Below are 288,358 nucleotides of genomic sequence, written 5' to 3'. Positions count from 1 at the left end.
AAGCAGACTAAGGACATGGATTACTGGAACCATGTCCTGTGGTCTGATGAGACCAAGATAAACTTATTTGGTTCAGATGGTGTCAAGCGTGTGTGGCAGCAACCAGATCAGGAGTACAAAGACAAGTGTGTCTTGTCTACAGCACGAGTGCTGCCGGCACTGGGAAGCTACAGTTCATTGAGGGAACCACGAATGCCAACATGTACTGTGACATACTGAAGCAGAGCATGATTCCCTTCCTTCGGAAACTGGGCTGCAGGGCAGTATTGCAACATGATAACCTCCAAGACAACCACTGCCTTGTTAACGAAACTGAGGGTAAAGGTGCTGGACTGGCCAAGCATGTCTCCAGACCTAAACCTTATTGAGCATCTGTGGGGCATCCTCAAATGGAAGGAGGAGGAGCGCAAGGTCTCTAACATCCACCAGTTCCATGATGTCGTCATGGAGGAGTGGAAGAGGATTCCAGTGGCAACCTGTGAAGCTCTAGTGAACTCCATGCCCAAGAGAGTTAAGGCAGTGCTGGAAAATAATGGTGGCCACACAAAATATTGACACTTTGGGCACAATTTTTCACTTAGGGGTGTACTCACTGTTGTTGCCAGCGGTTTAGACATTAATGGCTGTGTGTTGAGTTATTTTGAGGGGACAGTAATACTAGGGTGTTGTACCGTGTTAGCCATTATGAATGTAGAGAAACGCCAAGCAAAATGACACCTTATATTGCATATTGTAATCTTTTTAGTTAGCCAAGTAAAGGTGTCATTTTGAGGGAACAGCAAATTTACACTGTTATACAAGCTGTACACTGACTACTTTACATTTTATTAAAGTGTCATATCTTCAGTGTTGTCCCATGAAAAGATATTGTAAAATATTTACAAAAATGTGAGGGGTGTACTCACTTTTGTGAGATACTGTAAAATAAAATGGAGGATGGTCTCAGATATTTAATGTTATGATGAGTTCACGTACTGTGGCATTAGTTTATTTCAGAGACCCAGCTTAAACATCTTCTTTCAGATAATATTTTAACGTTGGACAGTTTTCATTTGATTCAGTCAGATAGAAAGAAGGAGGTAGGAGGGGGACTGGACGTGAGTGAATGAGTAATGGTAAAAAGTGAGCACATTACAGTTTGAACTACAATGTTTTCTCCAGCTATTGAAACTGGATTTGTACAAAGTACTGCCTTGGGAGATAAGTTACATCACCCTCATTAATGTTTATTGACTCAAGAACAGAAGTGATTCACTGATTGTGCTAATATTCTAATTAGTGAGTCATTCTGACCCTAGAATACTGTTGACTTAACCAGTTTGGGGTGGAGAGTTGCAAGCACCAGAACAAACAAATTTGAATTAGCATTTTGGACTTCTGGACACAACAAGCTGGACTTGCTCTGTTTGAATTTCCATGCCTTTAAATGTAAACCTGCAGCAAAACTGAGCAGATCTGGCCGTGTCTTACTGCCACCTACAGGCCTGTGATACAAGCCAGAAGTTCTTGGGTTGTTCTTTGTTTGGTATAAATGTTACTTATTTATTTTATGTTATATAACATTTTCTTGAGCTTCTGTAAAGTTTTAATTTAATCTTGGAGGCAAATAAAGTCTATCTGTCTATCTATCTACATTATATCGAAGGCAACAATATAATGTACGAGTAACTGTACATTAATTCTGCGAAAGAGAACAAAGTACCACTGAAACAGAAAATTGCCAGTACTATTGAGAGAGAGCGAGATGTTAGAACTTTTATGACTAGTTGCAATGTGGCTACTTTTAGCAAGTCAAATCAAGTTGGGGAGCTTGATGTGTGTTGCCACACCCACCACACGACGAAACAACTCGGGATCCCTGTTGGCAACCCCCCAGGCAGACACACGGTCCAGTTCCACCTTCCGGAAATGACCCTCTATCTGCCGCAGCCAGGTGTTACATGGGCGACCCCTTGGCCTTGTCCAGCCACTCAGGTCTCCAACAATGAGGATCTTATGAGCCAGATCACCCTCAGGGAAAGGCGCCACATGGCCGTAGTGCCGTATCTGACGCTCCCTCACAATGCAGGTAATGCGCCTCATTCTGGACTCCATGAGCAACCTCTCATTCGAAACAAAGTCAAACCAACGGTACCCAAGGATTTTCTGGAGAGACACAGTACCAAAGGAGTCCAGACTTGTCTCAGGTCACTAGATAGCGTCCATGTCTCTCAACCATATAGTAAGACAGGAAGCACCAGGACTCTAAAGACTTGGACCTTCGTCCTTTTGCACAGATATCGGGGGCGCCACCCACCCCTTTCCGACAATCTCATGACTCCTCCCAAGCTCTCCCAATCTGTCTGCTGACTTCATAGGAAGAGTCACCAGAGACATGAACGTCACCGCCAAGGTAAGAAAAACAAGGTCAACATTCTCTCCGCAAACAGACACATTGCTGATGGCTGTGCCTAAGAGATCATTAAAGGCCTGGATGTTGGTTTTTATCAGGACACACGTAGGCCCAGACATTCAGACTCCTCCCTCAGTCTCTCGAGAGCCCCAGTCAGAGCCTCCATTGACTCTGTGAAGATTACAGCATTGTCAGCAAAGTCAAGATCTATGAATCTTTCTTCACCAACAGATGCCCCACAGTTGCCCAACACCCAGTCCATACAAGCATTGAACAGCGTAGGAGTAAGAACACACCCCTGACAAACCCCAGAATCAACTGGGGAAAAACGCAGAGGTCCTGCCTCCACTCTGCACAGCACTCACAGTACCAGTGTACAGGCCGGCCATGATATCCAGCAATCTTGAGGGGATCCCGTGAAGTGTCAGGATGTCTCACAAAGAAGCTCAAACAACTGAGTGGAATGCTATACAAAAATCGCCAAAGGCTGCAAAGAAACTTTGCTGATATTCGCATTTGGGCTCCATGAGAACCCTCAGTGCCAGGATGCGGACGATGGTAGACTTCTTAGGCGTAAAACCAGGCTGTTCCGGTCGCTGGTAGGTGAGCAAGAGATCACGTATCTTATTGGTCATTTACTTTTTAGGAAGGAGTGAAATTTCTAGGGTATAATGTGCATGTCAGTTGGTGACAGCAGATGAAATCTGAAGTGAATTTGACCTACAGTTTTGGAGTTTGGGGTGTGGGGTGGGGGGGTAGAGGTTAGTTTATTTCGGAATGGGTGATATCAACATCCTAATATCCTCTTGCAGCTACAGCTGAATACTATTTCCTAATGCTCAATGCAGTAACGCACAAAATATAAATAAATGTAATATTACAGTCACTTTAGGCTCTCCTAATGACAGAATTAATCAATAGCGCTTATATTTTTACCTTAAGAAAGATAAAATAATGTGTCTTGGCTTGGGTGACATGCATACGCACAAAGTGAGGAATGACTTCGCCACAACACCAGGGCCTCATGTATAAACGGTGCGTACGCACAGAAATGTTGCGTAAGAACTTTTCCACGTTCAAATCGCGATGTATAAAACCTACACTTGGCGTAAAGCCACGCACTTTTCCACGGTACCTCATGCCTTGTCGTACACAAGTTCTCCGCTCAGTTTTGCAGACTGGCGGCACCCAGCGTCAAAGCAATGGTACTGTTCTTGTGTGATTACTCATTATTTTCATGACGCGGCTTTATAAATACACCGAAACTAACCGCATATTGTTTATTAGTGTAATGCATCTGATTGTAATTAACTTGTAACAATATAATGGTCCAGGGAACAGCCATAGTATTCCAAATACCATAACTGCTTTTAGCGTTGTTACTCTCACTTCTCCTTCTTCTCCTTCTCCTTCTTCTTCTTCTTTCAGCTCCTCCCGTTAGGAGTTGCCACAGCGGATCATCTTTTTCCATATTCCTCTCACTGCACGACTCGGAGTATTTATATCACTGTATCTGAGTGTGAATCACAGCAGCAGCTGATCGGAAAGAGAATTATCGGTATACAGCATCAAGGACACGCTGTCTCAGCCACTGCAAAATGTTTTAAAGCCTTTCCTGTACGGACCTCGCGGTTCAGAAACAGTTTCATCCCAAGAACTTTAAATGCAGTCAATCAAGTGCTCCTTGTAGAACGGTTTGTACTTATAAGTACAATCACCCCACTGTAAACTTGCACTACAGTTATAATATCGCACAACCTGAGCCACTTTATAAAGCGCGTATTTACATATGATGACGATATAATTTTTAAGGTGAAATGCAGCAAAATATGTTTGTTAAATTATACAGATAAAACTTTAACTTCATTTAAATAATCTATATTCTTCACTGGGAGTGTCGTGAAGGATAGAATAATTAAACATGTACTACGAAGATATTTCAATGTTCTTTAAACGTTTTGAAGAATCGGCGCTAAGCTTACAGATGGCTTAACGTCTATGACAGAGCTGATTGTGTGGCGATCGGTTACATGGGAAAAGAAAAGCACTGACTGCAGTGACAGCTACGCCAATATATTTTGAATATAAAACCCCTGAGTACTGCTGCAATAAATTATTTCATCGAAGAGAAACCCATGTTTAATAATGTGCTTTAACTCCTATCACCATGAAAATGACATCACGTATACATCTCAGTATTTTAGTTATTCAGAGAGCTGTAATATCACAAATGTAATGGACTCTGTGTCCAGTTGGAGGAAGAGAGCCGGTTTAAAAAGCAAGTAGTGATTCACACACATAGTGCACATAGAAGATCAAATACAAAACAAAGCATTTAACGTGCTACTTTAATTATGATGTGATTTTAGAAACTGGTTAATTAAACAATTTTAAGATGAAGTTTATGATGTTCTACTTTAATGACAAAATAAACTACGTGATTAAAGTGGAAATGTCGAGATTGAAGTTGACATTTCATGCTTTTTCCCCACTGTGTGCCTTTTTTCTCTGTACCCTAATAAGCTTTCATATAACACTCAGACAGTGGGCTACGACTCGGCTTTTCATGGCGACTTTGATATGTGACTTCTTTTTTATTTCCGGCACTGTGCGATTTTGTGAACGTGAGCTTTCAAGGTTCTCCAACACGCTATGTCACTCGATCAACTTCATTTTGTTGGATTATACCACTGTTTATTTGAACAAATAGTATGTTTTTCCTTTGCCTCCACTTGGTATTCGCTGAAATTCTTATATTTTCCCCCGTGCTTTTCCCATTGTCTTTTCACAGAAGGCTGCGCTTAAGGGCGATTTATATTATTTTGCATATTCAAAGAGGCGTAATTCTGGGAGGAGTTGGGGCGTTACAAAATGCGCGTGCACGAGCGTTAGTTTTCACGCTGATCGGGATTTATGTAGCGGAAGAACGTGGAAGTTGGAGTACGCACAGATTCCTGCATCTGGATTTTTCTGTGCGTAAGCACATTTCGGCTTTTGTGTTTACGCCATGTTATAGTGCGAGTTCTACGCACGGCGTTATACATGAGGCCCCAGGTCACTGCGATGGTAGATCCACCAGTGAGCCATGGAGACAATTACACTTTGGATATGATTCTACTAAAGTTTAGCTTTCATCGTCAATCCTTTTTAATTACTTTCTATAGATGTCACGGCTTTTTCAGACACTTTACATGAATAACATTTAGAAAAATGACAGCAACACTCATTTTGATCAAATGTAGCTTAACGATTGCAATTATTTTTATTAAGTTTACACGAGGATGTACTTTCTTCCTGTACTTTTCTGATTTAAATCGAGAATCATTTGCAGCTACAAGTCGTTTACAGAGAGACAGCGGGATGTTAATTGCCGAAGTACAACTGTTAATGGGGAATCAGACCGTGAGCTGGGCAAACAAAAAGAGAAACGCGAGGTCAAACCGTGACTAGCTGCCGATTAGTTCACTGCTGTTCTCCTTGGACTTTAATTCCAAGCAGCATTTACACAGTTGGGGGCGGTCCTTTAACTATGATTGACAGCTGGCCATGTCTCATAGGAATCCACCCACAAAATTCAAGCAACATGACAGAACATATTCTCACACATAGAAACTACATAATAGCTAAACAGGAACCCAGGGAGCACATAACTTACACTTATTTAGACTTAGTTCCTCCTGTGCTGTTGAGTGCATTGGGCAATAAGCTTACTCCATTTTTCTCGATCACTTGCAACTGTATCCATATCTTCCCACTTGATGTTGATACATTTCAGGCCTTCTTGAAATGTTCTGCACCATGTCTTTACTGGTTTTCCCTGTTTTCTCTTTCCCTGTGGTAGTGTACATGTCATTGCTATCCTGTGATGTCGCCGGTTAGGTAAGTGAGGAATATGCCCTGGTAATCATAAGCAATGTTTCCATTATGACATCCTCCAGTCTTTTCATGCCACTACGTTGCAGGATTTCTTCATTTGTAATATAATCACAATAAGCGATGAACAGGATTCTTCTTAGGCAGCGCTATTGGAAAACATTTAATTTTTTGCTACCTTTACGGTGATTTTCCATGTCTCGTTGGTATAAAATACAATTGGAATGACAATGTTGTTGAAGAGCTTAATTTTCGTCTGTATGGTAATTGTTTGTGTTGACCAGATGGAGCTCATCTTTTGTAACACTGCTGATGCTTTGCCGATTCTGCAGTTGACATCTGCTTCAATGCCCCCATCTTTACAAGATTGTATGCTGCCAAGGAAAGAGAACTGTTGCACTCTTTTGACCACTGTATTGCCAATTTGGATGTTTATGTGGTTTTGAATAGTGCCTGCGCACATCACCTTTGTTTTACGAAGTGACCATAACATGAAAGTTAAAATTTGTATCTACAGTAAATGAAAATTGAAAAACACGGGGCAGAGCCACTGAATGCTGTTTCAATAACATGTCTACATGTGAAATCATTAGCAAGTGATATCTCAAATAACAGCAGCATTTTAAAATCCACAACAGGAAAATCTCAACATCTGGAAGGCTGTATTCACTCTTTAAAGAATTCTTATAAAAGGTAAGTACTCAGTCATTCTGTAATGATATTATAAAGGTCTCATGTGCTAAATAAGAGTAAACTTAATTAATATTTCAAATTAATTACTGTAAGAGATTCAATTAAAAGCACATCTTTATTGGAACACAAACCTTCATGATCCGCAGCCCTCCAAGGACAGAGTGAAGTAGATGGGCGTAATGGAAAAGGCAGAGTCAGAAGATGGGTAGGCGCCTTCTGACAATACACTGCCTCTTAAAAAGTATTCATTCTCTTAGAATCTTTCACATTTTATTGTTATACAACACTGAAGCACAGAGGATTGAATCAGAAAAATTAAAATCTTTAACTTCAAAGTGAAAACCGGTCTCTGCAAAGTGGTCTAAATGAAAGACAAATATAAAACTCACAATACTTAATCACGTTAAGTATTCACCCCCTTCATGTCAGCTTTTACTAGAAGGACCTTTGGCAGCCATGACAGCCCAGAGTCTGCATGCTCAGGTCAGGGCTGGATTAAGCAAAATAAGCACGTGCTTAGGGCATCAAGAGAAGGGGGGCACCACAAACATTTTCCATTGCTGGATTTACCAAGGCCATATGGTGCAAAACCTCAAATGATGCAGCTGAACCAGGTTCCACAAAAAGGGGCTCCCACGTTAAATGAAGAAGTTATATACAATAATTAAAAGAATAATAAAATAGTAATAACAGAGGTTAATGATATATATTATTCTATGGAATACAGCAAAATTAGAATCTGGTAACTGCCATACAGACCACCAAGGCTCACGTGATCATTCATGTCTTGCTCATGTCGGCTGGCCTATTCAATCGTCCACTGAGAGTGGTGAGTGCATATGCGGGCACCGAAATGTTTTAAATGCTTACGGCCTCTGAAGGTCTTAGTCCGGCTGTGGCGCAGGGGCTTTCTATCATCTTTGCACATCTGGACACAGCCATTTTTCCTCCCTTCTTCTTTGTAGAATCCCTCAAGCTCTGTCAGGTTGCATGTTGATCGTGACTGAATAGCTTAACTATTGCAAGTTTAACCACAGATTCTCACTTGGATTGAGATCAGGACCCTGACTTGGTGTAATTTAGATTAATATTTTGACATGTGATGGTAAATTGTCATTAAGGAATTAATTGGAGAATTAAAGTAAGAGGCAGCTTTCTAGAAGTAAGTAATTGTATGCCCCCCCAGCATTTTACAAATTTGATTATTAGTAAGAAAGGCAACTGGACTTGTGAGACGTTGGAGACATTCATCAGTGTACCTGTAACCAGTATTACAAGGCTGCTTTGTGCTAACTCGGTATGGACACTCTGTGTGGTCAGAGGTATTGTTTTCAGTACTCTATCCCTGTCAAGGAAGAAAGCTTCTAAGATGAAAGACAGGTTTTTAGAATTATGAGCCTTGCAAATGTGACTGTGATAGGTCACTAAGGAAGAAAGTTACATAAAGTTAGACGGTGAGCTGGCTAGGTAGAGAGCAGATCAGATGATGACCTAAAGAGAGCTAATATGAGTGGAGCTCACTAAAGCTGATATCACATTATATGACTTTTTTTTGGTGGTGGGATATGTCAGATTTGCCGATTGAAGTCACTGATCTGGTCAAATTACATTGAAAATCACAGCCCATGTCACATTTACCGACCGAGCATCATTCTTCCAGCGCAGATGTGCTCGCCCCGTTTCTGAGCATGCTTCCTTGATGCCATTCCTAGCAGTTTAGAAATGTGCAGGCCCTGGATTCGGGGGGGGGTCCAGGGGGGCCTTGGAGCTCAGGAAGTTGTTGTAATAAAACGTCCGGAAAAGGCCTTAGATGACCAGTAGGCCTACATGTACACTTGTGTGTATGCAGAGTGGTAAAATATTGATTTTGTTCTGGATCAGGTAAAGACCGGTAATATATTTCATGATTTTATGAGGATCTCTCTGAATGAATCCAAAACGAATCACTAAAATTAACGTTTGCTATAGTGCATTTGGCAAAGTTACGACAGCATGACAATATTATTAGGGATTTAGGAGAAGATTGCAATTTGCATAATAAATTACCATTGTTAATAAGACTAAGAGATGCACATTCCAGACTGAGAGATCGCTATTCATACATTCCCAGTCCCACTGCCACGCCCCCGATTCCATGCCTGCTGCCCCCGGCTCCTACCCTTCCCCTCCGAATTCGACTCAAAACGATAAAATTTAGGATGAGGAGGGTATCGTGACACACGACGTGAGGGACTGACACAGACGGCTGCATGTCAGAGGCCCACAGCCCGACAACAAAAAAAAAAAATTGTAAGTCAGGGATGGGCCAGGGGCCCCCTCACGGTTGGAGCCCTACACGGATGTGTAGTTCACGCATGCCTAAGAACGTCCCTGATGGCACTGTAGCAAGCATTAACAGCAGCAGCGAGTTCAGTAGCAATCTCTGTCCTTTTATTTATTTTTTCCATTCTGTTTTAGCACATAAAACACCACACACCAGACAGACACACTTCTCTTCTATCTGTGAGGTTCAAAACATGCATGATCCTTTATTCCTTGTCGCTACATTCTATGCATTGTACTCATTGGTCTTCAACTCTCTCATGCAGAGAGCCTCTCTTAATCCGGGGCCCATTAGTGTTCATTTTTTCCCCATTTGTTTCATTGAATTTAGGTTGATCTCATAGGAGCAGGATAGCCCTTCCATGGACTTGTGCACAGTCCAGGTTTGAACCTGGTGCTACCAGGATATGTGCCGACTTTCCATGACTTTGACAAATGGATTGATAAATGGAGAGGACTGAACTTGTCATTAAATTGGTCTTTTTGGATTTCAGACTGATGACTTTGAGTGAGTCCGTTTAAGAGTGTTTTTGTTTTTGACATAGTTGTATGTTGCCTCTTTGACAGGCCTGTATATTTTTAAAATGAGGAAGCTAAATTCTAACATTCAATGCTTCTGCATTTGATGAGCTCTGCAGATGAGAAGCATATTTATATTCATTTGCAATTGAGCTTTTCTGATGCAGATTGACAGTCATCCATTATTGAGCTGGGCTAATCCTAGTGAGGATGCTTTGGGACTTGAGTACAGAGGACAAGGCAGGAGCAAAACTTGAGGGGGTGTCACTGACCCCCCACTTACTGTATCTGATCTTAGCTGATGTAGCATCACCACTTACCCTAACATGCCTGTCTTTGGGATGTGGGAGAAAAAACAGAGTACCTAAAATAAGCACAAGCAGGCACCAGAAGAACATGCAAAGTCCATACAGGAAATACCCAAACTAGGGTTTTAAATATAGAAATTTGCAGTGTAAAGACCATTTTGCAGACTACTTCTAGTATACAAAAAGAATGAGAGTAAAATAAACCTACCAGTAACTGGACAAGCGCATCACAAGATGAGTACTCAACTTTTTTTAGCTTCTTATCTCAGGGTTATACTAAACTCGCAGATAAAGGGCAAACACAGGAAAACCAGACGTCAGACAAAAAGTGTGAAGCTCTAAATGAACTGCTGATTAAGAGATTGTAGGCGCTGTGCTATCGAAAGACTGAGCTGACCAGCCCTTCATCTTGGTAGATGTCGTACACACAAAATACTCTGTCCTTCCTTTACCTGGACTTGTGCAATCCACATTAACATAAAAGGAAAAATGAGAGAGAGATGCCATTATGTAGGAATTCACATCCTTTTCAAATGATGATATGCTTTCAACAGAGTTGCTTGTGTGGAAGTGTGATGTTAATTAATCAAGCAATTAATTAATTATTGTTTTGGCTTTTGCTAGTACCAATAATTAATTACACTGTTCAGCAAAGCTCACATTTTATTTTTGTTACCTTTTTCTATAGGCAAGGCAGAGTGGTGCCTCTGAGGCTAGGAATCTGTGTCTCCAATTGGTAGGTTGCCGGTTTGGATCATGTAAATGCTAGATGTGATTCCACTTCGTTGGGCCCTTGAGCAAAGCCCTTAACCTACAATTACTCTGTCCTGGGTATGGCATTAACCTGCAGCCGGCCCTGCAAGTAGGCCCTCCAACCTGCAAGGAAAATCCTGGGGGTTGGTGGCAGAATTGGCACTTCGGCCACCGTAAAAAAAAACTCACACTGTTCCATTCCACCTGAACTAGTGTGGCGCTGAGGTGTCACCCATTGCATGGCTGCTCTTGGGTCTTAATGTGGGATCCCGAGTTGATTTGTCATGTGGTGGGTGCGGCCATGCGCTCTATCAATGTGTGCTACTAATCTCTCTCTTTTGCACTGCAGCTTCTTCTTCTTCTTCTTCAGATAACAAGTGCCATGTCCTCACCTCTCCTCTCCACTCCTCTCTTGCCTTGTCCAATGTCCTCCAATTTGTAAGGAAAACTTGTGGGTCGGTGGCAGGATTGTCAATCCAGCCACTAAAAAACCTCACACTGTTCAATTCCATTTGAACTAGTGTGGTGCTGAGGTGTCACCCATTGCACGGCTGTGCTCAGGTCCTAATTTAGGATCCCGAAGTGGTTTGTTGTGTGGTGGGTTCAGCAACCGGCTGAATCAGTGCATGCTTCTAACCCCTGTCTCCCTCTTTCTGTAAGTGGGGTTCCAAGCTGTTAGACGTGCATGAAGGTAACTGAAGCAATTGTTTGAAGAAACAGAGTAATACAATTTGTTTCTAAACACAAGAATTATAGAAATAAGATAACTGCTTATATATGGAGATAAAAGACAGGACACAAGACAGATAAGCATACCACAGGAGAGGCTGGCTGGTCTTACTGTAGTTTGCTTAGAGGTTGCCTGGAGTTCCCTGATTTAACAAGCTTTTTCATTTAGCAGTTCACGTTTGGTTTTCTAATGTGATTTCATAGTCGGCATGCCATGGATGAGAGAAGGTTAAACCACAATCCAAGGATTCATGTCTCCAAAGTGGTTAAAGTTCTTGCATAAGTGAAACGTTTATCTGATACCATCAATCATCAGCTTCTTACACAGTAACAATCAAACATGAGAAAGCAGGTCTTTAGCTAGATGTTTACTGGCCACTTAAGGGTTGGCAGAGACAAACCATTCTACAATATGAAGTATGTTAAGGACGATATCCAATGCTGTATGAATTTGAGTGTCATGGCTCTGGGTTCAAGTAATGAACTATGCTTACAATGGAGTGCACATCTTGTCTTCACCACATGATCCTTTATGAACGTCCATGGTGTGATGTTGCTCTATGCAGCTCGTTGTTGTACATTTACTATGTCATTTGGTGGTTTGCAGTGCTGTCTGGGACTGAGATCTTCTTGTGAAGAAAAGCAGCTTTTCCTCATTACTTGCCCACAACACAAGCGTGGATGACTGAATCTTAGAGCTGGTGATTCTCTCAGGATAGTTGGGGAGATTCCAGAGTGTCCAGCTCCTGCGATTTAAAGAAGAGGAGCTTTTAGGCCTCCAAAGGGTCTGCCTTAAGGTCCCAGAAAGATACCTGAGTAAATTTCCTAGCTGCAACTATAGAAAAGTATATTCTTAAAGCTGATGATTTGCATATATTCAAAGAGAATCATGAGCATATATGAAAATAAGCATTATATCCCAGTGCACGTAAGGGTTAAATCACAAAAAGACCCATGCCTGTGTATTTTTTATTTCTCTTAGCAAGCTGGAAACCACCAAGATTTCATCAGTGAAGGTCAGGTATGTGGTGAGAGGCTGACAGACAGAACTTCTCATTGTTTCCAAGTGGCGATCGTGAGCTGAGGGTTAGAGATAATGGTGGCAGGAACTGGATAGGTTCAAGTTGGAGAGAGGGCCTGCCAAGTGGCCATGATGGATAAAAATAGAGTGCTACGCTCATTAGGCTGGGAAATATTGGTGGAACTAATTAGAGGTAGGACCAAGACAATGGGAAGTTGGAGTCAGATATGAGTGTCAAATGAGCTGAGTGAGGTAAACGGTTGATAAGGACTATAATAAAGGAGGGCAGCACAGTGGCGCAGTGGGTACAGCTGCTGCATCACAGTAAGGAGACCCGGGTTCGCTTCCCAGGTCCTCCCTGCATAGAGTTTGCATGTTCTCCCCGTGTTTGCGTGGGTTTCCTCCCACAGTCCAAAGACATGCAGGTTAGGTGCATTGGCGATCCTAAATTGTCCCTAGTGTGTGTTGTGTGTGTGTGTGTGTGCCCTGTGATGGGCTGGCACCCTGCCCGGGGTTTGTTTTCTGCCTTGCGCCCAGTTGGCTGGGATTGGCTCCAGCAGACCCCCGTGACCCTGTAGTTAGGATATAGCAGGTTGGATAATGGATGGATGGATGTAATAAAGGAAAGGTGGCTGAGTTGCAAATTGCTCATTTCATTTGACTGGAGACCATGTGTACATCACACAATAAAGCTTGATTCTACCTCCACATCCTGAGGTCTCTGAGTGCCTTCTTTAAGCAGCTTGCTTCTGCCACAACACAACAAGAGTGCTTTCGTAATGTATTCAGAAGACAATGAATACATTAAGAGACCTATTATTTTTGTATAACAATGCAGGTTGGATCAGAGTGCACTCCCAGCAAGTTCCGCTTTCAGTTAGAGATTTAACATTAATGTCCTTTAAAATTTAAGGCACCATTTCTGTCTTTGCAAACATGTCAGTTTATCTTTGATTTAACGCCTTTTGTTATCAGATGAAACAGAAAACAAGCTGGTGGTCAGAGCTGGGGAACATTACGTTTAACATTAACTCACACTAAGCACATTTGTTCTGTACCGCGCCCAAGCGCAATGGTCCCCCCCTCCCTATTCCCCCGCTGGCCTGCACTCATACTCTGCTTAACATTCTGGGCCCAGGCACGCTATCGTCATGACCATGTGACGTCATGTAAAGCCGAAACAAGATTCAAACACGGAGTGACAACATGCATGTCAAAATGATTTTACTTATTTTGTAGTTGTTATGCTGTCGTGTAGAGTGGGATTACGCTCTACCCTCTTACAGATTTAGTGAATGTGCAGTGCAGCATTTTGCTATTAATTGTGCTGCACGTACGAGAAGATTCTAATTGTGACAAATGATGTTAACGGAGGAATTTGCAGCTTTTCTAGCCAACTACAATTCACGTTCATGTGTAAGGTAAGAATAAAAGCCTGTTTTTTAACTCAAAAGATACTGAATGAAATGAGAGTTGCACTATCTGACTTGTCACGTCATTGATGTCATGTCTGTTTTCCGTGCTCGGGAATGTTTAGCGATCACACTGTTCCCAAATGCTACTGACCTGTAGCCAACCACTTCCAAACAGGAAATCACATGATATGGTTGGCTTGGCATGGAACAATCACACTACTGAAACGAACTAGACTTTGTGGGATTACATACGGACACCCTAAGTCTCACTACTCATTACTAACAAAATATAGTTACGGTACTTATAAAACGTAATGTGTTACAGACACTGTGTTACTTTTGTATTACTATTTCTTCTTTTATATGAAAATCTGAATATTTAATTCACTAGCATTAGTTATTAAATCCTAAGCCCATATATAAGCCTTCATGAAATTGATCAGAATCACCACAAACTTTGATCATTTTCTTGTGTTTTATAAATACTTTTAGTCTTTCATGTGCTGCAAAGTAAATACCATCCATCCCCTTTTTCCAAAGTGAGCTCTTGAAGATTTATGGTATGAACACGGGCCACTGTGCCACCAGATCACGCTGTTTCAGCACATCACAGGCAAATAACTAGATTAAATGTAAACGGATACTTTATTAATAGGCTTCTGTAACTGGATTGCACGTGGCACACTCTTTTCTACTTGGCTGTGTCGTCGAGCTCTGCAAAGGACTGTCGTACTGTCCACCACATCTATTTCTTTTGCTATAACCAGTGCTGCTGCAGTAAATCACTTCCTCCCTGTGACCCTAAACTAGATGGATTAAATTTGCCCCTCTACGCGGGGTTAGAACTTTTTCTCAGTTCTTTTCACTTGCTTGCACACTATGCATGTGCTTAACCCCTTCTTTACTGCCTGTCAGCAGACTGCTGGAGCACACTTGAGCAGGATGGTACCGAATAAATGCAATACTTATGCAAAATAACATGGCATTATTCACAAGAATGTCATGAATACGTTTCAGTACAAATGCATGTCTGTTTTTTTGAGTAACATGGTTTCATTGGTTGAGGGACACCAACCAGGCCATCCCATTTAATTCCTTGTAACAAATTCACAGCAATACAGATGGTCATTGTCATTAGAAGCAAAACCTTTAGTGAAACAACTAAACATAGCTTTTGTGTGGATGTCAATCAGCTCTCTTGAGCTAGACGCTTAAGTCAGATCTCCTCCTTCGCCAAAACAAACAATGTCAAAATCCATCCATCCATTATCCAACCCGCTGTATCCTAACTACAGGGTCACAGGGGTCTGCTGGTGCCAATCCCAGCCAACACAGGGCACAAGACAGGAAACAAACCCCAGGCAGGGCGCCAACCCACTGCAGGGCACACACACACACACACCAAGCACACACTAGGGACAATTTAGGATCACCAATGCACCTAACCTGCATGTCTTTGGACTGTGGGAGGAAACCGGAGCACCCGGAGGACACCCACGCAGACACGGGGAGAACATGCAAACTCCATGATGGGAGGACCCAGGAAGCGAACCCGGGTCTCCTAACTGTGAGGCAGCAGTGCTACCCACTACACCACCGTGCTGCCCACAATGTCAAAATACACTGCTTAAAAAAATTACAGGAACACTTAAAACACACATCGGATCTTGATGAATGAAAGTGGAAAATCGTTACTGAGTAATACTGTGTAACAACGGTCAATGAAAACCAAAATCACCAACCCATCAAAGGCTGAATTCAACATCATGCTGAAAATCAAAGTCAAAAATCAAAATCACAAGCTTAGTCAACTTGCATGAATTTCATCACAGCAACGCACAATGTGATGCAGTAATGTACAGTATATGGCCACCACGTGCCTGTATGTACTACAGACAACGTCTGGGTATACTCCTGATGAAACAGTGGATATTGTCCTGGGAGATCTCCTCCTAGGCCAGGATCAGGGCATCAGTGAGCTCCTGAACAGCCTGCCACACTGCTTAGCGGCATCAGATGCACTGATACATAACGTCCTAGAGGTTCTTGATTGGATTTGGGTCTAGAGAGCATTGCAGCCAGTCAATGGCATCAATGTCTTCGTCAACCAGGAACTGCCTACAAACTCTGGCCATATGAGTCCGGACATTGTCCTGCACCAGGATGAACCCAGTGGCCACTGCACCAGTGTTCTGACAATGGCGCTGAGGATTTCATCCTGTTACCTAACAGCAGTCGGGGTACCGTTGTCTAGCACACGAAGGTCTATGTGACCCTCCAAGGATAGGTCTCCACAGACCATCACAGACCCACCACCAAAACAGTCATGCTGGATGATGGTACAGGCAGCATAGCATTCACCACTGCGGCTCCAGACTCTTTCACATCTCAGTGTGAACCTGGTCTCATCTGTGAAGAGAGCAGGGCACCAATGGCAGTGGTGCCAATTGTGTATTCTCTAGTGAAGCCAATCGAGATGTACGGTGATGGGTTATGTGCACGGGTTCCATTAGAGCACATCTAGCTCTCATGGAGTCTGTTTCTGATAGTTTGGTCAGGAATATACACATGTCAATAGCCTGCTGGACGTAATTTTGAAGGCTTCTGGGAGTGTTCCTCCTGTTCCTCCTTGCACAATGTAGCTGATATCAGCACAGCTGCTGCGTTGATACCCTTCTGCGGTCCTGTCCAGCTCTTCTCATGTAACGGCCCATCGCCTGTTATCTCCTCTATGCTCCTGAAACTGTGCTGGGTGACACAGCAAACCTTGTAACAGCACGTATGGATGTGCCATCCTGGAGGAGCTGAACTACCTGTCCAACCTGAATCAGCTGCAGGTACTGCCTCAAGCTAGCAGTAGTGACAAGGACGTTAACAAAATGCAAAACTAGAGAAGAATCGGTCAGGAAGTATAAGGAGAGAACAATTGTCTGTGGCCATCGCCTGTAAAACCATTTCCTTTCTGGAAGTTGTGTTGCTGTTGCCTGTCTAGTGCACCTGTTGTCACTTTCATTAGCACAAAAGCAGGTGAAGTTGATTCACAATCACTTGTGCTTCCTAACTGAACAGATTGATATCCCTGAAACTTAACTGACTTGGTGTTAGACTGTGATGATTAACTATTTCCTTAATTTTTTAAGTAGTATATATTTAGAACAGCACTTTCAAAAGTCCAAAGTGTGTGTGAGTGAGAGTGGTGTTAGACCCTGTGATGGTCTGTAGTCCTGTTTTCAGACGTTTTCCCAGTCCTGGTGAGATGACTTTGGACACTACAAACCTGAAATGGATTGAGAAGGTTTTAGAAACCACCTATTAAACTCAGTCCACTGAGGGCCACAGTGGCTTCACAGTCCTCAAACTCACACGAATGTTGCAGCATGCATTAATTTTCTAACTAGTTTCTAAATTTTTTTTTGGTATTTTTTATTGCTATTTTGAGTTTCATTTAATGGCTGCATTTGTGCTTTTTGGGGCAAAAGTACTTGTTAATCTTAAAATGATCAACTATTTTGTGTTTTATATTTGTAATTCATTTAGAGAACTTTGCACAGATCTGTTTTTGCTTTGACATCAAAGGGATATTTTTCCCTGTTGATCAGCATCAAAAGAGCCAACTTAAATCCGCTGTAATTCAAAGTTGTATAACAAGGCAATTTGATAACTTCCATTTCCTTTTCATAGATTTTTCTTCTTCTTCCAAAGTTCTTCCCACTTTCATGGGAAATGGAGGTAGCCACATTTGAACAGCCTCCTCCAATCTCATCTCCTCTATACCTTCTCACCTGATGCCCCTTTCTCCATTAGATCCCCCTTTTGCTTTGGTCGTACTCTTCTCCTCCATATCCCCACATAGTTTGCGTCTCTTCTCATGATGTGCCTGTACCACTCTGACCTTCTTTCCTGTCTTTTCTTTGCAATACCCCCAACGTTAACTGCATCTCTGATTCGCTCATTCCTGATCTTACTGAGCTTTGTTACTCCACACATCCAACATCCTCATTTCTGTAGCACCGAGTTTCCATTCATGCGCCTTTGTAAATGCAGAGCTTTCTAATCCATATACCAATGCTGGACTGACCTTTTAAGCCTTTCTTTCCTGAGGTTAACTTCTCCATCTTGTTCTTGTCCCTTAAATGTTCTGTCTTTGTCCTACTATTCTCCATGGCCCTTCTGCACTGCTTGAGCTTTCTTTGCACAATATTCTTAGTGGTGCCACATTTCCCAATGTCACCTGCAAACAGCATGCACCATGGGGCCTGATCCACTATTCCTCTAGCAATAACCACTCATGATCATTCCAAGTCAATTTGGACATTCAACATTTCACAGAATTAGTCTTGGGCAAATATTACGATTCATTTTAAAGTTACATGCGCTTCAAAGCAGTCCTGAGTTTTTGTACCTTTTTCTTATCACAGACTTCTTCACTAACAAGCATCAGGAAATAATCAAAGGAGTCTCAGTTAATAATATATCACAGATAAAAGATATGAGTTTATGAGTGGGCTGAAAGCGAGAGGATTGACGTATACTGGTGACAAGCAAACACCAATCAGGTTTCTTGTCATACATGGCTTGTGAATTTAAATACAGCAGCTTTCAAACAGCCTGGTGAGGGGCCCTTATGACTCAGGTTTTGTTTCTCCTTTTTGCAGCTCTAAAAGCTCCAGTGTAGCTGGGATGGTATGTATCCTCCAACAACTACCATCCTATCCATGGTGGAATACCTGCTTTGGTATTTTGCCTTTTTTGCTGCTGGACAGGAAGAAAAAAAATAACACATTTCATAAACATATTCTCCCATATGCCTAAAACATTCATATTTGATCAGTTGGTAATAAGAAGTTGGTCTAGCATAGCAAGAGTCCCCTGCAATGCATATTACTATTAAGGTAAGTTGTGAAAAGAAGCCAACAGATTTGATCAATAGGCAGTATGGTGGTCAGCAGTTACTGCTGCTACCTCAGCTCCAGTTGTTCTCATGTCTGTATGGAGTTTGCACGTTTTCCCAGTATTCACATCAGTTTCCATCCCGACATGCAGGTTAGGTTAACTGCTGACACTAAACTGGTCCAATGATGACGAATGTGCCCTGGAAGAACCTGGCATCCTATCCAGGGTGAGTGGGGCCGTTACCCCTGCAGCCTCGAACAACTGGGTTCGGTTCCAGGCCTGAGTGGTGTTTTAATTTTCTCCCCATGTCTGCTAACACTCTGGTTTTTCTCCCACGTCCCAGAGACATGCAGGTTTAGTTAACTGTTAACTCCAAAGTGAGTGAGCATTTCCCATGATGGACTGGCCTTCCATCCAGGGTGGGCTCCTTCCTGGTTCTCCTTTCCTGTTTACAAAGGTCATGCAGATATATATAAAAAAAGTGGATTCCAAGAATGGATGAAATAATTTATTTTTCATGGACAATTACAGTGCTGTCTCTGCCGTATAACTTGTTTGGATGATAAGAGTGAAATGAAGTATTCCAGAGGAAACCCATGGACATATGGTACTTAAGGTGCCATCGTAGTCATCTGAGCTCAAGAGTTCTGTGGCAAAAACACTAATCTGACACTATCAGCGATGTCAATCTCTGTTGTATTACAGCATTTTTTTTTTGTCTGTGGAAAAATCCAATCAAATCACATTAAGAAAACAAAAATAAAGTCACCCTTGTGCAAAAGAACAGATAAGGACAGCAAAAACGGAATATCCAAGAGGTGCCAAAGCAGTCCTTTGATATGAATTTGGCAGCAAGCTTAAAGCATGTCTGCATGATTTCTGCAACAAAAACTGAATTGCTCCTTACAAGATATCTTTTCATCTTGAATCTCGGTCTCTGCAATCTGAGCCTGCCATCTTCTTACAAGTAAACATAAAGTCCATTTTTGAATGGTGGCATGAGCTCTAGATCATCTCTTTACCAGTCCATAAGACATGCTATAGTATCTTTGTGGCCTACAATGTAAAAAAAAAAAACTAGCCTCCAATATGCTGAGTCCTGTGTTTAAATTCTGCTGCCTGTGTGGAGTTTCTGCAACAGAATTCAAGTGTGTTGCATCTACTATGGAAGAAGACACCCCTGCTGTCAAAAGCCTGATTTCTCATTTGCTCCATTAGAGTTTTAAGACACCCACTTTCTGTTCTTGAAAGTCAAGATCAAGATTCAAGTTTGCTTCCATGTTGCTGAATGGGAGGAACTGATAGCTGGAGCGCTGCCCATGCAAGTAGATGCCTGTTTCATGGTGTGGGTTTTTATTTTCTGGATATTCCAGTTTTCCTCTCACATCCTTTTTTGACAGATTGGGAACTCTGACTTGGCCCTGTATGTGAGTTGTGAGTGTGCCCGCTGGTAAACTGTCACCTCATCCATGTTTGGGTTCTGCCCTTCTACCTGATTGTTGGCAGGCTCAGCTCACACACCCCTGAACTCAGTTTGATAACAGGTGGGTTGATATTCATAAACACACAAACAAAGCAGAAGGTGCGGAGTATAAAAACAGGAATCTGACTTAATCAACAAGCTAGTGTTGGCAAACAGAACTCCAACTCAAATCAGCAGTTGCTGTCGTGGCTTCTTTTATTTAAATACTGACAATTTATGAAACCACACAGAACCCAGCTGTTGCCTAGCAACTGAACGTGTGGGTCAGAGCATGGTAGACACCTCCATTCATTCATTCACTTTTTACCAGTTATCCAAAACTGGGTCATGGGGGCAACAGTCCTAGCAGTGAGGCCCCCACATCCTTTTCCCCAGCCACACATGCCAACTCATACTATGGGACTGCAAGCAGTTCCAGACCATTTGGGAGATAAAATCCTCTCAGCGAGCCCTGGATCTTCCCTGGGGGTCTGCTCCCAGCTTTTAATGCCCATAACACCTCCACAGGGAGGCACCCAGGAGGCATCTGTATCAAATGCCTAAATTACCTGTATTGGCTCCTCTCAATACAGAGGATCAGCGACTGTACTCCAAGCCTCTCCCAGACTTCGGTGCTTCTCATCTTATCTCTAACGGAGAGCTCAGCCACCCTGCAGAGAAAACTCATTTCATTCACTTGTACTTGCAAACTCATTCTTTCAGTCATTACTCGTGACAGTAAGGACGTAGATCGACTGGTAAATGGAGAGCTTCGCTTTCTGACTAGGCTCCTTCTTCACTACTATGGATTGGTTAAGTGACTGCATAACTGTACTCACAGCATCCACCTGTCTGTCTTTCTCTCCATCTTTTTCCCCCTCACTCGTGAACAAGACCCTGAGGTACTCCTCCACTTGAGGTAGCAACTCACCTCCAACCCAGAGAGGACAGTAGACCTTTTTCCTTTTTCCATATTTAGAAGTGCTGATCCTCATCCCTGTCGTTTTACACTCAATTGCAAATCATGCCACACACCCATACATCCCATATGGATCCAGGTGTCATTTGAACCACATGAGATTATGATGTGATGTGGTACTCATCTGGATCACTCCAATTTCATTCTGAATTATTTTCTGGAGTATGCCCTGGAAGTTCTAAAAACTACAGTTATCCAGATTTTCCTTCTCATGGAAAATATTTATATACTGTTAAAGAGGATAGTGCTGGCAAACCTAAACATTTCCAAATAGTACATATATTAGCAAAGGTAAGAAACCATGAAGTTTAATTGATATTCAAAATGTCACTGTAATCTGTGTATATAATAACCCTTGCATTCATATTATTAATACTGTAATGGACAGACTGGTGTCCCGAATGGGATGGAGTATGACACCTTCCTGGCTGGGAGGCTATAATGTATTGACTGGGTGGATGGAGGTGCAGTCAGGTTGTGATGGTTCCTAGTTTTTGTTCCAGTGGGGGATCATCCTCTAATTGCAATAGGTGGCAGTGCGCCTGTGGCATGATCTCAGTTTGGAAACCTGCATGGCTGCATGAGTCTTGTAGTTTAAAAGAGTATCCCTTCTTGGGGTCCCTGGGTGTCACTAGGGGGCGCTGCTGGGAGAGGACCCTCCTGTTCTGAGGAACTTCCATCATGCAATGCTATAGCACTGGAAGTACTCCTGGGTCCGGAATAAAAAGGAGCCTGTCTGCCTCACCAAGAGAGTTGAAGTTGGGAGGTGGTGCACAAGCCTTACCTGGAGGATCGTGCAGAAGGGTGAAGGGAATTGGAGTATGAATGACGATTTAGAAAAAGAAACTGATAAAGGTACTTTGTATAATAAAAATATACTTTACCAGTAATGGTACACTGCACGATAACATGCAGAGAATTCACTTGACTTGAGCATTCATAGTTTTCCGACTGTTTCTCTGTACGTTTAGCATTTGTTTGCTCAGAGGTTGATGTGCTTGCTACTTCCTGAGCAGCTCTTCTTTATTCCACCCCAGTGGCCCACTTCTCTTCTTTCGTTGGCATATTTTCACGTTAAAACTGATTAAGTCTGTGTTTATGTTGCAATTACTTAGTATGTTTTCCTTCATTTTTCACTTAAGCTGGCACTTAAGTCTTCAATTTGCCTCAAGAATGATTTACGATATGAAGAGGTAGAGGAAGTGATGGCGAAGGTGGTAGGGAGTGAGAACGGCACCTGTACACATGCACCACAAAGCCGCCCTGCTGGCAGCTGTCGAGAGTTGATTCTACAATAAAATAAAATAAAAATAAAAAGAGGAATATTCTTGGAGGTCAATCATCACCCCGAAAGTGGATAGTAGACGTCACATAGTATATGTGTACGAAATTTCAGGTCAATAGGTCAAACGGTTTGCGAGCTACAGGTAACTTAAAATCCTGGACAGACAAACGGACAACCTTGGTAGAATATTAAATATAAAGATTTGAACCAATTACTGCATCTGTACACTTGTGTCTGTAGCCTGGGCTCCCCCTATAGGTCACAAAGTAAATAATGCATTTGTGAAATATAAATCTTTCAGATATTACATGTATTTGATTTGTAGTTATTGTTATAATACATTGCTTATTTTTATATTTTAATTATGTTTTCCTTCTTGCTTTTCCTATTATACTGTTTCAATCTGTGAGAAAAGTATTTCTTGATCTCAGCCAGGAGAAACGTTTTGAAAGTTTTTTGTTTCCAGGGATTTCTAAATACATGTGGAGGGGTGAAGCTCCGTGTTAAACACTGATTGGTTTATTATAACAAAACTATATTATCTTAAAGTTTTAAGAACTGTTGCCGCACTCTGGCACTTGAGAGCCTAAGAACTGCTAGACCCTTGGACAAGCCAGACTACCACAAATGCTGACATGTTCAACTCTGGGACATTTGAACTGCAACCCTCATAAACTTTCCACCCTCTAAACTTCTGCACGCTCTGACAGCACCAGGGGAAGTTACTGGATGGAGTGCTAAGAGTACCTCTCGTAAGTGTTGCATTCATCTCTGCTGAGTTTCCAATTGGGGTTTTCCTGGCAAAGCCAGAACTAAATTGTACTCTGAATGATTCTTTAAGGCAGCACAGTGGCGCAGTGGGTAGTGCTGCTGCCTCGCAGTTAGGAGATCCGGTTTCGGTTCCTGGGTCCTCCCTGCGTGGAGTTTGCATGTTCTCCTCGTGTCTGCATGGGTTTCCTCCCACAGTCCAAAGACATGCAGGTTAGGTGATTGGTGAAACTGTCCCTAGTGTGTGCTTGGTGTGTGTGCGACGCGCCCTGCGGTGGGCTGGCGCCCGGCCTGGTGTTTGCTTCCTGCCTTACGCCCTGTGTTGGCTGGGATTGGCTCCAGGAGACCCCCGTGACCCTGTAGTTAGGATATAGCAGGTTGGATAATGGATGGATGGATGATTCTTTAGTATAAAGTTTGTATTTGTGTTACGAATGTCCTTTTTATAAACTTTACCCCAATGTGGCTTTGTGATAGTGATGTAGGCATAATTACCATTCTATGGTGCATTTCAATGCATTGGACCTGGTCTGTTAATGAAGCTAACGCTCATTGCTGGACATAGCAACTAAATATAAAGGGGAATGAACAAAAACAAACCCAAAAGTACCCCATTAAAGAATGAAATGCCACCTCTCTGGGCCCGCCTTCATGCTCCCTACCTGATGACTATTATGATTCATGTTCATTTATTAGTTTTTGCTGGTGGTTTTGTAATATTTAGCTTTGAATCTCTATACTTAATGCTGCTTCTGAGCATGACAAATTCAACTTTACCATCAGTGCTTGTGTTTGAAAAGTATGCAAACTGCTTAAAATTCTTCTGCACTGTTTCTGATGCCATTCTGTGAATAATGTAATTAGGACGCCACTTCCGGTTGTCAAGGGACGTGGTCACGGAGGCTGCAGCATGTAACATTAGAGGTCTGACTCAAGAGAGCAGACAGATTGATAGAGAGGTGTGAAAATGACAAGTGGGATGCAAGCAGTTCAGTCAGCAATAACACAAGGGTCAACATTTAAAAAACATAAAGATTTGCTTTCTTACCTTAACCTCATTATACATATATGCTGGGCACTTGGGCTGGAATACCACATGCCTGCCTCCTCACAGCATTGTCCTTTTAGGCCTTTGCCTATGTCTGCTCCTTTTTTGGTCATGTTTCCTCCAAGCCTGTGAAAATTTCCCTTGTAGCTTCACTTCATCAAATCTGGCTTTCCAAACACTGGCAAAAGTGCAAGTTCTGTTTATAAAACAAATCAAATAGAGTTTTATCTGTCAAATACAAATTATACATACAGTACAAGGTGAAGTGAAATGCTTAGTTGCTCAACTCCAATGCATCTATGAGTACCTTATTTTAATGCACGCTGACTTAATTCTTCACAAACTGTCCGGTTTACAAAGTATAAAGAAGAGGTTTGTGTTTTCCATTCAATAACCCCACTTAGCCACCTTGTTTATCTAAAACAGGGGTCCCCAACTCCAGTCCTGGAGAGCTGCAGTGGCTGCAGGTTTTCCTTCTAACCCTTTTTCTTAATCAGTGGCATGTTTTTACTGCTAAATAACTCCTTTTGAATCCATTTTAATTGACTTGTTTTTTAAGATTTGAATGCCTGCATTTCTTCATCATTCATATGAATTGCTTCATTTCTTTCCTTAAATGGCACTCAAACAGAAATAAACTGTGAAGCGAGTGAGACAAGAGAAGACCAACTAAGTCAGGGCCTCAAACTCCAACCAATTTCACTCCAACCAGTTGCTTAATTAGGTGCCGAGTCTTGTTGTTAATTAAACTCGTTCTTTAATTCCATGGCTTGTTGCTGCTCTCATTGTGCAATTTTTTCTTCTCTAAGAGTGGTGTTAAAATGTTTCGGGGACCTGAGCATATCAACAATCCTGAGACCTACATTTTTTTTTGTTTTGAGATATTATATGATGGACACAGTTTGCTGGTCATATTTTGGCTCATGTTGTATCTCATTATTGTTTGGCTGCTAATTATGGAAAAATAAACAATTAAGCGGTCTGAGATGTCAAGAACAAGTCAATTAAAATGATTTCAAAAGAAGTTAATTAGCAAGAAAAACTGGTCACTGATTAAAAAAAGGGTCAGAATGAAAATCTGCACCCACTGTGGTCCTCCAGGACCAGAGTTGGGGACCACTAATCTAGAATGCTTCATCTAATTTCTTAAGAGCTCCCATAGCCTTCCTCTCTAATTTATATGCCCATTGTCACATGCACATGCATAGGGGACAGCTGAAGGGATCTAGTGGCTGGTATTATACAGCCACACCAGGGGTTGGTGCTGTGTTTTAATGCCTTTCTCTCCACCTACCTCTGCAGCCCGAATGACTGACAAATAGGACATTACTGATGTCAGTTCCGGTGGCCATCCACCTTTACCTGCCTCTTCCTAATGGGAGTACTGAAAACTGGAAACTCTGCCATCTTTGCTAGTTCTATTCTGAACTCTTGTCTGAAAAGACCTTTTTCCTTTTTTATTTGATTTTTCCTTTGTGATCCAAGTGCTGGGATTGACCCCAAATCTTTTATTATTGTCTTGATAGCATCACCTCAAGACTCAGTTAATTGTGGTCTAAAGTGCTGAAGTGCACATGTCAGATTTTCTTGCTTGAAATTCCTGGATTCATCAGCTTTGCCCATTACAATTATGAATAGTGTAACTGAAATATGGTTCTGATTCACCTTTCTCTGAAAATTACATGATGATTACAGCTCCCAGAAAGAACTTCTTGTACAATATACCACAGCAGAACATTTTGAATGGACATTTCTTAGTCAAGGTCTTTTGTGCAAATAATTTCTAGGCTATTGATGGGTATACCGTATCCTCTATAAAGTTTGGTGCAAACAGCAGTTGACCAAAGTGCTGTACAATTTCCATAAATACACCAATAAATGTATCAATTAATACACCAAAATATATAAATAAATACATAAAACCAATTGTACCATGAATGTTTAAAAGGCTAAGGCAAAATGAAAGTTGGTGCTGACCAAACATGAAATGATAGGCTACTCCACAGCTAATGTGCAACTACTGCAAAGGGACGGCCCCTTCTGAGCTTAAGTCTCGGCATGACCAGTAATGTCTAGTCAAAGGACCAAAGTGATTGTGAGGGAGAGTAGGGGTATAAGAGGTCAGTAAGATAAGAGGTGGCTAACCCATTTAGAGGCTTAAAAACAAAAAAATAACATTTTAAACTCAATCCTATAGCGATTACGAAGCCAGTGTAGAGAAGCTAAAATTGGCCGCAGCGTTTTGGATTAGCAGAAGGGACGAAGGGTTCACTCTAGTGTATGGTGAGTTGCAATAGTCAAGCTGAGAAGAGACAAAAGCTTGAATTAGTCTTGAAAATCATGGGCAGAAATGCAGTGGTGCAGTGGTAGTGCTGCTACCGTGCAGTAAGGAGACCAGGGGTTGCACCCTTGTCCTTGCTACATGGAGTTTGCATATTCTCCCCGGGTCTATGTGTTTTTACTTCCACTGTCCAAAGACATGCAGCTTAGGTGAATTGAGGACATTAAATTGAGTGTGGGTGTAGACATGTGTTTGCCCTGTCAGTGGTTTGTTCTTGTCTTGTATCCTATGCTAGTTGGGATAGGCTACAGCAACCACCATGTGACCCTGGTCCGGAGTAAGTAAGACAGAAAATGATCTAATTGGCAGAAATAGTTTAGTTAATACCCTGGGGCTTTAAGTTGTTTGTCGAATCTGAGGTCATTCTCAAAAATCACACCAAATCTAATTGTGAAGCGTTTACGGACAGAATCACCTACTCAAAAGGTTAATTTAGCTTGGAGTCCCCAGTCACAAGTTATTAGTCCTTGCTTATATTTCATTATTCCGTTCTGATTATAACAGTGAAACACACTTCCTAATTAATGGTTTTAGTGTACAACCAAAACTCTAGCATTCACTAGTTGCTATGTCTGTATTCCTGCAAAGATAGCAAGACTACCTTTCTATGCCTTTAATTCAAAATCCTCTGCAATTTAACAACAACTGACCACCAACCAACCTTGAAATTCAGCACCAAAAAGTTTCAATTGTTCTTACTAAAGCTCCCATTGTGACCATTCCTAATCCACTTTACTTTCTTACCTCCATTACGTACTTCTCATTTTCAGGAGGTCAACGGCTGTTTTAGGCTTTCATTCCCACTAAGATTTTAATTGCAGTCCAAGGCTGTGCTTTTATTAAAATCCTTTTGTTTATATACATCTTGTTCTCCAGTTTCATGAGTCAGTTCTATCAATACGAGAATATCCTCTGAGTGCTTTGCTTAATTAAGATGGCTTGCAAAGATGTGTATCCTTGTTACTAATTTTAGCTGTGCTGAATTGTATTCGCTTTCATTAGTGTGCCTGAAGATGGCTGCTCCCTTATTTCTGTTTCAGTAGTTCTTACCATAACAACCAACTTCCTATAAAAAGACAAAGGTGCACATAATGGCGCACCTTCCACAGAAGGAGTTTGGACAGATCTCTGTTGTTCCTGAATTGTCTTTCTTGTCATATTTACAAAATCTAAATAAACTCACTGATTTCTAAATGGAGGACCCCCAAAACTCTTAATCCTTTGTGCTAACCAGTGTGGGTGCAGCTACTCCGGACGTTGTGCAAAATAAGCAATCATTTAACATATTATTAAAATCTTTATAACAACCATAATCTTTGTCTTCTTAAGCAATTTTTTGTTTATTTTCTATCATATTGCTTAACATAATCACTTATTATGAAAAATATTGCTGCTTGTAATATTAGAAATTGTGTTTACGGTTGGTGCTGCCAGCCTGTTTCCAGATGGACCAATTGGCCCTGCAGTGTCTGCTTTACCCGTGTGTGTGTCCAGTTTAGCTTTTCAAATTTAGTGACGAGGCTTGAAAGTCATTATCTTTATTAAAATGAGACTCACGTGCTTTTTTGCTTTAACTCAGTTATTTGAGCTTCAGGTTTGAGCTTTTTCCAGAAATGGTGCTGCAGCAAACATCAGCAAAGAGGTACAAAAAGTCGAAGTACCATTTGCTCCTTTAAAGGTAGACACAGAAATCTGAGAAAAAAGAAATCAATATCAGGAATACATCCTCCACAAGACATCACACTTCATTTTGATTTCCATCCCCTGCTGAAAAGGACACACTAAATTTAAAAATGCCACCAGGGAAGCCTTCCATGCTGCTTTCACATGGTGGAAAAGGAGCCAGCAGTATGAGGCTTCTGTTACAAAGAAGTGCAGAATCCAGGAGTGGAAAGCACAGTCTGTATGTAGTATTGTTTTTTTTATGTGCTTGCGTAGCAAATGCCTGGCCGCATGGAGGTAAGGGCTGCGTCTAGACATGCAGTGTGCAGTTTGAGTTATGTGAAGTCTGCATGCTTTTTGCATATTATTTTAGATTGTCCTTCATCGCCTGGCAGTTTTGGCAGTTTACAGCCAAACAATTTTCTTAGGCAGAAGTTGGTTGTGAGTCTCTCACTTTACAAGGCCCTCCATGACGTCTGGAACAAAGACATATTTTTTTTTTATTTACCCCACTCTACTCTACACTTTAAAATTGCAAAATAAACAATTCAGACGTGATTAAAGTGCACATTACAGACTTTCATTTATGGGTATTTGCATACATTTCGGTCTCAGCATGTAGAAAGTGCAACACTTTTTCTACATGGTCCCCCATTTCTGGGCACCATAATGTTTGGGATAATTGCCGTCACAGGTGTTTGTGAATCCTCAGGGGTATTGCATTGCTTCATAAGACCCCCCATCAATGGCATTGTTCAACATGACAAGAGCAGTAAAAATGAAAGGCAAAGAAACAATTATTAGGCTGAAACGCAAGAATAAAACAATTAGAGGCATCAGTAAAACATCAGAATGACCTAAATCAGCTGTCTAGAATACCATTAAGAAGAAATAACATACCAGTGAACTCAGGAATCGCAAAGGGACTGGTAGGCCAAGGAAGACCTCCACTGTGATGACAGAAGAATCCTCACCATGGTAAAGGAAAAGCCCCAAATGCCTGTCTGACTGACTGACCAGAAACAGTTTTTAGGAGGCAGATGTGGACGTGTCAGAGACAACTATTAGCAGAAGACTTCATGGGCAGAAATTACGGAGGCCACACTGCAAGATCAAACCACAAAAACAGAATGGCCAGATTACAGTTTGCAAAAATTACTTAAAAGAGTCTGCAGAATTCTGGAGAAAGGTCTTGTGGACAAACAAGAGAGAGGTGAACCTGCATCAGAGCGCTGGCAAGAGCAAAGTGTGGAGACAGAAAGGGACTGTCCAAGATCCAAAACAGACCACCTCATCTGTTAAACATGATGCTGGGGGTGCTTTGGCTTGGGCATGTATGGCTGTCACAGGTACTGGCACACTTCTCTTTATTGATGATGGAACAGTCTGCTCAAATTCCAGTAAATGCCTCCAAACTCATTGGACAGTGTCTCATCCTACAACAACTAAGGCAATATGGTTTTTCAGAGCTAAAAAATGGAAAATTCTTGAATGACCAAGCCAGCACTTTGATCATTCAGATTCAACTGGGCATTCCTTCAATATGCTGAAGAGCAAAACTTATGGGGACAAAACTCCGAAACAAGCAGAAGATGAAGATGAATGCATTAGGGGTTTGACAGAGTATCACCAGGGAAGATCCTCAGCACCTGGTGATGTCCATGAATTGCAGACTTCAAGCAGTCACTACATGCGAGGATATGTGACAAAGTCCTAAATATGACAGCATTAATAGACCTTCCATTGCTGTGTCCCAAACATTAAGGTTTCCTAAAATGGGGTAATCATGTAGAAAATGTTTTGTCATTTCTACACAGTGTGACTGAAATGAGGGTCTGCAATGTGCACTTAAATTGTTTGATTTGTCATTTTAAACTGCAGAGCAGTCTTTGTCCCAAACATTATGGAGGGCCCTGTTCTTAAATCCATATGGCTATATTTTGACAGATGATGACGATATCAGAGGGTATCACAACAGTCTGATGCCAATTGAGACAGACCAGACACCAGTATCCCATTGTTTGATGCAGTTTCGTGATGTCAGAAGTGTATCAACTTGCATGTCCACTAGTAAAGCCCCGATACAATCTTCCTGACAAAACCACCACCCTAATTATTCACAATATTTCTCAGAAATAAAAAACTGAAGAGAACACTTAACCACATTCTCAAACGCTTAATTCATTCTGAGGGTTACATGAGGTCAGAGACTATCCTGTTTCTGCTGTGCTGGGCATAAGATGGTACCAATGTTGAAAGGAGCACCAGTACATTAATTGTTCAAGATTGAATCAAAAAGCAGTCAACATTTGGGCAAATATAACTCCCCAGGCCCATGAACCATTTCAAGGTCATTATGTCTACTGTCTTACTAGGTAAACAGTAATGTCTGTCGCCTGTTGCCTATTCTAGTTTTGTATTTTATTGATTATAAGAGTTATCAGTCCAGTTCTTTAAGTTAATGCAGAGTGTGATGTAAACAGATTTTGCGTTCAGAGTTGGCCAAACCTCACCTTAAACAGAAAATTCTCAAAATAACTATAATTTGTTGAAAAGGCTTAGACATTGCATAAGAAGTGTTCTTATCTGACTTCTTCAGCAACAGTGCAACATTTGAATTGCAAGAATGATTTACTGAATGAGACTCAGAAAATTAGAAAACACTCTGGGCTCTCCACCCACATCCCCGAGATGTGTATTGGGTTAAATTTTAAATGGGCCCCATGTGAATGTCATTGTTTCTGTAAGCGGGGCTTATGAAAGACCCCTTTCATGCTGGTCTAATGTTGCCAGAACAGACAGCAGCCCTCCATGTCCTTTAATGGGATTGCACAGGTTTAAAAATGTAATGGCATCTTAGTTCTGTGACACACTAAAGGACTTGAAATGACCTCTAGGAAGAGAGCACGTGAAACGTAATGACTGCAGCTGCTGAATCTTGTGGCCTCTGAGCAGGGGTGGAGTGGGACTGTCTTTCAACCCTGGAACGACATGATGCACATCAGCCCACCTTCTTAAAAATAAAGGTGCCAGAGTGGTTCTTCAGAATGATGCCATAAGGGAACTGTGCCTTCTGTGATCCTGGGAAATGTGAACTCCCTACCAAATAAGATCAACAAACTGGCTGCACTGGTGAAAAATGTCAGGACCTACAGAGAATGCAGTTTGTTGTATTTTTGCGAAACATGGCTAACAACTACCATCCCAGATGCTAACATGGAACTACTTGGGTTTAGCACAGTTAGAGTGGACAGAGACGCAAATACCTGCGGGAAGCAGAAAGGAGGATGACTCGCTCTCTATGTGAATACAAGGTGGTGCAACTCTGGACATGTAAATGTCAAAATCTCCACTTGCTGCAGGGACATCGAACTGTTGGCCGTAAGTCTGCATCCCTATTACTTGCCCAGAGAATTTGGACAAGTCATTGTTGTTATCGTTTACATCCCTCCTCGGGCAGACGTGGAGATAGCAGGTGACATCATCCACTCCGCTGTTGCTAATCTACAAAAGCAGCACCCCGAGGCACTTGTGCTAATCTCTGGAGACTTTAACCATGTGACGCTGGAAAAAACATTACCTTCCTTTTCCAGTACGTGGATTGTAACACCCGGGGAAATAGGACTATTGACCTACTGTATGCAAACCGTTAAAGACGCATGCAGCGCCACCCCATTGCCTGCACTTGGGAAAGTAGATCATAACCTGGTTCTGCTTCAGCCTCACTACAACCTAGAGTAAGGGAGCTACCTATAACCACACGCTTATTCAGGAAGTGGTCCCCTTAGGCAAAGCAGGCTCTGAGAGACTGCTTTGGAACTACGGACTGGGATATCCTGCAGGGATCATATAGTGAGGACATTGAGGAGGTTGTTGACTGCACTACTGATTACATCAACTTCTGTATGGACATTGTAGTTCCAGTAAGAACAGTACTCTGTTATACTAACAACAAGCCATGGGTTACAAACCAGAAGAAAAGGGCTTTTAAAGGCGGCGATCAGCATGAGCTCAAGCGCGTGCAGAAGGAACTCTGAATACAGCTCAGGGTGGCGAAGGAGCAGTACAGGAGAAAGCTGGAGCAGAAATAGCAGATAAACAGCATGAAGGAAGTGTGGGATGGGATGAAGATCATCACTGGCTGCAGCTTGAAGTGGGGTGCCACCATCGAGAGAGACGTGGAGAGAGCAAACCAGATGAACAACTTCTTTAACAGGTTTGACCACCCCAACACACTTTCACCTCGGAGTACTACATCTTCCACCCATCCTTCTGCTGATACCAGCATAGGAGAGAGTTTCCCCCCACCCACAATTACAGCAGCCCAGGTAAGCAGAGAGCTGAGGAGACTCTGTGCCAGCAAAGCAGTGGGTCCAGATGGAGTATCGCCATGACTGCTGAAGGCCTGTGTGTTGAAGCTGGGGAGTCCTCTACAGCACATCTTCAACCTGAGCCTGGAACAGGGGAGAGTCCCGAAGCTTTGGAAAACATCTTGCATCACCCCAGACCCAAAGGTATCACGTCCTGGTGAGCTGAATGACTTCCGGCCTGTTGCTCTGACGCCATATGTGATGAAGACCATGGAGCGGCTGCTGCTTCACCACCTGAGGCCACAGGTCTGCCATGCCCTCGACCCTCTGCAGGTCGCATACTAGGAGAAGGAGGGAGTGGAGGATGCCATTATCTATATGCTACACCGATCCCTCTCCCACTTGGACAAAGGCAGTGGTGCAGTAAGAATTATGTTTCTGGACTTCTCTAGTGCCTTCAACACCATCCAACTTCGGCTCCTTAATGACAAGCTGACGGAGATGGGAGTAGATTCATACCTTGTGGCATGGATTGTGGACTATCTTACAGATAGACCTCAGTATGTGCGTCTCGGGAACTGCAGGTCTGACATCGTGATCAGCAGCACAGGAGCACTGCAAGGGACTGTGCTTTCTCCATTCCTGTTCAGCCTATATACATCGGACTTCCAATACAACTCGGAGTCCTGCCACGTGCAAAAGTTCGCTGACGACACTGCAGGAGGAGGAGTATAGGAACCTAATCAAAAACTTTGTTAAATGGTGTGACTCAAACCACTTTCACCTGAACACCAGCAAAACCAAGGAGCTGGTGGTGGATTTTAGGAGGCCCAGGCCCCTCATGGACCCCGTGATCATCAGAGGTGACTGTGTGCAGAGGGTACAGACCTATAAATACCTGGGAGTGCAGCTGGATGATAAATTGGACTGGACTGCCAATACTGATGCTCTGTGCAAGACAGGACAGAGCCGACTATACTTCCTTAGAAGGCTGGTGTCCTTCAACATCTGCAATAAGATGCTGCAGATGTTCTATCAGACGGTTGCTGCGAGCGCCCAGTTCTACGCAGTGGTGTGCTGGGGAGGCAGCATAAAGAAGAGAAGACACCTCACGCCTGGACAAACTGGTGAGGAAGGCAGGCTCTATTGTAGGCACGGAGCTGGACAGTTTGACATCTGTGGTGGAGCATCGGGTGCTGAGCAGGCTCCTGTCAATCATGGAGAATCCACTGCATCCACTAAACAGTATCATCTTCAGACAGAGGAGAAGCTTCAGCAACAGACTGCTGTCACTGTCCTGCTCCACTGACAGACTGAGGAGATCGTTCCTCCCCCACACTATGCGACTCTTCAATTCCACCCAGGGGGGTAAACGTTAACATTATACAAGATTATAGACTGTTACACCTGCCTTGCACTCTCCACCTTGCATTTATTAACTTTGCACTGCATTTTTATCACTCTTTAATCAATGTTGTTTTTATCAGTATGCTGCTGCTAGAGTATGTGAATTTCCCCTTGGGGAATAATAAAGTATCTATCTATCTATCTATCTATCTATCTATCTATCTATCTATCTATCTATCTATCTATCTATCTATCTATCTATCTATCTATCTATCTAGCTCTGTAATAACAACAACAACAACATTTATTTATATAGTACATTTTCATACAAATAATGTAGCTCAAAGTGCTTTACATAATAAAGAAAAGAGAAATAAAAGACAAAGTAAGAATTAAAATAAGACAACTCTAATTAATGTAGAATAAGAGTAAGGTCTGATGGCCAGGGAGGACAGAAAAAAACAAAAAAAAAATCTCCAGACGGCTAGAGAGAAAAAATAAAATCTGCAGGGTTTCCAGACTATGAGACCACCCAGCCCCCTCTGGGCATTCTACCTAACATAAAAGGGTCCATACAGTGAATAACCATGACTAGATAAGAAATAAATTGTGAAATAACAATGGTTCATGAGTTTGGAAGGACTCTTCCCTCATACATCCAGTAAGTCCAGGTTTTGCTAATCTGTTAGTGTTCTGCAGCCTACCATACTTCATATTCTAAGTAGTGAACCCTTTCCAGAATTAAATAGTTGTCTGTCAAGCAATGGTTCTATGAGGAAAAACACAACCTGTTAAAAAACTATGGAGTACCATTAACAAACCATTATTTTGTGCAAGCCCACTTGCTATCGGGTAGCTTCAGCTTTGAACCTGCTACAGTTACGGTCCATGCTATACAATCACTTTTTCTGTAACAGCAACAGACTGCAGATTACAGGTATATCATCTTAGTTTCCAAAGTGTTGATGACACCAGGTTAAATCTGGTTAGTGACAGTACTTTAATACGAGCTCACTGTTTTTGACCACATAGAATAACAGTCAACACACCAACAACATGCAGCTGAACACTGATATGAGAACCATCACAGGCACCATGCGCTCAACACCTACTGAGTGGCTTCCTGACCTCAGTAATGCCACCCCCACCCATAGCAAATTTGATGCAAAAAAACTTTACTCCATGACCACAAAAATATAATGAAAAAGGACAAAAATAAATACTATGTGCTCCACAAATTTGACTAAAGTCAAGAAAACCATCAGCTGGCCTTGCGGAACAACTTGCTACAACAGATATTAATCTGCAACAAATATGAGAGGAAGCCTAGGCTAACAGCAACCAAAATAGCTCCATCTTCAACACCACAGTGACAAGTGACCATTCAAGACAGTGTAAGTTGTCACTTAAAGCATTGTGCAGTCTTGGTTCAAACACAGCAGAGACATGGTAACGTTGCAAACATTAATTGAGGTCTTTCCACATCCAGAATAGATGACTGACCACATATTGTGTGACTGCCCCATGTTATATGAGGGCAACAAGAACGACATCGCCAGCCTGAAGGATGAAGCCACCATCTCTGTATACTCAATTATATTTATGAAGAGGCAGACCCTAATTCAAATTTTGTTGTTTTTTTATTATTTAATTTTTGTAAAATCCATACAAAAAATAGTTTAGATTTTTTTGTTTTTGGTCTTGCCTTTTTGATGGTGTAAAAGGAGACACAACAACATGAAAAAGTTACGCCACTCTGGTGACCCTGTGTAATTAGAAGCAAAAATAAACAAAGAAATGTGGAGTAGACTGGCATTCAGAATAGAACTAACTCTAAGATGGACGAACCGCTGGTCATATGGCTTCCAGTTAGGAAGGGGAGGCTCCAGGAGGGCGGACAACGGAGGTGACGTCAGATGTGAAATGGCTGTCAGCTTTCTGTTCTGCAAGGGGAGGAGGAGATAAGGCATTGGCAAATAGCGCCAACCCCTGGTTCAGCAGGTAATTACCATCACCAGAGCCCTTAACGCTGCCTCCCTAGCACACGTGCATGACAATATGCATTTTGCTTCCTGTTCTTTTTACTGTTGTAGATTTTTCTTGTGCAAATCTCCAATTATATTTACATGTATCTGACGTATTCGGTAAGTTTTAGGTTTTTGCTTTCCTGTGGTGCATCCTGCCCTGTTAATTACAATGTAAAGCACCAATATCACATGGCAAATGCACATATACCATGTTGGTGAAGAAATAACTTTGACTTGAAAAATACCAAACTTATCCTTTAATGACATGTCCTACTCTGACAGATTGACGGAGAATTAAACCTGTTTAGTCTCAAGCAGAAGACACTGCGTGGGGACCTAGTCCAGGTCTTCAAAATTCTCAAAGGCTTTAATAAAGTGAATGTAGCACAATTCTTTCAACTTAAGAGTGAATCACGTAAGTGAGGACATCAGTGGAAATTAAAAGAAAGAGCATTTAGGAATGAAGCCAGGAAGCACTTCTTTGTACAAAGATTTGTGAGAATCTTAAACAAACTACCAAGCCATGGAGTTAGAGCAGAAACTTTGACAACCTTTAAGACGTATCTGGATGAGATATTGAGGCAGTTTAGTTATTAGTTAAATAAATGAGCTATGAGATGTTCTCCTGTTGTTTGTCAAATCTCTTATGCTCATGACTCCTTTATTATGCCAATACTTGGTGGTATAGGCTCTGACCCCTAACACCGCTGAACTGACCAAGCAGGAACAGTCATATGAAAAAGTTTGGAAACCCCTCTTAATTCTTTGGATTTTTGTTTATCATTGGCTGAGCTTTCAAAGTAGAAACTTCCTTTTTAATATACAACATGCCTTATGTAAACAGTAGTATTTCAGCAGTGACATTAAGTTTATTGGATTAACAGAAAATATGCAATATTTAGCATAACAAAATTAGACAGGTGCATAAATGTGGGCACCCCAACAGAGATATTACATCAATACTTAGTTGAGCCTCCGTTTACAAATATAACAGCCTCTAGACGCCTCCTATAGCCTTTGATGAGTGTCTGGATTCTGGATGAAGGCATTTTTGACCATTCTTCCATACAAAATCTCTCTAGTTCAGCTCAATTTGCTGCCTGCCATGCATGGACAGCCTGCTTCAAATCATCCCAAAGATTTTCGATGATATTCAAGTCAGGGGACTGTGATAGCCATTCCAGAACATTATACTTCTCCCTCTGCATGGATGCCTTTGCAGATTTCGGTGTCATAATTGCAGTGTTTAGGGTCATTGTCTTGTTGGAATATCCAACCCCTGCGTAACTTCAACTTTGTGACTGATGCTTGAACATTATTCTGAAGAATTTGTTGATATTGGGTTGAATTCATCCAACCCTCGACTTTAACAAGGGCCCCATTCCTGAACTAGCCACACAGCCAGACAGCCCCACAGCATGATGGAACCTCCACCAAATTTGACAGTAGGTAGCAGGTGTTTTTCTTGGAATGTGGTGTTCTTCTTCCCCCATGCAAAGAGCTTTCTGTTATGACCAAATAATTCCATTTTGTTCCAAAATGAATCTGGCTTGTCTAAATGAGCATTTGCATACAACAAGGGACTCTGTTTGTGGCATGAGTGCAGAAAGAGTTTCTTTCTCATCACCCTGCCATACAGATGTTCTTTGTGCAAATTGCGCTGAATTGTAGAATGATGTACAGATACACCATCTGCAGCAAGATGTTCCTGCAGGTCTTTGGAGGTGATCTGAGGGTTGTCTGTAACCATTCTCACAATCCTGCGCATATGCCGCTCCTGTATATTTCTTGGTCTGCCAGACTTGCTGGGTTTAACAGCAACTGTACATGTGGTCTTCCATTTCCCGATTATATTCCTTACAGTTGAAACTGACAGTTTAAACCTCTGAGATAGATTTTTGTAGCCATCCCCTAAACCATGATACTGAACAATCTTTGTTTTCAGATCTTTTGAGAGTTGCTTTGAGGACCCCATGCTGTCTCTCTTCAGAGCAGAGTTTAAGGGAAGCACAACTTGCAATTGACCACCTTAAATACCTTGTCTTATGATTGGACACACCTGTTTATGAAGTTCAAGGCTTAACGAGCTCATCCAACCAGTTTGGTGTTGCAAATAATCAGTATTGAGCAGTTACATGCATTCAAATTAGCAAAATTACAAGGGTACCCAAATTTTTGCACAGCCAGTTTTTCACATTTGATTTAATTTCATACAACTAAATACTGCTTCTCTAAAAGTCTTTGTTCGGAAAACACCCCAGTACTCAGATGTTCCTAGGAAATGAAAGATATACCACTGTTATCTTTTTTGTTGTAAGTAGAGTAAATTATTATCGGGGTGGGGTAGTTTCGGACTAATAACAATGTGACCGATTGAAATAACAAGCTGGTGATGTGAGACAGATGAGGCTTTTATATAGGGAACCACAAAAACAAGGCACAATTGTTCTGTCAACAAACTTGCAGATCAAGTTTTGAGCAAAAATCATGAGATGCGCATAAAAAACAAAACATAACAAAAAAAAATATACATAAAGCAAAACTAAACCAAAGCCCAATATGAGAGACAATAATCATGGTCAAAAGAACAAGAGGGTCAGAACCGAAAGTACACCTGAGAAAAGAGTACAAAGATAAGAATTTGCACCCATAGAAGTCCTTTTATCCCATCTTGTCGATTACAGATGGGTCTCGACCCCAGAGACCACACCCCTAACAACACTATAAGTAGACCTAATGATGGAAATAAACACTGGTGGCCTGTGAGGACCCAAAATCATACCAAATCATGACACCAGTCCTTCAAGAGTAAGGTTGGGTCAAAGCTCGCCAGTTTATCAACAGATGCATCAGACATAACCCAGTACTTTGACAACAACAATCTCTAAAGAAAAACTGGTAGGATTTTAAACACTTCTTCCTCTACTGTACATGATATAATTAATAGATTTAAGGAATCTTTTTTGAATGCAAGTGATCTCCAATCCCTCAGATGTCACTGTTTTAAAAACCATCATGCATCTGTAAAGGACATCATGACGTGGACTCTGGAAGACTTTGTAAACTTTTGTCAGTCACTGCAGCATCCACAGATGTAAGTTAAGGCTTCACTGTCCAAAACAGAAGCCATACATCAGCATAGTCCGGTAGAACCGCTTTTTGGGCTCGGTGTCACCTCACATGGGAAGCAGCGCAGTGGAATTGTGATTTGTGGTCTGATGAGTCAACATTACAAATAGTTTTTAGAAAAACAGCCGTTGTGTTCTCCAGGCCAAAGAAGAAAAAGTCCGTCCAATTTATTATCGTCAGGTCCTAAAGTGAGCAATGGCATGGGTAACTCGCACATCTATGAGGGCACCATTAATGCAGGAAGATATGATGGAGCAACACATGCTGCCATCGAAATGCTGACTTTTCCCAGGCATGTCCCTGCACTTTCCAGCAGGACAACAGCAGACCAAATTCTTCCCGAGTTACAAGTGTGTGGCTGCGTAAGCAGAGAGTGCAGGTATGAGAGGGGCCAGTGTGCAGTCCTGACCAGTCTCTGATCGAGAATGTGATGTGCATTATGAAGTGCAATACACGGCAAAGGAGGTCCTTAGCCAACTTGTGTCTTCAGTGCCTAAATGCTGAATAAGCTTAATATTAAAACAAATGGTGATGTTTCACAGTGGTAAACACACGAATGTCACAACTTTTTTGGAGCACTGGGTTTGACATGTGCAGATTTTCAGAAAAAAAAGACAAATTCACAAGAAAAATCATCAAGTAATGTGTAGTTGGATTGCTTTCAATATAGTTCAGTCTGAAAAGAATATATAGATCCCTCCTTTTTGATTTTATTAGCATTTTCCATACTGTCACAACTTGTTTGGAATTGGGGAATGAATTATATACATACCTTTATTTGCAGTATTTCAGTTTCAATGATCAAATCTAAACTGAAGGTGCATCTCTTCTCTGCTAGGCATATAAATCCACATTCTGCTTCTAGCTGTGAGTCACATTGCTCTTTATCAAGTTCCAGTCTCTCAACTTTACTGTTCTGAGCTCCTCTATGTAATTAGCGTACTAAGTATATTCACATATGTGTATCTTCCCCAGAACTGTGACACTTAAGTCACTGTAAGAGTTATCATTGTAAAATCTGCCATATAAAATAAATGACTGCCAAGGTGAAATATTCTTGTCTCATGGGAAACACCATAATTTATTTTAATTATACTTAAGTACTATCCGAGTTTCCCAGTGTTGCCCAGGTTTTATTTCAAAATGTTATGGTACCTTTGTCTTTACACCTACCTGAGCAAGTAATGTACTGTGAGAATGCTAACTGTAACACACAGACTAACAAAGAACTGCCGCCGTTTGAAACCAAAGAGGTAACTTGACAACACACGCATTCTACCACCAAAGTCATCCTGGTCATTCACCTTCAACCAATCAGCATTAAAAGTAGGCCATAAAGGAGCACCTTAAGAGCAGAATCCTGACAATATCAGCTTTATTGAACCCTATCATTTAATTAATCGGGACACCATATGGCATATATTCTAAGTGGACTATCCAATTTTCATGAAGATACATACGGCCATTTTTGAGTGATGCCGACCTGTGGCTGTGCAGTTCGATTTCTAACTTCCTGACAGGCAGACCCCTGGTAGATCGAGTGGCTGGCCACACCTCATCATCCTTTACCCCCAACACAGGCACTCTATAGGGTTGTGCTTTGAGTCTTCTGTTATACTCTCTCTATGCATATGACTCTAACATCATTGTGAAGTTTGCCAATGGCACAGATGTGGTATGCCTGATATCTAACAGTAATGGACAGGCTTACCTGAATGAACTGGAGAGTCTCGGGTGTCAAGCCAATCGTCTTCTACTGAATGTCAGCACAACAAAGAAGCGGACTGTGGACTTTGAGTGGAAACCACAGAGGCACTACAACTACCGCAGAATTAATAACACTCAGGTAGAGAGATGGACAGTTTCAGATACTTGGAGGATCTGACCTGGCCCAAACTTTTTAACACTATGATAAAGAGGAAAACATCAGTGCCATCTTAGGTGCCTCAGGGATTTCAGGTTGCCCTCCCAGATACTAACATTTCTATGCAAGTATCACAACCTGGTTTGGGAACAGCATGCAGCAGGACCACAATGCTCTACAGAGAGTGGCACAGTCAGCTGAACACATCACAAGGTGTGCCTTCAATAACCTTCAGGACATCTACACCAAGCGATGTTGGACCAGGGCAAAAAAGATTATCCATGGCACCAGCCATCTCAACAATGGCCTCTTTTCTCTACTGTGGTCAGGTAAACACTGCCGCCGCCTTAAATGACCAGTTCAGGGATACCAAGGAGGAGCTTCTGTCCATAATCCATCTGCACATTGAATAAAGAAAGCATCTAGAAATACAAGATACACTATTGGTAACTCTCTCACATTAAGTTATTTAAGATGGCTATTTAGTTATTAGTAATATTTAAAATTTATTAGTTATTACATATCTATAATTCTAATAATGTTTTTGAATTTATAAAATCATATATTATTGTTATAGTACTAAGCATAGTAATGTATGTATAATTTGTTATGTGACAAATTAAATTTGATGATGTAAAAGAAAAAAAAAAACAAGGAGATGTGAAGTAAGGTTTATTTATGTAGATATAGCTGTGTTTTCTGGCTTTGCTTGTGTAGTTTTTCCAAAGTCTGCGATAAATGTTAAGTGGTAAAAAACACTGCAATTAAACTAAATACAATTTGGAGATCATTAGGAGATTTAGGGTTATAAAGTTAAGACTACTGAGCAACAGAGTACACATTCGGCAACAGCGGCAGGCAGGTGACACTTGTGACCTGAACTGCAATAATTAAAAGTGGACTTGGGAAGTATTCAGACCCCTTTCACTCCCTATACACTTTATTGTATGTTGCAGATTTAACTTTAAATGGATACATTGATAATTTTTGCCTATCAATCTACACTCAATTACCTATAATGACAAAGTGGAGTCTTGTTTTCAGGTTTGCAAATGTATTAAAAATTTCCTTAAGTGGCCCAGACTTCAACCCCATAAATATCAGTGCATAGGCCTGAAGATGGCAGACACTTCCCATCCAATCTAACGGAGCTTGATAGCATCTGCTAGGAAGACAGGGATAAACTGCCCAAATGTAGGTGTGCAAAGCTTGTAGAAACTTATTTGCTGTCAATGAGACTTCTTCAGCAAAGTACCAAATTAAAGATCTGAATACTTACATAAATGAGAGATTTCTGCTTCTGATTTTTAATAAATTTGGAAACCTTTTTGAAAACATTATTATGGGCTCTTGAATGTAGACTGATGGGAAAAAATGGTAAATTTATCCATTTAAAATTAAATCTACAACATAATAAAGTGGGCAGACAGTGAGGGGGTATGAATAATTTCTGAATCCATGGTAACTCCAGACATACTATGCCTCCAACAATGGTGGACTGTTGCCCTGACAAAAAAAGTGAGATAAATACAAAGTGAAATATAATAGTTGTGGATCAAGCTGTTCTAAGCATTACTCTACCATCAGAAACTGCACAGTGCTGTTTCTCTGTTGACACACCACACTGTAGTATTTCATGCAACTTATTCTGACCCTAAGTCGCTCAGCTGCCCTCCAAGGCGAGCAAAGACTAAGTTATATGCTAAAATCCTTACTTATGGTGAGAATTACAGGTGTGCCAAATTTCAAGTTGGTAGCTTCAAAAATGAATCTGGGCATAAAGAGCAAACAAAGATGACAGGAAAGAGTGAAATGGACGCAGGCATATTGAACTCCAGGAAATGGAAACTGGGGCTTAGGACTTGGAAAGTTATGTCACTGGTAGGCAAAGAGCCAGAATTCATATGGAAAGTTGGAAAATGCTGAAATGATAAAGCTGGTTTCACCTCTGTGTATGGCACTGGCTCTGATGCTATAAATGTCTAGATCAATGGAGGCCTCTCCTATTCTAACAAACAGAGAATTGGTTCGAAATAGAGATACTCATAAGCGCTAGATATCTACATTTCAGTTTTTTTCCATGGACATTTTTAGGGTCTTCAAAAGGATGCAATCTACTGACTCTATAACAGGGGTAGCAAACTCTGATCTTGGAGACCTGCAGTGGCTGCAGGTTTTTGTTCTAACCCGGTTACTTAATTGGAAGCAAATCCTCACCAATACCAGATCTTACTTAATTTAATAGCTCGCTAAGGCTTTAACTCTACCAAGTACAATGATACATGTATCATTCCAAGTGATATGGAAGCCTAAAACAGATGCGTAATTTTTACTTCTTCACTTTCTCTTCAGTTTCCTTCAGAATATGTAATTAAAACAAATAGCGAATGATGAATATGCATGGGTAGAAATGGAGATAATCTAGATGTAGAACTCTTGGTTCCTTTGTCATTTGTATCATATTGCTAATAAAGAACAATTAAAACAATGAATATGACTGCTTTAAGACTAAAATAAGCAATTGAGGGATCAAAATAAATGAGACAATTGTAATAAAGCAGAAAAATATCACTTGAGCAATGAGCTTCATCAAAAAGGAATGATTTCTCATGAAGCAACTGGGTTGGAACAAAAACCTGCAGCCACTGCGCTCCTCCAGGACTGATGTTGCTCAGCTGTGATTTATAGGGTCTGAGTCTAAAAAAAATAGTAGCAAAAACTAGTCAGTAATTTAAAAAACCTGTAGCCACTGTGGCTAATAAAAGATTTTAGTGCTCAGATATTAAAAACTGCATATGTTTGTAAAGGTTGAAAGAGGTGGTTCTCTTGCAGAGGTGCCACAGATAAAAGCTTCTCCAAAATCTGGGATTAACTTGCTTAGAGATCTTTATATAAACAACATCTTTGCATCCTATGAACAATTACATTCCAGCTACACATTTCTTTCACTATCTTCAAATTAGGAACTTTGTTAAACAGAACCTGCCTGATTTTCCTCATCTTGCACCCTCGTCCATGCTGGAAAAAATATTGCTCAATTTCAAGGACTCAGACACCATCTCTGCAATATATAAAATTATTTTACAGTTCCTCCCTTTCAAAGATCCAAGAGGACACTGGGAAAAAGATCTCTTAATCAATATATCAGAAAAGGAGTGGAAAGTAGCAATGCAGAGAATTCACTTGAGCTCCATATGCACAAAGCATACAATTATTCAAGTCAAAATGATATATCAAGCACATCTGTCTCGACTAAAACTCTCCAAAATGTTTCCAGGGCAGATCCAACCTGCGAACGCTGCAGTCAAGTCCCAGCCTCACTGGGTCACATGTTTTGGTCCTGCACCAAATTAACATTATTCTGGACCAAATATTTTCATTACCTTTCAGACAGCCTTGGTCTCACAATTCCTCCTAACCCATTAACAGCTGTGTTTGGGGTTCTTCCAGATGGGTTGAAAATGGAGAAGGACAAACAAACTGTGATTGCATTCACTACACTTTTGGCACGCAGGCTTATTTTGCTAAACTGGGAGAATCCTCTCCTTTTTTAAATCAGTGGGAAACCGATGTTTTATATTACTTGAAATTGGAAAAAAAACAAATACTCAGAGGCACAGATTTTTTTCAAAACATGGCAAGATCTAATGAGTAATATTTTAGAATAAGCTCATAAAGCACAGAGGAAGCAATTATTTCTGCATTTCTTTTTCTTCTCCATTCATCTCTATTGGCTTATCAAGCTTATCAATTTAGGTATGTTTACAAGCCTTAAGTTTGACTCCGTTGGCCATGCTCTTTCTCTCAGGGGTGGGGGTCAACTTGTTCTCAATCCCACTTTTTGTAAAAATTGATTGATTTGTATGGAATGATTATAATAAAATTAATAAAAAAAAGATTTTAGTGCTCATGGAGGATGACTGACGAGAACAAGCCATTTGCAACACAGAACGTCTGTGCTAGCCATGGACGGTCCACTTAAAAACCATGTGGAAATGCAATGATCCTCAAGTGTGTCTGGTACTAGAGTAACCTGGACAAGGCACAGGTCAATGCTCGACTTTTTAATAGTGCTGTTTGATCAGAAGTTATACAGTATGTTCTGCACACTCTGGCAAACAGAGGTGCTAAGTGATCATCCTTTGGTGTTGAGCTGATTCACATATGTAAAGCACCTTCTAGAAAGGCCTGGGAGATCCAAAAGAGTAGTGAGAATGTGCTGCAAATATGTAATGAATGCAAAACTATTACCAGAGGATTTTCTCCTGCATTTTGGGTGAGTTCGGAGACATTACCTTCAATATCTTTGATTTGGAAGCAGCAGTGGCAAAAAGGTTGTTGGTGCCTCTCATGGCAGCAACCCAAGAAACTATTGTGGACACAAGCATTAAGGGAAGCTGTCAAGATGAAGAAAGAATCCCTGTGTGCCATGTTAGTGAGGAGAGTCTCCAAGAATTTACTGAGAAGTACCAACAGATACCAGCTCTGTAACTGCACAGGGAGAGTAGTGTTCACATAGCTGGCATTAAATCAAGATCATTCAGTGTGGGCATTGGACTCTGACAAAGGTGTGTCTTGTCTGCTCTCCTGTTCAGTTTTTATTGATGGGATATAAATGCAAGTTGTAGTTTGGAAAAAATCCAGTTTGAAAAACTAAGAGCTGTTTATCTGCTGTTTGCAGATGACATTTTCCTCTTGATATCATCACACTGTGATCTCTGCTGCAGTGGTCATGAACTGTGATGTGTATGGGATGAGACTTAACATCTTTTTATCAAAAAGCATGGTCATCTCCTGGAAAATAAGTGGCATGTTCCCTGTAGATAAATGATGAACATCTGGGTCCAGTGGAGATATACACATACCTCTCAATCATCCTGGTTCATAGACGAGGGGTAAAGTTACAGGTGATCTTAAGATAGAACAACAACTCAGTGCAGCAGGAGCACTTTTACAAAAAATATTACCAGACTTTGGTGTTAAAACAACAGCAAAGTCTGTAGGAAAACCTGACAATTTACCAGTCAGTTTACATCCTCATCCCCAATAATGGTCACAAGCTAGGAGCAATGACTGACAGATCGAGATTACAAGCACAAGCAACAATAATGACTTTACTTTGAAGGGTTCCTGAGCTTTCTCTCCATGATAGAGTAAAAAGCTTAGCAATACAGAAAGACCTCAGAGTAAAAATCCCTGTTTTCCACATCAAGAGTAGACAAGTGAGGGGGTTTGAGCATATATTTAGGATGTCACCATTGGAGATGTGCAGGGCACTGCCCACTGGGACAACACCAATTGACTTGCTGGAATAAGGCCGGATTACGACCCCCACTGTCACTGGGTACTCAAACCAAGCACAGTACCCTCACACATTATGAACATTCCACAAAGTATGGCAGTAATAATTAAGGTACAGGGAAGTGGGGAAAAAAAATCCAAAACATTCTATTGGGTCAACTTCTTCTTTTTTGTTCATTTGTGCATTTAAATGAATGTAACAAACAAGCTGATGAGTATAGCATTATATCTGCAGGAAATCAAGTTCTAATCGCGTAGTTAATGAACATCCATTAAATATTTTTAAAAGCCTGACGTCACTATATGGCAAAAAGGTGTTATGAATCTGAGGTTTTTGGATGTTGCATATATGCACCAAATAAAATAAAAAATGTTTTGTTCAGGTTTAGCATTACCTGGTACGTCTTTTTTCCTGCAGTGGCCTTGTCATCCTATCACATTGTTGTTCACCTCTGCTGCAGAATCGGACTGCACATTGCTGATAGCACGCAGTGGCAATTTCGACCTCATTAGTTTCAACTGCACTATTAACGCCTTGTTCAAAGCTTCATTATGGCTCATCATTCAGGTACAGGTTACACAAAATAGCGTCATTCTATTTTTTTTTCTAATTTTTCTTTTCACTGCACCTTTGGGCTTATGTATTGAGTGACCATTCATTTAAATTTCTTGTCTTTTGTAGCATGGTAACTCATGAAATGTATAATTTGATCAAACTCACCTATAGAAACCTGCTCTGACTGTGCCAAATACCGATGGGTGACTCCTGAACAATTTGTTCTTTTTGACCAACTCTTAACTGTAAGCCATATGAATCCATTCAAAGGAAAAATGAATTAATCGAGAGGAGCTTAATGGGAGTGCTAAAGCACATGAGTGTCCTGCATGATGTCTTCAGTGTTTTTTGTTTTCCTGATGATGGGAGATGTTTAAAGCACATGCGCAAGAACTGCCTAAATCACTGACCTCGACTCATTCACTTCACTTATGGTTCTTTCACCTTCAGACTATATCAATGAACAAAAACTGTCAATGACGATTCTCTCATTCATCATACAAGTGCAGTAAAGTAACTACACATTTATATTAGAATGTATTGTTTTGTTTTATACAATTCATTAGTGCAAAGCACTTTGAGCATGGGAAAAGCATTATATAAAAATGTATTATTGTATTTTTAATACTGTTATTGGAATTATTTTAAACTGATTACATAAACAATATCAAAACTAATACATGAATATCACTTTATGCATTCTATAAATGAATCATACAAAACTGAACCTTACAAAAATATTATTCTGATTTCTAACAACTATTTGATTTTAGCTTTACTTAGAACATTCTAGACAAGAACAGGCCATTCAGCCCAACTAAGCTTGCCAGTCCTATCCACTTATTTCTTCCAAAAAAACATTGCGCTTTGAAAGTCCCTAATGTCTTACTTGTAACCACACTACTTGGTAGCTTATTCCAAGTGTCTATCATTCTTTGTGTAAAGGAAAACTTCCTAATGTTTGTGCAAAATTTACCCTTAACAAGTTTCCAACTGTGTCCCTGTATTCTTGATGAACTCATTTTAAAATAACAGTCTCAATTCACTGTACTAATTCCCTTCATAATTTTAAACACTTCAATCATGGCACCTCTTAACCTTCTTTTGCTTAAACTGTATAGGCTCAGCTCTTTTAATCTTTCCTCATTTTACTTTAGTGAACACAATGCACATCTCTCTTACCTGATTCTTGGATGACTCTTATTTATTTGATTTGTGAACAAATCATTACTCACAAACGAGTCACACAATTCCTGTTCACTTATAATTCTGTAACTTAATGTTTAATTTTTATTATGCATCTTAAATGTGTTGTCATGTTTGTGTACTGAAACATGACAATGTCATGAATTATCATCATGTTTATATATATTTAATATTAAATGTACCAAAAGGGCACCCCTCTTGGACTTTACATATTCGCCAGCATATTCTAATCCTAAACATGATTTAAACAAATAAAATGAATCAATTCACTTAAATGGTCAGTTCAAAAGAATCAATTCAGTAAAATGAATCGAAATGCCCACCACTAGTGAAAAACAAAAAGGGCTTTTAAAAGCTTTCTATTTTGATTGATTGAAAGTGGGGCAGAAGTGCTCATACTGTAGGTGAAAATGTGGAGTTTTCCTGTTATTAGGCATTTCACACATATACAAAGTTACCTTGATGCAGTGTTTCCAGATCTGCAGTTTTCCTGCCCATGTGGGCTATTTTTGATCAGCGTATGTGGAAACAAATGGTATTTTGCTGACTGTGTTTTTTTTTAGACAGCTAAAAAAAAAAATGTATTGGGGCTATTTTTCAACTCCCTCTTCTATATTATTTCCATATTACCTCTGCTCTTGGTACCTCAATATTCAGAAATCGCCGAGGAGGACCCCTGCTGTTCAAGGGTATAATTACCCAATTTTTCCACTATCAAATCTCTAAGCTCCTGAGGTTTTGATGGTATGTACTTAATCCATCAAACACAATTCTTGCGCTGATCTTGAGATATACACTTTTAAGGACCTGACATCCATGCCCTGATGGTAGATTCAGCCATAGGCACCTCTCTGTGTTTACCCAAGTCACACTCCCGGTAGTGCCGACCATGTGTTGGAGAATTTTAACTGATCTCCAGAAAGGTTGGAAGAAAGCTGTGGGATTAAAGGTAGTCTCATCACCTCTGCCCACTGCCTTCACTATGAAAAGCAACATGAAAATGTGAACAATTAGGTTCACTGCCAGCCACAGCCTGAAGTAAAATTAAAAAAAAAAGTAGTAAACAGGTGTACCGACATTTAGGATTTTAATCAGAATCCACTATATACATTAATGGAGGTCAACTTTTGTGCTGATGAGGAAACCAAAAGATGACCTTGGAAAATGCTGAATTAGTGTACCTCAGATCTACGCTTCTTCAACCTGTTGCCATTAGTAAGGCTTCACTCTGATATACCGGCAGACAGATGGAAGTTTCTTTATTCTCTGTGTTCTGCCTACTTGATTAAACGTTTGGAGCTAGTAGACGAGCTCCACCTCCTTCGCTATCTTTTCCTCGAGAGACCGCCATACCCCACTCCTTCGCCACCTCTTTCAGCTTACGTTTATCAACACCCCGAAAGCGTAAAAGGCATGCGCGCTGCGTCTCACACCTGCGGCCGGATGTTGCCAAAAAAGGAACTAATTCTCCGTCAACACCCTATGCACTGCGTCCACTTTTAAACTCGCTCTACCTTGCCTAGACTTCTTCGTTAAAGCGGTAAGCTTCCTAACAACAGGTTCCACAGACAAGCAGCCACTGCGTCCAATGACCGAACAACCTGAAAGGAGGGCACTTCTCGTTCTCTTTTGAAAGGCAGAGTACAGCAATCCCGCCTCTGCTACATGAAATCAGGCTGACTCAAACTCCAATCACTGCTGAATGTCAAGGCGGGTTTCAAGAGACTGAGCTTTGAGGGGCAGCGAAATAGCCAATAGCTGATTAAGTATTCCAGCAGCAGAAGGCAGACGTGTGTTTTGTCCAATCGCTAGTCAAACTGAAATTAACGACTCGAGAACTGGTAAGCAGTGGAACGCGACATACCTCACTTCTTTGAAAACAGCAATCCCGCCTCCCCTCAGGCTGCACCGCTGGCCAATGAGCTGCTCGAGGGGTTGGGCTTTGTGTGCACTATAGCGGTGAGCGTCTGCTGAAACCTTAGAGGCAACCGCGTAGAGAAGTGGAAAAACGCGCATTGGTAGCGATAACCGGGGAAACGCTGTGTGCAGGTAACCTAAGCTGGCTGTGGAGTTTATTAGAGTGGACTCATCAGGTGTGCCGATGGGGAATGCAATGTCCGTTCCCATCAGTTGCTAGCCTTAACTGTTTTTTATGACTGGAAAACAGAAAATGAATGCGGGGCTGTTGAAGGATGATTGACGTGAAGCCATCAGTAAGACTGTTCTTCACAGATAACGCTAGAATCGCAGCTGCACATGTCATATCGCGACATGGTTAAAGAATGCAAGTGGAACACACAAGTAGAACAATGCAAAAAAATGTTGATGACCATTACGTTTTGGAAGCCGTCATAGCGCGATATGATAGGAGAGCGAGGCGATGTGCTAGTCAGACAGGGCACGAGTCAGATATTCTGTAATCAGACATGTCAGTAGTCAGATCGTGACATCGTAGGTGACAAGTGAACAGCGGCTAAGTCAAACGGAGTGCTTTATGCTGTGAAATATTCAGCGGGCAAGGTAGAATGAGTGCCACCACATGGTGTCCCATTTTTTCAGAATAGATGGAATTTGACACCTGTGTGCATTTCCAGGCACATGCTAAATTAAACTGTTTGGGTAAACCGCGATTGAGAAATTCGCACCGGCAACTATAATTTTTCAACGCATGTTACTTTACCCGCATTTAGCCTCTTCTCATCGCCTGTGGGGGGCGTTGCTGTATTTTTTAGTTTTAAGTTAGTTTTTTTTTTTTGCATTTTTTTTTTCAAAGAGAAGCAGCTGCAAGTACCAAAGCGACATTTTTTTCTTACTATTCATCTTGATGTTTTCTATTCGTTTCTAGATCAAGCTACCTGTGCAAGATGTCAGTGGTTGAGATCATCACTTGGTGAGGACAATGTTCTTTTATTTACACGTAAAATGCCGGGTTGGCTGTCAGTTCTGTATGGGCTCCTTATGTAACTCAGTAGAAGAGGTGTATTGGCAAGTCAGTGAGTTCTTGATAGTATACATCTGTCCCGACAAAGCTTTAAAGGTTTATATGTGTGGGCTGAATGCCAAATCAGCAGAAGCCCAAGTGCAGTAAAGTAAGTCCTTCATAGAGCACCTGCAGCTGAGCCATTACACTTGATATACCAAACCCTTATTTATGAAAATGATCATTTTTCAGAGCGCATCTGAATGGCAGCCAGTTGCTTTTTTTGATATGACAAAGAGATTAAACTGATTCGAGGGGGCACTGGTGTAGTTGTTAGCCCTACTGCATCACAGCTTTTGAAGAGTGAACTAGAGTCTAAGCCTGGCTAGTGTTTGTGTGTAGTTGGCATACTCCTGGGTTCTTCTAAGAATTTTATCTGGGTCCACCAAGGTCCAGATGAGTGCGTGCGGGTGTGCGGATATGCCTTGTGATGGACTTGTGCCCTATTCAGGACTGATTCCTAGGTTATGTGTGATGGTAATGTTTTAGTTCCAGTTTCCCACTTGCCTAAAATTGGATTAAGCTGGCACAGTAAGTGGATGGTTCTGAATTCTCTCTGTAACAGCATTAGTTTCTGTCAGCAGAACAGGCAAAAGTTCATTACAGGGACACTGTACTTCTATTTACTATGGCTAAAATTGTGTTGGAGGATGTGCGGGTACACAGTCAAGACTTGATAGTGTTTCAGGGGTGTGTGGGGGTTTATTTGGGAAGAGAATATCCTCTGCGTCAGATATGCCAGCAGACCCAGTCGGAGCCTTGGGGGTTGCTATGGTAACAATACCTAGCGTATATTCCATAGAAAAGAGAAAACCTTTCTTTACACAGCGCCTTATTCTCCGATGGGGGCGTTTCTGCTGTTGGGGAATTGCTCTCAAATTGAAAAGCAGCATGGTGGAGTAATTTTGGAGACTGGAGAATACAAAGTTTGTCTGTGTTCCAGGGGTCCAGAAGGTGACACTCATCTTAAAACTGCTTCTGAGAAGAGCACTGCCAGTCTCTTTCATTGAGGTGAGTTATACAAGAGCTGAGTGGGAGGGTGGTGAGAGTTATCAGGTAAGTCACCTCCTAGGTCCTCATACCTATCTGTTGTCTTGCTTACAGTTCCCAGCAAGCCTTTGCCCTGGTCCAGATCCAACATGTCGTACTTTCGGGACAACTTCTGGGTAAGCAGAAAGTAAAAGAGTTTTTTTTTTTGTTCAGTTCATGTATGTAAGGCAATGTGCAATAAGTGATCTGTCTGTAGGGAATTATTATGAGGGTATTAAGAGTGGCATTGTCTGAGCTCTAATGACTAAATCTTGTTCAGAGTGGCATTTTCTGAGCTCTAATGATTAAATCTTGCTCACGGTTTCTTCAAACCTTTTTACCTGTTGCTGCTAGCAGAGGCTGAGGCTTCATGCAGCTCAATTCAGACAATGGAAGAATGGATGGTTTGGGGTAAAGATCACTATTAGTGTTTATTATGGGAGCTTGGAGAGTGGTGCCCCTGTGGATGCTTAATATAATGGTATTACTTCAATTACTTCATCACTTCAATGGTCTATTAATGAGTTAGATTGTGAGGAACATCACTGTTGGTATTTATTGTGGAGTCTTTGAGTAGAGCATCACTGCATGTATGTATTATGGACAGTATAAGAGGCACATTGCTGCAGGTGATAGGTCTGGACCTTATAAGAGGGACATTGCTGCATGTATCTATTTTGGCTTTTTGAAAGAGACATCACTCCAGGTGCTTATCATGGATTGTCTGAGAAGAACACTACTGGTACTTATTAGGGACGAACAGAGAAAGACATCCCTGAAGATGTTAATTTTGGTCCTATTAAGTGGGATATAGCTGCATGTGTTTATAGACTATTTGAGAGGACAAAATGTTTATCATGGATAGTTTAGAGAGATTTCACTGTGGTGACTTTATTATTAGAGATTTGTAAAGAATATCATGGCTAATGTTTAAAATAGATAGTTTTGGATGGAAACACCACTGGTATTTATTATGGGAAATTTAAGAGTGGCATCAACAAAGGTAATTATTTTGGAGAGACTTCACTACAGTTGCATAATATTTGCAATCTGAGGGGATATCCTTGCTGTTACTACTGGGCTTGCTTCTCAGCTTTAGCAAAATAGGTCTGATTCCTTGTCTGGACACTGTCCGTGTTAAGTTTATATATAGTCTCTTTGTTCATACAGGTTTTCTCTGGGTATTGTGAAAATAAGCAAAGACAATGTTGGGAGTGTTCGCATCCCAGAAGTCACCCTATTCAGTTCAGATGTCTGAAATATAAAATAAGTCAAACAAATTTTTATAACAAAAAAATTGTCATTTTGCCGAGATCTTAAATAAAATAAGAAAGGCTTCTCAGGGGACCAGAGCTTTTTGTCGCTCTGAGGATGGTCCTATAATGAAATCCAACTCCATGTGGTGACTTTGTTTAAATACCAACTGGACTGGAAGGGGTGAGGTTTTGGGGCCAAAGTAGTATGGCCACTAGTGCTCCATTCAAATTTGGTTCATGTCTTGCTCCTGATGCTACACCAACAGGATATTGCATTTGGATTAAGCAAAGTGGATTTTATCATTGATTGTGTTTTTTATGGGGCTTTTTGAAGGACATTATGATATTTTTTCATGATAAGGTTTTCACTACAAAAGTAACTTGCCTAGCATCGTGATTAGTATTCCTGGGTTCAGATTGAGGGTCAGTCACTACTTATGTACTCTTTGCTCAGTATCTGTGTGTGGTTATTCATATTTTCACGTTTCTTTATTCTTCCAATTTCCTCTTTCATCCCAAAGAAGTGCATTTTTCATTAATTTGCTTCTCAAATCTAAAAAAGAGAAATGAGCATGGGTTTTGGCTTAAGTCCCTCCAGTGATGGGCTGGTGTTCCAGCCATGTTTGCTTCCTATGAAGTAGTAATGTAAAATACAGGTTTATACAATCGATGGATAAATCACTGCATAGATTTGTTATGACTGTTTTGAATGCTTTGAGACAGACATTAAACTAAATATTTAGAGTGAATTCACTCTGGGTGTTTATCATAATACATTTGAGAATAACATCACTGCAGTGTGCTTGGAAGTGACATCAGTGTTAGTGTCTCTGCAGGGGTTTATAATGGGTGTACAGAGAGTGTCATCACTGTACAGTATATTTTCATGATGTGTGCATTAGGAATGACATCACTGACCTGAGAGCATTTCTACATTCCAGAAGTGCCTTAATTGAAGCTGGTGCATGTATTAATAGCAATGGGATGAGTACTAGAGACAAATCCCAGACGCTTTGGGAGTTAGATGGCTGCAGGTTTGTTTTCCTGGTTATTGGTGTGTTGTACAGGAGTTTCAGCTAAACTTCATATTTTGGTTACTATTCCTATTTTCCAAGGCTAAGCTTTATACTTCCATCAGGAGTGATATGCTCATTTATCACTGTGTCTCTGGGGCCCAGGTGCACTTCAGCACTCAAATCAGAAGCACCTGGCTCTGCTATTTTTGGAATGTCCTGATTTTGCTTCCGAAGGAGGGGCAACAACTCAATCAGGAATAGCTGTGAGAATGAGGTTTTCCTTCTTGGGACAATCCTTCAACCAAACCCAAAGGAATTTACGCTATGACTTTCTGTGCTTTAATACCAACCATTCTCATCTAGAAGCATGAAATACTTAATTCAATCATGGATTAAAATTTCTTTTTATATTGATATTTTTATAATATGCTAGTGTTAAAAAAAGGTCTCAGATATTGCTTATACTTGCAAGTAAGAATTTCACCATACCCTGTCCAGGTGACAATAGCCCTATTATTGTACAGTTACTGCTGCACCCACAGAATGGTGACTCTTACCTAAAAAAATGCTTCTAGGAAATAGACCTGAGATCCAGTAATCAAGGCAAGTATTTGCATTGACTCTTCACCTGTCAGTTGTCTCATTGAGGTGTTTTGTCCTCTCAGGTATTTAACTATTAACTGGTCCCAAACACTCTCTTCAACACATGCACACAAACATGCACACAGCATCCCCAATACTCTTCCAGCTGCCAATCAGACAAAGAACTGAAATAACAAACGTAACTGCTTGTGGAGCAGTGGAAATGAAACAGGCCCGCGTCAACTTTGTGATGGGAGGGTGGGGGTGGGGTGTGCTATCTGCATTTTGTTATTTTATGGCCCTGATGGAGACATAATACTAATTACTCTCCCACTAAGGGCCACTGGTCTAGGGGTGACTAAAACTGTCAGGAACAATTTTGCGGAAAAGGTAGGAAATCCAGCAAACTCTGTGTTGGTAGGGATGGCTTGTGCAGATAGAAATCAGGTGTATATTCAGCAGGTGCTGGAGTACTAGCTGGTTGCCATGGTAACAGGATTGTCACAATAGGGTGGGGTGCAGCACTCCATTTGTGAAATTTTAGTAACATTACTCTGTATAATGCCCTCCTACGTTTCCGTTATTTTTTGCTTGTCTGACAAGTCTTGGCCATTCGGAGAATTAAGTGTCTTTATTCAAATTGTAAACAATAATTTACCTGCTGTATTTATTAGAAAGTTTAGTTATAATGCAAGACGTGTTTGTTTTCACGGTCAGCATATTGGAGGTGTTGGGTACTGCACCCCAGGATGCAGCATGACTCAGAGCTCACCTCATCATATCTTGTGGGCACGCGTGCACGTGTGTATATGTGTGTGTGTGTGTGTGTGTATGTGAGTCACAATCTGAAGCTACAGAAGTCTGCAGAACGCCCACTTAGCAGCTGTACACAACTTGCTTCGAAGAGCTTTGGGGAACCTCTGCCCCACTTTTTTCGCCACATTAGAAAGCCTTGTGCTGATGAAGATGAAAGCCACCCCCTCCCCCAGATCTCTATCAGGATCTATTGTATAGGATGAACTTTGTCCTTTATTTTCTTTGTTGTACTGCTTCTTATGGACCCCCCTCTTCCTAATGTGGGGAGTACATTACTCCCACCCTTTCCTAACTCATAAATCCCATGAACGACAGCCATCCTGAAGAGCAGAATTAATTGTCAGCCGCCCAGAATTACAGCTTGGCACTGTGAAAATGAGCATCAGGCTGGCAGATAGTAGTTGGGAGGGGTGAGTATGAGATGCTGCTTGAGTGGAAAGCACACTTCAGTTTTGTGTCTTCATGTGACCTGAATCTGCCGAGCAATTGGGATCCAAGATTGAGGAACAGAATCTCCAATTCCCCCCACCCCCTCCAGGCAATGCTTTTAAATTTGCATGAGAGGCCTCCAGTTACAGCTTGGGTTTCACAAGAGCTGACATAAAGGAGGAAGGGAAGGATGGCGGGGCTTGATGAGGGAGGGGAGGTGAGGGTGTCAGTGGCACAAAGGGGTTTTTTTAGCATCCAGCTGCACCCACGCTCAGACCAAACAGCCTTCACTTCCTCCTGCTTCCGCCTTACAGAATAAAGAGAGATCTGATGGCAGGGCCTCTGTAAGGACTGCTCTGAGTATGAGATGCTGCTGTGAGATGGGGATGGGGTGGTGGGGAGTGGGGTGAGTGCCAGAGCCCCATTGGCATGCCAGAGCCCCACAAAATATATTGGAGTAGGTAATATAATGCATCATGTCGTTCTTTGACAACAGTGCACTCTTCTTGGGGTGAACAAGTGAATGAGCAGGAAGGCCTGAATGTCTGGCTGGGAATCATGTATGATGTGATATCTAAATATCATATTTCTTGGTTATGGTGTGGCTTTTCAAGGGTCTTTACTCACCTTATTGAGTCATGTATTCATCCATTTCAGGAAGGGCCTCCATTTGTATGACAGGGATGTAGAGAAAACGTAATGCTTTAGATAGTATGACTTAGTGAACATATGGTTCATGTCAATATTGATGTGGATTTATGTGACATGAATGGTACCTGTAGATCCTGTATTTTATGCTATGTGTCTCTTTAGGGGTGGTGGTTCTTCCCTCAAGGTAGTTAGACATCATATGATTCAACAGAGACTTGCTCTGGTATTTTGAATGGATGAAGATCCTTAGTGCCAGCCAATAGGATGGAATATCCATACTACAATTAGCATGACACCAGTTGTCTGATTTTTTTTGTACACACTCCATTCAGCTTAGGTGGAAGAGGAGAGAAGTTGTAGTCCATAACATCAACCATTCATATCACCATAAGTATTCAGCTAGAGCAATGGTTCAGTGGCCTATTCTAAAACTGCATAATAGTTTAGATGCTTTCAGTGCTGACATTTGCTTTCCTGTTGGAAGTGGTTTGCTTTGAATTCTACCAGCATGTGATTTCTGTCTGTGAGCTGATTCTACTTGTTTCATAATCTTCATAAACACTGGTAATTCAGATGAGATGCACATCATTGACACCTTTGCCATACCCATTTCAATATCTTCTGTGGCTTCCCCGAAAATGATGACATCTCAAGGAGAAGAGAGTAACTTTTATTTTAATTGTGCAGGGCAATGTGTTGATAAAACAGAGGTATAAATGATAAAGGGTCATGAAAAGTTTAAACCATTCAGAGTTACAAACAAAGCAGGTAAATACTCATCCTTTGTTCACCTTAAAAAAGGGAATGAAAAGGCAATCGTCTAGGACAGCTAACAGATTGGACTTTATTATATGTAGTTAGGGCAGCATCGGGCGTAAGGCAGGTACCAACTTTGGTCAGGATGTCATTTTGTCACAGGACAACACTCATGTTTATAGGATAATGAACAAGTGAACCAAAAACAAAACACTCACAAACTGTGACCAGAGTATGGGATTCTGTACAGGGTCTATAAGGCAGCAGCAATAATGGGCCACTCTACCTCCACTGGTTTGTTTAAATGTCATCAGTTAAAAAAAAATGAAGACTTGCCTATCTCCATCTGAACTCATGTCTTATTTAGCCATTTTCTTTCCTACTTAGGGGTAGAGGCAAAACAGAATCTTCTTTTATTAGTCTGCAACAGAGGGATATTAAGCAGATCACTAGTGTACAGCCTGACAGGTTTGTCACTTCTAGATAATTCACCCATAACAATACTTTATTACGTCCTACATTTTCTGTTGTAAACTACAGAGAATTAAACTTCATTGCAAAAAAATTGATATGGCTGATGAGAAAGAATTGTGCTGACATTTAATTTACAAGATCAACTGCAGCCACAGAATATAGCGAGAGGTGTTTGTAAACTGTGCCAGGTGAATTTTGATATTCATTAGATTTCTGCAGGGAATGGTGGCTGGTGGCTTAAGCTGATTAAATTAAATCTTAAACTTTTAAAAATGGTTTGGGGAATCAACATTATGAGTTTATATGTCAAAACAGGTATACTTTCACTTCAAGCCGTATACTGTATCTAACTTAATTCTAAAGCTTGACTGCCACAGCATCTCTGCTTCAACTCACATCACAAAACCCACCTAATATGTAACTGTAATTTGAATGTTAAATATGGTGATTGTCAATTTACAGTTTGCACATTCTCGCCGTGTTTATCTGATTTCCTCTGGGTACTCTGGTTTTCCTCTCCCACATGCTAAAAGGCATGCATTTTATGTTAATTTGTGACCCTAAATTGGTCTCCGAAGTTGACTGTGGGCGTGCATATGTGCTCCATGACTGACTGGTGGCCTCTCAAGTATTGTTTCCTGTTTTGCGTCCACTGCTTCTGGTGAAGGATCTGACTTCTCCGCAACCTGAACTGTACTAAGTGAACCTGAGAAAGTATCTACACGATGGCCAGAATGCTGCTTCAAGCCGTATTTACTAGGGTCTGCAACAACCTCCACATCACCCTGGCCATACAAAACCTATTTTGATTCACTGAAAAGCAAAATCCTCCATTTTAGAAAGATAGCTCTTCATACCCTCGATCTTCCATATTCCCTTTGGATTCCACAGTTGTAGGTCTGCCTTATTCTGTCTCCTTTACCACCACCACCTCCTCCTTCTATTATCTTCAGATGTGTGAGCAAGATGTGGGGAGACAAAGCCATTGGTAGTTCTACTGTTTTATTCTACTTTCTGTTTGTTTGTCCCAATGAAGGCTGCAGTGCCAATATACTTAGGATTAGGAAAGAAAAGTTATCCAATCTCCATGGACAGTGTCCAGGTACTTTTGCAGGATTCCCAGGTACTACCAGGGTAGCCAACAGGCATATATCCCTACAGTGTGTTGAAGGTTTTTCCCTGTGTCCCTGTGTCTTTTTCTAATGAACTATTCTTGGCTCCACACCTATAGAAGGTACCCAAGGTTCTGGCTCATCTTGTTTTGCAAAAGCAGTAATACTAATCAGAGTTTCTTGTCTATTGTTGAGTTCTTCATCCAGTCATGAGAGTGACATCTGCAAGAGTCCAATATAATAAGAAATTCATAGAGCTGCAGTCTATAGATCTATACTGCGGGTCGCCAAATCTCACCCTTTTATCTAACATTCTGACCATTTATGTAAAACAGTAGAGAGTATCTGACATAGCCTTGATGGAGTGATCACTTAAGACAGACTTGAGATAATTGCTGCACTGGGCACCATATGCAGTCTACAAGTTACCACAGGGTACATGGTCACAAGCCTTTTGCAAGTTTGCCTAGCAGGCGAAACGTGATTTTCAAACTCTTTATCTTAATGTACCTTGACTTTTTTTCTATATTCCCACCATATCTATTGCGCACATGTAACTAAAGCCATAAATGCCACACTCTGGTGATAATCTATGCATACAGCACAGGTTTCTCTCCCTCCATTTGTTGATGGTTGTTAAGAGTGATTAATAAAACTGTCATCCCCTCCCCTTCTAAATCTGTGGATGAATTTGTGTTCCAGAAGTTGGATGTATGTTACTCACTATAGCAAATAAAATGCTGCCAATGTCTTAAATCATTGTATTTTACTACTGGCAGAAAAACAATAAATACAACAAACTAAATGTGATGTGTTATGTGATGTAATTTCCTGCTAGCAAACAATACTGACAATTTCCACATTTTATTATTGATGTTCTGAATGTAACTAAAACTACATTGTAAAATAGATAAAAGGTCCTGGGTTCAAATTCCACACCTGGTCATTCTGAATCTGGAATTTGCACATTGTACCTGTGTCTGTGTGGGTTGTCCTCCTACATCCCCAAAGATGTGTGTTAGTTTAATTAGTTGGCCACAGTGTGTAAGTGTGGGCGTATGTGACTGTCCACAGTGTTCCCTTCCTTACACTAAGTGCTGCAAGGATGTGCTTGGTGACTCTGAATTAGATTAATTGTGTTTAGTTAGACAAATGCAACAATAAATGCACAGTATGGACTGTGGCTTTAAATTTGCATCATAAACCATAGCCACTCTGGTGGTGTAACAACTGCATGGCCAGTAAATATTAAAGAATATATAGCTGCTTTTAGAAACAATTCAAACATTTAATGGCACTGTAGTTAATGATGTTGCCTGATAGCACCAGGTTTCAGTATTCAATTCCTGACGTACTCATGGTCTGTCTGCAATTTGCAACTTTGTCCAATGCCCATGTGGGTTTTCTATTGCTGTCTGGAAAAATGCATGTTAGGTTTATTGTCAACTCTGAGTCAATAAGATAGAATGTATGGCTGAGTGCGCCCTGAAGTATCTCTGTATTTGGAATAAATGAGCTAGAAAAGCTATTATCATTGTGTATTTGGCTGACAACCTTTACCCAGAATTAGATAATAGTAGTGGTTAGTGCTGATGCCACACATATCCAATGTCCTGAATTTGAAACCCAACTTCTTCACTGTTTGGAAGGAATTATGTGTTCAACCCATGTCTGTATGTGTTTTGCTCTGTTTTTGCTTTTCTATCCCAAAGATACATGTGCTTTGTTAATTGCAGATGCTAAACTGTATCCATGTGGGTGTGAGTGTGAATGTATGTATGAGTGGGCTCTGTAATGGACTGGCTTCACATCAGGAGTATTTTCCAGCTTTGTACCTGATGCAGATAGAATAAATGTTGGGCCACCACTGTCCTGAATCGGATTAAAATGTGTTTCAGAATATTATGTTACAGTATTTTTTACAGAAAGAGTGCAAGCAGGTTAAGTGATTTGCTCAAGGTCACACAGTGAGCCAGGCTGGGTACTTAGCCCAGTGCCACTAAGCCGAACTGCCTGCCTATATAAATGAAATATAAACCTTTATTCAAAAATGCAATCACCGAGGTTAGATTTTGCCAGCTGGTAGAATTTTGGGGAGCTGGATTCATTCATCTTTCACCATTTGAGAGGTTTTTGAGTAGGTGGAATGAAGTCATCCTCAGAATAACTCTGCAGGTCAGTGTGTGGGGGGTGCAGTGCTGAATCTGGGAAGTACTCATTCATGGATTTGTAATAAGTGAACTGTTCATTGTTCGGTGTCCATCCAACTGAGCGCTATTATTTCTTTGTAGACAGCCCACACAGCACTTTAGTGTTAGTGCGTCATTTTCTTCTTGCCAGTTAGGCTCCTTCTTACTGTGTGATCTGACAGCAGGAGTGATGGAAGAACAAACCTTGGCCTCCATTAGCTCATTAGCACAAAGGTTCATCTATACTTCTACTATTTTCCTTAATTTTGTATTAGAGACCCAAGAAGCCTCACAGACTCAGTGGGCAGAAGTCAAGAACCTTCCCAGAGGATGGTACCCATCCATTATAGGGCTCACTTGTTCACGTTCAGCAAATTTAGTACTGCTGCCTCACATCTTTCGAGACCTGGGTTTAAATTCTGTGCCTGGTCACTCCCTGCGTGATGTTTGCATGTTCTGCCTGTGTCTGTGTTTGTTTTCTTCCAAGTACTCCATGGAAAAGTCTTTATTTATTTTCTCACTATTTTTCTAATTGCAATAATTGATTGATACTGATTTTCATTGTGTTATTATTTTATTATTTCAAGCTAATATATTGTTTAGGGCAGGGGTCCTCAATCCCAGTCCTGGAGAGCCGCAGTGGCTGCAGGTTTTTGTTCTGACCTGGTTGCTTAATTAGAAAGCAATTCTTGCCAATAAAGCACTAACAAGCTATGAAATTAAATTAACTCTGCTATGTCAGGTCATTCTCATGTCCTAGATTTTCTTTCCCTTTCTATCATGCAAATGATTTGAAGGCTAAAATGGACGAGTAATTCTCAGTCCTTCACTTTTTTCTCTTCATTTTTCTTCCAAGTATTTAATTAAACCCAGTAGTGCAGATAAATACACACAGGTGTAAATGTAAATAAGCTAAATGGAGAAATGCTGCTCTCTCTTGTCATTTGCATGTTATTGATAATAAGGAGCAATTAAAATAGCTGTTTAAGACAAAATTAAGCAATAAGGGCTCAAAATCACCAAAGTGAAGCAGAAGTGTTAAGTGCTTTTTATTAAGCAACTGGGTTGGAGCAAAAACCTGCAGCCATTGCTGCTCTCCAGGACCGTGATTGAGGACCCCGGTTTAGGGTTTGGTATTAGCATTTACCAGTTGCTGACGGTGGTTTAGATAGCCATACTGGTAGCATTTCTAATCCTTTTAAGAGGTGCAGATTGCTGGTTTTAAAGGGGCAGAGCTGTCATTTTTTGTTTCTGCACCTTCCGCCTGGCGGAAGTAAAATCATCAGAGGGGGAGGGAGAGCACAGGACAGCTTTTGTGGTTTGATAGCAGGGAATCTTCAGCTAGCGAAGTGTGAGAGAAGGCAGACTATGCACCTGCCGAGCTAACTTTGAAGCAGGCGTTTTTATTTTAAAAGAAGCTGTGGTGAATGTACTTCAGTATACACGGTGATAGATAAGTAAAAGGTTTAGCAAGAATTGAATCAATCAGTCAAATCAATCTGATTAGCTGGAGTTCCACCTTGTGCACCATCCTTTCAAATTCAATGAATCTATTTATCAATCAACCAGACTATCTGGGGCTACACCTTGTCTCCCATTCTGTCCAAATCTGGTATAAATAAGCATCCTGCTTTTGACAATTGACTGTAATTAATAACCCTTCCACTTACTGTATTTCAATGTAGCTTTGTGAGGAATTGCAGCCTACATGGTTATCATCGGATAAAAAGTAGGACCAGACCTGAGGTCAGATTTGTAAAACTTGCGTATCCACAAAAAGAAGCCTGAAACGTGTACATGCAACTTTTCATACAAAAATCAGGATTTATAAAAGAAAACTTGACAGGAGAACTTGCATATGTTTACGGCAACTCTGACCCATTTCAGAGAGAGTAGGAAGTGATGACACAGTTGATCAAGCAGGGACATGCAGCCAGACCAGCTAAATGACAACTCACACACACAACAACCATGTTAAATGGCAAAAGTGATGAATGTGACGTACTGAGTCTTTTTTTAGTTCCCCAATTCTGTGTATTTCCTTTGAATAACTTTTTTGGTTTTTCATCAGTTTATATCATTTACCTATTGTCACTTGTCAGGGAACTGGCCGACATGTCAGTAATATAGTTCAGCTAAGCTTCAACTCCATCATGTCTGCTGTATTTGAAACTAATAACTGACTTACAAGGTGCTACATTCAGTCTCCTTATGTGTGGATATACATACATAAAACATAACATATTTTTGACAACATAAAGAGGCCATTTGCATCAGTGTCAAGTTTTCCTAACGTAATCGAGCCAATTGACTGCATACTCATAAGGACACTTAGCAAGAATGAGCTGCTTTTGTTATCTATAAGCAGTGATATTCCATTAACGCACAGTTTATCTGTTATACCAAGGCAAGATTGACACACATTGTGGCTCAGTGGCCTGGGCTAGCCCATGATTGATTTATTTTGAGATAAAGAAGCTTTGGCAGACAACTTGATGATGGTGATGTTTGTGATGGCTGGCTTGTTGGTAAGGTAACTGGCTAAACCCTCAATTTTTCATATGTTTTGTGCTATATATTTTAACAGCAATCAAACAGAAATTAAAATCTGGATCGAGCATAACTCTTTAAAATGAACTTGTAAGAAAACTGTTCTCCCCGTGTTGGTGTGGGTTTCCTCCGGGTACTCCGGTTTCCTCCCACAGTCCAAATACATGCAGGATAGGTGCATTAGCAATTCTAAATTGTCCCTAGTGTGTGCTTGGTGTGTGTGGGTGTTTGTGTGTGTGTGCGTCCTGCGGTGGGCTGGCGCCCTGCCCAGGGTTTGTTTCCTGCCTTGTACCCTGTGTTGGCTGGGATTGGCTCCAGCAGACCCCTGTAGTTAGGATATAACGGGTTGGATAATGGATGGATGGATGGATGAATGAACTCCTGGAAATTGGCTCTAAAGCATAACTTAAGAAAATTAGCTCCTTTTCAATCACTCTTGATGATTATCTCATCAGACCTTCTTCTAATGCAAGGAATCTTGGTGTCACTTTTGATTCCTTCCTTTCTTATTCTTCCCACATAAGCTACATTAAGTAACTTTCTTACTTCCACCTCCATAACATATCCCGTGTTCGCTCGTTCATCTCCTTTTCTAATACTGAGAGACTTGTCCATGCTTTTATCACATCCCTCATTGATTATTGTAACTCTCTTCTGGCAAGTGCCACTTCTAATATCACTGCTCCAGTTGATTCAAAACTCTGCTGCAAGAGTCCTAACATGAACAGGCAACATCAAGTACATAACAACCATCCTGCTTTGCCTTCACTGACTCCCTGTGTCGTACAGGTGTGGCCACCATGGGGTTCCAGAGGGCCCCAAACCCAAGACAGAGTAGAACACCAGACGTTATATGAATAAAATAAAAGGTATTTATTTATAACCAAACACCTTCCGATTTCTTGTCCAGGTCATCCAGAACATTTCCGGGTTGTGTGGAAAACCAGGGCAGTCCCCCCCCGACAGTTCCCTCTGGTGGTCTCCAAAGACCCCGACAGGATTGTATTTGGTGGTGTCCTTATCGGGTTTAGCTCAGAGAGACACTGCCACCTGCCTTGTGGGGGAATGATCCGCTCCCGGTGAGCCTGTTCACCTGCTCCTTCCATTATGGCTTGCTGGCTGAGCATGAGTCTTTACTTTATACTGACTCGGATGCCTGTCCTTCCTCTCTTGCACTTACACAGGAATATAAAATTCTGTTGCTAACCTAAAAAGCTTTAAATGGCCTTGCACCAGACTACATCAATGACCTTCTCTATCTCAGTGCTCCTGTTCATCCACTAAGATCCTCTGATTCTGGCAGTCTCATTGTGCATCACACTAACTTGCACTCTGGGGGTGACAGGGCCTTTAGCTGTAAAACTCCCAGAATTGGAAATGAAATCCTGAAATTAATTAGATCAGCTGATTCAATTAATTCTATTATAAATAACTTAAAACAAATCTGTTCAGGAAGGCTTTTACTTTAACCTAACATTCTACCCCTTCTTTCAGTTTACATCTCTGTCCAGATGTTCAGAATAATTTGTGTGTCTGTTATATCACAAATTATATTATTTATTCAGGCTTTTCTTTTAGTATTGAATTTAGTATTTTACTCTTCTTTATTGTCTTTAATTCTATTTAATGCTTTGTATATCCAATTTAATCTGTTTTAGTGCTCTATGCAGAAAATATTTATATATAATGTTATGTAAACCCTGCTGTTCTTACTGAGACTCTGTGAAGCACCTTGAGCATGGGAAAGGTGCATTTTAAATAAAATGTATTGTTATTATTATTATTATAGTGGCTACCTGCTTAGACCTTTCCCTGTCCCCCAGAAGGCAGAGAAGAGGCGCTATAATGCCACACAAGTTTTTGTGCCCATGTTGTGGCACACATCAGAGGACTCCTCAAATGTAGGTGTTGGTGTCATGATGCTTCAGCTGGAAAGCTGCTCTACCAGTTAATGATGGTCTGCAGCATTATGATTGCATATGTACAAAGTTAATTAGCATTGCCTGTATATGGTTGTTTCAAGTGGGTGGGGTTTGAGGGCTATTCACAAATTTCCAATTTCGAGATAATTGTGATTTATAAATGGTAAATTGCATACAAATTTGTGTATGACATGGTTTTTATAAATTGGATTGTAAGAATTTCCTTTTATTTGGTGTACGCATATTTTCACACTCAGATCCACACAAAGTTTTATAAATGAGACCCCTGGATAAGATGCCAATACTGATTCACAAACCCACACTCGCTAACTTGGGCATTTTACAGACCCCAGCCAATGTACACAGCTTTTGCTGCGGAAGGAAGCTGGGATACCTATATAAAGTCCACAGAAGCACAAGGAGAATATGTTAGTCCCACATAGACATGATTTGAAGATGAGTCGCCTCAATTCTTAACATTTTTTCACACACAAATTATCATAATAAGGGGCTGAAGGAAGTGTTTTTTACAGTAGAGAGCAGAATGAGTGGATCAACCAGCAACAAATCCCCACTGGCCTTGCATGCCAGCCATCCAAATGTGCTAGAAAATGAGCTGCATGCTTCTAGCCACACTGCTGTAAAGAATCACTCTGCCTGTCAATTCAGCAAATGATGAGTAAGCGTGTGGATTAGCAATGGTGATGCTAGACAATTGTGGTCAGGGCTGTGTGTGTGTGTGTACAACAGGGAAAGGCAGTCTATTCGACACCTCTGTGTTAATTTTATTAATAGAAATTAGGCATATAATATTTCATGGTGACACTCCTCTCAGATTGTGTTGTAGCAGTTACTCTGAGCAGCTAGAGACCCTTTATTCTGAAGTCTGATAAAAAAGGTCAGGCAGGATATGCTGAAGTGGGTTACTGTCTGTCCACCCTTCAGAGTTTCACAATGAGACCTTGCCGTTGTTAGACAATGTAATGGATGGCGATCAGGGCCATTATCTGACTGGGATTTCTCTGAAATGGAAGGATAGGGTAGATGGCTTATGAAGGGTGCTATCTCAACTGAGCAGCTATTTGGCAGCCCCAATGGGGTACAACGGTACCTTGGATTCCCACAGGGCTATATGGGACTTGGTATTTGTCGGCTCAACCCTGTTGGATTCTGGGGATACTGCCAGGGGGTGCTGCAGGAGCTACAGAACCCTATTTTGTCAAGCTACCACCACACCAGGGAGGGTTTTCAGGATCTCTCTAACAAGCCACTTGGAGTAATTCCAGGTGCAGCATAAGAGGAGCCACCCGCCTTTAATCCAGGGGCCAGAGTCGGGAGGAAGTGGACAAAGCTTGAGGGAGGAGTGGAGGCAGAAGGAGAGAGACAGAGACAGAGAGAGAACAAAAACAAAGTAATGTGCGGTAGATTTTGCTTAATACTGTACTGTGCATTGGTGGTATGGACCAAAGAGAAAGCATCTCCCACCTGTAAATACAGACTTTTGTTACACTGCATGTGTGCCTGTGCCTGTTGTGTTGGGTTGGGTGTTTAGGGAGCTGTGTGCCCCCTTGTGGTAATAGCAATCATAGAAATAAATATAATTGCTGAGTCTTTTGTTATTATCCAGTAAAGAATGTAGCCACCGGACTCTGGTCCTTTAAAGAAGCAGCCCAGATAATAGAAGGACAGTGGTTATAGTGTGGTGACCAATGCAGACAGTAGAGTGACTCCATGTATTTTGGATAAAATATAATGGAAAAATGAATGATTCCCAAAACTTAGTACAGTTTATTCCATAGTGCACTTGTCATTGGGGATGGCTCTGTGGTCTCACACCTCAAAAGACCAGGGTCCAGCCCCTTGGCCTACAAACACTCTTTATATATTGTCTGTAAATTTTCTCTCACATCCCAAAGATTTGCAGGTTGGTCTTACTGGAGATCGAGTTTAAAGTTGTGTGAGATGAGAGGGTATTTGGTTTAAAAGCAATGTAATGTATGACTGTAATGTTGATACATAGTTTATGTATAAGGGTGAAACGTTCACGTATTTGAATATTTTTCTTTTTTTTGTAAGTGCCAGGGGTTCTTCCCTCCAGGTTTTATTTATGATTATGCTTTTTTGTTTTTCCTGCTAGACAGAAGCTTATAGAAAATCACTTCTTGTTTGTTGGTGTGGAGTTGGTATGTTTATAGCTGACGTCATATGTTAAGAATATTTACGACTATAACTCACTCATCAAGGCCCAGGCCATGGGGAACTAGAGAATGTCATGCATAACACTAGATACTAAGCAGATACTAACTCTGGAAAAAGGCTGACAGTCCAATGAGTCCATTGCAAGTGACACAGTTACAAGTTACAATATAAACAGACAAACTTTATGTAACACATTTCTTTTTTTTCAAACAGCATGCCAAGGCACCATACAAGTATAAAGGCCTAGTACAATTGCTCAAGCTGAATTTCTACAATCAGAGCATAGAAAGGTTAAGTGAGAGCTTAAAATCACACTGCAAATTGGAGTTTAGAACTGAACCAGCCACTTAGGTTTAAAAATCCAGTGCCTTAGCTGCTACGCCACAGTACCGGTTTTATATACACAAATATGCAGTGGATTTGGTAAGTATTCAGACCCCTTAACTCTCTGCACACTTTATTTGTGTAGTAGATTTAATTTTAAAATGGATACGTTGCCATTTTTGCCCATCAATCTACACATAATAACCCATAATGACAAAGTGTAAACATGTTGTCAGAAAGGTCTGCAAATTTATTAAAATCAAAAACTGAAATCACTCATTTCTGTATATATTCAGACCCTTTGCTGTGGCACTTCAAATTGTGGTCAGATGGATCCTGTTTGCTTTGATTCTTCTTGAGATGTATCTAGAACTTGATTGGAATCCACATGTGGCAAATTGAATTGATCGGGCATTGTTTTAAAAGGCACACACCTGTGTATATAAGGCTCAATTATTTCCCCTGCATGTCAAGACAAATATCAAGCCATGAAATCCAAGGATCTCTCTGTAGACCTTCACAACCAGATTGTGGTGAAACATAGATCAAAGCAAGGGTACAAAAACATTTAGAAAGCTTTGAGAGTTCCCAGGAGCAGAGTGGCCTCGATACTACATTTGGAACCATCTGGATTCTTCTTAGAGTTGGCCATCCAAAAACATCCAAAAACACCTGCAGCTGACCTTCTCCACATCTGGTTGCCTTCTGTCCTCTGACTCTGTACAGCACCACTACCTGGACCGAGACTTGGGTTCTCCCAACAGCCAGGGTGCTCACGCTGGGGTTCCGATCCCAAATCTAGCCAAACACCCTGCTAGGGCTCACTTCTCCAAGCTGGTTGCCTTACAGTGAGTCTGTTCTTGCTCGCTCATGCATGCACCAGCTTTCAGCATCCTGCCTTTTTCCTTCCTCTAAACCTCTGTCCTCTTTTTCTGATCTTTTTTTTTCTTTCCTCTACACACTCGCACTCCTGCTATATATAATGGGGACATGGCACAGGTGTGGCGATTAGTAGCTCCCGGCATCAATTACAGATGCGGACGATTCCTCATCTGTGCACATAAGCAAGGAAACGCCCACAGCATGTCATGTCTGAGAACCGCTCCGGCCACACTATCACTCCTCCTCTATAAGCCACGAGTACGGTAATTATTTATTTTAAACTGGCCTTTTTTTTCTAAGCCACAGACCTACTATACCACATGCTGAGATGGGAAAACTTGGTTGATACGTGTAGTAGAGTCACTAGACAAGCTACTCTTGAATAAAAGGCATATAAAAAATTTAAAGGACTCTTAAGGGTGTGACTTAAAGAATCCCAGGTCTGATGAGGCAAAAATTGAACTCTTTAGGTGTAACTCCAAGAACTATGTTTTGTGAAGACCAGGCACTGCTCATTTCCTGCCTAATAGTGTCCCTATGGAAAAGTACGGTGGTAGCAGCGTCATGCTATGGGGTGCTTCTAAGTGGCAGGAACAGGGAGACAGGTCAGAATTGAGGGAAGAGTGAATGCAGCCAAATACAGAGAGGTCCTTAAAGAAAACTTGCTCCAGATTGCACACACCCTGAGACTGGGGCAATGGTTTACTTTTCAGCACACCAGTGACTCGAAGCATTAACCAGTTCAACACTGGAGTGGGCCAATTGAACAGCTGTCAAGAGTTCTGAAGATGGCAGTTTACAGACGCTTCCCATGCAGTCTAATGGAGCTTCAGAGGATCTGCCAGGAAAAATTGGATAAACTGCCCAAATCCAGGTTTGGAAAGCTTGTAGAGTAAAAGCTGTAGTTGCTGCCAAGGGGGATTCTATAAAGTACTGAATTAAGGGTTAGAATACTTGCATAAGAAATATTTCAGGTTTCGATTTTTAATAAATTTGCGAACCTTTCTGGAAACATGTCTTTACTTTGGAATTATGGATTGTGGGGTAAAGATTGAGGGGCAAAAATATCAAATGTATGCAATTAAAATTAGATCTACAACACAATAAAGTGAGAAGAAAGTGAAGAAGTCTAAATACTTTTGAATCCACTATGAAGGAATTTGATTCATACATAGCTGCAGTCATTGCCCATAACATGTAGTTATTGGACATTAGTTATTAAACATTTGGTGATAAGATTCAATGGTTCCAACATTCTGAAACAGCTTTTCAAATGGAGCCTCATTTATAAAACTTGCATATGAACAGAAAGAGAATCAAAATTAGCTTATTGCAACTTTCCATAAAAGTCAGGATTTATAAAAGAAAACTTGAAAGAAGAAAGTGTGTATATTTAAAGTAATTCTGACCTATGCAGTACACACGTGCATCATTTTGGAGAAACTGGGAAATGACAATCCCCTTGATCAAATAGGGAAATACAGCCAAACCAGTTAAATGACGACTCCCATGCATAATAACTCATATTACTGAGCCATTATTATAATGTGCATTGACCTGACAAACATATTACCACTCAAAAGTGATGAATATGATATGGAGACTCTCTTTTGTTGCATGTTTGAGAGGGTCAAAGCTGTGTATTTATGCTGATGAACGTTTTTGGTTATTCTTCAGTTTAAATCAGCTATCTGTTGTCACTTCACAGTGTACTGACCGACAGGTCAGGAATGTATCAGTCAAGCTCCACTCCATCCTGCCTACAGTGCTGTAAGCCATTAACTGACTGGTGAGGTGCTGCATCCAGTTTTCATATGGTGTGGATATACATACATAAAACATAACATGTTTTTGCCAACATAAAAAGATTGTTTGCAGCAGTGTTAAGTTTTGCTAATGTAATCGTAGTAATTTACTGCACTTATGTTATAATGAGAACACCTAGTGAAAATGAAGCAGCTTTTGTTAACTATGAGCATTGACGCACAAGCCATCTGTGATGCCAAGGTGAGACTAATAAACATTGTGCCCCTGTGGCCTGGGTTAGCTCATAATTAATTTATTTTGGGGCAAAGTAGCTTTGACAGATAGTGACAGCAATCACGTCATTGCATATGCCAGGTTATAGTAACTGCCTACTCAGATGCTGGCAGTTCACTCCTATTTTTCACACCCAGAGCGCAGTGCAGAACTTCTCTAATGCCGCACATTATCTTTTACTCTCAGTTGTGGAGCACAGCCATATACTATTGAATGCAGTTTGTGGTCTTGATGTGTCTGGTGGGTGGCTGCTCAACCAGCCAATGCATGCTCCATATATGGATGTTTCAGGGTGGAGTTTGAGGTGCATTCATGTATGCACATTTACAAGGTGATTATGATTTATAAAGGGTAAATTGCATAATATATGCATATGCCAAGTTTTGTCAGTCAGTCAGTTCGTGATTTTCCAACCCACTATATCCTAACACAGGGTCACGGGGGTCTGCTGGAGCCAAACCCAGCCAGCATAGTGTGCAAGGCAGGAACAAATCCCGGGCAGAACGCCAACCTACCGCAGGACACACGCATCAAGCACACACTAGGGACAATTTAGCATCGCCAATGCACCTAACCTGCATGTCTTTGGACTGTGGGAGGAAACCGGAGCACCTGGAGGAAACCCATGCAGACATGGAGAGAACATGCAAACTCCATGCAGGGAGGATTCAGGAAGCAAACCCAGTTCTCCTTACTGCAAGGCAGCAGCGCTACCACTGCGCCACCGTGCCGCCCTGACAACTTTCGTAAATCTGATTTTTTTGGCATATGCATTTTCCTGTTATTGTTGGCATATACATATTTTCACACTTGAATGCACGCAAAGGTTTATAAATGAGGCCCCTAGAATTTTCATGCACTCAAGTCTATGTGGAGCTTATAGAGATGGCAAGATAAGCAAAAAACATCCAGTGAGCACAAGTTCTGCTGGTGAAAAAGCCTTGTTAAATGTGGGTGGTCAGAGGAGAATGGCCAGACTCATTCTAGCTAACAGAATGACCAGAAATACTGATCTATAAACTCTGTATATTAGTGGGATGCAGAAAAGGGCACCTTTAATCAATCCACACATGGGAGTTTGAAGTAGGTGGTGTACATCAACAGAAACCCACTCTTGTTAGCAAAAAGCATTAAGTTGAGGTTAGAGTGAGAATGGAATCAACAAAACTGAACAAGTTAAGTCTAAGGAAAACTCTGAGGAATCTCGATTTCTGTGGTGACATGCAAACAAAAATGTTGGAATTTGGCCTAATCTGCATTCATGCTGTCCTGTGTCGATTGTCAGGTTGGTGGTGGATGTGCAATGATGTAGTAATATTTTATTGACACACATTGGGTTTCATATCATATGGATGTCATAGCCTAAACTAAGAATTGTTGTTTATAATGTTGTATTATTATATGACCTAAGTGTACTACTTTCAAATGATTGCTTCCAGCACAAAAGTGCACCATATTAGAAGGCACCTGTCACTTTAATATACTCCAATGGCTTGCACTATGCCCCAGATCAGGATTCAATAGCGCAGCTTTGACAAGAGGTGCAACAGGAAAGTGAATATGTGGCTGAAGAATCTGCAGGAGCCGTGTGATGGTGTCAAGTTGGCTTTGACCAAAATTCATAAGGATATATCAATGAATTCAGACTGTTTTGAAGGCAATTTTTGTACTACCTCATACAAGATAGGGAAAGGGTCCTGTCCTGCTTTCTTCTGGCCATTTTAGCCTCTGTCTTCCTCCAACCATTTGAGTCTCTGATATGGAAGAATCTCTAAACCCTGTCCCTGACAAGTTTGCACCTATGTTTGTTTCTTCGCAATAGGTGACAACTACACCAGAAGCTGACAATATTTACATTTCCTTACATTTATTCCTGGGATCCTGTGTTCTCAAATGGCCAGGGGTGTTGCCATCTATGGTGATTCTTCCTTGACCTCAGTCTTAGACAAGAATGGCAGGCATTCCTATCAGCTGAAGTATTGGATACCCTCTAGTGTCCTAGAGAAGCATTGCTTGTTTCTAACTAGACAGTGTCAGTCTTTATCTCTCGGTGTCTGTCATTCATGTGCTGGTTCCCTGCCTAATGGTTCAATGGGATCTTACATGTTGTCATTGTGCATCACTTCCATCAGGAGTCTACTGAGGAAATTAATCCTGCCTTTGGAAGTCACGTGACTTATGAACACTTCTTTATATTAACCATTTTGAAAAGGTCAGGTCAGGTTGGGGAGCATGCACTGGTACAGCACTCACCACACGACGCAGCAGCTTGTAATCCTGGTTGGCAACCCCCCCGCGGTCCAGTCCCAACCTGCGGAAATGACTCTCTATCTGCAGCAGCCAGGTGTTACATGGGAATCCCCTTGGGCTGGTCCAACCACTCTGGTCCTCAACAATGAGGATCCTGCGAGCCAGATCACCCTTGGGGAATTGCGCCACATGGCCATAACTGACGCATCCTAACAATGCAGGTAATGTGCTTCATTCAGGACTCCATGAACAACCACTCATTCAGCACAAAGTCAAACCAGCAGTACCCAAGGTTTCTCTGAAGAGACACAGTGCCAACGGAGTCCAGTCTTCATTTCAGGACACTGGATAGCGTCCACGTTTCACAACCATATAGCAGGACAGGAATCACCAGGACTCTAAAGACTCAGACCTTCGTCCCTTTGCATAGATATCGGGAGCGCCACACACCCCTTTCCAGCGACCTCATGACCCCCATGCTCTCCCAATCCATCCACTGACTTCATAGGAAGAGGCACCAGAGACATGAATGCCGAGGTCAGTAAACCTCTTGAAAAGAATAGTTCTTTTATATAAATTCGACACATAATTTTGTTAAAGTGACAGGTATATGCAGATGATGTGTCCAGGTGTTGTCCATAACGGTTTGTAACTGAGGGAGAGCTTGAATGAGAGAAAGAAGAAATGTAGTTATATTGTAAGGCAGAATGTTACATTTTTTATGTGCATAATAAAAAGAAGTAAATAGAGATCTTTGTGATGATTAAGCATTTGTTACTATCAGTTTAGGAAGTGTAATTTATCAGCTAAAATCATGGACTTTGAACAAGAAGGCAGCCAGTGGAATTATATGCTCTGATTGACTGTGAAACCCAGAGGAAGTCACATAACCTGTCTGAGGTTCAACTGTAAAACCATACATGTAATGTATATCTGAGATACATATAAAATAAAGAATGTTTGTGCTATTGATATGAGGACACATTTTGAAAAGAATGTCTCCTTAACAAAAGTAAAATTTAATTGAGTGCATATATTTTTTGTTTTCTGTGGGCTCTGTAGTCAGAGCTACTGCTTCATAACTCCAGAGGCCTGGCTCTGAATCTGGACCTGATCAGCCGGTGGGGAGTTTACATGTTCTCCCTGTATCAGCTTGGGTATGCCATAGAGGGGACTGGGCGGTCTCATGGTCTGGAATCCCTACAGATTTTATTTTTTCTCCAGCCGTCTGGAGTTTTTTTTGTTTTTTCTGTCCCCCCTGGCCATTGAACCTTACTCTTATTCGATGTTAATGTTGATTTATTTTTTTATAATTATGTCTTTCATTTTTCTATTCTTTAATATGTAAAGCACTTTGAGCTACTGTTTGTATGAAAATGTGCTATATAAATAAATGTTGTTGTTGTTGATACCTCCAAAGGCCTGGACATGTACTTTGTCACCAGTTTTTCATCCAGCATCCCGAAGACTTACTGTTTAGGTTAATTATCAACTTCAAATTGGCCAGTGTGAGTGTGTCATTAGGTGGACTGGCACTTTATTGCCTGGTGGTGCTGATATAGGAACCAGCCTTCTAGTGACCTGCAATGGAGAATCAGGTTAGAATATGGATGGATGTATCCTCTTCATCAGAACCTAAAAATATTTAAATTTTTTAAGAATTAAAAAAAAAAAAGACAGAGTCTATGAGATATTCCAGAAGGTGTAGCAGTATGAACTGACTTGTGCATTTGTGAGAGCGTGTAGGAATTTTGGGCAGATGGGAGGAGTATGTGACAAGCAAACATCAGTGCTAAGCCTCAGTATGTGTATGTGTGTGTGTAAGAGAAAGACAGGGCAAGAGTCGGTGTCTGGGTGGGTGGATGTACACGTGCCACTGTGCTCTCATTTATTTTCACAGAGTACAGCTGCTTGGTGCTGTGTGGCTATTTTTGGAAGCAGCTGTAAAGTCCTGAAACTGAAATCAAGGCGGGCCTCCACACTTCCTTTGTGTGCTTCAAAGGAGACATTCTACATTCTCTCTGCCATCCAGGTGAAGCTTCTAATGTTCAAAGAGAGTTTTTCACAAACCCTGGATGTGAAAGTAAGTCACATCTAGAGTCTAACAGTGACTCTGCAGTGGACATCTACAGTTCGGAACACTTTGAAGAAAAAGGGCTGTTGAGCCTGAAGTTATCATTTTGCTTTTTGGGAATGTCTGTCAATATATTGCCTTTCAAAGTACTTCCATAGCCCTATATTGATGTCTTTCTTTCTTCTTTCCTTCTTTTTCATTTTCTGTGTTTGCCTGGCTGATACTCTCCTTTTTCTCTCCTAATTATGCTTTGCTTTGCTCCTGCTGCCTCATGCCCCACAGGTAGCAGCAAGGCCATCTGCTCGTTCTGCAGCCAGACGGTTCCCCTGCAGTGATAAGCCAGTGCCACGCTTTGCAAACTCTTTAGGTCAGCCAAATTACTCTACCATGTTCAATCAGACTTTTTTTTTTTAACAATATAGTTCCTCTTTTGGACCACATATAAAATAATTAGCATGGAAATGCAGTTACTCTAGTGACATTAATCTGTGCCTTGTTGATTAGAAATGCCACTCTGATATTGAATGTGCCAAAGGAGAGCCTGACAGCTTTTCTGTTCTTTTGGCTCATTTGAGAATACAGATAGTGACTGTTCTTCTGTCTCCTGATCCTTGCATGATTTTTTGCCTTGCTTTATGGGATTGTGTTGCCCTTATTTGATGCAGTCAGCTCCAGCATTTTGATTCTTTCCGTCTGTTTTGCAAAATTTTATGACTTACCACTCATTTCCTTCATTCTAGTGTTCTGTTTACACACAAGCCATTTCTTTCTCAGTAACATTTCATTTCCTGGTATTCAAAGGATTCCAAAAGTATTCAGACCCCTTCACATTCACACTTTATTGTGTTGTAGATTCATATTAACTGGATTTTTACCATTTGTACCTGTCAATTTAAACGCAGACCCAGAATGATGAAGTAAAACGTTTTCAGAAAGGTTTGTAAATTGATTAAAAATCGAAAACTGGAATTTCTCATTCATATAAGTATTCAGACCCTTAATTCAACAATTCCAACTTTGAGTCTTTTTAAGTAAGTCTCTACAAGCTTTGCACACACCTAGATTTGGACAATTTATCCCATTATCCCTGGCAGATCCTCAGAAGTCCCACTAGATTGAATGGAATGTGTCTGTAAACATCTGTCATCAGGCCTCTCCAACAGTGCTCTATGGGGTTTGAAGCTGGGCCACTCAAGGACAGCCAGAGACTTGTCCCGAAGCCATTCTGGCATTGTCCTGGCTGTATGCTTCTGGTCACTATTGTACCAAAAGGGAACCGCTGCCCCAGTCTGAAGTCATGTGCACTCTGGAGCAGGTTTTCTTCAAGGACCTGCATTCATCCTTCCTACAAATCTGATCAGTCTCCCTGTTCCTGCTACTGAGAAGAATCCACATAGCATGATGCTGCTATCACCATATTATTAGGAAGGTGATAAGCAGTGCCTGGTCTTCACTATGCAGAGAGATTGGAGCTTTGCCCAGAGAGTTATGTTTTGTCTCATTAGAGCAGAGAATCCTTTTCCTCAGGTTCTCCAAGTCCTTTAGATGCTGTTTTGCAAACTCTAAGTATGAGATAGCCACTCTACCATAAACATATGTTTGATGGAGTGCTGTTGACATGGTCATTCTTTCAACAGCCTTTCCCTCTCCGTAGAAGACCTCTCAAGCTCAGTTAGAGTGACATTGGGTTCTTGGTTACTTCCTTGATCAAGGCCCTTCTTGCCCAGTTACTTAGCTTGACTGGATGGCAACTCTGGGAAAAGTTCTGGTAATTACACACTTCTTCCATTTCACAATTACGGAGGCTGCTGTGCTGTTGGGGACAACCAGAGCTTTAGAAATGGCTTTATCCCCTTACCCTGTCTGTGGCTCACCACAATTTTATCGCAGAGGACTACAGAAAGTTCCTGGGACTTCATGGCTTGTTTTTTATTCTGACACATAGTGTGAATGTTGCTGCCTTATTTACACAGGTGTCTGCTTTTCAAAATGATGTCCAATCAATTCGATTTGCAATGAGTATTAAAGCAAACAGTAAGCAACTGACCACAATTTGGGGTACCACAGCAAAGGGTCTGAAAACTAACTGCTTTTGATTTTAAATAAATCTGTAAACCTTTTCTGAAAACATATTAAAGTGGTCTCTTCTGCACTCTGGGATATTTATACTAGCCATGTGCGCCCAACTACGTTGCGCGTGTTAAAGTTGTCTGTGAAAGGCTCCCTGTTTAAACGCGGCTGCCAGTCATGAACTGGGCCCTTCGTTGCACAGCATTATGATTTTTTATAAGGGAAACAAAATTACAAAAGAAAGCCCTTGGATATTGATTCGATAGGAACGGCCTACTCGGAATCACTGTCCGAATTGTAATTATGTGGTGGTGTAGAGCATTTCTGCTTCTGTCTGTTCACAGTCCGTCTCGTTTTCACAACGCTGTCGTTTCCTCTCATGATGTCTTCTCAACCTTTCTCTAATCTCGCAGGTTGCTTTGTGGCAATCCAAAGAGTAAGGCAATATACACGGAGCAATGGTTATAAAAGGGGGACACATAGGTATCTAGGCTCTTTAAAGCATAAACAGGGATCACTTCACTGAGATGTGAGCAAGCCACGTTACAACTTTGAGACGCGCAGCACTCGCCGGCTACAACGTAAAAATAATAATTTCCGGAACGTGCTGTTACGTTGTCATTCATTTTACCGACTGCCTTTCTTTCATTCATATGTTACTTAGGCACGTACCTTTTATCTTCGCCAATCTCATTGTCTAACCAGGCCTCAGGAGCTAACCAGCGTAACACTGTCCACCACCCCTTTCGTTATTCCAGCTATTGTTGAAATCCGTGAGTAACAACAACGTACTAAACTGGAAGGTGGTCTACGCATACGTGGAATTCGTGGACAAAGATCAAGATCTAAATGAAGATCTCTTTAGTTAATTAAAGCAAAACAATTTGTTTAGTTTGAATGTCTGTGTTTTGAGGTGTGACTGGCGTACTACAGTCTTCAGTAATATCAGCCTGGAGGAGATTCTTAATGCAATGCCTATGTTTTAGCTGTCTCTCTACTGCCATCTAGTGCTTCTTCTTCTAATTCATTCGCGGACAAACAAAGATCAAGATCCAAATGAAGATTATATTGTATGTTTCCTTTTGTGTCCCAGCTCATCTTGTATAATTATGCAACAGGGTTTCTTCTTCAATCTGTTTTATTGCTAGTGTTCCACCTTTAGCTTTTCCATGATTTTCCACACTTATGTCTTATTATTGCTCTATTTCTTGTCATATAAATTTATACAAATTGTTTTTTCACAAATTTTAATTTTACTTCACATGGTCTATGGTGTTTCATTCCATTCACACTATTTTGTTGGGTTGCTTTTCATGGTTTACTGTTTGATACACAGAAGAATTACCTTTTGTTCTGATCATTCCTCCTATTAGCAGTTTCATTTTTTTTATTTATTTCCGCAGTCTGGGGTTCCTTTTCCGATTTCCTTTTTTATGCACTTTTTTTGAGATTACCTTTTATTTACATTTTACTTTCATCTATTAATATACTTTTCTGTTTATTCTCACAGTCATTAGTTTGTCTTCCTTGCGTGTCTCAGGGAATATTCTGTTTTGATTTAACTCCCCTACTTAGTGGCTACCATTTATTATATTCCCATGATAGTATTCCTGTTGAATGCTATCTTGATGCTGCCATCTCATTGTTCTGTAATGCAGGGTTCAAACTCTTTTGTCTGCATTTCATTTATATACCCTCACTGTTTTTAGGTTTTCTCAAAGATGTGCATGCTTGTTAGGTTAATTTGTGACTTTATTTTGTCTTGCTCTAAGTTAGATAAGGTGTATATGTTGGAGGGAAATGATGAAAGGTTGGGGACCAGCTGTTAAAACCATACAAATAACGAAACAATACAAAGAACAAAATGAAATGAAAAAGAATTGCGGACATTGCTTGTCCAGTGCTGCCTCTATTTCAAGGCTGACTTGTTTTTTTGAGCTCTGTGTTCTTTCGAATCTGATTCATTAATTAATCTCAACTTCCAGTGCTTCTTCTCTTTAAATAACCTAGGAACTCCAGGGTCAAACTGGATGTGACATTAGGGGGCTTTGTTGTCTAGGCTGCTGTTGAAAGAGAAGAGGCCGTTAACCACATTTCCCCAGATGCTGGCTTGTGATTCCGTATCTCGAAATTGTCTCATGGATGTTCCTGATTGGTTCATGTTGAACAATGCCCTGGTGTCCCATTTAGTGTTAGTTGAGGCCAGTGGTGCTTTGATCCTAAATTTACAAGCATCCTATTAGTTATTTACAACAGGTGTTCCCTTAGCTTTCCAAATTGTACTTTACTCTTTAGTTTCTTTAGCTTTCCCAATAACATTTTGATAATGCTAGTATCTGATATTGCTTCTCTGCAAAAGGTTTTGCTTCTCAATTACTTCTCCCACAATAGATTCCTTTGTCTCTTGCCCAAAACCCCTGACTTGCCATCTTGCTTGCGCCATACTGTTACCACTTCTGAAGTAGAATTGACATGTCACTGTTTATATATTTCCAGTAGCTGCAAATTAATGTCACAGGAAGCGAAAAAGGAAGTGTGTCATGTTTAGTTAACTGTTTAACTTGAGCTTGCATTTGATTCAATTCATTATACTCTTTCTCATATACTGTATTGCTGTTTTTGAAAAAAGGTCTTTTATTGTTTTGACTGCTGGGCAGTGCAGTGATACAATGGTTAGCACTGCCACCTGCACATCCAACATCCTGAATTTCATTCCTGTGCTGGACACTCTCTGTGTGGAACTTCCACTTTCATTACACGTCTGTTTGGATTTTCTCCCAGGTACTCTGGTTTTTCCCACTTATCCCCAAAGATGTGTGTGTTGCATTGACTGGCTATTCGAAATTGTGAATGCAATTTTTGATATGTGTGTACAAGCAGACTGGTGCTCTGTCCAGGTCTGTTACTTATCTCGTTCCCAGTACTGTCAGGATAGGCTGTTGCCCCTGCAACACTGAATCGTAATAAGCAGGTTTGAGAATGTAATATTTTGGACTGCAGTCTTGGATTTGTAATTGTTCAGTAATCTTGTTATAGTAAATCCTTGCTACCCTTGGATTCACTTGACCACTATTACAAAAATGTAACCCACTTCACAACTCCTGCAGTCTGTTCGTGTTTTTTATTGGCCATGCGCAGCAGAAAAAAAAAATTTGGAGAGGTTGGGCTGCCTCCGGGTAAAGATAGCTTGGGTTTGCATCCCAAGTCCTCCCTCTGTGGAGAGCACTTTGAGTAGTGAGAAAAGCATTATATGAATGTAAAGAACTATAATTATTATTATTGCACAGCAGCCACATTTGAAATTGAGCAATAACAGGTCTGTGATGCCCTTAAATATTTAGGGTTGCTCATGCGCTACACTGAAAGGTTCAGCGCGTGTCTACCTGGTGCAAAGAGGCCGTGGGTAAGCCATTGAACTCCATGATGAGGATCGTAGCTTACAATTGTTTCCCACAATCAAAGAATTCTTACTAAATGCAGGTTGAAAGCTCACACTGGTTAAGTCCCTGCTCTTTGTACGCACTGCCTATCATTACTACCAATTGAAAAGTTTAGAGAGGCCCTTCGATTGGCACAACTATGGTCACTCGTGGCCTCTGACAGATTGCCTAGAAGATGATCAAATTTGACTATAGAGGAAGTAAAAGTCATAAGAAGGTTTCTGTAGGTGAACCTTAGAAAGGATCCTTCCTGTGCCTTGAGGGGTCGTGGACCAAAAGACCGATCCGTTCGCTCAACCACAATCCCTCTGCCAGTCCTCCTACTGAACCTTGGAATTATTTTTGGTAGGTGCTCAATCCCATATTAGGAATAATCCCTACAATGAAAGATGCAGGGGGTTGCTGCTAACTGTAACATCACACCTTAATTTGTTTTATATAATCTTCTTTCCAAATTGTTAAATTTTATCTGCTTTGACTTTCTTATTATTCTTGTGTTCTGCTTTCCAATATTTGATTTCCAATTGTTCCATTTCCACTGTGTCATTTTCAGTTTTCTATTGCTTGTTTGTAGGGAGTGCAGTGGCACAGTGGTCAGAGCTATGGCCTCACAGATCCAGCGTCCTGGGTTTGTTGTCTTTGGATTTTCCCCCCTTCTCCAATGTCTGTAAGAGTTTTTTCCTGGGTACTCCACTTTTCCTAATTCCATACCCCACAGACGTTTGTGTTAGGATAAAGGGTAAATCTAAACTGACCTTGTATGTGTCTGAGTGTGTGTGTGCACCCTGTAGTGTACCGGTACTCCGTCCAGGTTTAGATCCTGCTACATGTCTAATACTGACCCTGAATTAGATTACCCATGTTCTTGGAGGTTTCAACTGCATTATACTTTGTGTTCTCGTGTAATGATTACTATTGTTTTATATTTCTATTTCCTTTTTTGTGATGTCCTGTAGTCTGGATATCCAATTCCAGTATTATTATTTTTTTGTATTTTCTACGCTTCTTTCCCTTTTGCATGATTTGAAAGGCCACTCTGGTTTTCCCTTTCTTCACTTATTTCCCTTCTTGGCTTTTCCTTTCCTCTTGTGTGTTTAATAATGGCCTAAAGATAAGAACATAAGAAGGCTTATGAGAGAGAGGGCAATACCATAAATTTTGCCAATATGGTTAACTATTAATGAAGTCATATACTGTATTGCCTTCTTTTTTACTTTGCTCCCTAGCAGAATCAGAATAATTACTGGCAGCTGAAGACCTTGTACCAGACACAGTGGTTTAAGAAAATGGTGGAATGGTTTTCCCCTTCTATGATTACCCAGTAAGAATAGTTAGTATCAGGATTGTGCTGTATAAAATTACTCACATTTTAAAAAGGAACAGTATCAGCATTTTGGGATTTTCCAATACCTGAAGTAAACGTCAACTTCCCTGTCAATCCACAACCCCACTTCCGTTGAGACTCACTTTTGCAGTTGTGGACAAACATCTGTTAAGTAAACTTCACAAAAAAAAACTACACACTTAAATGCAAATGGTACTTCATGGGGGCTTCTCCCAATTGCGTTGACACAATCTGGACTTTGTGGCAGCATTGCCCCCAAAATCCAGAAGCTGCTTCAACATGATTTGGACTTCATGGCTATCAAGAGGGAAACAGTATGTAGTGTGATGGGATGGCACACTGTGGAGATGAGGAATTGTATGACACACCTTGGAGGCTGGAGTAAGATTGGGGAGGTTTGCAGTTTTCCATTATTTGCTTCTGAATCATTTTGATATTGGTACTGAGATTCGGGAATTGGTATCAATATCAAAAGTCAAAATTTTATAGTACCAACCTAACACTACTACTAGAAGCAGTTGCTCAATACACAAGCAACATGACAAATTCAGCAGTCAGTTATATGTACCAGGACTTTTTCATGGCATAAACAAGCTGAGCAACCACTTGGAGCCTCTAGCCAATCACGTGCCCACAACTCACACAGAAAAGAGGTTTTGAGGACCTCAAAATAGGTATGCTGCTTTGGGCTACAAAAAGACTGTGTGTGTGTCACACTCATAATCAACTAGCATAAGATCATGGGAATCTCAAGATACTCACACTGCTTTAGAATCTCTTTATCAGTCATATTACCAGTTTAGTAATTGTGAGGCAGAGAGGTCAACCCACACCTGTTAATCATAAGAATGTGAAAGTAGACAATGGAGTGATATTAATTACATAAGTCTCTTACACCTTTCAAGAATGATCTGTGAGACCCGATGAAACAACAACACGGGATGATCATGCAATAGGTAATCACAACACATATATAGATGCTTTCCATCATCAAACCATGGACTGCTCTTGAACACTTACCATTGTTCACCACATCAGGATTGCCTTCTGGCTTAATTAGCATGGCTATTATGAGTTATGTAATGTTGACATTTTTCTTTTATTCACGTAATATAGTTTTTCTCTTACTCAAATATATTTCTTTGAAGGTTGTTTATTCTAGAGAATATATGGCAATATTCTTTTAACATTAACTTTTCTCTGGAGCAACTTGAAATTTTGCTTAACATTAACGTCATTTTGTTCACTAACAGGTGCTGCCATTTCATCACTATGACACAACACTATGTTTCTATGAGCATGCTGTGACATCACTAGTGTGACACTTTAAAAGCCAACTCAACATGCCATTTGGCATACAAGGTTGTGATCAGCTCTCTAAGACTTTGGTATGTTAAAATCTAATTAGTGCCCTCTGTATTCTGCAGAGAAGATGGACGGAAAAGGGACCAGGAAAATAAAAATATATTATTTTTACATAATATGTTCGTAGCTGTAAGTTCAATAGGATTTGATGTACAAACCCACCTCCACGTACAGTCACTGAAGGCAAACAGGTTGTTTGGTGCGGTGAAAATCAATAACCAGATCCTTGGTTAAGCTACAGACAATTCTTTCTAAACCCAAAAACAATTTCTCCACCCGTCTCATCGTCAGGGAAATTCTGCAAGTGATATGTCCTGGTGTGATATTTATAGTAGGTGTACAGGGCAAAGAGAAAAGGAGACAAGACTGTTTGTGGTGCTCCAGTGTTGTTCACACAGTCCTTGAACCTCACAAACTGCAGTCAGCCCAGCATACAGTCCATTATCCAGGACACCTTAGGCTCATCTCTGAGCTTACCTATTAACAGGGATGGCTGGATAATATTGAAGGCACTCTTGTTTTGTGGTGTTTAATGTCTGTTTTACTGGTTACAGGCTTTTGCCAATCTGGGTTCTTCTTGCTTAATGTCTTGATTTTGGCACTTGGTTTAATTTTCTTCGTAATCTCAACCAAGTTAGGTGAGGTTGGGGAGTATGCACTAGTACAACTCGTTGCCACACCCACCACATAATGAAACACCTCGGGATACTGGTTGGCAACCCCCCAAGCAGACTCATGGTCCATTCCTACCCTTCAGAAATGACCGCCTATCTGCCGCAGCCAAGTGTTATGTGGGCTCCCCCTTGGCCTGGTCCAGCCGCTCGGGTCCTCAACAATAAGGATCCTGCGAGCCAGATCACACAAGGGGAATCTCGCCACATGGTCGTAGTGCTGTAACTGATGTTCTCTCACAAAGCAGTTAACGTGCCTCATTCAGGACTCCGTGAACAAAAACACGTTTGACACAAAGTCAATCCAGCGGTACCCAAGGATTCTACAAAAAGACACAGGAGTCCAGTCTTCACTCGCAACGATATAGCAAAACAGGTTCAGACCTTCGTCCTTTTGCAAAGATATTGAGAGCACCACACACCCCTTTCCAGTGACCTCATGAACCCCCATGCTCTTGCAATCCATCTACTGACTTCATATGAAGTGTCACCAGAGACATGAAAGTTGCTGCTGATGTAAGTAAACATCTCGAGGAGTTCGACGTTCTCTCCACAGACAGTTACACTGCTGATGCCTCCACTCAAGAGGTCATTAAAAGCCTGGATCTTATTTTTTTATCCAGGGCATTTGCAAGCCCAGGCATTCAAACTCCTTGCTCAGTCTCTTGATAGCTCCAATCAGAACCTCCATTGACTCTGCAAAGATCACAGCATCAAGTCATGATCAGTGAAACTTTCTTCACCAACAAATGTCCCACAGCCGCTGGACCCAACAACCCTGCCCAGCACCATGTCCATGCAAGCATTGCATTGCCACTACTCCCCAAGTATGACAGACATTTCAGCATCCAGACCAATAAAAGGTGTACTCACCTACAGAGATGTGGCCAGGCCCTGGGCTGTGCACCTCAGAGAAGGCTGCCACTGAAATGCAGAGTTTATGAATCTCCTCCGACAGCAGAGAAAGATGGTCGTCATGCTGGAAAGACAACACGTTCCAAGCATCTACCTGGATGGGCCGCCACAAATTAGGACTCAAGTGCTGCCACACAGTGGGTGACGCGTCAGCACCACACCAGTTCCAGTCCCTAATAAGCCTGATCTCATTTGCTGTCCAGCGGTTTCAACTCTTCTAGGGATGAGGCTCCCAAGGGCTTTTCCCCCATCCCGTTAATAGTGCAAGCTGCCTTCCTATGGGCTGCTGCAGCAGAGCTACTCCTGTGGAGAGCAGAAAGGAGTTCTGTCTGGCATTTCGAAGCTGCATGTAGTTTTTACAGTGGTTGTAATGACAATCCTGCCACCATCCCCCAAGCTTTTTTTTTTCCTTTTTTTCAAAATTTTGACTTTGATTAAATTTCTTGGTCCAGTCTTTCATTTAGTCGTGCTGCTCTGCAACATAACACAACATGTGTATGTTACAAGTAGGAGAAGTTAGTTAAGGTCTAAACTAAATCCTGTGTCTTTTCCTCTTTTACAGTTACAGCAAACATTTAACACAGATGACCTTAATATTTGTTTTTCACTGCACCTTGTTTTAGCTGTTTTAAATAAAGTTGATGAATAAATAAATCTCTGCAGAATTCCCACTCCTCCCAATTCTATCAGCACAGGCTATAGTCAGACTAAAAATCCACAGTGGTTACTTGGTTTTTACACTAAGTTAAACTGAGTCTTGTAGTGGCCCTTGTAGATGCCACATGGGCTGGATGGACAAACTGGCCAGGAGAGGGAGCAGACCTGGAAGGAAGGACCGGAAAGGGTGGATGGAGAGCCCATTAAAAAGAAAAGATATCGCTGGGGTTTTTTATGGCAGCAGCCCTGGTAATCGGCGCCCAGTGGGAAGTCAGCAGGGCATGCTGGGAAATGTAGTCCAGCAGGGCAGCCCTGCTGGGGTCACGGGGTGCCGCAAGAGGGCGCTGCAGGGAGACAAGCTCACTACTGTGATGGACTTCTGTGTAACCCGGAAGTACTTCAATCGGGCAATCGCCCTGGCACTGGAAGTACTCCCGGTTCTATAATCAAAGGGGCCGCACTCCCATGGCCAGGTGAGCTGGGAAGTAGAGAGGCAACACTTGACTGGAGGAGGGCAGTGTGGTGGTGAGAAAATTATTGTGAGGAGAAAAAAACTGTGTTTTTGTGATTATTGTGATATATTTGAGAGGGGCTGGTTAGTAAATCAACTTTTATTTGAACATGGGACTCTGCTTGTGTGTTCGTGTCAGGGTTTGGGCTTGTTGTTGCCCTGGTTTCCTTCATGTCCTAAATCACACAATGAAAAAAAAATTTTTTTACAAGATACCATTTCATTGAGAGTAAATTAACTTTGTCAAACATACACATAATAAATGTAAAGGCTTTCTCTTTGACAACAAATGGTTGAGTTTCTAGTAGATGATAGGACCTGATCCTGCTCCTGCCCCACCAAGGACCTTCTCACCTAAGACACTGACTGACTGTGAAACTCCTTGTTGGTTGAGGTAGCTAAAATTAACATTTGGTATATTGAAAATGCTTTTTTAGATTTGTGATTTTAGAGATATTATAATTACAAAGTAGAAATAAACAATATGAGCCATATTCCATTGTCTTTAATAAAAAAAGTAATCCATCTTTTGCTTACTGCAGTGCATGCTTGACAGTTTTAGCATAATACAACAGTAAGTCAGAGTTCTTGGGTTTAAAAGTGGACCAGAATGGGATCAGCAACAGAATGAGACACTTTTATGTTTGCTGGGGAAATATTTAAAAATCTGTGTTTACTATAGCTTTGGATCCAAGAGTGGAGAGTGGAGTAGAAGAAATTGTTTGTGAAGATGTGTGCTTAAGAAGCCAATGACTGTTGTACTATTGATGATATAAGTAAAACAGAGTGTTCACCTTTTTTGGACAACACTGGAAAGCTTACATAGGTCAAAGCACGTTCATATAGTGAGAAAATTTGAAAATGTGATTTATGTTCTTCGGTAATCTGTGCTTTAGTGTTTAGTTTGAAACAAACATAAACATTTAAAGGTGAAAGTTTAAAAATGCTTGATGAAGAAATAAGAATGAACTTGTCTCACATTCACCTAAACTTCAAAGAAATTTGAGAAACTCACCAGTATCATGTAAATCACTAACTATAGAAAGTCTTCCATTGAAAGTTTGTAAATGTAAGCATGGCTTTTTTCCTCTACTTCCCTCTTAAATATTCAAACCTGTTGTGCTAAGGTGTAGTGCAGAATTTTAAAAGTTCTTGGGGAGGCAACATGGAAGAAGTTTGAAAATCACTGGGATACACTTTGGCTTTCCATATTAATGACCAGGAACATATGGAATTAATAAATGGAAAAAGGCCTTGATAGATGTTTCTTTCTACTTTAAACATTTTCTTTGTTGCTTTCTGAGATGAGCAGGTTGATGACTAACAGCCAGGCTGATCCTGTACATGTCTTCCAGCTGTCATTGCCACCTCAGTGTTGCCTACTGGGACCAGCACCCATGATGACCTTGTGATTTAACCTAAAGGTCTGTGTGAGGGTCACAGATAAGATTATTTACATTTTTTCTTTGTTTGTGATGCAGGGGGAGAGGAACTCTGGGTTCGATGTTCTGTACCATAACATGAAACATGGCCAGATCTCCACCAAAGAGTTGGCAGAGTTTGTGCGAGAGCGGTAAGTGGTGTGGATGTGGGCAGAGTTTGTGAGAGAACTGCAAATGGTATAAATGTAAGCAGTAGAAAGTCCAAATGACAGCTATGTCTCTGAGAAAAAATGGAAATGGAGCAGATGGGTTGAATCGTCTCTGAGTTAAAAGGGAAGATAAGGAGGTTCACATGAAGAATGTGTATGGTGGAGGGGAACAGTATGGGAGGGTGGTATAGAAAGGAGGATAGAAAGTTGAGGAGTATTCACGTAAGAGGTTAAAGGGAATAAAATATCTTATCTGGCAGTTGGGATGGGGAGTGATATGCAAAAAATAGACTTGGTAGTGACATTGTCCATGTGTCCTCTGTGTTAATCAAGGCTTAGGCTGGACATTACATGCATTTTGTGCTGAAACTCCAGCTGTCTCATGGCTTGCTGAGTTGGCTTTAATCACCTAGGCACAACAAAAAAGGCGTGTGGCAGATAGTGATTAGTGCTCAGTGTTATTCAAGCTGGACAAAGTATTTATTGTCACTGAGCCAAAACTGGAGTTGTATGAGAGAAGAAATTGAGACTATCAAGTTATCTGTGCTGCATAATTCTGGTGCTTTTCTTTTCCACCACATATTTATGTTAAATAAAAGTAGGTCTAAAATGTATAAACAGGTGACATATGTGGCCTGTCAATATTATGAAACAAATGTCAGATGAGGAAACACTGAGCACTCAGGATTCATGTTGTCATTGTGCTTTGAAATTTTAGTTTGCAGTGTTGCCTAATATATCTATAACATCAGCCTCAAGTTGTGTTATACATGAGCACAGAGTTTGCAGAAAGCAACAGTCACATTAAGTATCTGTAAGAGCAGTCTGTCATTTGCTTTGCCTTTGCAGGCCCCTGATGTATGCTGCATTATACAGTATCTGCGAAGGAATGTTGAATATCTGGTCATGTTATAAGGAGGCATTTTTTTCACTCGGGAGGCTATATGGAAAATGTCCTAGTTAGGAGTACGAGGTGTTCTGGGCGACAAGATTTAATGGTCTGTCCTCCAGTCAACTATATAGTGCAGCAATGAGGAGATTCTGTTATGTTCCATGATTCCAAAGGCCTGATGTCCCATGTTCCAAAGGCCTGACCCCTTAAGAGATTAGTGCTAGCTGGAGAGGCAGTGACATCTGGAGCTGTGAGTCAAAACTCCTGGTATGGAGCCAAAGAGGATTTTTGGAGGAGTATTAGATTTTTAAAATCCAAGAACTTAAAATTCTCTTGAGTTATCCTCTAAAAGTACCTTGTGGTCATCTGGGAGGCAATCCTGGAGCTGGGATCTCCATCTCCTTCATGATACGGTCACTTACGATATTATGCAAAAAACAACGGAAACACCTTATATTCAGTTTTTCTTGTTGGATTATTGTGAGCAGCTCGTTCCCATTCTAACATGGGGTAGTGGCTGTAGTGCATTGTGCTGTATAGATTACCATGAGACACATTTTGACGGCTGGTATAAAAGTCTTCTGGCTTGATTATATACTGTGGATGATAAACTAACATGAAGGAGTCCAAAAAATTGGGGTGCAAACCTGGCCCTTTGAAAACAATCAGGAACAAGATGGAACATAAAGATCAAAAATTAGGCAATTGCTGACAAATCCACCTGGCCAGACGTTAAACACAGTGGGCTTAGTAGAGTGGGTCTGGCTATGGGAGAGCTCCATCCTACAGTGATTTAAGTCCAAAATTCAACGCCTTCTTCCAGGGATGTCTGATTTTATAACATTCTAACTGGAAGGGCAGAGCTTTTCAGGATCAATTGCCCTCACTGGCAAAAAGCACTAGGGGTAAAAGTTGGTCCCAGTTACGACCGTCCGCGCTGACTACCTTGCACAGCATTTGCTTCAGGGTCTGATTAAATCGTTCCACCAACCCGTCTGTTTGGGGGTGGTACACAGACGTCTTGACATGCTTAATACGGAGTAATTTGGCCACCTCCCTGAACGTATCCGAAGTGAAAGGGGTTCCTTGGTCCGTGTGGACTTCTTTAGGAATACCCACCCATGCAAAGAGGGCTACTAGTTCCCGTACGATGTTCTTAGAATTAGCAGTGCGCAGGGGGACTGCTTCAGGGTATCGAGTGGCGTAATCGACCATAACTAGGATGTATTTATGGCCTTGGTTTGAAGGTTCTATGGGTCCTATTAGCTCGATCCCGATCCTTTCAAATGGCTCATCGATAAGGGGAATTGGGATGAGAGGAGCACGGTCCCTTCTGGGAATCTGGCGCAACTGGCAGACTGGACAAGACTGACAGAAGCGCCTGACTTCCTCATTAATTCCAGGCCAATAAAATTGGAGTTTAATTCTCTCCAGAGTTTTCTCGGCCCCGAGATGGGCGCCTAGGAGGTGGGCATGCGCTAGTTCACACACTTGCCGCCGGTAGGTCCGCGGGACTAGCAGCAACTTCCGCACCTCACCTTCATGTTTTGTCACTCGATATAACAATTCGTTTTCTAGGACAAAGTGGGTCCCGATGCTGTGGAATCGGCTAACGACACATGGTTTGCAGATACAATCGCATTCCTGGCGAACTTCAGGGAATCATCATTCCACTGTTCTCTTTTAAATGAATCTGGCGTGGATCGGAATTGATACTCCACACCGGCTAGAAAATCAGGCGCCGCATTCTCCTCTGTCGGCTCCTCTTCAGCTTGCATGTCTGGGAGGAGGTCCGGCTGTGAGGATGCGGTTGCTACGTCATCAAGAGTTGCCAAATTTACACGGTGTGGGAGAAGCTGGGAGGGAACCCTGTCTCTCCATGATCAGACCCAACCTGCCTTCCGGAGTGGTGACGGTCCCACCGCTTTTCTGTTCCGACCAGTCATGTCCTAGTATAACTGGAAAGGGGGGTTCGGGCAACACAGCGACAAACATTTTTTTAGGTTCCCCTTTCCAAGTTATGTAACAGTATGCGGACCTATATGACTTGGTCTCCCCATGTATACAAGTTACTTTAGTGTTAGGGGCGGCCCATTGTTGCGGCAGAACAAAACGGCGAGCAACAATGGTAATGTTGCTTCCGGAGTCAAACAAAGCAACTACCGAGTGCCCATTAATTAACACCACTCCCGTATTTTTAACCGCCAAGGGATTTGACAGAGCACAATACCTCTCACCCTGCATCCAACTGCAGTCCATCGGCTCTTGGTTCAGGGGACAGGAGCTGACGATATGCCCCACCTCGCCACACTTGAAACAGCGCGGCAAGGGGGGGGCTCGTGGTTTAGCCGGAGCCTCCGTACCGCGGCAGATGGCCTCTGCTATGGCCGCACGTCCCTGACGGGCCTCGCGAGCTGGCTTCTCTGCCTCCGCGAGTCGGTTCACCGCCAGTTGACGCTCGAGTACCTCCAGTAGGCCATCCATATTGGAGAAGGGGTATCTTCGAACCTGCTGGGCAAGATAATCTGGCATGGCATATAAAAAGGCCACACACACTACTAGCTTGACTACTCGTTGAGCGTCATTTACGGCTGGCCTTAGTCAGCGCCCGATTTTTCCCCAGAATTCGAAGGCCTGTGCCCTGGGAGGCCCGTTGGGGTTGAATTGCCAATGCTGCCACTTCCACACCTGCTGGTCGGAGGTTACGCCGTAGCGCTTGAATATCTCTGCCTTCAGGAGGGTGTACTTCCTCCTCGGGAAAGTCATGATAGGCCCGCTGCGCCGGACCCTTCAAGTACGGGGCCAAAATAGCGTCCCACTCCGCACGCGGCCGTCCTCTCAAAAATAGCCAGATAGAACTCTATATCGTCTGTCTCTGATAACGGCAAAATAGGAGGAAGCGCCGGTCGAACAGGCTCCCGTTTTACCGTTTCAGCTGCAGCCAGCCACCTTCGTGCATCTGCGAGCTCCAACCTCATGGTTGCGTGCTCCACTTTCAGGGCCTGTAGTTTGGAGGCCAGAGTGTTCAGGACCGTATTCAGGTCTTGTCCTTCAGTCATATTTCCTTGGACTTTATCCTGCCGGCTACGCCAGTTGTGAAAGAAGGAAACAACTCGTAAGAAGGTTTGGGGTTTGTGGCCCCATATGCTGTAAACAAAAAAAAGGCAAAAACAGGTCTTCTCAAGACACAATATTGCATGAGGTTACAAAGACAAAGATGGCGGATTTGGAGGGACAATATAAAGGGGTGCACCGGATATTAGGCATGATGGTTGCTGGGTAGACGTGGTGGTGGATGGGAGCGTGACGTCATCTTTGAGGGACCAGAGGGAAGAAAGGAACCTGGAAGTGGAGATTGTTGTTTACTCCGGGTGGAATTATGGCAGCGTCGCTTCATCTTTTCTGAGGGAAGAAGAGAGAGAGAGGTTAGTACACTGTTTTCATGCCCCAACGGTCTCATTGCTTTGCGCGTCCAGTCCTTCAACTGCTCCCGATGCGCTCGTGCGTGACACCTCGTACAATTAACAACACAAAATACATTTGACACCATTATTTATTCAATCAATATTAAGGTAACATGTAGAAGTGATATTTGAAAACTCCAGTACATCCATGCTACCCTAATGTTATTTATCAAGATAATTATAGGCAGTTGCTGTTAGTCAAGTTTACGTGACAAGCTGATGATCAGGAAGTGTAGCCACCTTGATGTAAAAGAAGAACCTTTGCTACTTCTGTTTGGAGAATTCAGGTTTGTGATTACACCATGTAATGAAGTAGAGAAATCTGCACTGATTCCTGCTAAGCAATCATTTTTTGTCATCAGGCTGAAAAAAGTTACAGAGCCATTTCCAAAGAATTTGAAAGGCATTATTCTCAAGAGAATATTATTTATAAATGAATGATATTCTAGGTGGTTACCAGTCTCCCTCAGAAGTGGGCATCCCAGCAAATTCACCCAAAGATCAGGCTGTATAATACTTCAAGAAATCACAGTAAAGCTCAGAATCGAAATCCTCTGATGTAAAGGCCTATGTCAACATGGTCAACATTACAGTTCATTACTTCAGTCATGAATAGACCTAACAGGTATAGCTGTAATGGAAGGGTAACCTCTTATATCCAAACAGAACATAGAGACACAGCTTATGTTGGCAACCCTGTTCCTGACTGAACCTTACAGCTTCTGGAACTATGTTCTCTGTACAGACGAGGCCAAAGTGGACTTGGTTAGTTGTTATGTATAGTAAGTACAACCATGTTTGATAATGATGCATCTGCCAAAAAACTTCACAGTTCTGGTTTCAAATCCAAACGTGGTGCACTACCTGTTTGGAGTTTGCATGTTCTCCCTTTAGGTTTTCCTAGTTACTGTGGTCTTCTTTCCACAACCCAAAGATTCACATGTTAGGTTAATTGGCACCTCTAAATTGGCCCAGAATGAATGAGTAAGTGTGTGTGTGAATGTGTCCTACAATGGATCTACAACCTGTCCATGCACTGGCTTTCGACTTGCGCCCAGTGCTGCTAGGTTAGGGACCAACATTTTGACCCTGAAATGGATAAAGGGTAATGAAATTTCACTTGTGCTTCTATGCATTTAGCATATAATCCAAGCCTGTTTAGGTTGCCACACTAACAGAATTGCTGGTGTTATTGTGCTTTACACAAGGTTATACAGAGTCATCACTATTTCCCAATAGTCCACTGTGTGGAGATACCATGTTAACCCTGGTTCATTATTCTCACCACATCCTAAACATACTCCTGCTGATTCTAAATTGGCTTACCATAAACGAGTGTTCACAAGTGTTTCCTGTGTTGTTCTGAAGTCCCATCTAGTGCTGGCATCTTCATTATACTCCATGCTATGATTCTGTAATTAATTATATAGTTTACAAACAAATTGATACATGGAGTGATTTTCATTTTGCAAATAAAGTAGTAGGTGACTTGAAATGGTGGAATGGTGTGTGAAGCAGAGACTGTTCACGTGGGTGAGGAAGCTGTCAGCTTTAACAGTGGAGTGCAATCTCTCTCTCTGGGTTGATACGGCACCACAGGAAAGAAAGCAAGTGTAAGAAAAGAAAACGGTTGAGTCTGAAAGAAAGCTACGTAACACAATAAAATCACATTGTGATTCAATGTTAACAGACTCCCAAAATCTATAAAGAAAATCAGTCACCCGACATTCAGTTTAATATTTGACAAATCACTGGTAACTTTGGTCACTATAGTCGTGCAGTTTTGACACACTGTCTTCCAGCTCCAGGAAGCAGAGTATAAGTGCAGATTAGTATGTGTATATGTGTGTGTGTCAAGGTGGGTGTTCTGTGATAGTCTGGCATCTCATCCAGTGTTTGTTCCTTAGTTGCGTCTGATGATTTTGTGATGGGGTCTGGGTTAGATGATCTTGTCTAGTGATGACTAGTCATTCCCAGAAAATGAATGGATTGGCTATTAATATTATTTCCTACAGATCATCCTCAAATTGCTTTATCTCCTCCATCAAACATCAAAATGTATGAAGAACACACAGTTGTTTAGTCTTACTTTTTTTTAGCACACTCCATCCAGCATTCTGTACTCTCTTTTTGGGCCTTCAGAAATAAATGCTTTTTGGTTTGCTGTGAAGCCACACATGAACCATTTCCTTCCTCTTGTCAACTCTCTGAAATGTTCAAATAAGCAATAATCTGGTGAAGCGCCTAGAAAAGGCCAAGGGCAGATGTATTTGAAGAGTGTGGGGCAGAAGTATGGGGATAGACTCTGTCTCCTGTTGAGAGTTATGGGAGTTCTCTGTAAGTTAAATTACCGTATAAGAATAAAACTGAACATGAAAGTTTTGTTGAGTGTAATAAACACACAGAAAAGGCAGTTTAACTTACTGTATTTTCATACATACTTAAATTTGCAATTTGTGTTTTTTTAGACTTTGCATCCTTTCATATTTCTGTTACATGCTGATGAAAAAACAGTTAATTTAGTTGTGTTATTTTAAGTGTGCAGCACTTCTCCTTTAATTTTTGACAGTTTAGGTGATTCTGCATAAGAGCATTAAAAGTGATATTTACGTAACATTGACAATCGTAGTGCTCAGAGGTGTTAAATGAGTTAGCAGCTAATGAGATCTCTTTCTACAAACACATAAAATAATGTGTCATTGAGTAGATGAGGATTAAAATAGGAATGCTTACCTGACATATTGAAAAATAAACATCCCGAGGCAGAGGCAAATAAATAAAAAGCACAAGTGGAGCATAGAAAGAAAAAAAAAAAGAATCTTCACTGTGCTAAGTGGTTTAATGTTCACTCAGCTAAAGTTTTTTTCCAGAGATAGTTCCAAATTACATGTGTGTAATACACTTGTGTCTGCCGTAAAGGATGGCAAGCATGGACTGGCAACCTGCCCAGGATGGTTCATGGTTTCTTACCTGGCCGGGAAGCCAAACCAATACTGGGACAGAAACAGAGGTAGGAGGTATTCCTTGCCTCAAACAAGAGATGGGCAGAAGGTGCCAACAATGCAACAGAAATGATGACAACCCAGAAGTGCTCAGTTGAGGATTTTGTCCAGCCAGGTTGGCCATTATGCCGAAAGAACAGGGGAAGTTAATATATATGAACTATTTGCTCACCCGAGGCACAAGATGAGAAAAACTAAAGAATATGATCAAAGAGGAGTGTATCATGTTATTTATCTTGACTTAAAGAAAGCATTTGATAAGGTGCCACATGTAAGGATGTGTATCAAACTTAAATAAGTGAGAATTCAGGGTACTATTTGTAGATGGGTGAAAAATTGTCTCATACACAGGGAGCAGAGGGTTACAGTCCAAGGAACCTTATCAAATTTGGCTGATGTTAAGAGTGGTGTCCAACAGGGGACATTGCTGTTCGTTTGGAAAGGAATATTAGTAACAAGCTGGTCCACTTTGGAGATGATACCAAGCCTGGAGGATTGACAGATAATCTAGAATCCATTGAATCATTACAGTGGGAATTGGACAGCATACAGACTTAGTCAGATTTAAGGCAGATTAAATTTAATGTAAGTAAATATAAAATATAATATGAAGGAAATAAAAATGTCATGTTTGAATACACAATGTGCACCTTATAAAACATGATTCAGGAGTCCTAGTGTACTCTACTCTATTAACTGCCAGACAGTATTCAGAAGCCATTAAGAAGGCTAACAGAATGTCAGGTTATATATCGCCCTGATGTGTGGAGTACAAGTCCAAGGATGTTATGCTCAAGCTTTATAACACACTTGTGAAGACTCATCTAGAATACTGTGTACAGTTTACATGGCAGCACTGGAAAAGGTCCAGAGAAGAGCAACTAGTCAAATTCCAGGGACAGGGGATGAGTTATGAGGAAAGATTAAAAGAGCTAAGTCTTTTCAGTTTAAGCAAAAGAAGATTAAGAGGAGACATGATTGAAGTGTTTAAAATTCTGGGAATAGTCCAGAGGATCGAGACTGTTATTTTAAAATGAGTTCATCAACAATACACAGGCACAGTTGGAAACTTGTTAAGGGTAAATTTTGCACAAACATTAGAAAGTTTGTCTTTAAACAGAGAACTATAGACACATGGAATAAGTGACCAAGTAGTGTAGTAGCCAATAGAATTTTAGGGACTTTAATAACTTGACTTGAGGATGTGTTGGAAGAATTAAGTGGATAGGACTGGTGAGTTTTTTTGGGCTGAATGGCCTGTTTTGTCTAGATTGTTCTAATGTTCTAATCCCCGGTGTATGGCATCTGTACAGACCCCCGCAGGGCATGCTAGGATCTGTAGTCTGGCAGGGTAGCTCTATTGGTTTTTACATGGGTGCTGTCAGGGGATGCTACAGAGATCACAGAACCTTACTTTGTGGGACTTCTATGTAACCTGGAAGTGCTTCCAAGGGGCTGCGCCCTAACTTTGGAAGTATTTCTAGATAAAAGGATTCACTCTGCCTCACCTCAGGGTGGCAGAGTCAGGAGGTAGAGGACAACACTTGCTTTGGATGGGGAGTAGGATTTTTGTTCCTATTGTTGTGGTGTACTGTGCAGGATGATTCTGGAAGGGTCCGTGAAGGTACTGGAAAGAATAAAAATGATTGTATTTCAATCCGTGACTGCTGTAGTGTCAAGGGTTTGGGGTGCTGCCACATTTCCTGAAGGTCACAGAGCATGTGAAAAACCGGTGCCTGATAAAGTGAATAGCTCAGAGGTGCATAGAATGTTGAAGTGCTGATCTTTATGATTGCATATAGTGTCTTTCTATATTGAATGCCAATTCTTCAAAGTTTTCAAAACATAAGATGTTTGAAACCAAAAGTAGACCATTCAGTCCATCAAGCTCATTGGGTTAGCTGATAGTTAATTAATGCAATCCAGATACTTTTTAAAGGCTGGCAAGGTCAATATATCAACTACATGACTTGATAGTTTGTTTCAGTATTCCCACTACTCTATGTGAAGAAACCTTCCTGGCTTCAGTCAGTCAGTCAGTAAAAATCCTTGAAGCAGGCTTAGTAAGTTACAGTCAGATACTGTACACGGTGTGTCTTTGGTGGGGATTGATCTTTGCGGCTGACTAGTACCTTTTTATAGTGAATACCACTTCTTAGCAGTTATTTTCATATTTTGCAGTCAAAGCACTGGTTGACAGGTTGAGTGAATTGTTCAGGGTTGCATGGTGTGTCCTTGGTTGGTGTAGTTCTTTGTAACAGTGTACAGTGGCTATCTGTACTGAACCCCATTTCTAGGCAATTTGCATTTATGGTACAGCTATTTTTATATTTCCATGTTCTCCTTCATGCGGTATAACTGACTTGCTACAGGTTACGTTAGTTTGTTAGTGGTAGGTATTGGTCTTTGTGATGGCATATACAGTAGTGCCTTTCCATGGTGGATACTATTTCTGAGAAGTTTATAGGTATGGTGCAGATGGTTTGATATTTCAGTAAAGCACTGACAGCAGTTGAGTATTTTTTTGAGAATGGTTACACGTGTGCTCACAATACGAACTGAGGTAATTTATAATTCCATTTCCTTAGTTAAAAATTTCTATTCATTTTTAAAATACGTTGCAGTTGTTTCTTTCATTCTAGAGATGTGGCACTGGCTTCACTATAAAGATCACACAGTAAAGTGACTGATGGGGGGTTCAACAGTCATTTTTGTAGTGTTCAAACTTACAGGGGGAAAACATTTACTAAAACAGTTCCTTTGATAGAAAAAATATTCCAGAGATGGATACACAAAATAAGGAACTCATCTTAGTTTTGCCCCCAAAGTGCCCTGTGGTTGGATTTACTAAAAGGTCATTTTGTGGGTCACGTCCTGGCAAGCTTTGGACATGAGGATAAAATAAAAGTCCCTTCAGTGGTTACCGGTGTCCCTGCATCAACATGCCATCAGTTGTCCTTTATGTGCCATATTTACCAGGCAGCTTTTATCCAGCAGATGGCATTAACAGGTAGTAACAGAACAATACAAAGTCTTTAGCTAAGGAAAGAAAACACTGGCAGTGGAATAATATATCGTCATGGGAGAGCTAGAAAGTAGTAGGAGCCTTGAAGTTAATTATTTCCAGGAGCAGAACTCAGGAGAGGTTCACTCTGTTTTTTAAGAACCCCAATCCAACATGAACATGGTGTACATTTGTGGACACCGACTGATGAGTAGAAATTATAGGCTATCTGGGTTTTGCTTTTCCCATTAAATATTGCTTAAGGCTCTGAGAGGCAGGAGAAGCTGGGGCTTCCAGAAAGAGCTCTAGGTATATGGCTTCAGGGCTTCTATACAACATAAATGGTTTCTGGAGGTTAACCTGGCAGTTGGTTAAGGCTGGGGCTGTAAAGCTGTCACTTCCTCTGCCAGTCTGATGAGCTTGAAGGCAGGAGTAGAGTCAGAGGTGCCAAGGCTCGACTGGCAGGAAAAATACTAATATATAGTTGAAACTGTGACATAGTGATCAGAGCTGATACCTCACTGTGTGCTGACTTTCCTCTTACAGATTCAAAGGTGTGTGTTAGGATAATTAGCAACTCTAAGCTGGCCTTGTGTAAGTGTGGGTTTGTATGTGAGTGGGCCTTCTAATGTACCATTTGAAAGAATATTGGTTACTGCCTTGCAAACCATACTACTAGGATAGGCCTAGGCCTCCAGTGACACTAAACAAGTTAAGTATATTTTTCAATATATGTCTTTCGAGGCATGTATTGTACATATATATAGTAATTATATAATACATATACTGTATATGTATAGTTGTGTTTGTATGTATGTATGAATGTATGTTGTACTGTGTTATTCTAATATATGCAGTATTTCAAAAATAGAAATACGTGTATATAACCCAAAGAAATTCAATGTGTTGAATATTTTTTCATAAGTTGCACAGACATACAAACACATGTTGGATATATTGCTGAGCTCCTATCCTTTTCCTTTTCTATATAGCCTTCCTTTCTTGTGCAGATTCGCTGACATCTGGCTAAGTTAGAGGCTTTGACACTATATAGGCTTTAATCAATTACTGTACCACATTTTTTAACTAATAATGGTTAGTCTTAATGCTTCTAGTGGCCCTTGTTGTGAAATAAGGGAGTCCCGAAAGTACTGGTACCAAAGACACTTCCAAAGTTACCCACTATAGGGGGAAAACACCACCAAATACCCTGACTAGATACCCAAGGGGACGAAACAAATCTTTATAAAAAGAAATGGTTTATTTTAGTCAATGCTTTACAAGTCACAAAATTCCAAAGAGCACAAAGAAAATGCCTGAAGAGGCAAGGCAGACACAGCAAACAAGTCCCAAAACAGAATCCAAAAGCAGTGGTTGAAATAGAACAGAGGTTCAAAACATATCAATGAGCACACTCCTAATACAAAATCCAAAGATGAAATTGAAAAACAAATTGCAGGCTTGAAAACCCAGAAAACAATAGCAGTAGCATCGAAACTCACAAAACTCTCCAATTCCTAGCGCATTCAACGAACTGCCAGGAACTATGGGATGCCCTCCCTTAAATAGGGTGGAGGGCTATTCCTGGTGTGTGCAAGTCTTCTAAGAAAGCCATACTCGTTCAGACTTTTTTGAAATTAGAGTTACAAACTGTAAAATTTGCTCTATTGATTATTGGATTTGAGCTCTCTGCACTTTTTCACAGAATGACATGGGCTTTGGTAGAATATTTTATGATACTCCTTCCTAGGAAAACTGGCAACTCTCTTGGACCCTCTCCATCTGTAAATATTCCTTCTCATGTTAACAAGAAGGACTTCAAATGGTTTGGCAATGGTCTTTTAACCTTCTCAGACCGAATGCTTTTCTGAGATCATCTCTGATTATCCTTTATCCATGCCATGGTGCTTACCACAACATTGAATACTCTTGACTGAATTGTCAAAACTTCTACTTTAATGTGGAGACTTTAATTGCCTTTTATGAGTGTTTATTACAAAAAAAGTCACACAGCAAAGTACAGTTCAATCAAAGAGACAATGTATCCTTTTATTTCCTGATATTCCTGGTCGTGATTGTCAGGTGGCACTGCCCCTTGGGGAGCCAGCTACAAAACACAAGGAACATTACCTAGACCACACCCCTTTCCCATCACACACACAGAGAAAAAGGTACATAATAAACATTAAATAATAGATAAATAATACAATAAAAATTAAATGATTAATACAAATTAAACAATACAATCACAAAACACAACTGTGAACACCGGCCGGGGGAAAATGCAGGCTGAAACATGGCAGCCCTCAGCTTGAAGTAGGTATTCTACATGAATATGTAGAGTCTGGTCTGCTTTGTTTCCTTTTTAACAACTTTTTTTTTTTTGCCTCTATAGAGCAGCTATTGAAGAGAACTACTCCAAATCAATGAGCAAGCTGTCCAAGATGGCAAGTGGCAGCAGCCAGCTAGGGTGAGAATTTTATCTTAATACAATTTAGGTTAATTTACTTTCTAATGTCCCTTCCCACTGATTTCTTTCATTTTGCTCACTTTCTCTCAAAGTTACTGCAATACCCCGTGGGCTCAAATTTTTTGCACAGTGGCAGTCCATCTAAATTCTTGTTTCTGATTCATCAACAGTACATTCGCACCCATGTGGGATATATTCCGAATTTCATCTGACAAGTTGGCACTCTGCCACCTGGAGCTTGCCCGGAAACTCAATGATCTAATTCGAGACATTAGCAAGTATGGGGATGAGCAGGTCAAAGTTCATCGAAAGGTGAGCAGCTTGTGGATGAAGGAGGTAGAACAAGTGTTGCTGATACAGGTTAACTCTCTAAGCACTGAGATGAGTTGGTAACATGGCATGTGACAAAATAAAATGGAAAAATGATGTCTTACTTTTTCTCTTTAGACTAAGGAAGAAGTGACAGGCACCTTGGAGGTGGTCCAGATGATGCAGGTGGCCAGCGGCCAGCTGCACAAGGCCAAAGAGTGTTATTATAACCGTTGTCTCGAACAGGAGCGCCTAAGGAAGGAGGCTGCAGCTCAAAAGGACGTGGAAAAGGTGAGGCCCTGCCCAGCAGCACCCATGTTGGTGTCACTGTTAAAAAGTATTTGTCAAATGCTGTCTCCTTCTCTTTACTCTCAGGCCGATAACAAGGCTCGAAAGGCGGCTGAATCCTTTAGCTCCTCTGTTGAGAAATTCAACCGTGTTGGTGAAGAATTTGAGCGCAAAATGAATGAATCTGCACAGGTGAGGAATCCGAGATACAGAGAGCTAAAGCTTAGATAACACCAGGAAAGAATAAGGACTGAGAAAAGTGGTGATTAGACTGGGATACGGGGGCATTTGAGCAGTGTTTTTGACAGAGGAAAGATAGTCTTACATCAAGCACAGGGGTATGACATGTTCATGAAATAGTTAGTTGGCTACAGTAAGCAAGTTAGACCTCTTTCAATTTTCCAATTTCCATAACAGGCTATAATTAACCTTTATTCAGTCCTCACTAAGTCCTAAAATGTAACCTCCAGGGACAAATGGGACATATAAGTTTTACCTTGTCATTATGTATACAGCAACAAAGCCATGTGTTAAAGAGTAAGGGCACCCCATCATTCATAGCTTGTTTAAAAATCTTTAACAGCAAAAACATAAAGTAATTTTTTGTGTTTATCAGTTTCTATTGGGGACATTTGGCCCATTTCTCCATAAAATACTTATTGGAGTTCAATCAAGCATTTATTTAATCACATTTTTCTAAATGTACCAGTACAATATTTAAAGTTTGAAGCTTGACTTTGCTGTTTCAAAGACCGCAAAATGTCTTGGTCCTGTGGTTGGTAAGCAGCCCCAAAACATCACTCCTCCACGTCTTTGCTCAGCGGTTGGTATGAAGAGAGTGTGGTGATGTGCTGTATATGCTTTTGACCATGGCAATTATACAAAATGACTAAACAACTCCAGTTTGTTGTCTTCTGTCTAGAGGATATTGTTCCACACATTTTATGTTTTATTTAGGTTTAACTTTATAAGCCTAGCCCATTTTTTGAGCAGAAGAGTGTGCAAGTCTTCTAAGAAAGTCATACTCGTTCAGACTTTTTTGAAATTAGAGTGACAATCTGTAAAATTTACTCTATTGACTATTAATTATTGGATTTGAGCTCTCTGCACTTTTGCACAGCATGACATGGGCTTTGGTTGAATTTCCTATGATACTCCTTCCTAGGAAAACTGGTAACTCTCTTGAACCCTCTCCATCTGTAAATATTCCTTCTCATATTAACATGAAGGACTTCAAATGGTTTGGCAATGGTCTTTTAACCTTCTCAGACCGAATGCTTTTCTGAGATCATCTCTGATTATCCTTTGTCCATGCCATGGTGTTTACCACAACTTTGAATACTCTTGACTGAATTGTCAAAACTTCCACTTTGATGTGGAGGCATTTCCTGATTGAGTACTGCAATTGACTATTAAGACCTGACTCCAATTGCCTTTTATGAGTGTTTATTACAAAAAAAGTCACACAGTAAAGCACAGTTCAATCAAAGAGACAATGTATCCTTTTATTTCCTGATTCGGAGAGCTATATGACAAAAGAGCCCAGTCTGATGTAGTTTCCTATACTTTATATATTTAGACAAAAGAAAAGGTTTAGCACACACCTGCCATGCACATTTCAGAATAGTATTACTGAATTCTTGACATATTTTAAAAATGTTTGAGCTTTTCACAAAGAGAAAATTATTTTTTCTCGTTTAAAATGGCATCACTTTTACTTTCTTATTGAGTTATACTAAGTAAGTTCAGTTCTTAAAATTAACTGAAAGGAATCTTTGTGTAGACAATGCAGTTTAAGATACCACAATAGATAATGACATTTTCGTTTCTGGCATTACCCCAGATATTACTATTTAAATCAAAGACATTCTGAGATCAAAATGGTCTAAATGTGGAGGATTCCCATAACATTTGACTTAGTGAGGAAGGCATTTGATGACATGGTTCACAATTTGGATCTTGTCCCGGATACATTTTAAGCAGTTTTCAGTTTATTCTTGTATTGCTCTCTTCAATGAGTGCAGCTGCAGAGCACTGTGACAAGTTCACAGGAAGACACAATTACAAACTTTACAAATCACCAATTACAAAAATGAGTACACATCAAGACAAACATTTGCTTAAATAGGCAGAAGAACAAAGTGGTCTGAAAGTAATTAACATAAATAAAGTCTGGAGATATCTGGCCATTAAACACAATACATGGGAATAAGGAACAATTTTAATTGAATTATGTTATTCTTTACACAGATGATAAAGAATACATTTTAAAGCTGTCTGAATCCCATTCTTTATCTGAAATTGTTTGGTAATCTTCTGAATTGAATTGATATATAACCAGTAAAGGAGTGCTTACTTTTTCACACATAGTTTGTACATTTTGGATTATGACTAGTTGATGTTTTTCACCCGAAGTTAGATATTTCGACTTCTAGGACATGGTGAGGACTGATTTTGTCAAGCATGTTCTTATATGTAAAACATTATCAATCAAAAGAAGTTATTAACTTTTTCATATAATGTTGTAAAGGGAACCTTTTTGAGAAAGTGCGGGTGAAGTCTGAGAAGTGTAGAGTTCAACAGTGTCATAACAAGTATGGTGGTGCACAAAAGAAGGTGGAGAAGACATAGCTAGTGTGCCCTCCTAGCACAGAACCAGAAGTACCAAACATTCAAAGCTATATTAAAGTATGCATTTTTATATAGCAATAAAGGTTTTCAATAGGCCTGACTAGTAGCTCCTTCATCCATCTCCTGTAGGACATTTCTACTACCTACTGTAAGCCTAAATCTTTGCCTAAATCCCTGGGCGTAAAACCCTGCCCAACCAAAGTAGCCCTCTGTGTACACCAAATGACACATAAAGGGGATTTACTCATCTCCGTGTAGTTTCCATTTCCTCTCTCTCTGTCTCTCCAGTTTGGCCCCCTGACCTCACCCTGTTCTATACCAAAAAGTGCCATGTCTGACTCTAGGAAGCTAATGCCTTCTGGGCAACCCTTACCTCACTCTTTCATTGTATTCTACTCAGTTAATGACTTTCATTATACATTGCTGCTCTTACCTTGAGAGGAGATGAATAGATGTTTCTGATCCCAACTTCCATCCCACTGTTTTTTTACCCTCCTGCTCACATTTCCTCTTACACTTACAGAAGTTCCAGAACATTGAGGAGTGTCACCTAAGGCAGATGAAGGTCCTTATCAAGTCATATTCTCACTCCATCGAGGACACACATGTGCAAATAGGCCAGGTAAGAACTTGGTGACTGGCACAGCAGAGTGGGTTGTAGGATGCTGACATTTTCAACATCATGACTCTCCCATGAACCCATAGGTACATGAAGAATTTAAGCAAAATGTGGAAAACACCGGGACTGACACTCTTGTGCGCAGGTTTGCTGAGCAGAAGGGAACTGGCAGGGAGAGACCAGGTACAGACATAGAACGTGAAGGGTGAATCTTAGAAAAAAATTTCAGCAGTACCCAGTAGATGCTTTTGGTTGGGCATTAGGGGTTCCGCTGTGGTCATGAAGTAAAATCCTTTGAATGGTGTCTAGATGGAGCATTGTATAGACATAATTTTTCAGAGCAATATGGGTGTGTCTCATAATGGATGCATAATGGAATTGGGAGTCTTAGAGAAAGTTAAAATTTTATATCTGAAAGGCAAGAGCTATTAACTTTGCCTCTCTTTGCAGGTACTGTTGGCTTTGAGGACTTCAATTCAGTAGCATTTTTGGATGGGATTAAAAAAAATCGCAATAAAACATTCCGAATTCCTGGCCTCAACAGGAAGGAGAAAGAGCCTGAGTCCCAGTAAGTGGTGCTGTTTCATTAACTAAAGATCCTAGTTTTCTGACAGAAAACTTCCAGTAATTCATACAGAGATTGGAGCCCCTGAATGACTTACATAAAGAGCATTACTTTACATTGTGTAATGAAAGGGGTGAGTGTAACAAGGCAGAGAGAAAGAACCTGCTGCCTCATAAGGTGTACTGTTGTCCAATTGACCATTGGGGTTGAGAGAGTTCTCCTTTAGCTCCAGTAGCTGAAACGGCTGTTCTGTTATACAGAGACCCTGAATTTAAGTTACACTACTTCCATTTCTTATGTAAATTTATGGAGACTTATGGAAAAGGAACATGGATGTTCCATAAAGAGCTTAACTCCCAATCAAATGTTACTAACAAGGAAAAGTCAAGAAAACCCAAAAGGCATATGGACTTGTCACCTTCCCCTACATGCTCTGCGTTGTTCATTACCTGTGAATTTGTCAATAGTGATATATCAAATGCATTTCACAGCATACTACACCTTTCACAATGCATCCTAAAAACTTTTCTTAGCTCACTGGAGATGCAACCACACACAAGTGTTCTGTGTAGTATTTTCAACTAATGTGTTTTCAATGACATACACACTACACAGTACTGTAATACGTAGGTTAGACAAATGGGTGAATGAATATATTCTAATGCACTGGTCAGTACCTTATTAGTTTTAAATTCTGTTTGATTTCAATATGATATTTTGAAATATTTAACATCTGCTTGTTGTTCTAATAATTTACTGTTTCTTTTTAATTATTAAAGTAAAATTGGAGCCACTGGATTAATACAATGTCCCTCAAGTTGTACCACCATCTCAATGTATGACTGCTACATTTTAGAGAAATCCTAGTGAAAGCAGGAGATTTTTCACATTTTTAATGTGAAAACGTGAAATCACCAATGATTACTTTTCCAGGCAGCATGAAAGTGACCCTCATCTCCTACTTCTCTAAACTTTGCATTGCTGTTTTACAATTAATAAAATACAAAGTTAATCGATACTAATAAAAGGAAAGCCCTTACTGACTGACTGACTGACTGACTGACTGACTCACTCACTCACTGACTCACTGACTTGCTCATCACTAATTCTCCAACTTCCCGTGTAGGTGGAAGGCTGAAATTTGGCAGGCTAATTCCTTACAACTTACTTACACAAGTTAGGCAGGTTTCATTTCGAAATTCTATGCGTAACGGTCATAACTGGAACCTACTTTCGACCATATATACGGCCATAGCCTGCAGCTCAGTCGCCGTGTGAGGAGGAGTTGCGTCCCGCATCATCACGCCTCCCACGTAATTGAGTGCCTGCCCATATAAGGTAAATATTCACGGGTGAAGGACTGTGCTTATGCAAACGAGGATGAGATGGTCTAGTGTTTGGCACAAACTCAGCGAAAGCGCGAGAGAAACTTTTAAGTGCCGGGTCTTAGCTAACATTAAATAAAGCCGTGGACATTGCAAGATCACACAAGAGAGCAGCTCACGTGAACTGACTGTGAACGCAGTACGTAGAGAACAAGGATGAGCTCCAAAGAGCGCTGAACAAAAAATGCATTACACAATTGAGATGGCAGCAAAAGAATATGAAGCGAGTGATGCATACAAGCATAATCATAAGTGCAGCTACTGCAGAAACAAAGCACAGTGTAAACCGTAAGTTTAAATTAAGTTTATAGACACGCTGCCGCTGGCGTTTGTCATGCCTACGACGAATACGATATTCGTGAGATACAAGTTTAATGAGAAGACATGAGGTATAAACGAGACTTTGAATCACTTTGTAATGGAGTTAAAATTGCTGTAACGGAGTTAAACTTGCGGGTGAAGGACTGTGCTTATGCAAACGAAAGCAAGGTGTAAAGCTTAACTTTAAATTAAGTTCATAGACACGCTGGCGTTTGTCATGCCTAAGATGAATACGATATTCGTGAGATACAAGTTTAATGAGAGGACGCGGGGTATAAACGAGACTTTTGATCACTTTGTAACTGAGTTAAAATTGCTGGTGAAGGACTGTGCTTATGCAAACGGAAATGCATATGCATATGCAAATGTTATGTTATTTTTAAAATGTTTCCTTTTCATTTTAATAACTTCTTTAACACACTTCTTCTCCGCTGCATAGCGCGGGTATTTTGCTAGTGTGATATAAAATGTATACATTTACTGATACACTTTCCCGTTTTCAGAAGTACAGGATGAATTCGCTCTGAGTTTAAAAATTAGAATAAAATTCAGCGACCTGAATTTAAATCTTCCCCAGGATGCTCTATTTGGAGTTTTAACATTCTTCCAGAACATCAGATCAACATTCTCCTCAATCCTATTCACATTGATTGTCCGAAGCTAAGATGCGAAGATTCATAAAGTCCTGCTCACAACTACACTACTTTTTAATTCATTCTGTATGTCCATGTTTCCTTGCATAAAAAACTTTCTAAAATATGTGCGAAAATCTGCCCTTAACAAATTTTAATATCCTTTCCCTGTTTTCTTCTTATTATTGTTTCCTGTTAAAGAATGGGATTCACTGTATTAATTCCCTTCATAATTTTAAACAGTAAAATCATGTCACTTAATCTTTGTTTGCTTAAAAAGAAAAGGTTTAATTCCTTCAATCTCTTCTCATATCTCAAGCCTTTCACTCAACCTAGTTACTGTCCTTGATTTTTGTTAGCACTGTTGTGCCTTTTAATAATATGGAGACCATCACTGTATACAGTACTCCAGATGAGGCCTAACTAGTGTGTTGTATAACTTGTCTTTGGTCACATGAACCAGTTTTGGATAGAGCACCCTTGTATCACAGGGTCCACACATACATACATTCACAGTAACATGGGGCAGTTTTCAATCATCCGACTTAAGTGGTGTTTGACTTTTAGCAGATAAGGTTCCTTATAAAAAACTACTGTAGGCAGCATACTTTTAGAAAATATACACATCACTGTTTGCTGAGAATGGAATAGTTAATTGCGCAAACAGTTTCAGAAAATTTTACCTTTCTCACATGTGACCAAACTTTGAGCCGTGCCTCCCTCTTGATACCTCATAAGAACTATTTCAGCCCCAAATGGCAACATTTAATAAGCAGTCATCCTGAATATACAGGAGCTCAACTGGATTGTGAATGAACATCTTTGTAGTTTCTTGATTCCTTTTGTGTTTTTTAACTTGGGATCTTTTGGTTTTGACCTCAGCTTTTTACCTTTTATTATTGTTTGCCTTGATTTATGTTTGGACTTTTTTATGCATTCCTGGTAGCATCATCACCTGCTCCTCTTCTTCTTGTTTATGATTTATTGTTTTTCTGACCCCTTGCATGTTCACCATGATTTTTAACACATTATTCACAAGTAGATGCACAGCAGTAAAGAAGAAGTGTAGAGCAAGGTGTAAGATGAATTTCTCACATGCTTCATAAGCAGTTAACTAGCAGTAACTGAGACATGGTGGAGTTTTTCCTCCTGACTGATAAGTTCTGAGCCTGTTAGGATCTACAGATGTTTGAGATCACTTTTGAATATTTGGGCTATATCTTCCATCTGTTTTTATTTTTCCTGAATTTAATTTTTCTTCATGTTTCACATTATTTTAGATGTGTTCCTTCAGATGTCATTCACATTAGCAAACACCAATCTGTGACATTGCAGTTGCCATGTTTTTTAAGGTTGAAGAATTATGGATGCTACTTGTATAAACTTCTGAATCAATTTTGATGAAAGACTTGCCTTACTAATTAAATTATTTTATTTTATGTATTAAATTATATTATTTTGGCTTTTCTGTTTTACTATTTTTACATTTTAAAAGAATACTTCACTTAAAGTTATGCAGTGCTGTTTTATATTGCTTACTCTATGTACTTTGCAGCATTGGCTGAGAAAAAATGTAATCCAATTTTCTTAACGCAGAAAGGAGATAGAACATGTTTGATATTATACAAGGAAATAGTGACCAATGCTGTACAACGGCAAACGTTATGAAAAATGCCCATAAAAAAGGAAAAAAATCTCACCCTAAAGCATGCAAAACACATGCATTTGTTGGTAAAACTTTGTTAAACAAATACTTTAGGAAAAATTAATGCACATCAAAAACAGGAAACACAAGTCACATGGAATTGCTTTGTTGAATTGAAGATAAGACTCTTGACCAATGAATGAGGAGGAGAGGAAGATCTTGTAAGTACAGTACTGGATAACTGACATGTGGATTATGTGACACAGGTAAGGTAAGATTTTTTATTCTTTCTTCCATGAACATTTTTCACATTGTTTGCTGTTCTACAGCATTGGTCACAATAAGGCTTCTGTTATTTCATAAGCTTTTTTTCTCACAATTTTGCATGTAATCATGAGATAATTTTTTTTAGACCATCGCTAAAAACTACAACGGTTAAGTAACATATAAAAAATATAATTTTTGGGTGGCGTATTCCTTTTAACAAATACATTTCTTACCTAGACTCAATAACAACAGTCACATAATTGATTGACTCTTCTCTGTTTTTAGTTTCTGTTTCTGCTCAGTTACTCCAGCCTTAGCTACTCAATTATTTTATCTGCCCATAGTCATTCTCCAGCCCACTTAATCTAATTCAGGATTGTGTCGACTAGAGTCTATCTCAGAAGCCAAGGGTATAAAGCAGGACATAGCGCTGGACATGGAGCCAATCTTTTACAGTTCCAACTCCTAAACACCCACAGCAACACCCATTTGCACTGAAATCAATTTAAAATTGCCATTCAGTCTAACCTGCACATCTTTGGGAATGTGTAATGTTAGGGTTAGGGAACACCTGAAGGAAAACCCACACAGAGTAATGTATAAGGTCCACGTGGACAGCATTCATATGCAGGATTTGGAGATCCTGGATCTTTTAAGGAGTAGCCCTCACCAATGTACTACACATCTGAGCCATATTGAAGAAATGGGGCTTCAGAGTGAAAATCTATCTCAGTCAACAATATATAAGATAGAGAGGGTGAGAGAATGGTACTAATGAGAGGCTGGGAAGAAGAGGAGGAGGATCACACTGACTGACCATAGCAAAGAGGCTCCAAAGTAAGCTGCACACTCAAATGAGGATACCTCATTACGGAGAACATATCTCACACACCTCCCACAAGATGCTGTTCATTACATAAAAATTATTGGATCTGGTTTGCTTTGTTTCAGTCAGTGGGAGCACTGGGGCCATTAGAAGAATAAGCTAACGTAACTACCCAAACTCATCCTTTTTTTTTACTTTTTTCTTCTGCAGAGACTATCTCACCAGTGGCATTTCAGTAAGTAACCTGTTTGTCTGTAACATCATAAAGTCTGAACTCTCAGCCCACACTGGCTAACTGAATAATGATATCCACCCCATGGCTAAAAAAATTTGAGTTGCTGCCCATCCCTTACCTCACCTTCTTCACTTCTTTCTATCTCTCTTCTCCTAGAATTCTCCAGAGGTGGATGAGGAAGGCTTCATAATCCGGTCTGACGTCAATCAGAATAATATCCTTCCAGAATGTGCTGACCTGTGTGTCTGTGTGGGATTGCTCAAGGGCAACATGGTGTGTGTGCGCCTGGGTATTTTTGATTTGTTACACAAGTTCTTTTCTACATGCAAGTACTGCGAGTGTTGGTTTCTCAACATGTATGCGGCCATCATCCTGTCTGGACAAGCTTATGATTATGTGAATATGTGTGTTTCTTAGTATGTGTGTGTGTGTGTGTGAGGATTTGTATTACTAGCCTCATTTAAGTCAGACAAGCCATCTCAGAAATTTGTCCACAAATTATCGGGTTAAGTGTGCATGTAAAGAAGGCCTGGTATCAAGCATCCTGGAAGGTTCAGCTAGGTAATTTTGCTGGTTAGGGTCTTGTATATTTTAGAGAAGTTTAACATCTGTGAACAAGCAGTTCTATGTGGCTGTAATATATGTGAACAAGCAGTAAGACTTCTGTGTCAGGCAGGACATGCTGATGTTGAGAGCAATTGAACAAGAAATTGTAAGAGAATTGGCCAGTGATATATGTTAACCAGCAATGACCTTGATAAAAAACTTTTGTGGAAGTTTGCTTTGCAAAGATAGTAGTTTAAAGTATGTGTATAAACTTGATGCAATTTGAAATAAGGGCAATACTATTCTTTTGAACTGATAAGGAAGTAGGAAGCCCAGTTACCATAGTTCACATTACAGCTACTTATTGTAATTTCCAAATGGCAATGAAACAGCAGGGAATTAGTGTAGAGCCCATAGTGTAGAGAGTTACCTTTGTGCCACATTTGAAAGTAACGGAAATTCAGCATTGATTTTTTGCTGAGTGGAATTTTGAACTGTATTTTTTCTTTTCCCTATCTTTAGCCTTGTCTCAATTGTATGCTTGTCACTTTTCCACTAGCACCAGGAAGCATTAGGAACCAGAATGACACTGATGTCCTGGTTCCATGTGTTTTTTATTACTGTCAATGGTAATTGCACACTGATTACATCAAACTGAAGTGGCCTCATTTTGGTTTCTTTCTGATATTGTCAATATGGACTAAAGTGCTGCACTACTAATAGTTCCAACAACTTTTTTATACTCTTGGTTAAGTATTTGTTTTGGCCATGTTTTAAGCTGTGCAGTTCACCAATTAGTGACTGTAATGTCACTGCAGCTTAAGATGATGTCACATTATGCAATTTCTGGGCATTGGGTATGTCAGACTTGCTGACTAAAGTTGCTGATTTTATCACTGGACCATGCCAATTTATATGACTGAAAATCACTGGGCATATCACATTTAGCAGTCATATGCCAACCTTCCAGCACAGTTGAATTTGCCTGCTTTTGTGACAACCAATAACATGCCACCTGACAGAATCAATGCTCAATGAAAGGTTGACAGGCATAAAGAGTTCATCTGCAGTCTCTACTTTTTTCCATTTTGTCATGTTACAAACAACACAGAAGATCAGGCAGATCTCTTCTCTTCTGTTTATGAGGTTTCTTTTTCCATGTTGGAGCGTTCTATGCTTTGTATTCATGGATGAACATTAGCTGTCATGTTCGCATGTCCTGCCCCTACACCTAAAGACAAAATCTTGCCTGTTTTGGTGGATGCAAGTCACAGACTAGTTTGACTGAGGCGCTGGACATGTCATATTTCGTGATTGGCTTCCTAGAGGTGTGCAGCCGACTGCCTCCAATAAACTCTTATTATGTAAATAAAGACTACAGCTAATAATCCCCGGAAAAGTGGCGGAATCTGTTATGGCCTCTGTTAAGGCACTCTTAGGGTTGAATGGGCTCTGCCAATATAGGAGGACCCATTGTGCTGACAAGTTTCACTGTTGGTTCCAGGATTTTTTGGTTTCTGATTCCATCTGGTTTCCAGTTGCTAGAGGAAAAGCAACCTTAGTAATGTGAGTACATAACAACTACAACATTTATTTCTACAGCATATTGTCATGCAAAGATTGTTGCTGAAAGTCACTTAAACACTGTAAAAGAACAACTATTCAGTAAAAATGAAAAAAATCATGTCATAATCTGAATGATGACTTTAATTTTTTTCTGACTGTTTCTGAGTCTTTAAAATTTTTCAAACACCGTTTCTGTGGTTTTGAAAACCAATTAATCCATTTTTTTTTTTTTTGCACTTTATTGTTCAAATGTTCAAATCAACATTCACCAGTGGCACCATATTGTTTTCTTTTTGGTGACGTCATTTCAGTTAATGGTTGCTGTGCCATTACCAGGGCAGATGAGAAGGAATATGTATTGTCATCAAAGCAACTGTGTAAAGGTTACTGTCGTACATTTCATGATCATCTGAGATTTTAGATTCTTCCAAAGAGGGAAAAAAAAACCCTTTTGCGGCCTTTCTTATTATAATTATTTTTTTCTGTTCCTTCACTTTATTCAACATCTGTTCAGTTTGGCTGTCTTCATGGCTTTCTTTATATTTTTTAAGACTTTATAGTTGTGACCTTTGGTTTGTTATTTTAACATCATGACTTTTTCCAGTTCCCTTTCGATATAAAGCTGCTGCTACATAGTACAGTCAGTACACCTAACAGACGCGAAGGTAATTTGAAATTATATTCTAACTTAAATAAAGCAGTTTTGATTCTTTTATAGTTAGAATGGGAAAATCAATGTGACAAAATATGCTATGGCCAGATGGCCAAGGAAGTGAGGAAAACAAAAATTCTAACCACCGTAAATACTGGAGAAGATAAAAATAAAAATAGAATTGTCTATGAAGTCGCTGTAATTGAAAGACTCTATTTGACCACTAATGCTCACAGGCCTAGTTTCTTTGAAACGAAAAGATTACTGACATTTTGTACAGTTTTCAGGATCTCCACCTCCATTCCTGTAATGGTTAATTGTGCGCACCATCAAGCCAGGTTATCACTGGTTCATCCAGGCATATGTAAATGGGTGCATCCCACTGATTGCTTTAGATGGTTTACTTAAGAATTTCTGAGGCATCTACAGTATGTGTGAAAGTGGTTACTAAATAGTTATGTCTGTCTGCTGTGTAGCTCTTTCAAAAACGTTTAGCATACATTTACATTTTGGATATTGTCCTTTACTACAATGAACATGAGAAAGAGACCAACTTCTACTCCAGTGACTCGGACTTTGATGATGATGAACCAAAGAAGATTCGCATACAGATCCGTCCAGTTGCCAGCAGAAGTGGACAGGACTCAGCAGCCACAGAACAGGAACTAAAGGCCACTGTTGGGGCACTGACGCTTCCTCCAAACCGAGGGGTAGGTGATTCTGTTCTGCATGGTAAGAAAGAGCCTGATTTTTCCAGTATCTTGCCTATCTATTCATCTATGTGGGTCTGTCATATAGCACTTGAAGCATTCTTACCTGTCTTTGGAAACGTGACTGGGAAAGAGACCCCTGAGAGGAAACCAATTTAAACATTTTTTTTTTCAACGGATTTGTGTGGCAGTCTTTAATTGGCAAGCATTCCTAGGGAATTGTGTGAAGTTTCACATTAGTCAGTTGGATAGACAGGCCTTCCCAATGGATTATATAAGATGTAAAATTAACCTGGGAGTTCATTAAAGGAAAACCTTCCAGGCAAATAACAGAAGGGATTCAGGGAGTTGTAGCCTCAGTTGGGGTGTCTTATGTAGAATAATATTCCTAGGGAATTGTGGGAGGTGTGGCAAGGGAGATTTTAAGGCACAGTCTTCTCTAGGGATTATGGGGACTGCAGCTCTAATTACAGAGTGACCTCTCTGAACAGGTCACATTACTACAGTACTGCTGTAGTGCCCAATCTTTTGCCTCCTTGTTCAGAAGAAGGGTTTCCATCTTTTGAAGTCACAAAAAAGTACCAGATTGCAAGGTACTTAAACACACTTAAAAATATGAGAGATCTTGTTAGGAATGTTATTGGAAATGCTTGTGATCTGAGTGAAATGTCTCTCCTGGTCTTATGCTTCAAGATCAATCTGATATGGCAATGTTTCAGCATTTTTTCCACTGAAAAGGGATGTGTGTTCTTTTTGTGCCTCAAAGGAAATTTCATTGCAAATAAGTTAAGCCTCTGTATGTGCCAACATTCCTTCATTCAAGCAAAGATTTGGAAAAATAGTATTTTAGACACCTCCAGCAGATTAAAATAAAACAATAAATGAAAGAACAGGCAAAAATTGTAGCCTACAAAACAGGCAACGTTCTGAATGGCAGAAGAAACAGATGGAAAATAACTGACCAAATCCAAAACTAGAAACAAAGTAAAAACAACAAGTGTCCTAACAGTAAATTATTCTGCAGAGAACATTTTAGCTTTCACTTCTCTAAGAAACTATACAAAATTATGGTATGGTATCTGAGCTAGCGCATCATCATCATATTAGTGGTGGTGTGTAATGACATAGTGGATTACATGACCCCCATGTCAAGTGACTAACAATTGGGCAAAGTTCCATAAGCAAAACTGCTCTGCCAGAATAACGATAAAATTATAAACAGCCACAAAATCAAGTGTAAATTGTACAAAACTAACATAAAACTGCTTACCAGGATACCAGTCCTCAGAGCCATTACAAAGGGAAGGTGTTTAGGAGAGCGTTTACTCCTGGATAATATGCAATTTCAAATGACTTTTAAACTTTTAAAGAACTGCACACCAAAAAGAATCACACAAAATGATCCACTCATTTTCAAATTACTCATCGCTACCAGGTTGATAGAGACAATCTAACCTAGTCTTGGTCATGTCTTACTTTTGTCTTATTTTTAATTTTCAGGTCTCCATCAAGCGGCAGCTGTCAAGTAAGTAGAGAAAACCTAAAATAAAGAGCCATCAAGAAGGAAGCCATAAAAAACGGACTCTAATATATTAATCTTTTCAGGAACCTCTGGTTCTATGATGGGTAACCGATCCAGAGAAGAAGGAGAAAATGCACAACAAGGTGGTAAGGAAAACATTGCACGTCTTCCAGTATTTAGTGTTATGAATGATGGTGGGACTTCATATTGGGCAACTTGATTGGCAAATGAGGGAAATTTAAAAGGGAGTCATAACAGCAGTACAGGCAGTTGTAAACTTACGACCTATGCGTCTTATGACCATTCACCTTACAACTAGTACTGTATCTTATGGGCAAATTAATTTTCACCATGCCAGCTCTGTATGCCATGACTCATTCAACTCGATCTCAGTTTTATTACCTGCAGCAGTTTCTGCTACGTTCAGTTACATTTGTCTTACAATTACAGGAAAAAAGGCAATTGATCCTGACACAAAAATGAAGGTGATCAAGGAGTAAGAGGGAAGAAAGAAAGCAAATGTGATCATATGTAACCTTAAGTTATCCCACAGTAACTGATGTTGACTGCACGTTGACAGCATGTGCTGTACTGCTGCACTTTGGCTTTGAATCTCGTTAACCTCCGAAGCTTCTGCGTTGTGAATCACAATGTGTCACTTCGTGCGAACCGTCATGAAGGGGTAATGAACTCACACAGAACTCCTTTATCTGTTAATGTTTATTATTAACAGGCTGAAGTGTTAAAACAGAAAATATATGGGTGTTCAAACTCTGCCGGTAACATTCCTCCTCCACAAGGAACACTGAGAGGCTCACCCCGATTACTTAACCTAACAGAGACAAAGAATGGATTTGTGAAACTATTAAAGGTTCAGCACCTATTCTAGCCCCAATATACACAGAAAAATATAGAAAATCTACAAAATGCGCTAAGTATTATGATAAAAATGATATAAAACAAACAATATGACTTAAGGGACTTCCTATACAGTGCTATGTATATGGTCAAGTTTGAATACATATACCAGTCCGTCTTATGCCCAGATCTACTTACGACCAGTTCGTCAGAACTGAATGTGGTCACAAGTCGGTGACTATCTGTATACATACAGCAGAGACTCTTTCTCTTTTCTAAACCATTATGTACATATGCATTGATGCCACCCCATTTTCAGCTGATTAGTGATATAAATAAATGTTCTCCCTGAATCTTCATACACACCTAGTGTTTAATGCAGCAATGACTGTTCCTCTCTCTGTATTGTTCTCCCTCTCTCTTGCAGTCTCTTCGTCTCTTTATTTTAACAGATTTTTTATTTTGTGGCCTGATGACTGTTTCGGGTGGGTCTACCCACCTCTTGGCTGCTCACAGCCATGCATCTGTCTATCAAGGTTAGACAAGAGGTTCCATGTTGGAGGAAATCTGGTTAATCTTTCCTCTCCTACCATTTCTCTTTTTTGTTATCCTCATTAGAGAGATGTCAAGTTTCAAAATAATATATAGCTTTATGAATCATGGGGTGACTTATAAAACAATCTGTTAATCTGTGGCTGAATTCTACCATAAATGTTGCTGATGCAGCTTTTTATGGGCCTTGGTGGAGTCTTTGAACCACTTGCTTTGACCACCCTATGTTATTTGGCCTTGACTTGTTGGAAGAAGCAAAAGCCATGTATACCAATTCAGTAGTCTCTCTATGGTAATTGTTTTTGCAGGAATATGACTTCAGTGATTTTTGCATTGGCGAGAATGTTCAAATTGGCGTGATAAATCATTCTCTTTATTATTGTTTATTTATTTATATATTTTTTTTTACTGATTTACTGTTATTTACTATTACGTTTACAAGTGAAACGGTAGCACAGTGGTCTGCACTGCTGCCTCACAGTATCTGAGTCTGTGTTTATGAGAAGTTTAATTGTTCTCCCCGTGTATGGTGGAGTTTTTCTCGGAATATACAAATTTTTCCACCATGCCCCCAAAAATGTGTAGGATTAGTTGCATTGACAATTCCAATTTGGTTCCATATTGGTTTGTGTGTGAGTGGATTCTGCAGTGTACTGACACCCTGTACAAGGCTGTTTCCTGCCTTGAACCCAGTTCTATCAAGATAGGCCCCAGCACAATGCGACTCTGAATTGGATTGAATGAGTTGGAGTATGTGTTATTTTATGTTATGTTATGTTATGTTATGTTATGTTATGTTATGTTATGTTATGTTATTGTTGTTTTCCCTCACCCAGATTCTGAACATGACTGGCTCCAGCGGTCCACATCCAGTCCAGAAGGAAACAGGTCAGTTGAGCACTTGAGTTTACTAAACTTTTGATGTTATTTGGATCATAAACCTATAAGATGTAGATAAAAAAGATGGTTGTTACCAAAGAGAATTGCTGTTGAGCTGACTAAATCCATCATGGAAAATAGCAAATGTAAGGAAAAGGAAATCAGCAAAAAGTCAAGAAAAGTGGGAGAGAGTAAGGTGGAGACTAGGAAATATAGCAACATGCATATCAGAGGTGGGTGAACAATTGAGAAATGGACAGAAAGAATGTGGAAAAGAGAAGGAAAAGAAAAGCAGAAAAAAAGATGAGATTGCCCCAGTTTCACCATGAAGTTGACAGGGCAACAAAAAACTTAACATAGATTTATCCCAGAGATGGGGACTTGGGAACTTGGTTTTTACATTGTTGCCACCAATGAAAAGTTTAATTATTCCTTTCTATCTACACAGACTAATTTCTGACAAACCTCCTCCAGATCCCCTGTTTGGACCTCCACTGGATTCTGCTTTTAAACCCAGCAGCCTGGGAGGTAATAATCACCTTATGTCACCCACTGCTCAATTCAATCAGCATATTACATTTTAGCCTTGCATATGTAGCACCTTGAAATTCTATAATTTTTGATTTTCTATTCTTTTCTACAGGCTCCATGCCACCTACTTCATCCTCTAATTCTTCATCCCCTGAAAATGTTGAGGACTCTGGCCTGGACTCCCCTTCCCATCAGCCACTTGGTCCTTCCCCAGAGCCTAGTCCCTGGGCTGCCTGGCCTCCAACGAGTTCCAGGCAGAGTAAAGGTTTCTCCGTCTCTACTGATCCTTTCCTAGTGGCTTTCAGTGAGCCCTCCTCCTCATCATCACCTGCTTTGTCAGAGGATGCCAACAGAGCATGGTGCCCCTCTAGCCAGAGTCCCCGAGGACCCAGTGACAACTCTTCCTCTTCTCTTGCCACCTTCAGCCGCCCCTCATCTTCTGAATCTGAAGTACCACCTTGGCCTGGCCAACCCAGAGGATCCCGGACTCCTGATTCCACTGACTCTTTTCTGGCAGTGTTCTCCAAAGAACGGGCAAGCTCAGAACCTTTAAACCCAGCGCCAGCACATCGTAAAGGTCCCACCCACAGTTCAGCTGGTGCATCTCCTGTGTCACACTTAGATCCCTTCTCCATGTCCTTCAGCTGTTTAGCTGATGGCAAGATGGCCATGCCTCCCCCAACAAGCTCAGGGATAGAGCAATGTGGGCCCTCATCTAAGACAGTATCTCCTGAAGACCCATTTGCCATCACGATGGTTGGCAGTCCTACCCATCAGTCATCAGTCACAAACCCCAAACAGAATGTTTCCAAAAGGCTATCCACTCCAGGGACCAGGCCTGGTAAGAAAGAGCTAGTAAGATGGAACTCGCTCCACAACCCCTTCCTGGATGCCACGGGGGCCTGGGAGACAGGTCGTCAGCAGGAGACCCCCTTGAATGAGCTAGACTCAGGACGGAAGCATCAGTCCTCAGAAAGACTTGATAGTTCACAACTGTGGGAAACAAGGAGACCCTGTCCTTCAGAGAGTTATGGTACTGAAAAGAAGCCAGATTCTTCACAAGGATGGAGCTCAGAAAAGAAACCATTACCTTCAGATAGGCCAGAGCCTTCAGGAGGGTCAGGGAAAGAGAAGAATCTGCACACTATTCATAGACTGGAAGCTTTAGACAGACGCAGCTCAGAAAAGAAGTCAAATGCTTTTGACAGGCGAGCGTCCTTAGGGGAGTGGGGTATGGAGATGAAGCTACAATCTTTTGATAGGCCAGACACATTCGAAGAATGGGGTGCAGAGAAGAAGCCGCAGCCTTCAGAGAAACCAGAAACAATGAGTGGATGGGACACAGTTAAGAACTCAAAGTCATCTGATAGGCTGGATAAGTCAGGGAGCTCGGGTACAGACAAGAAGTCACAGCCTTGTGAAAGGGTAGAGTCTTCGGGCGGGTGGAGAATAGAGAAGAAGGCACCATTATCTGACCACTTGGATTCTTCAGAGTTGTGGGGCTCGGAAAAGAAACCATCAACCTCTTATAGGCTGGAGGCCTCTGTGGGTGGCCCACAGAGAAGAAGCCACAACCCAGCGATAGGGCTCAGTCATCTGTACTATGGGGTAGTGCAGAGAAGAAGAAGCAGTGTTCGGAGTGGCTGGATTCAACAGGGAAGCTTGGGGCAGATAAGAAGCTCCAGCCTCCTGACAGTCTAGAGTTAACAGGTGGGCTAAGAACAGAGAAAAGGCAACTGACATCTGATAGGGTAGAATCTTCAGGGGGATGGGGCAAAGAGAAGAAATCTCCCTTCTCTGATAGGCTGGAGTTGTCAAGTGGTGTGGGAACAGAGAAAAAGCAGCAGCCATCAGATAGGCTGGAGTCATCTAGGGAATGGGGCACAGAAAACAAACTGCTATCCTCTGATAAGCTAGAGTCATCTGGAAGAAGAGAGAAGGAGAGAAGGCAGAGGTCCTCTGACAGGCTTAATTCTTCTGGAGGTGGGGAGATGGACAGGAGGCAACGATCCTCGGATAGATGCAGCACTTCAAGAAGCTGGGAAATAGAAAGGAGGCAACGGTCTTCTGACCGGCTTGGTGCTTCAGGTGACTTGGAACCTAGCATGAGGCCAAGGTCCTCTGAGAGGCTTCCTGCTTCAGGAGGCCGGGATAATGAAAGGCAGCAGCAGTCTTCTGAAAGGAGAAACACAGCAGGGAGTGGTGAGACAGATAGGCGTCCTCGAGGCACAGACAGACGTGCCACTTCAGAGAGAAAGCCACGGTCTTCCGATCGACTTAGCAGTTTGGGCAGCTGGAAGATCGAACGGAAACAGCAAGGTCCTGAAAAACATGTTCCCCACTTGGGCCGTGAGATTGAGACAAAGCTGCAGGACTCTGAGGTGCAGGATCACTCTGGGTCCTCTGAAGTGGACAGAAAGCCAAGGTCCTCTGAGGGGCAGGACCCCCCAGGCAGCTGTGAAATGGATAGGATGGTGCGGTCTTCTGAGGGCATATGCGGAAGCCAGCTGCAGAACTCCACATCTTCGGGGTCTTCAAGTCGAGATGGGGAGGCAGGTGGCAGGAAGGTGACCTCCCAGCCCATTCAACCGGCAGGTATGTGCCATAGTTATGAGTGGACATAACCTATTGGTAGTTTTTCCTTGCAGCCACCAAAATAATATTCTCTAAGCCCATTTAATCTAGTTTAGGATTTTGAGAGGCTGTAGTTTGTTTTGCCTGCAATGAGTGTCAGGAGGGAAACAGCTTTTGAGAATGCACCAGTCCATCACTGGGTACACTTGCGCACAGATCCATACACACACGTACACACATAAAGACAATTTGGAGTTGCCAATTCAAATAGCATACATGTTTATAAGGATGTGTAAAGGAAATGGTAAGAAATACTCGTGCAGAAAAAACCTGCATTGGTTTCAAATCCAGGACACTGGATCTGTTAGCAGTAGCAGTGCTAACACTTCACCACTGCTCCATTCTCCACTTGAAAACTTTGACAAAATTTTGCTATTGATCACTGCTCACCCAGTACCCCCAGAAGGGACTAGCTAATAAGCTGGGCTTAAGGCCAAAAATTCCAGGCCCAGTGCCCGCTGCTGGCTCACTGTGTGCCCCTGGAGCAAGTAATTCAACTTGCAAGCAGTCCAATTGTAGGAAACAGCATCTCTTATGCTGAAATAACATGTAATGGCTTTATATATGTTATATAGTGATTTAAAGGCCTTGGTGTTAAGACTCGTTTTTCTTATACACAGCTTGATTGATATGCTATCCTCTGTCTCTGTTTTCTAGCCGAATGATTAGAGGTTAACCATTTATATGAACCCTAAAATATGATATAATCAAGGAGATTTTGGGGCAGAGTGTAGGGGTTGTGTTATCACTGTTGTTTTGCATATTGGGGAAGAAGCTTGATATGACGCTTGTCCTCTTTTCCCTATTTTAGGATCACCTCACTCCAATAAAGGAGATGGTGTAGATGCTGGTGTAACCCCTCCACCTCGACCCTCAAGATCCAGGAGAAGCAGAGGAGGGAAGCTCAGTGGCTGTGAGCGGGTAAGATCTCTGTAGGATAGCCCAATTACACAAACCCAAACCCAGAAATCCTCCTTGGCAAGAAACTGTAGTTCAGACTTCTGTGTCATAGTTGAAAGAGATGCTGCTCTTGCCATAATATTATGTCTTTATTCAGCTCTACTAAGAGGATACTGACCTTTTTTCACCCTTTTCTTAGTCTAGGTCGTTGTGCTCGTCTCCTCTCCTGGGGCCTAGCTCCCCTTTAACAACCTCCGTCTCCTCATCCAGCTCCTGTGACTGGGCAGTCATCACCTCAAACCAACAACCTGGAAGCCCATCAACAGGTAGTGCTGCTCCTCCACCTTCTGATTTGTGCCCTCCTGTTTTGTTACTTGAACCTATATCTCTTTATGCGACTTTTCTAGAGATTTTCTGCTATAGTCTTCATTTACGTAACCTTAGCAAGTCGGAAGGCAGTTGATGGCATGTTCCTGTGAAATCAGTCACTTAACATGACATACCCAGTGACTCACTCCAACAGACCTATAGAGCTCCACACCATTAGGGGCCAATCAAACTGCAAACATCCAATGATGTTTAGCAGCCTTTACAGATGTTATACACACAGTTATTTGTGCCCTTTCCAACACGCCCATTTCCATGAGTACCTTACCTTCCATTCTCCTAAAATTTACTTGCGCTTTGGTTAAGGTTAATATTGTCGGAGGGTTATCTTATTCATGAGTAATGACAACTACTGAGTAGGCATGTGATTTGGCAGGAATGTCATGAAGTAGGCTGTCTCTCGGGGACTAACACTATGATAGTGTTTCTGGTTACAACCACACTCTTCTCAGAGCTTCCATTGTGTAAACCATATGACATTACCATGCAATAAATGAGCTGTTTGGCTGAGCTCCAGGGTTCTGCAGCTAGACTTTTCCCAGTACATAAAAGATAGCTGCTTAGTTTGAAATGCATTCAAATTTTCTGGCTAAATAAAGGAATTGACTGTGTAAAAGTCACACTTTGGCATGTAAAAGAATTTTGATTTCAACTTTCCTTTTGTTGACAGTTTATTGGCTATATTGAATTTTGATCTGAAGTGAATCTGTCCTGACTAGGTCTAACATCCCCTGTGTAATGCTCCTCACATCTCTCCTGCTTGATTATTTAAGACTGCCCAGACTTTTTATGGAAATTCCTGGTCATCATGATACCTACATATTTATGACCTTCTGGTTAAATTTTGTACTTCTGTGTCTTCACCCATTTGAATGTGGTGTTGTCTGCTAAGTCTGCTGGTGTATGTCAGCTCTGTCATTCCTTCATTTCACTCTGGGCTCTCACAGCGGGTTGATATACCAAAGTATGGCCTAACAGCTCGACCTTGCATCAGGACATTTGTACAATATGGACTTGACAACATACTGTAAATAAATCAGAAAAGACAAAACAGAAGTTTTGGGGCTCCATGCCTGAGTTGAAGTAACAGAACAAAAATTAAAATCAAAGTTAAACATTATATGTGCTTCTGGAGGGAAAAGAGGTCTTTCTCTTTTGGAAGTCATGCTCCAGTTGATTGCTAGCTTCCTATATGGAGGCTATTTATATAGGAAAGGAAGCGGAAGGGGCAGAGCTGGTGATGTCTGAGCCAGAAGTGATGTTAGTAATCTTCCAGAGAGGTCTCGTCCATTCTAAAGGAATTGGAAGCTGTTTTAGTGGCAGTGTCACACCAGAAACCTTCCATTTATTTTTAGTCAATCCGACATCCATGAAACACTCCCAATACTGGTGTGCATGACAATACATAACGAGGACAGTGGAATTCATGGTCATACATTCAGTTAAACATCCTACTACATTTCACACCAACAGTATCAATACGAATAGCTCAGTATAGTATTGGGTAAAATGTATTTTTTTAGCAGTCATTCAGCAATGACATCAATATTGTTAAAGGAGGTCAATGCACTTGGTTAATAGAACTCGCTGAAATTGTCGAATTGAAAGCATCCTGACATCTTTGCTAATCCAGATCTTTTAATTTTCAAGGATCTGACTGAAATTATGTCCCAAATTCAACATGTAGGGAAAAGTGACTGGTAGAAAGGGATACGTGCTGCAGATAGGTTGGGACAATTCCCCAGAATGGTAGTAAACATTCTGAGACATTTATGCATATCCAGTCAATCCTTCAACTCAGAGTAAGGGAGTCAGTGGCAACCATGTTATATCCAGTCAGACACTTCAATTGATTTGTTTCACATCTCTCAGAAATCTGATGGTCCTTAATCATTTCCAATCGTAGTGTCGCTCTGTCTCTCTCTCTCTCTCTATGTCCCAGTGTTCACAACAAGAATATCATTTGATGACATTCAGGTTGAGCCTGGGCAAGGAAGCATGATCCTTAGACGGTCACCCTGTTAGATCAACTCCCTGCTTTCACCATTACCTTAGAAAGGCCACTTGACTATAACCATCGCCCAGAGACTGCTGAGTTGCACTTCTATTTACTTAAAAACTAGACAAGTGTACAAAATGAAGGTGTGAGGTATATGTCACTGTCTTTAACCAATGCCACCTCGCATTAGGTTATTAGTTGTACTTTGGTGAAGAATTCTTGTGAGTCTGACAACAGTTTTTTTTTTTCTTGGTCTTTCAGTTTCTCTCAAGTGCTTAGAAGTTTGTTTCTCCCTCATCCATTTAATTGGAGTTTTTATTTTCCACTCCTTCATTGTCATCTGATCATAGCATTTGTTTATTAGGCTGTTTATCATTTCTATTGTTGTAAAGTTCCTCTTATAAATGTTCTTTGATTTTTCTTTTTCAAACTTTTTGGCTATTATTATTGTGAAGCACTCTGAGCTACTTTCATGCATGAAACTGGATTGCATAAATAAATGGTTCCATATGCATAAATAAATGTTGTTGTTGTAAGGGTTTGTTGAGCGAGATAGGTAATTATAATCTTTAGGATATTTAGCTCTATCGTGTGAGTCTTCAGTGACGTTGTTGTAACTTGTCGATAGCCTATTAGGCATCATTAACATAAATATTGTTTACAGACCAGAGCAGGTGAAGTTTGAAATACAAAACAAGAAATTAATTTAACATAAGGCTACCTGACAATGGGGAGGCGCAGCTAACAGTCGTTCTGCTTCTGCAGGAGTGTCCCGAGGACCAAGTCCTGTCACCTTTGGAAATCAGGAAGCTTGGCCTGTAGCAGCTGCCATCACTGAATATATCAATGCCTACTTTAAAGGAGGAGAGCATAACTGGTAAGCGTCCCTTATCTTTCTCAAGCTATCTGATGAGTACTTCACCACTGTGTTGGCACACATTGTGTAACTTACTAGCCACAAGTGCTTCTGCTAAATTACAGCTTTGTAGATTTGATTGCACTTATTATCTTAGCTCAAGGATCTCTTGTTACTTGATTGTTTTCAGACAGTATTCTTTATACACAGCATTCAGCCTGAATCCACACTATATGTTTTTGTTTAAAAATGCAGACATTAGTCTTCATTTACATTTTTTGTCCACACACACTACGCCACCGTGTTAACCCCAAAAAAACATTGCAAATGCTGTCGAGAGTTGTAAACATCTGAAAATGCCAGCTCGGTGTTGCAACATGGACAGATGAAAAGGTAAACTTGTTAGGAGTCTCAATCTAAACAGACTCTGATTTGCTTGTGCTTATTACGTTCTGTTCTGATGTCCTTCTTGGCTTGTTGAGAAGAGCAAGTCCAGCAACTTGAAAGGAAGTTTCATTTTGTCTTCAAGTACTTCTTCTTTCAGAGGTTATGATAATACATAAGGATTGGATATAGGCTGGATGGGATGTTTAAAAGTCCTTAATTCTGGAGTCATTAGTGACTTTGGTTTTGAGACATCCTCCTTTTGCTCTATTTTTTTTTTTTCTCTTCTGAACAATAACTCTGTGAGTTAGTTGGGACAGAGTTTTAGAAATTGTTTTCTAATCATATTCAGACTGATAGGGGTGAATACCTTTTTTTTTCTAGAAGATGTTAACAGAACATGATGTGCCTTTAGAATCTGTACCATGAAAGCTTCACTGTGATGATGAAAGCTGAGATTTGTAAAGTTCACAGTGTCCAGTGCTGGCCCAGAAGTACATAGACTGAAGAATTCACACAGCAGGTCCTAAATAAAACTTTAAGTTTTCAGCCGTAGCCTTCATTTTTGTAATGTTACAAGAATCATTAAAACTTGTAGACGGTCACAGCACATGCAAAATACTTAAGCTTTACTTAAGATGGGCTACCATTACCTTAACAGACCCAGTCTTATGTAACTGAAGTGAATACATAAATTAATAGCAACTAAGTTGAGAGTTTTCACAAATAAACATATGAGCATTTTTACTTGTGTATCAGGGTCACAATTAAAAAAATGTCAAGGCACTGGAGTGAATGGCTCTCCAGCTTAGCTGTCCTTTTCACTACCTCTTCTATCATTGATAGCTTGGTGCACAAGTGCTTCTGCTTCTAGTGAAAAAATGTTCCTTTCACCAACAAGGAAGTTGGAGCAGTGAAACAGAATATATGTAGTGTTTGTCAGCTAGAAACTGGGCTTTGTCTGACTTATTATAAAATGTAAAATAAAATGTAAATAAAGTAATATCTATCTATCTATCTATCTATCTATCTATCTATCTATCTATCTATCTATCTACAATAACTATAAAGCATATTCACCCCACTACTTCTGTTTTTCCCCTTCTTCATTACAACACTTCTCAAGCTTTGTCAGTTTGAATGCTGATTGTGAGCGAACAGCCTGTTTGAAGTCCTGCCACATGTTCTCAGTTGGATTGAGATTTGGAGTCTTACTTGGCCAGTTTTTTAAGCCATTACTCTGTAGTGTAGTTTTGGCTTAATGCCTATGGTTGTTGTTTAGCTGGAAAATAAATCTCTTGAGGTGCAGGTTTATTGTAGACTGCATGAGGGTTTCCTCCTGGATTTCTTTGTATTTTTTGCATTAATTTTACTTTCACAAGCCTTCCAGGGCCCACTGCAGAGAAACATCTCTACAGCATGATGCTGCCATCACTTTGCATCATGGTGACATTGGATAGATAGATAGATAGATAGATAGATAGATAGATAGATAGATAGATAGATAGATAGATAGATAGATAGATAAAATTTATTGGTTCCAAAGAGGAATTTAGGTTATGACAGAAACTCAAAAAATATCATCATAAACAACAAAAACAATCCCCCTCAAACACACACAAGGAATTACAAAAAAGGAGAAATCCTGAGACTTGGCTAATTATAAGAGAGCAGTCATCGTCACAGTGATGCCTTATAAAGGAATATTGCCAAAGGTACAGAGAAGCCCCAGTAGAGTTTCCTGACACACATAATTTGTTGGCCGCTCAATGCTAGTGTGTCACAGAGATGCTGTGTAGCATTTACTTATTTAGCTGCTGCCTTTATCCAAGGTAACTTACAACGGTTGAGATTCAGTTGATTACATTTCTTTTTGTCCCTCAGGCAGGTGAAGCGAATTGCTTATAGTCACAGGCGGGATATGAACCCTCAACCTCAGGGTTTAAAATCCATGGCCTTAAACACTACACCACAGTTGCCTTACTTCTTAATTGTATCTCACTATCTTTTAAGAAGGCAAGAAACAAATAAAAACTTTTAAGTACAACTGTGTAAAAGATAAACTAGCAAGTGAACAAAATTGTGCCTAAAACCTTTTGTTGAATTAGCTGCAACAGTTTTTTTGAAAGGAATACTGCACTGGGTCCAGGTGGTCTACCATTTGAGAGCTCGTATAACAACAACAACAACATTTATTTATATAGCACATTTTCATACAAACAGTAGCTCAAAGTGCTTTACATATTAAAGAATAGAAAAATGAAAGACACAATTATAAAACAAAATAAATCAACATTAATTAACATCGAGTAAGAGTAAGGTTCAATGGCCAGGGGGGACAGAAAAAACAAAAACTCCAGACGGCTGGAGAAAAAATAAAATCTGTAGGGATTCCAGACCATGAGACCGCCCAGTCCCCTCTGGGCATTCTACCTAACATAAATGAAACAGTCCTCTTTGGATTTAGGATTCTCACGGAAGGGCTTGATGATGATGATGGTCACGTAGACTTCTTCCTTTTAATCCGTCCATCATTGTTGGAGCATCATGAAGCTTTGAGTAGGTGGAGGTGGCGCAGGCCACCACCACAAAGAAACCGGAAAAAGAAACAGAAAAGAGAGTAGGGGTCAGTACCGATTTTAGAGCCACCATGAATAGTTATTTTGAGGAAATTGAACATATAGAGTATCAGGATTAAGTTAAATTAAGATTAAAATGAAGTTATAAAAAGGCCATGTTAAAGTAATGTGTTTTCAGCAGTGTTTTAAAGTGCTCTACTGTATCAGCCTGGTGAATTCCTATTGGCAGGCTATTCCAGATTTTAGGTGCATAGCAGCAGAAAGGAATTGGGCAATATGAACGCCTTCGCCATTGCAGCCCTTCAGGACCAAAATTTAGAACGCCTCCTATATGCTGTCCTTGTTGGCTTGAATGTTTCTCTGTTTTCATTTCTTGAATATTCTTGGCCATCACATCTCTTTTCGTTAATTTTGCTAATTGACCATTTTTTCTGTCTTGTTTTATTTTGAGCTTTTTTGAATCTACGAGTCAGTGGCATTATCTATCGGTCTTGGTGATGGTCACTGCCCTCAGGTCTCATTGCACTTTGGCATTTTACCTTATGTCTTTTTTCCAATATTACGCTGCATGGAAACTTGAGCGTGATTTGTTTTGCATCTTAAACCACAGAAAGGGACTTCAAGGAATCAAGAATGTGTGGCTGGCCTTTTTTGTGACATCTTTGTGGTTTAGAAATGTATAGGTAAACTGATAAAAAGTTGACTGTGGTCACTGCAAAATTCCAAACACCTAATAACATCTGGCACCATTTAATTTTCTTTTTAAACTGTAAGTTTTGCTAAATAGATAAGAAAGAGTCGTAGAAGCCAAGCTTATTGCAAGCACTGAATACCAAAGAACTCCTCATGTTCACAGATCCTGTGCACCTATCAACAAGAGATGATCATTGTTAACGACACAAATGTCACACTTCAGCTCAGTAAGTGCAAAATATACAGATGACAATGATAAAACAGATTTAACTGGGAAACTCTAAAAGGACAAGACTGTAGCTTTACTTCATCCAATAAGCAAAGTGGAAGCTTTAGTATGTGAGAACTTGCTTGTAACCTTGACTGTTGACTATTGTCCTTAAAAAGTGTTCACCTTTTGAAAGTTTTCATTTTATACCATTTCATTGTTAAACAGCATTGAATTACAGTTGATTTAATTTGGCTTTTTTGATACTGATGAACAGAAAAAGTAAAACATATCTGCAAAGTGATCAAAGTGAATGACAAATGCAATACACAAAATAATGGATCACATAAATATTTGCCCCCTTTAATATAACACACTTGAATCATCATTGGTGTCACCAACTGGTGTAGTCGAGTTAAAGGACTGCAAGAACCAGGAATAAATTTTGGTGTGCCAACCCGGCTGTCCTGCTTTAATCCAACTTTAGAAAGTAAAAAAAAAATGCCACTAAGGGAATACAACTGTTGCACTGCTTTACAGGACAGTGGAAAAAAAAATCTCTTAAAATAACACAATAACACAGCTAGAGTTTTCCAGAAGGCACATGGGAGATACTGAAGTCAGCTGAAATAGTTGTGTCGACTGATGAGACCAAAGTAGAGCATTCTGGCAATCTAAATAAACGCTGTGACATAAGCCAAACGCTGGAATGCATGAAGCATGGTGTTGGCAGCATTGTGTCGTGGGGATTCTTCTCTGTAGCAGACCCTGTTAGGCTTGAGGGGGTAAAAGAAATGCAGCAAAATACAGAGAAATGCTGGAAAGAAACCTGATGCAGCCTGCAAGAACCCTGCGCCGTTGGAGAAGCATAAAGCCAAAGCAACACAGGAACGGCCATAAAACAGCAATATTAGTGTCCAAGAGTGGCCATCTCAGAGTCCAGATCTCAATCCAATTGACAGTTTGTAGTTGAACTTTCAAAATTCTGTCCACTCACAATCCCCACGCAATCTGACAAAGCTTGAGCAATTCTACAAAGGGGAATGGAGAAAACCTGTAGTGCCCACATACGCAGAACTGGCAGGGACCTGTGGGCACAGATTCAAAGCTGTGTGATGGGTTCAAATAAAGGTTGGTTTATTAATCAAATCCTCTCTAATATGTCACCACAAGTACAAAAACACAGATTTTCCCTCCACGGTACTTTTTTTCCTACCGCACTACCTTCCTCCACTCAAGTGTTGCTCCACTACCTCCCAGCTCCGACTCACCTGGATAAGGGAGTGTGGTTCCTTTTGTTACAGACCCGGGAGTACTTCCTGTGCCAGGGTGATTGCCCAATGGAAGCACTTCCGGGTTACACGGAAGTCCATTATAACAGGGAGCTTGTCTCCCTGCAGTGCCCTCTTGTGGCCCCCAGTGACTCCAGCAGGTCTGCTCTGCCAGATTGCATTTCCTGGCATGCCCTGTTGCTTTCCTACTGGGCACCAACATCCAGGGTTGCTGCCATCTAGCATGCTGGAGGAAAAAAAGCCTCTAGCGACGTCTTTCTTTCCCAGTGGGCTGTCCGTCCATCCCTTTTGGTCCTTCCTTACAGGTGTGATCACTTCTTTCTCCCCGGCCGGGATGCTTATCTGCTTATTAGGAATCTCCCATCCGGGTAAGGAACCATTCTCCTTCCTGTCCGGGATGTCCGTCCAGCCCATGTGGTATCTACAGCTGTTATGGCTGCCAAAGAAGCATCTACTAAATACTGATTTGAAAAGCGTGAATAAGTGTGATTAATTATTTTGTGTTTTATATTTGTAATTTATTTAAACCACTCTGCAGAGATCTATTTTCATTTTGACATTAAAGAGTTTTTCTGTTGTTCAGTGTCAAAACCCAAATTAAATCCACTGTGATTCAATGTTAAAAACAATGAATGTGAAAACTTCCAAAAACCTACACTCAGCATGGTTGTACCTGGGCTGAGTGATATGTCACCCAAAGGGTGCTGGAGCTAAGCAAGCTAACACCTGGACTGTTTCTTCCGGTTTACCACAGATGCTTACCAGAAGATGTTTGTATCTCCACTTCTCAGACATTCTCAGACAGGATATCCATGTTGGAGGTGCAGTGGTAGTACTGCTGCCTCACAGTAAGAAGATCACGGGTTTGCGTCCTGGGTCCTCCCTGTGTGGAGAGTGCTTTGAGTAGTGAGAAAAGTGCTATAACAATGTAAATAATAATAATATTCTGTCTCCCGGCAACTTTTTTTTATTTTTACACTGACCTCTACATAATTGCCTACATAACAGTGTAAGAAGCCCTATATGAGTGTTTTCAGATTAACGGATGCACTTGGACAGCATGCAGGCTTGGGCAGATTTGTGGCAGATGAAATTTAATGTCGGTAAATCTCTTACAGTGGGTACGGAAACTATTCAGACCCCCTTCAATTTTTCACTCTTTGTTAAATTGCAGCCATTTGCTAAAATCATTTGAATTAATTTTTTTCCCTCATTAATGTACACACAGCACCCCATATTGACAGACAAAAAAAGAATTTTTGAAATTGTTGCAGATTTATTAAAAAAGAAAAACTGAAATATCACATGGTCCTAAGTATTCAGACCCTTTGCTCAGTATTTAGTAGAAGCACCCTTTTATGGCAAAGATGCAACAAGTTTTTCACACCTGGATTTGGGGATCCTCTGGCATTCCTCCTTGCAGATCCTCTCCAGTTCTGTCAGGTTGGATGGTAAACGTTGGTGGACAGCCATTTTTAGGTCTCTTCAGAGATGCTCAATTGGGTTTAAGTCAGGCCTCTGGCTGGGCCATTCAAGAACAGTCACACAGTTGTTGTTAAGCCACCCCTTCATTATTTTAGCTGTGTGCTTAGGGTCATTGTCTTGTTGGAAGGTAAACCTTCGGCCCAGTCTGAGGTCCTTAGCAGTCTGGAGAAGGTTTTTGTCCAGGATATCCCTGTACTTGGCCGCATTCATCTTTCCCTCGATTGCAACCAGTCGTCCTGTCCCTGCAGCTGAAAAACACCCCCACAGCATGATGCTACCACCGCCATGCTTCACTGTGGGGACTGTATTGGACAAGTGATGAGCAGTGCCTGGTTGTCTCCACACACTGAGGAGCGGCAAGACACATTACAGCCCACATGGAGTTTGCTAAAAGACACCTGAAGAACTCTGAGATGGTGAGAAATAAGATTCTCTGGTCTGATGAGACCAAGATAGAACTTTTTGATCTTAATTCTAAGCAGTATGTGTGGAGACTTCTTTTTTTTTGTCTGTTAATATGGGGTGCTGTGTGTACATTAATGAGGAAAAAAATTAATTTAAATGATTTTAGCAAATGGCTGCAATATAACAAAGAGTGAAAAATTGAAGGGGGTCTGAATACTTTCCGTCCCCACTGTATATATATTTCTCTTCTGGTTCGTCCTGCTTCCACTTCAAAACCGGTCCCGCCCACATGCAGCCGACACGGCATTTCTCGATTCCTATTTGTCATCTTCCATGTCATGCACTATACTGGCCTGCTGAGCGTAATACATCCAACAAGTACTCGAGGTACTGCCACAACAGTAAAGTAGCTTTACCACCTTTGCGGGTGCCACCTGTGTCTTTACAACAGCTTCTTACACAGCAAACATCAGAAGCTAAAAATTATCGTGAACACATTCGAGAATACAACTCTTCTCTAGCGTTTGCTTCTACGAATGCACAGATAACTCAACCTCTTGGCCACGTACCATACTGTTTTAAAATACACGGGCAAATTTATCACCAAATCTCTCCACTATACGTTAACACTTCTACCTCTCCAGGATATGGACAGTTGTATGTTTTTGACACAGCACAAGCTACTGAAATATGCTTACAAAATAAAGCAAATCTGCATGCAGCAACAATGTACTTCTCCAGCTAGATTTCATGCTTAGAACCATCAACCCCTTCGCTAAATCATTCTAACACATGCATGAAATCGCTCAGTCCAATCCAACAGCATGTTTGAATGGTTTTCAAGGAAAACCTTAGGCAGGATTTACGACGATACAATGCCCCGACATGTCACACCAATGTTGCAGCGATTTTCATTGGAGAAGATGGCAAAATGCCTGCTGAAAGGGACATTTGCATCTTTCCCATTGGTAACTCCTGTAAACTGATTTCCATGCTCAATATGAATTGCGATCCTATGGTTTACCCACTTTTATTCCCTTATGGAGACATTGGCTGGCACAAACATTTACAACATGTTTCAGATAAAAGAACCGCCAAGCAAATAAGGCTTACTCAATGCCAATTTTACATGTACAGATTAGCAGTGAGGAATACATTTAGTATTTTGCACTCCAGAGGCAAACTATTCCAACAGTACATCGTAGATGCGTATGTTAAAACAGAGGGCGTGCGTCTCAACTATCTCAGATTACACCAACAAGATCTGCGCGTGAAACTATCAGACGCATAACAAGCAAACGCTGAAAATAACGTATGTGTAGGCAAAATGATTGTATTTCCATCCACTTTTCCAGGAAGTCCAAGGTACATGCAACAAAACTATCAGGATGCCATGGCCATAGTACGTAAATTCGGAAAGCCTGATTTATTTAGCACTTTCACATGTAATCGTGCTTGGCCGGAAATTCTACACGCACACTGCGTCTTTCAAGAAGTATTTATTTCTTCTTGATTTCTGAATTCCTTTATCACCGTTTTCCATTCCTATTCTTACACCGCCATATGCTATGGCGGGCGTCGGCTAGTGTAAAGTATTACACGTAGGAAATAAAAGTTTTAGGTTTGACTACACAACCAGAGGTCTGAAAATCAAACGTATATCTTATGAGAAGGATTTAGGAGTCGTAGTGGACTTGACACTATTAATAGCCAGACAGTGTTCTGAAGCCATTATGAAGGCTAACAGAATGTTAGGTTATATAGTGTCCTGATGTGTAGAGTACAAGTCCAAGGAGGTTCTCCTCAAGTTTTATAACACACTGGTGAGGCCTCATCTGGAGTACTGTGCACAGTTTTGGTCTCCAGGCTACAAAAATGATATAGAAGTGCTGGAAAAGGTCCAGAGAAGAGCGACTAGGCTGATTCCAGGGCTACAGGGGATGGATTATGAAGAAAGATTAAAGAGCTGAGCCTTTTCACTTTAAACAAAACAAGACATGATTGAAGTGTTTAAAATTATGAAGGGAATTAGTCCAGTGTATTGAGGCAGTTATTTTAAAATGAGTTCATCAACAACACGGGGATGCAGTTGGAAACTTGTTAATGGTAAACTTCACACAAACATTTGGAAGTTTTCTTTACACAGAGAACCATAGACAAAAAGAATAAGTTACCAAGAAGTGTGGTAGACAGTCAGACTTTAGGAACTTTCAAAACTCAACTTGATTTTATTTTAGAAGAACTAGGGGGCCTTGCCCCCTGCTCGCTTCGCTCGTCAACTACCGTGTTTGGTTTTCTGGATACACACTTTTAAGATTTTTTTTCTTTGAATTGTTGCTATTTCATTTGTTTTACTTTTGTTTCAGAACTTCGTTAAAAACAATATTTGGAATCTTTCGAGTCCCAACATGCTGAATCTTTTTAATGAGGTCAGTGAGACTTGTGTTTAATGACTTTGTACCATAATTCAGGATAGGTTTCAGCACAGAGAAAACGATCTTCATCATCAGCAGTTAATAATTTTTTTTGCAAAGTAACCAATAAATGCATGTGAGTTAAACCCCGTTTTTGAAATTCTCTGACTTAAACTTCAAAGCCTTACAATATTTACATACTTCTGACATATCACCCGTGTCCATATATTCCATCTCTATTCGCCTTTTCGTTATTTCTCTTTGTTTGCGCTAATGCACTGTTTTCTTTCATTTTTTGACACTCATTTTTTTCTGCTTTCATATTCTGCATGTGTTTCGCGCTTACTTTTTTTTGAGTCTTTTGAATTCCAGTTTTCATTATTTCTATCCTGTTCTGCATGTGTTTGGCCCCCTTGTTTTTTAACCTCTTTATGACGTTTTACTTTCTTTTCTACTCTACTCTTTTATTCCTGACCTCGTTTTGTCCTGCTTTTTCTCAATGATACCTGGTCCGTGGTGATTATTTTCCCTTTTTTCAAGTCATAATTTCCGTTTGTTTGTGCTACTGCGATCTTTACTTTCTTTTTTTTGATAATTTCTAATTTTCCTGCTTTCATATTCTTTAACTTTCTCTGCATTTGTATCGTGCCAACTTTTTTTTGAGCCTTTCGAATTCCACTGCTTTCATAATCTCTTACCTGCTCTGCATGTGTATAGCGCCAATGTTTTTGAACATCTTTATGAAGTTCTTTTACTCTTTGTCTTTAAATTCTGAGCCCGATTGGATGTGCTTTTTTTTCAATTCCACTTGTTCCGGGCTGATAATTACTTTCCTTATTTTCTGAATTTGCACCTTGATTATTCTTTTTCTTTTTTGCATTTTTTTCTCACCGCTTTTAAATTTCTTTTCTTTGCGTTGCTCTTTCTTCTTCGCTTAGTCATCGATGTTTCATTTATAACGTATTGTCCTTATACGCTTTATATGTGCTGAGAGCCCTGGATCTGTGTGTGCTCAAAGCCTTTGCACGACTGAGTGTTTTGCTGCCCGTGGTCTTATTTGATATTGGTTGTAAGTAGGGAGTATCTTACAAGAATCTCATGTCCTACGTCATCACGAGATGGTCCTGGGTCAATCTCTTGGCACAAAGTCTCATGTTTAAGGTCCCTGTGAGGTGCTCCGTGGCCAATCTCTTTCATCTTGCGTGTCTTTTAAGTGTCTTCCGTGTTCTTCACGTGAAGATCACGTCTCGTCTCCCTAGTCTTTCTCTCCCAGGACTTTTTGTTATAATAGAGAGATTAAGTGGATAGGACTGGTGAGTTTTGTTGGGCTGAATAGCCTGTTCTCGTCTAGATTGTTCTAATGTTCTAACCCCAGAAAGGACAGTCATGCAACCAAATATCAAATTAATCAATAAATAAATCAAAGTAAGCATAATGACTAGGAAGCAACATGTGGGAGGCACGTGTGTTTGTGGATCGGAGGAATGAAGCATATGTGCGACAGAAGTTTGGAGCAAGTTATTCGTTATTTGCTTTGGATCTGTACTAGTACCAGTAATGAAGTCTGAAAGTTGGTATCAACACAAAAGTCAAACTTTTAGTACTGATACAACACTAATTTCCATTTTATAACCTGTGGAGGATGGCATCGAAGCCAAAGGTGCAGTTTGTGTTGTGTTGTGTTGTGTTGTGTTGTTTTCCTTCGTAGCTTTCACATTGACTTGTTGTTCCTCACCTTTTTCAAACTACAGTAGGTATTAATCCAGGAAGGCTGGCATTCAGTGTAATACTATATTTCACAAAAGCAAGATTACTCAAGTCGCATAAAATCTAGAAAATCCCCTGGTGAAATACCCAAAGGAATTTAGTGTGATTGGCTTGTTCATACTTGTCGACTGCAGTCACAGTTCCAGGTAGAGCTGTGGATTCACAAAATTATATCAAGGTTCACAACTGCCAACCTCACAGTTGGTTTTGTTTTTGCCTAAAGAAAAATGGGTTGGTGAGCAGTAAGAAGTAAAAGTATTAAGGTTTTATGCACCATTGACTACTAAACCTGATGAGATCCTCATGTGGATGTTAATGACGGAACACATCTTTCACACAAATAACCTTGAAAGAAGCCGGGATTAACTGTTACTGAAATTTGATTCTTTGTGAATTACCAGGATTAACTTTTACTCAAAATCTGTGTGATTTTATTGTTCATGTTCATCGTGACTGGCCTTGGTGAGGGGGTGGGTATCCTAAACATCGGGCAAAGGGTCCAACATTACTAGTTATTTTCTTTTTCTGAAGGAAAATACATTTTTACCAACAATGTAAAACACAAAATTTCTTGTATTTTTTCATATTTTCTGTTTTTGCACACTACATTCACAAACACTCATTTCAGACTTCAGCAATACTGAAACTGAAAATAATGTAACTTAACAGTCTAAAACCTACCTAATAATCCAGTTTTGGGTCAAAGATGGATGGAGACCACAGCTGTAAGAAAAAGTTAGTAAACCCTTTCAAATGGCCTGGACTTCTGTTTTAATTACTCATAGCAATGTGGTCTGATCTTGAACTTCGTTCATAGTTTCCTGGTGTTATGAACTGCCTGCTCTCAAAATTCAATACCTAGGCTGTTCCTCAAAACTAGGCCATAAGGCTTCATAAGTGGCCTCATAACAAAGCAGCCTGGCCCCGAACTTTAAAAGCATATAGCATATATATATATATATATATATATCTCTCTATATATATATATATATATATATATATATATATAGAGAGAGAGAGAGAGAGAGAGAGAGAGAGAGAGAGAGAGAGAGAGAGAGAGAGAGAGAGAGAGAGAGAGAGAGAGAGAGAGAGAGAGAGAGAGAGAACACCAGGGAACAGATGTTATTAAAGAAAAGTGTCAGAGAGTCAATCCTACTGTCATCTAAGATTGAACTGAAGTGAAACAAACAGGAGTTGAAAACCAAAAATCATCTTCTAGCAGTTCACGTGCCAACAAAGTGAATTTTGTTTCTTTCATCTATCCATCATCTTGAAAACCGGCTGTTAAAAACGTTGCACTTCTAATGTCACAAGTGGTGCACTTCCAGCAACCAGAACATTGCAGCAGTGAAACAACACTAAGAAAATGCTGACATCCGTGACCAAAACAACATGGCATCCCGTAACATGTGCTTAGAATTCATAATTTGGAGATCACATGGAGTATTTTTTATTAATGCCAAATGATTCTCCATATCAACAAGCAAACCTATATAGCGGAATATAACTACAGTATATTAATGCATCCCACTTATACAAGGTCCAACTTATAAATCCAAAAGGGAGAGTGGAGAGGCATAAAAACCCCTGGCTCAAATAACAAAACAGTTCTTCTTGTAGCAGTAATAAACTTTATTAAGCAAAATACTCAGAAAATATAAACAAAGAGTAAATGCAAAATGAAAAAGGCACATACTAAATGTGTAGGCGACTAAAAAAGGAGCAACCTTCAAATTTGTTGTTGTACATGAGTACTACAGGAGCACATTCAAGGCTCAAAGCAGAAAGACGCCATGCCTTTGACAAAAGGGAAAGCAAAGCCAGAACCACTTCTTTGTTTTTACACTCGGAGAATAAGACAAGGCCAGAGACAACACAGGACATTACTACTGGTGCCGCGATGGATGCCTGTCACTTCAGCCAAGTATGACTATATAAAAACGCGAAACTCCAGAAATCTGCATTCATTAATGAACCAACCAGTCCATTAGTGACAGAACGTGTACTTAAGAAGCATCTCAAGCTCTATTACTCTAAGACCATGATGGTCTTTACTCTTGTTTCGATTGATTTTCATTCACTGCCTAAACATAACTAAACAGGGCTATATGCTGAAACCTGAAACCTCACATAGTGTTGCTCTCTTGGTTTTACACTGTATATCAGTAATCAAATCAAGTAACAAGAGCAGAAGTCCATAAACCAAAGAATCAAAAAGTGAACTTACCATATCCAAAAATCAAAATCCAACATTGAAAGCCAAACAACACACACAAATACAAATGCTGAGGGAGTTACCTCTGCTTCAACATGAGGGTGCCCCTCCCCTAAGCATCAACATACAGAAGATAATTAACAGAATTAACATAAGACAAAGCAAAAGAAAAAAAGAAAGTACAATACAATACAAAAGAAAACAGAAACATGTTCAATAACGTAAAAAAAAAAAATCACAAAATAAAGAAACAGAAAAGAAACTGAAGCCAGGAGCGGAGGCCTGTTCAAACCATGTCACTATTACCTGAGGCAGAAATTATCCAGAAAAAAGGTTTGTGTCTCTTGTCATAGTGTAAATAAGGATGAGGCAATGACATCAGATGTTGTGACAACATCGAAACTCAAGACTAGAAGTGAATGTCTTTGTAACAAACAACATAGCTGTGGCAACCCAAAAATCTCGCAAAACAGCGACATCTGTGGAGGATGTCACTGTAATAACAATAATTATTTTTAAATGCCACAGAAATGGACTACAATTACTCAGATAACACAGAAATTGAAAATTTTAAACAAAAGAAAAACCAACAATACAGACATTTAACAGAAAGAATTAACGTTCAACAAATTCGATTTACTACTGACTGCGAACAGCAGAAACAGACGAGTTACAATAATGATTGTTGTTTTCTTCATTTTTTTGTGCTCAACAACTTTTCAGTAAAATTTTAGTTTTCCCATCCTGGCACATAATTGTCCTATTTCCTACTGACAAAAGGCTCCGGAAGGTGGACACCTGCTATAACTGTCCTTAAACTGCTACTGTGTTTTTGACACTTCCTCCCTACTTCAAAAACAGGACAGTGGGACAGGCACATATGTCTAAGCCCTCGTCTGACAGTCATATTTCTCTCACTTCCCTTTTGTCCAGCTGTCTGGTAAAAATTACAGGAGACCTGACGTTGTCCTTCCCTTCAGGGATTGTCCAGATTTTCAGCAACAGTGCCACTGCCCCTGTCCTCAGCTTTCGATTGGTGAAAACAGCAAGAGTGGATCAGTTTGTGCCCAATCAGAAGCTTCTCTTCAGGTGAGTATGGGATTGAAGTGGTGGGTTCCCTAGAATGGTAGATGAGATTCTATTTCCTCTCCCCCAGCAGAAATATGATCACCCATTTATAGCTCCACGTTCTCTGCTTATAATGCTCAGCATATGACTAGAATTTGATAATTTTTTTCCAGTTTCTGGCACTATTTGGGTCTTCCGTCACAGTTAACTTTAAGCTAAGGACTTTTGTTCTTCCAGCGATCCATCACAGACAGACCCTGACAGCAGAGACTTCTGGGTCAACATGCAGGCATTAACTGTCCATCTTCAGAGAGAAGCAGAGCTCAATCCACAGGCGTCGTATTTCAATGTGGGTCTGCTCAAGTACCAGGTGTGTTATGAGTTGTTTTTTTAGGATTGTCCTCTTCACTTCTCTCTGCCACTGTCACTCTTTGTTCTCAATGCCCCCTGTCCCCTGTGCATTAAACTCCCGCTTGCTGTGTTTAGGTCTCCTCTCAGGACCCACGGTGTGCACCTCTCCGCCTCTCTGCCCAGTGCATGCGCAGTGGCTCAGTCACACGTGTCTCACTGGACTACCACTACTGCCCTTCCTCCTCTTCTACAGAGCTCAGTAATGTTCAGGTGGTAATCCCCCTAGAGGAATCGGCCATGGACGTACAGTGCCAACCTGCAGGAGTGTGGTGAGTGGCAGGACTTTCAGGGTGGCCCGCTGAATCTGCCTTCATGTTCCTGTGGTTTAATATACCTTCCCTGTTCCAGGAATGCTGAAGAGAGGAGGCTGCTGTGGAAACTGCCCAATATCTCGCTGACAACTGATGGCAAAGGTGAGTGACCCCTATAGGGGCTTGAGTATGAGTATGGCAAGCCGAGAGATCTTAAAAAGAGTTATGCATATCTGAAAATACAATGCATTTTAAGATTTGGCATATCTTGAAAGGACACACCATTCATTCTGAGATATCTCAACTGCATTTCAAGATATCTTAAAAGAAGTTCCCATTGGAAAATATAATGAGAAGACAACAGTAAAGTGCTGGGGTCCATGAAGGACCCCTATTTAGTGGCAGACAAAAAGAAAGTAGAGTACAACAACTGTATGGTTGAAATAGTGGCTTGTTAGCCCACAACTGCTAATGTTGTGACAACGGTTCATCACCATCAGCTGCAGGTTCAAGAGAAAACACCAGTTTCAGGTAGAATTAGTTCTTAGTGTCTGAAGTGAAAATGGAGGAACTTCTCGCTGAAGCAGAAATGATGTCGGTGCTCCTCCCGAATGTCGTCCCCCGATCAATTGATAAAGAGGTAACAGTTGCTACCACTGACGTTACACCCTTCTCAATCCCCATAGCTGACACACTCACGATGCTACTTAGGTGCGCTTTCCACTGTGCATTCTGAGATATCGCAAATACATTTCAAAATATTGTAGCAACCTCACCGTGACTGGTTTCTAAAAGAAGAAACACAGCAGGACAAAGAAAGGATTGCAGAACAGTTTAATCAAATAGTCAAAAAAAAAAATACACAAATGTAAAAGTAAAGTAAATGACTTTGAACTCGAACTGTTTACATGTTATCTATGTATCTCTCGTTGCTTTGTCCCTGAGAGACGCTATCAATAGACCCAAAAAAAAAACCTGTGGTTCCACTACCATAACCCACCTCGCATACCCAGCTGAACTCCTCCTCTCGCTGCCTCTACACCTTCTAAGCTGTTCCTCGAACCATCCAGAATTCCCCGCCCCTCCATTTAAGGTGCCGCCCCTTTTCTTCCCTTAACTGTCAATCATATCCCTGACATCAGTCCTCCACTCCGTTCTCTGCCCTCCTCGCTCAACCCAGCAGTCACTTTCCCTCTGGGCTTCATCCTGGCTGGGATGCTACAATAACTTAAAATTAAGTCTGTGGAGACTTATGGAATGTAATTCAAAATGACTTTCTGTAAAGAAAAGATAAAACTTGCCAAGTGTGGCTGCCCAGCCAACCTAGATGAGACAGGCATTGTTGAGGCTGTCTTCACCAAGCCCCTCTTTGTGTGAGGTGGTGGTGCTATGTCTAAATAGACCCACTCAGCCATGGAGGTCAGTGATGGAGACCTGATGCTACCTCAGTCCATCAGGTTGGCGGCCATCGTGCCTTCAGAGGAAGAATGCAGATTTAGTGCTGTGGACTACCATTGTTCATCTCACTTGTCTCCTCCGCCCCAGAACCTTTGTAAGGAATAAGTGAAGAACGTAGACAGGTTACAGGTGCTATAACTGGAGGAGCTGACCACATATTCCTGGACCCCATTAACTTCATCATGGATGCTTTGAAGCTATGGCATAGAATGATCTGAGATAATCTGCAGAGACTCCAAGAACAGTAGGACATTGCCTTCATAGCTAGCTCACCTGGCTCAGCCCTAGTCTGCCCTCACAGCCATAAGTGTCAAAAAGACTCATCTACCTGATCCACTGTTGAGGACTTTTGGATCAGGCTTTAGTCAGGGCGACCCTGCTAGGATTGCAAATAGCATCGTTTGGAACTTTGCTGAACCACGCAAATCCTTCCAATCCACCAAGGCATTAATTTCCATTAATTTGACAAAAATTTTCAATGGAACTTCCTGTCAATTTTAAGATACCTTAAAACATATTTTAAATATCTCGAAAAAGAGAAGGAAATTCTCTTGAGATATCATGAAATATCTGAGGTGTCTTGAAAATGTATCTCAGATGTTGTATGTTTCCCCTGTCTGAAATGCTTATTAGATATCTCTGATCCATTTCACATTTCTTAAAATGTATTTCAAGATCTCTTAAATCAAGGTCTCTCAGGTCACAGGTTGTTGCTCTTGGTTCGCAAGTCACCATTGTATTAAATGGGAGTGGGCCGCATATGGTTTGCAAAGTGTGTTGCAGTGGGTCACTGCAGGTTAATTAAGCAATCGACATGGCTGTGCTATAACAGTCAACGGGGATTCTCTGAGGATCATCAATTACCGCACTTATATGCACTTCAATAACCCGGTTATTCAAAGGAACCTGATTTCTAAAATGCTATGTAAACCCTTATTCCATTTAGAGAAATCTGGTTAGTGTCCTCTGCGAAACCTGATTATCAGAGATAGATTTCTCCGTGAATAATCCAACTATATTGCCGCGTAAATCCATAACCGGGTTACAGTTAAGGATTTTCTAGTCTGCTCATGTCCGCTGCCTTCTGTCCGTCTGTATGTGCATTTCCTTCTCATGCGTTTTAAGCAGTCACTGGTAGAAGTGTCAACAGAATACATTTCCAGAGGCAAATATTTGGACAATTGCCTTCATTCTACTCAATCTGCCTCAATATTTCACAATTTGTTAAATTTTACGTTGATTAGTTGAATGGACAAGCTAAACTCAACATGTTGTGTAAACTGTTAAAAGTAACACGTGTAACGCAGTCCAATTATTAACAATTAACCCAACGCAATACAATATTTCAGCTGCACTGGGTGTCTGGCGCGAAACACACATAGCGAGTCCTTTGTAGGGCTCAGTTGCGTAGCCAAGTGTTTGTCACGTAAAATCTGGTATCCGAAACCTATAAATTAAATGTTGATGTGATTAAGCATCTTTATAAAATGCTAGCCCATGTAAGCTCGGGGTCCTAGAAACTATTGATATCGTCAGAAAATAAACTGAATTGTAGAGATGTCAGGTAATTGAAAGGAACTACTCTAGACGTCTCTCTCCTAGGAGGATTCAATTTACCGACGTGCTCGCTTCGCTTGTGCACTAGCGACGGGTGGAAAAGTAAAAGGAATACCATTTTGCCGTTGTTAGCGGCTAAGCAATTTTGTCTTTATTCTGAGGTTTCATTTTACTGATTTGCTCACTTCGCTTGTGTTATTAACTGCTGAGCGAGTTGTCTGTTTCCTTGGGGGCGGAGCCTTTACCCTGACTCCACCTCTCACTTCTGGGCCGGACAGACACACACACTTCCACGTGTAGACGTTTACATATATGAGGGGGGACCCAAAAATACGTGTTTAATTTTCTGTACAAACTACAATTAGTCTCCTTCAAAGTACACTCCATTGGCGGAAATACACCGTTTGTTCCATTGTTCGAAACATTTTTTAAATTCGTCTGAAGTAATGCCCATTAATGCTCTGGTCGTTTCTTGTTTTACCTCTTCGATGTCAGCAAAACGCCTTCCTTTCAAGTCTTTTTTCATCCGAGGGAACAAAAAGAAATCACACGGAGCTAAATCCGGTGAGTAGGGTGGGTGGTTCAGGGTAGTCATACCGTTTCAATAACAATAGTTTCTGTAACACTTTTTTCAAGAAGAAAACAAAATTTCACTGCCGCGCGTTGCTCACGATAATCGGCCATCGTAAAAAAACGACGCTTGCACAAAACTATTTTTACAAAATTCACTGAACACAAGCACAACCGTCCAGACTGATGGTACTTGGCAGACTTACTTGTGAGGAGTATAACTAGATCGCCCTAGCGGCCCAACCACGTACTACAAGTACCAACCTAACAACAGCAAAATTCCGGTTATTTTTGGGTCCCCCCTCGTAAGACAAGAGAATGATCACAGACGTCATGCTTATTTTCAGGTTCACAGTGGCCAATGATAACGTTTAACTCAGTTTAATGTCATCAGAGTGTTTTGCAAAGGAGAACTCCAGAAGATTACTTGCTTATGGAAACAAAGATTTTTAAGAAACCGGGTTTTCTGCCTTAACCGGGTCCGGTTGTGTGAGTGCGTGTAAACGCACTGATGGAGTCTTTCTCGATGGCGCTGAGAAGGGCAAGATTGGGTCACAAGAGAAAAACATTTAAGAAACTCTGGTCTAGGATATCTATAAAAAGAGATGAACTTATTTCAGGATACCTGAAAGGTTTTATGCTTATTTTCACATATCTCAAGTTTATCTCAACATACCTATTTCATTAGGTACAATGAAAATATCTACTCGGCCAATCACATAGCAGTAGCTCAATGCATTTAGGCCTGTAGGTATTATCAGGATGATCTGCTGAAGTTCAAACCAAACATCAGAATGGGGAAGAAAGGAGATTTAAGTGACTTTGAACGTGGCATGGTTGTTGGTGTCTGATGGGCTGGTGTTGGGTATTTCAGAAACTGCTGATCTACTGGGATTTTGGTGCATATCTATCTCTAGGGTTTACAGAGAATGGTCTGAAAAAGGGAAAATACCCAGTGAGTGGCAGTTCTCAGAGCAAAAATGTCTTGTTAATGCCGGAGGTCAGAGGCAAATGGCCAGACTGGTTTGAGCTGATAGAAAGGCAACAGTAACTCAGATAACCACTTGTTGCAAATGAGATATGCAGAAGAGCATCTCAGAACGTACAACATGTTGAACCTTGAAGCAGATGGCCTATAGCAGCAGGAGACCACAGCGGCTGCCACTCCTATTTGCTAAGAACAGGAAACTGAGGCTACAATTTCCATGGGCTCACCAAAAATTGGATAATAGAAGATTGGAAAAATGAGTCTCAATTTCTGCTGCGACATTTGGATGGTAGGGTTAGAATTTGGTGTCAACGACATGAAAGCATGGACCCCATCCTGCCTTATATCAACGCTTCAGGCTGGTGGTGTTGGTATAATAATGTGAGGGATATTTTCTTGGAACACTTTGGGCCCCTTAGTGCCAACTGAGCATCGTTTAAATGTCACAGCCTACCTGAGTATTGCTGCTGCCCATGTCCATCCCTTTATGACCACAGAGTACCAATCACACCATGTCACAAAACTCAAATCACCTCAAACTGCTTTCTTGAACATGGCAATGATTCCACTGTACTCAAATGGCCTCTACAGTTAACCAGATCTTAATCCAAATGAGCACCTTTAGGATGTGGTGGAATGGGAGATTCAAGATCATGGATATGCAGCCGACACATCTGCAGATGGTATCATGTCAGGTTGGACGAAAACCACTTAGGAAAGTTTGCAGCACCTTGTTGAGTATATGCCATGAAGAATTACAGCAGTTCTGAAGGCCAAAAGGGGGTCCAACCCGGTACTAGCAGAGTGTACCTAATAAAGTGGCCAGTGAGTGTTCATGCAAGGTCACTTCGAGACATCACATAAATGTATTGTAGATATCTTAAAATGTAAAAGAACGTACTTTAAGACATCTAGAGACAAAATTCAGATATCCCAAAAGGCAAATTACATTTTAAGATATCTCAAGTTCATTTCAAGATGTTTCTGAATGCCATACTTTAAAGATCTCTTCCTTCTCCTGAAGGTGAGACTCTCAAGAATGTCATATCAAAAGCTAAGCAGGCAAAAGGGTCTTGTAGAGACTCGGGGGCTGGGGAGGGGGTTAGGGTTAGCACTACATGTCCAGACTTCTTAACCTTCAGCTAGACTATTTGTGGATCAGGCTGCTCAAGTTCAAGGCTTCCAGGAGCCACTGGCTCCACTTTCCTTCTCACATCTGATTTTGTTCTGTCTGCTCTTCACCAGGGAAGGTGCGAGCCAGCTGGCAGTGTCGTGATGGCCACTGTGGACCTCCCCCCAATGTTGGAGTACAGTTTGTGGGATCTGGAGATGCCTTGTCAGGGGTTGACTTGGAACTGGTCGGTGGCCGATATCGCATGTCACTAGTCAAGAAGAGGTTTGCCACCGGTAAGTAGAGTTGTGAGTCTGTGAATCGGGAAAGAACCGTAGGCACCATAAGACTTGTGTGTCTGTACCGGTCAGTAGATGTGAGTGTGATGCTGTCTCATGTTGTCGTCTGGGAATCAATAAGAAGGTGAAAACGAGGGAGCCACCATCCCGAGCTACTTAACACCCCTTCTGACCAGGCATGCATGGAGACCAAACAATTCCTGCCCCCTTACAGAGAGGGTGTGGCCAATGTGAAGCCCCGCCCCACACGAAAAACGCCGTCTCTGCAGAAGGAAGCCAGACATATGGGATGGTACACCAAAAGAAACAAAGCTTGATTATGTCAAGTTGGGATAGATCCAGTTGGAAAAGATTGGGTTAATTGTGGATTGGTTGGACCATTCCAAGTCTGCATAGGCCAGTCATGCCTGTATCAGTTTAAGTCACAAGATGTCAGAATAAAACAAATTTGTTCAGGCCAAGCAAGGTCAGATTGGGTCAAATTAGGATAAGCCAATATAATAATATCAGGTAAGACCCGATCAGGCCACGTTGGCCAGACTATGTCAGCTCAGGTCAGGACCTTCTTCATGTTGAGTTAAGTTAGCTCAGACTGGGACTGTAAACCTAAAGCAGATTCAGTTAGGCCGGGTCAGGTGGGGCGTTGGCTGTTGTCTGTGACTCATGTCTTCTCATTCGTTTTCTGTCTCATAATGTTACCCTCTGAAACCCTCGAGCCCAACGGAGGCATTGTCCTTTCTAACGGATTTCTGGAATTTTCTGTATTCCAGAAAGAGGTTGCCTGGAAAAACTGTTGAGTGGACATCCCCGTGTGGGCCAGGCCGCCCCTAAAGCTAAGGGCCGCTACGTCCACGAGTCGGCGGTCTAGCTGTCCAAGGTAGTGCTGCTGCTGCTGCTCATCATGTGGCTTCTCCGTCCACCTCATGCTGCTTATCCCTCCATCATTTTTTTGGCTCCTTGTTTTGTTTTCCCACAATGCTTTTCTCTCTAATATGCTAATCATTTTTTGAAGCGCTCTCAGCATCTCTGCCAATATGCCACTGTTCAAAACTAGCCACTTTCCATGAGCTGAGCAAAGTCATCAGGGTTTGCTTCCAAGCTTCATCATTAGCCAATCATGCCAAAGTGCTGCCAGTGTGTTAAGCTAGTTGTGTGAAAAAGGAAGCCCACCCCATGGAAACCGGGGGCTTTTTTCCAACAGATTTACAGGCAAGCGATCCATCTTCATGCAAACAGTGCCTACAGGTAAAGGTTATCTTACTTGAACAACCGACACGCAACATTGACATGGTGTATTCATTCTCATAATCCAGATGAATAAAAATGCACATTTGTCACACGGAAAAAGTAAGCCCACCCCTTCATTTACCAGCACTTCAGATCCATCCAGTTAGAAGCAGGTGTTCAGCAGGTGGACCCTGTCTTGCATAAACTGCAGATAGCGAGGGTCCAGTGTTGTCTTTGCTATCGACGTGGGTGGTGTCATCATGCAGACATCAATAAGGCCCTCAGAAAGAAGGTTGTGGATGCCTAGGAGTCTGGCAAGGAATTTAAAAAAGAGCACCACATTGTGTGAGACCAATCGTTCCACTATAAATAAGAACAATCATCCAAGTTATGGAGATTTTAAATGACTGCTAATTTGTCCAGGACAGGCCGGCCAAGCAAATTTAGCCTAAGAGCTGACTATTTAACACGAAAAGTTGTATCCAAGATCCCCAAAATTTAATCTGCAATGGCAATAGTTGGTGTCATTGTGCATCTGCAATCAGCAAGGGAGACCTGCACGAAATTTGTGCCAGGAATGAGAGCCTTTGCTGTCCAACAACACTGCAGTTTGCTATTAAACATCATCCAGACAAAGACCAGCCTCCGATTTGTGATTGTCTACTGTTACTGTGGACAAACGGCTCCTATCTTTGATTCATCTGGCCAAAGACAACACTTCAGAAGAACCTCACAACTATGAAGCGCATTTTTTTTTTTTGTTCTTTTTTTCGCCTTATACGATTTCTCGTATTAGGAATTTGTTCGTTTTCACATACCCCTTGGGGTCAGAGTGCAGGGTCAGCCATTGTACATTGCCCCTGGAGCTCAAGGGCCCAGCAGAGTAGGATCTCTTTTGGCAGTGACAGGGATTCGAACCGGCAACCTTTGGGATACCAACGCAGATCCTTAGCCTCAGAGCCACCACTCCACCTTTTGTCCTGCACTTTGCGCGACAGCTTGCAGTCATCGAGTCAACTATGAATTCTGCATTATATCAAATTGTGGCTGAGGAGAATGCGGGTCCATCTGTCCAAAAGTTGGAGTTGAACTAGAAATGGACCTTTCAACACGATAATTAACTAAAGCACACCAGCCAATCCACCAAAGATTGGCTCAAAATGAAAAGCTGGAGGGTGGGTTATGGACTGGCCTAGCCAAGCCCCGATTGGAAGGGGATTTGAAATGGAAGTACGTACAGGAAAACGCACAAACATCTTGCAGCTGAAGGAATTCTGCATGCAGGAGTGGTCAAAAACTTAACTGAGCCAATGTCAGAGACTGGTGGGCAGTTATGCAAAACCCCTGCAGGTAGTCACTTCTGATAAAAGGGTAATGCCAGCTTCGAGGTTAAGTGTGGACTTAAGTTTACCTGTGTTACCCATGGGCACCGTTTGCCTGTATGACATATGCTGGAAAAAAAAAAAAAAAAACATTTCCATGGGGTGTACTTACTTTTTCCCATGACTGTACTTCTTCCATCATTGTTTGAGGTTTCTACCAATGTTCCACCGCCCAGCACAAACCCACAGGGGGCCCGACGGCTCTCTCCTACACTTTTGGTCTTCAATTCTGGAGGTCACTCATGCAGCTGGGGGACTGGTAGATAATCTGTGGTCCGTTCCCTCCTGTCACCAAGGTGTACACTCACTGGGTTTAGCAGAGACGGCAGGACAATGGGGCGGGGCCTCCTGGGCCTGGGTGTGCTAAACCTGGATTGTGGGATTTCTTAAATCTAACCCACTTGTGTCTGTTCAGGCTGGGTTCTCCCTTTCCTCTTTTTGTGGCCTCGTATCCCATCATCTTTTGAGACGAGATGTAACAGAAGTGTCGGCTTGATTGGTTTGCTCTTTTGGGTGCTTTCAGGTTCATTTGTGCTGTTGGTGGTGTTGCTGCTTACATGCTTTTGACTGCTTTCTGCTCCATGGATGCCCTACTTTTTTTGTGTCATTTCAGGATAACTTGTTCCCTTTTGATCCCCTTATGGTCTCTTCCTCTTCTTATAGGAAAGTATATGGCAGGATGTTCGGTGTGATGATGGTTTACAGAGAAGCACAAAACCGCACTTTCAATTCTCCGTGCTGGGACAACACAAAGCTTTGGTTTCCACCTGGCAAATGGCTGTTTTGATGGACGTGACTGCCCACCAGAGAGAATAGCAAATTTTTTGGACGGACGGAGAATGGCTTCTTAATCAACAGAACTCGGCTCTAGATCTAGAGTTTTTCTGTGTTGCTTTGTAATTATTTAGTACGTGTCGTATGCCGTGTGGATCTTGTGTGCCTTACAAAATGAAAGCAAGAATGAAGCTGGGAGCGTCGAACTGTAGGTCTGGGATCTGCATAACCTACAAAGAGATGGTCTCAAATGCTTTTCAGTATTATAAGTGGATGTTTTGGAATAAAAAGAAACATTTTGAACAAAAATGAAAATGACTTTTTACACCATTTTATTTGACATTCTGACAAGTACAAAATACAAATTTACTGTATAGGTGGTAACAAAACCAAATAATAAAAAAAAAATCCCACAAGACTGCTCATTGTCCTCCAGGCTGAAAGTGGTTTGATTCAGAACAGCTTTGTAAAAAATAAAAATTAAAACAAAAATACAAAATACATCCAAACTACTACAATTAAAAAATTAATACCCTCAGCCAGGATTTTTAAATTTATAAAAGGAAAAAAAAAAAATCTTATTCAAACAACCCTTGTGACTGACATTAACAATTGCATCACGTCACCAGAAGTTGGTGTGTCGACTTGTGATGGCCTGACTGAACGGCGCCACATACACAGGAGCACCAGTGACATGGAGGAGCTCCCATCGCACACCCTCTCCGAGAACCCCATCCCACCCAACATAATTTACCCACTGAACCATTTCCTTAGTAGCAGCAATTAGGATTCTTTCAACTGTGGCTTCCGTAGAAGCCGCTGACATACAGTACACCCCAGTTTCTGCTGCAGCCTAGTTAGGATTTATTTATAAATTTACTTAGCCATACAATACAATAGAAAGTAAACCAGAAAGCTGCATTTTTTATTTTTTTACAAAAGTGATCTTAAAGGCCACAAAGGACATACGATTCTAAAATTTAAAAAAAAAAAAAAAATTGTCTGCCATAAGCTTGAAATACAGGCACCCGTCTCTACCGCCAAACATGGGAATATCTTTCATGGCCAATCAGTCACAAGGATTCCCTTAAACCCCCCAATCCCCCCAAAACCAAAACTTACAGCTAACTGGGCAGTGCTCAGGACTTACACGAGGACGGGCCTCCACCATTGTCATGCAGCAATCTCTAGCTCTGTCCATGGCTATGACCGAAGCACACTTGGTCAGGAGAAGAGATTCATGTGCAACAACAAGTAGGGTGAGGAAAATGGAGAAAAAAACTGCAGAAGTTAAACCAGGACAACACATTAAGGTAACACATGGAAACATCAGATAATAATATCTGTATTGTTATCAACTTCAGAGTAATGTGCTGCTGGATTTAAAACATTGTCCGTAAACAGAGGAAAACTTTATGACTGTGCTTTCTTCATCAGCTAGATAGGAACTGTGTGCTCTGATTAACAAGGACATATTTTGTTCTCTAGCTGTCAAAGTGATTGCAGATAAGGTGAAGACATCAACTTTCACTGTAAAGCTAGCATGACAACGAAGCCCGTTATTAAAGGGGATTGCCAGTTACTTACTGTGAACTTTCCTCCAGGAGGAATTTACTTCAAAGCAAAAGGACTGCTTATAGAAATGTTACAGATTACTTCTCACCAACAAACCCTAAAACAAGAAGGGTGCTATAAAAGCAAGCATCATTAACGCAATCTGAAGAATGTTTGGATACATTTGTGAAACAATGTCTTAGACAGTGACCACACAGTAGGTAGGGCAGGACTGAGAGCCTGTTAAGGTAACTATTGATCACTTTTCCTCCAATCTCTTGGGTAGTATCCACTCAGTATTAAATACACACCATCTATATAAATGAAACAAGTCCATTTACCATCTATTGTTATGGACCCTTTGAATGGGCCAGATTTATGTTTTTTAAAGTTTCATAACAGCTGTGGGTCCATATGGTAGATTATTTAAAAGAAAGCAGCATTTGGTTTAGGGAAGAAGGCTTCAGCACTACAAGTTTCAGTCACAACACATCTTACGCTTTGTATTGGGAATGGCTCACTGGCTTCAAGAACAGTGCTCTATTTACAGGTGTATCCATTACAGCCTTCTGGCATGCCGTGTGATATTTGTGACCACATTCCAGAGTTGCTAGGAGCTCATTTCACAGTCAACAAGAGATGCAGATGTGCCTGCCAAGTGAAACCCTGGCCAAACCGCATTCCCATGGCTGGCATTATATACCACCAATCTTGCACATTGTCACTCTTCTCCTGAAGGAACCCCCTAACTATGAGGGACTTTTAGGTCCAGTCAAGGTGCTTTTTTTTCCATTGTATCCATTGTAGTTTTGTACAAGTGGGGTGGGGAAAAAAAAAACAAAAAAAAAATACAGTAATAACAGCTCAAACGGCAGCCACTGTGACAGAATAGGCACGGTGTAAGATGGGATAAGAAATTCAATCATTCCATACAATACACTTTTCTAGTTTTTCTTTTTTTAATCCTTCTTTTTTTATTAATTTTTTTATTGTTCTTACTTAAGGCACTGCATTAAATCTATGGCACGCCTATATGGACGCCACTTCAGGAGGGCAGGGGCTACACTAGCATACAGTATAACAGCAATCAACTTGCAGATTCACATTCTTTTACTTCATTCAACAAAAAGTAACCCGATTCCCAAAGTTGGAATTTTCATAACATCATCCACTCAGCGGCCGTCAATATGTACAGTGTATCCTTAGAAATTTAAAAAAAAAAAAAAAAGACGACGGCCGGCAAGCTACTTCCTGCCTGCACTACACCACTGCCCACCTGCACCTCATATCAAGGCAGCCTGAAATCATCGTATGATAGCAGAGTGAAGATCAGAGGGCGGATCAGGGGTGATATGGTGCGAGTCTGCATGAGAGGCCAGTTAGATGTCCAACCTGCACAGCAACCCCCACCCTCAAATCTCTTGTAGTGAATGGTTCAACTCAATGCGCTCACGCTTCACTGGTGGCTCACAAGCACCCCGGGAACTACTGTCACCATCACTTCCAATGTCACTCATGTCATCCGAAAAGTGGGAGGGATCTGTGGGAGAAAAGGAAACTAATAAGAGGAAGAGGGTGGCAAATGGGTTACATTTCAAGTACACAGACAAAAGACGCATATTAAACAAATAACAGGGAATAAATACATTCTTTCAACTGCCTTTAAGCCAAATACCACAGTTTAATTCTCCTGAAGGGGTGTAGAGCTGCTGACCAACCTGTTGTAATAATCTGATATTTTTAATAGAGGTGACAATTTAAGAATTAAATAAACATGATTATTGGCTCATAGCTTTAGAATACTTGGTATGAATCCTAACTTTGTTACTATGCAAGGTCTGAATAATTTTTCCATATGGGTTTTACCAGTGAGTTTTACAATGTGTTTTTCCCTGGTAACTCTGGTTTTACCACATTCCAATGTTTTACGTGTTGGATTAATTTGCCGTTATTAGCCTTTCTGTATTATCTCTGGGTAAATACTGTAAGTGTGGATATGTCTGGATAACCATGCGTGTCCTAGAATGGATTTGTGTTCATGTTCTACTCTGTTTTGATTGGTTTGATGAGATTATAGCCTAAAACTAGATTAAGCAGCATTAAAAGATGAAGAAATGAATGGCACATCTTACCTTTATCCATAAGCATAGGCATCACAGAGTTGAGGTCACTGAACTGTACAGAAAATAAATAGATAAGCAAAATTGGAGCGTAACAAATCAGACTACAATCTAACCCACTCAAACTCCCACAGAGTTTCAGTTTTCATCAGTTGTCTTCCATATCTTGTATAAATCTGTAATACCTTCAGGTGCCACTTATATCCCTCACTCCTGCATAAGTGCAGACACCTTAAGTATGTAACCTCTGGTGTGCAACTCACCTCTCCCATTACGGCAATGGGTGTCTCTCCAGTTGCCTGTGCCACACGATGCTCCACCAAGTAGAACATGTACTCGTCATACAGCAAGCGGATCAAATGGAAGGAACCAAAGCTGGCAGCACTACGTAGTGTCAGGTCTCGAATCACCATGGAGCTGAAACAAGAATAATGTCTCAGTCTGCACAACTCCTTTCTGCAACTTGCACTTTTTTGCACACAGCATTTCAGTAAATTGTACAATTTAGTTTATATTCAGAGAGCTACTGCACTGATCTTTAATCCCCAAAGTTGCTAGTTCAGCTCTTGCCTATGATATATGACATAACCCTGAGTAACTAACTTAAACTGCCTGTGCTCTAACTGTAAAAAAAAAAAAACAACCCGAAAGGTAATGTGTTCTGATAATAAAAGTTGTCCTGGATAAAAGGAGTCAGCCAAAGGTAGAGTAATGTTAGTATCAATGAATACGATTTTGATAAGGTACTTTGCATAATGATAAGAGAGGGCTTACTGATCATTAGTATATGCCATTTATTTAGTATATTCATTTGTTTTATTTATGAAATATATAAAAGGTACACTGTGCTGGAATTTATATAATAAGAACTGGGCAGTGAAATTTTGTCTTCTGCCCGCTGACAGCACAGAGAAGCATAGCTGGGAGCAAGACATTTCATTAATGACTGTGTTTAATGTGTTTCAGCAATAATGATCAGTTATCCCTGGCCTTCTTGTGTGCATTATTAGGTTGCATCTCTGCTTTATTTTGATCATTTCACTTTGTGTGCAAGAAGAAACCAAGGTTTGCCTTTATAAAGGCAAATGTTTTCATGTGATCATATTTAACTAAAAGGTGTGGTTTTCACATCCATCTTCCAAGACTGCCTATGTGTGTGACATGTATAAAAACATACACACACATACGTGCATCTTTCAATGTGTTAATTAATATGGTGCTCCTTAAGGAGAAGAAAAACCATCTTTGTCACAACCCGATATATAAAGTTTAAAAATTTAAATAAAGAGCATTGTTATGACATCACAACTAGTATAAGATACTGCAATAGCACCCAACATTTTAATGTACAGTCCCCTCCACAATTATTGGCAGCCCTGAAAAAGAGGAGTAGAAAAGATGTGTTTAAAAAGAAACTTTACATTTTGTGGAATTACAATAATTTCACACTGAAAAAAGAGAAAATCAACTTTTAATTGAACTAAACTTATTCCATCAGAACATAATCCCTCATAAAACCACATCAGCCACGATTACTGGCACCCCTAGGAATTCTTGTGAACAACATGTAACTAAAGCATTTTTTCCACTTATATCTTACTTTTTTAAGTTGACCAGTGTGTTGAATCTTTCAAGCAGTAATCCATACCTTTCTGTTTCACGGGGGTATAATTTTGGAGGTGGCACAGAGATTATTTTGCTGCTTACACACAATGAATATGATGGTAAGAGGTAAAAGAAATGAAATCCCCAAGGATCACAGTTGGACAAATACAGAAAAAATAACATGTTTGGGTTACCAAGTCTCCCATACTACCATCAGATGCCACTTCCATGCAAACAGATTATTTAGAAGGCATGCCAGAAAAACACCGTTTCTGTCACTTAACCACAAATATAAGTGACTGAAGGATTTTGATTGGAATTGTATTCTATGGTCATATCAAACAAAAACTGAGCTTTTGGCAACAGGCATAAAAAGAAGAATGGTTATACCAAAAAACACTGGATTCCCAATGTCAAGTACGGAGGATGTTCTGGAATGTTGTGGGGCTGTTTTTCCTCTAAAGGCCCAGGGAACCTTGTTAGGGAACATGGACAACTTGAAATACCAGAATAATTTAAATCTGGCAGCCTCGGCCAAGAAACTAAACCTGGGTCGTTGCTGGATACTCCAGCAGAAGAATTACCCAAAATATATGTCCAAAACAACATAAAATGGCTAAAAGAACACAAAAGCAAGCTTCTGCCGTGGCCATCTCAGTCCCCAGGCGCAAAACCAATTGAAAACCTGGGCGGTGAGCTGAAGAAGAGTGCATAAGAGAGGACCTAGGATCTTGGATAATCGGGAGAAATTTCCTGCTCCATATTCTCCAGTATTATAAGATGCTTTAGCAGAATAATTGGTTCTATTTTATTGGCAAGGGAGGTGGTACAAAGTTTTAAATGCAGGCATGAAAATAATCATGGAACGTGTGTGGTTTTGTTAAAAGTAATTATTTCTGGATGAGGAATTATTTTTTTCTCAGAATAAATTTGCTTCAGTTAAAGGTTGGGTGTCTCTCATTTTTTCTTGTGAGATTACAGTAATTCACCAAAAGATTACATTTTCAAAGGTTTTGTTTTTTTTTTTTTTTAAACCCATCTTTATCAGGGAAGCCACTAATTGACAAGGTGACTTTATATTTAAATACATTCAAACAAAGTTATTTTTAAAATAAACAATCAAATACATGCTGCTTAGCACTGCACTACTGGTACCATGAGTAAAACCTTTGCATTTATATTAAGGTCTTGCCATTTAAATAGCTTTATGTTCAGTCACATTGCAATATATACTTTCTCTCCTCTCTTCCACAACTCCTCTGGCATTGAACCATGCAATTTTCCACTCTACTTTCCATATGATTTTATTGTATTTCTTTTCACATACTTATTCTTTACATTTATATAGCACATTTCAGTTAAAAGATCTTTCCTCTCTTGACAGATCTTTTTCTCTTAAAATTAGCAAAAACATATTATTTTAGCCATATTTTAAGTTCTCCTACTCACATGTAAACCAACTAGTCATCTACATTTACCAAGTTTAGTTCCTACCTGTAGAAAGACCACTTTAGTAGGAATTGACGTGCAGCCTTGGGAAAACTAGGACTACCCTCGTGTGGTTTGAGCACCTTGCTGACTACATTGTCCAGCCAGGCAGCCCACTGGTCCAGAGAGCTCTGTTGCTGCAGAGTAACTTTGAAATCTTGCTCAAGGCGCTGGACCATGCCCTCCTCACACTGACACACCCATGATGCTTGTTCCTTGAAAGTGAAAGTAGTAACACAGAAAATAAACAAACACATTAATGCATGTGCAAAAGGGAAATATCCCCTAACTGCCTTTGGATTTTTCTATGAACAGCTTATCTAACTTGCATAGATTCTCTTATTCAACAAGGCAATTCTAGACCCCTTGTGGTCCCCCCACTAACTAATCAGTCCTCACCTACTGTTGGGAATGAGGCTCATACTCACCTGCACATTTGCAAAGTCTACACGATTGAGGTCACTGAGCATCTGATTGATCTGTGAAGTGTTCTGTAACACAGCTCGAGCAGCCTGTGCAAGATGGTTCAGAGATGTGTAGCGCCGAAGTGTTTGAGCAAATGCACTTACTACTGCTGCCTGCAAAAAGGAAAGGAAAATTGTTAATGCAATGTGCCCAACATTGTTGCACCTACTTCCCACCACACATAACACCAAGCAGTACTCTGAATTAACTTTAGTTCATTCATGCCTTTTCTTTCTCAATTAAAGTGCCATAACAAAATTACCTTTGTGCGAACAATCTCCTGTGGGTAGTCACTCATTGCCCCTGTCAGCCACCCTTCCAGACTCTTGGCAAAGTTTCTAATTGCCTGTGTGAGGGCACCTAAAAACAAAAGTAATCAGTCATAATAGTTGGTGAAATAAGCTAAGAAAGGTGTCCCTTCAATCACACTTTAACTTGGGTCAAATAAAGAATACATTTCAAGTGGTGATGAGATGTCACCCTTTGTATAAACAAGTTCAGAGGCATAAAGCATACACATCCAGGTGATGAAATCAGATAATAAGATAAACAGTTCACAATACTGATATCTACCATGAAACAAGTGACTGTTTTTAACCTTCTCACAGAAATTAAAATGTTATCAGCTCAATAGGAGAACAATAAAGGATCCCCAGTATGCAAGCACCAAGATTCACAAAGCATACATAAAGTAACCAAAGTAGTTAAACATTTGACAACAGAGGTGGGAGTGCACACAGACTGTGTGATGAACTAAACATACATCACAATGAACTTTCAATTTGGTATGTGTAGGACCTTTGTTAATACGCTTTTCTCCCTGTTCTATTCCTTACTAAAGTCTGCTGTCTCTCATAGAACTAGTTCTAATTATGCCATATTGCATGTGGTCTTAATTACATAATATCATGTAAACACATCTCTTGCATAGTCTTAGTATGCTGTATGGTTTGGTCACTTATTTTCATACAAGGGTTGACAAATATTACATTTAAATAAACACAAAAAATGACAACTTTACTTTCGGCCTCCATTAGCATATCTGTATAGACATTGATTCATTTAGGCCAGGTTTAAAGAAACACAGGTCACTGAAGTGACAACAGTATGATATACAGAACTAAATCTAATCCCCTGGATCAATGTTTTACCCCATTTCTTTAGGTAAGATTAATTAAGTGTAATGACTGGCATATTTCACATGTTCATGGAGAGAAAGAGAGAGAAAATAAGGTATAATGAAGAATAAAATTTGCAAATACAAAATTAGATATAGGCATCCAAAGTTCCATTGCTGCACAAGCAAAATATTCAATGTAAAAGTGGCAAAGAATTGAAATAATAAATACAAAAGCCATTTAGTTGCACCATATGTCTTTGCCTAGCTTTAATGACATCTTAACTCACATTTAGTTTTTAATGGCAATCACAAGAATTATTAAAAAAAAAACACTGGCAAAGTTCATGAGTAACAGATGACACAGAGAGATTAACAAATGTAAAATAAAAGTAGCAGAGTCATAATCCCATTAATTTTCATTTTGGGCTTACTTGGTACAGGCCTTAAGACATCTGGAATAAGAATCTCCACCAAAGCCTGGTACAGGATGTGGTCACAGTTTCGCATCCACACCTTAATAGGTTCATACTTGCACAAGGAGATCAGCTTCTCTCTGGGAATCATGCTGTCGGTCTCCTCGTCACTGAAGGCACAACAGTGAGATTTTAAATTAAAACCTGTCAAATGGAAAGTCTGCCTTCTAATACAGTCAGTCAGGTGTGCACAGCTTGCAAAGCATTCTTCTACCAGTAGGGAGCAGTATTGTATAAGTAATCCACTTCTGCCACTATTAAAGGGACACTGTCACACAAGGGGAGGGAATCAGAAGTGAGCTTTTTTTATTGGAGACACTATTATGTGGCTAACACAGCGCTACCACCTACCCAAAACATCCTTAAGTGTGTCTTTGGATGCTTTCTCTGTTTTCTACCAGAAATGTTCAACTATGCAAATGGTACACTTCTGTCTTTGACAATAAAGGAAGCAGCTACTTTACTGTTCCTGCTTAACAACCTTATTGAAGCTGTTTTCTGTCACTCGATATCCATTTTTATACTGATTTTTTCAGCAAATCGAAAATACAAATTGGTGACATTCACCACAATAAGACTTTTCCAATTTGTTCACCTCTTTTGGGCATGCTGGGCTCACCTTGGTGGCACCTGAGTAGCTCCCTCACTAGATGGTCCCGTTGAGTACCAAAACGTCTGCCACAGCTTCTCAATATAGTGGAACTGGAGATTCATGACAACGTCTAGTGTGGCCTGAAGAAATAAACATGGTGTCCTCAGTGAGTATGTGTCTTGTCATCTCATAAACATACATATTATTGACCATAAAATCACAGTTGTCAAGGAGTACCTCAATACAATACACATGTTAGCCTCTTGTATTACTGGTCATCTCACATGTGTGAACAAAAACTGTCATGCCAAACATGCAAAATGTAAGAGTATATGTGGATGGGCTGGGCCAGGTTTACTGTATTACTTAACCCAATATGAGCTGTAACGGCAGCAACTACTTCTTGCTGCCAGTGCGCGCCCCTCTCATCTTCACTCACACGCACAAGTTCTACTTCCTAGCATAGTTGCCATGGAGACAGTGTTTACAGTAACAGAGTAATCTCACAGTGCACGAGTGCCAGGATTAAATCCAGCGCGGTTCCTACCTCACGCGCTTCAGAGGCAAGTCATCTATATCTCATTTCAGCAACTACTCGGAGACTGGTGTAAAAACATACATATCCCAGAAAGTCTGAAACCTGACTAAGTGTCTCTAAACTGAACTTGCACCTGAACTTGGTCAAGCCTAAGAACTCAAGAGTTAGACGCTCATAAAAAAAAATGAATCTCAACCATTTCAGTCCCACCTCACAGTGCTCCCTGTAGAAGATCTGCAACTTCTTCACATCATTCATTGTGATGCCATCTGGCAGAGGAGATGTGTTTAGTGCAGGGGTTGGAAAGTCCGGCAAAGTATGCGACATATCTATAAGAAAAAAGGCAATAGTTTTGATAGGGTGGATATTGGTAGAATTTAATTGCATAAACAAGTTACAGTAACATTGCTCTCCTACCAATAAACTGCTGGTGATGCTGACTTTGGGCTGCAACTGACTGCTCTGGGGTAGCTGCAGGGTGCTGTGCACTATTAGACAGCCCATCTCCCATTCCATCCACCTTCTGAAGTGGTTTAAACCTTTGTTTGGAGAGACAAGGAATACAAAGAGGTGGAGATTTTCCTTTATACTCCTCTGCTTATAGCAATGAGAAAAATATATGACACGAAATGCACCCAAACCACATTCAGTACACACCTCTGCTTCTGGTGGACAGGCTGCTGTCTCATTGCCATGTACTGGGAATCTTCTTGCAGTCGATTCAATGGAGAGTCTGGTTTCAGGCGAATACCATAATAGTGGTATTTTGAATTGCCTCTAGTGAAAAAGAAATGGCAAGCAAGTCACTTTCAGTCACAGCAGTGATGCAAAATAGACTAAACAGACTCACTGCCCTCATCACTTGCCAAATTATACTACCATCCGAGGTAATAGAATGATTTATTGATAGTAACATGTCAGAACCTTACTTGAAAGATGGGTTAAGGAGCTACAAGTTATAAACATACTTACCTGGTGCCAAGTCGTCTCGTCCTCAGCCCCATGAACACTGAACGTATAAGCTTGCCAAAAGAAGCAGCATTAACAGGGTCCAGTTTCTGCTCCTGGCAGTGCCGCAAGTAGTGATTGTAGAGGGAGCTGCGAGGCAGGCTAACACCTTCAGCTGTCTCATAGTTGTCCAGTAGCCACTGCAACTGTGGGAGATACCAAGATTTTCAATGCAAAAGAAAAGCAAATATGTTCCCATAAGTAAAACAAACAGTGACATTGACTAAATTGCATCTAGTTATCCCAGCTCACCCTTCACCCATCTCCTACTCTTTGTCATATCACAGTGAAAAATCCCAACCCTACTTCTAAGTGAAAAGACATTTATCTTTAAAAATCGTTAAGCATTTATACCTGATGGACTAATGTATAAAAAAATACACTGTTAATTCTGAAAGTTACAAGCCAATCCATAAATTCACAGACTACACCAGACTTGAAGGACAGAGGGACAAACATTCCACATAATACAAAGAGTCAGATATGAGCAGAGAAGTCCAAATTGGTGCAGAAAGCAAAACATTCTGAACAGCAGGCAAGGACTTGTGTGCACAGGTGCCAAATATTCCCTTCTTAAAGCAGTAAGCACAGTTCATTGCCAGGCAAATTGGCACCATCATGAATGTAGCAAGACTGGCTATAGATCTGTGTATGAGTATCTGCCCAGAAATTAGAGAAAGAGTTTGGGTGGGGTACTGTGTTCACTTCACTTACATGGCTGTTGAGCAGGCTACTCTTGTGAGAGGCAATCCCTTCAGACTTTTGGAGATTTTCAATCGCCATTTCAAGCTATGAAGAAGAGCAGGCAGTAGAGAGAGAGAGAGAGAGAGAAAAAAAAAAAAGGAAATCAGACTGTTAGCGGAAGCCAAGATCTGCATTTTCTTTTTTGGCGCTTTTGAACAAAGTGGTGGGCGAGTGAAAGATCGTGTCACACACACAAATTAGCATGCAAATGAAGAGAGGCGTTAAGAGTTAGGCTGCCGGCTGGGAGCCTTGGCTGGAAGAGCACATGGGAATCAAGGATCAGCCATAGCAAGCAGTAAACACCAACCTGTGGTAAAATCAATGAAACTGTAGTATGTACATGAAATGGGGTGTTATGTTAATGAGAAAATAAAACTGGGGTGCAGACAGATTAAAAGAGTAAGTGAATACAGGTCAAAGAGAGAGTTAGAGCGAGTTCAACGATGAATGTGATATACTAGAAAGAAAGTGAAAGAGAGAGGGGGGAGAGGAATAGATAGACACAATGCACCCATTCTCTATTGAAAAACGAGTGCAAACTCATATTTTGTCCAGCTACTGAAGACAGTGCTTTTCGTCCAGGTATTAATTGAAAAAAGACAAAAATCACACCTCACAATATTTCTCCACAATCATACGCAGAATATGCTCTCTAAATCAGCACCACAGTTCAATTTCTGAAAATTCAATTTTATTTATAATATAATAAGATAGAGCTCCACCAATATTAAATTGGCAAGATGACTTTATTTTTATAAAATGTGTTATATTATAGGTTTCACATTAATAATAAAGCTTTGTGTTAACGAAGCATAAAACAGTTTTATTAAAATACAACTTTTGTGGGGTTTTTAGCATACACACCAGCATATTCACATTATATGTAATTCTGTGTAGGCATTTCTATTAAAACCCTGAAACTAGTATAGCTTCAGAGAATTCTTGTAGAGCTTGTACAAGGTATTCCATGTTTCCTAATTAATAAAAAAAACACTGTTGTTCCTAAACAGACAAAAAAACACTGTTGTTCCTAAACAGACAAATGAATACAAATCATGCATGAAAAAAATACTACAATCCAGAAGTGTAGTGGGTTGCAAAAAAAAAAAAAAAAGGAACAGTCACATGTAACATGAAAACTGACACATACCATAGCTGATGAAGAACGTGACGTGTGAGATGCATGGTGTCGGTTCCCATCCATACTATTCCCATGAATGAGGTAGGTGCCGGTGCTTGAGATGATTTGGCTGCCTCCCACATCCATGGTGATGCCTACCATGCCGTGTGGTTGAACGCCGCTTGCTGATGAGACTACTGTTGTCACCTGACCACTGCTAGCCTGTGTATCAAAGTAAGGGGCGCCACTGCTCTGGCCATAAAGCTGGGTGTCTGGGGTGTAGGTGTAAGCTGTACGGCTAAGATGGAAAAATGGGGAAATTGGTTATAATACATAAAAAAAAACTGAGCCCTCAGTGACAAAAGAGGCAAGTTAACACTCACATAGTTCCATTGGTGTAGACTGCCTCTCCACCTTCAACATACTGGACCTGTGACGGGTACACATGTTGGACTTGCTGAACCTTAAATGATAAAATTGCTTCACATTAGCACACTAGGACATGTTGTCCAACAATGGGTTTGGAATCTCTACAGCTTCCATATGGTTTGACTTACAGTATCTGAAAAAAATGTGAACAATAACAAAAACTACACTTCTATCCAACAGGACACCACTAAACAAAGGTGCTGTACCATCATGCTAGCTGGCTCACCTGGTGTCCAAGTGGCCTGGTCTATATAAACTTGGATTTAAAAGCTTCCAAATCACACAATAAGCCTTTAAAGGAAGTTTACATACTACTAGGCCACCTGTGAATTGACAGTAACTGAACAGCAGCACAGACAAAAGTCATGTTCTGGACTTCCAGGTGTAAAGAAACAACAGATGATAGAGGGAATGTGATGTTTTCCTGAGGAAACTGCAAAGTACTGAAGATGATCTGTCAGTTAAAAAAAAGAAACAAGCAGAGTTCTAGACTCTTCAGTAATTAATAAATACTAAAGGGAATCACATAGACACTAACTGAATATTTTCTATGGCATTATAATAAATAAAACATGTAAGTCATAAGAGAAAAAAATGTTGGGACTGTGAAAATGAAACTATGCCTTCATGAAGGCATTTACATTGAACTGAGTTATCAGCAGAAATCCACTATAATGTCTTAATTGTGTTTAGGCAGCTTTCTTGTCTATCTCAAGTTCTACAATGGAAAACACAAATAAGGGGTGCCAGTCAAGTCTCTGCATGGTTCATGTAAAGAGAAATCGTGTATATAAACTGAATGATAGTTGTACAGTACAATTAAGGAACCAGCAGAGGTCTGAATTGCGTTTAGATATGATATTAACATTAGAGAAAATTCATGGAACAACACAGGTATGACTGTCATAATGAACAGAAAAATTTTATTTCTTTAGTAGGGTAAACAGATGTGAACTGTATTTTAACAAAAATCTAACAAAAGTAACAGAATTATGGATGCGGTCATCTAGCTGTTTAGGGAACAGGATAACCCCAGCAAGGGGTGGCAGTGAATGTCCGGACTCTTTTCGTGCTTCAGCCTCACCTGCTGGGGGACCTGTTGCATGCTGGGTACAGAAAGCACTTCAACCTGTCCTCCCTTCTTGTTGGAGCCTATTGTCTGCAGCACAGCCCACTGTGAAAAAAACAGGTGTACCTCGGATGAAAATAGCCCAGTCGCAGGGGGACCAGGTGCTCACAAGAGCTGGCATTACTGCAAGGCTGACCACAAATTTTATTCTGGGCTGAGGGAAATCTAAGTCACAAAATCGTACGCTGCAGGCAAAGTTTCCTGGCAAGTTTAGGAAAAGTACCTGCTCACATCAAATTTTATTAATCCTGAAAAAAACAGATGTAAATCTTTCACAAACATACCTGTTGAGTGGCTGGTACAGGCTGAACAACTGGGGCTTGAGCAGACGTGGAAGTCCTTAGGGCCACAGTTGCTGCTGCATCGGATCCACCTTCTGAATTCTGCATACTAAAAATAAAAATTATAGTATTAGAATATAAATGTGATCTCTTCATCACATAAGTTACAAAATAAAGCTTTACATTTTTTTGTTACGCGGTTTTGCCTCTCTCATTGTACATAATGCTACACTCTTTTACAAAACAAGTGGTGATTCCAAGAATGAATTTAGAATACATAACAGAAGAGATGTGTCAATATAAGGTTTATATAAAAGACATAAGACTATAAACTATTTATCAACTTTGCACTTTTTCATTAAATATGGTAGAATGAAAAATTGATAGGATGTAAAATCAAAATAGAGAGGAAAAAGCATTAAAACTGTAGGCCACAGAAAATTCAGAAACAACATTAATAATATCAAATAGAGCAGTATCCATATGGGTACTTTTAATCTAACGTTTATAGCACCCTAATTAAAACTGAAGTACTTATGAGAATAATGTTAGTAAACAACTAGTGTTTAAACATGGTTTAAAAATTATAATTAGAACATCAAATGGAGATGAATTAAAAAATAGAATATAAATATATTGGTTGTCACCAGGTTTATCTGAAAATTAATGCAAAGCAGAGTGTGTACAACAACAGCAAAAATAGTAGAAATACTGGAAGATAGTGAAGAGAGGATATTCAAGTGATTATTTATGATGTTATTATCAATGTTTGTTATAATCAAGATAAGAACAAACAGCAGCATGTGGACACCATAACAGTTTTAAGAATAGTTTTGAGGAAAAAAACATATATAAGTTGCCTCTCTTTTTACCTATGAAAGTGGCAAGTATTCATTTGTTCTCTTTGGTCATGTCCCTACAATGCCAAATCATTTCAGAGTCTGACACTAAGACTAAGAAGGCATGCCCTGAAGCAGCTGTGTGAATCAGTCATTTTTCACTTTCACTGTTTTGAATACAAAAGGCTATAAAGTGTGGAATTAAATTAGCTTCATAATACAATATGATATACAGTTCTAAAAGAAGAAATAAAAAATTATATAGAGAGAAAATGTAAAAATGGGTCATAAAGGTACAATACAGGTCAAGCATAAAAGGAGGGAGAGAAGGTGTCTCTCTGCTCTTACATTACACACTTCCTGGCAGGACAATATTCCATCCCCAGTAGAAGCTTCGGCAGCTCAAACCCCATTTGCAAAATCCAGCTGGTAAAAGGAAATTCCTGGCTGCTCCGTAAACGTTTGGTTGTTGCTATGGAGAGAGCACCATAGCGACAACGCACTGCACCCCTCTACAGCTTTATTTTTAAAGCGTGGGTAAGGGAAACTTTACAAGCCCACATGAGGGTGGAGCCTCCAATTCCTTGCTCCTTGTTTTCCTTGGGGGTTACACAAGACACAGATCTCATTAAAAAGCTTGCCACTAACAAGGGTGCAGAACCCACTTCTTTAGTAAAGAAAAAGAAAGGAAATAAAATAAAATGCACAACAAAATCTGCAGCATGTGCCAAAAAGTATAGTAGATACAAAAAGATTGATTTATCAAACCCTACAGCTTTGTATGGGGTTACCCAGGTAAAAGCAAAAGACGAATGTTTAAGTCTAAATGCAAGCTAAGTCATATTATACAAGTGTGAGCATGACGTATGCTTTGCTCAAGCTAAGTAAACCTTGTCAAAGTCAGATGTGCAGCTTAGATTTACAAACACGTGTTGCGTAATAACAAAATGCTGGCAGACAGGGTGCGGAGCAAAACTGTGCCAGAAGAAAAGTGAGACCCAAATGGGAGTAGGCCAGAGCTGGATTGTGAAGCAACAATTAGAGCCAAAGCACTTGTGCATGTTCGTATACCCAGTAATACTATGACCAACTATCCTACATTATTCTGCAAATTCCCCAAAAAAAATAAATAAATGACAATGTCTTCTTCTAAAGAAATTAAATATTACTGTCTATCAAGATGACACTGACAAGACTATCTGGAAAAAACAGTCTTCAGGTCACATAAGAGACAAGTGCAGCCCCTTTGGGAACTTAGCTAAAACAAGCATAGGAGTTGTATTGTATTTTAACCTTCACGCTTAAGATTTTGTTTCACTGCTTATTCAACAGCACATGTGTGTCCAAGCAGCAAAGCTTTGAAAAGTTGAATGATGGAACATGTTCACACATAAAATGAGACATACACAATTATGTAATGTTTGTCATATGATGAAAAAAAGGTAAAAAATATACACACACGAACAATTATAACTTTCTAACATGTTTGTGAATGAACAGGCACATTACATGCACACACAGACAGACCACATGGAATTAAAAACAAAATTTTCGGTTAGTATTGCCTATCCAATAAATAAATACAAGGCTACATTATTACAAACAAACTAATAGACACCTGCACATACTGTACATACACAAGCTGTTTCACCATTAAGTTAAGATCACAATTTTCCCAATAGAACTTAAATTTCACCTAAAACTTCTCAATACGGGTTTTGGGGGAAAAGTGGAAAAAATATAATTAAAACTGATATATAATTGAATATAATAAAGTCAGAAGTGCATATAGGTGTTTGGCAGACCAAGGCAACATAGCAATATGCCTTCAGCTCTTAAACTCACTCACATACACACGTGTGTGATATTCCTTCAGAGGCATATGGGGAAGGGGTACCTGCAAGCTCCCGGAGACTCACTTTGTGATAACTGCCTATTCCTTGGCCGCCTAAGCCAAGAATGACAGAAAAACATATACAGATGTTCAATTAAAAGCAGCCCCCCCAGGTCCTGGCTCTTGTTTGCACTGGCTCACATTGTTTGCTGAGTAACAACAGTTGCTAAGGGAGACGCAGTCCACTCCCGTTTCCAGGCGCCTGTTGCTAAGCGACAAGCAGAATACTTCCCAAACCAAACAATGCGTTCCCGGCTGATCCGTCTATCTCACATTAAGCAGAAACTACAACAATAAATATGTAAGCTATTAATTTCGGGCACCCAGAAAATATTACCAGTAAGACAGAGGTGCCATCAAGAGAGATATTCAACAAAGGACAGTAAATGTGGCAAAAAAATGCAAGAAAAGAAAAACTGAATGAATGATCAGAAGAAGTCTTAAAAGAAAAAAAGAAAGCAAAAGTAACAGAGACAGAAATATCAACTGAGTAAAATGGAATACTCTAGATAATCAAAATAGGAAAAATAACCAATCATCTTGAAATAAAGACAGTTAACAACAAAATCTTAAACATACTTCCTCAGCACTCCACTACTTATAACAGACTGTCAAAAACCAAATACTGTAGAACCATAACCCAAAATAAATTACAGGGAAGCTGTTTTGTTCGGTTCAAAGGAGGTGATTAGCCCTACGATGCTTCTGTAAAAGGTGAAGACGTGTGAAATATACACACAAACCTTACACCAAGGTCAAAGAAATATCAAGTATGCAGTCCCACCAGAGTGTTGGAAATGTATGTAAATAGTGGTTGCCTTTATATCAAGGTCACACTCATTTAACATCTGCATACCAATACCCACTATAAAATGCACTATGTGCATTTTATAATAAACAATGTGTGTGTGTTGTATATATTGGAGGAGCTTGTGCCTGAACATTGGAAAAAACATTCAACTTACCATATGATTAGACTGTAATTATATTTATAAAAGGGAATTACTGTACATACACATAAAGTGAATTAAAATAATTCCTAATAAAATTCAAGTATCATCAAAAACACAATGAGTAAATTCTATACTATACACTGAACACATTTATACACCAAAAGTGGCTTATTTCTTTGCAAAAAGTTTGATTGGGTTTGTAAATATAGGCTCCTTAGACAGAAGAAGAAACTATTTTCATTATATACTTATATCATACAGAAGACAAATACTTGGGCAAACTGAGAGATGTGTAGTTGATTGAAACAGACACCTTTTTATTTGTAGATTCAGTTCCAACTGTCAATGAATCTGCTTAGGCACGGTACTATATAATCCCTTCTAAATATTAGGCATCTTTGAAGCAGAAGTACTAATGTCAAATAGCATTACTTATTAGTCTAAGGAAAAACAGTGGATACCAGCCACCAAACCAAAGTCCCCCACCCCAGGATTTAAACTACATGCTTAATTATGATTACTTGACTATACTCTAAAGGACCACTTCACACCAGCAGGTAGTTTTAATGAAGAAAAGCTTCAAGAATGCTGGGTCTCTTCTGCTCACATAGGTAAAGGCATGAGGACAGCTGGTGGAAATGGCAACTGTATGGAGTATGAAAAATACAGTTAAATGTTCACTATAATTAGTGTGAACTTCAAACCACATGTGCGTGTTTGTTTTGATTAACCAAAAATGTACGTCTAATGGATTCATTTTTAAAATCAACGAAACACACATGATGTACATCAAGTCTCAATTGCTAGCATACTTGAAACATATATGACACCACAAAGGCCACTCAGGTAAGTTGCGTAACAGAAATTAAAAAATCCATCATGATGCAGATGCCCACCTACCCTGAAAGTTACACAACTAAGCCAATACTTAACCATCTATAAATGAGAGCAAAGCTTAGAGAACCAAGTAAGGTACATGTGTATGAAATGTAGCTGGTCTTAAAAGACGCTTGGATCCATAGCCAGTTTTACACAATTTAGTTTACCAATTTTTAAGACATACTTGACAATGATGTACACTTGCTCCCTCATATATTAAAGATACATCAATTTTGTATGTCATCATAATGTTCTTTAGGTTCTTTCTTACTTACAATCAAACAAACAAACCAATCTCAGAACAAACCAAATCTCATACAAAACAGGAACTGAATCAATGTCTATACTAGGAACGTTTGCTTTACCACCTGCAATCAGAAAAAATAAATAAATAGAACATAAATTTAAATGTTGCCTTATAGAAACATTGGAATAACATGTTATTTCAAATGAGGATTAACCTGGGTAAGCACCAACTGAACACAGAAACAGCTATGATGAAAGGGAAAAGCACGGTTGCCCAAACACTGAAAGCAGTGCAAAAGACAGGTCACTCACTCTTTAGAATGTACACATTGAGAAGGGTTCAAATAATTCAGGTGTATAAACAGTAGTGCAAAATGAATACATCACAAACTCTAAACCAGACAAAATCTTTTTCAAACCTGTTGTCATGCTATATAGTACTCATTTCTTATCAGCAAAGGCTTTGTTTGACAACACAGGCAAATACCAGGGGCTATAAAGAACAACTGATTTTTTTTATTATCTTCTAGCTGTTGGCTGTGCATTTAAAAACCACTGATACCATCCCTAGCAAATTTTGCAAGATCTTCTTATTGATATGAAGGCTTTACATTACACTGTATGAAAGAGTTGGCTACATATATTGCAAAGCTCATGTGCTAAAACTGAGTAGCAAAGAGAAAGGTACTCCTGAATTAAGCTTGATATATTTTATGTACACTTGAAACACTAAATATTGTTATTTTATTATTAAATGTCTATTAATTATAGGGTCATTCCAGAAAAACTAAAATATTAAGTGACAGAATGCAATATTCAACAACATAACAAAAACCTGAAGGGACTATGTCTGAAAAGAAGTGGGTGCATGAGTTCAATAATCTAAATTTAATGTAGATACGCAGGTATATGAGAAGTCTTAAGAGGAACATATGTCATGCCTAAAAATCAGCAATTCAAAATGTTCCCCAAGTGTTACATATTCAAAGTACAGATAGTAGGGACATGAATAATGACAACTCCATAACCTTTAAGAACTCAACACTCAAACAACTTTTTGTTTATGCCCTACTGTTGAGCTACAAAAACTTTATCAGTGAATACTGTAGTTATAAACAATTTATAATGGCTTCAAATTTATAAATGAATATTCCTATAAGTGCACAAATAAAAACACACAATGCATTCATACCAGACAGCATAATGTTTGCATCAACATTGCGAAGGGAAGTTTTCTGCTAGTTGCCTGATATGTTCGACCCACAGTGATTTAAAAGAAAATTAAATTCTCAACTTGGCTCCCCACTTAAGGCCTGTCAGCACAGGCCCCTGTCACTAGCATGCTGGGATCCCCTTACTTTTTTGGGAAGAGCTAATCCGCTCTTCATGGTTCCTCTCAGCCTATACAATGCTGCAATGAAACAAGCTCTCTTAAGGATCCAGGGTTTTCTTCGAGTCAGTGAATTAATAAAGATGACAGAATAGTGTATTTGTTGATCTTTTTTAAGTAAACTTGTATGCATCTCCATGACAACCATGTACTATGTTGACAATAATTTCCCAGAAAGAAAGAAAATAGGAATGTGATAATGTAATACAACAAGGCCTGACGTGCTAACCTGCGGGCCTATTGCCCTGGCTTTGTGTACACAGATGACCATAAGTTTGGAGAGTCACTGACACTATAAACTTTAGATGTGTGCTCCTGATTCAAACCAAGTAACGAGGAAGTCCAAAGAATGAAGACTGCTCGCCTTTGTCTTTTGAGAAAAGCAACAAGTGCTAATTAACCCCCTGAGTGTTGGTAGCACACCTGCGCCAGTCCTAATTGGAGATGTGACTCTGAAAAGAGGATAAGGTTTGTTTATTTAAGGAGAGCTCAGGAAAACTAACATACGTGAGCCTGTAAATTTGCATCCTGGCTGACAGATGGAAAACATTTTGCATAAAAACAGGTGATAGCATCCTTTGTTCGAAATGTAATTGAGAGCAGCATGCTACATCTTATAAAACACTGTAGATGTACCTTTTAAGTAAGAACACAACATAAATAAGGATGTAGATTGGCATATATTTCTCAATTGTTAAAAAGATTTTCATCATACTTCCACCAACTTGTTTCTAATTCAGGGTCAAAGAGGGACCAGAGCCTATCCCAGCTGCTCTGGATACAGGACAAGAACCAACCACAAATGAAACTCCAGTCCACTAAAGAACATTGAGAAATACACCGGAAATTGAGACTGCTCAGAATGCCCAGCAAAATGTGGGGAACCAGTTTGAATGTGAGCATGAAGTGGGCAAGCTTTAATACAGTCTTACTCAGGAACATCTACTCAAGTAATATTCTACTGTGCTATAGTAAAGGGTAAACCTTTGTGAGAAATAAGAGATACAACAAAAAGGCATTGAAATAAAAACAAAATGTATGTTATGAAAAGGATGTACCTAGCAGATGCAGTGAATCTGGTACAGAAACTTTATTGACATAATGTCCAAAATAATGTTCATTCATGAATTTGTACTAAATAACCTGCATATTCAGTGTTTTCGACCAACTGACGTCATCAATTAACACATTATTTTTATATATGTAATTCTGCTCAAGACATCTTTTAGTAAAGTATATTGAACTTCTAATGCAAGATCAGCTCAAGTTATAACTTACTATATCACATCCTTTTCACAGTAAGGAATCTCTGTAACCAAAAAATAATTCTTCCTGTATACAAACCGCCTTACAGCTAGAACTAGAGACCCACATCTGTCCTGTATTCGAACTAGAGACCCGCAATCTGTCTTGTATTCAGTAATAACCCTCTCAGCTACCAACAAAGTCCCCTGTATATAGTGACTAAAAAGACCCAATTAACATTTAATATTCTTAGTAATAAACTGAGTTCTGCAGTCATACTTCCAATATGGATTAAAGCTTTGTACAAAACATATAGTATTACATATAACGGAGGCTTTTTACAGTACTTTTGGTATACAGTGTGTCACACTTTGACCTCCTGGATCTCAAATTTGTAACAGATCTCACAATAACTATGGTTTTGGAAAAATAGTCTGCCAAAAACAAGCCTCATTAAATTACTGGTTTAACGTTGAAGAATTCAAAGATCATAACTACATCAGCAACCTTTTATCACTTGTTCCTTTTTAAAGGCTTGGGTCTCACTATGAAACGATCTCTCCAATACATTCTGCCTCCAAGCAACACCTGTCTCCTAAGTGTTGTGTCTTTCCTCCTACTAATTGTCCTCTTTGAATTAACTGATTTCATCAAAATGACACAAAATGTATATTCTGCAGACCCTCATTAAGAAAAAAAAAAATGTAAAAAAAAGAATGTCATCCCATTAACACATGCATCGTTTGTACAACACCCTATACTCTGTATGCACCTGCCTACCAGATGGTTTACTATTAGGTTTTAGGCATTCATAAAGGTCTAACGGTGAGCTTTAATTTGTGCACGGAATTGCAATCCCTCCAACTGCCAGCTCTTCGCATGGTAAATATTGCAATCATCACAAAGAGTGTAATCTCATACTTAATATAGCGCCTGTCAAACACGTGCTCGTACAACTCACAGCAGCTTCCAGTTTTCATCACAAGTAAAGCTTCTCTCAGTGAATTCCACGGTTCTTCTAACACACAATGTCTGACGTTAACTACACTTTGCAAAGTCTCTTCCCAATATAGCGCCTCTCAATGTCCTCTGAACACTTCCCGTTTTGACAAGCCACTGAGGTAAGGTTTGACATACCACTGCACTGCCGACCGACGTACTACAATAAACATCCATTATTTTCTCTAATTACTGGATAATCACGTATATGTGCATAAGTCGTTTACAAATATATGACACATAGACACAAGTGGGGGAGGGGGTTACATGTTCAAAAACGAACAACACCTCCAATCAGAAGAAAAAACACCGGCAGCACTTGCCTGAAGTTTGACGGAAACTTTGTTTGCGTCGAGCTTCCCGGTCTTCCAGTGTCCCGGTCGTCTCGGTCTTCACGATCGAGACAAGACCGGGCACCGCTCCGTTCACGTGGGGGAGGGGGAAGTGAAAGCCACCCCATCACCCGGCTAGCTCGAGGCGCTCCCTCCCTCTCCTTCTCTCTCTCACACACAATCGGGCGCGCGCGGCAGTGGCTGCGGCTGCCCCTCTCCTTTTGTGCGCCCGGCGCGAGTCTGCTAGTCCTCGCGTCGGCCGGTTAGACGGCAAGAGCCTAGCCGGCTGCTTTGTGCTTCTCCCGCGCACTCGACGCCCCGCGCTCTCCGGTACCGAAAGATTCACCTTCGCCGTGTGCGCGTGTGGCTTCGCTGCAGCTCCTCTCTCGCGTCGCGGCGGCGGCTGCTGTTGCTGCGTGTCGCTCCCGTTGGTAAGTAACTGTCTCCACGACTACAGTCACTATGGCGTGCGAGGGTCTCGAGGCAACTGTTGCTACCATCTCCTCTATACGTCATCAACGGCGAAAAACAAGGGAGGCCGAGTAGCCACGCCCACGCACCCCCTTGTTACTACGCCTACCCCGCCCCGGCTCCCGCCTCATTTGAGGCGCCGGGCACTCTCGCGCTCTTACTGACTTCCGGTCCGCGCACCACGGCGGGAAGCGAACGGCGCCATCTTGAGTGCGGGATGGGGTGATACCTGGGTTGTGCTGCTTCCTGCTGTGGCAGATTTCTTACGTAGAACTGCAAATAAAGGCACTATATATTATCTACACAAAAAAAAATTGAGTCAGAACAAAAATACAAGTTATTTGTAAAGCGGTATGTGTTTTAAGCACTGTTACGTTGAAGGTACTGTTAGGATTAGTGGGGAGGAGGTGCCGCTTTAAACAGTAAGAAAAATGCTTAGTCAATAACGAGGGTATTTATTTAGTTAAATCACACGCATTTATAACCAGTTATGACATGTTTAATCATTTTCAGAAGTTACCATATATAGAATAACAATAATTCCAAAAAAAAACTTACTGTATGTCATTGTAGCATTAGGGTGGATGTCACAAATGGCAGGTAATTGAAGTAGTACACGTATTTTCATGTATTTATTTATAGAGCAGATAGCAGCATCCAAAGCACAGGGCCCAACACGAATAAAACGGCACTAGGTGCTCTATGTAGTCAAGTTTGCCGAGAACATCACAAACATGCCTGGCAAACTCGTTGCTATTTGGAATTACAGTTCAAATTATTAGCATAATAGGATAACTTGAAACTTTTTGGGACTGTGGTAGCCTATACAAAAACGTATATGTGGAATCCTTATGAAAATTTAAAAATAATTATATGAAAAATATATTTTAATCAAGACAATATTTAATAAATAAATACACATATAGCATATATTTATGCAAAAAAGTAATGCAATTTCAAAGACAAATGAAAAGGACATGCTACCATTGTATGACACAAAACATCAATGTTTGTGTAAAGTTTGTTCAGGATAGCACTGCATCATGTAGGTGTCATATTTTGCATATTTTAATATTTAGTTTTTATTACAGTAACAGTAGAAAATTTGGTTCACTTAAGCATGTAGAAGCAAACTGGAGTAGGAATGTAAACACTTAAACATATTCATTCACCGTGGTTATTTATCTAAATGAATTGATCAAGAAGTAAATTTTCAAAGTTGTTTTTTTTTTCCAAGTTTATAAAGCACAGAGAATTTATTAACTTAGGTATGTTTACAAGCCTTAATTCTTACACCGTTTGGCTTGCTCTCTCTCTCAGGGGTGGGGATCGATCTGTTCTTAACATCATTCTTTTTTTTGTAAAAACTTGATTGCTATGTGTGGATTGTAATAAAATTAATAAAATAATAATAAAAAAAAAGTAAATTTTTCTTCAATTTTTTAATGCTGCATAATGTAAGAGGAAAGATAAGTCCACATTTTTTCTTTATTTGTAGAGATCATTATTTGTTTATTAAGAATTAATGGATCCAGAACTCATAAAGAACATTCTCTTAAGTCTCAACTTTTAGAAAAAGTCTTCACATTTAACTAATGACATTTTGTAAATGATAGGTATTGGGTTTTTTAGTTTTGTAATCTTCATTTCTCTTTCCTGCCTCATTCATTTGGTCAGCTTGAAGGTTTGAAGTTATTAAAGTTTTTTTTTTCCATTTCTTTGTATCTAAAGTTTATTGTTCTTCTATTTTAACATAAGTGTCGAATACTGTAATATGTGTTACAGTCCCTCAAGCAAATAGGTAAGTTTCTTTAAAATCTGAAGTATGTCAGCGAGGTAACATAACTTCATGTTCCATCAATTTTTAAGAATCACATTAGGTACTTTTTTTAATTGGATAGGATATAATATTTCTGCTCTTTGATCATCACCATGTCTTTCTAAAAATGTGACCTCACAAAAAACAGCAAACATCTGCATATAATAATAGAGACTAAATGTAACTGGAGTTGTTTACTCTTATTGATAATAAATAAAAATACAATAAAGACAATAATATTAATACATTCAGTTTAATTAATGCACTCAACTAAATGGCAGTGTCAAATGCAACACTACATATATCAAACAGCAGAGATGTTTAGTAACTGTCATGACAAGATAGTGAAACCTTTACTTTCTGGTTAGGGTGAGCTTAGATCACTTCACTTCAGCAGGAGATTTAATAAGCATTGCATGGCATCAAATTCAGGTGTTCACAAGCTACAGTTGATGCCAGGCATTATAATGACTGAAAGCTCATGGAATTCCTGTAAGTTTTCGTTGAACCCTAAGGTTCCATGAAAAACAATATAAGAAACTCTAACTTAAAGTACTATAATTAAAACTGAAAAATGTAATCAATGGTGCAGTGGCATTTTAAAACTTTTTCAAAAAATGTTCTACATTACTTTTTTGAATGATTAATTCACAAATGGTTGACCTAATCACGAAAACTGTACATTTTGTAGTCATATCAGTTTTATTTGTTTTGCCTTTTCAGACTTGAATGCCCAATAATGACCCAAAGAAAAATTGATGATTCAATAAATATTACAATAAATACAGTAAGAGGTGTGTTCTTTTTACTTCATTTGTCCAGAACACACTAAGAGTGGCCTTCCACCCTGTGCTGGCTGGGATTGGCTCCAACAGACCCCCGTGACCCTGAGTTAGGATATAGCGGGTTGGAAAATGACTGACTGACTGACACTAAGAGTGAAGTTACCATTTGTGCGAATTGCAAACCCTAAATCAGTTAAGAATCGTGTTTTATTTTTGAGTAAATGTAGTTCCTTTCCTAAATCATTCAAGTCACAATCATAGTTATTAGTTTTGTATAAAGGAGTAGATATATATTTTGAAATAAATATAAAGTTTGGTGAAAGTTTTGATGTGTTTCATTTTTTTTTGTTTACTGTACACAAATACACAGACTAAAGGAAAATTAGTTTTATTGACCCTATGTAATAAATGAGCACCAATGAAAATCATCTAAAATAAATAAAATGTTTAAAAACAACACACTGATGTCAAGTTTCACTGCATTTTAGTCAGTGGTGCTCATGGAAACATTTCAGTCAGAGGAACAGAATGCCCAAGTGTACCATATTAACCTAAGGGTTGCCTTTTTAGCTCAGTGGTTAGTGTTTGTCTTACAAACACAAGGCTTTACTTCAACTGAGGTTACATATTCATTTTCCACCTCTGACACTTTTAACCATGAGCAAGTCACTCCAACTGCCTGCACTCTAATTGGAAAATAAAAGAAATGTAATCATTTACATTTACAAAGGCATCAGCTTAAGCCTAATAATAATTTTCATATTAAATGGTGCATGTGAATAATTATTTTATAATATAACAGCACCAGTAGTTTATATTTTATACTTGTCCAGAACCTCACAATATATGGGAAGCTTATAAAGAAGTACACATTACACAAAAATGCACACTATTAAAAGGAAGTAAAGTAAAATGACGCTTATTGAAAAAAGTAAGATTTCAGTGGTGACTTTGTCATCCATTCATTATCATCATTCACATCTGTTTTAGAGAGTTGCAGGATAGCAAGACAGCATCAACTATCAATGGTATTAAAAGTACACTGCAAGGTATGCTCATATCAGACCATGTTAGTGTCTCTAATTTACCTAACAAGAATACATCCTGGGGATGTTGCAAAAAACAAACACACCAGGAATGAAACCATCTTAGTCATGGGGATAAGGTTCATTATTTATTATTTTAACCTGGAAAATAACTTGGTAATCAATACTCAATTACTTTGAAGTCCTGGACATGAGGCATACACATTGATTCATAGACAATTTGTCAAAATAATGGACAATAAATAGTGTATATAGAACATAAAAACCAGGAAAGTACAGAAGCTTAAACAAACACATTTTGGTCTGATTTCTAATGTCGTTATACAACATCCATCTGTTTTCAGGATGTATGTTTAACTCATTTAGGGAACAACGGGAGTGAGTGGCTAGCACAACAGGTAAAAAGAAGGGTCAGCACAGTGAATGGTACTCCTGTCCATTTAAACACACTTTCATTCACACTGGAGATTCTACGACAACCCAACAACATAATTTTGGACTTTAAGAGGAAAATTGGGACATGTAAGTTCCTAATGAAAAGGAATAATAATAGATGAATTTCACACAGAAGGTCCCACAGCTGGAAATTTAATTATGGTCTAAGCTCACAACTAGTTATTTTAATAGAAATATATAATTTCTGAGTAAGAATATTTTAACTTTCGGTAAAGTAGCAGACGCACGACACTGTCACCCATTAAAGCAATTCATAAACCTAGCAGCTTACATTCACTATACAGTGATTGTAAATAAAAACCCATATATATGGAAACAGAGGTATGTTAAAAAGCATATGGTATATTAAACTTGATAAATGTTTTCTGGGCCTAATATATAGTGATGTGGGGCTTTTTGAAGGACTACATATAAGCTACCAACAGTGATATCTGAAATATTTTAGAAAACAACAACGGGAGCAGTATAAAGAACAAAGAAAGAGGACATCATTATAGTAACATAAACTATAATAGATAAAAGTAGAAAGGCAACAAGCTGTATTTTACCATTTAAATCTAATCTGAACTTTACATTCATTTATCAATATTTCAGATAAAATCTGGAATACAAAATTGTATTATAAAAGGTAAATGCCTGTGTAAATTGTAGATTGAGTTATTTATATATTTGTGTGGGTTTAATTACAAGGTCTTAACACTACAGATGAATTTGTTTTTCTTCATTAAATATTTTTATCAAATAACAGTACATATATTATTGAATATGTCTTCTCAAGTTCCCCTTTTTAATAAATGACAATGACTTACTATGTAAATGTTTTATGAACCATGGACTTTGTTATGCAGTTTTCTGTGAAGTCTTTAACCTGAAATAGAGACATCAGGTGTTTTTGTGTCCCAAGGTCAGTCACTCCAAATCTTTTGGTGGATTCCTTCATTCATGTCAAGATGTAAAAATTGCTAAAAAAATAAAATAAAAAAGACTTGCAAATAACAGCTCTGAAGCATATAATCAGGCTATTTCCTTATTTGTGAAATGTTAAAAGATATCAAGAAATGTATTGCTTGAGTATCTATCCTCCTAGTTAAAACAGAAACTTTTGCTGTCTTCAGATATGTGCAGTACAGAGAGATGTTCACATGCTTAATAACAATACCAAATAATATGTATCAGCCCTGCTGGCCTGTATTTAATGTCATTTCCCATAATCCTCTATATATGCAAATTACTTTCACATTTAGACTGGAATTTTTTTTCTTCAGAAGTATGTGGCTCCAAAGTGGTGCTGTTGGTGGTGCTCTGGTTTCTTTCTAAATCCCAATAATGTGCATGTTAGATTCATTGCTTACTCAACATTTACTGATATGAGTAATTGGGCCTCACCTAGGATTGGCTAAATGCGATCCTGAGGTGTGAAAGCAGAAGCTGAAGAATTATTTGCAAGTAGCCTCGAGATGATGTAACTGTTTAAAAAATAAATTAAAAGGTTATGTATTGGTGCAAAAATATTGACAGATTTGTATTTTATATCTGAGGTAACTCGTATAAAATTATTTGAATTCAGTAAGGAAGCTGCTCTGGATATAAGCAATTTTAATTCTACTTCTGCTTTGCCAAGCTCTTAGAGTGATGATGCTGTTTCATTTAAAAATTAGTAGTCTAGGAGATGTAATGCAGGTTTCATCCAGCCTGTGGAACAGTAGACTAATCCTTTCATCCTTGCACAGATTTTTAAAAGTTTTTTTTTTTAATTGGTCATTTTATCTATACGTTTTTGAGGATAATCATATACCACTGTGGTAATTGATGTGCTCCACTTGGTCCCTGTGTTTGCAGAGTTGCTTTCACATACATGGAATGAATTCAAGTCCCTTTTAAGTGGATGCAGGAGTCAGCCAAATGGTGTGTCTTGTGCTCTCATTGAGATTTTTATGCACAAGACATTAAGGCACAGCAAAGGTTTGTCATTTTGGCAGCCCAAGAGTGAGTTTTTTTTTTTTTTTGCTGTTTGCAGGTGTTGATGTTCACTTCACTAAAACCAAACAATGGTATCAGGTGTACACTGAAGCATTTTGCAACAAAAGTGTGATATGGTCAGGATGGATATCTTAAGTCTTGATATACATTCATGATTCTCTATTAGGAAGAAAATCAGTTGCTTTCTGTAGTTTGTGGTGTATCAGCTGGACCCCTTTCTGCCGATATTAGATTGCCCACTGCCCTACTTCTTATTGATCATACTACTGTCTTTGACACCCCTAACTGTAACCATCTACCGTAAGCCTTAAAAAAAACTATGCTGGACTGGCAGCCTTGTGTGTATGGTGGTGAGGTATGCCTCAAACGTCTGTGCTTGGTCTGGTTCTTTTCAGTGACTATATGTTCCTAGCTAGAAAGAAGTTGTCAGGGGCAAATGTCAACTGAAAGTCCCAGATAAGACCTCCTTACTTTCTAAGAAGGCGAGGGTGTCTTGACATTCAAGTGTGGGAGGTCAGGTGCTGCAAGTGGGCATTAGTATCTGTCTTATGTAGTGCCCAAGAGATGAACTGACACAAGCACAAATGGCAAAAAAAGAGAGTGGCAGCCTGAGTAGACACATGTGTGAAAAGAATAACAGACCCTCAGCCTAGATTGAATGAGAGCTCTCAGAGGGAGTGAAAAACTGTTCTCCCAATGATCACAGACATGAATTGAGGACAGAGTGACCCTAAGAAACTACAATATGAATTGAGTCTACAGTTAGTAGAACTGGCTTAAAGTCACAATAGCTAAAGCAAGATACCGGTGTTATTTTTTATATGTGTAACTTATGTGTTTTATAGAGTCAGTGTACAATTTTTTACAATCTTTACCACATGGATGCCCTTGCATACTATTCTGTAATCATCACTGAGATAGTTGATACCTCATGCAAGTAATATAAAAGGATTACGTTTGGATGAATATCAAATATATTTACTCATTGTTTGGCTCAGTCACACCAGACAATCCCTGCAAACACCCTACTGGTGAATACAAACAAAACTGAATTGCTTCTTAAGGGATCTTCTGCTCAGTTCAAAACCTTTTACTCCTCACTAGATGTCTCCTGACAGCTTCTCTCATCGGGCACCATCATCAACAATGGAGTATTCTACATAACATAATATACATGTAACATTCTCAGACCCACTTAATCTAATTTGTTGTGACAGAAGCCTGCTCGAACCAATTCTGTATGTGGTACCAGTCCATTGCTGGGCCCACTAATACATACACACTCATTCTCAAGAGTTAGAATTTAACATTCTAGTCCACAAGTCTATTGGGATGAAGAAGAAAATTTAGAGTACCCATAGAAAAAACATACAAATATAGGGATAATATGCAAACGTCACACAAAATAGCAATACGTTGAATATACTTTAGTAGCTACTGGGTTAGAACTCTATCAGAATGTAAATAATTTAGTTCAAAGTTATTCTGTTAATGATTTGCTTAAAGGTTTAGTGCTTCTAAATTAAAAGCACTCACAATACATTTTTAAGCTAAGTTTTAAGTCTAAACTAGTAGATGTGAGGTATGTCCTGTGCCATTCCCTCTGCTCATTTTAGTTTCCTTTTATTTAGGATGGTATTAATGAAACAAAAATATATCACACAATAAAAATGTTCAGTGTGGTACAACATTTTTAGACAAAGATCTCAATGTTTTCAGTTTAGTTACTAATTAATTTGAATTGTCTCAATTCAACTTACTTGCACTTACTTTGCAACTAAAACACAAAAAGGGGAACTGAAAATGCATGTAGACATGAATGAATAAACAACAAGAGCAGCCTTACAGTGTGTTATCAAGGAGTGTATGAAATGAATCCCTTTTGTCTCTTTTAGTTAAAAGTGCTTTATGAATGTTATTTTCCAGTGACTGTGTGCCACAATAGTTTGTTTTTTACATAAGAAAATGAGAAATTAGAAAGAGTCCACTGGATGGCAGCAGAGTTACAGCATGAGCACTATACCATAATATGGCCTAACTGATTTTATTTTGACTAGGTAAACAATGCAATTTGGGAGACAGAAAATAGAATGTGTTACAGTTTTCTTGTGTGATAGTATAGAATTTGTTCATTTAATGTACAGTCAACATACATAATGTAATATAATAACATTCTAAATACTTATTATAAAACCTTATTGATCCAGTTTAGGGTTGTGGGGAGTGAAGCCCACCACATTAACCCTGCATATAAGATGGGTGACAGATGGTCAGTCTATTACAGGGCACACACCCACACTCAGGCTAGTGTCAAAGTTGCCAATTAACCTGGCCAGCATGTCCCAGCAGAGGGTGTATGATAAAAAAAAAAACAACACAGAATCAGGGAGATTGCACAAACTCCATCAAACAACAACTCGGGCATTGGATTCAAACCCAGGATGTCAGATCCCCGGGGCAGGAGTGGTAATATCTGCTCAACCATGCATTCCCAAAAAGTATTTACAAAACAAAAAGGAGTAAAACAAAGTGTATAATACATTTTTCATAAAATGTTACTATCAGAACTGTTTCTCTTTATCATACACAAGTCCTCTGTGACTTTTAAAGTCATGCAGTGAAACATGAGTTTTATTTACTGCTGGATTTGTATACCATGAAGTGCTAGAGTGAATAATCCTTTCCCTTTCTTCTGAAAAAGAGACAAGTAGAAGAACTGAGAAAAGAGGAAAACACTAAAAAGAAACATCCAGCAAAGTTAATGGCCAAATGCCTGAAATCTCAAGTTGTCCTTCCCAAAGATGATGACATTGAATTTAGTGGGTCTAGTAAATGGGATTCTGCTTTAAAATTGCATTAAAATAATAAACTGCAGCAAGGCTTTACTGATATTTATTGCTGTATTATGAATTATTTTTTTTTGATGACATGTATAGATAATGATGATGATGATATACTTTATTAATCCCCTAGGGGGAAATTGTCTTTTTGCATGGGGGTCAGAGCACATAGTAGCTGAATGTACTGTAATATTTATTTATGCACATAGTAGCTGAATGTACTGTAATATTTTTAATAAGAAAAAATATTTCTTTAACAAAAATTGTTATTTAATTTAAACAAAAAAATCAAATAATTCACTTCTATTTATTATGATGAATGCCTCTTCTCAGGTTGCTGTCTGTACCTTGTACGCAGTGCTGCCAGTATAGGTGCTGGAACTTCATGACTATTCTTTCATCAAGCAAGTTTGTCAATGTATTTATATATGTATTTACTAGGGAGCTTTGCCCCCTGCTCTTTTCGCGTGCTGTTCACATATGTGGATTTCAATTTCACCAAACAACAAATCTTTTAATTCCCACAGATATGCCTCTTCATTGGGAAGAAACACTACTTTTCCCTGATGGCAACATGAATTAGACGATCTACAAGTCTCTGACTTAAAGTTTAAATCTGAACAATATATTCTCTTTCGCTGTTCTGTTATTTCACCAAGCAATAATTTCCGTTTGTTTGTGCTAATGCAGGGATCCTCAATCACGGTGGTCCTGGAGAGCCGCAGTGGCTGCAGGTTTTTGCTCCAACCCAGTTGCTTAATAAAAAGCACTTATTGTTAAAGTAACACTTCTGCTTCACTTCAGTGATTTTGAGCCCTTATTGCTTAATTTTGTCTTAAACAGCTATTTTAATTGCTCCTTATTATCAATAAAATGCAAATGACAAGAGAGAGCAGCATTTCTCCATTTAGCTTATTTACATTTACACCTGTGTGTATTTATCTGCACTATTGGGTTTAAATAAATACTTGGAAGAAAAACTAAGAGAAAAAAGTGAAGGACTGAGAATTACTCACCCATTTTAGCCTTCAAATCATTTGCATGATAGAAAGGGAAAGAAAATCTAGGATATGAGAATGACCTGACATAGCAGAGTTAATTTAATTTCATAGCTTGTTAGTGCTTTATTGGCAAGAATTGCTTTCTAATTAAGCAACCAGGTCAGAACAAAAACCTGCAGCCACTGCGGCTCTCCAGGACTGGGATTGAGGACCCCTGTGCTAATGCGATCTTTACTATAATTTTTCTGAGACTTTCGAATTTTATTACTTTCATTATCTCTAGCCTGCTCTGCATGTGTACTGCATCAATGCTTTTGAATTCTTTACGATGTTCTACTTTGTCATCTACTCTTTGTCTTTTATTTCCGGCCCCGGGTGTTATTAAATCTATTGACACAAAGTCTCGTCTCGCGGGACGTGAAAGTATCTCTCTGAAAAAGTCTCGTCCCAGGCTAAAAAGTCTTGTCTCATCCCAGGATTTTTTTATTATAATAGAGAGATTTAGGATTAGCTGATGTTTTGTTACCCAGAACCGTTTCTAAACCAAAGCACATAATGCTATAGTTTTCTTAAGTATACAGACAAAAGAATGGCAACCTAAGTGAATGGTTTATTATTTCACTGTAAATAAGGAACAGGGAATAACCCTGCAAAATACTATTGTAATGATCTAAACTGACTGATATCATTTATTGATTGGAAAATAATATGTTTCACAATTTAATCAAAATTACTAAACTTTTTTTTATTACTTCCTGAACACATTTACAGGTAAACAGCTTGTTCTTGGGGCACATACACTTGTACAGAGCCAGCTTAGGGTTGCCTTTCACTGTAACAGCTACACTAAGTAGCCAAAACATCAAATCACCTGCTGCCAAAGCAGCTCTGAGCCATCAAGACATGGACTCCACAACATCTTATAGGTGTCTTGTGGTATCTGGTACCAGCAGATATTTTAAGTCCTGTAAGTTGCAAGGTGGGACCCCCAGATCAGGCGTGTTTTTCCAACACATCCAACAGATGCTCAATCAGATTGAGATTTGGGAAATTTGTAGGCAGAGTCAACACCGTGAACAATTTTTGCAGTTTGGCAGGGCATATTATCCTGTTGAAAGAGACAACTGCCATCAGGGAATATTGTTGCCATGTAGGGGTGTATGTGGTTTGCAAGAATCTTTAGGTAGGTGTCAAAGTAACATCCACATGAATGCCAGGACCCATGGTTTCCCGGCAGAAAACTGCCCACAGCATCAAACTGCCTCAGGTTTAACCTCTTCCCATTGTGCATCCTGCTGCCATCATTCCCCAGATTATGATACACATGCACCCGGCCATCCAGATGATCAATACAAATCTGTGATATATCAGACCAGGCCAACATCTTCCATTGCTCCATGACCCAGTTCTGATGCTTACATGCCCATTTTAGGCACTTTTAGCAGTGGATGGGGGTCAGCATCAGCACTTTCACCAGTTTGACCAGTCTTCAGCTGCACAGCCCCATGCACAGCAAGCTGCAATGCATTGTGTGTTCTGAACCCTTTCTCTCAAGGCCAGCATTATGTTTTCCAGCACTTTGTGCTGTAATAGCTGTTGGAATTGGACCAGACAGGCTAGCCTTCACTCCACATGCACATTATAGAGTCTTTGGTGTCCATGACCCTGTTGCTGGTTCAACAGGTATCTTTCCTTGGACCATTTTTGGTAGGTACTAACCACTGCAAACCAAGGACACCCCAGAAGACTTTAAGTTTTGGAGATGCTCTGACTCAGTTGTCAAAGTTGCTCAGATTCTTACGCTTTCCCATTGTTCCAACACATCACTTTCAAGGACTGATTGTTCACTTACCAACTAATATTTTCTACCCCTTGACAGGTGCCACTGTTACAAGATAACCAGTGTTATTCACTTCACCTGTCAATGGTTTTAATGTTGTGACTGATTGATGTATATAGTATCTTTGGAATGTGGGAGGAAACTGAAGTACAGTACTTGGAAAAAACTGCAACCTTTTAAACCAGGAAACTGAAGCTGTAAGGAAGAAGCACTTATCAGTACAGTACCAAGCCTTTCATAGTTTTATGATATATTATGGACATCTGTTATTATTTGTTGTGGATTAACCTTTGTACCAATGTCTGGCTCTGTCCTGGATCTCTGTTTTTCTTGTCAATTTTTTTATTTTTTTTATTTTTATAATTGTTCTGTATTAATATTTTTGTTAATTTCTGCTATTTGATACTGTTGTGATCTGTATCATTATTAAGCTTTTATGTGATTTCCTGGATGGATTTATACAGCCTATGCATTGATGTTTTAGAATTCAAAGATCACCATTTTTCTCATTAGTTTTTGTTTCTAGTGTAAACTGAGAAAAAAAAATCACAATATTCTGCAACACCATTTTTGTTTCCTATAACACTGTTGTTTTGTGGTGTTTGGGGTCTCCCAGTTACGTAGAGTATTCCTACAATTTCATGGATTGTGTGCCACCTATAATGCCATTGAAGTAATGGTTTAAAGGCCACTCTAAATATCTCCAAAACAACCAAGTTTTCAATCAATCAATCAATCAATCAACATTTATTTATAAAGCACATATTCATACAAAAAAGTGTAGCTCAAAGTGCTTTACAAAATGAATAGAAAAATAGAAGACACAATAAAAAATAAACATAAGTCAACATTAATTAACATAGAATAAGTAAAGTCCGATGGCCAGGGTGGACAGAAAAAATAAAAAAAACTCCAAAAGCTGGAGAAAAAATAAAATCTGTAGGGGTTCCAGACCACGAGACCGCCCAGTCCCCTCTGGGCAATCTACCTAACATAAGTCAAACAGTCCTCTTTGTATTTAGGGTTTTAGTACTTACAGTTAGTACTTGCACTCAAATCTTTCAAAACCTTTTGTTCCTTTTGACTACCTGTTTTTTGGATGTCTTGCTCTCATATCTTACTGCTACATTTTGATTACATTTCCAGTTTGTGTAAAAGATAGGATTGATTTTCAATTCTGACTTTAGCTTGCCTTTAACTATGCATATCTCCTCATTCTCTACATCAAAAAGTGTACTGTTTCACCCCGAGTCAGTATAAATATTATCAGACATGTGTGAGTAGAAGACATCTTCAGGGATTCTGTAATTCTTATACACATGTAATCTTGAGACAATGACTGAAAAGACTCCTGATGCTGCAGCTGTGGGGACTGCCTTTGGCCCATTTAAAGACCTGCAATAAATCATCCTAGTACTGAGGCATTAGCTCCTGCTTGTGTTGTTTGACTTCCCTTTCTTGCAATCCTCTTTGAAGCATTGTAAGTTTTTAGTTTTGGTTATTTTAATTTTGGATATTTTGTTCTTGTTCTTTCTTGATAAATCTATTCTTCCTTCTGATTTTTATATTTTGGCTTTTCTACTTTGGATTTCTACTTTTGGTTGGTATAACTTATAATTACTTGTAGTACTGTTTTTTGAGCATTTTGCTAAATAAATGTTATTATTCTACTGGTGGTTCACACAGAGGGAGATGAACTGTTCTTTTGGCAAGACATTCTTTTGTTTTCACCATGAAGAAATACAGCTTCACATTGATCACTTTGGTGATGTAACTTTCCAAAGTAATGCTTGTTTGTCGGAATGCATTTCTTGCTTGGTTTTGTTGTTGCATTATGCATGCTGTATTAAAAGCCTTCTGTGATGCACCTTATGCTCCTTTTAGAATTCACCCGTTCATTACGTTTTGGTTAAGATCAAGATCAAGGTTCCAGCCCCTGTAGTTCACAAGTAGCAGGATGCCACTATTTGTTTGATGCATAGTGGATGTTGGAGCTGTCATTCTTTTTCTTCTTTTTCTTATTATGTAATTGGCTTATGCAATTTGTTTCATGCTCAGCAGATATCACTACTTTTTTTTCTTTCTGCCATGTTATCTTCTCAATCAGTTTGCTTATCACTTGGTTGTGAGAAACCCATGAATGCAGCTCAGTTTCATGAGTCTGTCACCTCTTCAAAGTTTTTGCAACGCCACTACATATTAGAACACAAGCTTTTGATCAAGACCAAGATCAAGGTTCTAGCCCCAGTAATTTGCGAATAATCATATGACAGATCGACAGACATTAGCATTTTCTGTATATATATATATTGTGGAAGACTGCCGGCTTCCGAGGCCGGTCCGCACCCCCAGGCCGACAGGAGGAGCTCTCCCGACAGCGGGATCATGCCCCGAGGTCCAGCAGGGCCTTATGGACTCTGTGGTGTTTATACACAGCCCTGCTGGATACCTTGGGCGCCACCAGGAGTCGCTGTGGGGGGACTTATGGGCTCTGTTGTGCCTTATGACCCGGGAGTATGTCACGGTCACGTGACAGGAAGGTATGGCGTGCTCCCGGGTTGAAGTAATGGACTGATTGCCCTGACCCGGAAGGAATAAGGAACTGTGGACTGCTGGGACAGGAACACCTCCGGGTCAGGGGCTATAAAAGGACGGTGCCTCAGTCCAGACACTGAGCTGTGCTGGGTGGGAGAGGAGCAAAGTGTCTGGGCGAGGAGGAGAGATTAGTGTGTGTTTATTATTAGATAAAGAGAGTTGTGAAGAGTGTGGAAGGTGCTTGGTGCACTGTAGAAAATAAAAAGAGTCTTGGACTGTTACCTGGTCTCGGGAGTCGTACTTGAGGGTTCGAGGGTGCACTACTGCCCCTACTGCCACAATATATATATATATATATATATATATATATATAATGTGATAGATGTCCAGGGACCTTGTCCCACCGGGATTTCGCGAGAAGGGAAGAACCTGGAGAATGACAGTGTCTTCCCTGGAAAGGAAGAACACAGCCACCCTGGATTGTATGGGGGCCACGGACCTGGGGAGCTCAACCCTGTGGAGCAACATGGCCACCGCTAGGGAAAGCCTGGGAAGATCCGGAACTGCGGTATGCAGCACTTCCGGCAGCACTGCAGCACTTCCGCCACACCTGCCAGTGCTGCTGGATGTTAATTGGGAAGCACTGTATAAAAGAGACAGCCTCACTACACTTGGGAGCCAGAGTCGGGTGGAAGAGGACGGAGCTTGTGAGGGAGGAGTGTGTTTTGGGACATTCTGCATTGGCTTGTTTGTGTCCAAACATTCCACAAATGGAAAAATATTATGTAATCAATTCAAACCAATTATGAATTAATAAATTGCACACTGAGTAATTATGCTTATATAGTAATGTTATTAATGTTGCCACTAATGTGTACATTAGAAATATTTACAGAAGACAAACATTTATTATAAAGGAGTGGTGAGTATTTTAGTCAAATGAGAGTTAATAATTGCTTTTACGTTGTTATGTAAAATTGTGAAATATAAACATTTTAATTGTGTCCCTTTGTTGCTGTTTAGCAGTGGAAATTACACTTCCTGAGGTGAAGTGCCCACAACCTCTTGGGTTCTATAAAAGGCACATGACAACATACACATCAATTATACAAAGCTATTAGCAGTGTGTTGCATCACCTCAAATTACCTCTGGAGATAAAGATGACGTGTTTACTAATGGACATCACATGATTTAATGTGCTAATGTTTGTAAAGGGTTACGTCTACTTCATTATAAAGGTTGACATTTCAGTGAATATATTTTACATGGCATGATAACAGAGCTGAAATAAAGTGGATAGCAACTGGAGGTGAGAGCTAGAAAGAAACATGAAGACCCACAGTAGCAATCAGGGAGAACTTCTATCTGCCTGCTAGTGTGGTAGGCAGGGTCACATGGGTGTGCCAAAGGTAGACATTTTCATGGGAACCTAGGCAGCAGATGTATTTCAAATATAACAAGAAAACTTAGCTGACCAGAACCTGGAGCAGCACCACTGAAACTGTCACAGGGCCCTGCACTCTTAAAAATAATAGGCTCAAGGGTGCACCTCTTCAAAAAGTAACAATTTCGAGTTGCAATAAATAGAGAAGAGGATGGCAGGAGAGTGAGAAGAGGAGGGAAATTAAGAAGAGGATGGCAGGAGAGTGTGTGTTGTTTGGTAAAGACGAAAACTGGGGAAGCCATCCCAGTGGACAGCAAAGGCAGGTCAAGTGCTTTGCAAAAAGGCACAGTGGAGGAGCACATTTTGCTTTGTTTTATTATCACTCCTCTTGTGCTTCATCGTCTACATTTTGTTCACACCTCCAGTTTGTTTTCTGAGTGAATAAATGTATTATATGAATAATGTATTGTATTAAATGTATTAAAACCTTTCAACTACTTTTGAGTATTATTTTGAGCTTAAAAGTGTCTGCTTTCACAATGTATTAATGCAATTAATTTGTTGAATATAATGAATATTTAATGGATAGTACCCTTTAACAAGGACACCTGTGATAGACATAATGGATGGATTGGCATCTCGATGGAGAGTGACCTCTAACCCGGCCAGGAGGCCATTCTGGAAGGACAGCGTGTATGGATGTACATACTGGCTGGGATGGTTCCTACTCCTTTTCCCAGGCAAGATGAAAATATAATGGATATATTGGCGAAGGCTGCCTGCCAGGAACAGTTGTTCCTCCAGTATGACAGGTAGTAGTGCTCTTCTGCCATGGCTTTGTTTTTTTTGACACCCACAGGGCTGCATGGGAGGTGTAGCTCTGAAGTGCAGCCCCAGATACTATCAGAGGGAGCTGTTTGGAGAGGGCTTCCTTGTTTAATGGTAGTTCTGCTTGACCTGAAAGTGCTTCCTGGGTGTAATGTTCTGACATCAGATGTATTACCTTGTCCATCATAAAAGGAACTGCTTCACCTCAGTCTGGGAATTGTAGTCAGGAAGGAGGATGAAGCTCGTCTGGGAGGAGTGGAGGAAAACGGAGAGTGAAGACATGAAAGGAATTGTCCACACTAATTTAAAAGAAAAACCTGTGTGAAGGTATTTCTTTAAACTTAAAAGTATTTTTAAACCCAGGGTTTTGTCTGGGGTTTGGGCAGAGTTGTGTCTGGGGTTTGGGGCATCTATAGGTCACACACGAGTTTTGTACTTTAAATTTGTATTGGAACACTATTGTATTGTTTTCCTATACTTGAATGATATGTTATATTTATTCAGTCAGTCAGTTATTAGCCAACCCGCTATATCCTAACACAGGGTCACAGGGGTCTGCTGGAGCCAATCCCGGCCAACACAGGGTGCAAGGCAGGAACAAATCCCCGGGCAGGGCACCAGCCCACCATAGGGCACATGCACACACCCACACACCAAGCAACAATTTAGGATCGCCAATGCACCTAACCTGCATGTCTTTGGACTGTGGGAGGAAAGCGGAGCACCCGAAGGAAACCCACACAGACACGGGGAGAACATGCAAACTCCACGAATGGAGGACCTGGGAAGCTAACCCATGTGTCCTTACTGCGAGGCAGCAGCGCTACCACTGCGCCACCATGCCGCCCCTTGTTATATTTTTTATGCCAGAAATTTCCTTTTTAATTAAATACTGAGAGAACAGATATGAACACAAATTCCAAAGAACATGTAACAGTTGTCAAATTATTAATTATTTAGCAGATGCCTTTACCCAAGTAACTTAGAGAAATCAGTACACATACAATCCATTAGGGTGGAAGCCATGCAATTCAAAGTTAATATGTGAGAAAGAATGAAATAGAGTACGAGAAGCTTGCTGACACAGTTAGCTGTAGGACTAGATGTTACCAAAAATAAAGCAAAAGCACCTAGTTAAAGGTAATAGGGTCAAAACAGTTAACAGGAGTGCATAAAAGTAGAGATTATAAGTAGCCTTAAGGTACAGTGCAAGAGAGACGCTTGAAGATCAGTACACTGGAAGTAGTTTGGAGAATCAAGGTCATTTTGTACATGTTCTGGCTCAATTGAAAAGACATTGTCACACACGTGTGTTTAGGAGACAACAAAAGGGCTTGAATACATGTGATTCCATGCCAGACCAGGGGGTGGCGAAGTGCACTAATTTTCCCTCTCGATGTTTTGCAGACCATTCTAGGGAAATCCTGCCCGGCTCTGGGGCAGCCACTGACATCACTTCCGGTTCCTGTATTGATGACATAATTTCCTTAGCTGGCCTTTAAAGCCGCCATCTTGTCTCCAGAAAATCAGTTCTGTTTTGGACTCAGTTGAATGAAAATGTCTTTGTTAATGAATCAGTTTTTCAGCCGGGAACAATTACACGGGTGGCTGCCCCAAACCTTCTCAATGTTTGATGGTCTTTTTTGTAACAACATTAATAGACAAGCCAAAGCAAACTGGAAATGTTTGCAGGAATAGATGGACAGACCAGGTAATGAGGAGAAGAGCCATGTAGGGATCTAAAGGTAAAAATAAGAGTTCTGAACTGAACCCTAGTAGAAATAATACATAAAGTATGAAGAGAGAGGGGTTGAGACTGGTTTAGTGAATAAAAGTGACAAAAAAGGTCATGAAGTCACTAATACTAGTCAATAATGGAAGAGTGATGGTGTTTTGTAAAATGTATACAGAAAAGTATGTGGAGGATATGAAGTAGATAGGGATTTTATAAAAGATCTGACCTGAAATGAAATAATGGAGATGTTGTTGGAAATCTGGACCGAAACTGGGTAAATAAAATGAACAACCAAACAAAGAATCTTTGCATCATCCACACAGGTGATAAGAGAAGCTATTAGAATACATAAGAGGATCCAAGGCCAACATAACATGGCCTCTGTTGAGAGGGCTGTAAGTTATGCCATGAGATACAGAAGAAACCCTTCAGAAATGTCCAGTGCAAAATTAGTCCAAGTTCACAGATAGTAACGACAAGCATGAAATTAAACATGATTTGAAGCTTGTTGAAGGCAAAATCTGTATAACTGTTAGAAGGTTTTTCTTCATGCAAAGAACCATATGAAATGAATTACCAAGCAGTGTGGTGGAGAGCAGAACTTTAGGGACCTTTAGATCTTGAAAATCTATGTGAACAGGATGGACAAGCTTGTTGGGTTGAATGGCCTGTTCTCATTACAATTTTCTAATGTTTAAATTATTGCTATACAACAAGGTAAAGCATACTGTACAATTATTTAGCTGTCACTTTTAGCTAAAGTACAGTACAATATTTCCATAGGTTTCCTCTTATATGTCTTCAACAAAAACATTGTCAGTTTATGTGATTTGCACAGTGTTACACAGCATGGTAGGGATTGAACTGGTAAGCTTAGCCACTAGGGGAGAGTGGTATACTTGAAAATTTCAGTCATAACAATTCTAGAATTTAAATATTGTGAAACATAATTTTAAATAACATGTTAAAGAATATATAGTTTACATAATGGAACTTGGATAAAGATATAATGAGTTAATTGTTCATATACCATAAAACATTTCAATCATACTTTTGGGCAAAATAAATGGCTTATATATATTTATATATTTTCACTATGTGGGCTTGTATAAGGTCAGCACTGTCATGTTTACAGAGTACAGTGAAATCCTTATTTGCATGTGCTAATATAACAGGTGTGTGCAAACATCTGCAGAATATACTTCCAATTATTTTTAAGCAGTAAGGAAATGCAAATACTTAATTACGTGGAAAGTGTCAAAAATTTGAATACTGTTAACAGAGTAGGACTTCAGAATTAGAGTAATTTTCCTAAACAATAGTGAAAAATGAGAGAAATGAGAGAAACTATTGGCATCATTTAAGTTTAATGTGGTACTTCCCTAAACTATTTATATTCCTCAGGATACTTCTTTCACAAAGTTGTTTCTTTAAAGTTTTAGTTTTCAAGTTCAGGTGCAGCCATATTATGTATCAGCCGTCATAATGCTTAGCAACTACACAGATTTTATATGCCAGACACACTAAATAGATAGATAGATAGATAGATAGATAGATAGATAGATAGATAGATAGATAGATAGATAGATAGATAGATAGATAGATAGATAGAGTCATGGCCAAAATTATCGGCACCCCTAGAGTTTTCCCAGAAAATTGTTGCAATTACAAATGTTTTGGTATACACATGTTTATTTCCTTTATGTGCATTGGAACAACATAAAAAAACTGAGAAAAAAAGCCAAATCTAATATCATTTCACACAAAATTCAAAAACCGGGCTGAACAAAATTATTGGCACCCTCAACTTAATATTTGGTCGTACGCCCTTTGGAAAAATAACTGAAATCAAGCGCTTCCTGTAACCATCAACAAGCTTATTACACCTTCCTCTCAACTGGAATTTCTGACCACTCTTCTTTTGCAGACTGCTCAAGGTCTCTCAGATTTGAAGGGCGCCTTCTCCCAACAGCAATGTTGAGATCTCTCCATAAGTGTTCAATCAGATTTAGATCCGGACTCATTGCTGGCCACTTCAGAACTCTCCAGCGTTTTGTCTTCAACCATTTCTGGGTGCTTTTAGAGGTATGTTTGGGGTCATTGTCCTGCTGGAACACCCATGATCTCTGACGCAGACCCAGCTTTCTGACACTGGGCCCTATATTGCGCCCCAATATCTTTTGGTAGTCTTTAGATTTCATGATGCCTTGTACACAAGACATCCAGTGCCAGAGGCAGCAAAACATCCCAAAAAATCTTAGAACCTCCACCATGTTTGACTGTAGGTACTGTGTTCTTTTCTTCATAGGCCTCATTCCATTTTCTGTAAACAGTAGAATGATGAGTGTTACCAAAAAGCTCTACCTTGGTCTCATCTGTCCACAAGACATTCGCCTAGAAGGATTTTGGCTTCCTCAAGTACATTTTGGCAACCTCCAGTCTGGCTTTTTTATGTTTCTATGTCAGCAGTGGGGTCCTCCTGGCTCTCCTGCCATAGCGTTTCATTTTATCTAGATGTCGACTGTTAGTTCGAGCTGACACTGTTGCACCCTGAGTCTGCAGAACAGCTTGAATATGTTTTGAAGTTGATTGGGGCTGTTTATCCACCATTCGGACTATCCTTCGTTACAGTCTTTTATCAACTTTTCTCTACCACCCACGTGGAGGGAGATTAGCTGCAGTGCCATGTGTTGTGAACTTCTTGATTATGTTGTGCACAGTGGAAAAAGGAACATGAAGATCTCTGGAGATGGACTTGAAGGCTTGAGATTATTGATATTGTTCCACAGTTTTTGTTCTCAAGTCCTCAGACAATTCTCTGCTCTTCTTTCTGTTCTCCATACTTAGTGTGGCACACTCGGACACACAACAGAAAGGTTGAGTCAACTTTTCTCCATTTTAACTGGCTTCAGGTGTGATTGCTATATTGACAGCACCTGTTTCTTGCCACAGGTCAGTTCAAACGAGCATTATATGCTTGAAATAAAACGATTTACCCACAATTTTGAAAAGGTCCCAATAATTTTGTCTGGCCCATTTTTGGAGTTCTGTATGACATGATGTCAGATTTGGCTTTCTTCTCTGTTTTTTTCTGTTGTTCCAATGTACATAAAGGAAATAAACATGTGTATACCAAAACATTTGTAATTGCAACAATTTCTGGGAGAAATGGTGCATTTTCTGGGAAAATTCCAGGGGTGCCGATAGATAGATAGATAGATAGATAGATAGATAGATAGATAGATAGATAGATAGATAGATAGATAGATAGATAGATAGATAAAACTTTATTTGTTCCCAAGCGTGAAAATGTACTTATTACAGAAGCTCTTTAAATAAATAAATATATATCGGTGTTCATGATATCATTACCATCCTGGAGGGTTACATTATGTGTAAACAAAGTTTGCACCATAGGGTCAGTCACCTGATCCTGTAAAATGGACTCATATTCCTTAGCCTTTATATGACCGTGCAAAGCAATCAGTCCTAATTACTTCCACAAAACAGCTGCCTATAAGAGTACAAATCTCCCACCATGTTTAACAGTTGGTAACAGACATGTGAGTTGAAGGAATCTTTCATTTTCTCCAAAAGTAAACCTGGCCAGTTGTAGGAAACAGGGAAAAGTTAACTCAAGAGACAATGTTATGGGGTGCCTGAAGTTCTTACAGCACATTATTCATCTTTGTGTGTTAGCCTTGTATATAAGCAATTTCTGAATGGCAGTTTTGCAATATATAAATTCCAGCATTTTGAAACTTGCAGCTTTTTTGAGAATGAGTCACATATAATCCATGTCATGCATGTAGAATATGGGAGTGTGTTTGGCAACTCTTTATCAGAATCAAAATGGGGAACTAACCTCTCTTCCTCTTCCAGCCCTAGAATGGAAGAGAAGATCTTAAAGCAGGAGTGGTGTTGCTTCTGGATCTACCCAGAGGTTCCACCCCTTCCAGTCATGGAGACATATAAGAGGAAAAACACCTGGAAATTGATGTTCATTTATGGACCACCCCTACTCTTCTGGAGCCACAAATGGTGAAACAGAGTTTTTGTTTTAGACTGTGTCTGATCTATATGATAAATAATTTCTACGAATGCTTTATATGTTTCAAAATTAGAGAAAACATTACTGCTGTTCTACTACAATTGCTATGACTAAAATTACTACTGACCACTTTCACAACCATTACTACTAGCTATTACTTTCACTACCTCAGCTACTGCTTCTATTGTTATTTCTACAACCCTTGCTTCTACTGCTGTTACTATGATGACAGCTGATTGAATTGGTACTACCTCTGTTACTGTTACCACTACTGTTAGTACTCCTAATAATAATGACAAGGATAATGAAAATAAATATAATTCTGATGCTGAATCAAAGCCACTGTTATGCCCTGTTTTACTGTCCACCTTAATAAAAGAATGTGTCTGTGTCCTTTGTATCTGTGTCTGTCTGATTGCTATGCCTCTGTCATTGTAACAGATGGTGCATCACAAACATTTGTAGTAATAAAGTGTATTTCATTTGTCATTCCAAAAGATGCCACATCACAAACATTAACACTGTGTTTATGAATTCCAAAGCAAATTTCATATAACAGAGATACAGTGGTGTGAAAAACTATTTGCCCCCTTCCTGATTTCTTATTCTTTTGCATGTTTGTCACACAAAATGTTTCTAATCATCAAACACATTTAACCATTAGTCAAATATAACACAAGTAAACACAAAATGCAGTTTTTAAATGATGGTTTTTATTATTTAGGGAGAAAAAATCCAAACCTACATGGCCCTGTGTGAAAAGTAATTGCCCCCTGAACCTAATAACTGGTTGGGCCACCCTTAGCAGCAATAACTGCAATCAAGCGTTTGCGATAACTTGCAATGAGTCTTTTACAGCGCTCTGGAGGAATTTTGGCCCACTCATCTTTGCAGAATTGTTGTAATTCAGCTTTATTTGAGGGTTTTCTAGCATGAACCGCCTTTTTAAGGTCATGCCATAGCATCTCAATTGGATTCAGGTCAGGACTTTGACTAGGCCACTCCAAAGTCTTCAGTTTGTTTTTCTTCAGCCATTCAGAGGTGGATTTGCTGGTGTGTTTTGGGTCATTGTCCTGTTGCAGCACCCAAGAATGCTTCAGCTTGAGTTGACGAACAGATGGCCGGACATTCTCCTTCAGGATTTTTTGGTAGACAGTAGAATTCATGGTTCCATCTATCACAGCAAGCCTTCCAGGTCCTGAAGCAGCAAAACAAAACCAGACCATCACACTACCACCACCATATTTTACTGTTGGTATGATGTTCTTTTTCTGAAATGCTGTGTTCCTTTTACGCCAGATGTAACGGACATTTGCCTTCCAAAAGTTCAACTTTTGTCTCATCAGTCCACAAGGTATTTTCCCAAAAGTCTTGGCAATCATTGAGATGTTTCTTAGCAAAATTGAGACGAGCCCTAATGTTCTTTTGCTTAACAGTGGTTTGCGTCTTGAAATCTGCCATGCAGGCCGTTTTGCCCAGTCTCTTTCTTATGGTAGAGTCGTGAACACTGACCTTAATTGAGGCAAGTGAGGCCTGCAGTTCTTTAGACGTTGTCTTGGGGTCTTTTGTGACCTCTCGGATGAGTCGTCTCTGCGCTCTTGGGGTAATTTTGGTCGGCCGGCCACTCCTGGGAAGGTTCACCACTGTTCCATGTTTTTGCCATTTGTGGATAATGGCTCTCACTGTGGTTCGCTGGAGTCCCAAAGCTTTCGAAATGGCTTTATAACCTTTACCAGACTGATAGATCTCAATTACTTCTGTTCTCATTTGTTCCTGAATTTCTTTGGATCTTGGCATGATGTCTAGCTTTTGAGGTGCTTTTGGTCTACTTCTCTGTGTCAGGCAGTTCCTATTTAAGTGATTTCTTGATTGAAACAGGTGTGGCAGTAATCAGGCCTGGGGGTGGCTACGGAAATTGAACTCAGGTGTGATACACCACAGTTAGGTTATTTTTAACAAGGGGCAATTACTTTTCACACAGGGCCATGTAGGTTTGGATTTTTTCTCCCTAAATAATAAAACCATCATTTAAAAACTGCATTTTGTGTTTACTTGTGTTATATTTGACTAATGGTTCAATGTGTTTGATGATCAGAAACATTTTGTGTGACAAACATACAAAAGAATAAGAAATCAGGAAGGGGGCAAATAGTTTTTCACACCACTGTATATGCATCACATTTGTCATTCCAACAGACATTTGTAGCAATGCATTTTACCACTACAAATGTCTGTGATGGACAATGCAATGCAATTTATTACCACAATTATTACAAAATAAATTCAAAAAAATGGTGCACTGGAAATGTTAATGCTGAGGTCTACTTTGATTTCAACCTGTCTTAGGCAAGTAGCATAGGTAGTATTTTATATACAAGTATATGTTCTGACTTTTTTTGTTATTCATTATTTAACCGTTATTTATTTTATAGTGCATTTAAATTTTGTGGAGTCTACTTTTTATGTTAAATTTCTCGATAATGAATTACTGTTTGCTTTGGGAAGTGCCTTGTACTGAAGCTTGGCGGAAAGTCACTATATAAATTAGAATGATTTATGATTTTTAAATCATAAAAGGACTATAAGCTTGCCTCTGCTGTCATACTAGTTTCATAAAATAAAATTCAAGGATACATAAAACATAGCAAAAACAGGTAAGTAGAAAGAAAATAACAAAGGCATGTCAGTCACAGAAACCTCAGGATGTAAGTTAACAGTTACCCTGTTCTGAAGCATCAGTTTGTCTAGAGGGGTCACCCAGGTATTCTGTCTCCCTTTAACAGGCATAAGGGTGGAAATGTCCCTTAAGGTTCACCTCTGGAGTTCCAAACCTTTATACCTAGCAGTTGGTGATGGAGTTTTAACAGGTTTGTTTACCCATTGCATGCCTGAGGTTCCTGCCATCTTCTAAGACCAGCAACAAATGTAAGAGCCTAGGCCGGATTAGTGTTAACAAGATTTTTTTTTCCTTCTTCTTTATTTAAGTATGAAGAAAAGTATGAAAAATGTGGATTAAATAAATATAACATGCAATAATGTTACATTTTAGTTACTTTTTTAATATTACCTGTGTAACACAGTAACATATAAGTTGCAAAGATAATAAATCTTACATTTCTGTAGCACTGTTAAAGATTCTGTCGTTCTCTTCTCTATTCAAATGCAGAATGGCATTTAATTCAGTAACCCTCCACATCAAACGCTGAACAAGTTTGTTAAATCATTTTTCTGTTGCTGGCAAAATTTAGCCTTTAAAGAGCATTACTTCCAAAACCACTTGTGGTAAATCAGCACACATCTTCAACAATTCTTTTCTGGTATTCTTAATCTAATTATAAAAAAAATAAATAATGCAATTCTTGACATAAAAAGAATTGTATGATTACTTTAGTTACATTTATTCTTCCTTTTCTCTTTTTGGATAAAATTATAAAAAAAGACCAGAAGCTTACTATTTAATTCATCCATTATCCAACCCACTATATTCTAAAACAGGGTCATGGGGGTCTGCTGGAGCCAATCCCAGCCAGCACAGGGCAAAATACACTTACTGTATTTATCATACTAAAATATATTAATCAAAATTAAATTGCATAAGAGAGTGGTGTGGATACTAACATGAGTGTGTGGTAGAGAAGTTGCTGTTGTGATGTGAGATTTTGCATATAACTTGATAAATGTTTTGTATGTCTTTATTTATAATTTAGACAAACCAATGTAATTTAGTGTTACTTTGGTGAGAGGTAGTTGTGTTTGCCGCCCCTGTTTAAGACTAATTTTATGACAAGATTTGGGGGGATGTGTCTTAAACCAGTTTGATGAGTATTTCTCTGCTAAAGTCTTTCAACACCCCCTGCAAGGAAGGCAGAATGTTTAACATATGGCTTGGGGGTTGCAGGTGTTAAGATGTACTATTTCACCCATTGGTCTGAGGTATGGCTGTTTGGAATTGGCTTGTCTTAGAGGCTTCTAAGTACCATGATGTCCTATTGGTTCTAGGAATTGGAGAGAACATCTATAAATGTACGTGCTTAACCTCACATTGTCTCTCTTACCAACATATGATGAAAGAAGCATCTCTCTTGCTAACCTGTGATGATGTAGAAGTATATTTCTCTTGCTAACAACTGAAGAAGACCATCACACCATGAACTGAAGACAACACAATGAAGAGCACAGCTTCAGCCATTTTGAACAGACATGTGGCTGAAAGCTGAGCACCAATGATGCCTTAACTAGAGACATTAAGTAACTACAAGTCTGTGTGCCACCTGAGTTACACATCACCGTTTTATCAGGTTGTATGGTTGCCAATATTCAAATGTACTTTGCATTTTGTTATTATTTATGAATATTATCAGTAACACATTATTTTATGTGTAACTTAACTCCTGCTTGTCTTTTTACTACATCTACTTGCCTGAGGTTATAGATATAGAAGGGAAGTTGGGGATAAGGCATATACAATAATACCTCATAAACAGTGGTAAGTCTGTGAGATTAGGCATTCTAATGCTACATATTAATAATATAATAGGGGAAAGTAGAGCAATATATATATCACTCTACCAAGATAAAACAATTGGCGTAGTCGGGCAGATTTTGCGGTAACCATGTTTTGCACCCTGTTTGCAAATACTGTTTTGATGTATGTGTTGTTTATTAGAACATTAGAACATTAGAACAATCTAGACGAGAACAGGCCATTCAGCCCAACAAAGCTCGCCAGTCCTATCCACTTGTTTCCTCCAAGAAAACATCAAGTCGAGTTTTGAAAGTCCCTAACGTCTTACTGTCTACCACACTACTTGGTAGCTTATTCCAAGTGTCTATCGTTCTTTGTGTAAAGAAAAACTTCCTAATGTTTGTGCGAAATTTACCCTTAACAAGTTTCCAACTGTGTCCCCATGTTCTTGATGAGCTCATTTTAAAATACAAGTCTCGATCCACTGTAGTAATTCCCTTCATAATTTTAAACACTTCAATCATGTCACCTCTTAATCTTCTTTTGCTTAAACTGTATAGGCTCAGCTCTTTTAATCTTTCCTCATAATTCAACCCCTGTAGACCTGGAATCAGCCTTGTCGCTCTTCTCTGGACCTTTTCTAGTGCTGCTATGTCCTTTTTGTATCCTGGAGACTAAAACTGCACACAGTACTCAAGATGAGGCCTCACCAGTGCATTATAAAGGTTGAGCATAACCTCCTTGGACTTGAACTCCACACATCAAGGCGCTATATAACCTGACATTCTGTTAGCCTTCTTAATGGCTTCTGAACACTGTTGGGAAGTTGATAGCTTAGAGTCCACTATGACTCCTAAATCCTTCTCATAAGGTGTACTCTCGATTTTCCGACTGCCAATTGTGTATTCAAACCTAATATTTTTACTACCTATGTGTAATACTTTACATTTACTGACATTAAATTTCATCTGCCACAAATCTGCCCAAGCCTGTATGCTATCCAAGTCCTTCTGTAATGATATAACGGATTCCAAATTATCTGCTAATCCACCTATCTTGGTATCATCTGCAAACTTAACCAGCTTGTTACTTATATTCCTATCTAAATCATTTATATATATTAAAAATAGCAGCGGCCCTAGCACTGACCTCTGTGGAACACCACTCATAACATCGGCCAGTTCTGATGAGGTTCCTCGCACCATCACCCTCTGCTTCCTGTGTTTGAGCCAATTCTGCACCCATCTAAAAACATCACCCTGAACTCCCACTTCTTATAACTTGATGCCCAACCTCTCATGTGGCACCTTATCAAATGCTTTCTGAAAGTCCAGATAAATAATATCATAAGCTCCACTTTGATCGTATCCTTTTGTTGCCTCCTCATAGAATTCCAACATGTTAGTAAAACACAACCTCCCTCTTCTGAACCCATGCTGACTGTTCAGAATAACTCCTGTCCTTGCCATGTGTTGCGCAATCTTATCCCTAATAATTCCTTCGATTAATTTTCCTGTGATGCTTGTTAAGCTTACTGGCCTATAGTTGCTTGGATCTGCCCTGTCACCCTTTTTATATAATGGGATGATATTTGCCATTTTCCAGTCCTTTGGAATCTCTCCAGTGCACAGTGACTTCCTAAAAATATATGTCAAGGGTTTATATATGTACTCACTAGCCTCCTTAAGAACACGAGGATAAATATTATCTGGGCCTGGTGATTTGTTTGATTTCATCTTATTTAATCTGAGCAGCACTTCTCCCTCTACAATTTCCAAATGCCTCAGTACCTCCTTAGTAGTTGCGTTTACCTCTGGGAGGTTATCCACTTGCTCACTTGTAAACACCTCAGAAAAATGTAAGTTTAGGGCATCTGCTATTTCATTGTCTGTATCTTTTAGATCCCCTTTACTACTCCTGATGAACTTGACCTCCTCCTTAACTGTTCTTTTACTACTAAAATACTGAAAGAATCTCTTGGGGTCTTCTTTCGCCTTATCTGCTATATTCCTCTCCAACTGTCTTTTAGCCTCTCTGATATCCATCTTAATGGTTGCCCTCATTTTCTCATACGTGCTACGGTTCTCTTTGTAGTCATTAGTCTTATATGCCTTATACAGCAGTTTTTTCCTTTGCAACTTCTTTTTTAAATCTTTTTTAATCCATCGTGGAGTTTTTTTTTAGTTTCCTATTACTTCCAAATTTAGGTATGTATCTGTCCTGCATTACATGTAATGTGTATGTGAATTTTAGGGCACCCAGTGTACAAATGCGGTGGAAGTAAAACATTGTTTGGTTGCTGAATGGATTATAACCAATAAAGTGTAGAGACTTCATGCGTGTCACAAGGACACCCGCATGTTTGTTACTGCTGGCTGTAGTGAGTCCCTAATTAAAGTGCTAGGGAGTAGTGAAAGATGCATGCGTCATTCATACGGCATTTAAGTGGTTAAAGTGCTAGGGAGTGATAGGACATGCATTCGTCATTCATACGGTACTTATTTGTTTAGGATCTTTGTGTATGTATGTGTATGTTTGCTTACAGGGGCAAAAGTAGGCCAACCCATAACAAATTTGGCAAATTGTATTAGAGTAAATTGTAGACTCAGAAATGCCTAAGTTCATTTTAAAGTCAGCCATCTTCCAGTGGAGTGGCAGAGGCAAGCAGGCTAAAGCTAGGAAACCTGTAGTTCAGGTAGAGAAAGCAGAAGCTGAGCTGAGTGTGCCACAAAATGGAAGGGGGCTGGAAGGATTAAAAGCAAGAAAACAGAGATCAGGTTTAAAGAAGACAGCTGCTGTTATAAGAGGTTTACTAGCTTGTATTATTGGTAATAAGGAAGATCATGATGAGGAAGAAAATAGCAAAGTGAATGAAAGTGAAAATGTAATGTTGTGTGAGAGTTTTGAAAGATGTAACAGTTGGTGTGATAATTGTAAAGTGTTAGCATGTAGAACACCCACTGGTAAAGTAGAAAGCAGAAAGCAGGGGAAACAAGAGAGAAACCACCCATGGTGAAAGTTAGGGCAATAGTAACCAGATCCAACTGGAACCCTAAAACATGGGTGGGGGGCTTTCATAAGACAGATGAGTGCTCAGATAAAGAGTGGGAATGTGAGTGTGAGGAAAAGAGAGAGATGAAAGGAAGGGAAAACAGCAAGGGTGTTTTCTTCCTTTATTCTCCACTGCACCACAATCTCCAGGTAATTCTGAGGTCTGTCCAGTATTTAAAGAATATGCTACACTGATAAATATTTCACCACTGTTAGGAAAGGTAACCAGTGCTGCACTAAAATTTGATTTAGGACAAAGAGATCAGATAGAAGGCAGAGAAGCTGGTGAGTGTGAATGGCAATTGTTGACTAGAGGCATGAACTGGATATTGGCTTAAGGATACTGAGTAAAGAAAGTGTGGAATTTAAACAAGAACAATGGAAATGTAAGGAATTCAAGTGCTTGTGTGTGAAAGGTCTGAATGTGCTAGTGCAAGAATGGCTGAGTTGGAAAGAAAGTGCACCAGTTTAGGAGTTGGTTTGAATGGATCAGGACAAGCCAAAGAACAAAGGATGGGAGATGGTGCAGCAGGAAGTTTTACAAGGTTAGCCAGCAAGCCAGGAATGCACAGGGGTGTGAAGGTCCTAACAGCTGTGCTAGGGCCAGCAGTAATTAAAAAGCACACACACTTAGGTTCAGTAATTCGAAACCTGACTGACCAGTTGTTTAAAAGACAGCCTATGAATCTCCATGCAATAAAATGGAGAAAAGTGAGCTGGTCTTTAGTAAAGAACACAGGTCAGTTTTAGAGAATGCTGGATTTAGAACTTGGATTCTGGAGAGGTTTTAGCCCACACTTTCAGGTAGCAGTTACCATACAATAAAAAAAGGACACACGGGCAATGAAAAAAAAATAGAAGGGTAACGCAGGAAGACAGGAAAGGAAAATCATTTATTGTTTCAATTTTCTGGCCTTTTGCAATAGTGCTACTTCTATTGTAAGGTTTTATGGACTTTGGGTTGGTGCAGGTAATAAATAGTGAAGGCAATTAGCAGAGTAAAATCCATGCAGGAGATTGGGTTACCATTGGCACATTGGAGTGGCATGGCACTAGTGCTAAGCTGTTCCAATGAATGCCTGGAAGCAAATTTTGAGTTTGGCACCGGGTCGACAGCCAAGAAAATGAGATGGACAGAAACTGCTTTGTCACCTTCCATTTTGCAGACCTGCCTACATAGCAGAATGAAAAAAGACAAATGCAAAGACTAAAGACAAAGACATGAAGAAGAACTGAAGGGACAGCAAGAAAAGACACTTACTGGGGTTTAAGTGAGTAACAAGTCCACAAGTCATGCAATAATAGGACTAGTCACAATAGCTATAGTTTAAAAGGAAAGGTTTGTTCATTACTGCAGCAAATTTATATTCCAAGGGGTGGAAACTGAACAAACCAGTTAGGAATGCCAAAAATAAGGGGATTAATTTTGTGCTCATAAAGTATACATTCTGGGTATTAATTAATTAAGTGGGATAATTAATATAAGGTATACTGAGCAAATTGGTGAACTTTTCAGGAAAGCAGGTGCAGCTGATACATTTGCAAGACATATGGGCTCCGATGTTTAGGTATAGTCTAATTGGGAAAATACGGAAGCCCTGCTGAGATTGTCGGCTGTGGTACAGGCACAGGACCAGTGGGCCAATTCTAAACTGAGGTGTTTAGCACAATGAGTATGCATATGGTGAGCAAACAACTCTAGGGGTGGCCTACAGGGGGGAATGATGAGAGTTGCATAGCTTTGATGTCTCATGGTGGTGATGCCAGCCTATACTGGTAAAGGCTGATGGCAGTCAAGAGTTGCACCATGGGTAGGAAAGCACAAGAGGCAACTAAGTCAACCCCAAATGTGTGCAGAGGGGCCACAAATGTTGGTTTGTGAACAGTTTATGCAGTGGCACATGTGCTCTCACTTGGGCAGAAGTGGTTGTACTGGCACCTGTGGCATGTTACCTTTCAAATTTTGATGTTAATTGTACAGTTGCATATGCTTAAAAAGATAGTTTGGGACAGGGGTCTAATTATCAGTTAACAAAACAGGTCAGATTAAAATTCACACAATAGACTAAATTGCATTGTGCTAGTTTAGTGGAAGGTGTGGACTTGTCTCATTTTGAACCACCAGATCTGATGACATATGAAGACTGCAGAAAGAGTTGATGCAAGCTGGAGCAGATACAAGTCATCAGGAGCGATCCAAGTTCTTCAGATTGTCTTTGAAATAAAGAAGATATGTAATGGACAAATGGTCACGGACAACTTTTAACACTGGGAGAGCAAATACTGCAAATCAATGCACAAGTTATGCATCAGACTCTTTAATCAATTTAAAGACATTGTTTATAAAGACATTGTACAAAACATTCATCGGGGTGGAGTGTTGTGATGTGAGATTTTGCATATAACTTGATAAATGTTTTGTATGTCTTTATTTATAATTTAGACAAACCAATGTAATTTAGTGTTACTTTGGTGAGAGGTAGTTGTGTTTGCCTCCCCGTTTAAGACTAATTTTACAACAGGATTTGGGGGGATGTGTCTTAAACCAGTTTGATGAGTATTTCTCTGCTAAAGTCTTTCAACCCCCCTGCAAGGAAGGCAGAATGTTTAACATATGGCTTGGGGGTTGCAGGTGTTAAGATGTACTATTTCACCCATTGGTCTGAGGTATGGCTGTTTGGAATTGGCTTGTCTTAGAGGCCTCTAAGTACCATGATGTCCTATTGGTTCTAGGAATTGGAGAGAACATCTATAAATGTACGTGCTTAACCTCACATTCTCTCTCTTACCAACATATGATGAAAGAAGCATCTCTCTTGCTAACCTGTGATGATGTAGAAGTATATTTCTCTTGCTAACAACTGAAGAAGACCATCACACCATGAACTGAAGACAACACAATGAAGAGCACAGCTTCAGCCATTTTGAACAGACATGTGGCTGAAAGCTGAGCACCAATGATGCCTTAACTAGAGACATTAAGTAACTACAAGTCTGTGTGCCACCTGAGTTACACATCACCGTTTTATCAGGTTGTATGGTTGCCAATATTCAAATGTACTTTGCATTTTGTTATTATTTATGAATATTATCAGTAATACATTATTTTATGTGTAACTTAACTCCTGCTTGTCTTTTTACTACATCTACTTGCCTGAGGTTATAGATATAGAAGGGAAGTTGGAGATAAGGCATATACAATAATACCTCATAAACAGTGGTAAATCTGTGAGATTAGGCATTCTAATGCTACATATTAATAATATAATAGGGGAAAGTAGAGCAATATATATATCACTCTACCAAGATAAAACAGATGCTTAATATACTTATAAAAATAATTTTCATTTTCATGGTTTTACATACTTTGACAAGGTCAAAATTTTCAATTATCTGACTCAGCAGGTGTTGCTTAATTTTTAACTTTTTTTCAAGTGAAATCTTCTGTTTTTTAGACCTTGCCAATCCCTTTCTGACGTGTTTTTGCTTTTGCTACTTCGCCAAAGTGGTGTGTCATTTTGACAAACTACTACATTTATCCTACTTAATCAATATAGATAGATAGATAGATAGATAGATAGATAGATAGATAGATAGATAGATAGATAGATAGATAGATAGATAGAGCTCTTTTCCAGATACACTAAGTGCTTTACATAGAGAGTAGGGGAACCACCACAGCCACCACCAATCACCAATGTTTAGCATCCACCTGGATGATGTGACGATGGCCATTTTGCACTAGTATGTTCACACCACATTAATTATTAGTTGGAGAAGGAGTGAAAAAGAGAAAGAAAGATGGAGATAGTCAACAGGTAAAGGGAATGATTAAGGGGCCAGAATGGACCAAGGCCCTGTTGGGCAATTTAGCCAGGACACTGGGGAACAGTCTTCTCTTTTCAAAAGATGCTCAGGTTTCATTTATTATCACAAAGAGTCAGGACCTTGGTTTTACATCACATCTGAAGGATGACACTGTTTTTACAGCACAGTGGTCCCATCACTACACTGTGTCATTGGGATCAACACACAGACCACAGAGTAAGCACCACATGATGGCCCTACTATCACCATCCCCAGCATTAATTCAAGCTTTCCTGTTTGGTCTCCCACCCAAGTACTGGCCAGGCCCAAACTTTGTTAGCTTCATTCAGATTACCTATTCTGAAGTGCAGGTGGTGTGGCTTACAGTGGCAAGGGGCTGAAGCTTACTTGAACAGCATCATGATGAAAGCAAGAATAAAGCCTAGAGATAGTGTCAATCTATTTCTGGACATTCTGACTTACATGTCTGCACCCACTCATTCAAATTAAGAATATAAAAGAAAAAAAAGAACAACTACCTGAAGAAAAGCCATACAGTCACAAGGAAAACCCTGAGATGTCATACACACAGGTCTAGGCCTTGATCAGAACAAATACTGCTGAGGCTGCAGCTCTAGCTACAATGGCACGGTGTCACTTTCCTTTGAAACCTTTCCAGTATGATGCAACTCAGTCATACTTTTTCCATGCCTACATCATTGTCAATGATATGTCTCAGTATTCACATTAGACAGAACTTGTTTTTAACATGTAATTATCTTTTTTTCCTGAATGTTTACCAGCGCATTCTTTTGGTCACACTTACATTTTTATTTTTCAGGTTACCACACCCCAAGGCTGCCTAAGTAGTGAACTCCACCCTAAAGTATTTTTAAACAATCATTAAATAACTTGTGCATATAGTAATGATTGGCATAGTTTTAAAAATGTCTGTTATTAAGTCATAGTATTCATATTGTGAATATCAAATTACCTATATAAAAAGAAAAATCGTAAAGGATTATCCAAAATTGCTCAAGTTATTTATTTAAACATTTTGAATTCAAGGATTCTGACATCACTTGCATATATGTGATATGGAAAGTTCTCTCCTTATGACATTGCAAACATAAATCATGCAGTACTCGCAGACATATTCTCCTTGATTATTCAATTCAACTCTTACAGCATTTGCAACGAGTTATTCCTTAGACGTATGACATTTATATAAACTTTCCAAATCAAAATGAATCACTGATGAGACGTGGACACAGTGGTAGACATTTAATATTCAAAACTATTTACTACAGTTCAAGATGGCACTAAGAGTGATCCTAAACAGTTTATGAGGCATCTCTCATATCTGATAAGAGCATGATTTTTATTGCTTATGTCTTTTGCCTTGATGTGAAATGTAGAAAATCCCAGCATCTCCCATACTTCAAGTTGTATAGTATGTGGGCAACTTTAAAAGTCAAAATTATTTTGTGCCACTAAACAGAACATAACATTCTCAAATGTCTATAAATACAATCCAAGCTCTATAGGGACTGGCTCCTAACCCATCAACATAGGTGCAAGATTGAAGCCAGCCCTGGACAGGATGCCAGTCTATCAGATGTCTTTGGGAATGTGGGAGACAATCCAAATAGACATGGGAAGACTGTGCAAATTCCATGTGGACAATGAAAAGACTTTACATATGTGAAGAAGCAGTGCCTATCCCAGTGTCACCCTCAGCAGAATGTACTATTTATTTAATTTGATGAATATTTGACTTTATTGCTTTTTCTGTATATTTTTAATTGCTTGTTACATGACTAATCTAGTGGCTTAATAACTGACTACACAAGCCTAGTGCCTAACCCTGTTTTCTGTTTTAAATTGCTTTGATTCCCTGTCTATTTGAATGTATATTCCAGTATTATTTAATGTCATTTGGGATCAGTTGTAAATGGCAAAATATCGCTTACTCTATTGAGCTCAATTATTAAAAAAACTGAATTGTCTTTGTGACATTCAGCAGCATACCAGCTGAAGTAAACTGAAACACTGCAGTTTATTCTTCAAATAAGTATCTATCTATCTATCTATCTATCTATCTATCTATCTATCTATCTATCTATCTATCTATCTATCTATCTATCTATCTATCTATCTATCTATCTAACAGAAGATAATATACCGTTAATAGCTTGTATTTTAATGATGAAAGAAAACTCTATTACCCAGATGTGAATAGCTATATGCATTACTCTTATGTTTGTCATTGTAAGTTTCACAGAGAAATCTCTCTTTTCCAGTTATTCATTTTTTTTAAATCAGGAAACTTTAAAAAAAAAACTGTCTGGAAGTTAAAATAAACAGTAAAAGAGGATGAAATATCCATTGACCATTTGTAATGAAATTCAGATGTAATGCATTGATGTATTGGAGTACCCTGTGAATTCCATCCTACGACCTGCATATATCCATAATTGTACGTAAGTTGGTAAGCTTCATTTTATGTTTGTGTATGATTAGGAGCCAAAAGGTTGTTCTTCATTGTTATGCACTATAGGAATAATATGACATACTCTTCATAGCCAAAATTGATCATTATCAGGGTTGTGGGGAACTAGAGCCTATCACACAACATTATGGTGCACCAGGCAGGAACCTACACTGACTGGGACACACGTCAACTCATGTACACACCCATGTGAGGCTTATTACAGTCTCTAGTTAACTTTTCATGCATGTTTTGAAGTTGCAGTAGAGAAAAATCCATGTAAACACAAGGTGAATGTGCAAACTCAACACAGACACCAGCCAGGACACTGACTTTTTTGACCAAGCATCACTAACCACTGCAACAACAATGACAACAACATTTATTTATATAGCACATTTTCATACAACAGTGTAGCTCAAAGTGCTTTACAAGATGACAATTTGCAGGGGTTCCGAGGCCAAAAGTCCACCCAGCCCTGACTGGACATTCTACCTAACGTAAATGTTACTAAATCAAACCTCTTAGTTTTCATGCTTCACTTGATAGAATTTAATGAATTTGGTCTTATGGACAGCTGAGACATCCACCTTCATTCCAATATCACAGGAGGCTGCATGGTGCCTTGATCAGGTGGTGATGACGCAGATCACCACCAAAGAAAAACCAGAAAAAAACACCCGAGAATAGTGGGGATTAGTACAAATAGCAGATAAGTGAAGAATATGATAATTCTATGCCCATATAGTCCAAGAATACAATTGAAAAGTTGCTACAAAAAAAAACAAATTGAAGAGATTTTAGCAGTTTTTAAAATGTTCCACAGTATTAGCCTGATGAATTTCTATAGGTAAAGTATTCCAGATTTTAGGTGCATAACACATAAAGGCTGGCTCCTCACTCCTTTTAAGCTTGGCTCTTATTATTATTTAGATTATTTAACACTTTATTAAGAATTAGCAGTATTTTAAAGTCAATTCTGAATGACACAGGTAATCAATGTAATGACACTAAAAATGCTGAGATGTGCTCAGATTTTCTTTTTCTGTTTAAGATTCTGGCTGCTGCATTCTGCACTAATTGCAAATGATTTATGTCTTTCTTAGACAGACCTGTTAGGAGTGCATTACAGTAATTTAATCAACTAAAAACAAGACATGAATTAATTTTTCAGTGTCTTATAAAATTATAAAAGGTCCTAACTTTTACTATATTCCTTAAGTCAAAGAATGCAGTCATCCAGTTAATGTGTGATTTAAAGTCTAGGTCAGAATCGATGATTACTCCTAAATTCTTTACCTCTGCCTTAATTTTTAAACCTAAGGGATCAAGTTTATTTATAATATCCTCGCTATATCCATCTTTGCCAATCATTAAGATTTCTGTTTCTTCTTTATTTAGTGTGAGAAAGTTAGTGTGAGAAAGTCAAGAGCATTAGGGTCATCATGCACTATAGATAAATACAGCTGTGTGTTGTCTGCATAGCTGTGGTAGCTCACCATGTGTTTGCGATAATCTGACCTAATTGAAATATGTAGATTTAAATGAGCAGCGGACCCAGAATTGATCCTTGTGGTACACCATATACAGTATCATGTATCTCCGAGGTACAATCACCACAGCTAACAAAAAAAAAATTTCTATCTTTTAGGTAAGACTGAAACCAATTTAAGATGCTGCCAGAGCGGTCCACCCGTTGTCTAAAGCAATTTATAAGAAAACTGTGGTCTATGATGTCAAATGCTGTACTCAAGTCTAAGAGAATAAGAACAGATATTGTATATGGCCTCTAGCCACATTAATTTACAAATCATTTACTACTTTAGTCAGCACAATTTCTATACTATGGTTTGTTCTGAAACCTGAAATTGTCAAAAATAGAATGTTTATTCAAGTAATCATTTTGCTACCTAAGAACTGCCTTTTCTGAAATTATACTTAAGAAAGGCAGGTATAAATGTGTCTAAAATTGTCAGAGAAGAAGGAGTCGAGATTAATTTCTTGTGCTGAGGTTTAACAAATGCAGTCTTTAGACAGTCAGGTAAGACCCCTGTATCTAATGATGAGTTTGCTATGTCAAGTACACTATTAATAAGGACATCGGAGACTTCTTTACAAAATGCTTGTTGGTACTGAGTCAAGGATGCAGGTGGAAGGTTTCAACTGAGAAATTATCTTACATAGTAATGGTTGATCTATTTCATTGGAATAATATAATCTCTTTATTATAAAAGAAAATCTTGAGATGAGACAAGACTATTGCTAAGAGACTTTTTCAAGTCCCGCGAGACGAGACTATTGCCAAGAGATTTTCTCAAGTCCTGCCCTCCTCTCAACCATTTACGGTTAAAGGCCCACGTCCACGGTCCTCTCACCTCCCATTCATGTGAATGGTTTTGTCAGACACAGTTCCTGCGGTCTCAGCTCTTATGAATTTTAATGTTTTCCATACTTTAAGTTCCCAATTAAAGAAAACTTATTATGTCCAAATCTTATTGAAGAATTTCATCCCGAAGGGTTATCAACAGAAGAAATGAGTACACGGGCAATCCTAGCACCGAGAAATGATGAAGTCAATCAAATTAACATGAAAATTGTCATCGGTTACACGGCAAATTGGTTAAATGCGTATCAAATGACTATACTAAAACAGTTGGTGGTGATTGTGCGGAAGATGAAAACATAAACTTACAATATCTCTTAGAATATCTACAGCGTTTAACACTGTCCAGTCTTCCAACGGCTGAATTACTGTTGAAAAAGGATGTATCATAATGGTATTGCATAATTTATGTATGAGTGATGGGCTAAGCAATAGGAGAAGATTAGTTGTATTCAAAATTGGTCAAACAATTCTGACATGTAAAATTTTAACAGGCGACAAGAAAGGTAATATAGTACATTTTCCGTGGATAACATTAGACACCAAAGGAGATCTTAATATGCCATTCATATTAAAATGTTAACAGTTTTCCATTAGAGTAGCTTTTGCTATGACAATTAACAAATCACAGGGACAAACATTCGTAAAAGTTGGTTTATTTATTAGAGAGAAAGAAACGATATTCACTCACGGGCAGTTATACGTTGCGTTGTCACGATGTAACTCCAAACACAGAATCAAAATTCAAAGCAATACTGATGAAAATTTTATTCCGAATATTGTTTTTACTGAAGTTTTACAGTAAAAGTTTAAGTTTAAAAAATATTTGTGTGTTAGTTTCAAAACCAAACAAAATGAAAACATATAATGCAACAAATACCTCTAATGCAACATGAAACATAATTTTCTTTCAATTTATTATGTTTTACTAGTTTTTCCTATGGTTAATTACCCACAGTAAAATAGGTCTATTATGTATATGTAACAATTCCCACGAAAATAACAAGCTGTTTAAATTGTACATCTGCTTCCCCATACACAAGTGGCAGAGCTGCGAAGTGGCTAGTGCGTAGCGCCCGTATGGGGGTTGGCGAGCAAAATGAGCAGGGGGCAGAGCCCCGTAGTTCACTTAAAATAGCATGCTGAGATTCAATTAGATTAACTGTGGGGGGTTATAGAATGCTATTTCTAATACTGTATAATTTATTATTTATCACTGCATCACTATACTATCAATGTGTAACAATAATGGACACATTCTTATAATACAGTTGAAGTGTGAGAATGGAGCCATTTATTTGGCATAGCTGAAGCCATAAGATAGGAAGATACAGTATAACTAGTTTTGTTTAGCTTTGGAATTGTTGATATAGGAATGTGGAGTGTCGTTTTATGCTATTTCGAGGTTGATTTTCTGATTTTCCTAGCCTTTTAACCTACTCCTGTAAGGTTAAAAACAACAAAATGTCAAACAAAAGCATGTGGGGTATTGTTTTAGACTGTTTCAAGATCAGTGATTATGAATATGTTATTTTTGATTTATGATCCTTTACTAGATTTCAAGCCCTCTATGGACCTCAAGCAGGAGGTGAAAAATGACTCATTTCTATTACAATCGAGAATATTTAGTCTTTAAACGCTTAAACTGGGCGGCACCGTGGCGCAGTGGGTAGTGCTGCTGCCTTGCAGTTAGGAGACCCAGGTTTGCTTCTCAGGTCCTCCCTGAGTGGAGTTTGCATGTTCTCTGTGTCTGTGTGGGTTTCCTCTGGGTACTCCGGTTTCCTCCCATAGTCCAAAGACATGCAGGTTAGGTGCATTGGTGATTCTAAATTGTCCCTAGTGTGTGCTTGGTCTGTAGGAGGGTGTGTGCGCCCTGCCTGGGATTTGTTTCCTGCCTTGCACTCTGTGTTGGCTGGGATTGCTCCAGCAGATGCCTTGACCCTGTAGTTAGGACAAAGTGGGTTGGATAATGGATGGATGTTTAAACTGAAGCATACATTTTAGTATTTAAAATATTTGGTGCAACTATTCCAGTTTAAGTATGTACTTCTACCTCGTGAAATAAATCATTACATTTTCATGAGGACCAGGTTTTTAAAATAAAGAAATGTTAAGTCAACACTAAGATTTGTGTGTAGTTCAGAACGCAAAAGGCACCATAAACAGCAATTTTTTTAGGTTATTTAAATATTACCCAGTTTCCAAACCCATGATGTTACACTACGCAAAATTCGAACACCTGATACTGATTAATGGGCCACAAAACAGTTTAAATTGGGCGCCATGAATAGAACAGGCCAGTGGATAACTTAAGACAACTGATATGCCACGTTGCAGCTCAATACAATATCGTCACATATAATGTTCTCCTTTTTTTAGAGCCATAACCTTCTGACAGTGACATACTTGACAGATGCACGATGCACATTACTGACTCCCACACACTCCGCAGAGACGTCGAGAACTTCTGCTGGCGAGAAACCAACCAGCTGTATGCCGAGCCCATACCCCGCCCCGCGTCGGCAACGCCCCCTTCGTTTTCCTGTTCATTTCTTCCGCTTGTAAGTGGAGGTAGATTGATTGGCGCTCCGCGTGGCGCTTTGATTGCCGGGTGGTGTATTAGTTCAGGTCAGTATTTCTGTTTTTATCTATTCTCTTTAAAATTTATAATAATACCAGCATGTTATACATTTTTTGTAGCTGTGGAGCAAGAGGTCGTGTAGGGTGAGGATGAGGAAGCACACGCCGGATCAGTTAATGCCGGTTACGCCGAAGGAGAAAAAAGCGCGTGTTCTCTACTCGAAACCGGCTGGGCGTGGGCTGTATTAATGGACCGTTTGTGTTGGGGATTGTGCGTTGCCTCAGGGATTATAGTGGCTGCCTGTTTGGACTTTTTAAATATTTATTTATTTATTTTTTAATCTGGCACTTGGCTACTTTGCCATTGATAAGTGTGTATGTGTTTGTAAATTGGCCACCCCCACAAGTAAATTCATTTATTACGAAACGAAGGAGAACCTATGGATTTGTATCTGTTGGAAACAGATACGCCCTCCCAGTGAATAGACAGTTTAAAATATTATATGGAACTCCTCCTATTTACGGCAGGGATAACCTTCGCGTCCTAAGCTATATCAAGCCACTTCTCTTCTGTGGAATTGAGCCTGTCTTTCATTTGCATATTCATAACAGTAGCCATACAATGGATGACCCTCCATAAAGGATGAGCGCGAACCTCCAGACAAGATTGTGACATTCCTAATGACATTCCTTCCATAAAGAGGGTGTGAATAAAGGGTTAAATATCCCTATGCATTTATTGGTATTGCTATATGAAAATGGAGATTATACACCTGTGAGTTGCTGGAGATGGGGGTGGAGGAGCGAATGCATTCGGGTGATTTCCTTTTTATTTAGCGTGAGTAAACGTGGTTAACTTAAAGAACAAGTTCTGCAGCATCTCTTGGAACAGGAGACATTTTCTGTTTGTCCGATTCATACCAACAAATGTTATGACACGTGTTCATACCCGCTTTGCCGTCATTATACTGCAATAATTTTGAACTCCTTCTCATGAGTACTTTTGTACAGTTGGGTTAGTCGCTGTTTGAAATGTGAGGCTATTATTGGGTTTGTTTTAGTTATGGGAGCTAACCTCAGGAAAACTAAAGTCGATGTAATCGGAGTGTGTTTAAAGCAATGTAAACAGTGTCACAATACAACGCTGAAAATGGTGCCAGTGAACGGCAGTAACCTCTCCAAGTGCACACCCCTGACTCTGTGGAGGTGGCCAGATGGGATCATACATCACATGACTTAGCAGAATCACTGGCTGCTCTCTGATTGGTTTATATAGTCTTCCTATATCATGCCTAGTGTCTCTTGAGGGACGCATCTGCAAGTTGCCTGTGGATGGGGATCGGTCATAAATGTGCTGCTGATTAGCCAGTGGCAGGTTTGGCAGGTAAGGAGAATAGATGGGTGTGCTATGTATAGTTTCTGTGTTAAATATAGTAGTAACTGGCCTTCATGGAAATTGTTTGCGTGCTAAACCCCAGGTGTTTATATGGAAAGATGTTTAATTGCAAATCCTCTAGAAATAGCTAATACTCTTTTTTGATAAGATAAAACATTCTGCAGGATATTTTTTATATTAAAAACAGACAGAGGTTTGTACCTTGTATACTGGGATTAACTTGATAGATGCGAAACATGGTGTTTGTCTCCTCAGTAGTCCTCTTTTTTTTTTTTTTTCTTCCCCAATATAACACATTGGCATGTGTAGTTCTTGTAAGCAGTAAATAGTTATGTGACCATACTTTACATCCTTGTTATCATCTTAATTTGCAAGTATTAATATATGGCTAACACTTTGCTTACATTGTCATTAATGGTCCGTATATCTTCTTCGGGGTAGGTGAGTTACAGACCTTTGTTCAATACCCGAGCCACTGTTTGAAACTTTGTCTCAGGGTGTGAAGTTTGGCTAGCCAGATGGTGATTGAGTGATCACCTTTCTGCTTCCAGGATACATTGGCGTGTGTGTGTGTGTTCTGTTAATGAGCAAGATGGTCCCAGAGGGAGAACAGCTCACTTGATGGAGGATGGATTAAAAGAAAAATATGTGGTAGAAATGGACACTTCCCTTTGAGCTGACCTGCTAATTTTGACAAGAAGCTTCAGGTACAGTAGGTATAGGATATCAAGCGAAGACAACGGAATTAGTTTTTGTGTAGGTGTTGGAAGAACACAAATAAACAAGGTATTTGTCCAGTTAAGATGGTGGATGTTTAATATAGACAGAATGGCTTGCTTGCTAGTTTGAATTTACCTGGGATAATTTTTTTTCCCTTCTCCTATATATAAAATTTCTATATCTTGCAAATTATGGTACACATCTTGTGGTCGGTAGATATGCAACTAATTTCAAAGGGTAGTAGTACAGTCCACATGAAGAGTAGATGCCAAATCTAGAGAGGAGACTTCTCCATTGCCAGGAAATGCATATAATGGCTGAGAAACGCAGTCATGCTGAGTACATCTTAAATGTTCTTGATTGTAATGTTTACTTTATCTTGGACAGTTATTTGCAGTGTACGAAGTTTCTGTGTACATGTCGATCTCTTACCTGTATTTTTCCACTGGCTGCACTTGAGTATATAGTGCCCTTCCCTATCTCCAGGAAGGGTTATTTTTTCATATGTTTAGGTAGTCTTCATATTCAACAACTCCCATTACAGAAACTGTGTAGGCGTCATTGTCAGACAGTGTGCTTTATAATAAGATATGAAATCAATCCTGTTTTGAAGGCAGATGTTTCCTGAAAGCTTCAGCAAGTGTGGGAGGCGTGAGTGGTATTTTGTCCCTCTCTCTCTCTCTCTCTCTCTCTCTCTCTCAAGGGCTTTCCTGAATGATGTAACAGGATAATAACCATTTATGGGATATATTGTGTGGTGTGATTCTGCAGCCAATTGGACTCTTTGCTTATGGGAGGGGTTACCTTCAAATGTGAATGATTTTATTTCTCACTGCATTAGTAATGCGTATTCATAATAGCCAGATCCTCTAACTTGGGTTCTAAATTAGATAACTTAATTTTAACCCCTGCAAGTATTCTGTAAATGCTGGACTGCAGAGATGTAATGCTTTGGAACTAGAATGTTTATCACTGAAGTTTTTATTTATTGCTTATATTTAGTTTCCTTGGCTCCTCACCTTGAATTTTTTTCCTATTTTATTAAAACCCCAGCATTTCTGTTCCTGCTGTAGTAGTGCCCCCTAAGGACCAGTCTTATTATAGTGAACAGCATCTCCATGGAGACTCATCCCTTGTACGTATAGTATTTGTTAATCATTTTAAGTTCTGAGTGGTAGCAGGATATCATTTTAAAAGAATGTTTTTGTTTTCTTCCTTAGAGATTTAACTGCATCCAATGGTCTTGAAAAAGAGGCCAATAATGTGAATTTCAACTCCACAGAGATGCCTGGAACAGAACTGAAAGAGACTCCAAAATCGACCAATGGTATGGTGGTAGGGGCGATTTTTTGGACTTGTGTGAAAATTAAGTGCAAGTGAACATGTATATTCTGGACACTATTTGGAAGCCCTCTTAATTTAGTGGTTCATTTTATGCTACATGTGAATATAGGGTACCTACTTGCTACTTTAAATTTGATTGGTCCTAATGTAAAAGTACTGCTGTGCTGATGGTGGTTGATATCGTCCATTGCTGACTGGCTGGAAACATTGTCAATTGGCTCCAAACATTTGCAGAGACTTTCTAGAGTGTGGAGGGTGCTGTAGTTGAAGGAAGGTATCAAATTAGTAAGTTGTTCACAAATTCTAAATGAGAAAGAGTGCAGGTATTTCTATACAGTGAGGTTTGTGTGCCAGACAAGGAAAGTGGTGGCATGGTGATGCATGTTTGGTTTTGATAGATAGATAGATACTTTATTAATCCCAAGGGGAAATTCACATAATCCAGCAGCAGTATACTGATACAAAGAAACAATATTAAATTAAATAGTAATAAAAACGAAAAAAATTAAAAATAAAATTTAATGTTAGCATTTACTCCCCCGGGTGGAATTGAATTTGTGCACACTGCTTGAAGTGGGCCAGTACCAATGAGACTCAAAGTTTTAAGGGGACCCCATCAATATCATATCCTAACACAAGCTCTGACTTCCAAGAGGGAGTCTCATACCCCAACATGTGAAAATAATAACGAATTGGGAAGAGAAGCAAGATGGTGACCAAACACAGTACTGCTAATAATTTGGTTCCATCTCCAGCATAGCTTGTGGGCAAATAGGTACAGTATGTAATTGTACTGTGCACACAAGATACTAAATATGAAAAAAAACTTGTTATACTAAAAAGACTGCTCTATTCACAACATACATTGCAAACTCCTAATGCCAATCAACACTGTTCTTTATGTGGCATGTTGTTTGCACGAATCATAAGGAAAAGCAAAATATGCTCTGTAGTCAAGTCAAGATCAAGCATGACGAAATAGGATTTTTCTTTTTATGTTGAAAAGAGAGCTGAAGATGCCATGTTTGGGCTGAGAAAAGTAATTGGTTACTTCTAGTTTAAAAAAAAAAAAAAAAAAATCCTAGTTTCTTGTTGGTAAACATTTACTAAAATCCATTTTATAGTGAGACTGATCTAGTTTTAGAGTTTTGTGCCAATAAGGCATCATGATTTGTAGCAATTTTAAATGAACATGAAAAGAATCGCCTCTGAATCATGGCAAGAATATTACCTAATACCGCCATGTATGCTGAATTGCAGCAATCTGTGAGACCACAAAACTGCTGCGTCACAAGGTCAAATGCCAGCGTGCCATTATCCCAACACTGGGTGTAGATGCTTTCTGCAGTACATGGGTAGAGCAGCTACCCACCGGCATCTCTCCACTCCACCCACCAAGCCCGAGGTGATGATATGTCATTGATATTTTGAAATGGTAATGTGAACTTATAAAACACTAAAAAGTGCCCATGTGAATTTAATGAAGTGGTTAAGCCAAATGGACTAGTTGCATGTTTCCACAGGAGCCCTGCTGGATAGCTGCCAACTGCCCCCCCAGTTTGGATGCAGTGTTTAGATTGTCTGGGATGTGACTCAATGACCGACGTGTGCTGCTCAAAAGGAAAAGGCCTTTTCAAGTCTTTTTTTGGCAGCAAGCCATGTAGTGTTGGTTCTATGAAGTCTGAGTCATGATTTGGAAGAGTGGGGGAGGTGGGGAGTTTGGGAGAGTGTGGCTGGGGACTAGGCTGTTTGGTTGATTTCATCGTAAAGATTACATGTTTCATGCCTGTCACTCCACTATGTGGATTATACATTAGGAATGTGTTTTGTTTCCCCCAAATCCATAATTACTACTTTAGTAACAAGTACAATTAAAATAACAGGGTTTTCTGCTTGCATGTGAGTGGCAGTAAAAAAAGATTAGGGAACACCCTAGAATGATGAGAATGGATGTATGATGGAGTGATAATCCATGTTTTTTTAATAGGAGAGGTATTGCGGCCAGACTCTCTCCACTTGGAAAACTTGGATTTGAAATTGTGGACCAGTCAAGGAGATGGAGAAGTAAAGTTGCGTATCAGAGAATCTGGCCATGCCGCCAAATCCCCTATCACTGTCCATCAGTTGCTAACACGTGCTGTGGACAAGTTTGGGGACTATGTGGCACTAGCAGCAAAGGAGGGAGAGCAGTGGAATACACTGACTTACAAGGAATATTACCAACAATGCCGTGCAGCTGCCAAAAGCTTTTTGAAGGTGCGCAGTTGATCTAGAAAGATCCTCTCTTGTCTATCTTCTCAACCACCTTTATAAACACACTTTCTTTTTTTTTCTTTTGTATAATATTGTTAATCCATCTTTTACAGCTTGGTCTGCAGCGTTTCCATGGTGTTGGGATTCTAGGCTTTAACTCTCCTGAGTGGTTTATAGCTGATATCGGTTCCATTTTGGCAGGGTAAGTAATTGCACATCCTATCTTCTTCTTGCTTCTTGTCATTGTTTGGGAAAGGATTCTTCCAGTATACTCTGTTTTTATGTTCCTCCTGTTGCAGGGGTTTTGCTGTTGGAATTTATACAACCAATTCTGCAGATGCCTGCCAGTATGTTGCTGAAAACTGTCATGCAAATATCATTGTAGTGGAAAACCATAAGCAACTAACAAAAATCCTTCAAGTAAGCATGGATACGGGAGTGTGTACTTATCTTGCTGAAAGTGCTATGCTTTGTTAGTAGATTTTTTTATTTCCCCTTTCATTGGACATGATTTGTAAAAAATTTTTTTTTTTTAGATTCAGGACAGACTACCACATCTGAAGGCTATTATCCAATATAAGGAAACTCTGAAAGAGAAGAAGCCAAATCTTTACACGGTAGGGTTAAAGTCTGCACGTAGATATAGTAAGTTAAATGTTGCATTCAGCTATATTCTGAAGACTGGTCTCATGCTTCCGTAGTGGGCAGAATTCATGGAAGTAGGAAAGGATGTCCCTGACAAGGAACTGGATACAGTCATCAATTCCCAGAAGCCCAATCAATGCTGCACACTGATATACACATCTGGTACTACAGGAAATCCCAAAGGAGTAATGCTCAGCCATGATAACGTAAGTAGAGCTGTAAGGAATAGTCAGCTGGGTATGGGACAGTTGAGCAAAGGGAAAAGGCCAGTGGTCAAATGCAAGCTGCACTGAACAAACACAGCCATTAGTTGATAGAGTAGTGCTGATCTTGTGGCCAAAAATGTTATGCCATTATAAGCTATTGACATTTTTAGATAGGAAGTGGTAGAAAATGTGAGTGCAGAAAAGTTTACTTCATCGTCAAGGCTGTGGTTTTTAGCTCTTGCAAAAGCTGCTGTATTTTTAAAAAGCAAATTCTCTGAAATGATTAAATAGCTGTAATGAAAATGGATTATTTTTTTGCTGGACGGTTACTTGGTTGTTAAATAAATATTGAGCATACTACCCTTCTTGAAGCCTGCACTACTGGTTGGGGTTTCCACAGTAATGACCAACTCTATGCCTTAAATAAAATGGCTAAATTGTAGTTAAACTTTATCAAATCTTAATGAGCCTACAATATTAGTCCTATCCTCTTTCATGTCTGGACAGTGGTGTCCAGACAAGGTGGTCTCTTGATTAGCGTAGTGAAAAGCTTGAGTAAATAATGCTGGTTCCAATTGTGAAAACTTTCTGCTTTGATGAAAGTCAAAGCACATTGGTTATTCTGTGTTATCATAGGTTCTGTCGGCTTTCATGCACTTTGTTGCATTGTGTGCCTTTTCTATCCTTTTTGCTCATCAGTCCTTTCTAACATGCATTATTTAAATTGAGTTAACCTAAGTGAGAAGAATTTTCAGGAAGGTTTATTTGATTGAAACCACTAAATTTGTATGATACAATACCAATAGCTGTGGATGGACAGTCTTGCAGACCTGGCTCAAAAGATCTTCACACATTACACAGATGATCCTTCACTAAATAAATGTTTGTGTGGAAGATACAAGTTCAGTTTTAATCTCTTTTAATCTCTCAAGTCACTAATTGTGTTTAATACATTTTAACAGGTTGTTCATTAATGACTTTGTGATTAAGCAGCCATTTTATGCAATAATTCAAAACTATTTTTTTTTTTTTTTGCTTATTCTGCGAGAGTGGGGACATTTAAATACTGGAAACATGACAAAAAAAGAAACTGAACTTGTGATGTTAACCTTGTACTTAGCAAGTGAACCAAATGAGCAAACAACATAAACATGTGCTGCTGTGTACAGATATTGCTATAAAGCAGAAGAACCTAGTACTAATTACTAGATGAAACCAAATTAAGCTATCCTTTTTCAACAAAATCCTGCAAAGAAGTGGTTTTGCAGTTGAATGAAGATGTTTAGGATACCTTTAATGAGCAGTCTACAGTTTGTTTTGTTTTTGTTTTTTAATCTTGTGAAAAGTTAGGAAAATTGATAACATTTTATTTAAGATTGGCACATGTGTATATCTTTACGTAATGGTTATTCTGCTTTGGTAAAGAATTCTGGTTGAGACAGAAACTAGATATTTAACTTTTATGTGCACTCTAGTTGTGTATAAAATTTTCTCAGTCAAAGGGGTGCAGTTCTTGTGCCATTTGTTTATCAGTTGTGTCAGATGTATTTTTCTGTATAGCTAATATATATACTGTACATTATAATACATTATATATAATATTGAGTGGTTTTCTGTGAAACATGCTACATACAGTCCAGGTTGATGTTGGTGTGAAAGAGATTGCATTAGAATTTCCATAATATTAAAAAAGTGATTTAAAGTTGATTCATTCAAAGCTAAAAACTACTTAAAATATTTGTTTACCAACAAAGTTAATTACTGTTACTTGCTCAAAAGCAATCGCATTCTGGTAAACAGCAATTCCATCTGCTGTAGAAAAATATCTTCCCACATTCTACTCAATCATGGCTTAGCTGCTTCAATTAATTTGCTTTTTATTTTCTTCTTTTTTTTTTTCTTCAAAATGTGCTACTGATATAGTAAACTTAATGATGTGCAAGTGCACAACAGTGTTGGCTTTTTCAAAATTGTAAGGCTCTGCAATGATTTAAACAAAAAAAGTAGCATAGTCCCTTTATTTCAGATAAAGCCTGTCAAAGGCGACAGCAGTCGACAACACTGTGTTATGTTTTTACCTGTTTTCTAACTGTGCTCTGTTACCCCTGCTCTTCTAATCGTGCATATTCATTATGGGGGAGAAATTGCAGTCTCTTCAAATGCCATAGTCCAGGAACTTCAAAAGGTTAAACTGGGTTCCAAAGCCATGAAGGTTGAGAAACACTGCTCTAAGATAAACGCCCTAATCCAACGACATAGTGAAATTGTCATTCCAAATATGTTGAGGGGGGGAAAAAACATTGCTTTTATCAATGTTCTTTTTTTTTAAACTTTGTGATGCTGATGAAATCTGGAGCAGCACATTGACTTGTGATAATTCTAGTTCCCACTTCTGCATTTGCACAAGGTTGCAGATAGGTGGGTGATATACAGTATATTTAATAATTTTTTACTGGATCATTTGCTACTCTCACAGTCAGCAGTTGACAAATATGGTGTCTTTGTGCTTCACCATACTTTCCTCCATTCACTTCACTTCTGCAGATGGCCTCCATTTGCATAAACTGGCACACCCCCTTTCTCACTTTGATCGCTGTTATCAATTTGACGGGGGACACGGTGTGTAAGAATGTCCCATTTCCTAGAACATTATTAGAGACAGATATTAACAAAAAAGTGTCAGCATTTCTACAACATCCCCAAATTTCAATCAAATCTGTCAAGGCATTTTTGGGTTTTTTTTCCCCTATTGTGAGGTGTTTTTAACCCCTATACATTTGAATTTCAATGACATTTGTTAGCAGATACCTACTGCCCTAGATGTACCATCCTAAGTTTCATGTCTTTAGCTAAATGGCAAAGAAGTTTTTCTAACTCCACTAAGTATTATCTATTTCACTTCTGAGTAACTGCATCATTTTTAAGATTTGTGTGTGGTTTACTTTTAGAACATAGATCATAGATGGGAATCATTTTAAAGTAACAGCTGACATCTACCATAGTAATTCAATTACAATTTTATAAATGTGTTACCATTTAATGTTTGATTTTATTAAAGTGGAAAGAATAATGCAATTTAAATTATTTTCCTCTTGGGTCATGGCCCATTGTCAAAGAATCAATCTGGTAGCTCAACTCTGCTTTTCTGTAGCTCTGTTATGTTTGTTTTTATAATGCCTAACAATCGCATTGTAGTGCTTAAGCGTAATGTCCCTTTTATTTTCTACTCTACCAGAGTGCTTTGTAACCTACTATTCTGTTAACTGCCTTTACCATGTATATACAGTCCTTTTTACAAGGTGTACTTTAAAGTTTCACTCTTCAAGTGTATAATTTAATATTTTTACTTCTTCTGTGTAAATCCTTATTTTATTTGCATAAATTTCATCTGCTGCATACAAGTCTGTGTATGACGTTGGTGCAATTTCTCTGGCGATGATTATGGCCATTCTAGTTTAACCTGCCAGTCCCCTTATTTTAAATGCTGTTAGGTTATTGTTGCTGTGAGTCATATGTTCAACAAATGAATATTTTCCTTAACTGTTTTTAGACAGTTTTGCCTTTTATTAATACAAATGGTATCTAGCTATCGGGCATTTTACATACATGTAAAGCTTTAAATACTAGAAGGCTTTGAATACTAGAAGGTAGATTTTACAACAATGTTATAGCATTAGGAGAAGAATAAGACCAACTGCTTTCACACAAATGAAAATAAACTGGGCAGTGCTATAGTCTTTCTTTCTTTTCTTTAAAGGTTGTATTTGCATTGGAAGTATGACAGTACAGTATATGCATGTTTCAGCAAGTAGGTTTTAATAGTATGAGTAACTTTTTAAAATCATATCTAAAAAAGTGGCCAAGGCTGTAACAAACTTCACATTTGATTCAGACACGATTGCTTACCTTCTCTTTTTTATTTTCCAGCTACGTCTCCCAATTTATAGACTGCGGATACATTTTAATCTCTACATCTGTTGTTTTGAAGTGTTTGTGTACTGTACTGATGTGGGACTCTAACTTTTTGCTCTCTTTTAACTATACTGCAGATCACATGGACCGCATATGCTACTGGAAAGATGGTGCAGCTGAGGGATGCCCCTGACATGCAGGAAACTGTGATCAGTTATCTTCCTCTCAGCCACATTGCGGCTCAAATGATAGACCTTTGGTTGCCAATTCAGCATGGTGCCAGCACCTACTTTGCACAGCCAGATGCCTTAAAGGTAAGATGCATATTATTACTTCACTGTTTTGAGGTATAAAATCTATTTTTGTACAACATAATGATAGGAGCAAGTCTCCTATATCAACAGAACCTGCTTCGGGTTTTTGCCTTTCCATCCACATGTTCTGTTGATGACAGTGGTGGCAGTACAGAATGTTTGACAGATCAGGCCAATTTATTCTCTAACTATCCCCTTCTTGACTTGAGGACATTTTTACAGGTGCACCGGATCAGTTGAGAGATTTGTATTCATCTTGATTTACTGCACCATATTTTTTGGGTGCATGGGGGCAATCAAATACAAGTACATGTCAAAACCATCTTGCATTAGTTTTTCCAGATTCAGAGGTACTATGGTTTTTAGTAGCAAATGAGTCCAACAGGCTTGTGCAGTTACCTTATTTTCATAAGTGTGTGCAAGATCATTAATGTAATTTGCAACTGGCATGTAGACTGAATGGTAAATCTGATTTATTCCACAGTGAGCTTAAATCCTGCTTTACCTCACAATCTGATGTAACATTTTCAAAACTGCCTCTGCTACTTTGAATCATTGGCCAATCTCTTGACTAATTCTGCCCTCACTTATAACAAAGCTGCCCCACCATAAAACAAAATAAAAGGTTGAACGCCATCAGCTGCCTTCTGAAAATGAGCATGGAGCCTGTGTCTCACTAGCAGTATGGAGAATTGTACTTTTAAAAGTGACTTTGATATGACACTTATTATTTACAAACCAGTAACTGAATAGGTTATATAGTTACTAATTATAAAATGTAATGTGTTTTAAATAGTGCAATACTTTCATGTTACTAGTTTATTTTTTGTATGGAAAAACTGCACATTTGACTGGCCAGTATTTTTTGATATTACATCCTAAGACCATATATGAAACTGACCAGAAACACTGCCAAACATAATTGTCTGTTTTATTAGTAAGTTTAATCCTTTATGTGGTGTGAAGTAATTAACATTCATTCCTGACCTGAGCCCCTGACAGTTCATATTATTTATTAACACTGGCTACTACATCTCTTGATTGTACTATTTCAACATATGTATAACAAATACCATAATGTACACGGCACATGTTTTCTGCTATGCTGTGTGATTGAGCCCTGCAAAGGTATGGCATTATTGGGGTATGTTTTGTCTTACACCCAGTCCTGCTTGGATAATAATAATATGGGCATTTTTACATTATTGGAATCCATAGGTTCCTCCAAACTTTTTATAAAATAATCGCACTACATAACTCTTGTTACATTTAAGCTGTTACACCCCAACACTGTTTCTGAAATTGTATTGCTAACCTTGGCACTGTACGTTCAGCTCATCTACATAAAATTAGTGATTTCTAAAACTGAGACATTTCTTCAACCAGGAGAAGAACATATGCGATTGGCTGAGCATTTGCCTCAGGAAATTTTTGTTTTTGGACACTCCCAACGTTTTCTATCATTTGTGACTGAAAATGTTTGCAAAGCTAATACATGCACAGGCCGAGTGCAGCAAACATGCATAGACTATGAAATACTTAACTGTAACCCAGTTAAGGGTTTACATGGCCAAATAACCGGGTTAATTGCAGAGAAATCTTTGTGTGTTAACCCACTTACTCAGTTACCAATATCCTGGTTTATTTAACTTGGAATAAGGGTATGTATAGCTTTTTTTTTTTTTTATTAAACCGCATTTTTATGACTAACTGGCTTATTATGGACATGCAAACACACTCTTGAGACACAAACAAAGCTATTATGGACATGCAAACACACTCTTGAGACACAAACAAAGCATTTCTCACTTTGGAGTAAGCTGTTTGTTTTTTGTTTTTAAATATCTTAAGTGCTGTATATTTGAGCGAAGCCTATTGCTAAAGATTAATTTTGCTCTGAACACAGGGCTCTTTAGCAAATACTCTAAAGGAAGTCCGACCCACAGCCTTTATGGGTGTCCCCCGTGTCTGGGAGAAGATGCAGGAGAAGATGAAATCAGTTGGTGCCAAGTCCACAACAGTGCGAAGGAAAGTGGCTGCTTGGGCCAAAGATGTTGGACTACAAACCAACTTGAGCAGGATGAATGGGTAAGCATTTGGGTAGAGCAGTGGTGGATGAAGTGTATGAGTCAAAATATTCATCCAAATTTATGTTACATTGAATTTGTTTAAAAAAAAAAAACGTATTCCTAATGTTTAATATTATGTAATCCGATATACAAATAGCACACACAAATCCCTTCACTTTTGTCCCAGTTACTTGTACTTAGTTATACATTATGGTTGAGAATTAGTCATTGAGAACTGGATACGCTAGTTACAAAAACGAGTAGCTAAATCAAAGTCTCAGAGCTGGAGCTCAACCCAGTAGCAATTGGAGCAAGAAAGAGTGTAGTCCATTGCAGGGCACATGAATGCATGTAGTAACTAGGGCCAAATTAGAGCCACTAGCTAATCTAAAATGCACATCTTTGGAAGAAAACCTGTGGAGATGGGGAACCCTCCTACAATTTTCAGTTAGTGATAATTGGTATTTAGAGCTTGTCTGTTAACCATTGTGCCACCATGCTACTTTGATTGGTTACCTCTACATTGGTATGTTTGTTCTCCGGCTTGAATTGTGGCTCGGAATGGGATAGCCCAGCTTTTTTTTAGGGAGGACTGGCTCCAAGCACCTCCTTTACAATGATCTGGATTGAGCAGTTTATAAAATGGCAGGACATAATTCAACTGTCAACTGAGTAAGTGACAAGATTATTGGCTTTTTAATACAATGCCATACACAGCCCATGTTAAAGGAGGCTTCACATTTTACACTTCAGTTATGAGCATAGCTACAGTTCTTCCAACCATCCATTTCCTAACTAGCGTTTTTCATTTCACAGTTACTGTGTGTTGGTGCCTCTCCTGGCTACACCGGGCACAAAACAGGACCCAACCTTGTGTGCTGGGATGTCATCCAATCCATTTACACATTTACGTATGCATAATTTTTAAATAACATTTAGATAGTGTTTCAAAGCTTTCAGACATTTGTGTGGTTCAGCTTGTAAGTACAAGAGGCAATGTGCTAATGGAAGCACATAATCTCAGAGGTGCACATTAAACTGGGCTCCTGAAACGTTGTGCTTAATTGTACAAAACTAATCGGAAAACACTAAATTTATATTGTCTATTGGATTTTTTTCAAATCAAGACTAAAGCACACGACACATGTGAATGATACGGGAGCTAGTGGGATACCTTCTCCAATTAAGAGTATTCTCTGCACTTGTTGGTCCATTTTAATGTCATATTCTGCCTTAATATACAGACATTAGCAACAAGAAAGCCCGATCACTTGTGTATTTGAGAGATGTTTTCAACAAAAGAACCAAGAGTGTGTTATAGGAATTCTGAAACATTTGTAAATCTACAAGTCTGATTTCACAAAGGTAGTCCAAATTTTGGCACAAATTAAAAGGGGAGTGTGGTTGGAAGGATTTTAAAAAGTGCCTCAGGTTTATGACATTTGAATTAATTTGACTTTCCATCAAATATGACTCTCTGCTCATGGCTTTTCCATATACTGACACAATCAACAAAATCTAACAGCAGATATCACAAAGCTGGCAAAATGATTGTTCTGAGAACAAAAAAGTCAGGTTTAAAACGTGTGGCGTTACAAAGAATTTTTTTTTTTTTGTTTTAAGAATTTTTGTTTTAAGCTGCATCTATTTTTCATTTACTGGAAAGAAAATGTCAGTAATTTTAGTTTGGTCTGTGTTGATCGTATTCTTCATACAACCTATGCTGAGATCCCCTCCAAGACAATAAAATTCCCCTATTTGTTGTTATACTGGGGGATATCCCTGACTCTGTCAAGCCTGTAATTCAAGGTCTGGTTCTTATTTTCTCACAACCCTGCATATACTATGCAATATATAGCACTGTGAATAATGTACTGTATATTTTTGTGAAAGCACACTGACAGTTCTGTTGATGAATCGGCTTCATATACAATAATGTGCTGGTGCTATCTGTCAGGCTGTGGAGAGGAGAACTGTTAATGCCTAGTGTTGCTAGTCTCCTGAATTAAAGTTACGCCGTGATGAAAGTTCTCTGTGAGTCAGTCATCAACTCCTTAGATTATTTGGCATAAGTGTGGCTCCATCTTGTATTAATAGGTTTCTGTTGAAGTGGTTAACTCAAAGTATCTGAAGTTATGGTTGGTGTTCATTTCTCCTCTAAAGTCGGCAGTGAATCTGTGTGGCATGCCTTGTGATGCTGTTAAGAAGGTTTGGTCCTGTCAATTGGATTGTCTATGTGAAGTTGTTGTTGCAATCTATTTTTTGTAGTCGTAAGTTAGTTTAAAGTCTGATTCTTTTGATGGCATCTACAGTACAAATGCTTGTACTGTATTTACACTTTTGCATACTTGAGAATATGCTTGCTGGAAAAGTCAGTTGCAGAAGTTGCAAGCGGCACTGAGGTTTTGCAGTTATTGAGATGTGAGGTTTTACTGCATCTTTTTGTTTTTTTCAAGCAGATTAATACTTCCTAAATTAAAGGCTACAAAGAAGCAGATTCGAATATCTTGTTTCAAGGCAACAAGACCCTAGGTGTTACAGTGTGGACCTCTCTTTTTCAGATAATTTTTATTAGAATATGTTGCCATATTTAAGGCAGCAAACAAAAAATAAAAATTTTACAAACTTTTTTTTTTAAAGTTTTTTTTAGTGGATTTTTATTATAATCTGTATAATTGTAATTTGCAAGCTTTATTTCCATGTAGCTGAAATGAACAGTTAACACAGTCGTTAAGAGAAAAAGAAGAAAAGACAGTGTGTTTGTTCTGAGATTTATAGCTTGAAATGTTGGATATTATTTAATATCAGGTGTACAAGTATTTAAAATGTCTTTGCATGAAGGCAACTCAGCAACAGAAAAATTATGTACAATAAGTGATCGGCAATAAAATCTGTTTGTACCATATTAACTGGCCCCGCAAATCATATAAATGATGAATCAGTGTTTGGGAGTGACCTCTTTAATTTTGAAGGAGAATGAGAAGAGGTCATGAAAGGTAATGAAAATTGTATTTGCTAGTAATTTTTGCTTGAGGTGTGTGTTGTTGTTTTTGTTTTGTGTTTTTTTTTCTCTCAATTTTGTTTACATTTTGACTTGTGTTTCTAGGAGCTCTTCATTAACACTCAACTATCGCTTGGCAAAAAAGTTGGTGTTCAAGAAGGTTCGTAAGGCCCTTGGTCTTGATCGCTGCACCAAATGCTACACAGGGGCAGCACCCATAACCAGAGACACATTGGAGTTCTTCCTCAGCCTTGATATTCCTGTGTACGAGCTGTATGGCATGAGTGAGAGCACAGGGCCCCATACCATTTCTGTTCCAAGTGCCTTCAGACTCACCAGGTAGGCCTCACTTACATCCTGTACATGGTGAGTTTAGCACAGCACTTGCTAACTCATGTGGTTATTTGTGTGGGCTTTCACAGTTGTGGAAAGGAGATCCCAGGTTGCGATACGAAGATTCTCAACCCTGATAATGAGGGAGTTGGTGAGGTCTGCTTTTGGGGACGTCATGTATTTATGGGCTATCTGAACATGGAGGAGAAGACCATGGAAAGTCTTGATGAGGAAGGCTGGCTTCATTCTGGGGACCTGGGGAAACATGATGAGGATGGCTTTCTCTTCATTACCGGCAGAATAAAAGGTAAATGGGGTATTTTTGATAATGGAGGGAAATTGGTTCAGAAAGTTGATAAGTGCAGTCAAGATATCCTTTTCTGTGATAAAGGGTTCCTCATAGCTGTTTTCAAGAGAAGATTGAGAAAGTCTCTAGTACCTTTTAAACCAGCCATTCAATGGTTGAACATTTTTAATGTTTGTTTTTCTATACCATCTGTACTGTGTCTTGTCAACTTGCTTTTTACTGTATATCCCTACTAGTATTAATTTTCAGTTTAATATTACAGAATTGATTATTACTGCTGGTGGTGAGAATATCCCTCCAGTCCCTATTGAGGATTCTGTTAAGGAGATGTTACCTTTTATCAGCAATGCCATGCTCATTGGGGACCGAAGAAAGTTCCTGTCCATGTTGCTGACACTCAAGGTACAATGGATTGCTTTTTGCTGTTGTGTGTTTATTGGAATATGTCAGCTACCATACTCCTTTTCAGGGCTGGTATTAGTAGTTTTCCTGAGTTGATAAAACAGTGTGGAAATGGAGAGTGCATCAGGAAGGGGGTGCAGCACAGCCTTTTAGTGAGAATAGTGAATTGCAAATTAACAAGTACTAAGAATAAGTTTGGCCTTCATCTGACCATTTCATGTACCTATTTTCTGAAAATTATTCCAGTTCAAGTTTGAATCCATTTCAGGGGCGCTCATCCACATTTTAACGTATGGTCCATTTGAATTTTAACTGTTAACTTGATGCACAGATCTTTGGTTTGTAAGAGAAAAATCAGACCTACCAGATTACAATGACGCCGGCATGGTAAAAGAGTGTAAACTATACAAAGTTGCTGCCAGATTCGACCTGTGTCAGTGGTTGCTGAAACAGAGCAGAACTACCTACTGCATTATTGTGTCGCCTACCTAGTTTGAAATTGTACCCATCCCATTAAAGCTGAAACTGTGCTTCAGTAAAAGGGTAAATATCTGACATTTTCTACTTATGAACATGATATGAACTAATATTTTCTATAACTAGCCAGCCATGAGTTTTAATGAGCTATTTGTATGGGATGAGTTTAGCACTGGCTTGCGTCCAACAGTTTATCTAAAGCAGTTGCTTTTGGGTTTAGTCTTGGAAGGGCTAGCTGTGTTTTTGTTTCAAACTTATTTACAATCCTGAGGGAGGGGTGTCTTTTTCCCTGTCCCTTGATTTGATGTCATTGTTTGATTATATCGCTGTTTCTGGATAAGAAATTTAGAAATATTTGAATTTTTGCCATTGCTTTAAGTGCTTCAGTCTTATTTTTTGATTAGTTTTTTCTCTGAAGTCTGTTCCCTCAATTGAGTCCTAATAATAATGATTGATAAGTAGAGCCAACACTGGGCAAATGCCACTGAATAGCACAAGACATTATCTGGATGATAATTTTTAAATCCAGGATTAAAAAAAAAAAAAAACACTAAATTCTCTCCATGTAACAAACATTATTGCTTTCTAAATTACAGTAAAAACGTTGGTAAACCCACATTGCAATTTTTGGATTTGCACTAAAACAAAAAACTGGTAAAACACAAGAGTAACCGTGAGAAAGCAGGACTGAAACTAAGAAACATCTGATGTAAACTGTGTTATTGATCAGGACGAGATGCCCTTTAGCATTTTACAGCAAAAAAGTTTGTACATGATTGTATCTTCAAAGAATTAGCAGTCTGCTGATGAATGAATGGCACCTTATTTTAAATTCATCTGCACACTGGTGCCTTTCAAAAAGACATTTACAAAAAAGAAGCTATTTAACATTAGTTTTTTTCTTTGTGTCCTATTTTTGTAGTACTAGACTTGACTAACAGTAGAGGTCACCATGTGTATTTTTTTTTTTTCTTCTCTAAAAACAACCCTTACATATACCTTCAATGAGATCAATAATTCACTTTATAATTCAGTGGGAAATGCATTTTATTGTTCAGTACTGCATAGCTTGCTCCATGATCTGAATACTGTATACAGTGCAGTCCATAAGTATCTGGCACAGTTTTGTTAGTGTGGCTCTGTACTCAAGTATGCTGGCATTGAAAATGAGACAAAGGACATGAGCTTTTGGTGTAGACTTACAGCATTATTTACATTAGAACATTAAAGTTTTGACCAGAACAGGTCATTCAGCCCAACAAAGCTCACCAATCCTGTCCACCTTATTTCTCCAAAGTAAAATCAAGTCAGGCTTTGAATGTCTCTAAAGGTCCTTCTGTCTACCACACAACCTGATAATTTATTCCATGTATGTATGGGTTTTCTCTGTGGAAAAAAAAAAACAACTTTTGTAATGTTTGACACTTGTTAAAGGTAAACTTCACACTGTGTCCATGTGATCTTGTCGAACACGTGTTAAAGTAACAGACTCCATCTACTGTACTTGTTCTGTCAGAGTTTTAAAAACTTCAGTCATGCTAACTATTAATTCCTTTCATCTTTCCCTCTAATTCATACCCTGCAATCTTGGAATCTGCCTTGTTGCTCTTCTCTTGACTTTCCCTTAGCACTACTGAGTCTTTTTGGTAGTCTGGAGGCCAAAACTGCATGCGATACTCCAGGTGAGGCCTCACCAGTGTGTTCTAGAGCTTAAGCATAACCTCTATTGACGTGAACTCTAAACATTGTGCTACATAGCCTAACATGCTGTTTGCCTTCTTAATGGCTTCTCTGTACGCTATCTGGACATTGATGAAGAGAAGTTCACTGTGACTCCCAGGTCTTTCTCATAAGTGGTACTTGAAGTTTCGGACCTGCTATTTTTTAATCGTATCTAACATTTTCAGCTTCCTATGTGTATTACCTTATATTTACTTGCATTAAATTTCATCTGCCATAGCCTGTATTCTGTCCAAATCCTTCTGTAATGATTTGTCTGATTCCAGCTTAGTTCCCATTCCACCTAGTTTTTGTCTTCAAATTTAACCAGCTTGTATTTTAATTTATATATTTTAAAAACCCCTGTGGCCCTAGCGCTGACCCTGAGAGACATTTCTTTTAACATAATTCATACCTAATTCTGATAAGGTTCCTTGTACTATATCCCTTTGCTCCCTGTGTTTTTAGCAAATTTTGCACCCATGTGCACACTACACCCTGAACTCTCACTTCTTTTAGTTAAATGACCAACCTTTCATATGGGGCCTTATTTAACTTGATTTTCTGAAATAATTTAATATCATATGGCACTCCTCTTATCATGTGCTTTTGTTGCTTCCTCATAAATTCCAGCATGTTAGTGAAACACAGCCTCACCCATCTTGACTTTTCACTGAAACTCCTGTCCTTGATGTGTTGCTCAGTCCTTGAATAATTCCTTCCATTGACTTACCTGTGATTTTATGTTTAATTACCAATAGTTACTTGGATCTGCTCAGTCACCCTTTTAATAATATTTGCTGTTTTTCCAGTCCATAAGAATTTTCTCTGTATGCTGTGAGTTTCAAAAAATGTCAAGTTGTTATATGTGCACTAATTAACTTCTTTAGGCTGCAAGGATAAATGGTATCTGGTCCTGGTGATTTTGTTAGATTTCAGCCTCTTTAATCTAAGCAGCACTTATCCCTCTACCATTTCCAAATCACCTCTTTAGTAGTCCTTGTTACTGCTGGGAGGATATCCACTTAATTGTTAATGAAGTTTTCATGTGTAGGTTTTGAGCATTTCTCATTTCACTGTCTGTTCTCTCCATTAGTGTTCCTGATATGCTCCTCCTCGTAGACTCCTCGTATTTTTTTTGCTACTGAAAGAATCTTCTTTGGATCATCTTTCACTTTTTATGCAGTTTCTCTCTGACTGTCTTAACTTCCGTAACATCCGTTTTAATTGTTGTTCTCATGATTTCATGTGCTATTTGGTTGGCACTGGAGTCCTGTCTTCTACACCTCTATATAGCTGGCTTTTTTTTTTTTTTTTTTTAAGCTTCTTTTCTCGTCTCCTTATTTACCTACTGCAAAGTTTTCTTTACTGTAAATACAGCTTTCAGATTTTTGGATTTACAGTACTTGTCCTGCTTTAAGTAACATTTTAAAACCTATTCCACTATTTCACAATTGTCAGCTTATGCCAGTTTATACCTTTTAGACTTGGCTGTATCTGCTGAAAATTTGCCATACTAAATTTAAACTTTTAACAGTTTTAATTTTTGCTCTGCTCTGCCAAAACACTGAACGATATTATATTATGGTCACTTGATCCTAATAGTTCAGTCACCTCTACATCCTCAATTCAATCCTAGTTATTACAGAATACTAAATCTGGGCAGACTTCTGTAAGTAATAGTGTTTTTAACATGCGGTGCTAAACTGATTACATCTGAAAACTCCTGCCTATGTGTTCTGCTATTAGTAAGGTTAGCGCAGTTGAAATTTTGGTAATTAATGTTCCCCATGACTATAATATCCCCCTCTAAAGTTTCATTTTTAAATGTTATTAAAATGATGCACATTGAAACTGCTGGCTAATGTGCAAGTGCTTCAGGCCCGTGCTGTAAGCTGTTGCAATACCTGGCCTAACAGCGCCCTCTAGTGGGAAGACTGAAGTTTAGTTTTTTTTCCCTTAACCTGTAGAGAAAAGCCAAGCAAAATGACACCTTTTATTGGCTAACTAAAAAGATTACAATATGCAAGCTTTTGAGGCAACTCAGGCCTCTTCTTCAGGCAAGATGTAATGTAACCTTAACCTGTTAATTTTCTAAGTGCCTCTTCTGCCTTGGTATCCACTGCTTCATTTTTTACCCCCTTTGCTGCAGAGTAACGTCAATCCCGACACAGGTGACCCAGAGGATGATCTTGCCCCTGAAGCAATAGAGTTTTGTCGGAACATGGGTAGCAGTGCAACAAAGGTGTCTGATATTGTTGGTGGAAAGGATAAAGCTATGTATGCTGCCATTCATGAAGGCATTACCCAGGTCAATGAGCAGGCCACTTCCAATGCCCAGAAAATCCAAAAATGGTTGCTACTGGAAAAGGACTTTTCGATGCCTGGAGGAGAACTTGGTAAGCTGGGTACATGTGGGAAGTGTTTGTTCTTGTCAAGAAATGCTTTTCTCTTCCACTATAAATTTCAACCTTTACTCCTTTTTAAGGGCCAACAATGAAACTTAAAAGACCAGTTGTAATGAAGATGTACAAGGACCAAATTGAAAACTTCTACAAGGATGTGGTGACCCCAGTAACTCCAGAGAATCCTCTGCCAGTCAAATAGCCAGGTTTTCAGATGTCTGCTTTTTGTGTACAGATGTGCTGCTTCTGTTTGGTATATGTGAATTTAATTTATTGAAATTTTTTTTTCAACCGGTGATAAAATAAACCCAGAATCATTTGAGTGACTTTGGTGGAATTGTTGTTCTTTAAAGATGGCTTCATGCTGTTTGGTGCAGAAGGTGTAATTTTAAACATTTTTGTACTCTTAACACCCACCTTTTAAAATGAGTGATACTTTGTAAATAGATGATCTTCAGAGCACCTGGATTGTGTGAACTTCATGTGGATGTGTTAGACAGTCGTGTAATTTTTTTTTTTTTTTTTGTTTGCTCAGAGTTAATAATGAAGTGTCCCATTAACTTCTATTTTTCTGCAGTGTTTAAAACGATGACTCGGACAAACTGGTGGGTTTGCAACTTCTAGCTTTGCAAATTGTTGGGTACTTGAAGCAGCAGCTTCTCATATATTCTACATAAAGAAATTGCAAAGTTACGGAAAAAATGTGGCCATTTGAAGGTTTTCTGCAAAAAAAAAAACCAATATATCACTAGGGGACTTTGTGCCAGCCACTTTGCATCTCTGCTGCTCACATTTGTGGATCTCACTTTCACCAAACAACAAATGTTTTAATTCTCGCTGATATCCTCTTCATTGGGAAGAAACACTACTTTTACCTGATGGCAACACAAATTAGACAATCTACAAGTCTCCGACTCGAAGTTTAAATCTGAACAATATATTCAATCTCTTTAGCTGTTCCGTTGTTTCACCGGGGAGTAACTTCCATTTGCTTGTGTCAATGCGATTTTTTTACTATCTTTTTTTTTTTTTTTTTTTGAGACTTTCGAATTTTCGTACCTCCATTATCTCTAACCTGCTATGCATGTGCATCACGCCAATGTTTTTGAATTCTTTACGACATTCTGCTTTGTCATCTGCTCTTTGCCCTTTATTTCCGGTCCCGGGCCTAGTTAAATCTCTTTGGCACCAAGTCTTGTCTCATGGGACTTGAAAGTGTCTCTCTGAGAAAGTCTTGTCTTGTCACAGGATCTTTTTATTATAATAGAAAGACGTGACTATAATTGGTTTTAATGATGAATGCTTGCCAAGTCAGTGGGCTAATGATAAAGCCCAGTTCTGTATATGAATTGGGAAAAGATGGGGGTTTGTAATCCCATTTAAAAAAATAAATAAATAGAAATTGTAAAATAAAAGTAAGGTTTTTGCCATATTAAGAAAAAGTGTTAAAAGTAAATGGAGCTATTGGGATTTAATAAAGCTTGAGTGGTGCCGTGTAGAACAGTCTGTAAACTCCACCTGAGCTTGGTTATTTTTTTCCACCCAGTACCTCGAAGAATTGGGGGAGCTGTTAGAAATATTAGAAAAACTGTGATGAGATCAGACCACTCAACCCAACAGGCTCGTCCATTCGAAACTGCATAAATTGTGACAGACTTCTAAAACCTAAAACAGTAGAACCCTAGTGGCATACCCACTATTTCTGCCTCTGTTGTGTCTCAGATGTGGTTTGGAGGACAATATTCTTCATTATTCATTTTTTATTTTTAAACCATTAGCTAACTTCTCCACATCTAGTGGGCCCTTTTGGCCCAGCTAACTTCAAGTTTTTAACCAGTTGAAGACTTCCTGAAAATTGGTATCTTTTAACTACAGTGGTACCTCGGCATATGTCCTTAATCCGTTCCAGACCCTTTAACTTTTACCAAACAGGGCGTATACCAAAAAGTTTTTCCCATAAGAAATAAAGGGAACATGATTAATCCATTCCCATGAAAAAAAAATCCTGTTATTGGCATATTATACATTAATGGGGTTGTATAAAATAATTTAAACACTGCTTAATACTAAAGTACATAAATACAAAAGCAATTAGATGAAATAAATGAAAATTTAACCTCACTTTACGTTTTAATAACGTCTTTGTTTTTCACAATCGCAGATAACATCGTTCTCGGCATACAATATGCAGCAGCCAAGTCCAGTATACGCATGCCACCTTCATACTTTTCAACAATCAATTCAAATTTACGCGAAAAAACACAAAATCAAGTGAAAATTCACAGAGAGTTATAGTGCGAGTTGTTAACTTAATGCTAGCAACTGGCGTACTGACGCTCGTGGGCAGTCGTGGCTTTGTCTCCAGAGAGGTCAACAAGGGTAGTGTGCGGTGTTCTAGCATGCCAGTCATATTCCAAACAAAGGTCGTATACCAATTAAAATTTTTACCACATCCAAACAGGACGTATGCCAAGTTAGACTTATTCTAAAGCGGACGTATACCGAGGTACCACTGTAATTCATTTTCACAAAATGAGTTCAATGAGTAGTGGAGTTGTAGAAGATGGTCACAGTTTTACTACTGAATCTGGCATCTGCAAAAATAGTTTGTTCACTTATTTTACAAGCTCTAATTTGTAACTGCGCAGTAAACACCACCAGACTGCAGGATATTCAACATGAGCGTTTTAATTTCATTTTGCACATTTGTTTGTACAAGGATCTGTCTTTTCTTTCATGAAAGTCCGAGTGAAGCGATTCTCTCAAGCTGCAGCTTTGTGTTCAATTTCCCCCAATTTAAGTCGGTGGAAGACTCGGGCCCTAAATCTGGTGCCCAGTAATTTCCAGACTTTTAAACTGATGTGTTCTGGTGAACAAATGAGCAACTGTAGTCTGCAAGTCTAACATACCCCAGAATTAGGAGTTGTGTAACATGACATCGGCTTAACCTCCATGGTGTTAACCCCCAGTGTGACTTGGGCATGGAATTCTATGGAAGTGCAGTTAGACCCGAGTCAGACTTGGAGTGACATGAATGATCCACTTTAGTGTTAAGCTCAAATAACTCCTGGGACAATTTTCTGCTGCCATCTAGTGGAATATAATAGGCTACAAAAAAAAAAAGTTTGCTTTCTGCCACTGGCAACCCTGTGCTAACTCGCCAATACTCACGAGTGGGACAGGGCATTGGCAATGGTAAATGAAAAGCTGTTGGGCCCATTGCTGAAATCGAGTGGTGGTGATGATGTGAATTGGTCACCAGAGGTTAAGAAGAACAGTGACACTGACACCCATTCAGTAGATTCCAACTTGCTTAGCTTCGGTGATGATCGTGTTTGGTGCTGACAGTGCTGCGTCTCCTTGTTTCTTATTTACGAGTAACCCCGGTCTAAACAAGCCGTTTGAGTAAAACACAATGCCACTTGCTTGTCATGCCCCGTCAGTCTGGCAGCGTGAACGTGTTGAGTGGCAGCAGGGTGTGGTAACTGTGCACAAAAAGGAAAATCAATGGCAATCAACAAGACAGACCTGTGCCTCTCAAGTGCTGTTCATAATGCAGCAACTGCCAATGACCGTGGGAGGCGAAATGTAAAAGTCGACGCTATACCTTGCGTCGTGGTGGCCTATACAATGGGCAGGCTGATCTTGCTGGTCTGGCAGTGACGTTCTACCCTGTCATGCAGAAAAATATATAAAAAAAATCTTAGGCCTCATTGTGAAGAGTGCCTACATGTGTTGGTGACCGTTTCGAAACGCATCACATGAAGCATGTATATTAAATCTGCATCGGAACAGCAGTGGACATTAGACGTACCGCTCCTGCTGGAATGATCCTGACGTTTTAGTGTTTACATTTTTCCGTTACACTTTTTTGTAAAACATTTGATGCTTTTGGCTCATTTTTTCAGGCATAAACAACAGTAACGAGGTTACCCAGCTAATCTTTAGATGGTAGATTATTGTAAGGTAATTTCAGTGTTTACTCATTTTCTCATCATTTTTGCATGTTGTTGGCCAGTTCGAATGCTAGTGGCTAGTGTTAAAAAGATTGGTACTAAAATTTTGACTTTGTTTTCAATACCAGCTTTCGTACTCTTTACCAACACGGTTCTGAAACAACAGGTAACTCTGAAGCCATCGCACCGCACTCCACTTCCGTATCATTGCTGCAGAGTCCCAATTGCGTTGAAGCAAATAAAAGGGGTGTGTGGGTGTCCCCTGTTAAGTCCCAATCACTTTGAAGCAATGGTTGGTGCCCATGAAGTTCAGATCATGTCAAAGAATTCAGGGGGTACCCTGAGAAGTCCTGATCGTGTCAAACCTGTACTTCTCCATGAGGTCTCAATAGCACTGGAGCACATACAGTAGTTCTCCCCCCCCTAAGCTATTTGAGAGATGGGGCCCTTTATAAGTCCAGATATTGTATGTAAGTGCCAAATATGATTTGTTTTGGGGGGCCCCCCAAGAAGGCGGGGGCCCTAAGCTATAGCTTGTGTAGCTTATACGTAAATCCTGCACTGCTCCCCCACAAATATCCACGGTTGACGATGGGGTTTGAAATGAAGAAAAAAAAATTCAACAATACTGTAAATGGTTTGGAAGTTTCAGACCACCTGCCGAGAGGGTAGGGTAGTACACAGACTGTAACATGGAGAAGCCCACCAGCCGAGTCGCAGCTATAGAGGACTCCTCTGCCTTCACTTCCCTGAGGAACTCCCAGCCAGTCTTGCGCTACAAACAAAGTGTATCCCACAATGCCTTCGAGGTTGGTCACTTGACACCCCGACATAACGGAATGGCCACGTCGTCAGCCAATACGGCCATTGGATACATAAAGGTTACAGGAGGGTTAGTCGACTCGGGGCACTTCATGACAGTCACCATGGCCGTTCTGTGACTTGTCGTAGGTGTTGCAGGCTGCGGTTTGAACCATCTCACTGATCGCATTCACTGTCATGATATCCCAGTGCCAGTTTTGCAAAAAGGCCTTATTTATTGTAATAATGGCTGCAAAGTGCAAGAGTAGTGAGTCTAAGCCTAAAGTGCTTCCCCTTAGTCAGAAAGTGATAATTCACGACACGATTTAAGAGAGAGAGGTTGGGAGCATACGCTTATAGTGCGTTGTCACACCCACCACACGCCAGACCACCTTGATAGGGACCCGAGTGCAGTGGGTGACACCTCAGCACCACACTGAAACATACACTGGCTAGAGTGCCAATCCTGCCCCAAACCTCTCAAGATTTCCCTGTAAGTTGGAGGACCTGCTTGCAGATTAAAGTCACACCCTGGACGGGCGATTGCAGGTTAAGGGCCCAGTGGAGTAAAGTCACTTCTGGTGTTTACAGGATTTGAACCGACAGCCTTCCGATTACTAGCGCAGATCCCTACCTCAGAGCCACCACTCTGCCCGTTATGATTTAAGAGAGAAAAAGAAAACTCGCATGTGGAGATTGTCAAGCTGTATGGCAAGAACAAATCTTCACCACGTGAAATCAAGAAGAACAAAGCTAGAGTTTGTGCTGATTTGTCTGTTGCACCTCATATTGGAGTACATATTGCTGCAGTGTGTGATAAGGTGCTAACAAAGGTTCAAAAAGCTTTCAAATCTGTTGGTGGAAGATACGACTAGAAAGCACGCACATTGATGGGAACGGGTTACGGCAAAACAAGGGGGGGAAAAGGTGACACACAAGAGCAAATCAAGCCATTTACACCAAGAAAGGGACAATTGCGCAGACCTGCAGAAAAATTTTAAAAATAACTGGAGAAGATGAATCAGCTGATGAGGAACCTGCCGTCATATTTCTGGCAGAGTTGAAAAATAATTATTGAGGATGGAGGCTACCATCCTAAACAAGTTTTTAATTTTGACGAAACGGGACCGTTTTAGAGAAAGACGCCTAACAGGACATACTGTATGTCCACAAATGTGCAAAACAGGCACCAGCTTTAAAGCATTGCAGGAGAAGCTAGTGTTGGTATGATGTGGCAATGGGGGCAGGCGGGTGGATGATAAAGCCTGGCATTTGTTTACCTAGCAAAAAAATCCTCACGCTCTCCAACACAAGAGCAAGAACTATCTGCACCTCTTCTGGTAACCCAATCTCAAGGCATGGCTCACAGTAGCATTAGTGACTGAACGGTAACACCAAAGCTTCATGCCCAAAGTAAAGAAAGATTTGGAGAAGGAAGGGTTGTCTTTCAAGGTTTTATTAGTAACAGGCAATGCACATCAAAGATGAAAATGTTAAGATGGTCATTTTACCACCAAATACGACCTCACTGCTTCGGCCACTTGCTCAGGGTATCGTCAAGTGTGTGAGGGCCACCTACACCAGGTGGGTGTTCGATGTGATCCAAACAGCGACTGAGGCCGACCCGATATTGAGATAACGGACTCATTCAACATTGCTGATGCAATAACCTTCATCAGAGGAGCAATGGATGAATTAAACCCAGACATGGTGAATACATGGTGGAAGAATTTGTGGAGTGAATTCATCCAAAGGTTTCCCAGGGATCGATGGAGAGATAAAGGAGATCATTCAAACTGCACGACACAGTGGAGAAGCACTTGTTGATATGATAGATGAAGTAGTGGAAGGTCATATTGAAGGAAATTGTGACATTTTGATGAACAAGGAGTTGGAAGAACAGAGGAAAAAAAATTATGCTGAGTTGGCAAAGTGGATCCTTAGAAAATGTAATGAAGCACTTTGGATGGTACGGATTCTAAAGGAGAAGATAACGGATGATATACCGATGATGGAACATGGTACTGAAGTTACCTGTTTGATAACTGAAGCAATGGCACCTCTCAAGCACATGTCTGATGAACTGTAAAGGTAAAAGCAACAGCAAAGAGAACACCCCACCATCACCAGAAGGTCAAAAAACAAAAAGCGTCCGTGATCAACAATCCCCAGTAATCAACATCGTCTGCTCCTGATGTCATCCCCCCATTGTCCCCTTCATCTGGTCCACCTTCTACAGCTGCCGAAGAGGATGATGAGGAGTACTCTGGCATTTTGTTAGAAGGTCAACAGCCTGACACAACATCACAGTGCCTACTGTATACCCCACTTCATCTCATCGTAGGCATTGTACAGTTCAACATCATCGTATCATCAAGAATCATTTCATCAACAATGACGCTGGTGAGTACAATTTAACAAATGAAATCTCTTACTTACAAGTTATGTACCGCTACATAATACAACATTTTTTCACTGTAAAATGTGTAATGACATCTCTTTCCATTGTTCCTTCATCCTTTGAGGGCTTTAGGATTGATTACTAATTTAACATTGGTAATATCTTAACTGCATAATTTATCAAATAATGATACATGAAAATCAAGTTATATGTGGAGTTTGCTAATATCTGCTGTCAACCTTAGAACTTGTGCCCAGCGGATGCTGAAGTTTCATGAAGTCTACCAAACGACTGTTTTTCAGCATCTACTGTAGAATGGCAACTGAGAGGCTGGGACTGGGAGGACAGCCAATGTTTACTTCCAGTACTGAAATTCCCAAGGGGCAGGTACCATAATGTTTTAAAAGTTGAGTTTTCTGGTACTTTTCCTTTACCGTACAACCTTACAAGCGGCACACCAATCCTACCAGCCCCCAATGTCGTATTTTCAATAAGACCTGAACAGATGACTTTGCTTCCCAAGAATGTGCTGTTCTCCTGAAGCTGTGGTCCCAAAACGCAGTCCTGCAGATTTTTGATCCAACCAGATTCACAATCGGTGATAATAACTGATCTCAATTACCGCATATACTCACACACAAGTCGGCTGTTGAAACCCGAAAGATCAATCATGAAATCAGACCCCGACTTATATGCCCATTCAAAATTACAACACTTAAAATTTTTCATTTTTTTTTTTTTACATCTTCTTGCCTCCCCCTTCCCCCAATGTCATACCAGTTGCTCAAGATTTTGTTGCGGCAGTACAGTTACCAATTTCTTTCACTACTTCAATGACATTAAATTTAAAACCAGTTTCATATTTTATTCTGATTGAACGCTCCGTCGTAGATAAGGGATGCTCTTATGATAAAAGGTGTATGAGGGTTTGAGATGCAAAAATCACAAATCAGTGCAAACGTCACTTCATAATAGTTTGGCTATTATCGTGTGGTCACGTAGGCACAATACATCTCTATTATAAAAATAAAATCCTGGAGAGAAACACTAGGGCGTTAAGACGTGATTCTCACGTTAAGCTCACAGAAGACACATAAAAGACCCGCAAGAAGAAAGAGGTTGGCCACGGAGCGTCTCGCAGGGACCTTAATCATGAGACTTTGTGTCAAGAGATTGACCCAGGACTGTCTCGTGGTGACGTAGAACATGAGATTCTTACAAGACACTCCCTACTTACAACCAATATCAAATAAAACCACGGGCAGCTAAACACTCAGTCGTGTGAAGGCTTTGAGCACATACAGATCCAGGGCTCTCAGTGCATATAAAGCGTATAAGGACAATACGTTATAAATGAAACGTAGATGACTAAGCGAAGAAGAAAGCAGCGTGGAGAAAAGAGACTCAAAAGTGTTGGAGAGAAAAAAGAAAAAGAATAATTTAGGTGCAAATTCTGAAAAAAAGGAAAGTAATTATCAGCCCGGAACAAGTGGAACTGAAAAAAAAGCACATCCAATCGGGCTCAGAATTAAAAGACAAAGAGTAAAAGACAAAGTAGAACTTCATAAAGATGTTCACAAATGTTGGCGCTATACACATGCAGAGCAGGTTAGAGATTAGGAAAGCAGTGGAATTCGAAAGGCTCAAAAAAAACAAAGAATGTTGGCATGATACAAATGCAGAGAAAGTTAAAGAATATGAAACCAGGAAAATTAGAAAGTATAAAAAAAGAAAGTAAAGATCGCAGTAGCACAAACAAATGGAAATTATTACTCGAAAAAGGAAAAATAATCACCACGGACCAGGTGTCATTGAGAAAAAGTGACAAAGCGAGGTTAGAAATAAAAGAGTAGAGTAGAAAACAAAGTAAAATGTCATAGAGGTTAAAAAACAAGGGGACATGCAGTGCAGGATACAGAATATGAGAGCAGAAAAAAACGACAGTGTCAGAACAAAGAAGGTAAAGATCGCATTAGCGCAAACAAAGAGAAATTATTACTCGGAGAAATAATGAAAAGGTGAATAGAGATCGAATATATGGACATAGTTGATATGTCAGAAGTATGTAAATATTGTAAGGCTTTGAAGTTTAAGTCAGAGAATTTAAAAAACGGGGTTTACCTCACATGCATTTATTGGTTACTTTGTAAAAAAAAAAAAAAGTTATTTATTAACTGCTGATGATGTCGATCGATTTGTCTGTGCTGAAATTCCAGACAGAGAAATCTATCCTGAATTATTAAACACACATCTCACTGGCATCATTAAAAATATTCAGCATATTAGGACTTGAAATATTCCAAATATTGTTTTTACAGAAGTTCTGAAATAAAAGTGAAACTAATGAAATAGCAACAATTCAAAGAAAAAAAAAAAAAAATCTTAAAAGCGTGTATCCGGAAAACAAACACGGGGGTTGGCGAGCAAAGCCCCTTAGTAGAAAAAAAAGAAAGAAAAAAAAGGCTGTGTGCTCTGTGGTTACTCCCTCAGGTGGGCGTTTAGCATATTATAATCTCTTGGACCAATAGCGTGAGTTTTCCGCATTAGACTTAAACGACCAACATTATAAAATACCAGAAATAATACTTTAAAATCAGGTCTCGACTTATCTGCGAGTATATACGGTAGTTAGCTCATCTTTGTTTTCTCTCCTCTTATTCTGCATTCAGAAAGGCACAGTGGTAGGATTTTTACATTATAAAACTCTATTTTTTCCTATAACTTTAAATGCTTCACCATTTTTATTGTTTTACAATTATTTTTCCCTTATTCTGTGTTGTTTGCTCCCTTCATTGTATCCAAATAGTGACAATTAAAAACAAACCGAGCAGACGCCCAGGCGAACAACACCGAGTGATGAAAGGCTGCAACTGCTTCAGCATCAGACCGACTAGTTAGTCAATAATGGAAATCAGGATGAACATGAATAAAAAGTAAAAAAGAAATGTGTAACATATATATATACATATATATATATACACACACACACAAACACGAGGGATATTCAAAACGTTTCTGCACTTTTGTATTTTCTTTGGAAGCGATGAAGGCAGCAGGAGTAGTAATTGGCCATTAAAAAGTTGGTGCAATGCTGTAAAAATTGCATTGCATTGCAAACGAAGGTGACTACATAGAAAGTTAATGTGATTTGTTTTTGAAATTCTTAATAAACAGTTAAAGTGTAGAAACGTTTTGAATGTCCCTCATATATACGTGTGTGTGTGTATGTATGTATATATATATATATATATATACACTGTATATATAAATTATCCACATATAACTGACTTAGTTTTCATTAAACAGTACTAACACACTTGGTTTTGTAACTTCTTCATTGATGCCAAAACACAAAAACTGGGAGTATCAGCTCACTTAATGAGGCTACGAGTCCAATTAAAAACAGAATTTGGTTGGAGCAAAAACCTGCAGCCCCAGGATTGAATTTGGGGCCCAGTTTGTGGAGAGGGAGCCCAGCTGGCTCTCGTGTGCCCTTCCACCGTCCATCTATCCCAACAGCTTACTAGAAGGCCCTCCATCAGCAGGTAGCCATTCTGTGCTGCGGAGTTAAATGCGTGACAGGAGCTCATATTACTAAGATCTGCAGAGGTTTGTCTGTTGCCCAGTTCCCCAATCCACATTGTGCTACCGAATAAAAAACAAAGTATGGATCATTTGAGACTGAAACATCAATTACAGACAAAGCTGCACATGAGCAGACGGTAATAGACAGCAGACTGCTGGCCCAACCCCAACTGAGACAAACAGACAGACACATTGAAAAAGTCTTTATGCAGCAACATTGCTCTTAAATACACACAGTAGATGATCTACTTGTTTTATTATACATTTATATATTTCAGTGAAATGCAAAGACCCCCTTTTGTAAAAATGAATATCCAAAAAAGCCCTGCTCCACTGAAATGGACACATACAGATGATGCATTACTTTGCACTCTCCGGTCGTTCTCTTCTTTGGGCAGGAAATCAACACTTAACGACAGTTCGCATGATTGTGGGAGTCTCAGACCGTCAATTCCTCGACAACTTCTGCTAAACGTGAAAGGATATTTGAGTAAATACTGTCTTCAAGACATCAGGCTTGCCCACATGGTTTCAATCTCCAAATCGTAATTTAGGCTTCAACTGTCCACTAAGACCAGTCATTGAAATTTCTCCCTCTCTGTTTCTCATGATGGCATTAATAGTGAAGGACTTTGTGCCATGATTTAAAATGAAATCGCTCTCTCCTACTGCCACCATTAAGGGTTCACAAACCCTTCAAGCCACCGATTAAACACCTACCTACCAGAGGACCCCTTGCTCCATTGTTCATTGTAGACAATTAGGCTACTAAGCCCCTGGTATTTTTTCTCATTTTTTTTTAGTAACAAATGCTTTAGCATTCACCGATTTATTCCTTTATTAAAATGGTCTCATTTTCTTAACCGGACCCATTTTTTCCAGACTACTGGTAAATCAAATCTGGGCTCACTGGTCCCCAGCGGCCATGTTGCAGCATATGCTGTAACAACACAGGGAAGCAAAATACTTGTGTTGCATATTTAATTTGTTCATTGCTCTTCACCACAAAGAGAAGTAAAGGACTCTTGGGCAGCCACCTTGGATTTTGAGACCTTTTTGTTTTTTTTTTAAGCAGCCAGGAAAGCCGTTAATAGAAATCAGAGGAGCTAGGAAGAAATAAGCCTTCATATTTAACCTCACAGATCGGTGTGGCAGCAAGGATCAACATACGGAAAACAACTGTATGGAGATGCCACGTGAACTCCTAAATAACACAAATTTTAATTTGTGTTCAATACTACAAGCGCCAAATCCCCAATCCCCAGCCTGATCCCAATCTACATGGCAGCCAAGATTCAGAAAGGGGACCCCCGAGCCTGTTAAACAGCCTGAAGGAGAGATTTTGTCTTTTTTTTTCTTTCTTTTACAGTTTCATGATTAAAATCTTACCTATCCATGAAGGTAAATTGTGCAAAAATAAAATACATGTATATATAAAATACAACCCCTACTCTTTGTAAATGTGGACCACAGCAGAATACTCCAGAGCCACAGCGAGGGACCAGCTAAGAACATCCTCCCTATGGACATCAGCTGGTGTCACGGTGGCTGGCTGGGGAAGACCAGAAAGAGTGACTGTGAGTGGACTACGGTCACACATCCCAGGAGACACAGCTTCATTTAGTCTTCTTGGTGCAGACTGGACAGAACAGACAGCCCTCAGAAGCACAGCCGTGGTCTTTTTCTGCTTCCCACATTCTAAACAAGGGCACCAAGAGTGCTACATTTGGGGCAGATAGTGCTATCAGCGTATTCATTCCTTCCTTCCTCCTAATCTCTCTCTGAAATCATTCAAAGGGCTGGAGGGAGGAGGAGTACACATTGGAAGGGTTTGCACATACTGCATATCTGTAGAGGTTTAAAGAGCTGTGGCCCATTACAAATGTCCTCCCAAGTATCTACCCCAGTATGGGACAGAATACCGAAGGAATCTTACTGATCAAGCAACATGGGACATGACGTATAATTAAAAAAAAAAAATAATAATAATAATAAAAAGGCAGCATTCCCAACTTGGAATGATGCCCGATACATACACGTATACTGACAGTATATAATAAAAGGGGTGGGGGTTTGGGGAAGGGGGGGGGAGAGAGAGGGCTTCATTTGAGTGATGGCGCTCAAAAAAGATGAGCAAAGTAAAGGCAAAGCCTGAACCTGTCCATGTCTGCTTCAGCTATACAAATCTGGAATCCCTCAGATTAGTTGTGGCGTTGCCAGGTCTTAAAAGCAAACCAGGTCTCTTCCACCATCATAGACTTGGGTGACCGCTCCACTTGCTGGCTATTTCCAGCCATCTAGCCAAAGTGTGGAATGGAACTCCAACCCAACCCATCCCATCCCAAAGGTTCACATCTAACCCACACACTTAGCCATGCCAACCGTTAATAAAATGATCAAGTTAAAAAATAAATACAATAAAAAGCTCTCACTGATTGCTCCTCATTGCTTGAGCTCATGGAGGAGTGGCCAGCTCCTTGCTGCTGAAGACCTCCAACCACCGCCCCAAGCCCCCAATCCCATAAGGCAGCATGCAGGAGAGCTAAGGCAAACGCCCATCTCTGTTTGTTGCTGTGAATGCCTCGGGGATGCCGGCTATATAAATATACACGTAGAATATGTCCATAAAAAAAGACAGCCCCAGCGCTACTGGGGACTGTGTGTCTAATGTGGAAGGAAACAGGAAGGGAGTGGGGCGTGCGGTTGTGGACGACACTTCTCATTTTCTCCCACTTCTGCCGCCATCATCCAGTCCGTCCAACCTAACTGTATTCTTCAAAAAAAGGATCGGTCCCCACCCTCTCTCTCAGTCCAGCACACTTGTTGTCACGTTGCAGTGGGCTCCAGGTAGCTCTGTAATTTACGCACAGTGGACTCATCCAGTGAGAACAAGTCAAAGTCAAAGGTGGTGTTGGTGACATTGAAATGGCCCGTTTCCTCAATCAGGTTGACAATCTGAATGAACACATGGAGAAGGGAAACAAAAAATAAAATTAACAGTTAATAAAAGCAATGGACTGCCATAAATGCTTTGATACATCACTAAAATGGCCTTCATTCACTTAAACAAAGACATTCTTCCCACCACCTAAAACTTAAAGATAATGAATGACATTAAACGAATGAATCTCTAGTATTCAATATTGTAATATATGAAAGTCTTTCCTGTAAAACAGTGGCATGTTACTTACTGTAAACACACAATTCTATTAGTATTACCATCAATCAAGGGAACTGTATGACATTTAGAGGAAAAACAAACACACACAAACTTCCACGCTCAACAGCAGTTTAACAATTTACTTAGACTTTCAAAAAGACTTCAATACAGTCCCACACCGGAGATTAGCTCTGAAACTACAAGATGGAGGCATCAGAAGGAACCTGTAACAGGAGACAAAGGCTACAGATATGAGGAGAATGCTGCACATGGACGGAGGCCATCACTGAAGTCCCTCAGGGGTCTGTTACTTTTTCTGATTTATATTAATGACTAGGGGGCTTCGTCCTCTGCTTGCTTCGCTCCCACCGCCGTGTGTGAGCAAGAAGACCTACGAACTAGTCCCAGCTCCATCTGGAGGAATGCACCAAAATTCCTGCAGTTTATTGTGAGAAGCTTGTGGAAGGCGACCCAAAATGTTGGCTCAAGTTAAATAATTTAAAGGCAATGCTACCAAATATTAACAAAGCGTATAGAAGCTTGTGATCCACATTAAAAAGTGAAATACGCAGTAGAAGATTTACTTTTGCCCTGCACAAAGCAGTTGTCCTTAACAATATGCCAAATTTATAGTTTGTTAGTATAAAATCCGTGGAGGGGATATAAAGTGTGTTTTAAAGACTTCACCCCAAGTGTATTTAAATTTCTGAATTTAACCGTATGTCCAAATAAATGGCACATGCCTGACTCAATCCTTGTGTGTGTGGTTCTGCATACAGTAGAACCTCAGTTCACGACCATAATTCGTTCCAAAACTTTGGTCATAAAACCGAAACAATTTCCCCCCATAGGATTGTATGTAAACACAATTAATCAGGTTCCAGACTGTATGAACTGTATGTAAATATATATTTTTTTAAGTTTTTAAGCACAAATATAGTTAATCAAACCATAGAATGCACAGCGTAACAGTAAACTAAATGTAAGGAAAATTGAATAACACTGAGAAAACCTTGAACAACAGAGAAAGCTAACACTGCAATAGTTCGCGCTATACCGCTACCAACCGCTGGCTAAAAGCACTTTTTTTTTTTAATGAGTTTTAAGCACAGGGAAAAAAATGAATATTTGAAAAAATTCGTAATTTAATAAACCACCAAGAAAAATAACATTGCAACAATGCAAGCTACGAACCGATCACTGGAAACAGAAGTGAAAACAAAATCAAGCCCAGTGCATTCTTTAACTGCCTTCCTACCTTAATGCGTCCAGCTCTCTCTCGCGCTGCCTCTGTGTGTGTGTGTTGCGCTCTCTCTCATGCTCGCTGCACAGGAAATGCTCAGGGAGAGACTGAACATGTACAAACCAAAAGGTAAACTGACTTGTTCGTATACCGAGTGTGTGGTCATGAACTGAGGCAAAAGTTTGGCAAACTTTTTGGTCGTAAACCGAGTTGTACATGTACCGAGACGTTCGTGAACCGAGGTTCCACTGTACTCTATTCTTCCACCATATCCAAAAAAGATGCTGTTAAGCAGTTGGTCACTTTGAATTTAGCCTACAAATAAGCATATATGTGTGTGTGTGTTCTGCGGTGGACTGGTGGTCCATGCCGTGTTGGTTCATGTTCTGCTCCTTGTTCCCCACATCCCTAGGGTTGAGTTGATATTTGATATTATCCAACAATTTGATTTTTTTTTCATATTGACACATGTTCTATATTGATAATCAAAATTCAGGCTTTATATTTTTGTAACCTAATTACTGTTATGTTTACGTCCATAAAAATATGTCAAAATGTAAATTTTTTTGAATAAGAACAAATTTTGATTATTAACACAGTAGGAGAGGTATGCCTGGCATTCAGTGCTGTACCAATGCAGATTTAGAACACATCCTTCATCCTGATGTGTTTTGAGACTGTCACCAATGCACAGCCCAGCGTAATAGGGACAGTAGAACTATGCTTCGTGGCACATTCTTCTTATAATATTTGTTATGTTGCTTGTGCATAACAAGGTAGAATGTCAGAGTCTGATCCACATGATCAACGTGCCCACTGTGTTATTGTAGGCTATCACAGCGCCAGGCTTGGTGACTTCCACAACACTGACAGTTTTGATCATGCAGTGCCACCTGCATCAGTTTCACTATTTGTGCCAACATCTGATGACCAATTCACGTTGTAATCACTACTGCTCGAGTTGAGCGATGGTTCAGTTTCAGTTTTGTTATAAAACTGCCTTTACAGCTTTTAGTTTGTCATTTGAGTTTTTTGAATACTGCGCCCTACTCCTCAACACTGATGAGCTACACTAGAATTAGCATTTCAGAAAATATAGAAAATATTCATGATTGTTTTGCAGCATGATGTTATTTCATCCACTCAACAGCAGCAGAATATGGTTCCGTAAGTTATTCCGACTTAATGTAAAGCGAAGGATTACATGTCACACAGAATGCGACTCTGGTTTAACCGTATTTGCATTGAATTCTGTGCCTAAGTCACGCACAAGGTTAACGCCAAGTAAATTACACAACTGGAGAGTGGCCTACAAAATGACTTGAGGAGGATTAGAAAAAATGTGATTTTGTAAGGATTGCTAACACCGGAGTACACTGCCACATGCAGTGACAAGCAAGAAAATGGAATGGACACGGGGGCAACAGCACACTAATCCGAGTACTGCCTTTTGTCGATGAGACAAAAAGCACAGAGGAAAAGCAATGAAGCAATTTTTTCACATATCTGATGACTGCACATACTGTACTTAATATCTAACCAAATACCAGTGTGAACACTTCCAAGTGGAGGGATGCCTTCTGACTCACAGGGTCTGCCAGACATGTGGTTTTCATTGGCAAAAGTGGCAAAAAAGAAGAGAGTTTGTCAGATTGAAGCCTTACACCGACGTTTTATCAAGGTATGTTCTTGTTTGACACTGCAGGACAAGCCTCATTCAAAGATGTGATCCATGTATTTTGAACCCCCAGTATGAAGATGTTCATCTTGGAAGAATCAGTAACAAACGGTTATTTGAAACACACCATTTAACACCATTTTGAGGGTCGATTGTTCATGTGCTAGAAAACTGTTTGCTCTGCAGTACAGCAGTAGAAAGTGGACATTTGAAATTACTCAAGAAGTTGGGGATTTTCCTTGTTAACGCTGAGTGAGTTTACAAGCAGACTTAAATCGGATTAAAGTGAATAAACCAGTTAAGGCAGAAATTTGGTTTCTTAAAAATCCGTGTTTACACGGTGCCTAATCTTCTGAAATTTTCCTCTGTCTGCCGTATTTGTAAAAGAAAAACAAAGGAGAGTTAAACTCCAACGACGACTACCATGGATCAGAAAATAAGCATGACATCGGATCATTTTCTTGTGTTTTATAAAAATGTTTAGTCAAATTGACACTATTTCTAGATTTCTGTTGCTGGAATGCACACTCTTGTGCTTCTTGCCTCACACCCACTGCTGGTGGAATAATAATAACAACGTAGGGATTTTAACTGCAGAAAGATCATCATTGCATTAGGTTACTCATTGCTTTAAAAAGTAAATTGGACACTAAAACAGTTGTTCATTTAAACATGTTACCCTACTACTCTCAGGATTGAGCTGCCGAGTTTAACGCTGTGTGGTCAGGTCATTAACATTAATTTAGGTATTTCTGAAACATTGAGACAGATTACTTCATGCAGGAGAAGGAATTATGCGATCATCTGAAAATGTATTTTGTGGATGCTTCTACCCTGCCACACATGCATGTCAGAGGGACACCCTTCTGGGCTAATCCAGTATATTCAATATTATGCAGGGGTGAGAGAGGACGCTGCTGCTAAAAGTGTTGTCTTTTTTTCTCCTCCACAGCAGTGATGGGATGCCTCTTGAGGGCATCTAACACCACCCCTTCCACCCTGATAGCTATAAGAATCCAAAAAAAAAAAAAATTCGGAAGTGAGCGTTAGAGGGCTTTGTGCCCTAGGAACCAAGTTACCCAAACTATTCTATAACAGTTCAGTAATTATTTACCCCTTTGATGCTGATCTTTCTGATCATAAAATAGGTCATCATGATAGCAACTGACACAAAGAGTTCATAGTTAATTGCAGAATTACAGTATTTGCCATCATTCTTGACATATGAAAAATTAATTTGAGGGTTCCTCTAGAGAGCCTCTTTCTCTTGCACGATTTGGCCCAAAAATTAAATCAGCACATTGTCATCTCAAAACAAGCTTAAGTTTCGAGTTTGGTATTTTTCTTTTTTTTTTTGCCCAGAGGGGACTGGGCAGTCTCTTGGTCTGAAATCCCTGCAGATTTTATTATTTTTTTTCTCCAGCCGTATGGAGTTTTTTTTTTTGTTTTTTCTGTCCACCCTGGCCATCGGACGTTACTTATTTTTTATTGTGTCTTCTATTTTTCTATTCTTCATTTTGTAAAGCACTTTGAGCTACATTTTTTGTATGTGCTATATAAATAAATGTTGTTGTTAGTTTTCTGTTCAGCCATTTAAGCTCTAGTCTGTCCTGAAGAAACTGTGACAGACAGACAGACAGACGCCCACACATCATCAATATATCGATGTTTTGATTATCAGGGGATCCTAAAACATGGAGATCCACTGAAACCCGGAGATCAAAATTTTTGATTAATCTAAAACTTTCGCTCCTACCACGCAGACTACAGGTTATGGAGGTGGAGGGCACATAGCAACAAACTCAGAACTGCCAAACCCTGGATATGCTGGAACACCACAACCAATGACCTGCTAAACTCTGAAACTTTTGAACTGTTGCCTATTACTCCTTGCTGTACACAACAAAGATGTACTCTCTCCACTGAAACAATGTACACAAACTGCGGGAAAGTGATAATTGCAAAAATGATAAGCTATTACAAGGAGGTTTTCAACTCTGTAGCACGATTCTGGACACCAATCAAACCAGTGTTTCTCACAAAAAGAAAATTTAGTGGCAGGCAGGTGTTGCAAAATGGTTTTGCCATTTTCTATGCATATTTTATATGCAACAACAAATTTACAGTGTACTGCATGATTTCTGATCAATTCTATTTGTTTCATCTTAATATTGCTCTTGGAAAGCCTATTAAATCATCAGATGTATTTATTGACTGTGTGTTCATAACAACAAAGTAAAAAAAGATAATGTGATTTATTGTGATGTTCGGGAAGTTTTTGAATGGGTTGGGTGGGAGCTGGTTGACATCTCTCTATTATAAAAGAAAATTTTGAGACAAGACTATTTCCAAGAGATTTTTTCAAGTACTGCCCTCCTCTCAACCATTTACAGTTAATGGCCCATGCCCACGGTCCTTTTACATCTCATTCGTGTGATTGCTTTTGTCAGACACAGTTCCTGCGCTCTCAGCTCTTCTAAATTTTTATGTTTTCCTCAATTTAAGTTCCCAATAAAACAAGAAGTATTATGTCCAAATCTTAATGAAGAATTTCATCCTGGAGGGTTATCAACAGAAGAAATGAGTACACAGGCAATCCTAGCACAGAGAAACAAAGTCAAACGAATTAACGTAAAAATTGTCGATCGGTTACACAGCAAATTGGTTAAATGTATATCAAAAAACTATGCTGAAACAGTTGGAGGCGATTGTACGGAAGATGAAAACATCAACTTACAATATTCCATAGAATATCTACAACCGTTAACACCATCCTGTCTTCCACCGGCCGAATTACTGTTGAAAGAAGGCTGTATTGTAATGTTATTGCGTAATTGATGTCTGAGTGATGGGCTATGCAATAGGATTCAAAATTGGTCGAGCAATTCTGACATGTAAAATTTTAACAGGCGACAAGAAAGGTAATGTAGTACATTCTCCGCAGATAACGTTAGATACCAAAGGAGATCTTGATATGCCATTCATACTAAAATGTTTACAGTTTCCCGTTAGAATAGCTTTTGCTATGACAATTAACAAATCACAGGGACAAACATTCGAAAAAGTTGGTTTATTTATTACAGAGTAAGAAATGATATTCACTCACGAGCAGTAATACGTTGCGTTGTCACAATGTAAGTCCAAACACAGAATCAAAAGTCTAAATGATATTGACGAAAAGTGAATTCCAAATATTGTTTTTACTTAAGTTTTACAGTAAAAGTGTAAGTATAAAAAGTATTTGCGTGTTAATTACTCGATGTAATGTAAAATAGTTCTATTATGCATATGTAATAATTCCCATGAAAATAACAATCTGTTTAAATTGTACATCCGTTTCCCCATACACGAGCGGCAGAGTAGCACAGTGGCTAGTGCGTAGCGCCAACACGGGGGTTGGCAAGCAAAGCGAGCAGGGGGCAGAGCCCCCTAGTATCACTATAAAATAATAAAGGAAAAGCAGTCAGCAGAAAGAGCAGAGTGCTCGGTCACAGAGACACACATCCCCATCAAGGAATGTGTGGAGGACAATTTTCATGCCCTTTTGGAAAAGTGGCAAACAATTCCCCTCTTCTGTACAAGCCAGCAAAAGGCAGTTCTTCATTTCCACACAATAAGTGCCAGTAGCAAGAACAACTTCAGCACTGGTGTTTAATGTTTTCATTAAAATAACAGTTTAAAGAGTAAGACTTGGGTTTGCAAACCTGTGACCTGCAAAGAATGAATGTCTTTTAAACATGCGGCTGCATTTAATTCTGTTACTCACTTTTCATTGTGGCTACAATTTTAAAGTACTTTGTGCCTAAATTGAAGAGAGAAATGGAATACGCCTGAGCAAAAAAAGTAATACTGATGGTTTCCTCATTGTGATTATATAACATTACTTCTGCTTCTTATATATTTTATGTTCAAATATTTTATTTCTATTTATGTTTTTTATGTTATTTGTTTGTTTTCTTTTATTTGTAAATAAAAGCACTCCTATGTTGTTTTAAATGTGCTATATAAATACATTGACATTGACAATTTCAGATTTGATTTCTAAACTGGGTAAACATTAGCAACAAAATACTTTTTCTATGTGATAATTTGAAGTTGCCAAGTTAGCATTTCCCAAAAAATAGAAAAGTGAGCCAGTGTGCTATAATATGCAACAGAATAGTTGCTGGTGTACCTCAAAAGTATGACTGAGTTAAGATACTGTATACGCTGATCACTCAAAGAAGAGATAAAACGTCATCATGTGTGGTACTTTTAGCAGATCCATTCAAAGTGTTTGTTTAGGAAAAAAACAGTATCAGTAATCTTATATTGTTAGGGTCTAAATCATGACAATTCTTCGTAATCATTATGATGCAATGCAATTTTAAATCATCATAGCTATTTATTTTCGTTTACCTTCAATAAACTCTCTAACAGGAATAGACTACGGATGATAGACTTATGGATCAATCAGGGCTCTTACTTCAGAGAGCTATTAATGATTAGAGTTATTTTAAAAATTGGTTCAATTTTTGCTTTGTTACCCAGATTACCATTAAATTGTAATAATCATCATAATCATTAAGCAGTTTAATCATGTCTATAATATATATATATATATAAATTATCTCACAAAAATGTTACAGTAAACACCAAAATAATATGAAAATGATAATATGACCAGAACAGTTTCATTTTCCAAGGGAGCTCCTCAACACTAAAACCAGGATGCCCCAGCTGCTAGATTTGATTTTTTAGAGAAACACTTTATTACACCTTGCCTCAAGAAGGGGCCTACGCTGCCTTGACAGCTCGTATATTGTAACCTGCTCTGTTAGCCAATCAAATGTGTCATTTTGTTTCACTTTTTATTGCATTAGCGAAATCACTGAAACAGACAACTGTAAAATTTGTTAATTTGTTTGTTAATTCCAGATTACTTCCCTGTATTCCTTAATTTTAAAAGATGAAATCAGATTTGTCTTGCCAATAGGGCAGAATGCTTTTTCTATATAAATGGCCACATTCCGCTTTTTATATGCATATGTGTCATATGCAGGCATAGAAACACTAGATCCTTTAGACAACTGGTACACTACAACACACTCTCCTCATTTATGTTTGTTGCAATATTCACCCCAGGGGATAACTGCTAAAATCTCAACATACCTGCTGCAGGACATTCCGTTCTCGCAGTGCCATAAGCCGTCGATGGAGATCCACAAGTTCATCTGTGTAAGCCTAAAGGACAAGTAGACATAGGGGGTCAGACGGCTTTCATCTGGGATCTCAATGGGAAAAGATGGGAACAAAGGGGAAAACAGGAAGCCAAACCTTGCTCTGTCTTCAACCCGAAGCTTTCTAGACAAGTAGGCAGAACAGGGTTTCCAAATTCAAGTCCTGGACAGCTGTAGCGGCTACACACGTTCCTAACAGAATATGATTGCTACTTGCATATAACACTGCATTTTATTTTGAAATTTAGCAACAAAATGAATAGCGTAGTGTATAGAATTGAATGAGTGGCCCTTAGTGTGCTTGCTAAGAGTTACTAATCATGTGGCCTACTCTGTTCAATACAAGCAGAATGCAATTCTCCCTTCACTGTTGGGGAAGGGGTTAATCATGAAAACGTTCATCTGAATTCATTTTAGCCATATGGAGCACACTTCCTAAAGACAGCTTCAAAGTGTTTAGAAACATAAAAGCACACTACCAGCACCATTTATAGCTAAAACGAAATTCCGGATTTCAATGCATAAACTACCAGTTTATAATATAATGGCGGACATAAATACAATGTTTATCTGACCTTTCTCAGGTTCTGCTTGCTGGTGAGACTTATTAAGCGTCTCCATTATGAAATGGCTTTGCTCTGAATGAATATTTTTCATTTGGAGCCCCTCAACACTAAAACCAGGATGCCCCAGCTGCTAGACTTGATTTTTTAGAGAAACACTTTATTACACCTTGTCTAGAATAGTTTGCAGATTGCCTGGTCAACCTGACAATCCAATCTACCACTTTTTTTTTTTTAATCTGTGCAAAAAATACTTTAGGTATGATTTAAAAAGTTGCCGGATTTTAGTAACTATACATGACATATTTCAAACACAATTCAAAGATGTGCCTTCTTCAGTCATTCTCAGAGGACCCCACAATCAAGGAGTGTCCAAGTGGTAGATGGGAAGAGGAAGACAGGACTGGTGAATGACTTTGTTGGCATATGCAGCAGAACATTAGCAAAACCAAGACATGCTAGTGGTGGACTTCAGAAATAGAAAAGCATGTCAGACTTCCCTTTTATCTATGGACTACAGGCTGAGATGGTGTATGTATACATGTCCCAAGTGTGCACCTGAACTGAAATCTAGACTGGCTGCTGACACTGAAGCCAAATACAAAAAGAGACAGAATCATGTGCATTTTCTGAAGCTCTCTGGTCCTTTCGCATGGGTAGACCCTTTCCTGTATATCTATCAGTCTGTACTTGCTAAGGGACTGTTTTCAAATAGGGGTAACACTGGAGCTGTAGCATGAAGCTCTGCCATGGACACTAGCCTGGACAATTAGGAGACAGCAGCAGGGAACGTATACTGGCTAAGCTGCTGCCCACCACAGGCATTCTCTCTCATCTTCTCCAAAACGCTCTGATCATTCTACAGTACAACTTTAACACAAGGGTGATTCTACGTTGGTACTCCAGGGAGCATTATGTTAGCTCCCAATAGCTGCAAAAAATATCACTAAGTAAAAACCGGTCCTCTTGGGTTTTATGTGCTAACTGTAATATGATTATGGATATGTTGTTAACTGTATTACAATGAAGATGAAACAGTATTCTGTACAGAATGTGTATGTTAGCTGCTGCAACACAGGAATTTCCTTTTAGATAAATAAAGCATCTATAACTAATATGAATTATACTGGGTCCCTATAATTAAGAAAATATAGCAAAATAGTTAAGGGGACAAGTACATTTTTCCGAGAGGCAGAATCCAAGCTACAATAGTTCTAAATGTGGGATAAGCACAATTAGAAACCAACAGGACAAAACACACAAATATATAATGGCCAAGTAAAGGCTACTGGTGTGTTCCACCGCAAAGCGTGGCACAAAAAGGCACATGGCAGCCCGCCTGGAGTTTGCCAAAAGGCACCTGAAGGACTCTCAGACCATGAGAAACAAAATTCTCTGGTCTGATGAGACAAAGATTGAACTCTTTGGTCTGAATGCCAGGCGTCATGTTTGGAGGAAACCAGGCACCGCTCATCACCAGGCCAATACTATCCCTACAGTGAAGCATGGTGGTGGCAGCATCATGCTGTGGGGATGTTTTTCAGCGGCAGGAACTGGGAGACTAGTCAGGATAAAGGGAAAGATGACTGCAGCAATGTACAGAGACATCCTGGATGAAAACCTGCTCCAGAGCGCTCTTCACCTCAGACTGGGGCGACGGTTCATCTTTCAGAAGGACAACGACCCTAAGCACACAGCCAAGATATCAAAGGAGTGGCTTCATGACAACTCTGTGAATGTCCTTGAGTGGCCCAGCCAGAGCCCAGACTTGAATCTGATTGAACATCTCTGGAGAGATCTTAAAATGGCTGTGCACCGACGCTTCCCAACCAACCTGATGGAGCTTGAGAGGTGCTGCAAAGAGGAATGGGCGAAACTGGCCAAGGACAGGTGTGCCAAGCTTGTGGCATCATATTCAAAAAGACTTGAGGCTGTAATTGCTGCCAAAGGTGCATCGACAAAGCATTGAGCAAAGGCTGTGAATACTTATGTACATGTGATTTCTCAGTTTTTTTTATTTTTAATAAATTTGCAAAAACCTCAATTAAACTTTTTTGACATTGTCATTATGGGGTGTTGTGTATAGAATTCTGAGGAAAAAAATGAATTTAATCCATTTTGGAATGAGGCTGTAACATTAACAAAATGTGGAAAAAGTGATGTGCTGTGAATACTTTATGGATGCACTGTATGTCAGAATTTGATTTTATGATTGATTTTTCGCGTTTCAAGACCCACCTCATACGTCGAGTATATGCAGTATATTCAGGTTGTTCCATTTTGGTGGATGATATTTCTATGTAACCAGTACATAATTGGGAATGAAGGGAATCCTGAGCGTAAAAGTGAGCACTCTTTACTTCCACAGTCTTGAATGGTCACCTGCAGTTGAATGTGTTTTTCAAAACAGTGAACCTTTTCTGATCATAGTTTATGAACTACTTTCTAGACATGTAGATGTTGTGGCTTAAATATAAAGCAAACACACACTTTGTCAAGTACTAGATGACAGTTTAAGTTCAACTGACAGAAGCAGTGGTAGAACTTGCATTAAAAAAAAAAAAAACACATCAATGCAGCCCTCCAGGACTAAAATTTGGAACCCACATGGTACATGACCACTATGACCAACACCCACCTTCTCTGCACTTTTCTCAGTGTTCAATGGCAACCCTTGACTCGACGTACCTTGTCATAGCCTTTTTTTAGGATCTTCTCTGGCCGGCTGCAGGGCTCTGGACTCTTCCTCCCAGACACCTGCATCCAAAACAAAAAAATTAAAACAAAACACTTTTTATGTACCTTTCTTGTCACTCTGTCCTAGATGAGCCCTTGGACGTCCATGCTCCCCATTCACTCACCTTGTTATTAGCAGAGCTGTGCTTTTGCGTCGGTGCTGGATCCCGACTAGGGAGAGGCGATTCCTCACTACTGTTGCTCTCGCTGTCCACGTTCAACCTGCCGGAGAAGAGGATCAAGGGATAATGAAAGGAACCAGATGAGGGGGGGAAAAAATAAAAACATGCCAAATCCTTCACCAATTGTAACTCATTGTTTCAGTCAAACGAATGCAAGCCTGCATCTTGTTCCTTCCATACAATTAATCACAACCAATGTATACTATAAAACTAACTTTGTAAAACTCTGAAATTCAATTTTGTTAAATCAGTCATGCATTTTAACAAACATATAATGTATTGACTTTTATTGATGCTTTTCATTGCCATTTCTTTGCTTATTAACTTGTATACCGCTTTTCATATCATTGATGGGAAAAAGCACCAAAAACCTTTCACTATGCCTTAAGTTCTAGCATCGATAAATGGAATTGATGCTCTTGAGATGTCACTTTCACAAGATTAGCTAGAATAGAACCTGCTTTCTTTCATCATTTCTGCTCTGTTCTCACAGAATGACTAAGATGTAGAGAAACACATTTAGGTGCACCATTAAACAACTAACTATAGATTGTTTATATTGTGAGATGAAAATAGGCAAAATGATGATGTGTTTAAGAACAGTCAGAGGAGTGTGAACAATAGTTACAAGGTTGACTTCATTCAGGCATTCCTTAATTAAGAGATGCTGGAAACACCTAATTTGAATTACACTACAGCACTTGGTAGTAATTTCAGTATACTAACTATTAAGTGCCTAAGAGAGAACTCCTCCTTGTTTCTAAAGCTAGGCTGATGTATCTGTTACTACTCTGCACTTTAAGATTTGCGCCTTAACTGTGTCACCATATTTACCTGTGAGTACAATTAGTTTTGATACAGTGGCTTGGAAAAGTATTCGAACTTTTCCACATTTTGTCACGTTACAGCCACAAACATGAATCAATTTCATTGGAATTCCACGTGAAAGACCAATACAAAGTGGTGTACACTTGAGAAGTGGAACGAAAATCATACACGAGTCCAAACATTTTTTTCAAATAAATAACTGCAAAGTGGGGTGTGCGTAATTATTCAGCCCCCTTTGGTCTGAGTGCAGTCAGTTGCCCATAGACATTGCCTGATGAGTGCTAATGACTAAATAGAGTGCACCTGTGTGTAATCTAATGTCAGTACAAATACAGCTGCTCTGTGACGGCCTCAGAGGTGGGAGCAACAACACCATGAAGTCCAAAGAACACACCAGACAGGTCAGGGATAAAGTTATTGAGAAATTTAAAGCAGGCTTAGGCTACAAAAAGATTTCCAAAGCCTTGAACATCCCACGGAGCACAGTTCAAGCGATCATTCAGAAATGGAAGGAGTATGGCACAACTGTAAACCTACCAAGACAAGGCCGTCCACCTAAATTCACAGGCCGAACAAGGAGAGCGCTGATCAGAAATGCAGCCAAGAGGCCCATGGTGACTCTGGACGAGCTGCAGAGATCTACAGCTCAGGTGGAGGAATTTGTCCATAGGACAACTATTAGTCGTGCACTGCACAAAGTTGGCCTTTATGGAAGAGTGGCAAGAAGAAAGCCATTGTTAACAGAAAACCATAAGAAGTCCCGTTTGCAGTTTGCCACAATCCATGTGGGGGACACAGCAAAAATGTGGAAGAAGGTACTCTGGTCAGATGAGACCAAAATGGAACTTTTTGGCCAAAATGCAAAACGCTATGTGTGGCGGAAAACTAACACTGCACATCACTCTGAACACACCATCCCCACTGTCAAATATGGTGGTGGCAGCATCATGCTCTAGGGGTGCTTCTCTTCAGCAGGGACAGGGAAGCTGGTCAGAGTTGATGGGAAGATGGATGGAGCCAAATACAGGGCAATCTTGGAAGAAAACCTCTTGGAGTCTGCAAAAGACTTGAGACTGTGGCGGAGGTTCACCTTCCAGCAGGACAACGACCCTAAACATAAAGCAAGGGCAACAATGGAATGGTTTAAAACAAAACACATATATATATATATATGTGTTAGAATGGCCCAGTCAAAGTCCAGATCTAAATCCAATCGAGAATCTGTGGCAAGATCTGAAAACTGCTGTTCACAAACGCTGTCCATCTAATCTGATTGAGCTGGAGCTGTTTTGCAAAGAAGAATGGGCAAGGATTTCAGTCTCTAGATGTGCAAAGCTGGTAGAGACATACCCTAAAAGACTGGCAGCTGTAATTGCAGCAAAAGGTGGTTCTACAAAGTATTGACTCAGGGGGCTGAATAATTACGCACACCCCACTTTTCAGTTATTTATTTGTAAAAATTGTTTGGAATCATGTATGATTTTTGTTCCACTTCTCACGTGTTCCCCACTTTGTATTGGTCTTTCACATGGAATTCCAATGAAATTGATTCATGTTTGTGGCTTTAATGTGACAAAATGTGGAAAAGTTCTGAATACTTTTGCAAGCCACTGTAACTACTGAAAAGCAGATATTAGCACAATTATATTGCTCAACAGATAAAATTTAAGGCTAACAAAGTGGTAAGTGGTGCAACTGCACAGCTCCATGATAATGCATTCAAATCCTTGTGCTGGCACAAAATGTATGAAGTTAACATATTCTTTTATTTAGGTGCACTGATGCTCACACATTTAGAGTAGAGTAAGCAAGTGTGGATAAGTGAGCAATTCCTGCAGGTACTGCCCTGTACAGTACAGGTCTCGTGTCTGAAACTTCCAGGGTAGGCATTGGTGCCCTGTGACCCAATACAGGAAGAACTGGCAGGTCTGGCAGCAGACCAGATTTTTTTTTTCTTTCTTTTATTGAAGTATGTGTCCTTATCTTGTTGTTTTGGAAGAAAAGCTTTACCCCAAAACTGCACTTGTCACTTTTTGTTTGAAATACAAACTTCAGAGGGAGAAGCCTCATAGAGTACTTCATTAACCAATTAGCATTCCAGCACATCTTAACTCTGTTCCCTTTGAACATCTCTTACGAGAAAATAAGCAGACATGATGATAGTCCATCTAATGATTTTAGTGAATATTTCACGTTTTAATGCTTGTGTAACTGACATTCCTGTTTCCATCCATCACATCTCCTGAATACGCATCATTAGAATAGTATCATGCGATTACTTGACTTTTCTGACGCGACCAACAGTTATTTACTTCATTTGCTAGCTTGGCAGGAGATATTAAATTGCTGATGACAAGCTACAGTTCCTACATTAACACTGCTACTGGTAATAAAAAGCTTTCAATAGAATACTCCAGTTACCTTGCTACAGATTATGGTGGACTCCATACTAACTAGCATATATGGTTTAATATAAATATAACTGCTTCTTAACATAACTCATTCACCGAGAGCAAACATTACTACATATTACAAATGATCAAATACAGTATCTGCTAGGGCTTTGAGTAGGCTTTAACTTAAAGTGTGTCTTTAAAGCGAATGATTTTTAAGTTGTTATGCAAATGAAACTAAAATTGTATGAATTTAGCACTTCCAAGTACACCAGATTTGAGTAACTGATGAAGATATTGGCAACTAAAGCACAGCAAAACTCTTCCATACAATCCAATGAGAAACAATGTACTGTATAACATGCTTAATTTAAACGCCTGATAACTATACACTGTATGTGTATTAGTAGAATACATTACAAAGCTCTTTAAGATTATCATCTTAAAAGATTCATAGGCCAAAGAAAATCAATACCACTGACCTGGAATCCCTATTGGGTGAGCTGGCTTTCACAGGAGTCTCCTCTTCAGAGCTGCTGTCATCATCATCTGTTTCTTCAGAACCGAGACTGTCTACCATAGAGCGCAGGGGACCTGAAAAATAAGCAGCTTTTATCCCCTGAAGCAATACCGCAATTATTTTAGAAAAAGAACTTGTTTTGAATAAAATCCTCAAGCTGCCTGGGTGGAGGCAAGGAATTCTGAACTGAATCTTGGGCAAACTAGAATAGAATAGTAACTCGCCAAGAAAATATTACAGATCCTTTTTATAGTGCCAAACTCAACAATTTCATTGACTACAAACAGGGTTGTCTTTAAAGAAGAGGCTGAACTGGCAAAGGAAACACCATTACCTGTTGTACACTGCACCCTTGTTTCTGTTCCTTCCCGCAGGTGAACAGAATTGTTTGAAATAGGATGTATTCATTTAAATGGAAAATGTTCAGATATCTAGCTGGCTATGGCTGGTGTTGGCAAAATGTGTATCACTTAGATGCAGGAGTGGAGGATGTTTGGTGGTTACTTCACGTTCAATCGGAAATGAAAACGTAGCTTACCAAAAAGACCAAAAAAGAGAGGGTTTTTGGTGAAGAAAAAATTTGATGTTTAATCATTAAAAGGTGAAAAATGCAAATAAATAGTCCATCATCCACCCATTCTAAAACACATACAGATTGGAAGAGTACTGACAGATAAAGAAGAAAACTGCCAATAATGAAAAACACTGGTAGGAAATCCTTTGACCCTGGTAAACAGGTCATAAATGACTAGGTACTTGTGTTTTATTATTAGACGAGCAAGACTTAATAGAAAAATTAAACCAAAAGGGGAAAAAAAAAAGCTGTGTGGTGTAAAACAAACTTATTTTTACTTTACAAGCAGTGCATGTATAGTTTAAGAGTATACCTGTCATTTTCTAAGCCACTTAATCCAGACCATGTTCGCAGTGGGGGATCTGAAGCCTATCCCAGTGTGCATAGGGCACAAGGCAGAATAAACCCTAAACAGGGCCACCAGTCCATCGCAGGGTGGACACACACAAGCACAGACCAATTTAGTGTCACCAGTTTACTTATCCTATATGTCTTTAGGCAGTGGGAGGAAACCCATGCAGACAATGAGAGAACATGCAAACTCCACATTGGGAGGACCCAGGATATTTTCATTTGATGATTGCTAATTGTCCCACACTACAAGCAAAGAGAGTCATCTTTTTGTCCTTTTTTCTGGTCCCTTCATCTTTATTCACACTACTTTCTTGCACTCGCCATGCATGCCATTTTCCTACCAGACAGCGAATGACATTATCACTGATGACAATAATCCAATCCATAGGTAGAGGTCAGAAGAGAACACAAACAGGTGTGCAGTGCTAGTTCCTGAATCTGAGAAGGTCCCACTGCAACCATGTTTAAATATCACAGTAACTACCTTGTCAAAAATACTATATGGATGCAAAAAAATGAAATTAACCACCTTCTCTTGACTCCTCTAAATCAGGGGTTGCCAAGTCCGGTCCTAGAGGACCACCGTGGCTGCAGGTTTTCATTCTAACCCTTTTTCTTAACGAGTGCCCTGTTTGTGCTGCTAATTAACTACTTGTGAATTAATTTGAATTGAATTGCTTTTTTAAGATTTGTTCCCCTGAATTTCTTCATCGTTCCTCTGAATTGCTCAATTTCTTTCCTTAAATGGCACCCAAACAGAAATGAAATGTGAAGTGAGACAACAGAAGACCAACAAAGTCGGGGCCTCAAACTCCAACCAATTTCACTCCAACGAGCTGCTTAATGAGATGCCAATTCTTGTTATTAATTAAACCCGTTCTTTAATTTCATGGCTTGTTGCTGCTCTTGTGGTGCATTAGCAGAGATTTCTGAATTTGTTGATTTTCTCTTGTCTAAGAGCTGCGTTAAAATGTTTTGTGGACCTGAGCAGATCAACATTCCTGAGACCTTCATCTTTCTTTATTTTCAGATATTGTATGATGGACACCAGTTGTTTTGGCTCATTTTGTATCTCATTATTGTTTGGATGCTAATTAAGGAAAAAGAAACAATTAAGGGGTCTGAGTCTTCAAGTACGAGTCAATTAAAATTAGTTCAAAAGAAGTTACTTAGCAGCAAAAACAGGCCACTCATTAAGAAAAGGGTTAGAATGAAAACCTGCAGCCATGGTGGTCCTCCGGGACCGGAGTTGGTGACCCCTGCTCTAAATTACAAGTGATACCGTACCCCTAGAAATGACTGGTACACATTTCATTTGACACATGCTAGCTGACAGGATCAAATAAACTTGGACAGACTGCATACCTTGACTGTGGTTCTGCGAGGGCTGAAAATCTGAATCTGAACTCGAGTCACAGCTTGAACTGGAATTTGATGGGCTGGATGGCACCGACTGCAAAAAGAAAGAGCTATGGGTCAGTGCTGTGTGAAAAGAACCTCACTGGAAGGCTCATATGGGTTAATAGCAACACTCTCCCTATCTATCTCAGTCTGATGCCTTTTCTCCCAGTTTATTTTTACCTCGCTCTATTTTTCCTCTCCCTAGTCTAGTATGCCTCCTTATTACCTCCCCACCCATTTTCTTTCACACACTGCCTCCCTGTGTCATATCATTCTCATTTCCCCTTTCCTCCTCTATTAAATTAATGGACCTTGCTGACATAAACTAACAGGTAGGATTAGGTGAACAGCGTTGCTTACCTCAGACTTAGATGTGGCCTCATCCTCAGAGTTAGACTCTTCACTCTCCAATAGCTTCTTGACATCCTTGTGTTCAGTTGTCTCAGGCTTCACTTTTGCCCAACGGGCACTACCACCTTTATCCTTAGGTGGCTTTTTTTCAGGGAAGCCAGAGGGGGGAGGAGGAGCTGCAGAAGAGGCCCCAGAGGTGGAGGATGAAACCCTGGGCGATGTCCCTGTGAGCCCAGGTGCCTTCCCTCCCTCCGAGCCTCCCTTTTTCTGTTTCTTAGTGCTGGGCTTGGGAGACTCTACACTGGAAGGACGCTTACTAGAACCCTTAGATTCTACTGAACCTCCACCTCCTCCCCCTGTCCCCCCACCACCTCCCCCCCCACCCTTAGGGGACATGCCCTCTAATTTGGAGTCTTTCACAGTCAGCTTGGGCTCCTTAAAGGCCGCTTTGGGTGGAGCTTTGCTCTCCTCTTTGGTGCTCTTGCTGTCCGCTGGCTTTCGTGCCACTGGGGAATCTTTGGGCACCTTACTGGTCTCCTTCTCCCCCATTTCATTCTTTGCTGAAGCTTTGCTCTCTGAGTCTTTACGAGGACGCTCCCGGTGTTCCTTGGTCACTTTATGTGGTTTGGAGGCCTTACCACCTCCACCAGCAACTCCACCACCTCCGCCGCTGCCATCTTTAGACACATCCTAAGGATGCAAAGAGTAAAATCAGCTCAAGTTTTTCTCGAGTTTAAATCTTACGCAGCTAAGGCTGGAAACATTACAGATGAGATTTTAGTGACATTAGTGGGATAATAAGGACTAACTTTAGCACTTTAACAAACTCGCTGTCATTCTCAAGACCTGCAGAATTTGTATTCCAAATGAAATGGTTAAGAGGACAGTCTCACTCCAATCATGAAGTTTTGTGTAACTTTAAGTTTCTTACCACTATTAATTTTACTTCAGCTTTCATCACACGTGGCTACTCAGCTCAGAAACAATCAACCTTTATTTCATAAAACACTCTTTTTTAAGTATTGCCCATCCCAGGGCAATTTAAAAAATACAGATACATAGTACATTTGTTAAAGATTAGTTTATACAGCTGAAGAAGCTCAAGAGCTGTCCATCAGTTACACAGTGGACTGGAAGAAGAAATGGAAAGAGCAACCTTATAATTTAATCTTCTTCTCCACTACATCACACTGTTTGCCAAAGGTCTAATTAAATAATTAATTACTCACTTTTTGATTCATTTCCTTCATAAGATACTTGGCACTCACTGACTGTACTGAGACAAATATTTCTAGAGCCTTCAACAGCCAGTAAAAGATCACCTGATTGGTTGATTTTCTTCCTCACTGATGAAGCAGCTAGTTAAAGTAATCAAACAGGCCAACAAAAACTCTGCACTTAGTATGTGGGCCAACAACAACAGAGCACATTCACAGGAGGCACTGGACAACTGTGTGCCAATTGTTCTTGATAAAAATAAATACAAATAATATATATGAAAAACTAGATTGTTTAGAATAAATAAACTGTAAACTAAGATAATCAAAGTCCGAAGAAGCATTTTCAACTTTACATTACAATGAATACATATGAACTGCGATTTAAAGTCAACAAAACTTCGGCAACAACCTGAAGCACCCAGACACTTTGGAAACCAGTGCAGAACAGCATGTCAGTCCTACTGGAGGTTCACAATCATAAGACCATTATGCTAAAATACAGAAGACTATCCTTTTAAAATAGACACCGATATAATAGAGAGAAACTAAATGTTTATGGCTCAGTACTTAAACTGACATTTGTAACAAGGATTACCCAGATGACTACGTGCAAATCAATTTCTGGAATTGTCAGATACACTACACTGATACATCTGTTCAAATGATTTCTGAAGGGTGATTTGACCAGAGATGTACCTACCTTTGATCCATGTGAAGGCTTTGTCTTTTTAGGATCTGAAAATGCAGACAGTGGAATTGTAGGTAAAATAGGGTAGTCTGGGCTTGGCCTTGAAACCGACTCAGCTCCTTCAGGCATTACCATAACCTAAACAACAGAGTACAATTATATAAAAACAGCTTATATCAAGGAGAGTGTATTAGGGGGCAAAAAAAAGTTCTTTCATTCACGCTGTGTCTTCAGATCCTTCTAGGTAATAAAAAAAACATCCTACAAGATGGACTAGTGTTGCTTTTAGCATGGGCTGCCATGCGACGATGCTCACTAGATACCTAATAGGTCATCTGAAAGTTTAAAAAAAGTTAATTTGATCTTGTTAACCCCGATTGTGACTAGGAATTCTACGGAAGTACAGTTATTACTTACAGGGTAATGCCCCAGTAACTATTTGGACAGCCATCTAGTGAATGAAAAAATATCATGCTGCAAAAAAAAAAATCATGTATTGCTATGTGTTTTGCCACTCATCTAAAGTAACTCATCTATATTCATAAGCAAGGGTGGAGCCTTCAACCAAAACATAATGGCGGGGAAATGAGAAGCTGTAAGGTGAGTTTTAGAACAAACTGAAACTTAACCAATAGTGGAATCAAGCAATAGTGATGACAAAGTGAACTAGTCATCAAACATCGACACTCACAGCGAAACTGGGGCATACAGTGAATTTGACCACCTGAAGGTTCACCCTGGTGAATGGCAAAAAGGACAAGAAAGATGTTGTTTACAATGCAGTAACTGGTGCTCATGTCAGGGTTGTGGAAGTAACTAAGCCTTGTGCTGTGGTGGCCTACAACAGCACAAGGAGCCCATCGATTGTGCGGATCAGGGACTGCCATTTTATACTCTTATGCACAAGCAACAGATAAAATGTTATAAGAAAAGTGTGCTAAGAAACACACTTGTACTGTCCCAACAGCAACACTGGGGTCTGTGTTAGTGACTGTCTAAAAACATATACAGTATCATGAAGGATGTGCTCTTAATCTGCAGCAGTACAGCAGTGGACACTAGACATACCTTTCCTACTGTATTTACATGGATGCTTTGGTATTTTCATGTTTCTATTACACTTAACATTTTTATCTTGTTGAAAATAATTCAAAATTTTTGATTTGGGGGGGTCAACAATGCTAAGGAGGTGAAGAAATGCTCGTTTCTCTGCTTGTGATCTTAAAGAGCTGAGTAATACTAAAATTGCCAATCAAAATACAGTTCTGAAAAATTACTGACAAAATGATACAAGCAAATTACCAAGCATATAGGAGAAATTTCTGTACAGTGTGGACCTTTTACATAGAGTCAAATTAATACATTAGATTACTTAAAATGCACTCTAACAAATACTGCTAAGATATTTATTTCACACAAAAATGTAAGTAAAATAATTTGGCAAGTAAGATTTGTAATCATCAGGGGCCTCATGTATAACGCCGTGCTTAGAATTTGCACTATAACATGACATAAGCACAAAAGCCGAAATGTGCTTATGCACAGAAAAATCCAGATGTAGGAATCTGTGCGTACTCCAACTTCCGCGTTCTTCCGCTCCATAAATCCTGGTCAGCGTGAAAAGTAACACTCGTGCACGCGCCTTCTGTCCCGCCCCGACTCCTCCCAGAATTACACCTCTTTGAATATGCAAATCAATATAAATCGCCCTTAAGCTCAGCCTTCTGTGAAAAGACAATGGGAAAAGCACGGGGGAAAATATAAGAATTTCAGCGAATACCAAGTGTAGGCAAAGAAAAGCATACTATTTGTTCATAAGCATACTACTCACGTTCATAAAGTTGCACAGTGCCAAAATAAAAAAGAAGTTACATATCAAAGTCGCAGTGAAAAGGCAAGTTGTAGCCCACCATCTGAGCTTATTAGGTCACAGACAAAAAAATAGGCACACAGTGGTGAAAAAAGCACGAAATGTCAACCTAAATCTCGAAATTTCCACTTTAATCACGTAGTTTATTTTGTCATTAAAGTAGAACATCATAAACTTCATCTTAAATTCATTTAATTTACTAATTTCTCAAATCCCATTGTAACTAAAGTAGCACGTTAAATGCTTTGGTTTGTATTTGATCTTCAATGTGCTTTGCGTGTGTGAATCACTATGTGTTTCCGTTCTTTCTCTTCCTCCGACAGGACACAGAATCCATTACATTTGTGATATTACAGCTCTCTGAATAATTAAAATACTGAGATGTACTGTATACGTGATATCATTTTCATGATGATTGGAACGAAAGCATGTTAATTAAACATGGAAACACGACGGCGCAGTGATTGTTTGATGAAATAATTTATTGTAGCAGTACTGTCTCTTTCAAACATACTAACCTCCAATTTCTGTCGTTACTTTTCTTTACCCAAATACCCAATCGCCACACAATCAGCCCTGTAATAAACGTTAAGCCATCTGTAAGCTTAGAACGACGATTCTTCAAAACTTTTAAGGAACACTGAAATATCTTCATAGTACGTGTTTAATTATTCTATCCATCTATCCTTCCAGTGTCGCGCCAGCCTCAGCAAATATATAGCGCGCAAGGCAGGGACAATCTGTGAACTTGGTAGTGCTGCGGCACTGTGTCCTAACATGTTTAATTATTAACAATACAGATTATTTAAATGAAAAAGTTGTATCTGTATAATATAATCAACATATTTTGCTGCATTTCATCTTAAAAATGATATCCACATCATATATAAATACGCGCTTTATAAACTGGCGCAGGTTGTGTAATATTATAACTGTAGTGCAAGTTTACAGTGAGGTGATTGTACTTATAAGTACTAACAGCTCTACAAGGAGCAATTGATTGAGTACGTTTATAGTTCTTGGGATTAAACTGTTTCTGAACCGCGAGGTCCGTACAGGAAAGGCTTTAAAACGTTTTGCCGTGGCTTTGGCAGCATGTGCCTGATGCTGTATACCGATAATTCTCTTTCCGATCAGCTGCTGTGATTCCCCACTCAGATACAGTGATATAAATACTCTGAGTGGTGCGGTGAGAGTAATATGGAAAAAGATGATCCGCTGTGGCAACCCTTAAAGGGTGGAGCTGAAAGAAGAAAAAGAAGAAGGTGCAGTGAGAGTAACACTGCTAAAGCAGTTATGGAATTTGAAATACTATGACTAATCCCTGGATCATTATATTGTTACAGGTAATCTACAATCAGATGCATTACACTAATAAACAATATGTGGTTAGTTTTAGTGTATTTATAAAGCCGCATCAGAAATGTGGTTCTAAGAAATAAAAGGGTAACCACACAGGAACAGTAGCACTGCTTTGACGCTGGGTGCCGCCAGTCTGCAAAACCAAGCGGAGAACTTGCGTACAACAGGGTATAAGGTACCGTGGAAAAGTGCGTGGCTTTACGCCAAGTGTAGGTTTTACACATCGCGATTTGAATGTGGAAAAGTTCTTATACAACATCTCTGTGCGTACGCACCGTTTATACATGAGGCCCCAGGACTGAAGGTAAGGTTGAAATAAATCAGGCTGAGAGCTCACCATGGCTGGATGAGATTTGATTTCTAAAGGTTGGTGGTTCAAGCGACTGGAAGTATATTTACTGTAAGAATTTGAATTTTGCAGTTCACTAGACATTACTAGAGCAGGTTAATGAAATATATTCTGTTCCACAAGCACGCTAGCCAAAAACACTATGCGAATAAAATAAAATTGTAAAATTACATCCTTACACCTGTAAATCCAGTTTGGGGTTGCAGAGTTTATGTTAGAAATATTGTAGGGACTAATACTGGAGAGCATGACCAGGGCTGTGAAGTCAGTAGATAAATCCTTTGAGTCCGACTCCGACACCTTAGTTTCCGGTACTTCTGACTCCCACTCCTCTGTATTTAATATGCTAATGTATTTTCCATGTTGATTTAACCACAGAATTACTGGATAAGAAGCTGACCGTCTACCGTATTGGCCAATTTAAACAAAAGACAAGAACCCCTGAACACACATCAGGCCATAGCACACACCTACAGTACATCATTACACTTGTTTACACTCAAATGAACTTGTTAAACATTATATCTGAAATAAAACGAAAACACTTTTTGTAATGTACCACAATCCAGGTTACAATATGGGAATGTCAGGTCGTTTAATAGCTCAGCTGAACTTTACACTAGCAGTAACACAACTATGCAGTGGGCTTAATTAAGTACTTCTCTGATGTAAGAATAATGACTACTGTGTGTGAAATGGGACATCTGAACTTACTGTACTTTTTTTCATTACAATTTACACACGTGGACAAAATTGTTGGTACCCTTCAGTCAATGAAAGAAAAACTCAAAATGGTCACAGAAATAACTTTAATCTGACAAAAGTAATAATAAATAAAAATTCTATGAAATTTAACTAATAAAAGTCAGACATTGCTTTTCAACCATGCTTCAACAGAATTAATAAAAAAAAAAAACTCATGAAACAGGCCTGGACAAAAATGATGGTACCCCTAGAGAAGACTGAAAATAATGTGACCAAAGGGACATGTTAATCCAAGGTGTGTCCACTAATTAGCATCACAGGTGTCTACAATCTTGTAATCAGTCAGTGGACCTATATATAGGGCTCCAGGTAGTCACTGTGTTGTTTGGTGACATGGTGTGTACCACACTCAACATGGAGCAGAGGAAGCGAAGGAAAGTTGTCTCAGGAGATTAGAAAGAAAATTATAGACAAGCATGTCAAAGGTAAAGGCTATAAGACCATCTCGAAGCAGCTTGATGTTCCTTTGACTACAGTTGCACATATTATTCAGAAATTTAAGATCCATGGGACTTTAGCCAACCTCCCTGGACGTGGCCGCAGGAGGAAAATTGATGACAAATCAAAGAGACGGATAATACGAATGGTAACAAAAGAGCCCAGAAAAACTTCTAAAGAGATCCAAGGTGAACTTCAAGCTCAGGGAGCATCAGTGCCAGATCGCACCATCCGTCGTTGTTTGAGCCAAAGTGGACTTCATGGGAGACGACCAAGGAGGACACCATTGTTGAAAACAAATCATAAAAAAGCCAGACTGGAATTTGCCAAACTACATGTGGACAAGCCACAAAGATTCTGGGAGAATGTCCTATGGACAGATGAGACAAAAATTGAACTTTTTGCCAAGGCACATCAGCTCTATGTTCACAGACGGAAAAATGAAGCATATCAAGAAAGGAACACTGTCCTTTCTGTGAAACATGGAAGAGGCTCTGTTATGTTCTGGGGCTGCTTTGCTGCATCTGGCACAGGGTGTCTTGAATCTGTGCAGGGAACAATGAAATCTCAAGACTATCAAGGGATTCTAGAGAGAAATGTGCTGGCCAGTGTCAGAAAGCTTGGTCTCAGTCGCAGGTCATGGGTCTTGCAACAGGACAATGACCCAAAACACACAGCTAAAACACCCAAGAATGGCTAAGAGGAAAACATTGGACTATTCTAAAGTGGCCTTCTATGAGCCCTGACCTCAATCCTATTGAGCATCTTTGGAAAGAACTGAAACATGCCGTCTGGAAAAGGCACCCTTCAAACCTGAGACAACTGGAGCAGTTTGCTCATGAGGAGTGGGCCAAAACACCTGCTGAGAAGTGCAGAAGTCTCATTGACAGTTACAGGAATCGTTTGATTGCAGTGATTGCCTCAAAAGGTTGTGCAACAAAATATTAAGTTAGGGGTACCATCATTTTTGTCCAGGCCTGTTTCATGAGTTTATTTTTTTAAATAATTCTGTTGAAGCATGGTTGAAAATCAATGTCTGACTTTCATTGGTTAAATTTCATAGAATTTTTATTTATTATTACTTTTGTCAGATTAAAGTTATTTCTGTGACCATTGTGAGTTTTTCTTTTATTGACTGAAGGGTACCAACAATTTTGTCCACATGTGTAAAATTTATTAGGAGTTGGAGTTGGTACATTTTTGCCGAGTCCGACCCGGACTTCAGATACCCAAAATTGTCTCTGATTCTAACTCCACAGCCCTGAAAATGACAACCCCATACACTTGGTCCACTCGTGCACACACCCACATGGACACAATTTAACCTTATGGGATATGGAAGGAAAACTGGAGTAACAAGTGGAAATACAGGGAAGCTTTCAAACTACACACAAACAACTACGGGGTGCAGAATTCAAAACCTGGACACCAGATTCATGAGGCAGCAGTGCTGACCACTACACCTCTTTATCAAAGCTTATGTCTCTGAAGAACATAAGAGGAATTCAATTCATAAGTTAGCACAAAGTATGGTTATGTGTAACTAGGGCCGGGAAATACGGCCTAGAAATAATTCTGCAATATAAAACATCAATATATCTCAATATTTTGAAACCTCCTCTAAAGCATGTCATAAATGCTTGATTTAACACTTTGATTCGTACAATCACACCAACACAATGATTCTAGTAGTCCCAGCAGGTTTTAATAGGTGTCTATATTAAATTGTTCTTGTTTATATTCATTAGCTATTTCTATTAGAACAACATTTATTTATATAGCACATTTTCATACAAAAAATGTAGCTCAAAGTGCTCACATAATGAAGAATAAAAGACACAGAAAATAAAATAAGTCAACATTAATTAACATAGAACAAGAGTAAGCTCCGATGGCCAGGGAGGACAGAAAAAACAAAAAAAAAACTCCAGACGGCTGGAGAAAAAAAATCTGTAGGGATTCCAGACCATGAGACCGCACAGCTCCCTCTGAACAATTTTAAACTTGCAAAACAGAGGTGAAGCACAACCAAGTTAAATTTAACAAAACAGTGTTCATTCAAACATGGCAACTGCACAACAACAAACAATTAAAAAAAAAAATCAAAATGCTCTTCTTGTGCATAATGTTTGTGATAACAGGCCAATTCCCCGTGACAAACCACTTACATTAAATGGGCCATATTATATATCTTTTCAGCAATTATTCTGTGCTGTTGTTTTCCGAACCAATTTGTCCAAACTCAACATAAAAAATCAATTCCATGCTTCACTTCTTTTGCGCTCTCCAGACCCTCACACGCCCCAGATTAAAAAACACACGTCTAACCGCACAAGAAAGTGGTCCAGATGGGCGGGCGAGTGTCTGTGACGTATACAGTATGTGTCGGTCTATTTTCCATTTTGTGTCTGTGAGAGGGAGAAATGTGAAGCGCCAAAGTAAGTCTTATTCTGGCATCTCAACCTTTTGAACCCTGCCCTGCCCAGCATTTCGGCACTATAATCCTAACCTTGCCTGCAGTCTTCAACGATTTTGAAAACCAGAAATTCTGATTTGTTAAAGTGAAATTGTATTACATAATGGTAAAATGATGATAAGCCACAATGTTATTACAATAGACTGATACTATAGGAAAAGCTGTATTACTTTCAGCCTCACAGTTTTCATCATTTTCTACTGTCCATTATAAAAAGGACCCAACGCCAAAACTGTGCTTTTGAGTGATGTGCTTCAAAAGCAAAGCACAAGAACACTTCACATGATTTTCACTGCCTCCCGATCAATCTCCCTGCATCATCCCTTCCCTATGGGGGACAGTGACAGATTGGGAGTTTGATGAAGATGTCCTAAGGTGAGCTCAGGAAAGAAAGAAACCTCCTGCGGAGCAGAAGGGCAAAAGCTCTCTTTGCCTGCTTGTACTTCTCCGAGCACACTAAGCATCTGTTATTTTGAGTTGACCGCATAGCAAACTACAACTGAAATTCTTTGCAAAAAATCTGCAACTATTAATTAAATAAATAGCGTAACATCGCAACTAGACAGCGGTATGTTAAGTTGTGTAGTCTAATATAGCAAAGGCCGGTATTCAGGCCAGCTGGGTAATGATAGCAGAGAACTGTAGCAACCTGTCAAGAATATTCCTCTATGACAACGCACTGCAAGATTTACAGATCGGAGTAGTATGTGCAGGCTGTTATTTATGCCAGCAGGGTTATGATGATAGATAGGCAGGCCATTATACCAAAAACCAGCCTGCTGGAAACAAAAGGGGTTTAAAAAAAATAAAATAAAATAAATAAATGTGTACTCAATGTACACAATATAGTCGTTTACTATATTCCACATAGAATAAGTCGCAATGTATCCCCCAGCCCTATATGTAACCATTACTTGTCAAAGACATCAAATGACTCCAACACAAATTAAAGTAATATGCCACCCAAAAATGTTTTTATGTGCTACTTACCCCAAGCAGTTTGTAGTGAAAAAATTTAATCTCATGTTTGCATGCAGAGCAGAAATTGCAAAATGTCTGATATAACAGGGGTCTATGGGGACTAATGCTAGACAACAGTAAACAATATCAAAAAATCCATTATCACAACATCCCAAACACATGCATTTTAACCAAAATATTGTTAGATAAATTACTTTCGGAAAACACTCTTGTGAAGGAAAATAGAGCACGCTCAGATGCGCCCAAGCATTTGAACGGCCGACGGTCTCATTCATTGGTCAGGAGTGCTGCCCAGTAACAGCTCATTCACCGGCAAACAATGCACTTCACGTGATATCATCAAAAAAACGTGTACAGAGAGACAACACTAAAGATTCAAAGTTAAAGTAAGTGAAAACATTATCAGGAAGCCAATAGGTCTCGTAGTTGTGCATATCTGAGATGCTTCAAAAAGCATTTCACAAACTGCCACTAAACAATCCCGAGATACTCCAGCTATGGCTCGCCACTATGAATATTAATATAACAACATAACGAAGGTCTACAATTTAAATGCATGACCACGTTCCATTTTCATTTACTGGAACATTTCCTGGAGGAGGCTTACTTAACAAAATTTTACCAAAAACTCATGTGTTTTGGATGTTGGGAGAATACAATTCAATAACTTGATATGTCAGCTTTGCAACATGAGTAACATCTAATTTCTTCTTGGACGTTTCTGTATTGTTTGCTGCAGTTCAGCACTGGTAACCATGTATGCCTATTTGATTAGAAAACTTATATCAATTCTGCATGAGAATGTGAAATTAAATGTTTTTCTCAGCCATCACTACAAACTACAGGAGGTAAATAACATTTAAAAGATATGTACTTTTGGTTTGACGTATTCCTTTAACTCTCTTTCAGCTCAGGCATTTATAAATAAAATAGAGCTGCCACCTGAACAGAGGTATGTTACAGCCTATTTGAATGTTAATGTAATGGGGGCCCTGACAAGCAATTCAGAATCAACCCTTAAGGTGTGAAGATGTTGACACTTATTCTGTGCTCTATTACACTTGGCTGCAAATTGCTTCTGCACTCAAGGGAGGTCATACAGGGATTCAGCAAAAAGAACAACAGCTGCAACTAACAGAGATGTCACCCAATAGACCTTAAACAGGATATTCCTTAAACTAGTGGTAAACCATGATATCATGGTCATCATTATCAAATACAGGAATAGAGACAATGGAAAGCTATGGCAAAATACAGCACTCATAATGTAACTGAATCAGTAGCAAGAACTTGAACAGACTCTGCCAATACTGGACAGAAAGACACACACACAAGTGAGTCAAACACTTCATACTTAAGCAACAACCGAATTTTACAGACCTGCAATGCTTAAGGTAAATTCAAGATCAAAAATAAAAAAAATAAATGCAAAATTTTAGAAAACCGCACAAATAATAAAAAAAAGGACACCCCATAAACATTGGTCTTTGACCTAAAAACCTTCAACAAAATTTTAAAGTAAGACTAGTATAAACAGTACAATGAATTATCATACAAGTTTAGATTCCTGATCTATCCCAGAACTCAGCTCACCCTCGCACTTCTCTACTCACCCCACCAGCTTTCACCAACTTCCGTCGAAACTCCTTAGTGGGATTATTGAAAGTCAGTTTCTCACAGCGCAAGTGATTCACTGGTGGATTTCCTTCCAGGTTCAGGAACAAGTCATAGGTGAAACAAACCTTCTTGGGTTCCTCCTACAAGAAAAATATCCAACAGTATTGAGTTCATGTGTATAGACAATGGAATAAATGAGCATTCTGCTGTGAATTGCTAGGAACCACTTCTTGTATATTTTTACTTGTATAATGTTAAATCCTAATACCAAGGGAGCTCACCTTGTTTTTGAAATATACTTCAATTGGCATTATAAAGCCTGCGTATCCAGATTCCTCTACCTTGTAGGGTGGCTCTTTACAAACTACAAGGGAACAAGAATATAAAAGTGTTAGCAGTGACATGAAAACTTATGAAGGTCTTATTTTCTCAGACCATATTATTCTGCAGAATATCCTCAATTAACCTTGAAAAGCTGCACACCACTCTATCACTCTGACATCCAATTTCTAGACCTGCAAAGTACTATACTATTAACTTAGTTAAATAGGATTCGGACAGATTCCACCATGGTGCAGTTTCACATCCATTATTTCACATATATTCAACCACTTATTTGAAAATCGTATGTTGGTCTGCTAGTGATCAATTCAGATTGTCAAATATCCAGTAAAATACAGGGGAAAAAAACCTGGCCTAATCCAATGTCACATCACTTAACTTCTAGTCATGGAGAAAGACAAATTTGCTGACCGAGGCACAGACCGCTTTGTCCTTTTTCTGGGTTCCCTTCCTCCAGTGAGGTCACGCTAAAGTACTTCCTAAATTACATCTAAAGCCGAAAGCACATTACACAACTTCTAGTCTAGTCACTGGGTGTATTAGACTTGCCACCCACAGTTGCTGACCCTGTCGCAGCACCGTGTTAATTTAAACGACTGGGTGTGTCTACTTTATTGATTGAGTGATAACATTCCAGCACAGTTTTGCTCGCTCCCTTATATGACAGCCAATAACGTGCTAGTTGACGGAGCCAGTGCCATACAAAGGGTTAACAAGTATGTGATGCAATCTCTGCCATGTTATTTCTTTTTCCCATTCTATCATAGTGTGTAAAACATGAGACATCAGACAGACTAGCATCTCTTCTGTTAATAAAGTCCAAAACACCCACGTTCCTTATTCCTCATCACTCTACGCTATTTTCCTTCGGATGAACACTCATTTGTTGTCAGCTCTCATGCACAAAGAGGCCGCTACCACAACCAAAGACAAAATCAAACCTATTACAGGAATGCACTGCCAGCTAACTCCGAATTGCTAAACTTTTGTAAATTATGTACACCAAAAAATTGCTGGAAAAGTCACATAAAGTGAAATGGCCTTCAGTATTTGAAAATTTTACAAAATGGTCCGTTTAGTTGCTCACCTCGTTTAGGTTTGGGAAAACTCTCGTGCAGCCGAAAGACCACTTTTTCAACAAAGTGCTGGATGTCACACTGCTCTGGACCTCGAACAAACACCATCCAATCATGGGTGAACCCTTCAGAGGTGGGCTTCTTACGAAGCTGTGCCCGATGTCCCAACTCCAACTTGACTTGCACCGTACACTACAAGAAAGGATGAGGGAAAAAAAAAAGAACGACATAGAAAGAGAGAGAAAAATGAAGCATTGTTACATAATACAATCAAACACTTCTCACAGTAAAATACACAAGAAAATAAGGCATTTGACTGTCGATGCCACAATAACCATAAATGAAAGAATGGAGAGGAAACAACCTTGAATCTGTTTAAATAATCAACTAAGCAAGTACCTTCCCATCACTCCCATAGTTCTACTCTGTCCTATAAGCCTGGAGAAACACACAGCTATCAAAGAGCGATACTTTCTTCTGACATATAACGACATTACAAAACAAGTTATGAGATCTGATGGCAGGAAGGAGAATATACAAAGAAACATTTAATAATAATACGTTTTATTTATGAAGCGCCTTTCATACACTCAAGGACACTTTACAATTTAATAAACACATTAACAAGACAGTAGAAATTGCATACAAGAATAATACTCATTGAAAAGAGGCGTTTTTAACAGAAGTCTGAAATTAATAATAGATTTTTCCTTGCAAAGGCTGAGAGGAAGAGAATTCCAAATTTTAGGGGTTAGTTGATGTTTGTTCGAACAGGAGATATTAAGGATTCAGACGAGCACTGGTGCTCTGTGCCATGTTTTTCAAGCATCTCAGAGTAGGAAAATGGTCTAGATGAACTCAAAATTCTCAGAGAGATGCAAATTTGGTCCTACTCTTTGGTGAAATAGCATTTTATCAAATTTCCTAATGGAGGAAACTACTTCTAAATTCAGAAGGATTTAGGAGAGCTTGTCAGCTGTCCTAACTCGGTAGGAGCTGCAAGATGACGGTGTTCAGGCAGAGATAGGCACACACATCTGAGGAAAGGCTGACTCTTTTGGAAACAGTGTACAACAATGAACTTGTAAAAAGAGACTGCTTTGAGAGAGATGGAATAATATTCATAACAAATTTTGCACATTACATGATCTGCATGGAGAAGCCTTTGCAATGATTTGAATATGTCACAACCAACCATTTCTCAATCTTTGCACCAAACTTTGAACGCCCTTATCCATGAGGTTAAATACATGTGGGGTACTGTAAAGGCAAGCTACACCCGAGCAAATCAACACACACATAAAGAACACAGCCAAAGGTGTGTATGAGCATGCATATGTGAATCACAAGCTCTATCACAGTATCAACACACAGGTGCTCATAGATACAAACTGTATTGTAGTAGCTAGCACAATAATAAAGCTGGATTGGTACTGGACAGTGAAATGCCATACAGGTTTGCTGAGCTCAGCATTCCATGAACTCCTGAGACATTTGCATTACACTTTACAAACCCAGAAAATTCAAGAAGTTAGGCAGAGACACTCTAACAGAGTACAAGTGTGGATCACGGAGAGAGACACGGGATACAACTCTGGAACATGACTGGGAACAATGGACGCGTGAAAGAGACTTCAGAAACAGCACTGTGGCTAGTTTGAATCGAACTGTTATTTTATGAGTCATTTACTCTGGCCGTAACAGTGCAATTCTTCTGAAAGTACGACTACGGACCATTCATTGTTAAATAAATTCATCCGTTATCAGGCTTTACTGTTATTCAGTGTGTATGCCTCCATCTTTCCATCTTGATTCTGATTACAGTATTATTCTTGATGTTGCTGTGAAGCAGTAACAATTATGTGCACTTTTGCACCCCAATATCCTACTTAGTTATGCTTTCCTTCTTCTCCTACTACTTTTAAATATTATTATTACTACTATTATCATCTTTGTGGTGAAGCCTTACCGAGAGTATCAGAAAACTACCAAATGCCAATAGAAGTGCCATTTTGCAGCTCGAGGTGCTATAAAATCCTGATGTCATTCATTCTCAAATCACTTCTTCCTAGCCGAGAGTAAGTGTAGGATGCTTTATAAGTACTTCTCATGCCCTACTCTGGCGTAAGACAATTTCTTATTCAAGTCAGGCATTTAATGCAATTCCTAGGACTAATTCTGAGATGACTGACAAATACGGGCTCTGAAAAAGAAAATAAATGCTTTCGAGCAATGATTCTACAGAAACATTCTACAAATAAACTGGAAAAACAAAGTAACAATGAGGTACTACTCAGAATGAAAACAAATAAACTTATGAACTGACTTAACACAAAGAATGATGAAGTCTGCTGGAAGTTTCGCCTTGAACATGCAAGAGGCAAACATAAAGAGGAAGACAAGGGTGAACCCGGCTAGATCAGGAGTAAAAAACTATGGAGAAATAAAAGAGGCTATCTGTAAACTGAGCAAGATGGAGTATCATGATGGTCAACCCTCTGACAGAGGATGACACCTAATGGTAATGATGAGTGGCTAGAATGGTCTAGTGTCATAATGTGGCTGACAAGGCTATTATGGGGTGGAGCTGTTGAATTGTCACTTGTCTGATGAAACAGAGAATCAAGCCCACGTAATAAGAACTTCATCTCCAGACTACTCAAACCACTATGAGGGGGTCGTGAGATGGCATGTACATTCTGACAAACACTTTTAAGCAACATGCCCCCCTCTTTAACGTTTTATATCTGTTGCCCTTTCTTATAACTTTATTCTCACTCTCACATTCAAATCCCCTGTTTGATACCTTACTTTGTTCTTTACAGATTTTTTTTTTGGTTTTAGACACCATCATCTCACTCTTCTGGGTATTTTATCTTCAGTCGCCCTGCACCCTGCTGAGTTCAACAACTACTACCCTCTTCAAAGTACTCAATCTCAGATGTATCAGGACTTCATTTTTGAGTGTTTTTGTTCACTTTCTTCTCAGTCAGTCTTTGCCTCCTCCTCCTCCTCCCTCCCTCCCTCTTTTCTCTCTCTCTCTCTCTCTCTCTAGCTCTCGCACTCTCTCTCTTACCTGGCTCTCCGTGGCCTGCGGTTTTTCTCCTCGTCTTCTTTTACCACTCTGCCTTTAAAATAATCAATTTTCATGCATATTTGGCCCCGATCAGTCTTATCAGCTCTCTTACCTGATTGTCCATGTCCACTAATCGTTTTTCCTTATTTTTTCAATTCAAAATACTTTTTTACGCAGGTTTAATCTGGTCGGTCGCGGCTCCTCATTGTGTGTCAATTTTACCCATAAACCGGAAGTAGGGGTCCTTTACCCCTCCTCTTCCGCCTTCCTTGCAGAGAGAGAAAGAATGACACCGCTTTGGTCCAATTTCGTACAATGAGAGGCGGGCTCTCCGTCGAGGGAGAACCTAAAGAAGACGGTACTGTGGTAAACAGGATTGGATAATCTGACTTTGACTGACGGCGACTTTACCATTGAAAATTCAAAATCTTTATGCGGATTGGACAATAATGTAGAAAGAGGCTGGCCAAAGTGTTGCTATGACACCGATAAAGCGTCAGGGGGACTTTTCTGCTGGATCTGATGAAAGAAAAAGATTTAATTTAGGAATAATGCAGTTTGTTTTTAATCATATTATAACACATTTTAAAAAAATTGAGATAGTGTCTCTCTGGCGTAATTTGTGTTTTTAACATTGTAAGAATTTGAAGAACTGAACTCGAAAACTGATAACCACGGTGACGTGAAGTGTCTTTTATTCAAAATACATTACTAATTTTCTGTCTCTGTAATGATACTTCACAACTTACATCAGAAAGCGATTTTTTTTGCTTCGTCTTGCAGTTTGTTTAATGGACCTTAAACCCAAGGTTTAGTATCACGAAGCGGATTCTAGATACTTTTTCACAACTCCTTGTTCGGCTGGCTGCTTATTCGCAACTCCTTACTCGCTTCAGTCAGTAAGACAAACACCTTCTATAAATTACACTGAGTTTAACCCGGGTTTGAATGACATCGGGCTGAGTTTTAAGAAAAGACAGGTGCCTTTGTCAAGTTGCCTATGAGTTTATATGTCTCAACGCGAGTAGCTTGGTCATATTAACCGGCAGGTTTGCCACGTTCCGATATATAATGTCCTAGTCATATCTAATCAGATACGTGGCTTCTTGTCTCTATCACACATTCACACGCCAGAGTCGCATACGCTCATGGATTTGATATAGTGTTTAGACCACGACGATTGAAACGTTCACGTAAGGCTGAAATTTGGGAGATACCTTGCATTGGTAATTATAGTTTCGCTGCAACAACCAGCTATATCGACTTAAGCACTTCCAAATGAGGGCTGGCGCACTTAACGTTGCACCAAAGCTGACTTAACCAGTAAATTCATATTCTTTTTTGAAAGACTTCGTCCCGTTCGAAGGCATAACTAGCATCCATCAAAAAAGACAGAAGCACCCATTGATGTTGTGATCACCGTATTCAGTCAGTGCCTGTCCCGAAGGCATGGTGAAAAGGCGAGAAGGAGCGCTGAACGGAGCACCAGCCCATAACAGGGCGCACACACGGGTAAGTTATTTTTTAAATATACTAAACATTTGAAATTAATGCGATAACTTTAGTACCCTCACCACCTTTTAACGTCAATAAAATGATTTTCGGAACCGACTTATTCCTTTAGATGACACTGTACGAGTTAGTTATTGTGGCAGCGTTGTGGACATGGATGCCACCGGTGTCGCAAATAGCGGAACTGGACGTAGCGAGTTTCCCCTTTTGCTTTAATACGGAAGCGCCTCTGCCTGCTGCCCCTACAAAAACAACCGATTGCTTCGCGGTAATATGCTGTACATGAAGCATCACTTGGTGGTGTCTGAGAGCCCTTCTGCTATGACTAATACAAGTTGGTAATGGATGAATAAAGACCCTGAAGCCGTGGGCTCCTTTTTAGCCTTTCCCCTTCTTTGCTTTTCTTGTGCACCTAGCGTACCAAACCACAAGTCTCTTTTTTTTCTTCTCCTTCTCTCTTTCCAGACACAACTAATTTTTACCAAGAGAAAAATGAATCAATTAACAGATCACAAACATCCGAACTGAATTATATACAATAACAAAATGATTTGCATCTTTGAATGTATTAAATCAAACTATTATCTCTATTATCTAAAATATGTCTCTTACACTAATAATAGCAACCAACGGGGTCCTCCACTCTACAAAAGATAAAATCTAATGTCTCACTATACTACTGTTATTTCCCTAAATGGTAAAGAACGTATGTTTGGCTAAAACAAATGAACTTCGTTACGTACGTTCAATGCAGTGTTGAGATTTTTCTGGCACTGTTGTTGCTTTTTCTTTAACTGAATTGAGATACCGACTGCCATACCCGGAGGTCCGCAGAGGGGGCCAAGTTTTTTGTGAACTAAGGAACGTTCACAGAAACCAATAAATACTTATACCTGTAAGAAAGAGAATTAAGCTTAAATACGATATTTGGTTGACAACTTCTCCGGGTTCTAATCTGGTCTGCGGCCCAGCTGGCTAGACGCGTCTCCGAAATTAATGAAGATGAATGAAAAATATTTTGATATCTGTTTTTGAATAAAATATTCCTGCATGCTGTCCGATAGACTTCTCTTTATTAAGTAGGGTTGCCATATTTCCGAGTAGCCAAAGGGGGACACAAAAGGCAATTAGGACAAAGGGGACGTATTTAAATATTCACGAAGAGCGCTATCATAAATGATAAACAACAATGATTTGGGGAGGGAGTGAAGTTGGGAGTCCTCCTAGGAGATCGAATCATATATGTGAATATTCTGAATAATATCGAACAGCCCTGGGGATTCACTCTTCGAAGATCGAAAGGGCTCAAGCAACTTAAACAGAGTAGGATCGGTAAGACATGCAAAATAAGAACATTTTCCTGGGGTGTAGCTTTGCATGTCGGGCGGAGGATTTGAAGCAAAAAATGAGGACATGTCCTCCTTTTGCCGGACGTCTGGCAATCCTATCTTTAGCCCCCTTACCGTTATCACTGAGATATGCCAGTCGCACGCCACGCCGTCATCTCCGAGATGACACCACTCCAGAGAACAGAGGCTAGTGGCGGAGAGCGGCTTTGGACTGCATTTGTGGGAAACGGACTGTCTGAATGGAAAGACACAGGTTTAGTAAAAACCAGTGTTTTTTTATTGCGGCTATGAGCGAGCATTTCAATACAGTCGTACTAAAATATACGACCTTTTTCCAAACGGCGCCTTTAATTATAAGGAAAGCGACTGGTCGTGTCATAAGTGACAGTTTTTCAGCAATGACCACTGACATCATCTAGTTCTGCATACGTAGGTAATGATTTTGCATGAAGATGTGCGCGGCGTAACAACGGTGCTGGGCAACTTTCAAAGCTTTCACCTGTCTCCAGAGAGAGTGTCAGATCACCTAGAGATGATCGCTTACAGAGTTTCAGTCTGTTAATAAACTAATAATACGGTAAATTAGCTGTAATTAGCTAAACAGAGACGGTTAATCCATTAGGCGACATAGGCGGCCGTTATATGAAAGATAAGAATCTCCTTTCTAGCTCATAGCTTCCGCAATATGGACATCGCGGAGCGAACTTTTGGAAACTCGCGTTACTCGTGCTCTGGACACACACCGAGTGGAATTGCACCCCCTCAGTCGTCGATGCCTAATAATACTGAATGCGCGCTGCGGACGTTGAGAGG

The 288,358-nt window shown here is 39.7% G+C and overlaps 4 protein-coding genes across 10 annotated transcripts; 2 read left to right on the top strand and 2 right to left on the bottom strand.

Annotated features, from left to right (window-relative positions):
- The first annotated feature begins 50,166 nt into the window (after positions 1-50,166).
- Positions 50,167-150,265, top strand: LOC120537587 (F-BAR domain only protein 1-like). Its single transcript, XM_039766637.1, is given in 31 exon segments — positions 50,167-50,252; positions 51,049-51,093; positions 52,127-52,194; positions 52,288-52,349; positions 88,190-88,281; positions 101,057-101,131; positions 101,302-101,443; positions 101,579-101,731; positions 101,816-101,920; positions 104,883-104,981; positions 105,065-105,161; positions 105,429-105,546; positions 110,830-110,854; positions 111,011-111,068; positions 114,156-114,328; positions 115,829-115,853; positions 115,934-115,996; positions 118,097-118,148; positions 118,588-118,667; positions 118,783-120,368; positions 120,371-121,265; positions 122,116-122,225; positions 122,404-122,530; positions 125,356-125,467; positions 139,822-139,977; positions 140,194-140,326; positions 140,443-140,636; positions 140,716-140,780; positions 146,437-146,598; positions 147,372-147,478; positions 149,874-150,265. Coding segments are annotated over 27 exon segments (5,022 nt in total). The 5' UTR covers positions 50,167-50,252; positions 51,049-51,093; positions 52,127-52,194; positions 52,288-52,322; the 3' UTR covers positions 147,470-147,478; positions 149,874-150,265.
- A 28-nt stretch (positions 150,266-150,293) lies between these two features.
- Positions 150,294-174,013, bottom strand: rfx2 (regulatory factor X, 2 (influences HLA class II expression)). Of its 5 annotated transcripts, none has more exons than XM_039766631.1 (18): positions 173,774-174,013; positions 164,654-164,759; positions 164,325-164,414; positions 163,195-163,274; positions 162,842-163,109; positions 161,662-161,736; positions 160,912-161,093; positions 160,597-160,716; positions 160,357-160,478; positions 160,150-160,268; positions 159,429-159,541; positions 158,768-158,919; positions 157,479-157,576; positions 157,180-157,329; positions 156,758-156,966; positions 153,922-154,075; positions 153,671-153,713; positions 150,294-153,078 (listed from the first exon to the last, which is right to left on the bottom strand). In XM_039766631.1, the coding sequence occupies exons 1-18, from the start codon at positions 173,941-173,943 to the stop codon at positions 152,951-152,953; spliced, it is 2,379 nt and encodes a 792-aa protein (XP_039622565.1). In that variant the 5' UTR covers positions 173,944-174,013; the 3' UTR covers positions 150,294-152,950. The 5 variants fall into 5 exon arrangements, with proteins under 5 accessions (XP_039622565.1, XP_039622567.1, XP_039622570.1 ...); XM_039766633.1 differs by lacking the exon at positions 173,774-174,013 and adding an exon at positions 173,419-173,515; XM_039766636.1 differs by lacking the exon at positions 173,774-174,013 and adding an exon at positions 165,838-165,908.
- Positions 174,014-214,916: 40,903 nt separating this feature from the next.
- Positions 214,917-236,805, top strand: acsbg2 (acyl-CoA synthetase bubblegum family member 2). 3 transcript variants are annotated; one of them, XM_039766628.1, is made up of 15 exons: positions 214,917-215,024; positions 218,146-218,227; positions 218,313-218,419; positions 220,424-220,692; positions 220,803-220,891; positions 220,989-221,109; positions 221,226-221,306; positions 221,391-221,540; positions 225,590-225,766; positions 227,673-227,854; positions 230,942-231,175; positions 231,259-231,476; positions 231,739-231,878; positions 236,227-236,473; positions 236,563-236,805. In XM_039766628.1, exons 2-15 carry the CDS (start codon positions 218,211-218,213, stop codon positions 236,679-236,681), a joined length of 2,151 nt encoding a protein of 716 aa, XP_039622562.1. In that variant the 5' UTR covers positions 214,917-215,024; positions 218,146-218,210; the 3' UTR covers positions 236,682-236,805. The 3 variants fall into 3 exon arrangements, with proteins under 3 accessions (XP_039622562.1, XP_039622563.1, XP_039622564.1); XM_039766629.1 differs by lacking the exon at positions 214,917-215,024 and adding an exon at positions 216,261-216,360; XM_039766630.1 differs by lacking the exon at positions 214,917-215,024 and adding an exon at positions 216,930-217,079.
- Positions 236,806-247,410: 10,605 nt separating this feature from the next.
- On the bottom strand, positions 247,411-285,163 carry mllt1a (MLLT1 super elongation complex subunit a). The gene is made up of 12 exons (XM_039766627.1): positions 284,797-285,163; positions 281,620-281,800; positions 280,472-280,554; positions 280,187-280,330; positions 270,345-270,470; positions 268,434-269,114; positions 268,038-268,125; positions 265,707-265,818; positions 261,947-262,043; positions 261,774-261,842; positions 258,455-258,526; positions 247,411-250,177 (listed from the first exon to the last, which is right to left on the bottom strand). The coding sequence occupies exons 1-12, from the start codon at positions 284,806-284,808 to the stop codon at positions 250,049-250,051; spliced, it is 1,794 nt and encodes a 597-aa protein (XP_039622561.1). The 5' UTR covers positions 284,809-285,163; the 3' UTR covers positions 247,411-250,048.
- Positions 285,164-288,358: the final 3,195 nt, after the last annotated feature.

Source organism: Polypterus senegalus, chromosome 10 (assembly GCF_016835505.1).
Source record: "Polypterus senegalus isolate Bchr_013 chromosome 10, ASM1683550v1, whole genome shotgun sequence".
Lineage (NCBI taxonomy): Eukaryota > Metazoa > Chordata > Cladistia > Polypteriformes > Polypteridae > Polypterus > Polypterus senegalus.
The sequence above is the reverse complement of the archived record's forward strand: the minus strand, read 5'-3'. Positions and strand labels throughout refer to the sequence as shown.

Coding starts and splice junctions, on each gene's coding strand:
- rfx2 (XM_039766631.1), bottom strand. CDS start 173,943: ATGACGTATAGAGGAGATGGTAGCAACAGTTGCCTCGAGACCCTCGCA. Junction 156,967..157,179: donor TAGACTTTGCAAATGTGCAG/GTGAGTATGAGC, acceptor TTCACTTTCAAG/GAACAAGCATCATGGGTGTG. Junction 153,714..153,921: donor CCATTGCCGTAATGGGAGAG/GTGAGTTGCACA, acceptor TTTTCTGTACAG/TTCAGTGACCTCAACTCTGT.
- acsbg2 (XM_039766628.1), top strand. Junction 231,176..231,258: donor AGTGCCTTCAGACTCACCAG/GTAGGCCTCACT, acceptor GGGCTTTCACAG/TTGTGGAAAGGAGATCCCAG. Junction 231,477..231,738: donor CATTACCGGCAGAATAAAAG/GTAAATGGGGTA, acceptor TTAATATTACAG/AATTGATTATTACTGCTGGT.
- mllt1a (XM_039766627.1), bottom strand. Junction 269,115..270,344: donor AGCCTTCACATGGATCAAAG/GTAGGTACATCT, acceptor TTGCATCCTTAG/GATGTGTCTAAAGATGGCAG. Junction 261,843..261,946: donor ACAGCTCTGCTAATAACAAG/GTGAGTGAATGG, acceptor TTTTGGATGCAG/GTGTCTGGGAGGAAGAGTCC.